General features: G+C 35.6%; 3 protein-coding genes and 3 pseudogenes across 11 annotated transcripts; 3 read left to right on the top strand and 3 right to left on the bottom strand.

The window, feature by feature from the left end:
• Positions 1-11,699: 11,699 nt before the first annotated feature.
• Positions 11,700-29,270, bottom strand: Smpdl3a (sphingomyelin phosphodiesterase acid like 3A). 3 transcript variants are annotated; one of them, XM_058586262.1, is made up of 8 exons: positions 29,253-29,270; positions 23,890-24,103; positions 22,709-22,853; positions 18,166-18,262; positions 16,287-16,456; positions 15,752-15,932; positions 14,041-14,165; positions 11,700-12,316 (listed from the first exon to the last, which is right to left on the bottom strand). In XM_058586262.1, exons 2-8 carry the CDS (start codon positions 23,901-23,903, stop codon positions 11,987-11,989), a joined length of 1,062 nt encoding a protein of 353 aa, XP_058442245.1. In that variant the 5' UTR covers positions 23,904-24,103; positions 29,253-29,270; the 3' UTR covers positions 11,700-11,986. The 3 variants fall into 3 exon arrangements, with proteins under 3 accessions (XP_058442245.1, XP_046322962.1, XP_058442246.1); XM_046467006.2 differs by lacking the exon at positions 29,253-29,270 and adding an exon at positions 28,985-29,217; XM_058586263.1 differs by lacking the exon at positions 29,253-29,270 and adding an exon at positions 23,178-23,196 and having other exon boundaries at positions 23,890-24,029.
• A 3,548-nt stretch (positions 29,271-32,818) lies between these two features.
• Fabp7 (fatty acid binding protein 7) lies at positions 32,819-36,758 on the bottom strand. The gene is made up of 4 exons (XM_046466996.2): positions 36,580-36,758; positions 35,953-36,125; positions 35,308-35,409; positions 32,819-33,158 (listed from the first exon to the last, which is right to left on the bottom strand). Exons 1-4 carry the CDS (start codon positions 36,650-36,652, stop codon positions 33,108-33,110), a joined length of 399 nt encoding a protein of 132 aa, XP_046322952.1. The 5' UTR covers positions 36,653-36,758; the 3' UTR covers positions 32,819-33,107.
• On the top strand, positions 34,325-34,406 carry LOC124108571 (small nucleolar RNA U3; annotated as a pseudogene).
• Positions 36,759-73,385: 36,627 nt separating the features above from the next.
• On the bottom strand, positions 73,386-180,822 carry Pkib (cAMP-dependent protein kinase inhibitor beta). Of its 7 annotated transcripts, XM_058586261.1 has the most exons (5): positions 180,487-180,822; positions 155,791-155,888; positions 114,374-114,434; positions 82,278-82,454; positions 73,386-74,578 (listed from the first exon to the last, which is right to left on the bottom strand). In XM_058586261.1, the coding sequence occupies exons 3-5, from the start codon at positions 114,378-114,380 to the stop codon at positions 74,511-74,513; spliced, it is 252 nt and encodes an 83-aa protein (XP_058442244.1). In that variant the 5' UTR covers positions 114,381-114,434; positions 155,791-155,888; positions 180,487-180,822; the 3' UTR covers positions 73,386-74,510. The 7 variants fall into 7 exon arrangements, with proteins under 7 accessions (XP_058442244.1, XP_046322955.1, XP_046322957.1 ...); XM_046466999.2 differs by lacking the exon at positions 155,791-155,888; XM_046467001.2 differs by lacking the exon at positions 114,374-114,434 and having other exon boundaries at positions 180,487-180,821.
• A 37,628-nt stretch (positions 180,823-218,450) lies between these two features.
• On the top strand, positions 218,451-243,506 carry LOC124108566 (biogenesis of lysosome-related organelles complex 1 subunit 5-like; annotated as a pseudogene).
• Positions 243,507-277,374: 33,868 nt separating this feature from the next.
• On the top strand, positions 277,375-277,847 carry LOC124108534 (S-formylglutathione hydrolase-like; annotated as a pseudogene).
• The last annotated feature ends 10,511 nt before the right edge of the window (positions 277,848-288,358 follow it).

The following is a 288,358-nucleotide window of genomic DNA, read 5'->3' as shown; positions in this document are numbered from 1 at the left end:
TATTTTAATTTGATGCATATAGTCTATATATGTATATGAGTGTGATACTATGTCTATGCTACTTTTATAATATTCAATAGACTTAAAGAAAATACAAATTATAAACAAATGAACAGCTTATTATCAATTTTCACCAATTATCCCAATAACATTCTTTATGGAATATTTTCATCCCAACCCAGGATTATGCATTATATTTATTTGTTCAATTCTCTTTAATTCAGAATAATGACTCAGTCTGTCTTTCTTTTTCTTTCATGACATTGGCCTTTGTGAAGATTAAAAGCCAGTTAAATTGTAGAATGTTCCCCAGAGTGAATTTATCTGTTGTTTCTTTAAGTGTACGTTTGTTTATTCATTTTTTTTTAATTTTTTATTGTGGGTTGTTCAAAACATTACAAATTTCTTGACATATCATATTCCACACTTTGATTCAAGTGGGTTATGAACTCCCACCTTCACCCCATACACAGATTGCAGAATCACATCAGTTACACATCCATTGATTTACATATTGCCATACTAGTGTCTGTTGTGCTCCGCTGCCTTTCCCATCCTCCACCCTCCCCCCTCCCCACCTCTCCCCTCCCCTCCCCTCCTCTCTCTCTACCCCCTCCACTGTATAACCCTGAGGGTCTCCTTCCATTACCATGCAATTTCCCTTCTCTCTCCCTTTCCCTCCCACCTCTCATCCCTGTTAAATGTTAATCAGGAGTAGTACATCACAACAAGGAGGCTAAGCTGTTTGTACCTTGTTGGTGACACTATGAATACTTGGTTAAAATGGCACCACCAGATTTTTGTATTGTAAATTCATCATTTTAATTTTTGCAATTGACTTGTAATCTGTGGAGAGATATTTAGAGGTAGTGTAATATACTGTTCCTCTTAAGACTATCATCCAATTATTTTAGCATCCATTCGTGATACTTACTTGAAATAATTATTACTATGTTTTGAAAACACTAAGAATTATTAGTATCTTTTTTTAATATTTATTTTTTCGTTTCAGGTGGGCACAATATCTTTATTTTATTTTTATGTGGTGTTGAGGATCGAACCCAGCGCCCCATGCATGCCAGGCGAGTGCGCTACTGCTTGAGCCACATCCCCAGCCCTATTAGTATCTTTTGAGAAAACTACATTAGTATAAATTTTAAAAGAATTTTGGATTGTGTCATTTCTCACTTTTATGCCTTTAGATACATTGAGAAATAACTGCAATTTTATCAAACATGCAATTTAATTGACTGCTTGAGATATTCCTTTCTCATTCTCGTGTCTTTGAATGAAGACACTTTACTATCATGAGGTTGCACTGTGTGCGTGTGTCTCTCTGTGTGTGTGTGTGTGTGTGTGTACAGTACAGCAGTTAGTCATTCATGCTTCCTAAGACAGTTCTGAGGCATCATATGAATTATATATGGTTCTATTTTATCCAATACAATCCTTATTTTTATAGAATTTATTATTACTTTCTGAATAAAAGGATTGGTGTATGGATGTCCAAAGGATGGAGTCTTTTAAATACCAAATGCTCAAGAGGACCTCTATAATCTAGTAACAGTGCATAAAGCTGAAAACTATCCCATAAATTGGAATGATCAGGTTTATTGGAACTAATTGCACACCTTGCACAAAATGGCTGTTTAATAGACCATGCTAAATGAATAATTGAGTACCATTAAATGTATATTAGGTTATTAGAAGATAAAAGAAGTCTTTCTAGCACTATACTTGAAAGTAATCATGCACTTAATTTATGAAAATTGAGACTATAAAAAACTACCTAATATTTGAAAAGTTACATTTTACCTACTCAGAAGTAATAGGAAAAGAAAAGGCTATTTCTTAAATGATTCCTAAATTATATTTTGGTCAGGAAAAAAATGAAACTAAAATATAAAGAAAAGTTTAGAAGCAGGTTCAGAAACACCATGCAGCCTTAGTTTTGGTTGTGTGCTCAGCTTACTAACAAGAATAAAGTGAATGGTTCCTCACAGGGAGGTGTGAAGCCTGAGGAGAGTGGTGACCTCAGTGCTCAGGACAGGCCTATTCTACAGGGCAGAGCCAAGATGCATACCAAACACAATGCTTTGAAATACCAACAAACGATCTTAGGAAAAAAAAATCATTGTCTAGCTCAATTGTGAAAATATAACTGAAATTATTTGAAGAGAAGAGTTATTATCCATTGCCTAGTGAATTAATGAATTATACATCAGCATAGAAAGTGCTGGAAACTGCAAATTTGACCTGTATAATAGAAATTATTCTGAATCTGAAGTCAGAAAGCTTAGATATTTCCTTTGAGCAGTTTGCTTAATCTTTCTGAGCTAACTCTGCCCATAAATAATGTGTTATACACACAACTATGCTTCTGAAAAATTAAAGTACTAAAGAAATTTTTTAAAGTCCATGTAGTAAATACATAAAATAGTATACAGTTTTATTTAATGATATGAATTTCCCTAATGAGTAATTTATTAATATTAGAATAGATTGAACTAAGAAATCCCCAATACTTGAAGTTCACGAAACAGGCCTGAAGTGTTTGACATCTGTCTAGTAGCTCTTTTTACTGCTACTCCCTAAATTCACAGAATAAGGTAATAAGGCACATCAAGAATTTAAGCTGAATTAAGGCAGGGATACTTTTTGTCTGTCTTCAGTGACTCAACAGCATTTAGTGTGTAACAGAAATTCCGTAAGCATTTAATGAAAGGAGAAAATAATTAACCAAGACTTGGTGTTACATTGCTGTCAGAATCTGGAAAGAATTATAGCTAATGACTAGATATGAAGAAAATTACTGACCCTGCACAATGTACAATCGTTATGGTTTAGGTATGAAGTGTCCTCCAGATGCTCATATGTGAGGCAATGCAAGAAAGTTTAGAGGTGAAATGATTGGGTTATGAGAGCCTCAATCTAATAATCAGTGTCCTAATCCACTTGTATGCATTAACTGGGTGGTAACTGTAGGTTGGTTGGGGGTGGCAAGAGGAAGTAGGTTACTGCTGGCATGCCTTTTGGATATATATTTTATCCCCAATGAGTGGCTCCTTCTGCTTTCTGGTGGCCATGTATTGAGCCACTTTCTCCTCTTTCATACCCTTCCATCAGGATGTTCTCCTTCACCTAGGGACCAAAACAATGGAGTTAGCTGTTTGTGGACTGAGATCTCTTAAACTTTGTACCTCAAATAAATTTTCCTCCTCTAAAATTGTTATTGTCTCAGTCTTTTGGTCTCAGCAATGAAAAAGTTGACTAAAACAGAAATCAAGCAATGAAAACCTTTTGCCTTAAAAAAAGGGAAACCATCATCCTTACACCACTATCTACAGGTGGCAGGAGTCACACGGATACACCAACCAAAAACAAATGCATATAACTCTCTTCATCCAGATCAATAACTGAGTATCAGTTTCCTCTGTCCTCAATTAGTCTATCTATATCTATACACAGGTGTGTATATACAATCGGCAAATGTGTGTATATGCAGACAGATATAGATATACAAGACAGATGTGTATATCTATATACATGCAGATATAGAGATATACACACATGTACCATATGACATACATATCTAGCTCTATCTACCTATTCATCTATCTATCTATCTACCTATCTATCTAAAACTAGTGACTAAAACCCTTAGAAAGAAACTGGGCAATGTAGGAGAAATATTTGTAAACTTTGGGATATAAATATATAAGTGTGTATACAGATAGAATGATTCCAAATATTACTGCATGTAGACAATTAGGGATATCTCATAATTCCGATGTTTTAGCATCTCAGACAATCAGACAGAAGAGACAAAATAACATAACAGCTCAAGTAGAAGGGAAGACTTGCTGTGATGGAAATTTCACACACTAGGGTAACCCACTATCAATAGTGCATTTTCTAGAAGAAGTCAGTTTGGGTTCTAATCAGAAAGCCATTACTCTTTTCTTAATTAACAGCCTGGATCCAAGAAAAGGGTTTTCACTGGTGAAAACGTTTGCCTATAGATTAGCATATATGAAATGCTCAATGAAATAGCACAATGCAATGCTCAATGATGAAATTATATATATATATATATATATATATATATATGCAGATACTCAAATGTGCATTCATATATGTTTCCTTCACAGAGACACATGTTATACAGTTATAGTTTGGACGTGAGGTATCCCCCAAAAGCTCATGTATGAGACAATACAAGAAGGTTTAGAGGAAAAATTATTGGGTTATGAAAGCCTTCACCCAATCAGTGAATTAATCACCTGATGGGATTAATTGAGTAGTAATTGAAGGCGGGAGGGTATGGTTGGAGGAGGTGGGGCATTGGGGTATATCTTTGTATCTAGCAAGTAGAGATCTCTGTTTCTCTCTCTGCTTTCTGATTATCATGTGAGCTGCTTCCCTCCACCACACTCTTCCACCATGATGTCCCGCCTTACCTTGAGGCCCAAAGAATGGAGCCTGCTGTCTATAAACTGAGACCTTTGCAACTGTGAGCCCTCAAATAAACGTTTCCTCCTTCACAGTTGTGCTTGTTATGTCTTTTAGTCACAGTGGCAAAAAAGCTGGCTAAAACATACTTAACATACATGAACAAAGTAGAAGAACCCCAAAAGGTCAAAAGTTTTACCTTTAGCTATGGTACCTTAGGCTAAATCCTTACTCTGTCCTCCCTCCAGAGGCAAATTCCTGAGACCTTTGAGCAGCACCATATGAGAGTCAAAATTCAGTAAATAAAAACAAAGTGTGTCTTTATTTACACTTACTAAAATATTTTCCGATATTCTGAACCAACTAGAAACACTTCATGCAATCTACATATTCAAAAAAACACCCATATCAGGTCCCATGTTGCCCACTGTGTTATCCAGTGATTGCAAGACATCTTCAAACCTTATAAATCTATACTGGAAGGCCAGGAACCACTGACTACATGGAATGACCATTTGTTTTACCATAATGTCAAGACATCAAACAGCCACAGCCTGCCTTTAATTACAATTTTGATATTTTGTACACAGTAATATTTTTTGCATTCAATTAAAATTCTTAAGAACTGCCTTATAATATTACCTCTCTTGAACACAGAATTTGGGGTGCCTCCTTGGATTTTGCCTCTTTGATAGGTGCCTCACTGTCCTCATTTTGCACATCTAAATAGCTGTAAGACTGAAATATCTGTTTCTAGAACTTCAGCAATCATCTCCAGGAAAACTTTCATTTAGGTAGCATTCAAAGCATCTCAATAGATGAGAAGTCAGGGCTTCTCATGACCATAAAATTAGTTGTATAAATTTTTTTTTGTCATTTAACTTATTATTGTTCTCTATGTTTTCTTAAAAATAAGTATTTAGTTAATTAATACCTGTATCTGTGGTATAATTTGACCAAAACTTGCTTTTGCTTTAACCTGGCATCCAAGAATTTAGCAATGGCTAACATTTCTACCACAAAAGAACAAAGAAAGTTGACTTGGGTATACCACAACAGCCAAGTAGACCATGATGAACCTAAAGGGTAGTATGTGACTTTTGTGGTTTAAATGCATTTTTGTAGAATCTACTATGTGTCAGACATGTTGTACATGCTTTGCCACAATAGATTCTGATCTTCACAAGACTATGAAGTTCTATTACTACCTCTGTTTTACAAAGCAGAAAACTCTTTCCTTGATCTTGGTCAAATCAAGAAGTAGGTGTACTTCATTGGAAGCTGGCCAACAGAATAAGTCCACCATAGATAATATATGCAACTAACATAACAAAAGTAGAAAAAGCCACCTAAGACTCACAGGGGTACTATATTTCTAAAATAATTCAAAACAAGTCTGAAATACATTGATAAAGCTTGTTCAAACTCTCAGTTAAAGGTCAGAACCAGAAACTCAAAACTAAAATGAAAGAGGTCATGTCTGTAATCACAGCTACTCTGGAGGCTGAGGTGAGATGATCTTGAGTTGAAGGTCAACCTTGGGCAGCATAAGGAAACCCTGTTAAATAATTGAATGAACAAATAAAAAACACAGACAAACAAAATAAAACTACAAAGAACTGGGCAAAATGTGACATTAAAATCAATACAATTTCTGTACTGCAATAATTTTTATTTACCTATTTATATATATGCCTTCCTTTTTGTTTCCTCGTTCAATTGTCTTTGAACCCCCATATACATAATAGACTCTAAGAAAATGCTTGATCAATGTGTGAATCCACTCCTCCCTTTTCCATAAAAGAGTCAATTATAGACAGATAAGTACCTTGGCTGCCATCAGAAAAACATGGAGCAGCTGACATCGGTCTCAAATGTCTCTTATGAATAACATAAACAAACACACTGCAGCCACTAAACAAAGAAATACCAATTTAATATTCTACAGCCTACCATCCTCAACTAAAGAAGACAAACAGTATCTTAAATGTATACATATTAGCAGGGTCCCGTTTAGCTTTTAAAGCATAGAGACTCCAAATGAAAGATTTGGGTTTTTCCTGGGAGAGCAAAAATAACTACTAAAATACAAACAATGAGTGAATGTCATCTTGAATTTTTAAAGTCATCTTTCAAATTGTCAAATAGTTTTATTACCCAATATTTTAAGATAATGCCCATCAACCCTTTCCAAACAAAAGATAATGAGGAATTACACAGATTTCAGCTAAAGAGTCTTGCTATAATTGAAGAGAAAATGTGGGTTAATGAATTTTCAGGTGACTAGAAACCTCCTCAGGTTGTTGCTATGGTGCTTCAACACCTTTTGGTAGCATCTTGAGAACTTAACAGGGAAGAGGGAAAATGAGCACTTTAGCAAAATGCCCTGTGGAACGCTATCATTGTTCCAAGCCCTGCTCCCTCATGGTCTGAGTGATCTGAGAGCAAATGCCTACATGGCACCCCCACAAAAAGGGTTTTTTTTTGTAATTATTACACAGTTCCCTCAACATTGATAAGAAAAATCATGAAATCTGCCATAGGCTGGTTGGAAACAGGTTTTTCTTCCACATTGCAGTATCCATCTCCATATTTATAAAATTACATGGTTTCAGATGAAGCAGTCATTTTAGTTTCTTTTGATCATTCATCCCAAATATTTAAGAATGATGGACATCTTTGTAATACAACTGTCCGTGTTTGTGAAGCTTTCATTTTGTGACATGACAATCACAGCTAATTAGTTCTCTAGGAATACAGTCCATTATAATAAATGTGGCCCTATAAAATGCATATCATTTATTAAACCAGTTGTTATTATATACAATGTGGCTCAAGTGCAATCAGTATACACTCAAAGCCATTCACACACACACATGCATTGCACTAATGTGCATTCCGGGGAACTCTGCTAGTACCCAAATCTTTGTTTTGCTTATTTCTGTATCACTAGCACCAAAGACAATGCCAGGAACATTAGAGGAACTCAATACATACTCATAGAGAGAACTGAGCCATAAAGATACCATCATTGTGGCTTCATTTGTATATAAACTGAATATTCTCCAGAGCAACTCTGAAAAATGTGAGGTAAGCACCTGTGATTCCAGCAACTCGGGAGGCTAAGGCAGGAGGATCCCAAGTTCGAGTCCAGCCTTGGCAATTTAGCAAGACTCTAAGCTACTTAGTGATACCCTGCCTCAAAATAAAAATAAAAAGGTCTGCAGATGTGGCTCAGTGGCTAACTACCCCTGGGTTCAATTTCTCTGATTTCTTCTGTGTCTCTGCCAAATACACTCTAATTTCTTTAGGCATCTGATCATATCAAAAATAATATTAATACTTATGACTTTTTACAATGATTACTATGTCTAGACAGTGGGGTGTGTTCACTTATTTCCCACAACTTTATAAGTTAGATGATACTACAGCCCTCAATTAATTGATGAGAAAAATTCAATTATAGACAGATAAGTACCTTGGCTGCCATCAGAAAAACATGGAGGAGCTGACATCGGTCTCAAATGTCTCTGACTGGAAGCTCTGAATTTCAATCCCTTATCATATCACCTCCTAGTCACAAAGCCCTCCTTACCACCAGAATATGAGGGGGTGAACTGCTCAACTTTTATTATTTCATAACATCTTCATCTCCTTTCTCGGTTCCTTTTCCCCAGCCCACCAATGCCAAAATCCATTCTGCCTGTCTAGACTGGAATGAGGGTGCATTGGCTCTGTTGCCTAGGAGCTGACTTATTAATCGTTATACTTCAGTGTGAATAGGACACAGTGCACAGGAGTGCCTCTGCCAAAGGACCATCTTAAACCTGTAACTCTGCTACTCAATAATACATTGTTTCTATTTGTAAGGGAATTCAGGTATCAGCAATTAATTAAAAGAAACATCTCTGAAAATTATTTAATTTGATTTATTCAATACTATTATAAAACTTCCTGTCCAAATTCATATGGTGAAGCTCGAACCCCCAATGTTCCAATATTTGGAGATAGGGTTGTTAAGGAGGTGATTAAAATTAAAGGAAGTCATAAGTGTGAGACCCTAAATTTATAGGAATAGTAAAGATGAGAAAGAAACCAGAGTTTACTTTTAGGTTTTCTGTTTCAATTAACTTTTTCATGCTATGATCAGAAAAAAAATGAATAGACACTTAAAAGAAGAGAAGTTTATTTGGCTCATGGTTTCAGAGGTCTTAGTCCATAGATGACCATCTCCACAGCACTGAACCTGAGGTGAAGCAGAACATCTGGTGGAAGAGTATGGCTCAGGACATGGCAATCAGGGACAAAACATATACCCTAAAGACACAACCTCAGGTACCTACCTCCTCCAGCCATGTCCTACGTGCCTACAGTTACCACCCAGTTAATCCCTGTCACAGGATTAATGTACTGATTAGGTTAAAACTATCATAGCCCAGTCATTTCACCTCTAAAGTTTCTCATTGTCTTATACATGATTTTCGGGAGGGGGGCACCTGGTATATAACTATAACTTTCCACCCATCCCTCTCCAAATGCAGAGAGGAAAGTCCCAGTGAGGAAATCAAGAGAAGGCAGCCCTCTGAGAGAGGAGGCAAGGAAGAAATGCCTCACCAGAAACCAGAAACCAAACCTGCTGGTGTCTTGACTTCCTACCTCCAGAACTGTGGGACATAAATTTCTGTTGTTTAAGCCACCCAGTGTGATATTTTGTATGGCAGTCCTGCAGAACTAAAAAACTTACCTATTTGTTAAGTACCATGTTAGGTAATAAAAATACAAATTTGAGTAAAGCCAGAGCCCTTTTTCTCTCAATTAATGGTGAAGAAGGAAATAGAAAATAGGACATATGATCAACTGATAGCCTCAGGAAGAAAAGTTGGAAGCTTTGACAACAAAGGTAATTTATACACTAAAGCTTTTAAAAAATAGTTTGTGGGGAGGAAGAAATGGAGGCATTTAGACTTGAAAAACAACAATATGATATGGGTAATTGCATTTGTGTTTAGAAACTGTCCGTTCTAATTAGTTGGAATACGAGATGTGATGGAAGATGTAGGAATCTACACAGAGGCAGCAAAAGGGCCATAGAAATCAACAGAGCACATCCATTCCTGGTCCTGTATGTAAAGACGTCTCCAGTTTTACGTCAGTAGACATGCATAGCCATTTCCTTTGTCTCCAGTATTTAAAGTTTGAGGACATAAAACTTTCAAAATGAAATGTTTGTGTATGGAATAGAATGCACAAGACTGAATTTGTACTATAAAAGATACAAGAGTTTTATAATGATTTACAATTTTAAAATTAAGTAGTATATACAAATTAAAGAAGGAAATTCCCTTTATTAATAAGTAAGGATGCTGAATCACCTGCATTTAATATGGCTAATTTTGTAAACAGAAACTTCAGGTACATCTTGGGAAACGTTATCTATAATGTAGATAATGCTCCTTATCTTTTCATTATTTCTACCAGGGGTCCACTGTGTGGTTTACCTACACTATGCTTATGCACAGAATTGCTCCAAGAAAGAGCAATTCAAATAAGGGATTCTATACAAAGGAATCCTTTTTCCACAAAAGAATAGATAGCTCATCAGTAATTGAATTAGTGCTATCTTCCCTTTCCTTAAATGTCCACACATTTGTCTAGCATTGTACCGGCAGGGAGGTGGGCAGATGACACACTTCTATAAGCAAGTCATATTTATTCCTAACAAGTTTTAAATATTGTAGAAATAAAGTAATAAAGTGAGTTTGAGTTGGTTTGGCTTCTTTCTTAGGATACCAATTATTTTGTTAAAGAAACTTTCATATCCTCAATATAGAAATAATTGTAATGACAAAACATTTAATGAGATGGAGGAGTCCTTAGGTAGTCCCAGCTAGCAGTAATGCACAATGATAACCTGTTGCTCTACCCTCATGCCCTTCTCATCATTCTTCTCCTTTCATAATAATCCCAACTCCTTCATAATATACCATCTGCCAGTTGTTCCAGGTAAAATCTTCTTATTTTGTCTCTTACATCCATCTCATCAACAAATCCTGTTGCTTCTCCTTCTAAAATATATCATGAACTGGGCTACCCTTCTCCTCTCCCACCATCTGAGTCCAAGGATCCCTCTCAGTCAGACTACTTCAACCCTCAGGTGCTTTCACTATAAGTCATTCTCCATGGAAGAGCCAGATCATCATGTTTAAAGGCTTAACTTACATCTTTCCTTATAAAGAGTATACTACATATTATAAGATTTTAATAGGTATTAATATATAGAAAAATAGAGCATTATTTATATAGCCATTAGTTAAATCTCCCTATTTATCTCTTTTCAAACAACTCTTCCATTTGCCATAGCCCATATATTCTGTATTTCATATCTATTTTAGTAATACTTCTTTTGGTCTACTTCACTTATCTCTAAGATATAAATGCTATTTTTGCCTCCCTCCTTGTTTTTGAAATGCAAAAACCTTAAGTTTAAAGGTCAAACTTTAAGTTTGATTTAAATGGTAATACTATATATTGTATTTACCATTTTAAAACATCATTATGCTTAACATCTATCCATATTCATTTTTACTTCTCTATAATATTCCATAATAAACCACATTCCATTTATCCATTTTCCTGTTGATATATATTTAAATAATTTATAGGTTTTGTTTATTGTTATATTTAAACAATGCTATCCTAGACGTTTTATACATGACTCTTAGCATTTATTTTTGAGATTGAACTCTTAAGCCTACCTCTATAACTAAGTTGCCAAGCAATAGAGAATTCCATTTTCCAAGTTGGCCTTAGAGAACTGACCAACTGATTATTTGCAGTGGTTCAGTTCTTACAGAGTTTATTGGTGGCTCCCAGAGTTAGAGGACCACCAGGGGTACCACCTTTAAGGGGGACTGTCTCACAACTTTGTCATCTGATGAAATTAATGATGAGAGCAAGTCTCAGATTTTATTCAACAAGAAGTTTCAGAAAGAGCTGTCACCTCTACTGTTAGCCAAATGAAGTCCCAGCTTTGTGTTTATTGCATAAAGTCAAAAGCACAGAATGAAGAAAGTTGGGCAGAGATGGCTCTAATGAGACACTGGTGTTTTCCCAAGAGTAGACAGTGCATGGAAAACAATATTTGCATCAGTTTACACATGAGATGTAAAACAGTTTGAACCTCAATTTACATATGAGTTTTTAACAAGTGAATTAAAACTGAAAATCATATTAAAAACACTTCATGCTTAGAGAAAAGTAATTTGCTTTATTTTATGATTGACAATTTCAACAAGAATATAAATTAGATATAATTATACAAACTGGAAAAAGGATCTTTACATCCAAACATCACTCTATTAATGGGCACTTTAAATGTATTTAATAAAATAAAATTAGATTGTTATGGATATCTACATATGGGAATCACAAGAAAGAAAGCAAAAACAATAATTCTGTTTGCCCATTCAGTAATTCACAACAATTTACATAACAATTCCCACAACTGATTTCAAAAACAGAAATGTTTTATTTTCTATGAACACAAACTGTGGCCATACTTTATATAATATTGCTTAAGGCAATCTACATAGGAAACATAATCAAGATTCATAATTGCACAAACTTGCAAGGCCTTACATTTCTTATCACAAATTATACTGCTGTCATAATTCACAAAGAAGTAATTGTAGTATTTTATGAACTGCTTACTGTCAGGGACTGCAAATTGTTTAGCTAATCCATATAAACTTTTTGGCTGCAAATCCTCAATGTCATAGGTCTGAGTTAGGATATATTCCAGCTTCCAATTGGCATCTCCCTTTAGATTTGCATCTGTCAGATTCAGATAATACTGCAACATATCCTAAATTTAAAGACAGTAACAAACTTGGTTCACTTTTATGGCATATGAAGCATTACAAAATATGAAGAGTGCTTATTAAGATTTATGTGACGTTTTTAAAGTTGTTGTCATTAAAATTGGTTTCAAAGAAAATGCTCAATAAAATCTGTCATCACTTTTTAAATTTTAGAAATTATAAAAGGATATATAGTAAATAACCCAAAATATAAAGAGAGATGTACAAAATAAAAATTTTTAATTTCATTTAATTCACACAACTCAAAGGTGACTACTGCTAACAGCTGTGTGTAGTATGGTAGTGTGCTAGAGGCTGCTCAAGCCAGCTCACAAAAGCTGACTGAAGTGTTCAGAAACATTGGAAAGTCAGACAATGTCACTTTGGTACCTTGAAATTGTCCACGACAGGAGTTATTTCTATCTTGGAAATCAACAAACACTACAAATCAAGGCACTAATTTTCCCAGTGAAGCAATAGCTAAATGTTTTTCAGCACTGCAATGTACAAGTTTTGTTCTATTCTTTACATACAAAACAAAGATAAATATTTAGAAAATATATGTCTATTTTGACTTCTCAAAAAAAAAAGGAGTCATACTATATAAAGTATTTTGTACTTTTAAAATTAATGCAAATTAAGGGGAATCATTCCATGTCAGCATATCAGTATACACACACAAACATACACACACACATATAATTCATATAGGTTATATATATATATCATATATATTCATCTATGTACATGCATAGACATGTATGGGTATGTGTATATATCTGAGGTTCAGATCCAAAAGCATGCAACTAACAGTTGTAAAAGAATTTCTTTGAATTAGTTTATCAATGTTTTATTCTCCATTTAATCGAACATATCTGAATGAAACCAGATTTTTGTTGCCCTATTTCCTTGTTATTTTAAGGAATAAAAGAGTTATACCTTATTTAAATTTATTTAGGGAAAATGCAATTATATAAACAATTGCTTTACTAGTGGAAAAATCTTTCAAATTATATTTGTAGAGAGAGGCAGTTACCCAAGCTAAAGTACCTATAACCTAAATGGCCATCCTTTTGGTGCTATATTGTTCTAAAGCAGAGTCATGAATATGCTCCAGAGAACTTTTGTCTCAAAGGCAAATGTCAAGTTTGAATTTTTTTCTTTACAAAGATTTGATGCAAACATGTATTGAGCACTTAGTATGAGTTAATCATCTCTCTAAGTACTTCACATAGATTTGTCCATGGAATCCTCACAGCTACCCAGTAAATTCAGGCATATTTAATTCCCACTTTAGGGATAAATAAACTAGAACATAGAGAAGTTCAGTAATATAGCCCAAGAGAAAAATATGATCCCAAAGCCTACACTCTTCTTTATAGTTATGCTTTGGAAAAGTAATTAATATGGCTTAGCAAAAAATTTCAATTTGCATCCAAGTTCATAAATAAAGCACTATCCAATGAACTCTTCAGTAAGTGTGAAGTCCTTAGAGAGATAGATATAGTTCCCAAGACTAACCTCACCAGCCCACACTTAGAAAGTGCTGACATTCCAAACATAATATATATATGTATATATCATATATATATATATATATATATATATAATGAGACTGCAGCATAAAATACATCGCACAAGGCTGTGCTGAGAATCATTCAACTAAAATAAAGAAAATTGCAAAGATATGCATAAATATGGGGTCAACTCTGAAATCATGCCAACTTACCAATAATGTATAATCACAAGGCTTATACTGAAATAATCGGACACCAGGATTATTAGTTTCTTTTTCTAAAACACCCTTTACTGGTGTAACAGCAGGAGCCACAAACAAAGAATTTACTGGACTTCCTGGAGAAAAAATATGTAAATTTTCTTTTAAATTGAGTTTAACTATATTAAAAATAGGAATAGCTTCCAGGTTAAGAGATTAACAGACATAATAGACAAATGATGTATGATCATTGATGAATCCTGACTTGAAACAATTATAGAGACACTTTTAAGAAAGCAAAAAACTCATAATATCAATACCAAAGAATTAATGTTGATAATTATGGTTCTATCAATTCTCCATATATTTTATAATGAATTCAGGAATACATAGGGCTGACATAAGATCTGATGTTTGATTTCACTTTTCAATACTTCATTTTAAACACTGAAGTGTACATATGCACACATACATGTATGTATGTATTCATGTATGTATGCATATGTATATACATATATATATATACAGTACAGATTTATATAAAAAGCAAATGTAGCAAAACCTTGATAGATGTTGAATATGAATGATAAAATCATGAATATAGATGTTTGTTGTATCATTCCCTCTACTGTTTTATATATTTGAAAATTTTCATAATAAAAAATGTTCAAGTCTATCATAGGAACACACACAAAAACTTTTGGACTAGTTCATTCTGTACCTCTACCTAAAACCATATACCACTATTTATATACTAAGAATTTGACTAAAGTGTCACAATGTTTGATTATCTGTTATAAAAGTAAATTTTTTTCTGAGTGAAAAAATTTTCTCAAATGCTAGAAAGTAATCATTTTTACCAAGCTAACTCATTTTAGATGAGAGGTAAACATTTGAAAATTCTTCCCCAATCATGAAAGAAAATGCACATTGATTTTCCTTCGGTCTAGCATAAAATCCGAACTCTGATGTTTTAACTCTCAGTGTCCTGCTAGAGCTTCTTTCCTTTTCTTTTCTTTTACTGCTGAATAAGCAAGAATAGCAGTTAAGCACCTATAGGTAAGTCATTGTGTAAATTGTGCTCAGATTTTTAAATTATGAAAAAGAGAAATTTACCTCAATTTCTTTTTATATGACAAGTTATTTTTTTAACTTGTCATATAAAAAGAAATTGAGGTAAGTTAACAACAGTAATATCTTCCTAAACTCAGGTATCTGAAAGAAAATTGGAGTGAGCTAAGCATTTCAGGTATTTTTATGTGGACATCAAACAAATGATGCTGGCTCTGTGCATCTAATAGGAGCTTATAGTGCAGAAATCTAATTACAGGCCTAGTCTTTTGATTTGGACATTCACCATATAACCATTAAAGGTATTCACAAAAGGCCAGTGCTGACAGGTTTTTTTAATCAAAGATTCTGAGTTCCTGAATCAGTAAACTTACTGGATAGTCACTGCTTTACTCCAGTATCTTTACTGATCAGATGCAGCCAGGTACAGTAGTGCATACCTGGAATCCCCATGATTCTAGAGGCTGAAGCAGAAGGATCACAAAGCCAGCCTCAGCAACTTAATGAGGTCCTAAGCAATTTAGCAAGACCCTGTCTCAAAATAAAAAATAAAAAGGGCTGGGATGTGTCTAAGTGGTTAACCATCCTGAGTTCAACTCCTGGTACCAAATTAAAGAAAAAAAAAAAAACTGCAAACAGAATGTCACACTACCTTTTTTATCTGAAAGAACCATAAAGCTGTCTTTGTGATTATGTCCATAGAATTGTCCTGCAATGATATTGCTATATCTTCTAAAAATATCTATCAATTTCTCATTGTAGTATTGTCTCATTGCTGTGATACCACTCGAAAAAGGCAGATATCCTACTGGAATATGTGCAATGATGTACACCTGGAAAAAGAAATGCAAGAAAGGCCTTATGAGACTCTTTTTGCACATTTATCATAACTAAATGATATTTGGATACCCAACATTGAAAGTATATTAATTAAAATTCAGAAATCAAATATACCAACTCTCCTATTTATGACAAAAGAGAGAAAATTATGAAATTATTAAGTTCACTACATCTGCACTTGCCTCATTTATACTACACTGTTGATAATATATAGTAACTATGACCTTGATCTTAATTTTTTAAATCTTTAAATTTTAATATCATCCTTAATATCTGTGTCTGGTCAAGTCAATAAATAAACAAATTTAGCCTTCTGTTTATCCATGATTTGAGTCTATGGGATCTACCTTTTCCTTATTTTGCTGCGAGCTGTTCAGAGTATCTTCTAGCCATTCAAATTGACTTGCTGGGTCAGTCTTGTTCAGGGTCATGACATTTGGACCATAGTACAAGTTTGTGTTTAGACTGATGATCCTAAGGTTTGGATTACTTGTGACTTTCTGTGAATAAAAACCACCTGTAAAAACAATTTAAAAAATACATCTTAGAAATGCATATATATCAGGAAGCTTAGACCTGCCTCTCACTCTTTAAATAACAATCGATTTAACAAACATTTCTTGAAAACCTGGTATGTGCCAAGGCTCAGTGTATACATACTGAGGATACAACAATTGCAGCCAATATTCAGATGAAAAAATAATTAAATGTTTGGGTATTAATTAATTAGACTGAATTTTATAAAAGAAAGAGTTATATATCAACCCCTGATTGAATAGGATGGAGGAGTTAAAATGAACAATCGTGAAATATAAAATCTAAATAATGCGAATATACCGAGATCTTGCTAGAGACTACTAAAAAAAAAAAAAAAATGTCAGATAAACCAGAGGTGTTACAGTCCCCAGTGGAGGAGAGACTTAAAAGTTTGATCCCATTCAGGCCTCTGAACTACTGGGAATCATCACTCATGGGTCTGCTGCATTGGTGCTTCCGGAGTTAGATAGTAAGAGCTTGGGCGAGCTTTCTTTGCCCACTCACAAACTTTCAATGACTGATTGCTACTTCTTTAATTTCTTTTTCTCTGTAGCCAGAACACTTTATAATTTTCACTATGGTAGTAGTAGGGTTGTTTTTGAAAAGCTGTCCCTTATTTCCTAGTAGTAGAAGATGACAGCAATTCTCACTTTGGGCTCTTAGTATGATAAACTTTGAGTTCCTTCAAATCACTATTGCTTTTAAGACTTTCATTGAAAGCCTTTTACGATGTTCAACTCTAATCTCTAAGTGGAAGTTAGATAATCATGGTTGAAGTGGATATCATTGTACAACTCATATGGCTCTTTCTTAGGACCAGCATTCCACGTCAGCTCTTTTGTGCCTTCCTCTCATTGTGTTGAGCTGAGCCTCTTTATAATCTAGAATATCTCTTTAGGAATCTTGATTATTTTTATGGCTCTTCTTTCAATATACACAAGCTCTCCGTGGGTGTTTCAGGTTTGGGAGGATAGGACTAGATACCGTTCCCCAAATGAATAAGGTCCATGGCCTAATTCTAAGATAACAGGACTCTAAGTCATACATACTGTGATTAGTTGAGCATTAGCAAAAACAACAGTAAGAAAATAGTGGCAAAAGGTTTAAAGAAAATAGTGAAAGACAGACTTTGAATTGAGAGAAGTCCAGTCATTAAGTTAATAATTTTCTCAAAAATTTAAAAGACTAAAAGTTAAGTTTCACAGATCACCACTGCAGTGAAGTTGAGAAAACATCAGGGTTTACATCCTCGTGTGTTGGGAGCCAGTGGAGAAGGGACCTTCAGACAATACCCAGGAAGGCCTCACCAGGCACTTGCTCTACATGACTTTTCCAAGCACCTCAAGGTCCATGTGAAAAGCTTAGTTATTCTCACTTTGCCAACTGTTAGCATTGTAAAATATGCTTGCTGGCTAAACGTTAGCATCCTTTCTCTCTTCTCAATCAATTTTCCAATTGAAAACATATACTTATTTACATTCTAATTTGAAGCTCAGCTTTTGCTTCACGTGGAGCATCCTGATTGAGGGTGGAAAGGAAGGGATAGAGTTCCCTATAAGATAAACAAGTTCACATCACATGGCAACGTAACTACTCACCATCCTTGGCTCATCCAAGAAAACACTCAAGACTTAATTCTAAACAACATGAATAAAAAAGTAGGTAAAATGGGGATACTTTTTCACTTACCTTTCCTTAAAGTACTAATAGCTTCTTCATCTAGCCATGGTTTCCAGAGGTTGGCCACTGCATTGTACACTTCACTGGTGACTATAGGCAGCTGATCCTGACCACAAACAATATAATCCACATTGAAACTTCAAAGATATTAATTAATTAATTAAGCTTTAAAGGATTAATTAATTTATATATTACTTGAGTGTTGACTACTGTGTCAGGCATCTGTAGACACAGGCTGAACACTAGATAGATGATATCTTCAAGAAATTGATAACTTAGTTGGGGGAGGAGAGCCAAACGTAATCAACCATGAGACATTGTGCTACCACAGAGGTCCTGGGAGCAGAGAAGCAGGGATAGTCAAGTTAGAGAGGAGTGCAAAGAGACCAATCACACCCAGTTTTGCATGGTGACTTCATCAGGTTGACAAGAAAGGCCACCAAAACAAAACAAAACAAAACAAAACAAAAAAGGCTCAAACAAGGACCCAGAAGCACAGAGAGCAGTGCTACAAACAGAGAAAACTCCTGTTTTCATGTGGCCAGGGTCTATAGCATGGACATGGGAGTTGTGTTCATGAAACAGATACTGAAGACAGGTTGGAGCCTGAACATGCAGGGCCTGGTCTAGCATGCTGTGGGAACCAGAAAAACATGATTTAAGACTTTAACAAAGTCCTCTGAATGCTACAACTACTATGAAGGTTCTCAGCTCACTGAATAAAGATTTACAACCACATGTTTCTGACTTGAAGAAGTGTCTTAATGGCCATTTAAGTTATATCAATATGCTTTGATTTTTAAAAATAATACTTTATAAAATATAAAGCATTTTCATCTTCAAGTGTCTTTTTATTGTATCAATTTTCTTAAATCATTATAAAGTACCTTTGTTTTCCTGAAATATTATTAATAGTGACATAAACTCTAGGAAGAAAGAATTTTTAAAAGTGCTGAATAAAACATAATAAACCATTTGTGAAATTGGATAATAATTTCTCATGTTTAAAAAAATCTGAAAAACTTAAGCCCTATTCTTTATTCATATCATTTCCCTGAATACACAGCCTGAATAAACCTATATCTTAGAGGAGTCTCTTGTCAACATGGATCAACAGGGGAGTAGAAGAAGGGGATTGAGAGGGAGGGAGGCGGGATGTGATAAGGGAAAAATAATGGAATAAATCTGACCTAACTTTCCAATGTTCACATAAGAATATACTAGAGTAAATCTCACAATTATGTATATCCACAAGACACTAAAATTATATATAAAAAAAAAATATATATATATATATATATATATATACATATATTTAGAGTAGAGGAAAGGAAATTGTGGGTAGAAGGAGGGGGAAAGGGATGGTAAGTATTGAGGACTTAATTGGAGCATATTATATTCCATGCATTTATAATTATGTCGTTTTAACTGGAGACAATTTTTCAAAGCATATTTTAAGTTTGTTTAAGAGATCAGGGTCACCTACCTGAGAAATACACATAGCTTCTGCCAAACTAGATTCTGAGTTGAAATTGATAATAACAATAATGATGATATTAATAATAATATAAATCCATGAAGTATTGGATTTTGGTTTATTTTGGGTTGACTGCTAAAGTATAGAATGATGGTGGATAATCTTAAAATTGTAGCCATCCTTCAGTATCCACAGGGGATTGGTTTCAGGATCCCCCTAGGATATTAAAATCTTGAGGATGCTCAAGTCCTATATATAAAATGGAATAGAATTTGCATAAAACCTACACACATCCCCATATATATTTTAAATAATATCCAGACTACTTATAATATTTAATCCAATCTAAATGTCATGTAAATAGCCATTATTCTATGTTGTCCAGAGAGTAATGGCAAGAAAAAGGTATGTACATATTCAGTATAAAGTTATTTCTTTTAAATATTTTCTGAGAATTGGTTTATCTGAACATGCAGAGCTATATTTACATAGGACTGACTATATATAAAAATCACTCTAGATATTTGTATTTTAAATATGAGAAATATGAGCAGACAAAGTAGATAATGTATCAAGACAGCTGATAAATTCCCAGGTCTTCCCACCATCCCTCATAGGTCCAATTGTCTCTTGAACTGTGCCACCTTGTCAGTCCTTTTGGACTTTGACTGCTAACCACAGAGAAAGGAGGCATAATAGGAAGTGATAATCTTGGTACCACCAGTCTTGCCAGCATAGGAGTAAATGGGGACCACGATCAGACCACAACAGAAGGAACTCCTGGGTTGCCCACTGCCTCTGATGCAATGAGTGGGACATGCATCTCTGCATGCATGTTTATGGAGCTATGGTGAAGATTTATGGGATCTTCATGGAGAAATCACAGTTATCAAATTTATTTATTCTTCATATTCTTCAAAATTAGATCCCAGATGTCAGTCTTTGGGACAATGTGTTGAGGGGCTTTCATGTGACATTTGATATTTCTAAAACTGTGAAGTAGAAAGATGGTAGTTTTATAAAAAAATATTTTCAAATATAAAATCATAGGCTAGGATCTGTTGGTGTAGCTCAGTGACAAAGCACATGCTTGGGAACAGAGAGCTCTGAGTTCAACTGCCTTCCTCCCCAAAAAAATAAGCTAGAAAGTGAAACAAACAAACAAACAATTTAAGGTATGTGTGCAGCCCAATTTATCTTAGTTGTAAGTGTAATAGGATAAGTTGCATAAGTTAGCATTTGTAACTTTGAAATATTTTAAAATTTGACTTAATGAAAAGACAGAGGTAAAGATAAAATGAAACAAATCTTCAAAGAGTCAGAAAAAAATTGCATCCTGTGCCAGTCCTCAGTGCTACAAAAACCACCACTTCACTTAGTGTCCCAGGAAGCAAGCTGTTTTCTTTTCATATGTATCACTAATTCTCAGAAAAACTTTGCAAGGCAAGTATTCCCTCTCCTATTTGCAAATAAGTGACCTAGTGATAAGGGACATATGTGAGTTATGCAAGATCAAGCTCTTAGAAGCAGGGCAGGATAGAGATTTAAATTCTAGTGAATATTATCTGAACTCCCTATTTTCCAGTGTGCCTGTCACCTAAGGCATATAAAAATAATGTATGTAACTTCAGGCTCCAGCACATTATTTATCCTCAAGCTGCTATGCTGTGTAGTTTTAACATTCCAATAGTAATAAAAGTTGACCACTGGCTGAGAGGCTGGTTCACAAAGACTCACATACTATTAGGTCAAGATTGTAGGTGAAAGCCAAGAAGTCACTTGAAAGTAAAGTTTGTCCAACAATACAACTTTCAAAATCACTCTACTCAGTTTAGATAGCTAAATTATCAAAACTTCCACTTGCTATCCAATGACACAGATGGAAAAGATATTCTAAGTAGAGGGATAAATGTGGACAAAGTAAATCACATTTAGGAAATGCTGAGTGTGTCAGTCTGGCAAGAACAAGGGATATATGAAAGGATGTGGCTCCAAACACACACAGAACGGGGATAAAAAAGATCCAGAACGTGGGATCTGCAACTAAGTGCTTGTGAGCACTCAGAAAAGCAACTCCACATTTCTGGGCCTCAGTTTTCTTATCTATAAATGGAGAGTTGATCCAGACCAGGGTCAGCACACTCTTCTACAAAGGAAAGGACAGTGTATCCACCAGGCCTATGGTTAATATGTTGTCTGTGACAACCTTTCTGTTCTGCTGTTATAGCACAAAAAAAGCAACCACAGACAATTTTTTAAAAAGAGAGAAAGAATGGAAACATAGTATGTTCCAGTAAAATACATACAATGAACCAAATCTGAATCACAGGCCAGTTTGCCAAGCCCTTAACTAAACAGTAATCTCTGAGACATCTTACATCTACACAAATCTACAATTCTACAATACTCTAACAGGACCTTGTAACCACAAATGGTCCCAGCTGTTATGCACAGGTATCTTAACAAATGGCCACACTGAGTGGTGGGGCCAGGGCTACATCAGGCAATAAATAATCTAACATTGTTTCTGTTGTGAATCACATCTTAATTAGATAAAATGGATTTGAACATTAGACCTCCCTTTTTGATTGTTAATAGCATTTTATGTTTTTTGTTTTTAATCACAATCAGAGAGTATAGATCTCTATATGCCTAATAGAAATTCTGAAAAATACAAATATGTGACAACATTAATCTTCTTTTCTAACTCTGCCATGGGAATGCAAACGAATAAGAAAATTATTCCAGAAAAATGGAGAAACTAGAGAATATTGTAAAGGAAAACAGGGGTTAATTATCTACAAACCAGATAGATAGGAATTAATTATCTACATACTGGGTAATTTGCTTCTGAAAAACTCACTATTGACATAATTTTCTATGAATTATTTAAAATATCCTTTTAAAGTCCCCAAAGCATTTGTCCTGCTTTCTTTGATGTTTATCACAAAGAATACATTCTGCTTCCATAAGACCCATTCCTGCTCCCTACTCCTAGCTAGCTATTGTCATAATTTTGACACTAGGGATGGGAAAAATTTTCTAAGCATTTCTGGAAATTGATGTCACACTTACCTGTGGCCAGTAGTCATGATTGCCCAGGGCAGGGAAAACTTGGAGATTTGGAAAGAGACTCTGGATGGTCATTGTCATGTTAGAGATCACCTTGATAACAGTGTCTGTTGAGAGCTCAGGTACTGGAACATGAGGTGGACTATCCCTGAAAAAGAGAAAGAATGGTAAAGAACAAAATCCATCTTTGTTAAGAGTCATGAGACTTATGCAACTATACCCATCACTGCAGACTTCCACTTTTAAAAAGTAGACTACAGTTAAAGAGTTAATGTCAGGTGAGGTTTTAGGTGGCATGCACCTGTATCCAAGCTACTCAGAAAATTGAAACAAGAACATTTTGTAAGCCAGGAGCTTAAGCCTAGCCTGAGCAATATAGCAAGATCCCATCTCAACAAAAAAAAAAAAAAAAAAAAAGAAAGAAAAAGAAAAGAGAGAGAGAGAGAGAGTTGATAAACTACTCATCACCTACCTCTTCCCCACGGAGAATCCTATTAAAAAAGAAAAAGAAAAAGAACAAAAATGTAATGTGAGAGGGAAAAGAAAAACTGTAGTATTTGTAAAGCACACATTCTGGAGCCAAATGGCCTGAATATGTACACTTGGGCAAGGTATTTAGATGCTCAGTGCCTTCATTTTCTTAACTGTAAAATAGGAATAATAATGATACCTACTGTAAAAATTAAATAAGTTGCAATGTATAAATTAATTAAAACAGTCCACAGAACAAAGCAAACACACTACAGGGATTATTCAAGGTACTAGAAATCTAGGCCTCTTCATTCTGTTATGATGGATGGAACTAGCTAGTTGTTCCAGCCGAAAATGAGACTTGACAAAATTATCATCACATGTTAACTCCCATGTTGCCTTTTTTCCTCGATTATTTAATTAAGACCAATAATCACATTAATTAATACTTTAAAATATTCATGCAGGTGTGATGTTTATGGAATCATCTGTTTGTCAACACTGACATACTTCTAAAGTATGTATTATTAAAAAGAAAACAGGACTTCAAAAATAGTTTTATCTCTAATAATGTTGACTAATTTGATCTAGTATTTTTTAACTGAAATGGTTCTTAAAACAATTATTATTCTTATAAACGTCAATATTCATATGAAGTTTAGGATACTATAGGTAAGTACTAAGGAATTAATGATATTTATATGCTCACTTACCCCGTCCATATCATGAAAGATGCTTCTTGTCCTGAATTCTTAATAAAATCAAATGCTGACAAAATAAGTTGATATGGAGAATCACACAGGACATCTCCAAAAGGGCCAGGGTTGGAGGCATTTGCCCCTTTGGATGAAGAGCACACTTTGGTGTGGTCATCTGTGATGTGGTAACTAGGATCTAAGTGTAAATCAGTCACATGCCAGAACTGTCCTGTTGATCAGAAAAGAAATGCTGATAAATACTTTTCTTTTGGAATTCCCATACAAATATTTACATTAAGACTAGAAACAGTTTTCCCTCCCTATGATTAGAAAAGATTCAATAATTTAAATGTCCTTATACCATGAAGTTAAATACAATCCTTTCCTGTGAGAAGATGAATATTCAGAGAACATAGGATGAATATCCCACTTACATATGTCAGAACTAATGAGCTTATTAGCACAACTACTAACAAAGAAGAATTTGCCTAATGAAATTTTGGGGGACATCCTTCTGAGAGGTCAATGATAATATCATACTGTGTCTTAATAGCATGTCTCCTTACAGAATTTAAGGTTTGGGAAATTATTTACATTCATCTTGCAAAAAAACTGACACTGAAATATGTGATTTCTCAGAGTTACATGAATAGGTTAACTGCAGAATGAAGAAAGGTATACCTCAGTTAGTTTTTTATATAACTTTCTTCTCAACATTAAAGGAAAGAGCATAAATCTTTAACCATAGTCATATGCCCCAAGAGGGAATTCCCACAGATTCTTAAAAGCTATTTAATAGAGGTATACCTTCTATTATATACTTGTACAAAGCATTTATAGTATTACAGGAAGCAGTTGTTAAAGACAATGTTCCCTTTGGGTTTTCAGGGAGAAACCAAATCCATTTGATAACATGCCTGTTTGGAAATCATCTTAAGAAAGGTTACTTCCTTGAAGGACACACTAAAACAAAGAGTCATAGTAGATACCTCATTTTATTATTTAATATGTGCTAGGCACTGTGATAAGCAATTTAAATATACTAAGTTATTTCATTCTCAAAAGTATTCTATCACCTAGGAAATCATGTACCAGAAATTTGCTCAAGTACATACAGTTAATCTGAGCCCTCGTTTGAAGGGCCCCCAACCTTGCATCTATATAATTAAATTATAAAATCATTGATTTTTCTGCTTTCTTATGTTTATTTTTTAACTTGCTTTAACACTGAGAGGTTTTTTTGACACTTTATTATAGATTTAAAGCTGCCTATAATCAATAGGCAGCTTTAATGGCCATGGTTTCCCCCAATTTGGGTAAATACAAACACCTTCAGGACAATAACTAATTTCCAGAGTTGCAAAAGAAAACATTTCCTTTACTTTGATTTAATCTCTATACTGTTTTACTAAGCATATTCCGTGCACTTTTTCCTCAGATGAATTTGCTTTTAAAATGACTTTCAAAACAAATCTTCAACACACATGAGAACATAGGATTTTGAGTTCACTATGATTCCAATTAATTTATACCAGAAACACAACAGAAGTGTCAGAGCAAAAAAAAAAAAAAAGAATTTAAGCCTTTATTTATATAAACATAATAAAACTTAATACAGCCCAAAGCTGGAAAAATGAAGTGAAAATATGATTTTTTAAGATGGAAAGTATGAGTAATCTTTTTGATTGTTTCCTGCCAATGTTATTATTATCATTTCATAACACAAATTCACACCTAAGAAGTGCCAGACAACATATCTAGATGAACATAGACATAAAATAGTCCTCATGGTCAATTACTCAGTACTTAGTCACCATTTGAAAACATCTGCTGAGTAATTGATTTTATTCCATAATGCAGAAAATACCTTATCCTATATTTCCAGTATAGATTTGCTTTATCCTGTACACAAAGTAGAGATGACAAAGCGGTCACAATCATACTAGAGGCTGCCTTTCCTTGGACATCTCACTCTTGTGTAAACATGTATTTGTATTATTTGTAGAATATTAAGGAATAGCAAACTGTACAAAAGACATAAGTGCTGTGGTGGAGAGCTAAAGCACGGGTCAGATCACCTGCCTTCCAACACATCCTCCACCACCTACTATTTTGGTTGAGTGACCTTAACTGGTTTCATTTGTAAAGTGGGAATAATAATAGTGTCTGCTGTGAGGGTTGAGAGACTCCATAGCAGGAAAGCCCTTAGGAGGCGCATGGCACCTAGTAAGTACCACCTTTAGTTTGACTGTTATTACTTTATAATTCCAAAACTTTAATTTAAAATTGAACTTCCCTGTTGGCAAGTAAGTTAAAAATTATGGAGTACTTACTATGTTTCTCACATGTTTATGCTTTTTAATACTTTACATACATTAATTCATTATTCTTCTGCATTTTACAGATAGGGAACTAAAGTACACAGAAATTAAATCCAGTCACATAGATCTTACACAACAGAGCTGCCACATGAATTCCGGAATCCCACCCAGTGTTGCTGCTGCCCTTCAGAACTGCAGGCACTGCCTCCCTGTGTGTGTTCAGTCAAATATCCTCTCACTTGCCTCACACAAAAATAGGCAATGGCATCTATGTGTGAGATACTATGAAGAGTAAGTCCCACAAGAAAATTAATTTACTAAATTTGTGTAACCCAAGACTTAAAATGCAATTAAGAGAACATTTTTACGATGTAATCTAGTACCTAGTTTATATACCTCCAGCATCTAGAGTATGTTTGACCAACAGAGACCCTCAATAAATATTCTTTATATATGATGACATTTTAGGTCAAGGCCAATTTGGGGGATTTACTCAAGATCACATGATGATTCAGTAATGAAAGCTGAACTGGAGCCAAACTCCCCAGACTCCACTGCTCTTTCTACTACATGGCATTGCCAGACAGATAAATGAGGGGCTAATTATTTAGATTGACTAAAGGAAATCTTTAAATAGAAGCCAAGAACTCTGACAAGTTCTTAACCTGAGATTTATGCATAATGAACTCTGGATTAATTAGGGAATCCCTAATGAACTGTATTTAAAATGTGCTGTTTGTGTGTGTGTGTGTGTGTGTGTGTGTGTGTGTCTGTCTGTCTGTCTGCCTATCTGTATGTATGTATGTCTATCTAAAGACATGGACTTGGCCTGTGACCGAGCCCACGCACACACCAATCCCAGTTCCCTGGTTCAAAGTCCAGAGTGCTTAAAAAAAATATCCAAAAATTATGTGTGTATGGGTATGTGTGTGTGTATTCAACATTATCTAAAAAAAATGCTCAAAATCATACAAGTCTTTCAGTATCATTTATCCTAAAGAACCCACTGAACCTTACTTAGCTCAGATGTTGGGACATGGGGTCATTTATTGTTTATAATGTTAGTTCCTATCTACTAAATACACCAATAGGCCCCAGTTTGCTAAATCAAAAGCACTGGGGCCAAACAGACCCAGCAGAGCAGAAACTGAGACAGGGAATTTAGACATACAAACACAAAACAAGCAGGAGACAGGCATGGTAGAAGCTGTGGAGGTATCTAAGCACTGAGGGCTCAGAGGTAAAAAGGGGACACTTGGTCACCTCAAGCAGAAAACATGTAAAATACTACATGCTCAGAGAACCCCTAAGTCAACACTTCTCTGGCCTCTGGAATCCATTTACCTCTTTCCCTTCCTCTGCAGCTTCCCTACCAAAACAGGAAGAAGTGAAGAGAAGCTTCACATCTTATCCATAAAGTTTTCATGGAGACCCTGGGCATCAATCATTAAAACCAAAAGGTGAGTTTACCATTGGTAGGGTTCAATAATTTCAACCTGAGACATTTTATCTGAACATCCCATATAGCCACATAGTTAACATAACACAACACAACTCCAGCAATAATAAAAGCAGAAGTCATCATCATACATCAACATTTTGGGGACGATTTCTGGTTATAACTAACATTTGTCAATCAGAAAAACCGATTTACAGTTCTTAACTTCAAACTGCCTGACAGCAGAGTCAATAGCACTTGGCTTTGAGATAAAAAGAAGACACTTTCCTGAGAGCCAAAGTGTTCCTGAAATCCTGTGAGTGGAGAGAGCAAGCAAGAGTGACACAGAGAGGGGGGGAGAAGACCGAATGTTGAGCACTAAGCCTGCTTCTGAGTCTCAGGGACTGCTAATCCCCAAACAGAACACCTATTTTTTTTTCTTCCCGCCCCCCGCCCCCCCACACGCCACTACAGCAATTATTTTAAAAGGGAGTCAGGGAGGTTAGCTTCCTTGATTTTTGAAACTGAAGGCTCAAAAGGCATTGTACAATCTCTCACCCTTTATTTAGTCTAGACTGGCTATAGCGTCATCCGAACCCCCTTAAGAGTTTGTAAAACACTGTTGAGCCTCAGCGTTGCAGTTTCAGATTCAGGAAGTCTGGCGTGACGCTGAAATTTTCCATTTCAAAAAAGTTTAGGTGCTGCTGATACTCCTGCTATTGTTCGGGGGCCACACTTTGAGAAGCCTGTTAAAACAGGCACCTCATTCTTGGTTGGAAATGAATAAAACGGGCCCGCAGTTTGGTAGACCAAGGAAGGGGGAGCGCAGCACCGAGAGAGTGGTCGCTCTCTGGCTGAGTGCATGGCAGACAAAGCCAGCGACCTCACTGAGCAGGACAGAAGATACCACTGAAACTTACACCCCTGAAGTGAGAGGGACACCTCTGCGTGGCCCCCTGCGCTCTGGGCTGTTCAGGGACACCAGGAGTGGCCGACACCTAACAGCCCGTAACTTTTCCAGCCTTCCCCGGGGCCTGGCCACCGAGACGCAGGATGTAAACAAACGCCCGACGGGCGGAACCCAGTGCGCCCGAGGGAGCGCCCCCGCCGGCGCGGACATTTCCCGGCCTGCCTCGAGTTGCCGGCGGGTGACCCGATTCCCGGCTTTGGCCGCCCTGCCCTGCCCTGCCCTGGTACACTCCGCGGCCCACTCAGCGCCGTCGGGCCGCACTCGGGTGGGCCGGGACCCAGGTTGCCCGGGCCTCTGCACAGCGCTCAGCTGCCGCGCTCACTTTCCCGACTTTGCGGAGCCCTTTGGCCCGGCGCCCTCCGAAGCTCCCTGACGACTCACCCACAGCCGCCACGGGACACCCGCCGCCAGCGGGAGCCAGGGGCAGCCCGAGGCCCGGGCGGCTGTGCCAGGCGGCCAGCACGCAGCAGAGGAAGGCGCCCAGCAGCGCCATGGCATGCCGCGGACCCGGGAGGCTCAGGCTGTCCTGTCTTGCGGTTCCACTGGGACCGGCAGGCCTGGGGGTGGGGAGGAGGCAGAGGAGGCGCGGGTGTAGACGCCCAGCCGATCACGTGCATAGAGATTTCCTCAAGGAGTCGGTTCGCCTGACCTTCAGCTGCTGTGTTGTGATTACAAGCCGTCTTGTTTCTTAGCGTCAGTCTGGGAAAGAATGCTCTTGGGCCAACCCCACACACATCATCTTCCTCAAATGCCATCAGGCCCTAAATAGAGGACGCTGCTTAGCAAAGGCCTTGCAGAGAGCCCTGAACTGTGCTTTGATCAATCTAGGCCAACGGAAGTTTGGGATAGCGCAGTAGTTCTCAAAGTGCGGTTTCTGAATCAGCAGGATGAGTAGTAGCACCTGAGAACTCTAATTAGAAAGGCAAATTCCCAGGCCCCACCCCAGACTTAAAGAATCAGAAACTCTGGGAGGGGAGCCCAGCAAAGCGTGTTTTCACACGCCTTCCAGGTGGTAATTAATTGTCAGTGATGCTTGAAAACCTCTGCTCAAAGGCTCCAGGTTGGATTGTATGTATGTATTACAACTGACACCGTTGTCTCTGAATCGTGCAGTATGAATTCTGGAGATGTATGGAAAGAATGAACAGAGGCAGCTGATTTTACACTTCCAAGAAATTTTTTAAGACACTTTCGCAAAGATGTCAGAATCTGCCAACTGTGTTGAGGCACATATCCTGTGCTCTTTCTCTTACCATTTATGAGGGTGCTGATCTCTCTAAGATAATGCTAATAGTTATAAGTCATAGAATTTCTTTGGATAGGAAAATAACATAAGAATTACTAATCTCATAAAAAATATTGTACAGTGTATTTGTTTCCCATCAGAGAAAATCTTATTTTGCATCCTGTGTAGTTTAATGAAAGTGTGTCTCCGGCTTGAAATGGGAACCAGAGCACCTTATTTCTCAATTTTAAGTTTGGCCAGGGCAGCCAAAACCCAGCCTCAGCTTCCAGATGATTCAAAAAACAGTGCTTTCCAATGGCAGATAAAATGGTCCTTGCAGTTTTTCAGTTCTTATCCTGTGGAGTATGAGGGAAAGTGGGGCAGGAAAAAGGAAAAAAAAAATGGTGAATTTGAGAGAATACCTTCTTTTTTTTTTTTTTTTTAAAGATAGGAAAAGGGAAAATTATAAAAATATTGATTTTTTTTCTCGTGTTCTCCAATTTTCAACACACTGTACTTGAAGTAAATTGGTTGTGAAATAGTTCAGTTAGTAAACATAAAATAAGTCTTACCTATTTTGAAACCTACAAAATGTTTGCACCCCTAAAAAGATATTAAAATTAAAAAGTAGAAGTGTTATTTTCTTTCGTTTTCTTATTTACTCTAAAGCAGGCAGCTATAGTGTCCCAACATTCCTGGCAGTGCTCCTCAAGCTTAGGCCTTTATTTGTATTTCTCCATTTCCCAGGTATATGTGCGAACTTGGGGGAGGGAAAACGTGAGAAAAGAGCAGAATCTTCTGGATACTGGCTGCCAGTGGCATGATTGGGCTTCACAAAATAGCTTTTAAACTAGTTTATATCTTTGAGACAGAATTTCAGAAATATTCTTCCCAAGCCTGTTGGTCAAATTACCTTTGGTCTTGGCTTGTTTTCCTTTCCTCTAACTATCTTAAGTGTAGGGGAGCAGCGGGCAACAAACCAGACGTTAGCATATTGACATATTACTATGAAATAATTTGGCCTAAAGGAAAAGAATTTGCAACTACCTACCCTGTAAAAAATTAGGAAGCAAGCCAGGCCCGGTGGCGCATGCCTATAATCCCAGAGGCTCCTGAGGCTGACACAGGAGGATTGTGAGTTCAAAGCCAGCCTCAGCAAAATTAAGGTGCTAAGTAACTCAGTGAAACCCTGTCTGTAAAAATAAAATACAAAATAGAATTGGGGATGTGGTTCAGTGGTTGAATGCCCCAGAGTTCAATCTCTAGTGCCTCCCCCACAAAAATTAGGAGGCAAATTTATTTGTTAACAATCTTTCTTGAAATATGCTTGTGATCTAACACTGCCACCCTTGATCTTTAGCCCATGGTGACATTTTTTCCCATTTAGGCCAATCCCAACACCTTTCCGTTCTGTTGGAAATTAATACCAACTGAATGTGATTTGCCCTCATCATAAAGAATTGAAGAGAACTCTCCATCCTTGGTGTTATACCTTGAGTTAATAGGCCAGAATCATGTTCCTAGAGCACAGGTTGAAATCACCAGGAACAAGCAACTCTCACCAGAAGCAGAGACGATGGCTATCAGGGCAATGTTCAGTTTCATGTTTTTTAAGACAGCAGTAGACTCTGTAAATCTGGAAACCTTAGCTAGATTATCTTGACAGTAATCATTATACATTCATGTTAAATACTATAGCTGTGTTTTATATTTTTCTAACCTATGCCATAGTAAAATACATGTTGTCTCTAAAACTAAAATCCAAAATCCAAAATACTCCAAAGTCCCATACTTTTGAGCACTGACATGACACCACAAATGGAAAACTCTACACCTGACTCATGTGACAGGTGCCAGTCAAAGTGCAGGTCCTTTAACATTGCAATGTTAAATGTTGCAAAGTTTGCAGTTTTCATTGTCTTTATGAGTCATGAGAACTTGAACATGTAAATCTAATCTTCAGTTTCCTCATTAGGAAAGTAAAATAAATACTTGCTTTACTTCACATTGTGGGTTGAGAAAATGCAATAATAATAATAATAATAATAATAATAATAATAATAATATAACAATTTTGTAAGTGATAAAATACAAAATAATATGTGTGTGTTTGTACATTGCAAATGTAAACCCATAGCAAGTTGCAAACAGATACTTATTTTGGTTTGGTCCACTCAGTTCCAGTATCCCACTTCTTCCCATTACCAGGATTCAAATAAAGAGGAATTTGAATGCCTTTGTGCACATTCTTTATACACATCATTTTAGCACTTCTGTTGAATTAGTAGAGTTCAGTTTCATTGTCTGGAGACTCCTTTTAATAATCTAGTGTAAAATCTACTTCCTTTACCTATTTATCTTCCAATAAGAAGCTTCAGTAAATGGCATTTTGACTGTATTGTGTTTTGTCTTATATTTATCTTTTCACAAGACATTTTGCAGTATATAACTTTATTTCTTCAGATTGTGTGTTTTTATGAGCAAAAAAGTCATTTCTGTAGCTCAACTCATTATGACAAGACTTCTTAGGTCCTGGCTAAATAAATGCAATCATCATAAATTGTTCATGAAAGTCTCAAACATGTGGCATCTCCACATTTTCTGAAGGCTTCTACTTATTTTTTAAAATTAGTATTTTATACAAGATGTCAAATTTTTCAGCCTTACTTTATGCCACAAGAATAGTTAATTTAGCCAGGCACATGGCACACTCCTTTTCTCCCAGTGGCTAGGGAGGCTGAGACAGGAGGATCACAAGTTGAAAGCCAGCCTTGGCAAAAGTGAGGTGCTAAGCAACTCAGTGAGACCCTGTTTCTGAATAAAAAATACAAAATAGGGCTAAGGATGTGGCTCAGTGGTTGAATGCTCCTGAGTTCAATCCCAGGAACCTCCCTCCTACACACCCCCTCCAAAAAAAAGAATGGTTACTTTATTTAAAACTCTCCAATGCACAATTCCTAGACAGATTAACGACATTGAAAACTACAAAATTTTATGAGTAAGATTTTTATTTCAATTTGATTTGCATTCCAAAGGAAATCATAAAATGTATTCACTACTTTATAAAAAAAATTATGATAAAATTGTAATGGAAATTATAAACCATGATAAATTTACATAACAAAATTGGACTAGTTGCTTGAAGTATCAAGTTTTTAAGTCACTATTTTCTGCCTTCATGCCAAAGATGACCTTCAATTAGTGACCAGCTTGCTGCAATAGCAAGGATAGCACAGAGATGAGAGGAACCAGCTTCTCCAGCCCAGAGCAGGAACTTTTCTATGCCTTTTCATAGTAGCGAACAGCAACAACATCACCAAAAGTAAGAGTCTGAAAGATTTAAAGGATAATCAAATCTTTTTTACACAGGAACTCTCATAGTTGAGTTTTTAGAGGTCATCATGTATATGATTTATCTACTACACAAAAGAATGATGACATTTACAAATATGAAATACTGCAAAAGTCTTAATTTCTTAAAACAAACAGAAAGAAAAAAAAAGAAACCTTGATGTTTAATGTGTGAATAACAAGTAGACATTTTTCACATCTCCAAAATGAAAATGGACCAAAAAACTGAGTTCACAATCTAAATTCAGAACAAAAGATTTCTTTCAGTTTTAAGTTATCAGGGTAACTGGAGCAATCAAAGAAGCTGAGAAGAGGAAACAATTAGCTAGGATCCTTTCATTTCTTTTGCTTGATGTATTGTTAAAGAACCTTGGTAGTGACATAATATTATTAAGGGCAGAAGGAGGAAAAGCAAAGAGGGAAAGTGGGGGTGGGGGGGACAGAGGAGAAGAAGAGAGGGAAAAGACCAGGTGAGAAATGGAGTGTGTTCACTTTTTTCTTGGCTCTCTGCATCAAATGTGAATAATATATATAATAGGTTTTCATAGAAGTTTTCAATTCATATCTAGATCATTTTGTGAGAAAAATCCCATAATTTACACTAATGGTATTTGCAATGACTCATTCCAAAATCAGCAGGAAAATGTGACTATACAGATGTTCTCATTATTTTGTCATTTTTTATTTAGCCCATATAAACCTAAGTGGTCATTTGGGTATCATGTGGACCATTGACTCTACTCCTCTGATGTCAAGTCCAACCTAAAGAAAAGCCATAATGTACCTTGATAAAATTTGGGAAGCAAAGATGTCGTGCTCATAATTTTTGAGTATTGACTTGATTTTCAAAGCTATAGCATGCCTTGGTTATCCATTGCTTTTAATCTACACTTCTGAACTCAGTCTTGCCTGATCACAGTCAAATGTGCCAGAGTTGAGCTCTCTCCTTTCTACAGTCAGGGGAAAAAAATGGTAGTAAAAACATAAAAGAGAACTTCTGTTTGGATCTCTTAGAATAAATGAATCCTTTCTTTTGTTGGTCGTTGCAGAAAAATGTGGGCATATATCTTTTTTCATTTTAGAAAAACTGTCCCGATGCTTCTCATCCTTACTTCCATGCATGTAAAGAAATATGAATATGTCAGAAGCCTATACTTTCAAGGATCATTTCTATAGTTTGCTACTAGAACTGCTATGAGTACAGTAGCCAAGAGAAAGACAATCGGTTTTCTTAAATAGCAACAACAACAACAACAACAAAAACCCTTTCTGTTATTAGCTTAATAGGGACATGTAAAGTAACCCCCCACCACCACCACATACACATATACAAAGGAATAAACCGACTTGATATGCCAGTATCATCAAAATACCATTATTTAGCATAAAAAGGACTGAGAAAAGCTGGATCAAGGCATAACATCTTCCTCAGTTTCTGATGCTACTCTATCATTAGGAACTTCTTTGTAAATTATTTCCTATTGTATAATGTTTACATGCCTGCCTAGTATTGAACATATATGTTTAAAAAGCACCTTATGCATTTTTAAAAAAGAACAAAAAAGTAACATCAAAATAGTTCTCACATGAGAAAATAAAGAGATTTTTAATTTTTTTCATTATAGTTTTTCATTAGATACTAAACATATACACTGGACTTCTATAATCTTTATAAACTAAAATGTAAAATGTTTAAAGGTCTTATTTATTATGGAATTATTAAGTAACTTTTCCAAGATTCAGCATGTTTGATGTTTTGTAATATCTGTACATATTTTCATAATTATTGGTTTATGTTTAAATTTTATTTGAGGATCAAATGTTCACAGTAATCCTATAAAAATTCTTATTTTGACACACAGTACTGGGTAAAACAAGGGCATGTTTGTTTTGCTTTTTAAGGTACACAAAATTGACTGTCTTCAATCAAAGAAGCTGAACTGAGGAAACAATTAGTTAGAATCTTTTCATTTCTCCTGTTTAATACATTGTTAAAAAATCTTGGTAGTGACATAATGTTATGAAAAAAGAGAGAGGGAAAAACTGAAGAAGGAAGGAAAAGAGGAAGGCTGAAGGGTGGGAAGAGGTGGTGGAAATGGAAAGTGGAGGATTATCACTTATCACTTACCACAACCATTTTGCCATCCTTAATTTCTCTGACTAAAGTTGTTTCTTTGCCATCCCATTTCTGTACATGAATGAGTTTGTCTCCATCCAGGTTAACAACAGACTGAGACAAATGCAGAGTATAGCAAGAGATACACAAGTCAGATTTCTGGTACAGAAGTCAAATGACAGGAAAAAGTATAATGGAATAAATTATCATTGACTAATTATCCAATTAGTTGCTACTTCTAGACTCATTATTATGTAAACTCTAACTATTTATAATTTGATTGAAATGCATGCATCTAGACTCAAAAACTTCAGGCTAGAAATAAAAACCTTAGAATGAGTCAAACTAGTTAGTTGACCAGAGGCAATCAGAGAGAGGAAATGAAGCACAGTCTTTCTTTCAAATGAACTTGATTCCATACTTTCTAAAATACTAGTTTGATATAAAATGTCCAAAACGTGTTAGACAAACAGGTTTGCGATGTGAGCAGTTACTCCTTGTTCAGGATACAACCTATGCACACCAGAACACTACTTTAGATGTCCTTCTTCCTGAAACATTCTCTACTTTCCAATTTCAGAAAACAAACAGGCTTTGGGAATCTGTCTTTTATGACCCCTGCCCCCATCCCCACACTGAGAAGCAGCAGCCTCTTACCTTACAGCTTCTGTCATCTGCACTGATTTCATCAAACTCTTCTCCCAGGTGGAAACTAATCTCTATGTTCTTGAATGTGCATTGAGTTCTGATCACCACTTTGTCTCCTTCCTGACTTATAATCACTGTTGGTTTGGTCACATTTCCCACCTGCCTAGTGGCAAAGCCCACACCTAAAATAGCAAAAGGAACCAGAATGGTCAGCAGCAAATCCAAGATAGCTCAGAAAGCAGAAATCTGCTTTCCAATCCTGAAATCCAGGTTCTAAAGTATAAGTCGCATTACAATATGATTAATGATTTATCCATTAATCATACAACTACTGGGCACAAACTGTAATAAATGAATGCTGAAGAAAAACCAAAAAAGTCACAGAAGCTTCCTGTCCTCCACAGAACACCAAATGTTCTGTTATTTGGCCCTGGACAAGAAAGCAGGCAAGTGCCACATTAAAAAAAAAAAAAAAAAAAAAAAAAATCCATTCAGTGGAAAATGTATAGTCTGGTGTAAAATTAGTGTAATGTGATCTGTCTGTCTCATGCTGACCAGATGGATAAAGAGAGAAATCTGCAAGTGTCAGAAGCTGAAGGTTGAAAGGAGAAAATAACAAGTCTTATTTTTACCTACCTAGAACCTTCATGTACTCATCAAAGTTCTGACTGTCTGTCAGCTTCCAGGTAGCACAGAAAGCCTCCACCATTCTTGTCCTTTCCTCCTTTAGCTTTGAAACCAGCTAAGCCACAGAGGTTCTCAGGTCTTTCTGCCACTGCAATTCAGAAGACTCCTTTGCACCGCAGCAGCAGCTCCTGCCTTCTTATCTAGAAAATAAGCAGGCAAAAAGCCAATGAGTTGAATTGCAAACTCACTCTTCCAGTGTGTCTTTTTCCAGTAGGCTGTTCCAGGGGGAGGGCATGGGAAGGAAGGCTCCAATCCTCTTTGTGATTGGCTCAGGCCACTGGGTTAGCAGAGTAGGTCAAGTTCCTCCTAATGGACACAGGGCAGCCCTTATGCCTGAAAAAGCTCTGCAGGGTTTCAGTGGGACTGGAGGCAGGGGAAAGAGAAGATGAGAGAGGGTCTTTCAGGTTCAGTAGAAAAAAAAAAAAAAACTTGGCAAAGGCAATCTCCAACTGTGAGAAAAGAAAAAAAGATGCACAATAGGACATTCAGATTGATTTCCGTTAATGGCAAAGCTGGTTACAAATGAGGACCCCCTTACAGAAAACCACTGAAATGCCAGAGTTTTCAGACAAAAGAGTCTGAATAGTGTACTTTATTTTCTCTTATATTTACAGGGAGAGCAAAATGCAGGCTAGAATATACCAAACTGGGAAAAGAGGCCAGGGAGGAAGTGTAAGGCTTTCCCTGGATATACTGCTATGCTGAGTATCAATGGAAGCTAACCAAATCTGGCCCCTTCGCAACACAAACTGAGTGAATTTAAAGATCTCATTGTTCCCTCTAAGAATGTGAGAACCAGACTGGAATAGAAAAGCTATCTAAGGAAGAGTATGGTTAGGACTCATTAATGAGGTACAGAAATAAAGAGAGGGTTCTTTTTTCCCCCTCCTTTAACAGATTATAGAATCCAAGTGGAAGAATTGAACAAAAGATCATTTAGTAAGATCTTAAACGACATGCACTATAGGACCTTCTGATTTCCTGAGACCACATCTACATAAATATAATCTGTGTCCATGTTAGGAGTTAGAAATGAGGGGAAGCAATGAGCAATGAGGGGAGGAGCGGTGGGAACCAGGAGAAATTGGGTTTCAGATTGTCCTGTCTCAGGGTACTCCAAGAATGGCAAAATAATTCAAAAGTTCTAATTGAATAGTTAGAGGAGGTATCTGAAACTCCTCTTCACCTGGATATGCTCCCTGCTTTGCACATGTAGACTGAAGATGAACATTACCTTCTCAGCCCCTCAAGGACTTTGACTTAGCAATTCCAGCTCTTCACCCCACATCACTTAAACCACAGACCACTATGTATCTGCTTCTGTCCTCACCAAATACAAGAGATGATACTCAGAACAAAAAACCAATTTCTAGCTACATGCTTCTACTTTGCTATCTCAAAGGTGCTTACCAGAAGCTCAGAGACGTTCACCACACCTGTTCTTCTTCTAATTTGGACTGCATATGTGAATAGTACCATCATCCCAACTATACAACACCAAAAATATACATCATTTCTAAAACTTTAATCTCCAAGATGGATTTCAATGTCAATGCCTACCTCTTTTTGCTTTTTGAATATTTCTCTGTTGTTTTCCTTCCATCTCCATAAACACCATCTAATTCAAACAGCACTGGCTCTCACTAGTTTAGTTGTATGACTATAACCTCTTCACTGTCCTTTGCAGCCACTCCTGATTTCTAGTCCTTTCACTATACTGGAGTCCAAGTGACCTTTCAAAGTACAGATCTACATCTCCCTGGTGACAAAGAGTATTGAGAATCTTTTCATGTGCTTCTCTGCCTTGTGCACATGTTCTCTGACAAAGTGACTATTCAAACTATTACTTATTTTAAATTCTTTTTTGCTTGTTTGTTTGTTTTCTTGCCACCAGACTTTAAGGGTTCTTTATGTAACTATATTCTAGGTAAATGTCAATTTTGGATATGTGTTTTGAAATTTTTTCTTTCTTTTGATTTTTCTTCATTTTTTTGGTTGCTAAAATGGTTTCACTGATGTGTCAACAATATTAAGTATAGGGCTGGATTTGTGGCTCAGTGGTAGAGCACTTGCCTAGCATGTGTGAGGCACTGGGTTCAATCCTCAGTACCACATAAAAAGAAATAAATAAAATGAAGTCATTGTGCCCATTCACAACTAAAGAAAAATATTTTTAAAAAATATTAAGAATACATATTAAATAAGTACAAATGACTTTATGTTAATTTTTACCACATTAAAGTTATTTTTAAAAATCTAAATTTGATCTTGTCCCTCTGTTACTTAAACTCCTTCAGATAGATTCTTCCTGTTCTCAGGTTAAAGACCAAAATTAATGAGATTGTCTATATCAGTTCTGCCCCTGATGTTTGAAGGAGTTAGAGTAAGAATCCAAATGGTGGCTCACATACCATATACCTAAAGCAATAAATGCTGTAGATAAAACACTGCCTACAATAGGTAGTGCCCCATTCCTGGTCACAGGGCAGATGCCATCAGACCTGAGCAGCAAGTGAATGGGCAGACGAGGCAGAAGCTGGTCAGAAGCCCAGAGTTTCCAGCAGTGACTAGAACCCCCTAAACCTGAGAGGGCACATGAACTTGGTGCTGTGTGATGTGAGTTTGAAAATGCCTTTAGCAGTCATGAAAAGCCTGAAGTGGAACAATCCCAGAGGAAGCAAAGCTTATACAGTCAAACCCTCTGACATCATTTGAGCTCTTGAACCATATACCTCCAGTAGCCTGAGTCATGCTTTTAATAAATCATCTTTGTCTTTTGGGGGGAAAATTCAGAAGACTAATTATCTATGTGAACCATTCTCTATGGAAAAGGTTCTCAAACTAATAATTGCTATACCAATGTCCATAGTAGAAATTTTAGGAAAAGGCAGTTTAATATTTTGTGACTCCCTAAACTGACATTTTTAACCTAATTTAGTTTTAAAAAATGCTACATAGTATATTTATACCTAAGAATGATTGCTTTCAAATAAGAGCTTATTTGCTCTGATTATTGAGGGTTTAAATAGAAGAAAAAGTCAAAGAACAAAGACTGTTGTGCTAAGGAGGATTCAACACATATTTTTTCCAAGTTTACTAAACCTGGGAGAACTGTGTGGTTTTAATATGACTTCCATGCATCCTCAAGCTTAAGAAGAGAAAGGTTGGATCCCTCTCCTGAACCATTTCCTTTGCGTGTTAACTAATGGCAATAAGGGCTCTAAATAATCTATTATAAAGATTTATGTTTTTAAGTAGTGAAATAGAAGGAACAAAGGGAGAGAAGATGCTGTGAGAGATGTTGGCAAAATCTCCAAGTGAGACTGTGCCTTCTTTCTAACAGTTTTTCCTTCTTAAGAAAACAGATTGCTAATACATTTTTAATACTGTTCTTGAGCAAAGTAATCCAACCAAGGCCATGACACTATTTCTTGCAAGATAACCCAAGGGTATACACCAAGAGTAATTAAATAACATTCAAAGTACTTGCTTTAGGGTTTTTTTTTATTTTTGTTGTTGTTGTTGTTGTTACCAAATTATATTGAATAAAATACTAATGGAATATCTCTGTACTAAGAAATGTATTGTGACAACACAAGGACGGCACCCTGGATCCACAATCTCTCCTATGATAGGTAACAGATAAGATCAGATGAAACCATCAGACTAATGCAATGCTACAGACGTACCCTAAGGCTCACCAGTCTGCCCTGTGCACACTTTTCATCATCCCAACCTCCACAATTAACCAGCTAAGCCAGCTCTTGCCAGGAGTGATGAGGATCCCAAACTTCAAGCAGGAGTTGATGCAATAATGGTGATGACATTTCTTGAGTATGAGGAAGTGAAGGGAAAACAAGTGGCTTCTCTGTCCCTTGGTGATGTGAAGTTCTTCTCTTATTATACTTTAAAAAAAAATGTGGACTAGATATGGGGGAAAAAGCATCTCCCAGTGTCAAACCCTGGAAAAGAAGAATTTTAGGAGAAATGTTTTCTCTGTTTGCCACTTCCAGCAGCTTTTCCTTCATTTCCCTACCATTATCTACATCTTCTATTCTCCATGTTTTCTTAAACACAAAATATAAAAGAGGGCTGGAGTTGGCTTCCAGATCTGACAAAGTATCCCAGGTTAGAACTGTTCTTATTCCAGTCTTGTTACAAAAGACTTCCAGGACCTTCCCTCCTCAGACCAATGATAAGCCGCAACTCTATCAAGAAAACTCTTCTCTCTAGCTTTCTCATTATTGTCCACTTGTCTTTTATAGTTTAGCTCAAATATGCTTTCCTCGAGGAAGATTAGTCTGAATCCTATGGTTATGTCATCCATGGTGTTGGTTACATCTTTTACACATATCACAATTTGAATTAAGTACTTTGTAATCACTAGCTAAACATCTTTCTTCCTTGTAAGAGAACAAGATCCTGGATGTGTCAATTCTATTCCCCAGTGTTTTCCAAAGCCATTGTCTAGTGTAATATGAAGTCCATAGAGCAGGATCAACAAATAGAGAGAACAAAGAGAAACAAAGCTTTCAAACTGTAAGAATTTAAACTGCTGTCCACATACTCTTTTCCAAGTCTTTATCCAAACTTTTCCTCACTTTGCAACCTGTAGGACCCAAAGGCAGGATATGGAAGCTTTGTGTTAATATTCCTGTTTGGGAGAAAACTAAGAATTTAGAGATTTTTAGAGTTTTTCTTTGAAGTGAAAGCACATAGGTAGTCTGGAAGAACATTCAAATGAATGATGAATTTATTAATGCAAGAGTAGAAGAGTTGTATGCCATGTCATATGTGGAAACCTGATGCCAAGGAGCTTGCGTGGAAACTGTCCTTTTAGTGGATCTTTTGGTGTCTTTATTATGAGTGGTTATGATTTGTAAATCTAAAACCTCAAAACCTATATATTTTTTTCTTCTTATAGTCCTTGAAATTTCTGCTGTTTACTGGGTACATAAATCTTACTTTGGAGTAAGCTTTAAGCATTGTTTTACCAGACAGGTATCTAGTAAAGAAAGTTGTTAACCTAGGATCAATTGAAGATTAAAGAAACCATTGCTATTTTTAACAGAGAAACTGAACCTAAAACAGGGAATTAGATGCTTACAAAGCTATTGGAACAGTTAAAGGAATAGATTTTAGGCTAAATTGAGCTTTTAGAAACACACTCAGAACATGACCAAAGAAATTGGCCTGCTAAGACAACAGTGATCTCAACTATTCGAGTAAGCTGGAGAATCAAGAGAAGGTGCTTCTCCACCTGCTGGCGTTAGCTATATCCTGTTTCAGTTGTCATCTGGGAGCAAGGGAATTTCCCTTAGAAATATTGATTTCAAGATCACACCACATGGGTCCAGTTCAACAGCAAATGGATGTCTTGCTTGTGTTCTCTGTCACTTAGTTGCATTCTAGTATTACACAATAAGCATGTATGATAGGCAAAACTTACATCACCCTGGGGTATTTGGAGATGTTGCTTGCTCACTGTTTCTGCAGAGAGGACCTATAAGGAAGCAGGGCATAGGTCAGACAAGCCAATCAACTGCACTCATCCATTACTTTGAAATATTTGGATAGGTTTTAAATATGTTTGTTAAGAGGGACAATGAAGAAATAAAGAGGTCTTAGATGTCCAGAAATGTTGTAGAGCAGTAGTACTTAAAATTGGATGATCATTAGAAACACCTGCAGAGATGCATAATTATGCAAATTCTAAATTTTTCCAGACAGGTTTTCATATAGACTGCCTGGGGCTCAGGAATTTGTATGGAAAACAAAATCTTAGGTTAAAATTCTACATATGTAATGCATTTAATGCAAACTAGTCCTTTCCAAATTGTCAGAATCATATTAGTAAATCTGAATTTTAATATTTCTTTAATGCTAAGTACTAAAGTAGGACAAATCTAGTGATGCTACTAGTCTTTTGGCCCTCAGATGATTGCAGAAATAGTGCAATTTTTTTTTCTTTGAGTACTGGGGGATTCAACTCAGGGGCACCCAACCACTAAGCCTCATCCACAGCCCTATCTTGTATTTTATTTAGAGACAGGATCTTACTGAGTTGCTTAGCACCTCGCCATTGCTGAGGCTGGCTTTGAACTCATAATCCTCCTGCTTCAGCCTCCTGAGTCATGGGATTACAGGCATGCACCACCACACCCAGCAGGACACAGCTTTTAACAAAAAGTTGCCTCTGCATTAAAGTGCCATGTGATATTTAGCAAGAAAAAACATGATCCATACTATTCCTAAGATTGAACAAAAGTTAGCACGTAAAGCTCTGTGCCACAATCCAGGCTATCTCCAGTCATAATGGAGATATGCAGGATTCACAAAGTTTAATCAGCACTTTATTAATTTTTATGGCGACATTTATGACAATATTGGAAAGACTTATCCCTAAAGAGCATCTGGTCCCATGGGTACTTCCAATGAGTAAGATATTTCCACACTCATTTTAAAGAAGAAATAGAACCCTTTTGTAAATATTTTCCAGCTAAAGTTTTAGTATTTTTAATACATTATTTTAAAGATAATTTATTGGAGCAGCTATCAATATACTTTGAACACTAATATCTTCATAAATTTTTAACAGGTCATTGAATTTTGTAATTATTTTTTCCTCCACTAGCTGACTAGAAAGCATAGTACTATATCTTTGAATTCCAGTGACATAAAAATAACAAAATAAAATTAGGACATTAGCTTAATTTTTTTTTTCATTTCTGAAGAAAGTTTTGAAACTGAAAAGATCAGTTGAAGGCATCTTTCTTGTTGTTTTTAAGCATATTTAAATGACTTTACAAACTTCTATACCAAGCAATTTGGTCAAAGGTGAGTCTACATTTGGGACTCTTAAGAAAAGAGTACCATTTCAAAAATTTTCTGTTCACTGTATTAAGTTTTTAATCCATTTGGAAAAACTGAGACATAGATAAATATTGCTGAGGGCCATTGCTAAGTAAGAATGACGCATGGCATGACCCAGGTCATTTGCAGTGTCATTGCATGTAAGGTGACCTTGCTCAAGGACCAGGGCGGATCTGGGTTTAGGGCGGATCAGGGTTTAGGGCGTTCTCGGTTTAGGACAATCCGGGTTTAGGGCGGTTCCATTGTCCTGTTAGAATATCTTTCCAAAGTACCTTAGGCTTATGTACATTTTTTGGACACATATGTCTTTCCGCAGCACTAAGTCCTGATGAATCCAAATTTAGAAAGTTTAGAGTAAAAAGCGTTATTTTAAGTTTATCTTTGGGGGATATATACCCCTTTCCAAAATATGAGGGATTTTATGAAAAAATCATTATAAGTTAAGGTGTTTCTGGAACTCAGTTACATTCACTGAATGTATTTTCTTCTGCCACTCTGGTACCTATAAGAAGGTATTAATCAGTTAAGGAAAAACTTCTATGTGGAACATATATAAGAATGCATTTTGTGTATTTACATGTTTCTAGAAGTAAAAATTAAAATGAGATATGAATCTATAATTACATATGATAATTTATATCACAAATATATATAATTTATGAATTGTAAATAAGGGATTTTGGAAAACAACTGAGTCTTGGAGATTATAAAATGAAATTGAAGTCAGATAACATTATTTGGAAATCCTTCCCATGTCTCTTGGATACCTTTGTCCTCATCACAATATCTTCAAATTCCCTAAGGTGAGTTTTCAAGAGTCACTTTCAGATTTCTGCTGCTAAAAAATTTCAGAATATGGTTTGCCTCACTCTGATGTGCTCAACCTGTTCTGTGTCATGTCAGAAAGATATGGAACTCTGTGTTTTTTCTTCATTTCCCCAGAGAAAACAACTGACAGAAGGCTTTTATGACTTTGGCACATTTTTCTAATGTTTTAGGAAGACAGAGTTTATACTGCAAAAAATACCAAAAACTCTTTAAATAGTTTCATCTTTCTATTTTCCATAATTTTTACTACTACTAAATTTCTATTCATTTCCAAGCTCAATTAATTCAGTCATATCTTCTTTTTCCTTGACCCATATTAATTCATAATCTTGGTATTATCAACTAGTTCTTAAAGTGTTTCCAAATAAAAGGTTCTCCTCTAAAAGAAAATTCTATGCAATCTGGCTATTACCTGGACTATAAAGTTAGATTAGTTATGCTCCTTGGTTAATGTTATAATAATTTTGGCCACACAATATCAATTTTATATTTACTTAGTAAATTACATGATTATTTGTTTTCATTGGTATAATAAATACATGTGAACTCTCTCTCCAAAAACAAAGCCTGGGGCTCTGAAAACCTTCTTGCATCCACTTCCCTGCTATCTCCCAAAGTAATCATCTTCTAGAATCTCATGTTCAACATTTCCTTGATTTCATTTAATTTTAATGCAGCGATATATTTTCCTAAATATTTATACTAATGTAGGGGTTTTTAAAATTTCTATAAAATATTTACTACTGTTGCATAATATTCTGGGAATTAACTTACATGTGCAATACGTTCTTTTGGGTACATAGCTTGAAATGGAAATGCTGAGTTATAGGTTGATACTTAGTTTTAGAAGGTAATGCCAATTTTTTTTTTTCCAAAGTGAATTCCCAATACTTAATATTGGTAGCTTTTTAATGTTGTCCAATCAGATGCATATGCAAAGACATCTAATTTTTTTTTCTTGATTTGCATTTTCTTAGTCATTTATGAGGTGAACATTTCTTCATGTTCTTCAACATTTCTTTATTGATTAGTTTCTTCCTTTCTGCAATCTCTGTCTGTATGCCCATTTTTCTATGAGTTGATTCTGTTTCTTATTTTTTATTCTTAATCCTTGTAGAATGTAGGTGACATGAATATATTCCATTTACTTTCATGTTCATTAATGCAATTTTAATAACCAAAAGTTGTTACTTTTAATATTGTCAAAATGTGTTGATATGTTTTACTTTAGAGTCAATGTGTATTGTGTTTTTATTTAAGGAAACAGTCAACTCAAGGTCCAAAACATAGTCACCCATATTTTCTACACAGAATTTTAAAGTTTTAACATTTGAGCCTTTAGCAATCTGGAGTAGGTTTTTTAGTTTTTAGTTTTGTTTGTTTTATACATATAAAAAAAACTTGTATATATATATATATATGTATATATATATATATATATATATATATATACACATACAAGTTCACTTTTTAAAAAGTAAGAAAATAATCAAATCCAGAATGAAATTCGTGGATATATTTAGCAAACACAAAAGAGAAAATGAAGAAGAAAAGTAGAGGACACATTGAATGAAATGCAACTATAAATATATAAGATAAGGAAAAAGTCCAATAAACATTCAATCAGAGAAAAAGATACATAAAATCTTATAAAAATCAGTGGACTGGCCATAACATTTTCCACTGTAGCATTTAGATACTCAATAAACATAGAGCTGTTATGAAGGTTTTGAAAAAGTGTGGGTTACTTTCTTTCATTATATGTGAATGTAAAAGAGATTTTTCTCTTGAAAATCAATACATTGATTTGGAGATGTATTGATTTTGAAGAGAAAAATCTTGAACGTAAGTCAGACGTAAAGGACTTGCCTAGCATACAAAGGCCCTGGGTTCCATCCTTAGCACCACCAACAAAACAAAACAAAAAGAAAAAAAAAAAACAAGGAAAAAGAAACAGGAAGGAAGGAAGGGAGGAAGAGAAAATCAATCCACTGAGATTCTCATTATAATGTTTATCATGTGTTACGAGGTGCAGGAGGAGACACATTAGGCAATGAACTTGGTAACCCAATTTATTCTACAGTAATTGTATTTCTAGTGAAGTCTGATTGCATGACAGCTTAGTTTCCACTTGAGATAAGATCAAGGTTTGCTGTCATGTTTCAAAATCCTCAGGATCAAGTCCAGATTCTAAACAATGACAAAGACTTTAAGGCAGTGGTTTTCAATTTACACATAGGATACATCCAGATACATCCTTTTCCAAAGGGGATAATCTTGGATTCATTTTTCAAACCATGTTCACAATTACTGTTGTTGTAACTTACAACATTGGGGGAAAACAGGCAGTTTTTATCAAAGAGAAGATGGGTGGTAAACAATTGTCCAATGCCTTCTTTAAGATTTCTTTTGAAAATCTTCTTTTCAAAACTTTAGCAGATCACAATTGAGTTAAAATTTATACATTTTTTCAGGAAGGTTTCCGTCATTATAAGCAGTCTTCCAATTTAGCAACCATGAACCTGTGGTTCCATGTACTCAAAACTTTCACATTTCTTTCAATAAACATTTTGTACATATAAGTCTGTGTTCTCAGTCCTTTTTTACTCTCTTCAAGACAGCCTTGGGTCGCAAAAAATAATTAAACAGAAAAAACATGAAGCAAAACTCCACAACCTAGAGATTATCATTTTTAATCTTAAATCTGTTCAAATCTAGTACTTAGATTAATTAATATAGTAATCTCTGACTGCCCTATATTAAAATCCTATTTTGAAAAGATTTTCTTGTTTTGATTTTGAATGATTAATGACAGGTTCAAAGCACAGGATGTATCCTTAGATAACCTAACCTTTTGATTCACAGTTTGGAAATGATAGGTTACTTGGGATCATCTCTCTTAGGTTCCTTCTATCTCTAATATCCCAGAACTCTGGCATTTCTGCATTATTTGGTTAGTTTTCAAATTTCACTTCATGGAAACCCTATCTGACAAGCAAAGAGATCTTTGCCCTGTGTATGTTAATAGTGCCTTTGTGAGAAAACATTGCCTAATTCCTCCAGAAGCAAATACCTGCTGTCCTCCTGATTCTAAGGGAAGGCAAACAAAACAATTCTACTGAATTATTACTTTGAGATAGAAAACATGTCTAGCCTTTGAAAAGAATTGGGGAGCAGAGATGGAACTAAAACAGCAACATTTGAGTTCTCAGGTAAACAAAGGTAAGTTTATCTTAAAAATCACATAAATGTAATCAATTCAATATAATATTACAATAAACTATGACATATGCTGTGCTCAAAAAAAAAAAGCCACTTAGAAAAGATCAATTGTTCTTCAATTGACCAGTTCAAGGTCTGGAGATGTGGCTCAGTGGTAGAGTGCTTGCCTAGTACAGCTAAAAATATCTCCAAAAACAACACCTGCTCTGTTGGACAATGAATGTAAGTTATTCCCCAGTCTTATTTTTCAGAGTCTGATGAAATAAAATATAGCTAATAGGCCAAAAGTGGTTACTAAAAACTGCTAAAAATCAAATTAATTCAAAAGAAGGCAGGAACAGAAGAAGATAGATTGAAATAAAGTATAAAACAAAGAGCAAAATATGAGATTAAAAAACCACACATATACAATTCCCAAGTAAGTTGTTCATAAGATATTTACTTCTACATTTCTTAAAAGGAAATGTATAGAGCCGGGCACAGGGGCACATAATTATAATCCAGCAGCTCTAAAGGCTGAGGCAGGAGGATCATGAGTTCAAAGCCAGCCTCAGCATAATGGAAGTGCTAAGCAACTCAGTAAGACCATATCTCTAAATAAAATGCAGAATAGGACTGGGGATGTGGCTCAGTGGTCAAGTGCCCTGTGTTCAATCCCCCCAAAAGTAAATGTATAGAAAATATACTGTGCAAATGCTAATCATAAGAAAGCTGAAGTGGTCACATTATTATGAGATAAGGTAGACTTCAGGACAATGAAGTGGCCAAGAAGAACATCTTCTAATGATAAACAGTCAATCATTCAAGTGTTATTTCTTGAAAGGGGCATGAAGGAACTTTCAGAGTGAGAGAAATGCTTTTCATTTGATTGGGGATATTTTTGGATACCTGGGTGTATACATTTGTCAAAACTACCAAACTGTACAATTTAAATGAGTCCATTTATTATATATGTTATTGAACAACCCAGTCCTAGTACCTGAGGAGTGGCCCCAAGGTGCTTTGAGTCCAAAGAAAGAGGCAATCAGATCCAGGATAGAACAGGAAACTTGCTGACTGAAGTATGCTCCTGATTTGGCAATAAGACCAGCTGTATTCTAACAGTTTGGCTCAGAAAGAGGTCAGATTTATGAACAAAAGCAACAGTGACTCAAACGCATTTTATTTATCTTATGATAATGTGGAAGAGTCAGGCACATCCCTAAAGTCAGGATCTGGTTATAAAGCCCCACTTATGCCTTTAATGGTTTTACATTTTATTGGGAAAGTATGAAGGAAGAAACAAGATTACTCAGGGGCCATTGTTAGGGTCTGTAAACAAGTCAGGATGGCGCCTGGCATTTTGCCAGAGGGAGTGGTTTGTGAAGTAACTCCAGCGAGCCATTAAGTGTGGAGATGCCTTATTGGTTGACTGCTGTATCTAGTTTATGTTAATTAAGATAAGCTGTGTGGAATGTATAAATACCTCTGTTGTCCTACAATAAATGGCTCCCACTCCTGCTGTATCAACGTACACAAGTTGCTCGTCATCCCCCGGTTGTTTTGCTGCAGCCGGACTGCGGCAGGCCATTATGGTGGTTACAACTCAAGATGGCTGCAGTTATATCAAGCTAAATCTATGTAATATATAAATTATATCTTTAAAAAGTTTTAAAAGATGACACTTCCTCATGAACCACCGATAGAGTATTAGAGCATAGTAATTCCTGATCTAAATCCTGCCTCTTTGCATTCTTTACCATATAAAAATTAATTTTCTTAAACTTTTCTGTTTTTTACTGTCTTTTTTAAATGGATATTACCATCATACAATGTAAATGTAAGGACTAAATGAGTAATTACAAATGAAACACTTAGAATAGTGTCACAGCAACTACTCAATATGTGTTAGCTATTATCATTTTCATATCCTCTCAGTCCTGCTTAATATTAAATGTTTATGACAACTTGTAATATTTTATTAAAAAAAGAAAGGTAAGAAATGAAAGAGGAAGAGAAATGGTCTTTTTTTTTTTTTTTTTAATTGGATGTCTTTTTGATGCTTTTTGTGTCTGTTTTTGCAGTGCTGTGGATCTGACCCAGGGCCTTGCACATACTAAGAAAGTGTTTTTAGTGAGTTGCATTTCCAGCCTCTGGAAATAAGTTTTTAAGTCAGAAATTAACTAGAATTAATTTTCATGTCTAGATTTTTAACTTTTAGTAAGACAAACCTCTTCCAGTAATTTGATTTGCATAGTTGGCAAACCCTGTGGGGACAGATGGTGGCCAAATACTGAGAACAATTTAGAATTGTTTCCAAGAATTCTTGTTGCCTAATTTAGAAACTCCCAAGAGGAACCTCTGGGCTCTGCACTGTCATACTGTACATAAAGAATATGTTTCATAAGTATATGTGAATGAACTAATGCACGGGAAGGTGTGGAACTCATTTCTGAGTATATGAAAACTAGTTGCCTTGCTTTATAACTTTACAAAGGAAAAACCCAAGAAAAGAAAAGGAATTGATGTTGGTCTCAAGGGAGTTTGTCGTTTGAGTAACTTCTTTGAACCTGTGTAGCTCTATCATTTTCTTCTGTTAAGATTTAGAAGCAACTCTGATAATTGCTGTTCCATTGAGCAAAGGTCTCTAAATATTATTTATGTTTCAATGATAGATTAAAGAATGTCCACCTAACATATGCATATTTGTTTAAAATTTATGTGAATATATTATACTAACATAATGTGAACATTATAAAACAAAAAGGATGAGATAAATATAGATTAATAAATAAATTTTATTATATTGTTCTGCTAATCGCAGATGGCCTCATAAAGTTGTTAAATACTATTTCAAGGCCAAATTTCACACTTAGGGTGAGAGTTATCTTTAATAAACCTGGGTATAAATAATGGATAACTTGTATAGAATGCTGTATGCAAGACGACTTGTATTGTGAAATTTTAGTTATTCTTTGTTAAAATAATTTATACTGATTGAATTTATACTTTATAATGTGACTAACAAAACCTTGCACTGGGAAGACATATCAGTATTCATTCTTTGTTAAATTGTACACACATTAACATTGTTTTGCATCCTATATTTTAGTCAGATTTTTCACTGCTGTGACTAAAAAAAACCTGACAAGAACAATTTTAGAGGAGGAAAAGTTTATTTGGGGGTTCACGGTTTCAGAGGTCTCAGTCCAAAGACAGCTCTATTTCTTCAGGCTTAATGTGAGGCAGAACATCAGGGCAGAAGAATATAGCAGAGGGAAGCATCTCACATGATGACCAGGAAGCAGAGAGAGAGAATCTACCCACCAAATACAAAATATATACTCCCAAAGGCATGCCCCAATAACCCACCTCCACCAGCCACATGCTACCTGCCTTCAGTTGCCACTCAGTCAATCCCCATCAGGGGATTATTCACTGATTGGGTTGAGGTTCTCCTAACACAATCAGTTCACCTCTGGATGTTCTTGCACTGTCTCCCAAGTGAGCTTTTGAGGGACACTTCACTTTCAAACCACAACATCCTGTTTTTAGACTTTTTTTTTTTTGGTCTCATTTCACAAAGTTTAAATAAAATAGGTACTTTATATATGAATTCATCCAATGGGGCCCACATGCAATGCAATGAGTCACAGTGAACTGAAATGGGATGAAAAATGAGACTGCCACTCTCTATCACTTTCTCTACCCTAAGGACATTTCATGATTGACAGTATCACATAGGCCTGAGTCAAAGGACCCATGCCCTTTCATGTGTATATCTTAGTAAAGATTAAGTTGTATCTCATTTTAAATAGAATTAAATTTAATAAACATACTAGTACTTTGATGCTCTATTAGATCATTTACAAGGTCACTGGAATTTGTGCAGCCCTAACTCTCCCCCTCACCTACTTAAGGGACCAGTCATGAACGAAAACTCATAAGGCTCATGAAAAGGAGAGAAACCTTAAAGATAGTAGGTATGAATCTTCAGTCCAGGCCAACATATAATAAGGTACATTTTTGTTTTTTCTGGAACTGAACTTAATTACTAACTCAAATTTCCTTTCTATCTAATAGCATTTTATTTAGTCACTTTTCTGAAAGCTTAATATAATTTATGATTATTAAGTGATTTGAAGGTTTTAAAAAATTAAGTTTCAAGAATTTTCTTCCTCTCCTTCTTCTCTGTGGCATTGCATTAATAATTAATATCTGAGGACAGGCAATGAGTGGAAAGGGCCAGGGCCAAAAAAGTTGTCATGTTAGTATCACAATATCTCTTTCCCAGTCATCTTCTCTGGCGTCAGCACGCATACCCTGATGCTGATCTTCACTGTACCATGTGAGAGAAAGGAGGATGTCAAGAAAGACTACAAGCTTTTTGGCTGGAACAGTCAATTGCACTGTAATTCTACTCAATGCATTAAAGAAACTGGGGGGGGCAGTTTGAAGGGATTGATCAATATTTCTTTTTTGGAAACTAAAGGTAGTTATCAAGAAGATTTTTGAACATAGAAATCTAGAGTTAATAAGAGAATGAATTCAGATTGAAGAGCATGGATAATACATACATTTAGTAGCAACCAGAAGCATATAATTGGTATTTATTTATTTATTTTTATGGCATGGAAGTTGAATCTAGGATGTTTTACCAGTAAGCTTGACCCACAAACATCTTTACTTTATTTTGAGACAGGTTCTCCTTAATTTGCTGAGGCTGCCTTCCAATTTTTTGTCTTTCTGCCTCAGCCTCCTGAGTCCCTGGATCCTGCGTCCCTGGAATTACAGGTGTGCCCCACCAGGCCTGGCTATATAATTGAACTTTAAAGCTATGGCACTGAATTTAGATCATCTATGGATTTAAATTCCAAGGAGTGACTCTGGACCTGCAGAGAAGCAAATCAAAGACTTAGTAATTCTCTAGCATTAATAAATTGAAAAATGTAGAAAGATACGGACAAGAAAACAAGGGGAAGAAAAGCCAGTGAGGCAGGATGAAAACAAAGCTAGTGCCATATAGATAAGCCAAGAAAATATTGCTCGAAGAAAGAGTGGGTAGCTGTCAAGTGCTCCTGAGGAGTGGGGTAAGACAAGAGAGAGTGGGTCTCCAGGTTAAGTACCAGAGATGTCATTGATGCCTCTTGATAACAGTGATTTCCATAGGCTGGAAGAATAGGCTGGAGAGAAACTAAAGAGAATGAAAGTGGACAGTTAGTATAGGCAGGTCCTTTGAGGACTTTTGTCATAAGCAAGGACTTAGAAACTGGGGCAGTGAGGCAGTGGTTGAAAGGTTATGTGGAGTCATGGGGCCTTTTTGTTGCTATTGTTGGTTGATAGGAAAGCATGTTGTTATGCTAAAGAGCATAATGCACTTACTGAGCAAGAGAACACAAGGCCCAGGATGTAAGTAGAAGGGGTGAGATAAGAATAGAGCCCAGACTATATTGCCACAGATGTGTGTGTGTTGGTGATCTGATGGTAGAGAGAGGAAGTCCTGTTCTGATTGCTTCTATATTCTCACTGAAATTGGAAGCAACTTTATTAGTAGACTAAGGAAGAGAAGATGCTTGAGTGAATGAAGAATGAGGAAAGGATTTCATTTAGGAAATATAAGACATTGAAAGTGTTGAGATCCTGGGGACCATAGGCCATGTCCTGCTTTGAGTTACTCTTTGATATACAGAACATCAGCTCTCAGGATGTGCCTAAACCTGAGTTACTCCATTTTGTAAACAGAAGCTTGCCGTAAACAATTCCATCTTGAGTACAAGCACCAAGGTAGAATGACTCTACACTTTATACAAGCAAACAACCACCAACTGCCCAACACCATCTCCACCGTAAGGCACAAATTGATAAATAACTTAGAAGTTCTTTATACAAACAGCAAATATAGAAGCTTAACAATCTCATCAGATAAGAACATCTCATTCAAGACTCATAAAAGCAGGAACCCTCTGAGACTTACGTGGTGGCATCTTGATCCCATCACCTGATCAATCAGACATCACAAGGCTTGACCAGGAAAATTGACACAGTAACGAACATCTGATATTTCCCCCCACAGGCTTCAACAGAGTGCAGTTTCTCCTGCCTGTGATGACCATATACAGCCCACTCCAACCTGGCACTTTGAGCTGATACTCTGAAAATGACACAGCCATCCATCCAGATGTTGTGCTTTGACAACTCTGCAGAACCGGTTTGTTAAAATCCTTATCTGACTACCTCCAGTGACTCTTTGACTCTGCATTCATATCTCTCTCTGCCTGTGCTCTTGGCACAATGTCCTGTAACCCCATGGCTGCTTTAATCCTTTCTTAGTCTTTCTGTGATCTGTTTATATATCATTGCTTAAAGTATGTGTGACTTGAATATTACAGATATTAGAAATTAAGACTAGAATAAAAGAACTTGTGTTTGCCCGACTTATGACTATCAGGTGCCTCACAAATATTCAGTAAACTGGCATCAATGAAAGTGGTGCAGGCTGTGAATTTGTTGTCATCCAATAAATTCTGCCTTTGTGCAAAACACAAACATGTCTGGTCCATGTTGGTGACAGCTCACTCACAACAGGTCCCTCTTCAAAATCATGATTATAAATAAAAATAAATACATATATATATATATATATATATATATAATGTAATAGTTCATGTCATATTGTAGTAAGATATAAAATAATAACCCAAAAACAACCAAAGTAATTTTGTGTTTTTAAGTCATCCAAGTACAGCTCAGAATAGGAAGAATGGATTTTACTAGGGTTTGGTTTTATAAGGTGAGAATAATGGAGAGAGGGAGAGCCAAGTGACTTCCTGGTGTATATGAGGGCTAATAGCAATGAGTCCTGTAATATAAGCCAAGCATTAATAGAAGTGAGGAATTGACAGGCATAGGATACAGCAAAGAGATGGTGAAGTTATGAGAGACCTCTGGGAGTCACAGCCCTATAGAAGTGACACTATTAGAAGTAGTGAACTGAAAAGAAAATAAGTCATTGTCAGGGAATGAGAATCTTTTAGTGGTACAGTTATAATGATCAAGAATATGAGGGTTTTGCTCATGATGGCTTTTTAATTCCTGTAAGTTGGCACAGTGAAGTTTAGGGGAGTTGCTATAGTTTTAATGTATCCCTCAAAATTTGTATGTTTAAAAATCATCAATGTAATGGTATTAAGATGGTATTGAAGGGTAGGTAGAGGAGATCAAAAGGGCAGGATCCTAGTTTATGGGATTAGGGCCCTTGTAAGAGAGCTTGAGCAAAAAAAAGTTTGCTCTTGGTTTAATAGGCTTTTTCACCACTGTAACCAAAAGACCTGACAAGAACAATTAGAGAAGGAAAACTTTATTGGGAGGCTCAAAGTTTCAGAGGTTTCAATCCACCAATGGCTGACTTCATTGCTCTATGCCTTAAGTGAGGCAGAACATCATGGTAGAAGAGTATAGCCGAAGAAAGCAGCTCAGGACGTGGCACTAGGAAGCAGAAAGAGATTTCTCCTCTCTCCAAGAACAAAATATATACTCTAAGGACCTCCCAGTGACCCACCTCTTCCAGTCAGACTTTACCTGCCAGTTAATCCCTATCAGGGAATTAATGCACTAATTAGGTTAAAACTCCTGTAACCCAATCATTTCACCTCCAACTTCCCTGCATTGTCTAACACATGAGCTTTTGGAAGATACCTAATATTTAAACCAAAACAACTCCTTTCCACTTTTCTGCCATGTAAGGACACCCAGATGGCACCACCTGTGAGGAACAGGCCTACACCAAACTTCAAACCTGCTGGTGCTTCTTGGCCTCCAGAACTATGAGAAAAAAAAAATCTGTCCTTTATGAAATTACTCAGTGTCAGGTATTTTGTTATTAGCAGCACAAACTAAGACAGGGCTGGAAAAAAAGTTATATTGGAGCCATAGAAGATGAGCATATGAGTTAAGAGAGATCACCCAAGAGGCTTTAATGTCAGGGGTTAAGACTATTTCTAATGACCATCTCCTAGGGAGAAGTCAATGATTGGTCCCCGGTAGCCTTTGCAGATATGGTATCATTGCCCATTTTTAGGGGAGCAGTGATGATCTCAGCAGTGGTACACTGGTCCCTCTCTGGAAGCCTTAGATTCTGGTATGGGCAGTAGTCACAGTGTCATGGTAAATCAAAGTGGAATGGGAGCTGGGACATTGTTCAGTAGTAGAGCACACACTTAGAATTACTGTCCAAGGCTCTGGATTTAATCCCCAGCACCACCAAAAAAAAAAAAGAAAGAAAGAAACTATAATAGTTATGTATCTTGTACTGTCTAACCAAAGTGTTTTCAGTCTGGCAATTCCTTTTTATCTTATTACTTTTTAAAACTAGATTTAGAGAAGCCTAATGCTATGACTGAAAAGCAGAGGAGGGGGAGAATTTTACAAGTTAATGCTTTTGAGTTGATAAGGCCTGAGCCTTTGAACTACAAAAGTCTAAGATCTTAAAGGTCTCAGGTTAAATGAAGAAAATGAAGATAAATGTAAGAGAGACATCCCGGAGAAGGTAAGAGTCTGAGAGCTATTGTGCAGGGGAGGAGTTCCTTAAGAGTGGAGACACTGCTTCAGTTGAAATAGGAAGGAAGGAAGTCAGAGCCTGCAGGCACTGAAGAGGGGAAACTGGTAGATGTGAGAGAAGGAGATGGAAAAAAGTTGTCTGATTTTCATATGAAACATTATACATTTATCAGCTATAGACAAACCTTGAATGAATTAAAATGATCTAGACTTGACCAAGATAAAGTAGAATCCACTTTGTGGCTCTCCTAATTGCAGATGTTTGAATTTAAAAAAAATAAAGTTACATGTATTGTATAAGTGAGTTTTGAGGGCTAATAGTGGTACCCCATATATGGAAGAGCTTGCCTATGAAAATGTGGAGTTGAGGCTGACTCTGAAGTCAATACCAACTTCAGATAAACCACTGGAATGATGAGGCTGCCAGTGAGCAAACTAATTGAATGTTCTGGGTACATACATGGGAATCTACCTGAAAAAAGAAACTAGAGTCAACGGAGTCTTGTGAATTGCCACAGAGGTTTAATTCCCTAAATCAATGAAAAACACTTAAGATGGTGAAAATTATGTTTAAAGCCAATTTTTAAAGTTCTGAATTGTAAAGAAAAAAACAAAAAACTACCCACAGAAATACAGTAAGACAGAGCCCCAGTTGTCCTGCAGGACATAAACACTATTAGTCTAGGTACATACTGGGGGATAGATCTTGTTGTGGATGGGGAGTTTGAACTCAATGGTAGAGCCAGAGAGAATTTTTGTTTAGAAGCTGCTAAGCCTGTACCTTAAGTAAGCATCTTTCTTCAAAACAGAATTTTGTTTTTAGTTGGGCTCTTAAAAAGAAACCACAGCTAAAAAGCAACCAAATCCACACAGGTTTAGAGGATCCAACAAATCAGAGAGGAACCGCTGACACTCACAAGTCTAAATTAAACAAATACCTTCTACAACTAGGCAGTTGATGGGGAAAAAAAAAAAACTAGCCACATAGAGTGAATATATATGGCTAAAACTTTGGTCTGGGAAATTGGCTGTATTGCACTCTCTATATAAGGAATGCTAACTCTTCACCCTTTATGCAAGGTGTTTCCTTAGGTTTTATTCACAAAGATCTACTGACTGCATCATGGTCAAAATCTTCAGGAAAGGTAAGAAGGGATAGCAGTAGGAGTTTAGACCAGTACTTACAGGAGAGAAAGTTCCTGTAAAATGACTGCAACCTCAGTTAAATGAATTACATTTGTAAACCACTGTCGTGGCTTCACCCTGGAGAAGGACTAGGAAATGTCACTCATCAAACCACATAACCATGCCAGATTGAGGGAATCACTAACCTTGTGCAATAGATTCTGTACAGAAAATTGTTTCTGACTCTTTTAGGGATTGATGGGCATGAACACATCCAGTGAGAGCTCAGTTTTCTTTCTTAGAAATCAGAATTACTAGAATAAAATAATATTTTGAAATTCACATCATTGATTGTGCTCTTTGGCCTTTCTCTCTATCAAATTAGCAAATTAGAAAAGTTGCCAGGGAATGCTTGCTAACCGAGAAAAGCAAGAGGTGGGGGTGGAGCACAAAGATGAGATGGGTGGTAGATTTTCAGTTATAGGGGCTAAGGCATTTGGTTTGGGGATTTAAGGGCATAAATAATGGACCTAAAAAAAATGCCAGTTCCCCAGCTCTGATTGTGTAAACTCCATAGGGGGAAAAAAAGATCTGGGCTGGAGCAAAGGGATGAGAGAAGGAAGACAGATGAAGGGGGAAACCAGAGAGTTTGGGAGCTAGTGAGTCCCTGAGGAGACTCACTCAATGTCCTTCATCTGCCTTTTTCTCCAGGCTTAGTTCAGGGTAGAAGTTCAAGACGGAATATTTTTATAAATTTGGAAAGATCTGAGAGATGAAGAATTACCTCAATTGCCAGGTAGAAAAAGCGGTAGCAAAATTTGTTGAGCTGTCTTCTGACCCAGCAGTTAGCAGAGCATTAGAAATTGCTCACAACTCCATGGTTCAATTTTCAACTAGTTGAACTGGTATCACAATTCATGTTACATCTAAAAATAATATAAATTGCTTAATACTATAAAATGTTCCTCGGCTACCTTGTGCAACTGTTGTGAATGCCATTTTGACTTGTGGTTAGTATTGGAACCACAAATGACAAAGGAAAAGAACCAACATGCCTGATGTTATAGAAAATAATATTTTATATGCAAAAAATACTGCATTCTTCCTATCTGTGATAAAAACTTTGACAAAATTGCCTTTTATCTGAGATAAATGACTCTCCTGCTCAAAGCTTCCCTGAACTCAAAGCAATGCTTATCTATGATATTAGTAAAAATAAGTACCTACAGACATTTGCAGAATTTAAATAGAGCTGCCTTTCATTTCAGGATATAGGCAAGGTTATATATGGAGAAATGATTCCTTGAATCTTATATGCTCTTAGTCATGTCAATGGATATTTAGGGTTAAAAGTCCTTCTATGATCAGAGCATTAGATCTTTTATTTGTTCTTTGTAGTTATATATGACAGTAAAGTATATCTTGACATATTTATACAAACATGGAATACATCTTATTCCAGTTTTCCCAGCACCATTTGTTGAAGTGGCTATCTTTTCTACAATGTATGTTTATGGTGCCTTTGTCTAGTATGAGATAACTGTATTTATGTAGTTTGTCTCTCCGTCTTCTATTCTGTTCCATTCATCTTTATGTCTGTTTTGGTGCCAATACCATGCTGTTTTTGTTACTACAGCCCTGGAGTATAATTTTATGTCTGGTATTATGATGCCTCCTGCTTTACTTTTCTCACTAAGGATAGAGCATTAGATCTTAAGAAAAAGAGACATGATTCTTTCCCCTAAATAATATGAAAATGTTCACATATTTATTCATGTTATGAGAGGATGCTAATCATTTCTTACCTTCCATTGTTATCATTATGGTCATTTGTTCTTTAATAAATATGGGCAACATCATAAAATATTTTCAGAATTCAGAAAGTAAGGTCTGTCTTTTACTGATTTGCTGTTTTGATAAGTATAGAAGTAAAATTATTTTCCTTTAAATAATTCCACGGGGTTCAGATGGGAGCAACTCTCTGTTCCCTGTTCCATGGAGAGAAGTCTCAGTCATAGCCAATCCAAATGTTTTCCTTCTAAGACTAAAAGGTCCACTTGCAGGATCATGTCTCAATCAGAAAGTGCAAGCCACCCCCAAAATTATTTGCTGGAACTCTGGGGTGGAAGCATCAGTCGCTTCCATGTGCGAATGTTTAAACCAGGAAGTAGGAGTCTGAGGCTGCTGGTGGCCATCCTGCCTACCACACGTCAAGCCCTGATATGAAAAATCAAGCCAGACAGAGATAAATAGAACCAAGGACAAGAGTCTGAGCCCTGTAGCTCTATCTAAAATCTTGAACTCCTGGATATAATTCTGAATAAGGAAAAAAAAAAACCCACAATAAACCATGGAGAACTAAGAAGCAGAGTCAAAGCCCAATAGTATTACTGAAGCCCCAACCTCCTTTTTGCAGAGGTTGGTTACAGATAGTTGTATGAATTGAGTGTCTTCCTCTTTAAGTCAAAGAGCACTTAAAGTATAATCTATAATTGATGAGTAAATATAGATTTTATTGTAAAAGTTACATGGTCTCTTAGTCAACTAATTATCAGAATTTTTAAACACAATGATTTGTTCTTCTAAATTTATTCTTTGTAGCCAAGTGGATTAAAAAAAAAACCCACAAAAACATCAAGCTCTATTCTCATTGTCTTTTACTATTTCTTGCACCTGCATTAATGCTCATAAAGATTGTGAAATTAAAATGGACTTTAAAAAATTTTGTTTAAAATATAGATCTTATGTTAAGAATTCTCCTCACAAAATAACACTAATAATGATAAATAAGATAATAGTAGAAAAGTTTGGAGGTCAGGAATAAGATAATAGTAGGAAACTTTGGGGTAGATTTATGTTAAGAATTCTCCTTACACAAAACAATAATAATAATGATAAATAAGAGTGTAGCAAGAAACTTCTGGAAGTTTGTGGTATAGATTGTCTGTGGTATAGATTGTCTGTGGTATAGATTGTGTTAATGGCTTCACAGTGTATACATATCTCCTAACTCACAAATAATATACATTAAAATATAGACTGTTTTTGGTATGTCAATCATTTCTCAATAAATTCGTTCAAAATTAGATTTTCCCAAGTACTCAATTTTTCTATTATTTTTTATTATTATTATTATTATTATTATTATTATTATTATTATTATTATTATTTTGGTACTAGAGATTGAACCCATTGGTGATTCACAAGTGAGCCACATCCACAGCCCATTTATTTTTTATTTTTTATTTTGAGACAGGGTCTTGCTAAGTTGCTTAGGGCCTCACTAAACTGCTGAAGCTGACTTATAACTTGCAATCCTTCCGCCTCAGTTTCCAAGCTGCTGGGATTGTGCCACTGCACCCAGCTATAAAGATTATTATCTTAATTTGATTAAAATATTTTCTGACATTATATTGGAAAACAAGATTTAAATTGTTTCCTGTTCTATAAGAATAAAGAACTATCATTAGGAAAAAGTTTTCACATGAGAGAACATTATGATAACCAGCTTTTTAAAAATATGCTGTCCAGTTTGGAGATTCCTTAGAAAAGTAGGGATAGAACCACTATATGACCCAGCTATTCCACTCCTGGGTATTTTCCCAAAAGATCTAAAATTGGCAAACTACCATGACACAGCCACCTCAATGTTTATAGCAGCACAATTCACAATAGTTAAATTATAGAATCAACACAGATACCATTGATAGATGAATGGATTAAGAAATTGTGTTATACACACACACACACACACACACACACAATGGAGTTTTACTCAGCCATTAAAAAGAATGAAGTTAATGTTGTTTGCTGGTAAATGGATGGTAATTGAGAATAACATGCGAAGTGAAAGTAGCCAAACTCAGAAACTCAAAGGTCAAAATTTTCTCTTATATTCGGAAACTAGAGTAAAATAAAGGAAAGGGGGAAGGAAGGATAAGATTATATAAAGAACCAATCAAATATAAATTAATAGACAAAAGGAAGTCTAGTAGAGTAGAAGAACCTACGAGTAGGGGAGGTAGGGAGAGAACAGGAGGGAAAAGGGAGGATCATGAACTGAAATTGATTTCTATGTATGTATATGTATGTATCAGAATGAACCCAATTACTATGTATAATCTTAAGCTCTAATAATAAAAATAAATAAATAAAATACAGATATGCCATCATCCTCTCCCAAAATTAAAAACTTAGGATGGAGTTTAGGCTTAGTAAATCTTATTAATTGGAAATCCTTTATTCAGAAATAAATTGTCAAAAAATTCTACATGATACTAAAGAAAGGGACATATAGATGACATTGATATAAATATTGGTTATATAAAGATTTATTACTATATGGTAGCTTCATTGTGCATGATTCATTTTATGGGCAAGGTGTTTTCTTAGTTAAAAGATATGCTTCTTACAACTTCAACTTGAAATAATTTGTTCTATAATATCAAAATACTTAAATAAAAAATAAACTTTGTAGTGGAATCATTCAGTTATTTTATTTGAAGATTTTTAGAAGGTTTCAATGTATTTACATTATATAGTTTACATTATATATTTTATTACATTATAAAGCTTATTTATTTATTTATTTTGCCATATGGGGCATTGAACACAGGGCTTTGCACATGCTATACAAGTGCTTTACCACTGAACTCCATCCCCAGCTGACAAATCATATAGTGTACTGAATTTGAGTTAAACTAATGAGCATTAGATATTTTATAAATATACAGTCAGGAATTTTGTGGTCATTACCCCAAAATTTTTAAATCTTTAATGCATCTCCAGAAGACATAACTAAATAAATTTCTTAATTTTCACATACAGAACATCATGTTCATATTTTCAAAATTAGATGCATAATTTACAATAGGGGTAAATCATTCCCTTTACCAAATGTCAATTTTTGAATCATTTAGATTTTTATTTTTATATATTCATATAACTATGTGATACACATTTATCTCATAGAATGAAATAGTGAGTCAAAACTATGCCTATATATGTATGTGTGTGTGTACTGTATATACATACGTGCATTCTTCTTACAGGATGGGATATTTAGTCAAATAGCTTAAAAGTGCGTAACCTTTGATGAGGGAAAAATCTAGGAGCTTTTAATTCATTGTGGTTCCCAAACTCGAATTGCTAGATTCATACCTGTGTTTTTAAAAACAAAACCATGTTAAAATACTACTAAATATTTCATCAATACATTTATTCAATTGCGTATTAAAATAGCTGTACTACTGCATAAGCGGTAATAATTTATCACAATTTAACTAAATATTTGCTAGTCACTATGTATTACAGTATTTCATTTAAATCTTCATTAATAACCCTATGAAGTAGGAGCTATAGTTATTCACAATCTACAGTGGGAGAATAAAGACTTGCCCAGGACCAGTAACCTGTAAGTGATTGAATGGCACTTCCAATTAGCTTTATATACCTCCAGAGCTCATGTACTTAGCTGCTGCACCATATTCATCTTAGCTGAGTCAGAAAACACACACACACACACACACACACACACACAGAGTTTGTGTTCCTTTCACATTTTTATTATTTTTCAAACATTTTTTCTTCTTTCTGAACTGTTTTGTAGTATTATCCTTTATTTTTATTTTTATTTTATTTTATTTATTCTAATTTGTTATATATGACAGCAGAATGCAAGTCGATTTGTTCCTTATTTTTCAATTTGAATTCTAATGCTTTTTTAAAAAAAATTACTATCTTGTATTGTCTATATAATTGTAAATATTGTCCCCATTTTTGTATAAGGAATTCTTAAATAGTGAAACCTATAGAGCAATGTCAAAATGAAATTGTGAAAGATCATCTGATTCATATAGCATATTAAGAGTGTTAAGGTCACAGGCTCAGCTAATTTCTAATCTCTGAGCATGAACTGGAAGTCATCAGGTAAGAAATATTAACATTGTAATGCCAAATTTTATTGGCACTTCCAAAATCATTTGCATTATTATAATCATTATTCTTGAATTACATTTTATTGCTCTTTTGTGAGATTAACTTAGAATTGAAATATGTAGCTGTTTCGATCAGTATAATATCTAGAAAAAAATTTATATGTATATACATAAACTATGCTGAAATGATGTAAGATATGTAGAGATACGAACTTAGTGTTCTTCCTAGAATCGGTAGGTTATATAAATAGAACCAGAGTGAAAACTCACAGTGATTTTCTTGGCTTTCTCTGTCCCTTTCCTATTTTGGAAATGATTTTTACCTTGATCCAGACAGATGGCTAAGGATTGAATATATCATTTGCTTTGCTGCCTGCTCTGTCCTGAACTTCCATGACTTTGCTTCTTTTTTCTGATAGTTGAAACAAGATAATGTCAGTGTAAAGATGAGTGAATGTTTAACATGAATTTCAAGGAGGAAATTCCAAATGTTTGCTAAAAGCCAGAGATATTTTTGTTGTTGTTTTACATTATGCCTTTCCAATTTGTCCATAAGTATAAATATTTACAATATTAGGATTCATTCTATCCCATCATAGAGGATGTAACGTTTCAAGTTTCTCTTACAGAAAACCTCTCTGTGTTTCACACGAAGAAAAACAGACAGACTAACGGACATATTATCCCAAACAACAGCGATCTTCTTACACTCTAAAGTCTTCTTCTTCTTCTTCTTTTGTTTAGGAAAAGAGATGGTGTAAGTGATTCTGGAAAACAACCCCTGCTACCTGGGGTCCTTGTCCCCTCTCAGTCATTCCCCACCACACACATACACCCTAAAAATTCTGCCCAAGAAACACAAAGGGACAAAGTTTTAGAAATGAATTTATTCATAGCAACATTATATTAACATTTTTCTGCAAATAGAATAGTAGGAAAAAAAAAGAAATTCAAATGGGAGCAGGAAGGCATTTTTGGATGCATTCCAGACTTCATAATTGTTCAATTAAAAAGAAAAGAGTAGTAATAGGATCCACAGGGCTGAACACTTGTGGCAAATAAAGGACTGCAGTGTAATGTGAAAATCAGGCACCACACAATGTGTCCTCAGGTGTACCAAGTTCTTTAACATGGAAAAATGATTTTCAACAGAATACCAGGCAAGCTATAATTCTTAAATCACATTGCCAAATGGACTTTGAGCCTCTTTTCCCACAATTTACAACTTGTCGTTATGTATACTAATCGCCACCTCAGACTGACTTGATTTTCAAAGTTTCATCCTGCCTGTGTTCCTAGGCTTCAATTTTATGATTCCTCTCTTATTACATTCATAATTGCTGAAATTGACCACTTCTGCTGATAAAAGCATGATATAGAAAATATGGTGCTCATAACTACTATGCCTAAAACTCGTTTGTTTTCTGGTTGATACTGGTAGAACCAAGAAACTAAATTCAGTGTGACCCTTAATAATTATTCAGCAGAGAAAGAACCATGCCTAGTTAAGTTTCCTAGGCAACCATTTGGGAAAAGTTGTGCAGTTATATTTTATTTCCTCTCATTTTCTATTTTTCAAGTATTTACTAATTTTGCTCCTTAGTTTCCAGTATCCATTCATATTCACATGTCTCTTTATATATTTTAGTATTTCTTCTCTTGCTTTTCTATTTTGTTCTTCTCTTCTTTTAATTATCTTTCTTTTCCTTAGGAAATAAATGAAAACAAAAACTTGCCTTTACAGTTGGCCTGTCAACTACCATCTGGTTACTGTTTTGCTCCTTTTTAAAAAATCCACAGAAGACCTTCCATGAATGGAGAAATTCCTCTCACTTCTGTTACCAGGGCATGGTTTTATCCCAGCATATTAAAATGCAGACATCTTTAGTAAAGGCAACAATGGTTTGGAATCTAATTTCCTTGTACCTCCTTTCTCTGAAAGCTCAGGGAATTAGAAGTGGTATTTCTTAAACAATACAAAAAATAGAGAACAAGAAACTTTCATCTGGGGAGCGATTGCTTTTGTTAGCAGATTACTTCCTAGGGTGAGTGAGATATACTGAAAGCACATGAAGTCCTCTGGGAGGGGAATATGTGAATCTGAGCAAAGTCACTTGGATGAATTGATGGGTTTTGTTATTTTGTTTTTAAATTTGAATCAAGTTTTCTTACAGCTTCCCATCTATTCTCTGATGTGGAACTCTGTTTCACAGAGGTGGCTGTTTGTGTGTGTGTGTGTGTGTGTGTGTGTGTGTGTTTTAATTGCCATCCATTTCACATTTATTGACAAAGAATAAGGTAGAAATATTTTCACTTTTCTGTTGCCTGCAGGATCAGGTCCAGATGCCTTAACCAGCCTTTCTTGCGTTTCTAGAATCTATCCTGAACCTCATTCAAACTTTGATTTCCCTCTGCTTCTCTGCACTTCAGTGAAATACCAGCCATCCTCTTCTCTCCAAATATGCCATGTACATTGCTACCTCCTCTGAGCTTCTCCTCCTATCTGAAACTCTCCACTCCTTCCATCTCTTCACCCTAAAAACCTACATTTATTCTTCCTCTATGACGGCCCCCCAGATTACCACACCCAATAATGCCCCCACTTAGCATGTCTCATTGTCATCATGAGATCCTCACAGCATGTCCCATCTCATCTGTGGCTGGTCCTACACTCAAGGAAGTGACAAGGTTTTAGAAGAGCCTCCACCAAGGCAGCCCATTAATGGCTTCTTTTCTTTTATCTTTGACCATTTGTTATATTTTAGACTGAGTCCTGTGGGAACTCAGTCTCAGGAAAGCTTCCAGGATTCCAGCAGGTGGAAGAAGATGCCGGGCACAGTTAGGGTAGCAGATGTGCTTTATTCAGAGGTGGCAACAGCCTTCTGCCTCCAGCTTCAGATTCAGCACCCAGCCAGTTCCATTTTGCCCTCTAGGCTCTTCGTTTGCCAACCAAAGAAGGCACACTACCAACAGGTTACATAATAGGGCACATACTCACAAGTTCATGTGTATGATCTCATATACACACTGAATCAGAGTGTTTCTGGCTTTGACTAACCATAACATAGGCAGGTCCCAACCCTGGATGCACAATAAAAATGTGTGCATTTTAGCATAGTCCACTGGAAATCTCTGCAAAGGAATCTAACTATAGCCATTTGGGGCTTGCCCCAACAGACACAAATTTGAAGACCAGAAGACTTGAAGGATGGTAACTCCAGAGCAATCTCAGATTAGGAACTAATTGGGGTGAGAAAGAGTATTTCTAAGACTAAAATTATTAAAGGAGGAAGATGTCTATGCTCTCTGTCCACTGAAATTGGCAGACTTGTTACCAAGCAAAACATAGTATAAAATGCATGGAAGGTAAAGATAGAAGGAAGATCAGTGGAGTAGAATATTAAGTGAGGACAGAAATGGGAAAGGGGAGGAAAAGCAGAATGAATTTGACAAAATTACACCATGTACACGTGTAAATATACTAGTGAATTCCATCTTTATGTGTATCCATAAAGCACCACTTAAAAACATATGAATGAGTAGAAGATAGGCCAGTAGAATAGAAGAAGGGGAATGGGGATGGAGTAGCAAAGGGAAAGGGAAGGGAACTGGAGACCGAAATGTAGTAAATTAAATTCCGTGCATGTATAATTATGTCAAACTGAACACAATTATCATGTATGGCTATAATGCACAAACAAAAGAAAAAAATGCATGTAAGATAGGTAAGTCTAACGTGTGTCAGTGTGGAATTACTCATTTCCCTATCTTGGAGAAACAATGAAGAGAGAGAATGGGGACCATTTCAGAAAGGCACTCAATAGACGCATATCGAGTTAAAGTGAGGAAGTTAAAATGTCATATAGAACCACTTGCAGAAGGGATTCTGATAATATCTTCAGTGAATGCTGAGAAATATCACTCATTTGCAGAGTGTACAATTGTGGAGCCTGCACACAACTTGCCCTTTCTCCTCTCAGCTAGAAAACTGAAATAAGTACTACAGAAAAAAAAAAAAAAAAATATATTATTAATTATTTATTTATTATTTATATATTTATTATATTATTTCTAACACTTTTGCAAGGTAAGAGTACATATGCCATTTTTGCTAATAATCAGTTTTATTCCTTCAAATTTTTAAAAGGAGCCCGCAAATCAGAGACTGAACTTGGATTTGGAAGATTTTTTCAATAACTTCAATACACATATAAGGAAACTAAAGCTCTGAGAAAGAAAACACTGTATTAAAAAAGAATCTGTGAATGGAAAAGAACTGTTCTTCCTCTTGAATTTTCTGTTACACATGGTGAGAGAATAACCCAGCCATTGGGCCTTATTTTCTTCTACAGGCAAAGTGAATGGTAAGGTATCTTCCTCAGTCTGTGCCCTGTGGTGAAGCAATCTCTACCTCACTGTCTCTTGGTGAATCACCTAAATATTCATTGCTGTGGGAAGCAGATGTTCTCACTAGAAGAGTAAGATTGTTCTTTTGTTAATCACCATCTAGTAGGAACAACACCTGAGAAGGAGACTCAAGGCCATCTTGGTTATGTGACTGCACAGAAAACTGGTAGAGGGATGGTACCCAAGGAGAGCAGGCTGGTTTCTGGACACAGTAAGCATCTGTGAAGCTGCCCCCAGAATGTTGTAAAGGAGCACTTTTCTCAAAGTGCAGCCCTCAGGGCAGAGGGAGTCAAGTGTGTATTGTTCTCTGTATATATTTAGTATTATATTTTTTGGAAATCCTACCTATAATAGTCACCAAAACCAAGCTCATTGCCATGCTTAGAGCAACAACTCCTTAAAAGAAAGCCAGTGCAATTCAGGGAAGCCTGCAGAGGGAGGCATCAATAGAAGTAAGAGAAACCCAAGGAAACCCAAGGTGGGGGAAAACAGAGCTGAAGTCTGCACCTCCCAGTAGCCTTCATGGGGACTTCAATAGGAAGCAGCTTGCTCTTTAATTAAGCATACTCTCAGCTCCTTAACTTTTTAACTGACCCATGCCAGTTTCCTTGACTGTAAAATAGGGACAATATTAATAGCCACATCATGAGATTGTTGTGAGAATTAAGAGTCCACATAGGTAAAATTCTCAGAATAGTTTCTGGCAGCGTAACCACTATGGCACATAGTGACCACTTTTGCTGTCATTTGAGGGGATGATGGAGCTTAGTGGTTGAAAGCACAGATTTTGAAGCTATCCTGGCTCACTTTGAAACTTGACTTTGCCTTTTACTAGAATATCCTTGGGCAAATACTTCTCTGGGTGTGTTTTTTAATGTATGAGGCTATTGTGAGAATTAAATAGATTAAGTAAATATAAAACACTGGGAATAGTTTTTTTAACGTATATTAAATGCTAGCTGTTATTATCTGTCTCTTCCCTCACTGTCACATGTGGCCTGTCACTAAGCAAGGATCTTCTTGTCCATGGAAAAGACTCCAGAGATACCAGAAGCTGTGCCCAGAGCCTCCTACCAGCAGCAGTTACTTGCCAAAACTACTTGGCAGCGACCCCTTATGCATCAACTTTCCCACACAATATACAGTGAGATTTGTGGGAAAAAAATGTTCCCAATTTCCCTTCCTGACCTTTGAAGACCAGGAATAATCACTTAATTGACCTCCATTCTGTTTTTATGTGACCCATCCTTCTCCAAAGCAGAAGGGGAAACTGTAATGTAATAGAAGATCTTCTAAATTAAGTCAAGAATAAAGCCACGCATTCACATACCATTTACTTTGGTTTAAGCTCTCAGGGACTTTTCAAAGCTTAAAAGTCATGAATGAAAGTAACACTTTTAACTTGAAAGACATCAAAGGCCTTTTTTGAATTGTTAAGATTTTAGAGAATTCCTAATTATTTGTAATTTGGCTTTAATGAATAAAACATTTGTACATAGCTATCTATTATTATTATTATTATTATTATTATTATTATTATTATTATTATTATTAAAGGATCCAGTTGGCTCTGTTATACAGAAAAAGAAACACTCTGTTAAATAGAAGAAAAAGGCGTAGCTCTTATAGTCTGAATAAGGGTATTACAACACCCTCTTTTGGTACCTAAGAATATAGGTTATACAAAACCAAAACAAACAAAAAACACTAGCCAGGGATTAGAACACTTTCTATTTTAATTTCATTTCTAAACTGTCTCTCAGAGAGATATGAATTACAGTGGATGGGGTAGAGAGAGAAGATGGGAGGGGAGGGAGGGGGGATGGTAGAGGATAGGAAAGGTAGCAGAATACAACAGTTACTAATAGGGCATTATGTAAAAATGTGGATGTGTAACCGATGTGATTCTGCAATCTGTATTTGGGGTAAAATTGGGAGTTCATAACCAACTTGAATCTAATGTATGAAATATGATATGTCAAGAGCTTTATAATGTTTTGAACAACCAATAAAAAAAAATAAAAATAATAAATAAAAATTAAAAAAATAAAATAAAATAAAATAAACTGTCTCTCAGAAAGATGTGTTTGAAAATACTGCAGTTTGGGGGTTATTGTTTTGTTTTTGCAATAATCTTGACCAACCCCTGTAGCAGAGTTAGTAAAACACACAAGCTGGAAACCTCAGGCAAACTTGACTTAAATTGGACTTTTGTGGGTAAGAGATGTGGTGAGGGCACCCCCTAGTGTCAACTCAGGAATTCTCACACATTAGCGGTGAAGACTAACCAAGAGCAAAATAATTTACCCAAAGGTACATAGTCAATTTAGGTCAAATTTAAGTCAAAATCCTAGAACCAAATATACATATATCGACAGTTCAATGCTTTTTTGTCTATTGTTCTCTACAATATAAGGACATCAAAGAAAGGAAAGATTTAAAAATCAAATTCCTTCCACTATTGGAAATCCAATTTTGGAATTTAGGTGAAATTTTATTATAAAACAGGATTATTTGAATGCCTAATATTTCTAAAGCACTGTGAGAGGTTTCACAGAGCTGCCAAATTTAGTTCCCTAGACTCTCAAGTGCAGAAAGACTTTTGTTTCTTAATGTCTTGCTGAGGCCACAGTAGTCTACCCCACCCCCACCCCCTGGTCCCAGCTGGCACTTCAGAGGCTTCTCTGCCCCCTCAATTTTGAAAAATAGTATTTCTCCCTAAAGTATAACAACAGAGAGTCAATGAGATTATCTTATTTGCCTATTAGGTCCCTCTTTAAAAATATTCGGAGTTAATTCATAACGATACTTTTGTGGTTCCCTCTCCTGTAATTTGGATCTTGAATGTCCTCCAAAGGTCAACTACTGGGAAGAGATGGAACCATTAGCAGGTGGGGCCTAGTAGAGGGAAGCTAGGTCATTGGGGTCATGCCCTTTAACGAGGTAGTTGAACTCCAGCCCCTTCCTCTTTTTGCTTCCCAGCTGTCATGAGGTTCACTCTCCCATGTGCTCCACCGTGATGTACTGTCAATTCACAGGCCCAAAGCAACAGGGCTAAGTGCCCATGGACTAAAATCTCTGTGAGCCCAAATAAACTTTTCCTCATTTCAAGTTTATTTTCTCAAGTATTTTTTCTCAGTAATGGAAAGCTGATGAACACACTCTCAAAATGTCACTGTGCTCTTTTCATGGTCCTGGGCAGCTCCAGACCACAGGTGGAAGGAATCAAGTTTGAATTTGACTACAGTACTTATCTTTATTTCCATCCAGACTTTTTCCCCTTACCTTTTCCAAGTGCTGCCTCACTTCAAAAAGAAGAGCCATGGCCTTCTCACAAACTTTCTATTCCTTCAGGATCCTAAAGGTTAATGGCAAATTAAATGATATGGTCTTTGCTGTCTAAATCCTACTCTGGAATATATGAAAAAGTGGAAGAAAAAATAAACCTGAATAAAATCACTTGTGCCAAGATATGAGTGCTTCTTGACAGCTAATGCCTTATACTTCCCATATACAGCTTTGCAATTTTCCTAGAAACTCTAACTGGAATTCCAACAAATTTAATAAAACTAAACTGAGTGAATTGGTGTTGACAGAGACTACCAGTTAGTGCAATAGAAGCAATGCACATCTTTGCTCTCAGCGCCCTGTCCTTGATCACCTTTGCTATTTTTTCTCTGTGAATTCTCAAGGGCATCCCCAGAATCCATTTTTTATATCAATAAAATGAAAAACATGAATGACTATTCTTTATTATTATTTTTATGAAACTTCAAAGGGATCTACTTGGCACTTAGTAATCAGTAATCACTCAAGATTGGCTAAAATAATTATTCCTGTTGATGGGTGCTTAATAAGAAAGCCATCTGAGGATTTTTTACAGCTAATAGCAATTCCTGTTTCAACCTTTGTTTGGGCCAATATTTCTGTCTTCTAACTGCAGATTTTTGATGTTCCAAGAGTTGTCATTAATAACTCAAAATATATATAGAGAGAATTCACTGATAATCAGCCCTACTTTTAGCCAAGGGCATGCTACTAATAGAAAGGAGAGTAAAGGAAGAGGAGAAAAATCTGTTTGGGCAACAATGTGGTGAACAATCAATAGATCTAAGTTAATCTTCTTAAAGTATCTGTGACCCTATGTTTTTTGGCAAATAATAATAGTTTTTGCTTTGTGTCAGGCATTAGCTTTGCAATTTGCCAGTACTCACTCATTTAATCCTTGTAATAATTCACTAGTTTTCACATTGAAGAAATGGAAGTACAGAGTAAAATAACTCAAAACAGAGTTATGAGAGCAAATGGCAAAGCTAATACTTTCAAGTTGCCAGGTTCCATAGACAGGACAACAGATTAGAAACTCCAGAAGCATCTTTCTCTTATTCTGTTTTCTCTATCTCTTTACACTATCTGTCCAAGAGGTTCAAACGACTTGAACTAGCAAAAGGAAAGTGAATACATTATCTCCATTTGCAAGTTAGACACCTACCTCTATAGACACTCACATTTAAGAGAGTTCAAACCTTTCCTGCCCAGAGTACAAAAACATCTCAGGATTCACAACACAAAATGGGTTTCTAGCATGTTCTTCTTTTTATTTCCTTGAACAGAGTTAAGTTTTCAGATAGTCTCTTTTTAGAGCTTTATTGTTCCTTTTTAGCCTTGTTATCTAACAGTATTAAGACTTTCTACCTATTAGGTAAAGTGGGTGTCTTGTACAAAGACAATGGCAAAAATGGGCACAGAGTCATTCTTTAATAAGCACCAAGGAGGTAGCTTTGTTGAAAGTAACTACTTGCTACAGCAAAGTACCCTAGTTTCTCCACAAATGGCTTGAATTTTTTAAATAATAAAACTATTGAGAAGTGAACCCAGTTTTACTTTAAAATACTACTGGCATATTATTCTGCTTAGTCTGGGCTCCTAAGGGTGGGGGTGGAATCCTTCTGTTGGCAAATATTCTGTCAATAACTCACACCTTGGAGATATGCATATACATATATATGTATATGCATATGATGGTGGTATAGCCAGTGTTTACTAAATAATTGTTTTACCAGTCATTATTCAATTGTTTTGCCATTTCATTTACTGCTTTCACCCACCACATAAAGTATGCACTAATTTTAATACCATTCCAGAGATACAACTGAGACTTAGAAAAATGATGTAAAATGCCCAAGATCACACAGCTAGTGTTTAGCAGAGCTAGAATTCAAACCCAGGTGATCAGATTCCAAAATCCACCGTTCTTCAGGTTTAACTCTAGAGTTTCTGAACCTCAGCACTATTAACACACTGGTAATTTTATGCTGTGGGACTGTCCTATAGGGTTATTGTATGCTTTGCTGCTTGGCAGCACACCTGGCCTTTGCCCACTAGGTGCCAGTAGCTCCCTCTCTCCCAGGCCTGCTAAGTCTCCAGACATTGCCAAATGTCCTAGAGCGGACATACTGCTCCCTACCCACATTGAAAGCCACCCTTCTTTTCTCATCTTTTTTCATACTGTAACTCAATCTCATGTCATCAACCTTCAGAAAAACAATTTTAAGGCTATAATACATTTTAATGAATATTAAATTAGCACTGCACCTAAAATATTATTTTTAAAAAATTTATATTGGAGAACTTAAAACAATCAAAATTATTTGAAATACATCCCTATGAAAAATATAACACTTAAGGGTAGGATTTGTCAATAAAATAATAAGCAGGAGGTGATTTATGCTGTAAAGACTATTAACTTCATCCTTCAGAATGCATCACCATATCCCATGTGGCATACTTCAGAACACAAAATGAAGGAGACTTATATTGGCAACAAAGTTCTTTAGTGAAAGAGTTTATTTTCTTAACATATACAGATTAAGTCCACAAATTATAATTGCATGCCTTGTATCTGAAAATGAAAATAAATTAATTTAAATCAACATTTTTAAAAACCAGAAGTCTATTATTTTCATAAAATACTTAATAAATCAAAACTTACTAATGCTTTGGTTTGTTTTTGATCCTTTTAAAATATGTGCTTAAATACATGTTAAAAGCATGTGTTTTGCTATCTCCACTTAGATTATTGATCAAATACTTAAGTGTTTACTGTTTTGTTAAGCTACTTTAGGAAAGATATCAAAAGTAAGATCTGCATTCCTGAGGAAATTTAGATATAATACATACACAAAAGCCCTAAGAATAATAAAAGACATTGTAAAGAGACTAGTAAAGGATTTAATATAACTCACATTAAAATAAAATATACACACATGTACATATATCATAGTTAAAGAAGAGAGTGAAATTCATTTAATAGGCGTGTTCCATATAAACAATTTGTCACAAATGTTACATTCTAAGGATTCACATGAAAAATCACAGTGTGCACAGAATAGACGCAAAATATCAGACAAAAACATCCTATAAATGCTTATATTGTTAAACTTTTACAATATTTTCAAAAATTTTTTTAAGGTGGGGAAAAATCTGGTACAATTTTGATTAAAAATAAACATACTCCATCTATGTGATTTTTTACTATTATTCCTTCTTATCCCCAAAATATAATTTCCTACAAAGTCTACAAAGTTTTAAAATAATAGTGTTTGGTTTGTACTTGTCAATAAACCTCTTCTCTATCCCCATAAAAATGGAATTTAATATATATCTGGCTAAATAAATCTGTGAGAGGACAGTGAATTTTGTTGGGTTTACAGACAATGATATGTATTTAAGTGCTCATACTTTCTTAACTTTCCCCTTGGATGCAATTTGTAAGTAACCTACCATTTAATAACCTACATTGGACATCATGGTTGCAATCCAGATGAATAGCGCCACAACAAAATTATCTAATGACACATGTCACCACAGTTACCACCAGATCAAACATCTCAGGAAAACATATTCACTAAGTCTTTCAACGTGCATAAATTCAGCACTCTTAGTTATCAGCCTTCATTTTTCTTCATTTGGGGGATTTTCCAATTGGTCTTTGGTTGTTTCTTCATCTTTCTTTTTTTCATCTGGAAAAAAAAGATAAATTTATATTTATATATGTAATATGATATATAATATAAAAGGTAATATATATATATATATATATATATATATATGAGTTGTTTTTTCCTTTACCTACCCTAATCATTTTATACTTGACGAGCACATATTTTGTCTTCAATCCAGACATGAAACTATATGAAGGAGCAGGTTTGGGGATCTACTTTCTCCTAATCAATTTTCTCTTCTAGTCTATAGTTGTTAAGTGTCAGAAAGTCAGAAAGTCTCTTAAGGTGTGATTACAATCTCTATTTACAAATAGTAAACTGAAGCACAAACAGGTTAAATGACTGCCCAAAGTCATAGAGTAAGTGACAGAGTGACAACTTGGACCCAAGCCAAATGGCTCCATGAGCCACACCTTAACCACCTCCCTGTGCTACATTTTGTTTTCTCTAGGTTCTTCATACCTTTTACTCCCTTTGCATTTAGATGACTCCTCTTTCTCTCTCTCTCTCTCTCTCTCTCTCTCTCTCTCTCTCTCTCTCTCTCCTTCCTTCCTTCCTTTCTTCTTTGATACTCAGGGGCACTTGACCACTGAGCCATACCCTCAGCCCTATTTTGTATTTTATTTAGAGACAGGGTTTCACTGAATTACTTAGTAGCTTGCTGCTGCTAAGGCTGGCTTTGAACTCATGATCCTCCTGCCTCAGCCTCCCTAGCTATTGGGATTACAGGCGTGTACCACTGAAACCGACCTAGATGACTCGACTTTCTACTTCACAGGAAAAATTAAACCAAAGTCATCAGATAGGAGCTCTATTGCCATTAAATCTCTAAAACCCTCTGTAATCTGTGCTTACTCGTCATGTTCTTCCTCCTATTACAGGGAAAGTACTTCTAAGCATTGGTTTTGTATTTTACCAGCACCCCATGAAAAGTGAAAATGCAGCAAACTTGTTCATAAATTCTGAAAGCTTTCAATGGCAAGAGTAGTGCAGGTCTCTCAGGAGCCCAGTGCCCTGTGTAACTGCCCTGTTGCACACGTTTGGAGCTGGCTCTGCTCCTGCTCCTCCTACCCAGGCCTAATAACTTCATGATCCCAAACCCTTTTGCCTCATCTAGAAGTGGACTAGTGATCATCCCCTGCTTCCACCCTTTCAACCCTGCACCACTACATGTCATCTGTCTTTCCCCTTCTCTGGCTCCTTCATTTCTTCAAATCACTGCCATCGAAAACTAACAAAGACGTCTTTTCAATTTCAATTATTGAACATACCTTGTTCCCTGCCATCCTTCAAAATGTACACTCTTTTGTTCTTCCATTTGAAAATAACACTAAATCTTTATTAGTCCCTGCAAATTGCTCCTGCCAATCGGTGGCATCTTTGAAGATAAAGTTGATGGACTCTATTCAGAACTTCAACTTTCATGCATCAAATATTTATTAAGCACATACTGTATGTGAAGCATAAATTCTGCTCTCAGAGAACTTCAGGTGAATGATATGGACAATAAGCAAAATCAGTAAAATGTATGTTATGTGAGAAATTAAATGGCAGTAAGGATATTGAAGCAAAGGTAGGAAATAGGAGTTTTCAAGAAATGTTGGAGCTGGAGGTTGCAGTTTTACATAGGATTAGCTGGGAATGCTTCACTGGGAAGAGAGATTTGAGTAGAATTGAGAAGTTATGACAGCAGGAAGAAGAACATTTCAAGCAAAGACAATAGTGATGCCCAAGGCAGCAATGTGTAGAAAGGAACTGCCTAGTGGGACATTGTGAAGAATAAAAATCAGAAGATGGAATCCAAGAGGTAGCAGGAAGCTATATGTTATAGGCAGCTTTATGGTCCAATTTCAATAGTATTTGCTGAAGGATGAAATATAAAATGTGAGACAAAGAGTGGAGAGAAGGATGATTCCAGTATTTTTTATTTCATCAACTGGAATTATAAAATTACCACTCACTGAGAAGAGGAAGATGGAGGAAAAATAGCTTTTAGGAAGAATATCTGGAGTTTGCTCTTATACCCATTAAGTTTGAGTCTGTATTAGATATGTAAACACTGATGACAACTAGACAGCTATATGAGACCATGAAGTTGAAGAGAGCTCCAGGCTAGAGGCACAAATCTGAATTATTGGAAAGATGACCATTATTCCCAAGAAACTGGATATTACAAGTGTTAGAGAAATGGTAGAGAAGATGTCCAAAGACTGAGTTCTGGTACCCTCCAACCCATTAAGAGACAGAGGTGATGAGAAAGGAGAAGCCAAGGAGAGGCAGCCAGTGAGACAGAGAGAAAACCAGGAGGGCAAAGTGTTCTGAAAGCTAAGGGAAGAAAAATGGTTCAGGGAAGAAGCAATAATCATGATATACCTGCTAAAAGATATGCAAGATGCAAAGGAAGAGTGGACCACTGATTTTAGCAGAGACAATGTCGTTCATGAGCTTGAAATAGCAGTTGGGTGGTTAATACAATTAAGCCTAATTGTATTAGGCTTAGAGAAAGAATTGGGCGAAGAACATCGGGAGACACAAAAGCAGACAGCCTTTCAAAGAATTTTACTATAAACAAAACCAGAAATGGGATAATAGTTGCAAAAAGAATCAGGATCAAGAGAGAGTCCGAGTCTTAGCTGTCACACTCACTTGCCTTTTGAAAAAAAAAAATGGCTGGTGCTTAATAAGTGTTCATTGAAAGAACTCCCTCAGGAAAACAGACTTGACAGGAAATGGTACTCTAGGCCCATATGAAATATAAATTGTCAGATTATTCCTAGAATGATTTAAGCAACATTTGCTATCTCTGGTTCTGAGCAAACTACTTAGAAAGCATTATGACTTTCTAAGAAGAAATGTCAGTTCTGTTAATATTCTTGTTCCAGAGAATACTGACTATTCTCTAAGTCAAATAAGTAAATTATACTCTTGTTCATAAAGAATATTATTTTTATCTAATTTGAGTGATAGTGATATGAAGGCCCCTGAAGAAGTTCTCCTTCTGTGAAATGAACTAGAAACTCATGATACTGGTTAGATGCGGACTAGCAGGATAGTTGACAATCTAGTATCTTGTTCAGGTTGTCAGCTAAAAATACGAAACATGGTTCCAAATTCCTTCTTTACCAGTCTCACTTTTTGCATTGAATTATGAAAGCACATGCTTAGAAGTATATTCAAAGATGACTGGAGATAAAACAAAATACCAAACTACTCAAAGAGGCTATAATTGTTCTTAACTGTGTATTTGATGTTAATGAAAGAAAAAGAGTAGTCAAACAAAATAGTTGTTTTGCATATAATATTATGCACTTCCAAGGATAGTTACTGTTATTGTTCTGTAGTCGTGAAATGCTTTTAACATATTTCTTCAACATAATTTCTCTAAGTCTTAAACATCAAACTCTCCATTTAAACTTGTTCCACTCATTTCAAATGTGAATAAACTTATTGAACACTTGTTTCTCATTCTCATGCTCCTAATGAATAATAACTTTGGGAAAAGTAAGAAAATCTTGCCTCCTAAATTATCTGGGTTGATTCTATTCTCCAGAATCCTAGCTCTGAAAACAAACAAAAAAAATTATATTTATGTAAGTGGTAACCTGTATAATTTTATATAAAAATTATTTACTGAATCCAATGATGTATCTTTTAGGTACTTGAACTATTTACTGAGTTATGCTTTTAATAAAATAGGTTAAGATAAATCAGAATTATCCACTTTTTTTCTATTTTTATCCCTGTTTTTTACTCTTCTTTGTGTCAATTGCTTTTACCACCCCTTGTTAGATCATGACCTGTAGTGCAATGCTTTCAGAGTACCTCACAGAACAATAATTCTGTAAGATGCTTCTTCAAAGATGGTCAAGGAAATGAGGCAAAGAGGCTGCTTGTCCCATCCTTACTGTGTTATAGGCACAAGTGCATGTTAAAATCTCTGCAGTGAAAACTCATAAAAATCCTTGTTTTTATTTATTCTGAGAAGGGTAAAACACCAATCATGGCTAAGCCAGCAATTCCAAATTTATTTGACCACAGCATAATTTTTGTATGTGATATATTAACATCCAAGAGAATTTCCATGAGAAAAGTTGATACAATAGGAAAGGCGATGGCCTTAGAAACAGAGTTTCTACCGTCACCTAATTGTGAGTTTGGGCAAGCCACTGAACTTGCTTGAAGGGTTAATCAATAGAGAAATGGATAAATAAAATGTGGTGTATATACACAATGGAGTTCTACTCAGTCACAAAGAAGAATGAAATCATATCATTTGCTGGTAAATGGATGCAAATGGAAAACAAGCATCATGCTGAGTAAAATAAGACAGACTCAGGAAATCCAGGGTTGAGTGTTTTCTCTCATCTCTAGAAACTATAGAGAAAAACAGAATTTAAAAAGGGGCAGGGAAGATCTCATAAAAACACAAGGGAGGCCAGTAGAGTTGAGGTAGCAATCAAGGTGAAGGGAGGAAGAGAGGAAAAGGGAAAGAACAGGAATAAAATTGACCAAATTGTGCTATATGCATGTATGAATATGTCACAATGAACTCCACTTTTATGTGTAATTGCAATTCACCAATTATATATATATATAATTATATATGTGTAATATATTATATATAAATATATGATATAATATATATTATATATAATGTGTAATATATTATATATATATAAATGTGTAATATATTATATATATGGATATATGGAAACAAGAATATAGAAAGGGGAACAGGAGGAAGGGGATGGAGGAGAGGAGGCAAAGGAAATTACTGGGGAATTAATTGGAGCAAATATGAATATGTATAATTATAATGCACTAATAAAAGCATAAAAGGGAGGACTTTCTAAGCTTCCTTCTCCTTTTTACTTTATTTTTCCATATGTATTGAAAGATAATGTACTCCCATGAAAGATAATCTATTCCTTTGGGTAATTTCATTTGCACACTCTCCTCTATTGTATAAAATATATTTTGACAATTACATGGTCAAGCACTCAAAAATATACATATCTTAAATGGTTTTCTCTGGACTTCATATCCAATTGCTTACTCAATATGGCCATTTAGAATTGTCATAGGCATCTCCACCACATCCAATTCATTAGCAAGTCTGCCTATAAAACCTATTCCTAACCCACCCACCTCTCTCCATCATTACTATCTATTTTGAGCCATCATCTCTAATTGGACTATACAACAATATCTCCTTGAGTAAAGATTAGCAAAAATGCTTTCTCCTACTCTAAGGGCAAACTTGACTCGGGATTAATTTTCTAGCTCTGTTACCCAGGAAACCATACTAAGGTACAATGTCAGCCTGGTTCTAAACTTATGATAAATATGACTCAAATGGTAAAATACATCTGTATTAAGAAAATCTAGATATGAACTCTAGGTGCCTCATAGGAAACCATAGCACTGGGCTTCCCTGTGGACAGTGACTCTCATAAATGAGCATGTCTTTAGCTGGGAAGTAGAGAGCAGTGTTCAAGGACTTGTTGGAGTATTAGCTCATGGGAGACTCAGCTTCTAGCCCATTGCTCCTATTGACCATGTCTCTTTGCAGCTGAGTTTTCACTTCATGAGGAGGAGACACAAGAGATGAATTCCCAGGTCTGCCATATGAATTCCTATAAGGGCTTCCGAATTAGAAGATTACATGATACTTCCCTGCTTGCCTGCTGAAGCTTCTTTACCGGGACACCTCTGAGTAGAATGGTGCCAATGTGTTCTTGCAAGTCTAAATGTTTAATTTGGCCTGAAAAGATTTCCTAATGAGGATTGCTTCACTGATCCCACTATTTCAATTATTGCTTCCCTACAATCCATTTTCCACATAACAGAGTAAATATTTTAAAACACCAAATGAGATTTCACTCCCCCATTTGAAATCCTCCCACTCAAAAATGAAAGTTTATTTCTTTACCCAAATTTCTAAAATCCCACAAGATCTACCCCTGGCTAATCTCTCCAAAGTCATCCTGTAGAACCTTTCCCATCATGTGCTTCCCTCAAGCCATGGTTGACCAGTTCTTATTTTTTGACAACATTCATTTGGTTCCACCCTATGAGCATTTTACCAGCTGCTCCTTCTGCAGAGTGTACCTCTTACCTCCTGTCTTCTGGTGGCAGGATTATTCAGTTATTCAAAATATAGAGTTGTTCTTCAGACTTTAGAGAGGGTTTCCCTAATTTCTCAATCTAAAACAGTCACCCAGTAACTGTACCACACCATCCTAATTTAGTTCTTTGACTCTTAATTTATATATTTCTTTATTCATAATCTAAGTCTCCTGTTGCAATATAAGATGTAAGACAGCAGGAGTTTATGACTGCCTTACTCACTTCTATATCTCCAGCTCTTAGAATGTCTAGCATGTAGTAGGTACTAAGATGAATGATGGATCAAATAAATAGTAAGAGTGGAGGTAAGAAAAGGCATTTTGAGACTTTCTAGTTTTCTGGGATGCCACCCTCTGTCACTTCGTGCTGATTTGTTATAAGGCATCATTGTCCTCCTGTGAGGTTTACCAAGTTGTAAGAGGTAGATTACTATAGATAATGAGGAACCCAGGGCCTCATGCATGCCAAGCAAGTGCTCTAGCATTAAGTTCATCCCCAGTTCTACTCTTTATCCACACATTTAAGTGAAGGGCTTCTTCTAATACTTTTATTGAAAATACATGTTATAGTTTAGATATTAGGTATCCCCCAAAAGCTCATTTGTGAGAAAATACAAGAAGGTTTAGAGGTGAAATGATTGGGTTCTGAGAGCCTGAACCCCAACAGTCAATTAATTCCCTGGCAGGGATTAACTGAGTGGTAACTATGGGCAGGTAGGGTATGAATGGAGGAGATGTGTGGATGGAGTTGTACTGGGGTTTATACTTTGTCCATGAAGGGAGGTGTGCTCTCACTCTCTCCTTCCTGGTGTCATGTCCCCAGATGCTTTCCTCTACTACACTCTTCTGCCATGATGTTCTGCCTCATCTCAAGCCCCCTTTCTATGGACTAAGACCTCTGAAACTGTGAGCCCCTAAATAAACTTTTCTTCCTTAAAATTGCTTTTGTCGGGTCTTTTGGTCATAGCAATGAAAAAGCTGACTAAAACAATATCCTTATTTTTATTTTCAAAAGCCTAAACTCAGGAAGCGATAGGAACTGTATGCAAATAATAAGGAAAAAGATCCCAGATTTTCCTTCTTTGCTTTGATAGCTCACTGTTTTCTTAACTTGTTCTACTAGTTGAAAAATGATCAGTTTTTATCCAAAGATTCGCCTTAAAAATTTCATCTGGAATTAATAATAAACTTCTTCAGTAGAAGGAGTGGAAGGATTGTAGAATATTACAATGAAGCAGAAGCTTCCAGAATGATTGGCTAAGGAATGGGAGAAAGAAAATTATTTCATTTCTGAGTGCTTCTCAATCAATTTTGTATGTTCCTTAAAGGGAATATCATTTTTGTTCAACTCTATTTCTATTAGATCTGTGTATGATCACATACATTCAATAAAGAAATAGAATATTATTTTCCCATATATACTATTAAATGAAAAGATGAAATTTTTGTCTTCTTTCAGAAAGCCAGAAAAATCTACTTAGCTTTAAACAAGACCTGAGAGGTTTTAGAAAACAAAAACAAACAAACAAAAAACAAAACAAAACAAAAGCCAGGAGTACTGCTGATTTTGCAAGGATTACGAGCACTACCTTCTTTCATGGAGAGGGCCTCCAGTTTGAGGGGCAAATCAGAGGTTCCGCCAGTGGCAGCTGAACTCTGGATGTCTGGTAAGGCATTGCGGCGGCCTGTCCTCGCTGAAGATGCAAAATTGGTGACCACAGACTCCACATCAGTCATTTTTGATGAATCTGTCCTCATAGCAACATCTACAAATAGAATAAACACAACAAGAAGAAGATGAGCCTGTTCAGAGAGCAATGTTCACCACAGTGGTCCAAAGGCATGGCTAGATCAAAAACAAAATGAGCCAGCAGATCTAAGCACCACTTACACCCTCAGCTATGGCTACCACTTTGGTCCTGGAGCTTCCATTTGCTGAATAGAGCAGGAAGTCCTCTGCAGGAGCCAGATTACTATAAATAACTCCTGAGCTGAATGAGCCACTTGGAACATTAGGGTGCAGTAGGCCCTGCCTTTTGTTCTGCTTTTCTATGGATGGATCAGCCAAACCAGGGCTTGGAAGGAAATGAAACTGATTTGTTTGGCTGCTCTCAGAGAGACTTTGCCTGCCAGTATTTACTTGTGGTGCTTGTTTAGGCTGAAACCAAATCACTATAATTGTGGGAGTAAACAAAACAGGCTCTTTTCTTACTCTTTGAAAATAAGAAATTCTACTTTCTCTCAAAAGGCTCTTTCTCACAGAGAGCTGTGTACTTCCATCTGTTCTGGCCTTGAAGCCAGTTTTCAATAGATTCATGTTTATGTTAGAGAGAGTTAGGACCTCTTTTACTCTGTCTTGCCCTCAAGTGGACATGGTAATTGCTAGTACTTTTCTCAACATCCATTATTTTCCTGGGAATTGTCCCCAAGAAAGAATTCTCAAGAGATCAACATGAGTACAAGGAGGGAGGGAGGTGTTATGGCACATTCAAAACTGATCCTCTTTCACATGTTTTTCCTCAAAAAAAGTTTTCCTAAAAAGTTAACTTGGAATAGTATTTCAAAAGCAAAAGCATTTTTAAAGAAATTATCATATGTTATATTTTTAGCCAGGCACTGAGAGCACAGAGGTATGATATACTATCCATCTCTAGGTTCATTTGCACTCTTAAAGGGGAAAAAGAAGGCATGTGTGGGAGGAAAGGTTACATCTGTTCACAAAACGGCCTAAGGATCAAGAAAGGATGGAGTTCAGCATTTGTGGAACTTAGGAATATGTGATTCCTAGCCTACACAAAGGAAACCAATCTTTTCACAGTAGTTGGAAGGGAGTCCTTTCCAAATAGCTACCTTCAGAAAATGCTAGAAACAAAGTGATGTAGTGATAAAAACATGATGCATTTGATCCAAAGCACCTAAAAAAATGTATACTGAGCTTAGCATTGTCCTCAAGAAGCCAGGAATATCCTGAAAATGACCAAGAAAAGAGGCAGTCCATTACTACTCTAGATGTTGTCTTCTTTTTCCAAGTATCATTCAGACACAATCTCAGAATCCATTAGATTTTGAATTGTTTGATACTTGCCAACTGTCCAGCATGAACAAATAGATTGGAGTAATGTAAAGAGCACTGGGCGGTTAGTCAAAAAGAATTCACTCCATTATACACTTGTAAGGTAACAGTGGTCAGGCCATTTAATTTATACAAGTCACACTTTTTTTCCCCTATATATATTAGGCATAACAATTAGCCTTTATGGCTCTTTGGATTCTGCTAAAAAACAGATGAGATAAGATAATATGAACTCTTTGTAACTATAAAAATGTTTAACGTGTTTGATTTTTGACATGATTATTTACATTTTACTACATTCTTTTTATTCTGTAACCCTTCTTTTTTGGGGAGTACCAAGGATTGAACTCAGGGGAACCACTTGACCACCAAGTCACATCTCCAGCCCTATTTTGTATTTTATTTAGAGACAGGGTCTCACTGATTTGCTTAGCACTTCAATTTTGCTGAGGTGGGCTTTGAACTCACAATTATCCTGCCTGAGCCTCCTGAGCTGCTAGGATTACAGGTGTATTGTGCAATCCTTTTATGGATGCTATTTAATCTTAACAATAAGAATCTTCCTACTAGAGACCTTGAGTTATTTTAAGAGGGAAACCAGCATTTTTTTCAATACTGCATGAACACTTATATTATCTATTATCTGATTTAAACCTCCCAATAATTCTATGAAGTATAAAATATGACCCTCACTTTGTAGCTGTAAAAACTAGGGCTCAGAGAGGTTAAATGGTTCACTTAAAGTTGCATAGCTGCTTATCTGGCATTAATGGCTACAAATCCAGTTTCAATTCACTCTGAAAGAAAAATAACATGGATTATCAAGAAATGATCTTCCAAATCCCTGTGATATATGCAACTAGTCATATGTACAGCTCCTTTAGTATTGTGCTTTTCATTGACTTTTATAGGAAAAAGTTGTTGTTGTTGTTGTTGTTTGTTTTGTGTGTGTGTGTGTGTTTAATTACGGGGGATATGGAGAGAAAGAGAGATAAGTTTCTAAATTACTACCATTTCACATGTTCTTCTCTATCTTATTAACTTGTGAGCCCCTGTAGCCATGATACTTGAATTTTAATTAAGATTTCTTCTCTATGGCTTCCGACAAATGACTGACAGTGGTTTGGAAGCAGACTCCATATTTAGGCTCCACTCTGTCCTCAGTTAACACCACATGGTACATTATAGCCTTGAGCAAGTGTTTATATATGTGAAGAATCTCCCTGTGTAACTCCAAACAAGTTAACCATGATAAGCCTGGAAAAGCAGTGTGATAACTCAAAGTCCAAAATCTTAAAACTGAAGACAGCAATGTAACAGTGGTCCACTTTATGCTTTGAATATAACCGTTGCTGCTCTGCCACTGCAATTTATTTTTACCTTTCTTCTTCATCCTAGGCAGAGGTATCTGTCCCTGAGTACACACCCACCATAGTAATCTGAAGTAATCCAGACTTTGGGGATGGCACCGGAAGATCTCAGAATTGACTATCTCCCAAATGAGCAAGTGAATACAACTCCAACAGAGAACACATGGACTGTTGCCTTTGAGTCACCTCTTTAAAAGCCCCCTGTTCCTGCTGATGGACACAATCACAACCCCTGGGACTGAAGTCCCCTATGTTTCTCCTTTGCTAGCAAAGCAATAAACCTTCTTTTTACTTTTTTCTCAAAACTGTGTTTTTGGTATTCGATTGGTACCAGGGACAAGGATAGAGCTTTACCAATAGCAACAGATATAAAAAAAATTAAGATGTACTATTTTAAATATTTAAATGCTGTATATATGAAATAAAAAAGTCAATTCCTTGAGCAAGATACAAGTTAAAGGAATATAATCTTATATTGAAAAAGAGCTTCTAATTCTCTTTGTATTTTGTACATTGGATATACAAATTTTTTGTATAGTGTAATTCTTAACTGGGATATTTAAATTTCTTGATAAGAAGGTTTATTAAAGCATTGAAAATAATGTGAAAGTTCAATAGGAAAAGAATGTGAATGAACTACATATACTGTGCTATAGAATTTTATACAGCCAAGTTAAAAAAAAAATGTGTTAGATCTACCTATGGAGTTGTGTCCATGACACACTGTGAAATAAAACAAATTTATAAAGAAATGTTTACAGTGCAAGGAAAAAATGAGAAAAGAAATTAATGTAATGTGATCTCAATTTTGTTTAAAGAATAAAAGTCCTATTTGTGAATGATAAATAAAACAAGGAGAATATGAATGAATTTCTTGTACCTTTTATGCATTTTGACTTATAATCATGAACACATCTTTTGTAATATAAAAATATTTAAGATATTCACTGGTAAAAAATGTGAGTAAACAGAAAATCTAGTACAGTAAGGCTCTAACAAAATATTTTGACAGTTTAAGCCAACAACAGCACTTCTATAGGTGAAAGTCTCTCCCTCCCTTCAATAGCCATCTTACTTGTGTGCTGTTATTTTCCTATACAAAACTTGTTGTGAATGCTTTCAGTTTTATAAAGGTGATGCAAATATAGAGACTATTTTTTTTTCCAATGTTTTGTGACATTTGAAACCTATAACCCATAGAAGTACAAGGGAACACTATTAAGAAAATTGAAGAGAGAGTAATTTCCAGGCTCTTTTAATTTTCTGGGCTGAAAAAGGTAATCATGTATATGCTTGCTAATGAAGGCAGCTGACTCACTAGCAACACTTCCTCTTTTCTTTCACAAGATTAGCAGAGGAATCTGGATGAATTCTGTTTTGTCAAGGGTGGCTGCTCATGGGAGCTGGAACAATTGGACACTTGGGGATTTCACAGAAGTCCTGTCATTCCCACAGCAAGGTAATGTAATCTACATTGCCTAGGACACACTCCATCTGCATTAAAAACACAGGTTTCAGGATGCCTTAACAAAAGACCATTACATAGCCATTACTACGCATATGCCAACCTCTTTGCAGTCCCTGAAACATGTTAAATGCAGCACCAGCACAGGTGAAGAGGACAAGAATGTTCAAGCTCAACAAAGTACTGGAGATACACATATCCATGTAGTCGGATATGGATAAGGATATCAGATCACTAGTCAGCTCCCAGTGGGCTCAAGAAAAGAGTGTGTCAGTATGTTGCAAGCATAGCTATAACAAAGGGAAGTTTTTGCAGTCTCCCAATTGAGGCAACCCATTTCCATAGCTCATATACATGCTTTCCTCTAATGTCCTTACTTGAAGCCAAGACTGCAAAGAGGCAAGCCTGCAAGGACATGACTACCTTCATTTCTCATCTCATCTCCCACAGTGAAATCACTAACTGTAGTAAGACTTCAAATAAACTTCTTACCTACTAAATTTGTCTCTAGCAGGCTATTTGAAAAAAGAAAAAAAACTTAGAATAACAAAAAGAAAAAAAAAAGGAAGAAACATGTATTTGTGGAAAGTCAGTGCTTTTCTTGGTCAAAGACAGAGAAAGATAGGCAGACAGTGGTCTCAGATGATAACTAGAGGACTGATGGTATAGCTTAGTGGTAAAACCCAGGCTTAGCATGTGCAAGGCTCTGCGTTCAATCCATTCAATCCACAGGGTCAAAAAAAAAAGAGAGGGGGAGAAAGGAGGGAGGGAGGGAGGGAATGAAGGAGAGAGAGGGACGGAAGGAGAGAAGAAAATCAGATGCCTATCTGTAGCTCTTCAGCTCTTAATATCTTAACACCTTATGCTGGATGTGTTCTCTGCCTAAGGATCATAATTTTGTATGATTTTGTGTTTCAGAATATCTACAACTCTTCTAAACACAGTGAAAGGACTAGAACAGTTGCATCTTTATGTGTCAACATAATCAGATGTATTTATCCATCTAGTCAACATCGATGGAAATCCTAATAAATTATTAAGTGCAGAGTCCTATGCTTGGCCCACAAATTACAAAGTAAGATGAAATTTAACCTGTTCTTTCCAGTTACTTTTCTTGACCTGCAATTCCAATTCCCAGTCTTTAGAAATAAGTAAAATGTCCACTCCTAAAATGTGAATCTTTAACACATATCCAATTCAACTAAATAGCAGGACCATTTTAGGCTAAACAGAGATCATAACAAATATACATGTGCATAAAAGTATTATTTATAATTTAGAGACATAGCTCTTTAAGATTTCTCAACATATAGTATTTCTGAGCTTCTACTATAAGCCAAAAGGAATTTTATATTTTGTTTGCTAATACACATAACTTTTTCATGCTTAGGTTCTTGCACAATGTTTACATAGGCAGATTCTCAGCATACGATGGTAGTAACATTGAAGTAATTTTCCCACAGACAATTTTTGACCATTTAGACATATAAAATTCAAAATGCAAGATCAAATTGGTTTTCTTGTGTTCTTCCAGAGGAAGCATTACACAAATGTGAATACATTTCCAGCACAAAGATACTCAGATGAGGATGAGAGCACTTAGGATAATTATATGGACTTATAAGTATTAGGAGAAAGAAAAGTAACTGCAATATACCATGTAGCCCCCTTGTTTAGTGTGGTGGTGGCAGTGGGGAATCACTTTTAACTCATCACCCTATATATACTCAATATATACTCTCCATCAAGAATTTCAGGGAGATGTTTGCTATACAATTTCCTCCAACCCTTTCAGCTTCCCAAAGAATCATTAACTTCTTGCTGTAGGATTTCAAATTTGAAAGGTTCAACCTTCCAGAGGCAGATGCTTACTTAAGCAATGCATCAATATAATATAGCCAGTTGATTTCAAACAGTTCTTCCTAAATTCAGGCAGTACTCTTTCTGCTATGACCATTATTCCTTCTGTTCCTTTTCATAATAAAAGAAAACTTTTACCCAGAGGGAAATAATGAAATTCACTGTACATCAACATGTTTTCCCAAAAACCAAACAGATTTCCTTTTAAATAAACATCTGTTTTCTTCCTCCATTATCAGGGTTTGAATCCAGAGGCTTGCACATTTAATACATGATCCTTAATGGGGTTGGTGTATGCATGTGTATGCATCTCTATGTGTGCTATATGTGATGGGTGGTCACCAGAACAGACAGTGATATTTTCACTTCTCTTTTAGATTAGTGTAATTCTAAGTGGTTGTAAACCACAGCAGAGCATCCCTCTTATGTTACATATTTAGGGCCTTTCACCTCTCACTTTTTTATTTCCCTTTTCAAAGTCATCCAAAATGAGAGGACTTAGCATGTATTATAAGGAAACAAACTCATTCTTTTTTTCCCACCTTACCTCAAACCCTGTCTATGCTTCTTCATTTTTCATTTATTTCTCATTGTTAATTTCTATTTAATGACTCAAATGTTGGTTGTGTTCTTTTTTATTAAGATACTAGAGCTCACTGTAAGAAGTACCTGGGTTTAATTAAAAATACTTATTTAACACAAATTCTGCCAAAACACCACACTAGTTACCTTGGAATCTGGCACAGTGAGTCAGAGAATTCACATGCCTTAACTGGATCTGTGAAGGATACACACAAGGCAGCTTCACCACATGTACAGATAAGGGAGTGATTCATTCCAAAATAGATATTTGAACTGGGCTTCATGGGGAATATGGCATTTGAGTGGGTCTCAGAGCATGAATAAGCAAATTTCAGTGAGAGGCTGCCCTCAGACTATCCATCACTTATCTTTTTCCAACTGCTTCTGTACATGAAATATTCCTAGATTTCAAAAGGGGTACAAAGCCACTTTTAAGAACAACAATTAAAAAAAGCTCCAGAACTGAGTTTGTACATGTGGGAAAACAACACAGTTTTGAAGTTCCTGTATTCTTCCTTTCTTGCACAAATGAAACCTGCCTGTATGAAGCCTAAGAAGTTGGTTCCCTTTCTAATGGGAGAGGTGATTTTAAAATGTCAAATGACTGTTGATGATATCAGTAGAAAGGAGAGAAGGGGAAGTTAACGCTGACCAACATGATCACCGTAGAAAAGGCTTTGCTACTTTTTTTTTATGATAGGAACATAGTTGTTTCAAAAGTCAATAAATAAATGTTGAATGAATAACTGATACTTACCAATTTCATTATTGATATTCATAGTAATGACCGAAAGGCACCAAAGAATAAAATAAATAATCATTATGATTTATATGTGAGATGTCCCCAACAGCTCCTATATTAATGCATGAATATTCTGAGCTGAAATCATTACAATGTGGGAGTTATAATCTAATCAGTTCATCCTAGTTTGAATACACTTGGGGTGGTGAGATGGGGCATGGCTGAAGGAGAACGGTCACTAAGGGCATTCGCTGGTAGGGCTCATTTTTCCTGTGTCCTCTTCTCCTTTCTCTTTCTGCTTTTTGACCACTATAAGGTTACTATAAGCACTCCTCCACTATGGTGTTTTGCCTCATCTTAGACCTAAAGCAATGGAGTTGGCCTTTCATGGACTAATCCTCCAAAACCATGAACCAAGATAAAGGATTACTCCTTTAGGTTGTTTTTGTCAGTTATTTTGGTTATAGTGCTGAAAAGGTGATTAACATAGAAATTGATATTGAGAAGTGGAGTTGTTATGTGACTAAACTGATCATATGGTTCAGAAGCCTGTAGAGATACTTAGGAGGAGGATTTTGGAAATGTTTTGCAATGTCAGATGAAGAAACCTTAGAATTTTGTAAGCACAGCTTAATGAATGATTCCGACAGGAGTTCAGAACACCAGAACTTGAACGGTAATAATCTACGTTCACAAGGTTTCAGAGGCTAGTGAGGACTCTATTGGGAACTTGACTGGAGGCCATTTGTGTTACATTCTGACAAAGTACTTGTCTACATTTTGACCATGTCCTGAGACTTTGTATGAGGCTGGTTCAAAAGTGATGAACTAATTAATCTGGTGGAGGGAATTTCAAATTCAATCAGTGGCATGGATTTTGCTGGCAACTTTTAGCCAGATTTACTGTGAGAATTGAGAGCAGAAAACAGAGGAGAAGAATTTTAAAAACTTGCAGTTAGGCCCCCAAAACTGCATGGAAAACTGGGGCCAAAGAAAGTATCCTTGATTGTTAAAGAGATTATAGTCACTAAAACAATGCTAGGTACTTTGCACAGTGACAATAAGCTAGATATCTTGAGAAAATCTCAGTAATTTGCAAGACCACACTTATTGCAGGCTGAAGAGTGTAGAAGGGGAAACTCCTTTGAACAGAGATCCTGGGAGCACCCTGCTTGCACAGAGGGGCCTAGGAGGTTGTTTCACCATGGTAAGCCACACATGTATACAGAAACCACTGCAGTCATGATTCTACAGTGCCCATCTACTGCATGTTTCTGCAGGAATGCAGGATGCTCAAATTAAGGGGTTATGGAGATTCCCCCCAATATTTCTAAGGAAGGCCTGAGAAGCCAGGGTTGCAATGTCTGGGGGCTGGCCTTGACAGCTGTGAAGGTGAAGCCAAAGCTAGAATGGGACCCCAGGGAATAATAGATAATGTGGACTGTTTGCTGAGGAAGCAGGTGGCTGCAGAAAAAGCCAGGCTAAAAGAGAAGTCACGTGGGCTGCAGCCAGTAAGGCCAAAGGGGTAGGTCTGCACAAGTCCCTTGGAGAGCACATCATGCTACTATGTGAACTAGATATTTGTTATGCTTTAAATATGAGGTATACCCCAAAAGCTCATGTGTGAGACAATGCAGGAAATTTCAGAAGTGAACTGATTGGGTTATAAGAGCCTTAACCTGATCAGTGCTTTAATCCCCTGATAGGAATTAACTGGGTGGTAACTGTGGGTAGGTAGCGTGTGACTGGAGGAGATGGGTCAATGAGGTCATGACTTAGAGGTTTATATTTTGTCTGTGGTGAAGAGTTCTGTTTCCCTCTCTCCTCTCTCCTTCCTGGTAAGATGTCCTGAACTGTTTCCTCTGCCACACTCATCTACAATGATGTAGTGCCTCACCCCAGGGTCCAGAGCAATGAAGCTGGCTGATTAGGGACTGAAACCTAAAACCATACAAAATAAACTTTTCTTTTGGTCACAGTGGCAAAAACAAAACAAAACAAAAAAAACCTGACTAAAACAATGTTGTACATAGAATTAAGGAATCTGTTTGCCTGGCTAAGACTTTGGTCTTATTTTGGTCCCATCCCTTATTTCCATGCCCTTTTTCCTCCATTTTGGGATGGAAATATTTACTGGGTACCATTGTATATTGGATATATGTAACTTGAGTTTGATTTTAATAGGGATTTAGAGCCAAGAGTTAGCTTGAGTCTCAGATGAAACTTTGGACTTGGACTTTTCGGCTGTGTTGGAATTGGTAAGACTATGGATACTCTTGAAAATGAACTGAATGCATCTTGCATTTTGAGATAGACATGAGATTTTGGGGGCCAAGGGAAGAATACTATAGTTTGGGTATTAGGCATTCCTCAAAAGCTCCTATGTTAATGCAGAAATCTTTAGAGGTAAAATGATTAGATTGTGAGAGTTATAGACTAATTGGTCCATTCTAGTTGGAATACACTAACTTGGTGGTAACTGTAGGCAGACAAGGAATGACCAATGGACCAAAGGAGGTAAGTCACTTAGGCCATGCCTTGTAATGGTTCATCTTCCCTGTGCCTCCATCTTTCATCTTCTCTCTGTCTCTGTCTGTCTTTCTCTCTTTCTCTCTGCTTTCCAACTTCCATGAATTGAGCAGTGCTCCTCTACCATGCTGTTCTGCCATGATGTTCCATCTCACCTTAGGCCTAGAGCAATGGAGTTGGCCCACTGTGGATTAAACTGCTGAAACCATGAGCCCAGATAAACCTTTCTTCTTCTAAGTTGTCCTTGCCAGATATTTTGGTCACAGTGATGAAAAGCTGACTCATAAAATATTTAAGACCAAAAGTCCACTTATAATATTAAAATGGATTTGATTAAACTAATATTAAAATAGTTTTGGAGGCAGGCTGTAGATTGGTAGCAAACACAATGTCTTCCAAGTGTGGGTAACAAGTATATGTTGCCATTGGCAAAGCAGTAGTCAATGAAAAACTCACAGCACCAGCTCTTATGCCATCCAAGCATCTGGTGTTATACCATTTTGACATAGGTCATCTCTGGAAGGGATTCATGAACACTAAACTGAACAACTTGACAACCTGAAGTAAATACCACAATTAACCAGCTTTCCTTTGGACATATATACAATCCTCTGACACTCTAATAGGCCAGCTCCCTTACTTATAAGATTCCCTTTTACCATTTTTTATTCTCAATAAGGGGAGAAATTAAGCCCTTTATCTTCTAAACTGATTTTCTTTGCCTATGATTATTTTTAGAGTGACACATCTATAATTAAAAAAAATTGTAGGGTTGGGCTAGGGTTGTGGCTCAGTGGTAGAGTGCTTGCCTAGCATATGTTAGGCACTGGGTTTGATTCCCAGCATCATATAAAAATACTAAATAAAGGTATTTTGTCCATCTAAAACTAAAAATTAATTTTTAAAAAAATTGTAGATTAATTGTTCTTTCAATTTAAATATAATTCAATTTATTTAAGAAATTTTATAACTTGTTTGTACATATATCTGTCTTTGAAAGGAAAATACTTTGTGATACAAAATAACAGAACTATTTTTAATAACACACCAAAATTTATATATGTCTATATATCATATTCATCAAATAGATTACTTCAAGAAGCTACAGATTTATTCCTGAAACTACTTTTCTGAGTCTATCAGTACAATACCATTATAGTTTATAGTAAACTATTTAATCAAAAACTTATGTCACTTGGTCACACATCTCTTTGTACTAAGAATGGCACCAAGTTATTTTCATAGCTTCCTTAAGTAATTCAGATTCACCCTTATTCAAAAGAACTATTTCAAATGTAGACATCAAGGTAGAGCATTAATAATAATATTAAATATTATTAATATTTCATAATAATAGTATTACTTAGCCACATTAGCACATATTATTTTAAGTAATAACCACCCTTAAATTAGTCCTCTTGCTTCTTATCAGTCCATTAGGAGAAATGTAAAAGTTTGGCTGCCTAGAAGTGAATATTCCTGTAGTTAAATCCTTCATTGCCTCCCAATGAACTCTTGACTTCATGCAAAACATCTAATTTCTCTGTTAATTGACTTTCTACATTTATCAAAAGTGGGATTAATAATACTTATCTTACTGCCTTGAATCCAAGCAAACTAATGGCAATAAATGTACTTGGATAATAACTACACAAATTAAATTTGTTTAGATATTAGTCATATTAGTTTATAGGCACTATAATACAGTACCATTATGAACATCAATTATCCTGTTAACCCACAATTTTCATGTGGCTCTAGAGATGGCCTCTGATGTTATGGACTATAAAGCAAAAAAGATTACTTTGAGACATTTCCAAAAACTTGGTGTTAATTAAAAAAGACATTAAAAGTAATTTATAATCTGTCCTCACCCAAACATACACATATTCTCTTCCTCAAACTTGGCTATCTTTCTGTAACAGAAGAATCAGATAAGCAACCTATCAAAAAAACCCACATCACCTTTATACTATCTCTGGGGGAGTTTCTCCCTAAAGGTAATATTTACACATACTTTGAGTAATAAATTATGTTTCAGTGTTCTCTGCAACAGTTAAAATAGGATTGAATGCTCAGTTTCTTCAGGATACTTGAAAAGCAATTCTTATTCTGACTAAAATTATAATGGCATAATGTTGCTGGTGGGGAAGGGTCATAAAATTAATATGTGAGAAAGCCCTGCTTTCTCAATAAGGCTTGTCTTGATCACCCCATTTAAAATTGTATGTCCTCAATTGAGCTCCTGATCCCCACTTTACCTTGGTCTACTTTCCCCTAATATTTGTTAGCTTCTAACATATATCCTAATTATTTACAGTTGCATTTATTGCTTATTTTCTGTCTTCCATCACTGCAATTCAAGCACCATAAAGCAGAAGTTTTTGTAGGTTGTTTCACTGATGTCTTCAAAACACTAAAAACCATGGCTGGATCACATTGGTCATACAGCCACGTATATACACACAGCATGTGATCCTGCAATCTGTACACATGGAAAAATGAGAATTCATATCCCATTTGAATCAAGTATATGATATGTCAAGATCATTGTATTGTCATGAGCAACTAATTAAAAAAAAAAACATGGCTGGCACTTAATAAGTACCCCTATATATGTTTGTTTACTGAATGAAATAATTATTTTTCCATTTTTTCTTTCTTGAAATATTTTTTTTTCTTTTTGCATATGACATTTATATATGTTCACTGTTGGAAAAAAATGACAATTCTGAAAAGCATAGAAAAGAAAAAACAAAATGCCTCATATCTCATTGGCCAATGATAGCACTGTTGCAATTCTAGTACATATGCTTCCAGAATTTTTTCAGGGCTCACATGCACAAGCATATCATACATACATTTCTGCATATTATTTGGTTATAAGTTATATTGTATTATTTGATAAAATTTTATTATATCTTAGAAACACAATATCTAAAAATAAAATCTTTTTAAGGCCCACATAATGCTAAATTTCTAATCAAAGTTTTAAAATGAGAAATTTTCTTGGAAGTTAATATTTTAGAGCACATACCAACTATGTCAATTAAATACAGTTAAAAACAGTGAAACACGTGGCAAATGTAAGGGCCACAACTGAGGACTGAAATCATTCATAGATCTTTCCTTAATTATACCAAATAAAGGAAGTTGACTTACAAATAATATGATTTTTAAAATGTAAACAATTTTAAAGTTTCAGTAATGCCTCTACATCATAAATTTAAAGAAAAATTATTTGGGATGTCTTTTAATACCTCTTTGAATGAATATAACTTTCATCTCCCTTTTTCCTTCCAACTGAGAAAAACAGAAAACGATTTGAGCGTTTTCAAGCTCTGATTTGTTTTCTAAGACCTCTCTGGTATTTGATTTTTTCTTTATAGGAGAAGAAATAATTTTAGTGTTTCATCAAGCAAAAAATTTAATCAAAATCACAGTAGCAAAAATTTAAGAGTTGTTTTGAGGATTTTCTGGGTCATAGAGCCAAAAAAAGGAAAAAAATAAAATCCCAAATAGTAAACTACTTAGACTGAAAAATCATCCTATCAAAATATTTTTATTCATCAAATTATGTATATTTGCATTAACCTGCAATTAAGATAATAGAAGCAAAATTATTTTAGTGGAGGTATTTAATTTGAACAAAAATCTTTAATAAAAATATAATATCTTATTGTTTCTTTAGTATTATATAAATGCAACACATAAAAGGAGTTCATGAAAAATTTTGTCTAAAATATATTTTAAAACATTAAGAAAACATTAAAATGAAAAAAGAAGTTCAAAACTAGTAAGTATATATTAATTTAAAAAATATATATCGAATAAACATTGTAAGGAAAACACACTGAAAACATTAATAGTTCTTTTTGGATGGTCTTCTATATAAATGATTCTATTTTCCTCTTTAAGTTTTATTGTTTTCTAAATTTTATATAATGAAGATTTTCATAATGTGAAAAATCACAGCATTGTGTTGATCAACACTGTTTTAAAGTAATTTGAGAATTCTCTCATCCTGTGCTATGGGGTAGTCATTAACATCTACATTTTAAAGATGAGGATGATAGAAATGACATGGTTTAACCAAACCTAGCTAGAAAGGGACAGAGCATGACCAGAACCCATTCTATCCTCATTCATTCCTTCCTCAGTTACACTTCACCAAATATTTATTGAGCAAAGACTGAGTCTTCATTTAACCATTTATTCTTAAACCTCTATTATATCCTTTATTTGATGTAATATTCTATGGAAATAGTAAGAAAAAGACAAAACATTGTGATAGAAGCATAATATCTCATCCCCATTCTGAAAGTATGTGTGAGTTAATTGTAAAAATGACTACATGCAGCAATGGTTTCTTCACCAATGGGGTGAATAGGAAGCAATAATGAACACTGATATCTTGAACCACATGGCATTACCAACCATGACCTGAGGGTACTTGGTCAGTTTTAATTAACTAGTCTTGGCTAACTAGTTCTTAGATATGGCAAAAGCTACTTGAGACAACTGCTAATTGCTGGGGGTCTTGAATGAAGCCTGTTTGACACTATGCGGTCTTTGTAAACCATTTTCTTCTCTTTCCATACTACAATGTTTTTATCTATAAGATGAAAATTGTTTATAACTATACCTTGGCAAGCTGTGCTATCAGGTTCATCCTATGTTTGGAAGATGGGGTCTGCACCTAAGAACAGCAAAAAATGTACCTCAAGCAGACAGCACATCAGACCTGCTTAGCAAAATTCAGGCTATGCTCTCTTGTCACTGTGTCAAGCCTGGTAACTACCACTGGATGTTTGGGGCAGTTATGCAAACATCGTGTAAAACTGTGTACCTATGAAACAGGCCCAAGGAACCCTTTGCAAGGTTTGTGAAAAGGAAGAAAACTACCAACTTGTGGAGAATTAAGCATGGCATCCAGGTTGCCATTGCTTTTTCATGCAAGGGTAGTGACCTTGCTGGTCTCCTGTGCTACTGCTTCACTTGATTTCATCTCTCAAACTCTCCTGACCCCCAATGGCATCAAGGTGTACAATTCATGGAGCAGGTACTGATGGGTTAAAAAAAAAAAAAGAACTGGGAGGGGGAAGAATATTTGGTACTCAACTGATCAATTGCAACTTGAATATATGAACCTCAAACTAATGTGCCTGGGCTCAGCATGACTGCCTGCTAGCACACCAAAAAGCTAGTTTTGCAGTCATGGACCTAGTCATGAAGATTTTTAAAATGTGAAAAATCACAGCATCCAATCCACAGACAAATGACTTTGTTGGATGTGAGCCTCAACTCCAGGGAGATGAACTGGCAATTCCTGCAGAGGCAGCACTTACAAGGGGAGCACCAAAATCCTGAACATTTCCCCAAAATCACTCCAAAGGACTGTACCACAAGTGATTGTACAAAGACAGAAATGGAAATCTGCAAATTTACCTGGATAGAAACCTTAAATGCTCTCAAGGAATTTGTGCAGAGAATAAAGAAAAGAATATTCACAAACAGAAAAAGTGGGAATCTGGTTGAGAGTAGTTTGATCCAAGTTTGAGTTGTAGGCCTAGAATTCTTCCCATGCACCATGTCCATCTTGCAACAAAGAATATAACCCACGGGGTTAGAGGAACACATGCATGGCACCTTTATAGCACTTTGTGAAGGGGTTAATTCAAACTCCAGTCCAGCATCTTTAAACCATGTAATCAACCATTACCATGGGGAAAGATCCTTGAATTTGATAATACTGACCTCAGGCTCTCTGAAGGAAGAAAATAATAAATATAATCAGCGTAGAGAGGACCCTCCTCACCATTACCACTAAATTTGTCCATGACCAGCAGTAACAACAGTAAAAATGAAAAAAGAAAGATGAAAAATCCAGATAGAGAAAGGAAAACAACAAAAATGACCTAAACAAAGTTCCACAATTTGACCCAAATGAAATTAAAAACTTACCAAAAGATCTTATGGAGCAAGCATAAATTGGCACTGATTGGTTTTTTGTTTTTTTTTTTTTTTGTCTATATAATATTGCTTCTGAATTAATTTTAATTTGTGCTGCTGATGATACTGACCTCATGCTCTCTGGATGAAGAAAATTATAAACATAATCAGGTTAGAGAGGACCCTCCCCATCACTACCACTAAATTTGTCCAGTGACCAGCAGTAACAACAGTAAAAATGAAAAAAAAAAAAAAAAAGAAGAAGAAGAATCACAAAAAGCACATGGGTCATTATCTTACCCACAGGAAAAGGCCTTGCCTCTTTGTAAGAGTATCTTGGTAAACCAAGGACTGTTCCATCCCTGACACTGTCAAAAAACAGTCATTGACTCTCTCAGAATCCACAAGGTCAAGTCAAGTCCAAAATATTTTAATTCCTTTTGGGTTCTAGAGGCAACATATTCATTTGCAAATTTTAATCTAGTTAATGCTATTACTGACAAATTGTCCCAACTCATAGAATCCCTCCAAGCAAACACAGAATCGTCCAAATTGCTAGCAATGAACACTCCAGTTAGCACCCTTGGAGGTTTCAGCAACTTCATCTCATGCCTCCTGGAATGTCTGGATGATCTATGATGGTCATAATTTCCCATGAGCTTCTGCTGCAAAAAATATGTCTTTCCTATCTTTGCATTATACACCATTAAAGTGACAATTTCTGGATTCATATTGGAGCTTTTCTGAGAATAAAGAATCTCACAGACCTTAAATACCAATGATACTCATTATGCTTTGAGTCAGTGAGGTACACCCAGATGAGCTTGGCATGGTTACTGAGATCTCCTTGCTGTAGACTGGAGGCAAATCTGGTTCTTTTTACATATTTTATCTGCAGGAGGTGGTATACTCAGTCTTTTTCCATAAAGCATGGTACTGAAGGAAGTCCTTGATTACTTGAGGAGTCCCTTGGAATCAAATGAATGAAAAGCAGTGGTGATCATTTCCACCATCACACACAAAGGAGCTCAGTGGAGACCTGCCACTTTGCATCCCTTAGCCAGGATATCTCTTAATAAGGAGAAAACCCAATGGTTGGCACAACTGGCTCTCTTCATATATTCATCTTAGCACTGGATGTGTTGTCCAGTTGGGCTCATCTATACATTTTCACAAACTCTTAGGCTATTAAGAACTCTGGGAATCTCTTTCTTCACAGACACTCAAAACATAAATCAAGTTAACAGATTTCTCTACACATGCTAAGCCAACGACTCAAGATCTCAGCAGAATATGCCTTATCCCTTTTAGAGTTAGAGACACTAATGATAGTGACCAAGGTACTCATTTCACTTCATACAGTACGCAGTGCTGGGATCTTGAAGCAGGTGTTAGATAGAAATTTAACCTCCTCTTTAGGACACAGGTAATCAGCCCCAGGGGGTGGCCTATTTGAGAAAAATGATGCTTTTTAAAGAACTCCTCTCTAAACCACACAGTGAGAATCATTCCCCTTCCCCTTGAGTGTCACTATGGTCACAGGCATTGATTAGCGTATCCTTAGGATACCCACTCTATATATGTCTCTAAATTGTATGTACTGGCTCTACTTGCAGACACTTCTAAAGTTTATGTTTTTGATGGCTACCTCAAGAGGTTTTCGCTCTCCTTCCTGGTCCACTAGCTACTTTGCTTACTTATAGTAATACCTTTGCTAATCCCTAGAAGTCCCAGTTATCATCAAGATTTAAAATGACATCAACAATCAAGGGGTCAATTGTGATGAAATGACCAAAAATTAAAGCTTGATGTGTGCTAAAATGATCTCAAAAGGTCTATCCACAAGTATTCTTTCCCATAGATAAGGTTCCCGAGTCAAACAGCCCTCCTTATCAAAGAAAGCAGGCACAGTTTCTGCTCATTCTTGAGAGGCATCCAATACCAAACCTTAAATAATACTACAGACAAAATGTGACAAAATGGCATGCTATCAGCACAAAAACAGATACATGTACCAATGGAACAGAATAGAAGACAGAGACACACCCACATAAATACAGTTATCTCATACTAGACAAAGGTACCAAAAGCATTCTCTGGAGAAAAGCTAGCTTCTTCAACAAATGGTGTAAGGAAAACTGGAAATCCATAGGTAACAAAATGATATTATACCCCTATCTCTCACCCTCCACTAAACTCAACTCAAAGTGAATCAAGAACTTAGGTACCAGAAAAGATATCCTGTGCCCATTAGAAGAAAAAGTAGGCCCAAATCTTCACCATGTTTGTTTAGGAGCTGACTTCCTTAACAAGACTCCTAAAATGCAAGAAGTAAAACCAAGAATCAATAAATGGGATGAATTCAAATTAAAAACTTCTTCTCAGCAAAGGAAACAATAATGCAAAGAGAGAGCCTACAGAATGGGAGAAAATCTTGCCACCTGCACCTCAGAGCATTAATCTCCAGGATATATAAAGAACACAAAATGTTTAACACCAAAATAATGAATAATTCCAATACATAAATTAGCTAAGGAACTGAACAGACACTTTACAGAAGAAGAAATACAATCAACAAATATATAAAAAATTCAATATTTCTAACAATTAGAGAAATGCAAATCAAAACTACACTGAGATTTCATCTCATTCTAGTCAGAATGGCAACTATGAAGAATACAAGCAACAATAAATGTTGGTGAGGATATATGGGAAAAGGTACACTCCTATGTTGCTGGTAGGACTGCAAATTGGTTCAACCATTCTGGAAAGCAGTATGGAGATTCCTCAGAAAACTTGGAATGGAACCAGCATTTGATCCAACTATCCTACTCCTACGTTTTTACCCAAAGGACTTAAAATCAGCATATTACTGTGATGCAAGCACATCAATATTGAAAGCAGCTCAACTCACAATAGCTAAACTATGGAACCTACCTAGGTGCCCTTCAACAGTTGAATGGATAAAGAAACTGTGGTAGATATACACAATGCAAAACTACTCAGACATAAAGAAGAATGAAATTATGGCATATGCTGGTAAATAGATGGAGCTGGAGAATATCATGCTAAGCAAAATAATCCAATCCCAAAAAACAAAGTCTGATTGTTTTCTCTGATATGGTTGCTAATTCACAATGATGGGGGGCTAAGGAAGAATTGAGGTACTCTAGATTTGGCAGAGGGGAGGGAAGGGAGAGGAGGGGTTATGGCATCAAGAAGGATAATAGAATTAATTGAGCATTATTATCCTATGTACATATATGACTACACAACCAGTGTGATTCTACATCATGTACAACCAGAAAAATGAGTAGTTATACTCCATTTATGTATGATGTGTCAAAATGCATTGTACTGTCATGTATAATTAATTAGAACAAAATATTTAGAAAGTAGTCTTCTCTACACGTGGATTTGCTAACCCCAGTTAACTTTCTTTTGCTATCCCCTTCCTGCTCACCCACTCAGTGAGAGTCCCTGGGACTTTTCAAAAGACTCAGACAATGGCTAGCTTCTCAACATATAATGACTTCTCCTACTAGCTAAGAAATGATTCGTGTTCCTTCCAGAAACATGAAAACTGTTTGTCATCACATACCTTTTTTTTTTCACTCTAACCCTTGATTTTAGTTCCTCAATCTCAGCTTTTCTTTTAAAAAGTCAGATTGTTGTCAGAAATAATGTTTACTTTCAAGATTGTGCCTGTTTGTTTGTATTTTAAAAAGAATTAGAAACTTAGAAGATCTTTTGTTCCAGATTATTTATACCATTTTTCAGTGAACAGTGTCTATAAAAAACAATCAGAAAGTGCAAAGGAGTAAAGAACTCATTTGATAATTAAAAAATATTATCAGCCTTAAAAATTTAAACAGCCACTCTTTTTGGGGGGGGATGTTATTGGGGATTGAACATAGGGGTGCTATACCACTGAGCTACATCTTTAGCCATTTTTATATCTTATTTTGAGATGGGGTCTCACTAAATTGCTGAGGCTGACCTCAAACTTGAGATCCTCCTGACTCATCCTCCCAAGTAGCTGGGCTTAGAGGTTTGCACTACCGCACTCAACTATAATTGAGCCTTTAGCTAGGCAGTTGCATTATATACATTTGTAAGTTATACATTTATTTATTACACTGTTTTATTTATCATTATAACAAAAGTCAGTGAGAGAGAGAGAGAGAAACTAAATCGAGTTTTCCAGATTGTTAGAAAACTTGCTTAAGTTAGTATTTAAGCCTGTTATGCATAATTTTGAAACATGAACTTTTGTTTAATTAGTGTGTTAAATTTATTTATTTATTTATTTAAATTAGTTACACATGACAGTACAATGACTTCATTATGTTACCTTCCTTCGAGAGACCTCATAAGCTTAGAAGGGATTAAAATACAATAGAAATGCCTCTAATTCTAAATAAGCCACCTATAACTCACCTACTTCAGCCATTTGCCATGCGCATGAATCACTTCAACAAGAATAGTCTCCTTCTTTGAACCACATATTCTCCATAGAGTTTTAAATTCAAAATGTTATTTGTGCAATTCCTCTGATGTGAAAACTTTTATTCATTTTTTTTAATTCTAAAAATGTAAGTCATGTGATTTAAATAATATGCATAATTTTGAATAAATTTTTTGGTCTCTATATCTCTTATTAACTATTATATAATCCCTATATTAGTACATGCACACATTCAGATGCCTTAAAATTCTTTCATGGAATAAAATGGAAGCAAACTCCTACTGCTAATGATATAACCTTATCCATGACTTAATTATTATGTTATTTTTAGGTGTGTTAGTTTTACCCGCTACTTATCTAACATGTCACAATAACTGGCAGAACTCACTAAATATTGTAAAAGACCAATGATTCTAAGGTTTTCTAAAATTTAATTTTGGACTGCTTTTTGGTGTATTTCACCTTTCAGTTTTTTTGTTAAAATGTGAAAACAAATTTCCATTTTATGGAAAGAGATTTTCTGGTTACAAAGAAAAGAAGCCATCAAAAAAACACAGCAAAGGAAAACACACTATTATATTCCCTGGGGTAACTGACAGGTGACTGCCTTCTACTTACCAGTCTTTTTAGCTATTTTTATACAGTAACACAAATCAATATGTAGCTTACTGGAAAATTCTGAACTTTCCCCTTGTAAGTTCTAATTAAGATTTGATGACCTTCTCTCAGCTCTGCACACCGAGGCCTGAATATCCTTTCATATCAGTAGCTGTCAAATGATCAGGTACTTTGCTCCATCCATCTGCTCTAGCAATGACCTCTTTCAGTTTTTTTTTATAACCTTTGGATATTTTCCCTTTATAGCTTTGCTAACATAATCATATTACATCCTGACACCAGTAGTGTAAATTAATTCCATTCCACAAAGAACCAGATTTTTCACCTTAACACTTGATTAAATTGTGGAAAAGGGAAGACAGGAAAAAAAAATGAGGACTCTGGGAAAATTTCATCTTGTCTGTGCCAGTCTGAAGTCCGACAGAAGGAATTTAAACCAAATATGCTCTTCCTAAATTTTTAAAAAAATACATTTAGGGGGTGAACAGATATGAATATAGGAGACAAGAGAAAGAATATATAGGTAAAAAGCTTACTTATTGAAAATTAATTCTGAGCCAGATGAACTAGCACAGTGTTTCCCACAATTGTCTATTCACAAACCTCAGCTGGGAAATCTGTTATAAATACTAATTCCCAGTGCTTTCCTAAATACAGCTTTGATTCAGTACATCTGACACCATATGTATCACAAACATCATAGGGACTATTTTAGTAAGTTTGAGAGTAACTGAGTTGGAGAAAGATTAGGTCATAATCTCTTCCATATTTCTGAAATAATGCACCAGAAAAAAAATCTATGGATCATATTGCATTAGTGTCTAACATCATGTTATCACCCAAATGAACAGGTTATTTATTGTGTTTTTTTTAATATAACAATGCATTACTAAGCTTTGGAGACATACCTATCCAATTTCAAACTTTATTAAATTTTTCTTATAATAAATTAAAAATTGAACAATATTGCAGAATTAACTATCTCTAGACCCCCTCTGTCAAGCCATGCAATGATGTCATCTCTGATAACCAATCCTTTCAACAATAAACCAGTTTAATATTATGTTCAATGAACAATTCTATGTGGGTGATTCGTCTTCCCTTTGAAGACCATAACCTCCTTGGAGGCCAATCAAACAGACTCTAAGGGTGGACAGTGGATAGTAGTGTCCAATGGATGCTTTCTAAATGAAAGTCACATCATAGTGACATTGTGCTATGCTTTTCATTTGCAAATTCTGCCCGTGCAGACAGGAAGATGCTGTTAGCAATTTGATAAAGGAACTTGGTTGGCATTTTAAGTACCACCACATTTATACTCTAGGCAGCATGTATGAACCAAGAAAAACCTTTCAAGGCATACTGCTATTCTGTTTCACATTAGATTTTTCACTGTTATCCTTTTATATTTGATTAAGGATACAGAAGAATTCTAGCATGGGAAAATTCCCCCAAATCCATCCAAATTAAAATAACTTAAAAAAACACTGAAAATATACCTCCATAGCGATCCGCAAATTACTGTTCTTAACGATAATTCTCAACATCCTCCTAAGCAGGGAAAGATAGAGAGGAAAGAAAGCTTGGCTATATTAAAAATGGCGGAAAGTATTGCTCACCAAAGCTTGTTTGCCCTGAAGAGTTACCCTGGATATTCTGAATGCTACTGACTAAAATCTCCACATCTCTCAAAAATATATAAAAAAAATGGACCAAGGAAAAGGCACAGTGAAGAAGATCTCATTGGATTCAACTAATGTTTTGGGGGGCATCGCTTAGAGATGTTCACCTTCGGAATAAAAAATAAACAGAAGCAATCTTTGGAAATGTGGTCAGTATAAAACAACTTTTTGTGGTAAGATAAGTACTGAGAATGATTATGTGAAAACAGGGAAAAGAGGCACTGTATGCTTATTTCGGAACCATTAGAGACAATCTCATTGCAACATTCCGATCAATTGCAATTATTATTCTTTCTCAGATTTTCCCAGACCAGCTGCCCTGTACCCCTTCATCATCTTCCTTCATCAAGCTTTTCTTGCTTGCCTTCCCAGCTCCTGGCTCCTCCAATATACTCTTCCTTGTCATTCTACCCAATCCAGCTCTTGGGGAATCATTCATATATTCATCAATAGAGTTATGCTCTATATGTGGTTCACTTACAAGGGAAACCCCAAAGTCTTAGGCCATAATACTGAATTATCAATGGTGGCATTTTCACAAATTATCTAAAGGAAAGGAGAGTTATTTTGGGAAAGGTGGTAGAAATAACTTTCTGAGTCATCAGTATTTTATCCTCTACCTGATTTTAAAGTTGGTCAAAGGATTAGAGTTAAACTTGTGTTCCCAGCACCATAAATTGTGTAATATCAGCAGATTCTTAACCTCTTTGAACCTCATTTTCCCTGATTCTTTTCATATAAGTTTCCCTCAATAAGCAAAATATCCTCTTATTTGCTTTTTGCACTGTTGGCAGGGGAATATAGATTTGAGTTTTCTTTCCAGTAATTGAGTAGCTGCTACCTGTCATCTCATTGACTCCTCTTATCTTACACACAAACTTGCTTTAATAAAACCCACCTAAGCTTTCCAACCATTCATCAGAAACAGTGGGAAACTACAGAAGGAAGTAGTGATGAAAGCATATTCTAATTCACTTCTAAGCATTTGAAAGTCACTTTGTTTCCCTTTGAAGAGCTTTGGACTTCAAACTTAAATCTTGGAATATCTTTTAGTTGGAAATATATTTTAGCTAAAATATATATTTTAATTGCCCCCAAAAGTGTGAATTTAACAACCAATCTAATTAGCATGAATATTTCTCTTGAATGAAGTAAGTTATTCTCCAAGTTACAGTGTCACCAGTAGATTGTCCCTGGGTCTTTCAGTCTCAGAGTAGTTGACCCTTAAATTACAAGCTACATTCTCCACCCTAGAGTACTGAAGTTTCAAGAGACCTGAAGCCTTGCACATTGGGGTCTGGTGGACTGTGACGATAATCATCCCTCACATGACACAGAGAGAGAGGAGCTCCTGGCATTTTCAGAAGCCTCTAGTGCAAGCTGTGTAACTAAAGAGAAACAGTGCGATGTTCAAGGTGCTTGTTTTGTTGATGCACACTTGCACGTGTGGCTTTCTCCAGCATATCCTCTACAGAGCATGGAGAGACAGCAAAGGTGCCTACCTTTAGTTGACTTGAATAGTCTCTATAATTTAAAGTATTGTTAATTGCCATGACCAACATTCAATACCTGATTCACAGTAGATTCTACAGCAGAAGACTTTATGCAGTCTGAAACATCATGTTTCTCTGATGTACTTATAATCTAAGATAAGCTATGCAAGTCATAGCAGAAATACTGAGTATTTCTTTATCATTAGGCATTTGTTCAACTAAGGTCAAGTTCTATGGGCATTTTGCTGCTGTGTTTGTTCATGCTATAAATTCTTTTTTAAGCCTGAGATTCTTCTTTTCCTTAACTTCTTTCTAAAATTTGTCTCCTAAAATATCTTAGAAATATAAATTGGGTCATTCTTGTCTATATTTTTCATATACACAAAATAATTATTAGTATAAATAGAACTTTTAGTTTTTTAAAAAGTGTAGTTTTTTGTACTACCTGTGTTTTTGAACAATTTCTTTCAGTGGTGACTTTGATTTCTTAAGTTAAGGGTAGTGATGCATCAATGTTTATTGCAGCACAATTCACAATAACTAATTTACAGAGCCAACATAGGTGCCATTTAACAGATGAATGGATAAATAATATGTGGTATACATGCACAGTGGAGTATTACTCAGCCATAAAGAAGAATGGCTTTATGGCATATGCTTGTAAATGGATGGATCAGGAGATGATCATGCTAAGTGAAATAAGCCAGTCTCCCCAAATACAAAGGTCAAATGTTTTCTCTAATAAATGGAAGCTAACCAATAATAAGGTGTTAGGGGATAGAAGTTCAGTAAACAAAGGGGAATGAAGGGAAGAGAGAGGATATGGGAAAAGGAAAAAAATGGAATGAACCTACCATAACTTTCTTATGTATATATATGAATGCACCACAGTGAATCTCACCATCATGTACATCAACAAAAAATAATTAGAAAAATAAGCACAGGTATCTGGCAGCAAGATCAATAGCAAGAAGGGAGCAGGGTGAAGGGAGAGGGAAGGGGAAGGAGATGTACTGGGGTCTGTCTGAATTAGAACAAGATATTCCATTCTTTTATAAGTATGTCAAAATGGATTCTACTGTCACATATAACTAAAGAAAACTGATAAGAAATTAAAAATTTTAAAAGGCAGTGGTAGAAACATGATGCAGCTCCTAATTTTATCACTGTCTATGACTTAGGGGAAAGTGGCTCACTTTTCATTACACATTTTTAATGATCTTGTAAAGTTCAATATGGGGGAGATTAATAAGTGTGTTTTCAGAATTAAAAAGTGTATAGAAATGTTTCAGTAGATTTTTTTTAATACTAAGATGTACATTTTACATAAGAGACTTACAGTTATATCTGACCTTGATCATCACATGCTTAATCAAGTTTCTTTTCCCTATTTTATGATTTAATGGAATTGATGCAAAATCAAACTAATCAATGCTTTTAAGATAGAAGAAAACAAAACAAAACAAAACACACCATAAATAACTTTTTGACATCTGAAAATTTGGGAATTAGAAAAAAATGTTAATCATTAGCTAGTTAATAAATAAATAAGAACAAGCAATCCTGATTTCAAAGACGAGCAAAAGAGACCAGATTACTGTTTTGACTGAACACCTGGTTAGTTTCAAAATTCAGTATGGATATTATGTTGCTGGATATCTGGGCCAGATTTCTTCTACAAGAGAATAGAAGAAAATAAAAAACTTTCAGTATTTTCAAGAGTAAAGACCAGTTTTCAACACCATATCACTAGTACACAAGATGGGATTCCAGAGAGGCAAGACTGGATTGAAACAATCCTGCCTGTAGAAGGTGTACAGACATTAAACTAGGTGAGAAGATAAGCAAAGAACCAACTAGTTGAGGACCCCTGTGGATGAGCATATCTAACAGATTCTAGTAGCAGTGGCAATGAATATTCAATTCTAGGTTTCCCATTTCTGTAACTATAATTTCTTTGTATTATCCTCCAGGCTTTGGTAAAGTCAACTGTGTTGAAAGTTTAACCATCCTAGTGATATTTCTGATTTGGAAAATAAAGGGAAACTCAAGATGACCTTAAAATGACATAGATTAGAGCAGCATTAGAAGACAGCCAAAAGTAGTTAGCTGAGAGAGCAGTGGACTATATGATGTAATAGGTAGCACTCAGGACAGATTTATAGAACCTGAGGGTTTTAAGAAATACTAAATAAATGTAAGTAATAATAATTTTTAAAAGATTGCATGTCCTAATGTATAGAAACTATAACAATGTTTATTGAAGTTTAATGGCAAGAAACCTCTTAAATTTCAAGAATCTACATTTTTTTAGATATTCTGTCAATTGAAAAATATATAACCAATGAAAAATGCTTTTCTGAATTAAGAAATTCTTATTTTCACAGCAATTATCTATATATACTTGGAAAATGGTAGAGTATATGGGTACTGACAGCATTTATTTAGACACAGATACATAGTTTATGGAATTCTAGGACACCAGAACCCTCATGTTGACAACATTGGCTTATATCGTAAATCATAGGCTTGTGATTAGAACCCTATTTTCTATGTAAACTATAACTTTAATCTCTAACTCTTAAAACTTTCTTCATTGATCTTTAGTTTCCCCCTTTTTTATTTAGAATTACAAACTATAAAAAATATTTTTTTTCAGTGCTTAAACTGTTCTTCTCAGTAGACTTTTAGATATTGAAAAGCTAGACAACTAAGATTGTCAGCACTCAGCAGACAATCCCAGAGTGCCTCAGTAACACATCTAGAGAACCGAATGCAGAAATGAGCCACATTAGAGTTTATCTCATAGTCCAATCAGATGTTCAGTTAAAATTCTGGGAGCCAATTTCGAGCGCTGAGCCCATCACCACTTAAGACATTCTTCTTGAGGCCATATTTAAGCCTCATATGTTACTATGTAGAGTTGCATGGTTGATGGAAAAATAAAATATTTTTTTGATGGAAAAAATAAAATATCACTTGTGATGGCTAATTTTATGTGTCAACTTCACTGGATTAGGAATACCTAGAAAACTAGTAAAGTGTTATTTTGAGATGTGTCCATGGGAGTGTTTCTGGAGGATATTAAAATGCAAATCTGAGTGTACTAATTGGGGAAGATCCACCCTTAATGTGTGCAGGTAATTCCCAAAGAATGGGGGAGAAGAGGCTAAAAAGAACAAAAACCACAGGGAAGGTGACTGACTGTATTTATCCATCCCCTAGAGCTGGGATACACTCTTCCCCTCCTGTCCTTGGACATCAGAACCCAAAATTCACTGGCTTTTGGACTCCAGGACTTACACTAGCAAGAACTGAAAAATAGTACATTTATTTTACTCCTGGGTTTTCAGCCTTTAGCCTCAAACTGAGAATTACACCATTGGGGTCCTTGGTTTTGAGACCTTGGACTTGAACTAAGCCATGTGACTAGCACCCAGGGTCCCAGTTTAGACCATCTATCAAGGGACTTGTCAGTCTTCACAATTGCAAGAGCCAAATGTCCCAATAAATCTTCTCCTATATATCTATGTCATTGAATCTATCTCTAGAACACTAATTTATCACTCCTGAAAATTCTGCTCCACCCACCCCCTCAGGGAAGCTGAGATAAAAAAGCCTCATTTAATTAGCAAATGTAATAAAGATGTGACATTTAAAACCAAGGTATGACACATTTCCATCCTTCACTTGTACACTGAATTATGATATATTGTACTTTTATAGTTGCCATTTTCAAGTTTTAATTGTTTTGTTTTAATTGATTTGATTCAAAAAGAAATATGACAATTTGGTAATTACTCCTATGCTGTTTGAATGGAAAAGCAATTATAATATAATGCCAAGGGTTATCTTATATCGTTTGGGTATAAAAAAATAATATCATATATGATGGAAACTCATTTTATTTTACAAGAATAAAAGAAAGGTTCTATTTTTTAATACTGGACAATAATTTATCAAACCAATTACCAAATACAAATTAATCCAAAACAACCTTCATTCATTTGTGAATTTATTAATTCACATGAAAAATATATCTATTGGGGCTGGGATGTGGCTCAAGCGGTAGCGTGCTCCCCTGGCATGCATGCAGCCCGGGTTCGATCCTCAGCACCACATACAAACAAAGCTGTTGTGCCCATCGAAAACTAAAAAATAAATAAATATTAAAATTCTCTCTCTCTCTCTCTCTCTCTCTCTCTCTCTCTCTCTCTTCCCCTCTCTCTCTTAAAAAAAAAAAAAAATATATATATATATATATATATATTGAGTGTCAATCATATGCCCAGGAAAACAGTTTTATAATTGTTATTATGGAATTAATGGACAAAAAAAACCTCAAAATAAAACAAAATAGTTGATACAAATCCATATATGATTACAAACTGTAGTAAATTTTAGATAAAAAATTATTAGGTGTTATGCATATGTCAGGATCTGACTCATTAAAGGTCTGAGTTGAAAAACAAAGGGATAAACATAGTTGGAATTGGTATAAAAGGAGCAAAAAAATATTTCGTACAGAAAAAAAAACACATTTCAGAAACTGAAGGAAGACTATTGTGGTCAGAGCACAAATAAAAAGAGAGAGATGAAGTGAGTAGATTAGTAGGTCCACATCACTCAGACTTGTTAAGGATTTGATCTACCCTAATAGTAATGGGAAGTCACTGAGGGATGTTAAACACTAGTCTGACAATCAAAATTGAGTTTTTGGGAAGTCACTCTGTCTGCAGCAAATGGAAGAGATTGAGAAAGAGGAAAAGTAGATTGGAGAGATGTGTCTATTCTAAATAAGAGATGATGGTAATTTGGAAGTTAAGAGTTTTTGTGTTCTATTTAACAATCCATAAAGTCTCAAGTTATTTGTGTTCTACAATTGGCCTATTTCCACAGAATTATATATGCCAGAGCTAAAGAGAAAGCAGAGTGATCTAACCTTAGATACATGTGCTTTGGGATAGACATGCCTAGTTTAGAAATCTTGTCTGAACCCAGTGGTTTAATAAATAAACCACTATTTATTAATAAGAAGAATGAGGAGAACTTATGCAAAGTGCATAAACCTCAGCTTCTATGTCTTTGGAGTCTGCATTATGCCTCCTGCAGTTGCTAAGATTAACTGTGACAGTGTATGTGATATTCTCAGCATGTGGACAACGGATTAATATTGAGAAGCCCCAGGACAGGTCAGCTGATCTCACCCTTTATTTTAGAGAACTCCATCTTCTTTTAGAAGCTTGTTCCTTCTCCTGGATTTTCTTTCTCAGTGAACAGCACAGACATGGGATTTTAGAAAAGGCCCAGCTGTGGACAAGGTAAAGCATCAAGAAGGCAATAGAGAAGACGAAGACACGCAGGAACAAACTCCCTCTCCTGGAGACCATGGCAGTCCCTCAGTGGCCTTCCTGCTAACCTGGAGTTGGAAAGGAAGACTCTTCACCTTTAGACAGCTGGACAGTTAGGAAAGCTGACTCATAGAACACTCTGTATACCTGTTCACCTGCTTACCTGCTCAGAAGCCTAACTCAGCACTAGAAAAACTGGTTTCACAGGTATTACCTGTTCCTGAAATGGCAGAAATTGTCACCCAATTGTGATGGAGATGAAGCTGAGTTTGGAACATAAATCCAATTGTTAATCCCAGTTTGGTTCAGTGACCTTAGACAAATCTCTAAATTTACATTTCCTCCTTTGTGAAATAAGAGAACTGAACTAGATGGTTTTCAAGAGTTCTTTGTGACTGAGAAAAGTTATTGTCTGGCATGTATGGGCTTGAAAACTGCATCTCTGAATTGAGAAGACTGTCAATCTCCTCAGTTTGTTCAGTACAGACATCCACACCCATTCTTTTCACTCCTGTCATCTGATCAGGACTAGCTGAAGCACACTCTGCTTCTAAAAAGTTTAAAAAATTTAGAGACACAGAGAATTGATAAAGCAGTGTTTTGCCAATGTCAAAATTAGGAAGGGAAGTTTTTGAAAACACATAAATTCTGAAATCTTGCTCCAATCTGCAGAAACTCCAAGGTGGAGACAAGGAATGTTTACTTTTACTTTTTACAAAGCTTTTCTTCGCTTTGCTAATCCATTAGTTTGAGGATCATCCTTAAAGGGAAATTTATGTTTATCAGAGGGGAACCTATAGATGACTTTCATGTGTATTATCTAAGATACTTGCTGAAAATACCAGGGAGTGGGGCCAAGAAGCTACATTTTTACAATTTGTTCAGTGATTTTATAAATACTAATTTCAATCATAAAATAGCTTATACATGCTTACCAAGGTCTACAAAACAATATACAAAACATACAATGTCATGATTCTATATGGGTTTATTTCACTGTTTTTATACTGTATGGTTTCATCATTTCATTTTATCCCCATAATAAGCCTGTGATATAAACATTGTTTCATTCATTTTTCTGACAAAATAAAGCATTAGAGAATACAGGTAACCTGCCCAAGATCACAAGATTAATAAAGTGATGGATTAGAACCAAAAACTAATGTCACATAGCTAGGAAGCAGCCTATCTTGCTACATAATGTGGGCTTAAGAGCCCACATTGTTTTAATTAAACAATTTGCTAAGATCTTATCTGATGAAGCAAGTAAGAAATATGTCTCAGTTCCTGTTGGTTGGTTTTATTGGCTACTAACAAATGTTAGGGTCATTATAACAATCACAGATTGATGAAGATAAAATGACTATCAACTACTAAGCAACAAGGTTTCACGGATTTCCTGGAATCATAAAATGATCTAAGGTAGGCATCATTTTGAGTCAACAACTTTCAGACACAAATATTTATCCTGAAAAAGCCTGGAAGTACTTTGTCCAGGATCTCAGGCAGTCAGTGAGGAGCCCACTCTGCAGAATTTAGTTATAGGACCTTGATTTCCTGGTCTGTCTTTACACCCTGGGTCCTGGACCTTCTGTCCCTAAACTCAAATGCTGATTGTTTGCTTTAGTGCAATTTCTTTCAGGGACTAAAGTATAAAACTGTTATCACTATTAGACATATTATATTATAAGGAGAGGATTTTGTTTCTCTTGCTGATGTCTCTAAATTCCTCTAAGAGATTTGTGAAAATGCGTGCTTCTCTTGAACTCTTGAAAGTTCCTCCTATATTCCCTATCCTGAACCAACCAGTTTGACCACAATTATCATTATGGCACATGAACAAGCATTTCATAAATGAAATGAAATTGAATGGACCTTAGTTATGTGAGACCTACCTTTGTTTTTTTTTTTTTTTTTTTTTTTTTAACTCACTAAAAGTGTTAATGAAAAATAAAAAAGTTGTCCAAAGCATTGGAACTTTTTAAAAGAATACAAATTCTTCCCCCTTTCATGTTCATGCTTTATCCTTTCTATTTTCCTTCTTACTGATGTTACACACTTTCTAGAATATGCAGACACAGATGTTTCGACAAATGGAAAAAAGATAACAGAAGTGACATCAAGAAAGAGAAATTTCTTTCTTTTTTTTTTTTTTTTTTAAGTTTTCGGCGGACACAACATCTTTGTTTGTATGTGGTGCTGAGGATCGAAGCCGGGCCGCACGCATGCCAGGCGAGCGCGCTACCGCTTGAGCCACATCCCCAGCCCCAAGAAAGAGAAATTTCTAAAGAATAAATCACATATTCACTAGCATAAATAGATTTTATGAATGTTTTTTGATTGAGACCTCTTTTTGTTTTATGAAGAATGACAAATTTATAAATTTTGCATTCCAGCTCAAGATTGTATATCTATGTTTGGTCAAGTGTTTTATTAAAGGAACTACTTCTTCTACAAAATCAATATCAAATTTATTAAATAGAGAAGAAAGGATACTTACAAGTCATTGGTTAAAATATGCAGTTATTTCTAAGGCAGGCTTAGAAAGTAAACTTTACGTCCTGTAAATTTAAAAAAAGAAAAAGCAAAGTAAAAGAAAACTATGAAGAATCAGAAAAAAATGATAGTCCAGTTAAAAAATAAAATTTTATGCAAATCAAAGCTACTCTAAGATTCCATCTCACCCCAGGCAGAATGGCAACTATCAAGAATACAAACAACAATAAATTTTGGCAAGGATGTAGGGGAAAAGGTACACTCATATATTGCTGGTGGGACTGCAAATTGGTGCAACCACTCTGGAAAGCAGTATGTAGATTCCTTAGAAAACTTGGAATGGAACCACCATTTGACCCAACTATCCCACTCCTCAGTTTTTACCCTAAGGACTTAAAATCAGCATACTACACTAATGTAGCCCCATCAATATTTATAGCAGCTCAATTCACAATAGCTAAACTGTGGAACTTAGATGCCTTTCAATAGCTGAATGGATTTTAAAAAAAAACTGTGGTATATACACACAATGGAATATTATTCAGCATTTAAAGAAAATAAAATTATGGAATTTGCAGGTAAATGTATGGAGTTGAAGAATATAATGCTAAGTTAAGTAAATCCCCAAAAAACCAAAGGCCAAATGTTTTCTCTGATAAGTGGATGTTGATTCATAATGGGGGGTTGGGGCATGGGAAGAATAAAGTAACTTTGGATAAGGTAAAGGGGAGTGTGGTGAGGGCAGGGGGAGGGGGTAGGAAAGAAGGGTGGAAGGAGACGGACATCATTACCAGGCACATGTATGATTGCACAAATGGTCTGATTCTATATCATGTACTACCAGAGGATTGAAAGTTGTGCTCCATCTGTGTACAATGAATCAAAATTCATCCTACTCTCATGTACAACTAATTAGAAAAAATAATACAAACAAATAAATAAATATTCAAATTTTAAATATCTTGGCTGTGTGAGTTTTTTAGATTGAATTAAAATTGGTAAATTTTTGTATTACCTTCTTGGGGAAAGTAGAACCTCCAGTTGATGACACAGTTTTCTATTAAAATCAAAAGTTCTTAATGTTTAACATCTAGTGTTAGTTACCACCCAAGATTACCAGCTACAACTGTCATGTATAAATAATTAGAACAAATTTTTTAAAAAGATGTTATAGTACATATATTTATGTATATATGTATGTTATAGTACATATATTTATGTATTTATGTATATCATGTATGTGTGTGTGTGTATATATATATATATATATATATATATATATATATATATAGAGAGAGAGAGAGAGAGAGAGAGAGAGAGAGAGATTACCAGCCACAAAACCCAGTAGATGAATACTGCATAAGTGCTAGCAAGGCTCAATGGGCTCAATGGCACATTGAAAAACTCATCACATAAAACTAACCAATTTACAGCAAACATTTGTACACATGAATATGGAAAAGATCACAGTAAGAAAATATGTGGAATGGGCTATACCATGAAGAGGTTGTAGAAATACAATACAGTTTCAGAATATGAGAATCATTGGCACCTTTCATGAGTTTCCTGAGGTATTGTATCAAGCTTTCAGCACATATGTGTGGAGCATGTGGAAGGAATCTAACTAACTGGCTTCTAGAAATTGAAATAAACTACATATATACAATTCCCATTCACAGAATGGCCCTACATCTTGAGGCTTAGCACCTGATGAGGAAGGGTAAAAAATAATAAAATTATGACCCATTAGTATTTGCATTAGCCACTCATAAGAACAGGGCACCCTGTAAATTCCCTCCACCACACTCCTACTGGCCTAGTTGTTTCCTACTCACTTTTCCTGGACTATCAAGATGTTCTAAGTGTTTTTTTTTTTTTTTTTTAAATTCATGCTTGCTCCTTACAAATCCATTCTTCATGTGGATGTCAGGTGGAATATTTTTAATTCCATTATATCTTCTCAAGACCATTCTAGGATAAATCCCTTTCAGGCTATCACCTACAGGATCAAGTCCAAGGTCTTTTATATGATAGAAGCTGTCCTCCAGGAGCTGGTTCTGTCTACCTCTCCTTTTTCACCCATGCCCAATGTTCTGAAGTTGCACCCAGCTAAAAGAACCTCTGTGCTTTGTTTAAATTGATGCTGTGGTGGAAGCCTTTGACCTCAATCCCTCCCCAACACATACTAATACTTGTTCATCCACTCTGGGTCAACTTGGGCACCCATTTTCCAGAAGCTTTGTATTTACCTTCAGCATAGATAGGGTGCACCTCTGTACTCACCCTGTTACATCTCTCTGATTTCACTTATCACATGCTTTGTAAATTTCTAATTCCTGTCTACCTTTCTGCCTCACACAAGTTTGTTTTTTTATATTTTTTAAGCTTTTTGAGAGCATGGGTGGTGACTCACTTGTCTTATCCTTAGCACAGTGTTTTGCAGAAGGTAGGAGGAATGTAATAAATAATTTGTTGAAAGTCAAGGTGCATGAGGTGCTTTTCATACTAAACAGCTGCCTGATTGCAGATTTTTATCACCTTGGAGGAATTTTAATATCAAAAGGAGACATATTTTAATTTCATTCCTTATAAAACTTTTCAAATGGTTTTTGCTATTCCCCTCACTCTCAACCTGGGACCATTTCCCTTTAGTTGAGTCCTATATCTGAAGACCAAATATAAGGAACTGAGATGAGGAAGAGAAAAGTAAATGAAGAAATGATCATATAGGAAGTAGTAATAAAGTAAAAATGTCTAAAATTCAAAGTTTTACATGAAAATGAAAATATGAACCCCTAAAAAACAAGATTAAAAAAACTTTAATGGTTCTAATTTTTTCAACTATTTGCATTGAATTCTTTGCAAAGATCTAGTAGAAACTGCAAACAGGAATTCTCTATATAAAGTCAATTAGATAAGAACTGCTATTTGCATTTTTAAATGTATTTTTAAAACTCCTATAATTTTATACCCTTTCCATAATTAAATTTTTAATTTTATTTCATGATTTCTACCTATTTCTACCATTAAAATCCCTCACATTAGAAACATTGAAAAGTGGGAACTAGCAGAGATCTTAACTATCGCCTAGATCAGTAATTTCAAACTATATATATATATTTTTTATCTGAAGAATATTTTCTTCTCAAAAAACTCTTTAGCAGCAAGCCATAGTATAATATAGATGTTATATATAGGATTGCTATAGGGACCACAATCTTCTAGGCCCTGGGCTCCACCCATTTTTCCCTATTTCCCAGGCTCCTTATCCCAATGGGGCTATAGTTTAAAAACAATATGGACTCACTGCTGTAGAGATGAAACTATCAGCCTGGAAACAGAAGAAATGTAGCCAGTTCAAGACAGAATACATGAAGTAGCTTAGATGATAAATTCTGATACTTGTCCTTCTTTGCTTTGGTGCTCCTTCCTTCATTTCAAGGACTAGCTTCCCTGAATATCCCGATCTAATCTCAGCTGTCACTACATAAACTATAAGCAGGTTAAGACTCAAGGTCATTTCTTCTTCTAGGGTTTGGTAAAATAATGAATACTTATTTTCTCTTCCAAATTAATAGTTTCTAATTTGGAAGCTTTAATTACTCAAGCAGCCAGCCATGTCAATATGCAAACAACATGCCTAAAGAAGAAAGATCCATTGACCTTCTAACACAAAACTTTGGAGGTGCTCAAAAATCATGACGAATACTATTTTAATGCAATATATTTTTTTAAAAATCAAAATTTGTACAAAATAAATCTATGATAAATAAACTACCAAATCTTAAATACGTATTTGCTCCTGAACTTACATAACAGATACATATCTCACCTCATCCAGCAACTTCTCTGAAAAGTGAAGTGTAAATATAAAAATGATGGCAGGTTAGTTATGTAAATCTCTAACTCATAACACCTAGGATTGTGAAGAGGAAATGTTGCTTGAAGGAGAAACCCAGTAAAAAGCATGTCCTTCTTCAAAGACCTTTATACATCAGTCTGGAGGACTGGGAATTAAGTTGTTTGGGAACAAATAAGCAACTCAACAATTATAATACATGAGTTATAATTTAATTGAAACTTGGACTCGACTATTCTACAATTGCAGTGAACTACTAAATTTAGTTGTTGCTGCTTCAACAAGTATTCTTTTCCATTTATGTTTTATTTTTTAAAAGCAAATCACTGTTTTAAAGTATATAAAAACATGAAAGTTGAAATGTGTCAGGTGAACATCATTGAACTCTGTAAAACAAATTAACCACTTCAACTGTAAGACCTAGTTTTAAAGGCTGTTCTTAAGAAGATGTAAAATATTTAAACTTTCCAGAATGACAATGGTGAAGGTAATTATCAAAGAGCTGAATCATGGTGGCACTAGACAGTGCATTCATTCATAAGGATGCTTTTTATCCACAGAACCCAAAAGAGTGGGCTTAAGAAGAGTGAGTTTGTCTGACACAGAGTAGGCACTTGACACACCTTTATTGAACAAATTAATTAATCATAGAATAAAAGCAGAAAAAAGGCTGGAAACGGTAAACTAGGTCCAGATTATAAAGAGTTTTGTATTAGTGAGCTACTGATCAGTTTTAACAAGGTTTAACAGCAACAACAAAAGTGAATATTTAAAAGAAGGGGTTGCTTGACAGTGAGCAAAGGCAAATCCAGCTAAAAATCTCTAGAAGTAATGTTGGTAATGGGCAATAAAAATCCACCAAAGGATTTAGATGGTAAAATTGGAGTAAGGAAAATATGGCAGATAATATTAGTTGACTGCCAATAGTTTTTTTTTTTTTTTTTTCCCCCTTCTACAGAGTGAGAAAGTTTAGCTGGGTATACAGCTAAAGATGATATTACCAAGTATCATAACCTGTCCATGGCTGTATATGGACTGTTTTGACCCCCTCAGAGACTGGTCGCCTGATGCAGGTGAACCTCCCCTTTGAGCTCTGTCAAAGATCCCACACAGCACCTGAGATGGGTGTGACCTGCCAAGATGTCAATCAATCTGCTGACCAGAAGACATCAAGAAGCAAGACTCCACCCTTTAAACCTTACCCCTGTCTTTGATATACCTTTTTTTTTTTTTTTTTTTTTGGTCTAGTCTAGTTCCAGAACCCATGTAGACTAGGTCTATCAGGGGCTTCACTTTTGTGAATATAATTCTGAGTGTTTGTGTTTTGTTGTTTGTTGATTATTTGAGATATTAAGACTAAGGGTGGCTTTTATGGTGGCACAGATTCCTCTGGGCAGAAGAACCCTCCAATGAGATGCTGGCCATCTTCCCCTCAAAAACCAAGCCTCTCATGCTGCTAGGTATAGTCATGTAAAAGAATTTTGTCATTCAACATGAATTATGAGCAGGAGTGATACATTGCACTTCTAGGTTGCTTAATGAAAGAAAGCAGTGTGTTCTCTTCCTCTCTCCCCTTCCTACAAACTGGACTGCACCTCCATAAGGTGGTCAAAGAGAACACACTGGGAATGTCATGGCTGCTAGATGGAAGGATCCTGCATTCCAACACTGCCAAGCCTCTAAAAAGCCTGGTGCCACATACCTGGACTATAAATAAAACAGAACAAAACTTACAGTGTGTTTAATCTACTGTTATTTTTCAACTTTGTTATAATTCTCAAACCCATGTCTTAACTAGTATATATGGCTACAAAAAAAATATCAAAATGGAAAATTTCATGGAATGTGTTTCTAAGCTACATTGAATGAAGAAGTGGGATGAGCTGAAACACTCTCAAGACTTTCTGTCTAAGGAGCTAGGACAATAGTAGAACCAACAACAAAATAACAGATGAGGGCAAACTGGTGGTGTTCAGATGGTAGCAGAAGAACCAGGGAGAAATGTTTGTTAAGTACCTGGAAATATGGACCTGGAATTCAGACTGAAGGAAACAATTGAAAATGGAAATTTCAGCAAATTTTGTTCAGAACATACAGTTTTAAAAGTAAGAATTAATAGAATCTCAAACTAACAGAGATCAGAAGGTGCTAAAAACTGAACAATGGGTTGGTCTCACACAGGCAGGAGGAAGCAGCAGTGATCAACACAGGAAAAAAATAAGAATGTTATTTCTTACGTAGGCAAGGTAGTGATTAAAAATATGGAATAATAAGCTTAACTTTGAATCAATCTGACAAACAAATTTAAAGGGAATTTGATGTGGTCTATAAACATCTTAAATCCATTTAAAGATTTCATAAAAAATTAAAGCAATCATTTCTTGAAATAGGAAAGCATTCATCAGGGTTCTGAACAAGCCAAGTCTCAATCATACTTTAGCTTCTATTTAAATTTCCAGAATTTCAAGAGTAAAAAGAACAAACAACAGTTACCTGTAACATTCTTTCTTTTATTAATTCTCACAATAGAGGAAGAAATGAGGTAAGAACAACAAAGGGAAAGGGAAGCAGAGTCACTTTGCTACTTACTCATCCTTTCTAGGAGGCTGATGTTAATGCACAGAAATGACGAATCAAAACAAAATCCTCCTCCTCAATTTTTATTGTGTTAGTAGATCTCACATTTTCACATTAAGCTTCGAAGCTGATAATACAATGTTGGAAGCTTAAGAGGCAAGAATTCAGAAGCCATGTCATTTGTGAAATGCATTCTAATTGCTGAAAGGTCACCAGCATTTTGGAACATTCAGGCAACACTGCATCATGCCCTTCACCTTTCTCACCTGGCCTGGGCCAATCAGCCAATCAATCAGTCAATCAGAAGCCTTCCTTCCTTCTTTCCTTCCTTCCTTCCTCCCTTCCTTCCTTCCTCCCTTCCTCCCTTCCTCCCTTCCTCCCTTCCTCCTCCTCTCCATCTCCCTCTCTTTCTTTCTTTTTTTGGAACTGGAGATTGAACCCAAGGGCACTTTACCACTGAGCCACATACCCAGACTTTTTTATTTATTATTTTGAGACAGTCTTGTTAAGTTGCTTAGGGCCTCACTAAATTGCTGAGAGTGGCTTCATACTTGCAAGCCTTCTGCCTCAGTCTCCAGAGACACTAAGATTACAGGTGTGCCCCATCACACTTGGCCGGGAGGACATTTTCTATGGAGGAGTTAGATCAAAGATTTCTGCTTTTTATTCCACTGTCTACTTCAGATTGATGAAAAACACCATACTTGCTTTTTTCTTGAAGATTACTTTCTTGCTTGCTTTAGCCTGCAGAATGTGCATTATATCTGCCCAAGGGACAAAAGGGGAGATTCCAGCATTTTTTTTTATCACTGTTTTTATTGAAATCAATTATACTAATTTGTTTTGTATGAGAAATTGATATTCCCTTTCTTTCTTTTGAAGAGAATCTGTTGGTAATATTCTTTTCCTTTTCACATAGTGATTGCATTATCCATGGTCTTTTTAATTGTTTGGGGATAGTTTTTATTATTGTTTTTAGTGTTTTTCTGGAGTTTCATAATCAGTCTCCTTTTACGTTCTTAATACTGGCCTACATTTTGGGATCCCACACCCCTCAATTTTTTTTACATAAAGTTCAGACACTACTTGTTTCTATTCCAAGTAGAAAGGACTGCCCTAAAATGACTTTCCTGTATAAGTGGTTAACAAAATACCTGAGCAAATGCTGCTGTGCATTTTGGGGTTGTGTAGATTTCTGCTTGTTTTGAGTTATAAGGAGATGTGTATTTGTCAGGAGTGGAAGCAGAAGTAGAGTTGGGGACTTGTGCTTTAAGATACTTAGCATTTGATATGCTAAACTGACATTGCCACTCCCATCTGTCTGTGTACCTCCACAGGTGTGGTTTGTGTCGTTCCAGAGCTGGTGCTATACTATGACCTGAGACCACTCAGACCAACCAGGAAAGTCCCTCTTCTTATCCTCTTACCTTGTGTCACATAAACACAGCACTAAAGCAGAGAACTCTCATTTATTATAAGGCACTCACTGCTTTTTATCATCTGTATGCAAAACGTCAGTAAAGATAGTAACTTTTAAATGTTTCCACCGATATTAAACTTCTTAGCCTGTATGAGTTTCTTACCAATGTCATAATCTTCAAATACCAGGAAATCAGCTTATAAATCTCATATGTGTTCCACACATTTACAATATTTTTAAAAGGTGTATCTGAGGTTAAAGAGTTAACTGTTAGGCATCATAGTTAATAAAATAATTTTATATTAATTATAAAATAAATTGAAATGCAATGCAAGCCTACCCCCAACATTATTATATCCATAGTAGAAGATTTACATCAGACATCCAAACAAGCAATTATGCTCACAAAAGAAAGCTGATGAAAACTATATCAAACATAAAAGTGAACACTCTAACTAGTTGGGAAAGAAGGGAGCAATCGCTGAGTGCCCATGATTTTCAAGATAATTTAAACATTCTCCCACTAAATACTTAGAAAATCCCCTAGAAATAAATATTAATACTATGGGATACTTGAAGGAGCCTGAATTCTAAGAGAACTAGTGTCAAGCAGAGATAAGATTTGAATCCAAGTCTTCCTGGCACAAAGCCGTACCGACTTAATAGTAGTAATTTACTACATCAACCCACAGGACCAGAGAAGAAGAAATTTCAGGGGAAAGTAAAATTGATGGATTCTACTTCAGAGGCCTCTGTGGATAGATCCCATATTTTTTCATGATTTTTTTTATTACATATACTATTAGCATTATATTTGATATCAGATGCTCCATCTCTACCTTGATAAGATCAATAACATGTTCAGAGGAGCCTGATTCATTTAAAAAGCATAGAAATGTATCTATTAAGGCAGCTCAAGACCATCAATAAATATGTTGCCATCTTGCATGACTAACAGAGTAACAGGTATTTTAATAATCTCCTAGAATAACAGTTCGAAAGAGGAGAAGAGCAAAACAGAACCAGAATGCATCTCCCAAGTTGAAAATTCTTTTTTAACAAAGTATTATAATTTGGTGTCTCTTTTTATAAGTCAAGGTCGGACCTAGTTGGAGGAGGTAGCCTGTTAGAAGGGTTTATATTCTTCCTAGGCCCTCCTTCCCTCTCATTCTCTCTTTCAACTTCCTGACTACCAAGAGCTGGAAAGCATTCTCTGTCACATGCTTCCACCACATGCTTGGGTCTGCTTCATCTCAAACCCAAAGCAATGGAGACAGCCAACCATGGACTGAAACTCTGAAACCATGAGCCAAAATAAATCTTTCCTCCTCTAAGTTGTTCTTGTCAGGTATTTTGGTCACAGAGACATAAAGATGAATCATACAGTCTCTAAAGTCCAAATTCAGAACAAAAAAATATTTTAATATACTTTGTATGAAGATGCATTTTTTCCCTAGGGTGCTATTCACCAGGCATGTTAAATTCTAAGCATTACACAAATATATTTGATTTCTTAGAAAATGAATCAATTTTTTTAAAAAAATAGGCTTCTCCTTAAAACATTCAATTCAATTAAATTTTAAGGCTAAAAGGATATAAACAAATTCAAAAAGGAACAACAAAAAAAAAACTCAACAAAAATATATTTCATGTCAAAATTCTCTCTTTCCCCAAATTTGAGAATGACTACAAGTCTCATACAAAGTGTTATTCACAACTAGCTGAATTTATACTTCCTGTAACAGCACCTTATTCATGTCAGGATTTATCTGGCTCTGAGAAAAATGGCAGCTGCTGTGGTGATTCACTAAAACTAATTCTCTAAGTAGCTGCTGCTGCTGCAAGCTATGTTCCAAACATCAATCATTCTCTGATTGTCGCACTTTGTTCAGACACATCATCAGCCCAGTCTATTGATTTTGTCGGGTGTTGATCTTTTCATTGTACTGCAGTATTACTGTTGTCATATCATGCTGTACTAGTTGAAGTAAAATCATATTGAGGATTTTCAAATATCAAAATAACTATATAATCATGAAAATATATTCATACTGTGAAAGAGATGGTGGAAAGAGTATCCATCTTAAATGCATGATTTTCAGTAAAATAATTCCATCCAGCTCCACATTTTTCTGAGGGATTAATCTCAGTTGGTCACACTTCAGCAGTAATAACAATAACAGATCTGGGGTTATGGAACAAACTGTGTTCTCCAGTATGACATGTTAAAGTCTTAACCTCCAGTATCTGTGAACATGATCTTATTTGTAAGCAATCTTAGCAGATGTAACCAAGTTAAGATGAGGTCACATGGGAGTAGGGTAGGCCCTTCATCCAATATGACTTGTGTCCTTATGAAAAGAGGGAAGACAAGTGTGAAGACACAGGCACATGGGGAAAACATCATGGGAAGAGATGCGAGTGGTGCATCAACAAACCAAGGCATACTCAAAAATTTACAGAAGCTCAAAGAGGCAAGGAAGCATCTGCCCCGGTAGGCTTCCTAGCCCTGCTAACACTTGAATTTCAGACTCTGATCTCCAGAATTGTGAGAAAGTAAATTTCTGTTTTATGCCACTCAGTTTGTAGTACTTTGGGGACTTCTATTTGGGAATACTACAGACTATTAGCAGTTCCTAGAGGACATGGGTATAAACTGGGTTAAACCAGTAAACCACAGTGACTTCATAGACTCTTCTTTCAGGCCACATTTTCTCAGATTAGAGACTTTCCTTGAATTAGAGTATTTCTGAGGGTGTAGCTAATTCCTAGGATCAGGAAAATCAGAACCAAACTAACAGATTGTAGATTAAAGAACACATAAAAATGGCTTGAGATGAACCAAATGTCCATAACAGTTTGTGTTTCCAGTGCTCCCAGGTGTCATCTTATGACCTCTAGCAATTAACTTTATAAGCCATGACACAGTTAATCATGCCCATAAATTACAACACACTCATTTAAAATCATTGAAGTTCTATTTCTATGAAGACCTTCAAAGCAAATGAAATATAGAAGAAAAGAGACAATCATAAAAAAAAGAGAAACAACAGAAATAGGCTAAGGAATTGAGCCATTAAACTAAACCTTCACAATTCTTTATTCAAACAAAGTATTCCCTTGGAAGGCAGCAAGACACAGCTGCTAGAACCAGAGACCCTTTAATCATGCCAGAACCCCTACTGACAATCCCTGTGTCTTTTACCCTCTCTTTAAACTTCAGTTGACTCATTAGTAATATAAGACTAATAACTCCACCAAACTCATAAAGTATTCAGTAATTGTCAGCAAACTTATTACTAATCTCAAAGTTGGCCCAAGTTGTTACTTCACTCATGGAAGACATATTTCCCTAAGCCTCTGCTTTCTGTTTTTAAACCAGAAAGAAACAAATATACAAAATAGATCAACTCCAAAAAATAACCATGGTGCCATACAATTACTTCCATAACCTCACTTGGGCTATGTAATCAAACAATTTTACTCTTTTTACTTTTGTAAATTTTTTGAAGTATCTTTCTAAAGTGTTGTAATCTTTTTCTCCTGTTTGGTAAACAGAAGATATTCAATACAGCAGTATTTTTTTTTGATCACTGAGCCTATTGTAGTTTTTGATGATTATTGTTATGAATATCAAATATTATTAACATGATATTTCTACATTAAACATGTTAGTAAATATATCAGAATAGACTTTTACAATGTACATTGCATGTCCCCAGTTTTCAGTCTGTCCACTTATAATGTTGATTCTTTTGCTTCATACTCCGTGTGTGGAGTCTCCAACATCTAAAAAAACTAGCTATCATGTCCTAAATCTTTTCTTCTAGAGATGAAATAGATAGCAACTATATATAACTGATATTTTTTAAAACGTTTTCAAACTGTTACACTTTTCAGTCTAAATGTAGCTCTGTGGTATAGCACTAGCCCAGCATGCATGACACTCTGGGTTCAATCCCCAGTATCAGAAAAAAAAAAGGATAAATTTCATGTTGTTGATTTTTCTTTCATCAATCTGTCCTAAGATAAATATCAAGTCTACCATATGATATCCTTCTCAGTCTTGTGTCATTGCACTGTTGACAGAAATGCCTTCTAGTATTGAACAGAGTTCTACCAAGAAGAGTGCTATGGAGAATGCCACTAGAGATCTTCCTCCACTTTGAAATAAGTCTAGTCAAGAAATAAAGACAGGGCTTGTACAAATGGATCTTGTATTTGAATATGGTTAACATGGCATTACTCCCCAAACCTATCTACAGGTCTACAGGATCAAACATAAGCCCTATCAAAATTCTTCATCTTATTTATTTATTTATTTGTGTGTTTATTTATTTATTTATTTTTGCAGAAATCAACATACTGATTCCTAAAATTCAATTAAAATACAAGAAATGCAAAACATCCAAAAAATCTTAGAAAAAACAGGAGGCTCACACTTTCTGATTTTGAAACTTACTACAAAGCTATAGTTACCATGGTCATGTGCTATTGACCTAAGGACAGACATGTAGATTTATCGAGCAGAACTGAAAGAAATAAAACCACATATTTATGGTCAATTGATTTTCAATTAGTGCAATGTAAAATGGTGCTGGCTCTTTGGAAAACATTTTGGCACTTCCTCAAATTAAACACAGTTACCATATGACTCAGCCATTCCACTCTTACATATATGACTATGAAAAATGAAAATAAAAATTCACAAAAAAAACTCATTCAGGAATGTTCATAGCAGTGCTCAGCACAATAGCCAAAGATGTAAAATTACAAATATCCATCAACTGATGAATGCTTAAATAAAATGTAGTATTATTTATAATACAAAGGAATGAAATGTTGATATATACTTCAACACAGTTAAACCTTGAAAACTTCATGCTAAGTGAAATAAACCACATGTTGTATGATTCCATTTACACAAAATGTTCAAAATATGTAAATTTATACAGACCAAGAAGGTTCAAGGTAGCCTACATCTAGTTGGGAGGTGTTTTAAGCTTAGAAAATGAGGGGTCACAGGTAATGATTATAGGGTTTTGTCTTTGGATAATGAGAATGATCTAAAATGGATTGTGATGGTATGTGAATGTACTAGAATCCATTGCATTATATACTTAAATGGGTGACTTTCATGGTGAATGAATTACATGTTAATAAATATATTTTTAAAGGTTAAATAAACTTACTACAAATGTACTCAGATGATGTTAATGTTCAGTGAATTTCTGAACAGGAATTGCAGTGTGCAATATTTCAATCATGTTTATCTATAGAGCTATTTATTCTTTTAGCATTTTGAGAAACACACTGATTATAGATTCCCAACGTGATTTATTTTTCCTTTTTCTGAAACATTCAATGTAGAATTATGATGCCTGTTTGTTTCACTTAACATGTCTTTATATGTTCTACCTTTTGATTATTCTAAAATAGCAAGAAATGTCAAAGTGTGAATATCCAGTGCATAAATGTAAGTGCCATGTATACACAAAGTTTCATTTAAATGATTGGCTTTTTAGATGAACAGTCACATTGATTTCATGAACATGTGAATTACTGAGATTTTTTCTTCTATTTACAACTCAGTTTCAAATCTGTTTTCTTAAAGAACCATACATTTCCAAACAAACACATGCTCCCTTTGGCTACATAATAGACACAATTATCCTTTAGTCTATAAAAAACCATGGGAGAAGATTGCTTCCTCTTATTTTGATCAAGATTCTGTGCTTAAAGGAACAAGGACTGTGTGTGTGTGTGTGTGTGTGTGTGTGTGTACTGCTGGAGATTGAATCCAGATCCTACAGTATGCGAAGAAAGCACTCTACCACTAAGTTAAAGCACTATCCCAGGAACAGAATCTTTTTAGTATGAGTAATCATGTGCTTATTTAATTCTAAGATATTTACAATAATTTGGATCTTAAATGTCCTCCAAAGACCCCTGCTAAAGGGTTGTTCCCCAGAGTAGTACTGTAAAGAGGTAGTGGAAACTTAAAGAGTTGAGGTCTAGTGAGAGGTTCTACGTCATTAGGGGCATGTTCTAGAAGGGAATAGTGGAACCTGTCCCTTCATCTTCCTCCCTTACTTTTTCACTTCCAAGCTGTGAGGTGAGTGGGTTTGCTTTGCTATGTGCCCTCAGCCATGACATACTGTCTCTCCACGGGCCCAGAAAAGTACATCACCAAGTGCTTTGACTGTGCCAGGAACTATGCTAAAATCTCTGTGCACTTTGTGACTATCCATCCTTCAGCAGCCTTACTGGATAGCAACCACTGTCATCTACATTTTATATATGAGGACTAAGCTCAGAGAGGCTAATACCCAAGGTTGCCCATTTAGAAATTTTAGGGATTTAAATTCATTTCTCCCTAATTGCTGATCTGAACTAAAGGAAGCAGTAGTATAAATGGCACTAATACTACCAATGATATAAATATTAATAATGATGTTGAACAATCCCTGTGCACTCTACATGGTTTTAAATCTTTATACATGTTAATCGTTGAATCCAACAACCTTACGAATCAAATTATTATCCCCAATTTACAGAGAGTATATTATTCTGGCTTTCCTCCCTTCAAGTATTCCCAATTTTTAAGCTTGTTTTTATTATTACCCTCCTTGAGTAATAAGTCAAAGAATAAAGATAGTCGTTATGAACTTCTCCAAAAAAATATAAAACTATCCCAAGCTCTGCTTTTGGTGGTACCCTAACTAAGGCATAAACATATAATAAAAACAGTTTCTAGAGAAACCAAAACATAGTAGACAATTAATTGTTAATTATTATAATATTTATCCTAACATTCTCTAGAAAGGTACGATCATCCCCATTTTATTGATGAGAAAACAGACTGAAAGAGGTTGCTGAAGCCATCAGCTTACGTGTATCAGGGTCAAGATTGAAAATTCAGATCTTGAATTAAATCTAAGCACACTAACCAAGAATCACTTGTAATTCACAGGGGAAAAAAACATGATATACAATAGGAGTCAGCAGTCTCTGTGCTTTTAGGCATCTGATGGGGGTCTCAGAACATATCCCCATGGAGATGAGGGGATAACTATATGTACTAATTAGCATGATGTAAAGACCTTAAATGCAGTGACTTAGGGCAACAGTAGAGAATTAGAATTTGTGGCTCTTTAAGGTTATCAAACGCACCACAACATATCTGATATTTGGCAAACCCCTGATGTTTAGTCATGACCTTTAATGAATCAAACAAGAGCCACATGATTTCTGTGTCTGTAAAGTTTTACTGAGAGAAATTTTATTGGTTTTATGAGGACATTGAGATGTGACTGAAAGCCAATGTTTAAGCTGGATCAGTTCCTAATCTTTCAAAGATTAGAAACACACAGCTAAAAAAAAAAGTGTTCAATTAAGGACAAATAACAGTATTCTTGAAAAATTCACATAAGAAAGTCCAAGAAACTCCTACCAAGCTGCAATGAGAAAGGAAACGACAATATGGATATCCCCCAAACAAGAGACAATCCAAATATATCTGCAATCATTGAGTCGTAAATCCCCCTCACTATCAAATTCTACAAACTGCACTAAAAAAGCCAAATTGGCCCCCAAATATCATCTGAATATCAGTGATATCAATATAAAAAATTAATAAAATTAACATAAATTGTGGCACTAGATCAGGATGAATAGCTACATTTTGGGGGTAGATGATCACAAACATCTATTGCAAGCCAACTGAATAAACACTCTGAGGGAAAATGCACATTTCCAAGCATTTTGGTGATATGGATGAAAGATCCCAATGAATATGTAACTAAAAACAATTTTAGACTCATGTTCTGTTAGAGAGAAACAATAAGGACAACCAATTAAAATTTTAATTATCATTCATTCTTTTAACAAATACTTATTGAACTAGAAGCTAACCGTGGTAGTACATAGTTGAGGTAGAACATAAAAAAGTAAGCAAATGTATAAGGTACAACTTTGATAAAGGATACCAAGGAGAAAAAAATGTGTTGCTAGGCATAATGATAACTCAAAGAAGATTTAAATCAATTAGAGAGATCAGAGACAATCTCTTTGAGGAGGTAAGGGAGGTGGAGATACACATGGTAAACATACCCAGTGTGCATAAACATAAGATCCTTGGTGGGGTTGGTCTTGAATGAAATGATTTTGCTTCATTTATATTCCAGTTCTGTTTTTACAACCTAAGTACCACATTTGTAATTTAGGGATCCCCTTGTTTCTCTTCTGTTCCACTCTCCGCTAATCCTTCTTGAATCCTCATTCCATTCTTCCCAGATGAATTCCTGGCTGACTAGCTGCATGTCTGGAGCTATAACTGAGTGGTCATCTGCACTATGGGGCCAGAGTCAGTGAGAACCAGGTAGGTGGTACCAATGAGGATAAATTTTGGCAAAATTTATTTTTCTCAAATTCAATTACTCTATTAAATTTAAGTAAGCAAGTTTCATTGAATTCTCCATGAACTGATTTTTCAGCTGTTTAGAAATATGCTTCAAATCTTAGTGTGCAGTTTATATAAAAACAACGTGAGATTTATGCAATTGTTACTCTTTTTAAATCTTTGACAATATGTCTACAATACAATATTATTTTATGTAACACATTTACCATGTGTGTTATTTAATGGAGACAAAGATTATTTTGGTCATATTCTGCCATGTTCTATGGTGTGTAAAATAGCTCCACAACCAATTATTTTTATGTACACATATTTGAGGTGCTAAGCCTGGAGATATCCTATCAAAGAGAGGAAAAAAATTATCCTAAGCATATCTAGACAAATAAAACTCACAATACCACAAAAGAAAGATAAATTAATATAAAGGGGATTTTTTTAAAGTTCTGAAATGCAACATTGTCATTGAGCTCAATTTTACAATTTCAAAACTTTAAGTTTTTAAGTTTACAAGCTCTGTAGTTGAACAGAATACAAATGACTATTTCCTTCTCAGTATGTTATAGATAAAGAAAACCTAAAATAAATATTTTCCTATGAACTATCTTAATAAGCTATCTAATTCCTTTTAAAAAGAAATAAGTATTAGGGTTGGGGTTGTGGTTCAGTGGTAGAGCATTCACCTGGTATGTATGAGGCACTGGGTTCGATCCTTAGCACCACATAAAAATAAATAAAATAAAATTTTTTAAAAAGGAATAAGCACTACAAATAAGTATTATACGTTTTAAGGATATATACTCTAGCAATCTGCATCTTTTCCATGACATTCAACATGATTAGTAATTATCTACTCCTATGTTTCTTTGTGTTTGTTTTCACTACTAGTCTGTTAGTTACATCCATCAAGGAAGTACCTTTATCCATTGGGATGCTACAACAGAATACCATAGACTGGGTGGTTTATAAATAACAGAAATGTATTTCACATAGTTCTGCAGCTGAGAAGCCCATGAAAGAGGCACTGGCAGATTTGGCATCTGGTGAGGACCTGTTTCCTGGTTAATAAGTAGTTGTATTCTTGCTGTGTCTTCACAGAGGGTGAGGGAGGTCTCCAGGGTCTCTTTGAGAAAAGTACTGATCCCTTACACACCAAAGGCCCTACCTCTTAGTCATCACTCAGTTAATTCCATTATGAGATTAATTAACTTATTGGGTTAAGGCTCTCACAACTCAATCATTTTTCCTATGAACTCTCTCTCATTGTCTCACAAGTGAGCTTTTGGAGGACACTTCACATCCAAACCATAACTCTGGGAATTAGAATTTTAACTTCAGATTTGGGGACACAAACATTCAGTCTATAGCAGGCATGTATCATTTCCATTTTTGTTCCATATTCTCAGGCCCCAGTATTATTATTCATTATTGAATGAATGAATTTTATGATGATAGATGGTGTGGTATTTCAGTATAAGATTTAGAAATCCCTGTAGAGAATCGAAACATGGGAGAGAAACATGAAGGACAAAAGTAATTTAATCATATAGCCATTTTAGTAGTGTGAACAGTAAAAGTAAACTGACATGAGCCATGCTTTTTTCCTACATGAAGAAAAAAATCTGAAGTATTTAGATGTTGACATTTCTTTTCTCAATATTAAAGTTGTCAAAAGATATGAAAGTAAAATAAATAATCAGCTAGTATAACATAATCCAACAAGTTGTGAATAATTAACACAGAAAAATTAAGCAACTGATGACTAGGAATAAGGGTTACATCTGATTCCTGTAACTAAAATGAAGGTTATATTCTTTTGTTTGTTTTTTGTTCTTTTTAGCAGGTTATGTTCTTAAAAGCTGCAATACACAATAATGTTGGTTGGCCTTGATGGTCTTCTTTAGGTATGGTTTGGAATCCTGAACATAGACTTTCAATAAATGCCTATTATTAATATAAACAAAATTCTAGAGGCAACTAGTAACCAATGTGATTTTTCTTTTACAGAGTAAAGTATGGAGCCACGGTTGAAAACCTTGAGAAACTAGCAGGGGCAACACCTCTCCTCTCCACCATAAATGCTGTTTATTCACATATTTCTGTTCAGAGAACGAAGGGATGAAAGCAAGGAAAATAGTATTTTGTAAGTGTGTATTCCATACCAGGTAATTAACACATGTATGATCTTATTCCAACATAATTTGATTGTCTAAATTTTGTTTATGAGGAACTAAGGATTAGAAAATTCAACTACCATCTTAATAAAAATCCAAACCCTGGTCTGACTCCAAAGCCTAAGTTCCTGGATCCTACTACCAGAGCAGAACAAAGATATTAGGACTAGAAAAGACTGGAGGATTCAAGAGAGAGTTTGGATGGCCTCAAATACCAAGATTATCTATTCTAAAGTAAAACAGAGGTGATGCCTTACCATTCATGGATGGAGATGGAAGAAAAGCACCTGGTAAAAGAAGGAGCTGATTTTGAGGAAGCCCTCACCCCACCTCAATTCTTTGTTTTCAAATAATCCCTCTGTGTTAAGCCAAGTAGATTGCAGAGAGTTTAACATAAAGGGTAAAATACATACTTTGGAATTAGACTCCCTCTATACCACCCCTGACACACCAGGCTTGAATTGTAAAACATCAGTAAAGTTGCTCTAGAAGTTTCCCATAAAACACTACAGCCATAGACTGCAATCCTGTGAAAGTAATTTATGTCTTGCTTCTTGGCCACCAGAGCATATGAAAGAAAGAATGGCCCAATACACTCCATTACTCCACATAGGCAGGTCACATGAGCTGCAGAAACTGGTAGTCACCTGGAAAAAACAATTCAGGAAGCCCTGTCACATTGTTTTATGATGAGTAATCAAATGTTCCCTCAGGAATGTGCTCCTTTCACTCCTCAGCAGAGATATTACTCTAGTCACATGTCACATGTCAACCTAATTTCTTTCTTTTGTTCTTCTTCTTTAAAAAAAAAAAGTACATTTTAAACCAACAGCATACTAAGAAAGCTCAAAGTCCAGGAACTAGCTTTCTGGACTTTTTCTAGAATTTCTCCTTACTAACTAAATGAAATTAAATTTCACACCCATTAGCAGAATCAGCCCCCCTTTATAGGCAGCAATACATGGAAAAAGACTCCTGGACCCAAAGATCTTGATGGTCTAACAATATTATGTATGTTTTAAATAGTGTGTCAGTTCTAAGAGATTAATATTTTCAGACTACAGGTAAGAGGATTTTCTGGTCTGGATGAGAAAATCTGTTGAGAAAAGGTCACTTCGGTTACTGCTTTTTGAAAAACAACAAAAAAGGAAGAGGAGAAGTGAAGGAGGAAGAGAAGAACAGCTATTAAAGCTGCAATACCTCATTCTATTTTTAAGGAAAAAGAAATGACTAAAAAGCAAACTATTGCCTAGAATCTAATCAAGAAGCCAATTTCTACAACCTATGTGTATAATGAATCATAATTTTTCCAGATATGTCATCTATATCTGCCTGTATATGTAATGACTTTTGTAGACTGATCTTTTGCAATAAATGTCTCTCTATATATTTAGTGATGTAAGGTATTTTGATATAACCCTTCAGAGGTAAAGAATGAGTTGTTGCATTTGGCTCCACCTACAACCAAAAGCAAGAACAATGTCTAGTAGGCCTCTGGATTTGGAAAGCAATATACTCTTCATTTGGGTGTTCTACTCTGGCCCAATTAATGAACAGTCCAAAAATCTGCTAGTTTTGAATATACCCTGAATAAAATGCAACAAGTTCAGGTTGCAGTGCAAGCTGAACTGCCATTTAGGGTATATGATTCCTAATATCTGATTGTGCTTGAAGTGTCTGTAGCAGATAGGGATGTGGTTTGGAGCCTTTGGCAGGCCCCTATATGTGAGTCATAGTGAACCCTGAGGTTTTGGAGCAAAACCCTGTGTTTTAGTCAGCTCTTTCACTGCTACAACTAGAAGATCTGACCAGAACAATTTGGGGGGAGGAAAAGTTTGTTTAGGGGCTCACAGTTTCAGAGATCTCTATCCATAGACAGTAGGCTTTATTCCTCGGGGCTCAAGGTTAGACTGAACACCATGGCGGAAGAATGTGGCAGAGGGAACCAGCTCACATGATGATCAAAAAGCGAGAGACTCCAGTTGCCAAATACAAATATATGCCCCAAAGCCACACCCCCACAGCTCAACTCCTTCAACCATGCCCCAACCAGCCTCTAATCATCACTCAGTTAATCCTATTATGGGATTAATTAATTTATTGGATTAAGGCTCTCACAACTCAATCATTTCTCCTATGAACTCTCTCTCATTGTCTCACAAGTGAGCTTTTGGAGGACACCTCACATCCAAACCATAACATCCTGTCATCCTCTGCAGATACTACTTTCCTTTTAAGAAAGAGCTTTTGGCTTGTTACTGGTAACAACTAGCCATCTAACCATGGGCCATCTAGTTACCAGGAAACCTGATCTACTTGTCATGAGATAATTATTCTCTGACTCACTAACCCTTAAAGTTGGGTATGCACAGCAGTACTCCAATATTAAATGGAAATGATACATACAAGATTGGATTCAAGAATCCCCGATACACAAATAATTTATATCAGGAAGTAGCACAAATGCCCATGGTCTCCATTTCTGCCACATTACCTTCTCTATACCAACTCATACCTACAACTTCATTGGGAATCCTCTAAAACCAGTTGACTGAGAAAGAAACCTGTGCCTGGTACACAGATGGTTATGTATGATATTCAGGCACCACCTGAAAGTGAACATTTATTGCACTAGACCCCCCTTTTTAATAATGTCTGAAAGAATGGTAAAATTTTTAATAATCTCTGAAAGAATGGTAAAGAAAAAATCCCTCCAGTGAGAATAATTTCCAGTGGTGAAATTGGGTGTTAATTTTACTTAAATGGAGAAATAGTCAGAGGTATATGACCATTCAGACTCATGAGCTATGACCACCAGTTTAAATGGTCATCAATTTGGAAAGAAAAAAAAAATAATTGGTGGCAAGAATGTCCAGAGAAGAGGTGTGTTGGTAGACATCTCTGAATGAGAAAAATGAAGATATTTGTTTCCGATGTAAATACTAACCAAAAAGTAATCTCAATAGAGGATGATGTTAACAATCAAATGGGAGGATGAACCATTTTGTGGAAACTGTGCCTTTTTTCCCCTGCCAATCCTGTCTTTTTCCAGTAGACTCATGAATAGTGACCATGGTAGCAAGGAAAGAGGTTATACCTGGGTTCGGCAACATGGACTCCACTCACCAAAGCCAACCTGGCTAGCCATTGCCCAATCTATCAGTAGAAGATGCCAACACTGAGTTCCTATATGGCACCATTAACTGGTTGCAGGTTGATTATATTGGATTGCTTTCATCGTGCAAGATGTGACACTTCGTAATTACTGGAATAGATACTCCATAAGCTTTAATCCACTATCATGGATCTCACACATCACTGCTTCTGATCAAAGGTCTTACTGCACAGAAAATAAGGTACATAAGTTCCCATTCAGTGTTTTAACAGTTCTCCATCATCCTGAAGCACATAAAGTGATAGAACAGTGAATTGGCCTTTTATGACTCAGTTACAGTGCTAGCTAAATGGTAGCACCATGTTGGCCTCTGGAAATCTTCAGGAGGCTGTATGTGCTCTAAATCTAAATCTGTGTATGCTCAATATATGGTCCTATTTCTCCCATAGCCAGTATTTACAGATCTAGGAATCAAGGTGCAAAAATGGGACACCACTTGCTATCCACTAGAAAAAAATTGTGTCCCAGTCTTGTGATGTTGTGCTTTGTTGACCAAGGGATCTAAGCTCTAGAAGGAGGAATGCTTCCACTGGGAGACACAACAATGTTCCCATTGAACTGTGAGTTAAACATATCTTCAGTCACTTTGGTCTTCCTACACTCTTAATTAAGAGGCAAAAAAGGAACATACTATATTAGCTGCCATGATGATTCTGATTACCAAGGGTAAATTGGGCTGAACTACTAATAGTGGTAAGAAAGAGTATGCCTGGGATATGAAATCCCTTAGAGCATCTGCTATGGTTCAAAGATGGTTTGTCTCAACTGAAACTTATGATGGATTTTAATCCCCACTGCCAGGTATTAAAAGAGTAGAAATTTAATCTGATTATGGTGTTTAGAAATAAGACTTTTGAAAGGTAAGATTAGATAATGTCATCATAGTAGAAGACCCATATTGAACACCAGTGGCTTCATGAGAAAGGTAGGTAGGCTGAGACCAGAGGAAACAGAAACACACATGTACTCCCTGTCTCTTGTCATGTGACGTCCTGTACCACACTTTGATATTCTGCCAACAAAAAGGTCTTTGACCTTGAATCAGAACTGTCAGCCAAAATAAATTTCTTCTCTTTATATCTTACCCAGTCTGTAGCACTGTGTCATTAGCAACAGAAAACAAGACAGCATCTTTTATTATCATCACATTCTGTGACTAAAACCACAATAATTCATGAAGGAATGAGGGTTTGGGTCATCCTACCATCAGCTGAGGTGCCTGCTTGAGATCCAGGAGACTATGGATTGGTCACTATAAGAAGAGAGTTACAAATGTCAGCTCTGACTATGTGGCCAGTTTTAGAAGCATGTACCATAAGTTATTAAATGTCCTTATTTTGGTGTGTGTATGTGTGTCTAATTTAGGTGTTCTTACTTCTTTTAAGGCCTTATCTTCTAAACCAATGTATGTCCATAATAGCTAACTTTACATCACAGTATTTAAGTCACATAGTGTCATGGAGAAGACTGAATATCATCATCCAATGATACTGCATTCTCTTCTTGAGAAAGTGTGACTATGCTTTTGGTTACAAAACATGCTTCAGAAGAACTTTATCATTTTATATGGAGGAATGGCTTTTTCCATTGTCCTTCATATTCAGTATGGTTTATGAAAATGTACAGAAATACAAAGTTGCCTAAAGGTGAACTGTGATATGATGGTCAGCCTTTTGTGTCAACCTATCTAGACTACCATCTAGGTATTGCTGTGAAGAAATTTTGTAGACATGATTAACATTTGCAATCAGTTGACTTTAAGCAAGAGGATTATCCTCAATATTCTGGATGAACCAGATCAAATCATTTGAAAGAGCAAACTTGGTTTTTTCTGAAGATGAAATTCCACCTGTGGAGTAAGGCTTCAACTCTTTCCCCTAGGTTCCAACCTGCCCTTCGGTCAGCTTTCATAATCACTTAAAAAATTCCTTGCAATAAGTTTTTAAATATATTCTCTATTTGTTCTGTTTCTCTGATGGAATGATGATTGATATAATTATATTCTGAGGGCATATAAAATAGAATATATTAAAATACTTTTCAATAATTTCCATTGGAAAATGATAGCTTTGTCTTTCACTGGGAGACCCAACAGTGTACCAGAAATATAGTGTTCCTATGAAAAAGGTAGTAGCTGAGATATAAAATTAAAACTTAATATGGTAAATAACTTACACCAAAGCCAGAAGGTCAGAATTTGAAACATTTCATGATAGCCAAGTTTATCATAATTACTTAAATCAACTGCCATTTTATAAGTGAATGAATGCATAGTTTCTCTAAACTATATTCACCATTATAAAGAAAGTCTATTGGAAAAAAATAGATTTTCATCCATTGAAAAGAGTACTTGGAGAAACAATGGTGAAGCTTTGAAACTTCATAATAATCTAGTAAAATAAACATTTTAATGTAATCATTCGCCTAAGATTTTATTAAAGATGCAAAGCATGATAATGCTTGAATTTTGTTTTATTTGAGGGGTTTTTTTCCCTTTTGTCACTAATAAGTCAGTATACATAAGGTCTGGGACCAACAACAGAAAATGTTAAGAGTTGAGACTCAGGTACCAGAGACAATGTCCAGGACTCTCCTCATCCTTGGAAGCAAAGGTCCTGGTTTGATACAGAATGTCCTCCCCAAGAAAAAAACAAGGTCAGCTGGTCCTCCTGACAACTTTCAGGAAAAGAAACAGTTTACACTCATATCACTGTAAGGAAATTAATTTCAGCTGTTTCCATACCATTTTCTCTTTCATTTCAACAGGCAATGCCAGAAATAACCTACTTCTTAATTTTTTCAATTTATATTCTTTTCTCCGATAGATGATTTTATTCTAAAGGTAAATTCAAGAAAAGTCAGAATAACATGTATATATTTCATGTTTTATTTAACCTGGATCCCATGTGAATAGTTTCAACCACAGGGAATTCTGTATGATCTAAAAGTCATTGTAAGCTTAAAAAAAAAAAAAAAAAAAAAAGCGGAGCTAATCAATTACCTAAAAGTTGCCTTCTAATCTTCATCATTAGTAATAAAGTACACTTAATACCATATTTGAGTTTTTCAGTTTTTGAAATTAAAAAAAATGTGCCTTAGTTAAGGGATACAAATACCTGCCTGGTTCCTTGCTCCAGCATCCCTCCAATTCTCACAAGCTTCAAATATGAGGGTGTCACAAGTTTTCACTAATCAGTGGTACCACACAGCAAAGGCTGTTCTAATGCCCTGGACAGTATACTACCCCCTCTAAAATGGGCCTCTCTGTTCTATCTAATGTTCCCAAGGTCTGGATTTCAAGCCCTAGCCCCATCCTCAATCTTGGGGCCCCATCCTTGGGATCAGATTTTTTAAATTTATCTGCTTGGATATCACCTGCTTCCAGACTCTGTGTTGCCATGGCCCACCCACCTGCTGGGACACCATCTGGTGCACCTTGCTGGTCCTCATGGACTCCGACCTCCTGGCTGTTAGTACTGCCTCTTGTTGCCATCAATATTCCTTCTAATAACGAGTCTTCCCACTGACTTGGTTGGACTTTTTCCCATCAGTTGAAGCAAATTCCAATTCCAATGGCCTCTTTCACCCTGGTGAGCATATCCTGTCTTTAAAATAAAACAAACTGATCCACTTTCTACACCAAATTCTTCTTTTGAAAATGCTACACAGTTGTTTGTCCTATTTTTAAATTAGAAAACGTTCCAATTGAACAGGTTTCAAGCATCATTAAAACTGACTGCATATTTAACAAAGAGTTATGGATGTGATAAGTCATGTACCAACCTGTACTAAAGAAATCTGATAAACAGTGGAACAGCAGTCATCACATTCAGTTTTCTAAAAGCTTGGCATCTAATAGCACATTTATAAAGACAGAAATCAAAAAAGTAAATTCATGACACTAAACTCTTTAGGAAGTTTAAAAAAAATGTCCACACAATTGAAAAACGAGTTTTAATCCAGGTAGAGGAGTATATACAACCATAATATTTATAAATATTTTGCCTGGCTTTTAGTTCTGCAAATATACCTTAATTTCAAATAAATGACAAAAAGAAATCATCAGTGTTAAATTATGTCACCATTAATATTCTGCATAGAAACAAAACAATGTTTAATCAATATGTTTAATAAGTTAAATATGTATGAATTAAAGTATTCCATAACAGGACAAATCATGGCCCTGAATGATTGCCTAGCATCTGTCCAGAGGCTACTGACACTGAAGTAGATTATACAATTGAAAAAAAAAAAAAGAAAAATATGTACAGAAATGAAGGCAAGAAACAGCCTTAAAATGATGTAGTTTCTACACTGGAAATACTTTATGGAAACATCAAATCCAATAAAGTCAAATAACATTAAAATTTTATTAAACAATCACATAGGCAGTATATTCTAAGTAATATACAAATAGCAACTGACTTCATTTTCTTAGTGACTCTGAGAGATGTACTATAATCAGTACCATTTTATGGATAAAACACTAAGATAGAAAGGTTAAGTAATTTGCCTGAGACCATATGGTTAATAAATAGCACAAGTGACTCAAACTTGGTAATCAATGATTCAACATACTATATCTCTGAATGACTCCTGAGACTTATCCAGCTAGATACTGGCAAAGCTAAGCATAGAGACTTGAGTTTCAGTTTCGGACTCTTTCCACAAAAATCTTTTGTACAGTTCAAATATTCATCTAGTGTCAGAAAGATTATAAAATCCTATATGGTGAGCTAATAAATCCTCACAAAGGAAAACAGAAAAAGAAGTATAAAGTATTGTTGAAATTACAACTTTAGTGATAGGTTTAAGCTATGATATGCATTTAAATAATAACATATTACACACATGCACACTAACATATAGAATAATTTTAAATTAAGGGGTTTATTTTGGGTGGCTGCCTAGCAGTTAATTCACAGAGTGAAGCCATATTCTACATGATATACCAATAATGATATAACCACAAACCAAATAAAATTACAAGAGAGTCTTCACAAAAATATAATATGGATATGCCTTTGAGAGAAATGTCCTTTGAGCCATACTTTAGCAGCATACCCACATATATAGAACTGACATATACTTAAAACTATAATAATAATAATCAGTAGCTAAAATATTCACAATGTCTCCCAGAAGTTTGAGAATACATCATCTGAGACAAATAATGATAATCAGCTCATATCCTGGTTTAGACAATTATTTCATCTTTTCAGAAGTTATTATACCCTGACATTTTAGGGTTGTGCTTAAAATAACCATACATTTATACTTCCCTATCAATGAATATTTTTATGAGTACCATTATAATGTCTGCTATTTACAGGTAGGATAATAGGTAAATATTAAAATTAACAAAAAAAATTATGCATTCCCAAGCAGCTATAAATTCAAATTGTACAGCCTAAACTCATTTGTAAATAATACAAATTATTATAATTTTGTTAAGAACATAATTAGATGAAGTCTTATATTTAACACGACAGATGTTTGCTTTTAACCTATCATTTAACTTATGTTGAACAATTAAATTTTTATTTCCAGCAGGTGGTCAAGGATAGTGATTTTATTTATCTTATAAATATATGATATATCTTAGAGGAACAAAACCAAAGTAAGCAAAATTTAAAAATTGTTTTCACGACTTTTAATCTTAGGTGTTGTACTAGTTTTGACATTCAAAGTAAACATTAAATGAGGAATTATTTGTTCTGATACCATGTGCCACAATGAAACAACAACAATGTCGCCTTACTTTAAAGAGCCTGAGACTGGCTTTTGTTAAAGAAAATTGCAGACCTTGATTGGAATCGAAAACTCCTGATTTTCAGGTTGTGGTTTAATTAATGAGTCAGTTCTCTGTCTCCAGTCCAACCTTGGCACACCCAAACCTCAAAGAGATGGATATGTCATATTCATTAACTAGCCAGAAATCAAGACAACTGTGGGGCAAAACTAACACTGACAGGTAACTACACAGGAGATAACTTCTGATTACCAATGATACTTGCCTTGCCAAACTATATACTTCCCTACCTATCAGAACAAATAGGACAGAGGGCTTCATCCAGGGGAAAGAGATAGTAATTAGGCTTACCTGGAGAGAGACGACAATCATAAGGGGAAAAAAAAATGATGGATTAAAGCTATAAATCTATCCAGGCATTCTGAAATCCAGGTATCACTCATTTTCATTTATTTCTAATGGAAAGGGCTTAAGAATTCATTATCTTATCTGCATTTGATTATTTAACACAAGCAGCAGCATGTTGAACAGAATAATAAACTAGAAAATGTTTTATAATTTATTCTATGAAATTGTTTGGCTTTGAGATCTGGAGTGGGTAGTTCAAGAACTGCCATTAATCTGCTAGGTAACCGAGTGTTAAAAGAACAACATTAGATAAAATAAATTTAACATACCTTATTTGAACAAAGAATGATTCATGAATCAGGCAGCACTCAAAACTGGAAGAGGTTTAGAGAGCTCTGCCAGGCAGCCTGGGCAGTGGGAATGTATAGATTACACATGGAAACAAAGTCAAGAAGTTACTTGACTGGAGAGAGCCAGTTATTTGCCTTATTTGGGTATGGTTCCATGTGAGGTCCTTAGTTATATAACCACTGAGATACTTGACTGGCTGTGATTGACTGAAGCTCAATTCAGAAGTAATCAGTTATGAACTATGTCTCTAAGTTAAGTTTCAATTTACTTGCATAAAGGTTCTGGGTACAGAAATGACCCCAGGCAAATGGGATCCTGCTTATTTTGTTTTAACACAAGATATTCACTTCTCTTATTACCTGTTATTTTTTTTTCATATGCAGTCTTACCCTCCATTGTGGATTGCCTTAAAGAGTCTTAATTTATTCACATTTTTCTGACCTTCCATCCAGTTTAGCTTCTGTCACTTCAAAAGTTTGCAGTATAGACAATATATAAAGATATAAATTTAAAATGATGTTTTCTCCTAACTCCTCCAGAAATAGCATCCTGTCATCCATGGGCCAAGTTTAGAAGTAAGGCAGGTCAGTAGATATGAGTAGCAAGTAAAATATTTCATTTACAAAGTGAGACACAAATCTCACAAGGGAGAACAGAACTATAACCATATCCACAGAGATTTTAGAAACATAATGTACAAATAATTAAAATGTTATTTATGTAAATTTAAAATATATAAACCAAGACTAAATATTGGGATAGTTCAATAAATATATGAGTGAAAATACTAAATAAATGGGAACAACATACACAAATTCAATGATGTTTCTAAGAGGAGATTTGACCAACTCTACCACTTTAAAATGGAAGAGTTTAAGCAAATATTACACAATAAATGAGACAATTCTAGGAAGTGAGGGTTGATTTAATTATTTGTTCTTCTGTGCATTAAATGTCTCAACATACAAATTACAGGTATTCCTGAACTTTCAATGGGTTTACATTATGATAAGCTCATCCTAAATTGAAAATATCGTAAGTAGGAAATGCATTTAACACATCTAACCTATCATCATAGCTTAGCAACACAATTCACTATAGACTCTTGGTTATTTTTCCCAAATAATTGTGTGGTTATCTAGGAGCTTCAGCCTACTGCAACTGCCTAGCACTGCCAGAGTATCATACTGCATATTACTATCCTTGGAAAAAGATCAAAATTTATAGTACAGTTGCTACTGAGTGAGTATTGCTTTCTGACCATCATAAGGTAGAAAAATTCTAAGTCAAACATCTGAAATCATGAACTACCTGCATACGAGTGAAAAACAAAACACAAACTACTAAAAACAAAAGGTGGAGCTAGTCAAAGGTCTAGGAAAGGGAGCATGAAGTATTGAAATGGTTCATTTATGGTAGTTCATCAGAGTGTTCAAAGGCAATCACAGTTCATTGAGTTAACATTGTTACAATCACTTATTGCTTGATTTGATTCATCTAGCATAATCTGGCTGTAGCTCAACCACCTGAATCCTTTTTGAATTTTTACTGGCTAATTCAAATATTCAGTGGTTAACAACAACAACACATGAAATAGGAGTCGATTGCAATACAGGTACTTAGTAATAACCAAACACTAGCAATTTGCAAACACATCCAACCTGCATGAGCTTGCTATCTTTCAACAGGTCATCGTCTGCATTCTCCTTTGATATGACAAACTGAGGTTGACAGTACATATCCTACTACAATAAAAGTGCCACAGACTGAGCTAAAAAAGAAATCTTTCCAACAATCAAGAACAGACAAATGATAACAAACTGGAACAAATGTTCTGATAAGTTTTCAAATGTTGTATATATCTACTGTTTCTCAATGCGCATTTGAGAAAGTTTTTGTTTTTAGAATCCACAGATAGAGAGGGATTTTCTACATTAATGGCTGTCATTTTAACTTTCTGGGTTGTTCAAAGTAGTCTAAGTATTTCCCAAGACTCGATTCTGGCTCCTTATAGTAATTGTACCATTTATCCAGTGCCCAATAAATGTTAAACATTTTTAATTCATTCATTTACTCTCATTATTTTATTTAATTCTCATCACAGTCTTGTGAGACATAAACTGTTCCAATCCCTATTTTTTATGTAGGAGTTAAGACTCATAGATGAGAGATTTGGCTAAGATGTAAGGGTTAAGTGACAAACCTGGTAGACATTACTAAGAAACAGCCTCGACATCTCTCATTAGATTTCCTTTGGGCGAGCCCTTTCCAATCAGTGGTTTCAATAACAGATCCTAGGACATTTATGTTTGGACATGAGTTCATTACTCATCCTCTACTCCCAACCCCTCACCACCCCACAGGTGAATCCCTTATTCTACCTCCATTCTTGGAGGTTCCAAGCTTATGGAACATCTCTTACTAAAGGAAACTTGTTATAATTTCAGGCAGCCTTTCCTTTGATTAAGCAAAAATGTTTCAGATTCCATCCACTTGATATGATTTCATCTTGTTGACCACACTCTACAGATTTCTTTCTCAAAGTGATATTCCTCCCCACACTGCAGCTAGCATACCATCCCTTAGGACTTTCTCAAAGGGAACAACTACCACTCCTGATGTGAAGCTCCTGGGGTCTCCTCACAGCCCTCTGCAGGGTTATCTCTAGTTCAGCTTTCTCATGCTGGTGGCATTGTATCATCATTGTGCCAGGCCTAGGTGAATGCAGTAAATACCTAAAGAATATGTACTGGATGAGGCAATGAGAAAATGCATTTTATACATTATGACTATTAATTGAATTAATGGAAAATTACTTCCATCACTAAGAATTAGTGCTGAACTGTTAATTATACCATTCTCCATACCCCTCTCCCTCACTTTTCTTTCTCTCTATCACCCTCAAATCTATCCATTTTCCCTTACCCCCCTCTACAAGGGTGTCTATCTGTTCTAGTATTGTGTTTGTTGGCATCTTGTTGTTTTATTCTGTGCCCCATATCCCCCTCCAGAATTCATTACTTACCAGCAGGTTTGGTTTTGTGGTTTTTCTTTCTTTTTTGACAGTCTTCAAAACACAACAGTCTGGCATGCATGAAAATTAACAAGATTTATTTCTTTATCTTTAGAATTGTACTTCTTGATTTTGTTACTCTTGTTTAAAAAAAAAAGGTTAAGTCTCTCTTTTTATTTTATTACCCATGAGAAGAAAAAAACACTTTTATATAGTTCTTTTGGCTACCTCCAGGCCCCTTTCTAGTTGGTAAAAAAAAAAAAAAATATATATATATATATATATATATATATATATATATACCAAGTATATATCTATGCACAAATAAAGATACATGTTTTAAAAACCAGTGTTTGTTTGGAACCAGTTATTAGAGCTATAGTTACACTGTATTCTCCTTTTTTTTCCTTCCCTTCTTTCTCTTTCTTTCCTATTTTTTATATTCATACATTTCCAGGCACATCTCCTGAGCAGACAGGATGGATCTGCCTGTGATATAACTTCACCAGTATCTAAAAGTCTTTACAGGAAGAATGCTGATGATTGCTTTTGGCCAAACTGCAGGATCAGGACCTAACTGGGGAGAATATTGTGTCAGAGAAAGAAAACTCTTCAGGGATGATGGATAAAAGAGTTGAAGTAACAAACTCAATCAGGGACAATGGTTACTACTAGAAGGCAGGGAATGGCTGAACCTACAACATTGTGCAATTTCAGCCTGCAAACAAAAGGTCAATATTGATGGGGGAGATGAGGAGTCAATGTCAGCTAGAGAATGCAGAAGTGCATGATCAAGGGTAGGTGCAACAAGGAGGAACAGCAATGGCCAGGAACCAGTACATTGGCCAGAAACACAGAGAGGGACTGGATGCAAACAGATAGATGAGGAAGTCTATAAGGCCACAGGTTACTCTTTTCCATGAGATTGGGCTCAGAATCAGCAATTATAATAATAGGACCCTGGATAAAATTTACTATTTTGTTAGTTTGTAAATTGATTGTGATAGTACAGACTGGTATAATTTGGCACATTTTACATAAACCGAAACTTTAAAATTTTTCCATTGTTCATTGATCATTATAAATTTCCCATTCACATCTGTTCTAGGGCCCCAGTTTTGAAAGATCAAAGTTATTTGGACAGAGATGAAGAAAACAATCTTTCTTCTACCATACTCTACAATAAAACAAAGCAAGAAATTTTCGAGATGGCAGAAAAGAAGAGATCACTTTCTTGGCTGCTCTGTGGCATGAAAAAAAAAAGCAGATAGGCACCTTTCTCAGTAAGGTATGTAGAAAAAAAGAAAGTGGGGATTTAGTAGGAATTAATATTGGACATTCCAAGCAGATCAGGGATTCGGGAGTTTGTATATAATAAAATAAGGGGGAAAATCCCCAGTGCCACCACTGCTGCTGATGGAGGTACCAGCCAGAGCAGTCTCTATGTGAGCAAAGTGAGAGATAAGGGAATTAAAGGAACCCATATTTTAGGATGTCTGAGGTATGTCTGGGTACAGAAAGATCAAAGATCAAATAAATGCCTGACTAAACTGAAAGCCATGTTGCACAATATTCTTGTATGAGAAAGAAGCCACATCTCTCCTGGCTTCCTGTGGAGGACAGAGGAAGAAACAATTTTGCAGCTGTGGCTCTGGGACCAGCAGATGGGGGAGCTGATTTCTAACAAACACAAGCTTGGCCCTAAATACAGGACTAGCAAACCCACATTGCACAACATAAAGTGTGCCTAAGTGACCAGGAGAAAATCAAATGTGAACGGGGTTTACCCAAAAGAATACTGGTCATGGAAACCCAAGAGACTTCTCCCACTCCAATCTGGCCATTTGCAGGATAAGCTGGGAGAGATTCACCCTGCCAGGGATTCCAACGGGCAAAAACGTGAGTGGTTGAGTTTGGAGACTGAACTCAAGAAATGAGAAATTGCAGGGTCTGCAGGTGATGGAGGGGACTAAAGATTGACTCCTCCACTTCACGAGTGGAACCCAGGCAAAATCCCTGGGGTGCAGTATTCAAGTATAAATGGCCACTGTTGGATCCTAGAGGTGCACTCATTAAAAGTCTTCAGATCAATTTGCATTCAGTGAAGAGCCTGGAGCTTAACTAAGCCTGGACCTCACATCGAGGATCTCTGCCCATGGTATATCCTCTCATATTTTACAATTCCATCCTAAGGGTGGAGCAGATATCATACTCCAGCCCACCCAAACTAACACTGCTGTGAAATGAAGCCAAGAAGCTTTTGAGCTCGAATGGAAAAAGTTCTTTAACTTTTCATCAAGATCTTTTTTTAAAATTTTTTTATTATTTTAAAATTTTTTAATTTTCTCTCTTTAATTGTGATCTGAGTGGTTCACGGACACTTACACATATTCACATTTGTTTCTTTTTTTCTCATTTCTAGCATTTTTTGAAGGCAATAATTTTGGATGGCTGCATCAGTAATTTGAGGTCTAGGATGTTTGATTAGTATATTTCTTTTTTGTTTTGTGTTCTTTTATTTTTACTTTTAAAAATTTTTATTTTATATAAATTTTCTCTCACTTTTGTTTCCCTTGACTGTCTTTTTCTCTTTTCTTCAGCTAATAGCCAACATTTATTGTTCTTTCAGTCTTCCTTTAATTTTTCACTTCTATTTTCTCTCCTCCTACCTCATAATCATCACATCTGACATCAGTTCTGTTCTCTCCCTGTTCACCAGTCAAAATCATAAACCCTTTTGCAAACTTACTGTTTTTACTGTGGGCATTACCTGATCACATGATTTCTGTTTATTGCAACAATTAACATTGTAGACATCATAGCAGAAACTATTTTATTTAATGCTGTATGTTGTTTGCATTGGTTATTGTTATTAATTGTCACCCCCTAAATGATGAAAGCATTGGAAACCTTCAGGGAAATTATAAGGCCACATAGGAGAAACTCTACTGCCTCAGATCCCTACTATTAGATGAGCAGACACACAAACAAAATGAAAAAACAAGGGAACAAATTTCCCCAAACAAAAATACTTCAGTAATAGAATTCATCAACATTACAGTGGAAGAAATGTCAGAGAAGGAGTTTAAAATGTTCATAGTTAAACTGATGTGTGAGATAAAAGACATATAAGGAGTGAAAGAGAGAATTTGGGAAGTGAACAATTACTTCAATAAAGACATAAATATTCTGGAAAAAAAATCAAAAATAAATCCTTGAAATGAAGAAATCAATAAGTCAAGTTAAAAATTCCATGGAAACTATCACCAGCAGACTAGACAGCTTAGAAGATAAAGTTTCAGGCAATGAAGACAAAATATATAATGTAAAAATAAAGTTGACCATGGAGAAATGTTAAGAGATGTTAAGAGACTATGAACAGAACTTCAGAGAAATATGGGAAAACATGAAAAGACTATCTATAAGACTTATCAGGATAGATGAAGGTTCATTTTCCCAAAACTTAAGAATAAAATGAAAAATCAAATACAGGAAGCTTACAGGATCTCAAATATACAAAATTAAAACAGACCCACACCAAGCCAATAAGAATGCCTAACGTACAGGATATGTTATGCCTAAAATAGGATAGAATTTTAAAAGCTGTGAGAGAAAAATGACAGGTCACATTTAGATGGAAACAATCCAGATCTCAGCTGATCTCACAACCCAGACATTCAAAGCTAGGAAGTCTTGGAATACTATAGACCAAGTTCTGAAAGAAAATGGATGTCAGCCAAGAATACCATATCAACCAAAACTAAGCTACAGAATTGACAATGAAGTAAGACCTTCCATGATAAACAAAATTAAGAAAATTCACAACTACAAAGCCTACACTACAAATCATACCCAATAAAATATTTCATAAAGAAGAAATGAAAAATAAAAGTGAAAACCAGCAAAGGGAGGAACTACAGTAGAAGAATAGTCAATCAAAGGATAGACTAATTCAAACTATAAACCATAAATAAATCAAAATGACGAGGAATAAAAATATGTTCTCAATAATAAGATTGCATCAATCAAAATACATTGACTAGTAGATTGGATTAAAAAGCAATATCCAACAGTATGCTGTCTCCAAGAGACTTACCTCACAGGCAAATACATCCAGGTAATAGGATGGGAAAAAAATATATCATTCACATGGATCTCATAAACAAGCATGGGTTTCTATCCTCATATCAGATAAAGTGGATTTCTAGCCAAAATAAATCAGAAGGGACAAAGAAGGACATTTCATACTGCTTAAGGGAATTATATGTCAACAACACATAACAATTATAAATATTTATGCCCCAAACAATGGAGCATCTATATATAGCAAACAAGCACTTCTCAATTTCAAGAATCAAATAGACCACAACACAATAATACCAGGTGACTTTAACATGTTTTTCTTATCATTAGATTGATCCTACAAAGAAAAGCTAAATAAAGAAGCCTATAGAAATAAAAAACACAAATAATTTAGACTTTATAGACATATAAGGAATATTTCATCTATCAATGACTGAATATACTTTCTTCTCAGCAGCACATGGATACTTCTCTAAAATAGACCATATCTTAGGACACTAAGTAATGCATAGCAAATACAAAAATATAGAGATAATATCTTATATTCTATCAGATAATAATGGAGTGAAATTAGAAATCAATGATAAAATTTAAAAAACAGAAGCTACTGGACCACCATCTATTGAATAACCAGTAGATAGCAAAAGAATTCAGGGAAGAAATTTTAAAAATGCTCAGAGGTAAATGAGAATAGCAACACAACTTATCAAAATCTCTCTGACACTATGAAGACAATTCTAAAAGTTTATTCTATTCTATTCATCACAATTCATTCATTCATTAAAAGAAAAAAAGTAACCAAATAAATAACCTAACACCATGTCTCAAAGTCCTAGAAAAAGAAGAATGAAACATCACAAGCAGTAGAAGACAGGAAATAATTAAAATGAGAGTTGAAATCAATAAAAAAAAATCAACCATACAAAAAGTTAGTTCTTTGAAAAAATAAATAAATTTGATAAACCTTTAGCCACATTAACTTAGAGAGAGGGAAAAAAAAACCTCAAGTTACTAAGCCTCATGATAAAAATGGAAATATCACCACAGATACTATTGAAATACAGATGATAATAAAAATCTAATTGGAAAACTTATACTCCAGTAGAGTAGAAAATTTTGAAGACACAAACTAGTTTCTAGAGACATATGACTTACCCAAATTTAATCAGGAGAACATAGAATATTTTAAAAGGTCAATTTCAAGCAGTGAAGTTAAGGACAGCATCAAAAGCCTACAAACTATAGCCTGAAACCAGAAGGATTGTCAGTTGAGTTCTACCAGACCTTCAAAGAAGAACTAACACCATTTCCTCCAGGAACATGACAGGGATGCCCTCTTTTCCCACTTCTTCCCACTTTCAGCATAGTCCTGGAAACTCTAGCCAGAGCAATTAGGCAAAAGAAATAAATTAAAGGGATACTCACAGATTAAAAACTAACACCAATCCTCCTCAAATTATTCCATGAAGTAGAAAAGGAGGGAACCCTTTCAAACTCATCTATGAAGCTAGCATTATCTCATACCAAAACTAGAAAAAGACACATCAAGAAAAGAAAACATCAGACCAATATCATTCATGAACTTAAATGCAAAAATTCTTAATAAAATACTAGCAAATCACATAAAAAATGTTTAAAAAGATAGTGCATCATGATCAAGTGGAGATAATCCCAGGGATATAAGGTTGGTTCAACATACAGAAATCAATAAATGTAATTCCTACATCAATAAAATTAAAGACAAGAATCACATGATTATTGAAATATGCAGGAAAAACATTTGACAAAATATAGCATTCATTCATATCCAAAACACTAGAAAAACTAGGGATAGTAGAAACATACCTCAAGATTGTAAAAGCTATATATGTTAAATCCAAGGTCAACATCATTCTAAATGAAAAAAATATTAAAAGCATTTCCTCCAGGAACATGACAGGGATGCCCTCTTTTCCCACTTCTTCCCACTTTCAGCATAGTCCTGGAAACTCTACCCAGAGCAATTAGGCAAAAGAAATAAATTAAAGGGATACTCACAGATTAAAAAAGAGCTCAAACTATCCCTATTTCTGATGACACAATTCTATGTTTAGAAGACCCAAAACTCAACCAGAAAACTTCTAGAACTCATAAATTCAGAAAAGTAGCAGGATATGAAATTAACACCCATAAATCAATATCATTCCTATACACCAATGATGAACCAGTTGAAAGAGAAATTAGGAAAACTCTCCCATTCACAATAGCCTTAAGGAAAAAAAAGTACTTAGGAGTCAATCTAATACAAGAGGTAGAAGACCTCTACAATGAAAACTACAGGACACTAAAGAAAGAAATTGAAGAAGACCTTAGAAGATGGAAAGATCTCCAATGTTCTTAGATAGGCAGAACTGATATTATTTAAATGGTCATATTACCAAAAGCCCTATACAGATTTGATGCGATTTCTATTAAGGTTCCAATGACATTCTTAATAGAAATAGAAAAAAATTTGAACAACTAATAATAAAATAAAAAGAAATAGAAAAAGTAGTCATGAAATCATTTGGCAAACTAAGAGACTCAGAATAGCTAAGCAATAGTAAGAAATAGTAAGAAAAGTAAAGCAAGAGGCATCACAATACCAGACCTTAAATTAAACTATACTATGTGCCTCATGGGTACAATACCAAATCAGAACTATCCCAGGATGGTGCCTGCCTTAACAAGCCTTCAATCCTGTATTTGTGGTATCAATCAGTACTTACTGATTCTTTGATTCTGTTCTCAAAAACAATCCACAAAAAAATTTTAAATACATTGTAAAATCACACTAGTTGTGTCTCCTCTCTGTTGATGTGTACAGCTATGTTAACATATCAATCTTTAACCATGGTTCCTGTATTTGATGTCATGTTAAAAAAGATTACAAAATTATTCATTTATTTTCCTCCAGTTATATCTCTTTATTTTTTATTAACATGTTACTTATTCGTTTGTATATTATATAAAAATTTACATTTTTCCTAACATTGAGTAATTATTGTTGTACCTCATTAAATGCTCAGCACTTTCTTCATCAATTAAAATCTTGTCTTTATTACACTTACTTTTATATGCTTTAACTTGTTAGGGATTTTCAAAGTAATTTAACTCTGCTAAGTTTCCATTTTATTAAAATAAAAGTACCACACTGTCTTAATTATAACTTGGTAGTATGTTTTAATACTTAGAAAACAGCAAGTTACTTTATCACTGTTTTTTCAAAAATTTGCTTGTCCCAGGTTGTCTATTCTTCCATTTCACCAAATTCTTCCCAGAAATCTCTTAGGTGTTTTAAGCAAAATTGTATTAACTTCATAATTAGTTTGAGGACATTAACATCTATACAACACTTATTATTGTCATCCAGGAATATATAAATGGTCATTATTGCTAATCCCTCACTTTTTGTTTCCCTATATATCATCACTATTTTCGTATTCTACTTCATCCACATTTCCTGTAGTTTATTCATAGCTATCCCATGGTTTTTATAAATGGGATGTTTTTCAACATTCTTTCTATTTATTGCCATTATGGTAAAATAAACTGGTTTATACACACTTATCTTCAATATGCCTCTTTAAAAGAAATCATTACTCTAATGGCTTTTCAGTTTTCTCAGGATTTTTATTAAAGAAATATGTATTTTAAGGAAAAAAATGTCATTGTTTCCTAATAATTACAGTTTTGGGGAGTCAGCATAACAGTATTTAAGACTCATGTGTCAAACAACCTAAGTTCTGACTCAGCTCTGCTACTCTTTACCTGGCAACTTAGCTGCTTGCTTAGCTTCTCTAGGCCTCAGTTTTATCTTGTGTAAAATAAGAATGACAGTAGTTTGTATCTCTAGGATTGTTGTGAGAATTATACTTGTAAGCATTTAGAGCAGTTCCTATTATATGTAATATAAACAAAAAAATTGTATTTTTATTTAATTTTTTAGAATTTATAGAATCATGTAAACTACAGGTGAAGAAATTGGTTGTGTAGTAAGTCTCTATTGTTTCTCTCTTTCCTTGCAATCAGTTATTTTGCATTGTAATGGCTTCTCTACATATTACTATATAGTATGTATATGTTATTTTTTTTAAAAAATCATTGCATTTTATCAAATATCAATTGGAATCAAATAAAAAGAATAGAGGTTTTATTATCTAGCTGTATGAAATTATTTTAATAAATTTCTCACAACTGAGATACTTTCACCTTCCTAGAACAAACACCTTTGTTGTATTATTTTATTTTATTGATTTCTAATTCCTTTAATAATATTTCACTGATTTTTTTGTGTGATTTTTCCTTTTTTGTGATACTTTTATTATTTTTTTTTGGATCTTTGGAGGAGTTTTATAGTATTATTCATTTTTTAAAATAAATCTGAAAAATATTATATCTCTATCATAGAGGGCATTGAATATAGGAACAATGTGTTCCTTACCAGTGCATCTTTTCACCAATCAATATAAATACCTGATGAAAGAAAAGATGCCTTATTCATTTAAACAGACAGCATTTTGGCTCCTGTCAAAGCTTCCTATCCAGGCTGGTCAAGGACATAGGTATAAGCATCAGACAGAATTAGACTCAAATCCTAAATTCACCACCCACTAGCTAAATATGTGCATTTGGCAAGGTACCCTTTAATCTCAGAGTAAATACATGCCTCCTTACCTTCCTCACAAACCTATCATAAAAATTAAGCAGGATTATGCTAGATGTCACCGCACACTCAACCCACAATGCTGACCCAGTTAATTATTTTATACATTAGCTTTCATTTTTCATTAATACAAAATTAATAGTTACATTTCTACTGGTTATTTTTTTCCCAGTATGGAAATTCTAGTGCTTTATGTGTTAATATAAATATGTTTGATAAAATATTTGTGAAAATGACTTCAGTATAAAAAGAAAAACTCAAGTAAAGCATCTAATTCTTAAACTTAGATACACTGACACATTAAAAATTTGACATTAAAATAAAATGCTCTGGGGCTGGGGATGTGGCTCAAGCGGTAGCGCGCTCGCCTGGCATGCGTGCGGCCCGGGTTCGATCCTCAGCACCACATACGAAGACGTCGTGTCTGCCGAAAACTAAAGAATAAATGTTAAAAAATTCTCTCTCTCTCCCTCTCTCTCTCTCACTCTCTCTTTAAAAAAAATAAAAATAAATAATAAATAATAAAATAAAATGCTCTGATGAGACATGGAAATGGCCCCTTTGCCAAGGTCTAAGCAAAGTCACAAAGTCACAGTGGACTAACAGGAAAGGAGTATGCTAGTGTAAGAAAATCAGGCAAGAATGCTGGGGATATAGGTCAGTTGGTAAAATGCTTGCCTCCAAGCACAAGGCCTTGGGTTCAATCCCCAAAACCACCACCAAAAAAAAAAAAACCAGACACTGAGACTGGACCACATGGAATGCAGCCACTCTGTCCTGTTCTCCTGGAACTCTGTCCTCATAGGAATCAGAATGCGAGGAGGATGCTGGAGCCTGCACCAGGCCTGCTTGATCTGTTCTCAGAATCTGTCATCTAAACTGCAGTGGGGGAGCCAGCCTCCCATTCTGGGTGAAAGAACAAAGGCAGCACTAAGTGATTAGCCTGGCCTCAGAGCAAATTCTACCAATCTGATAGAACTTTGGTGAAACAGTAATAACCTGAAAAACGAACGTGGTCTAATTGTTAAGACATACCAAGTAGAGGGTGTGTGTGTGTGTGTGTGTGTGTATTTCTCAAAAAGGCATTACTTTGAGGATTATGTCTACCAGTGTTAGAATCATCAAGAAAATTTACTTGTACACACTGATTATAGATTTATTACTATGATCTCTGAGGAGACTAATTATAAGCAATGAGTTTATAAGAACTGAAGGTAAATTGTGAATTTCTCTCCTGTGTAAATACTGTAATTTTTTAAAACATTATTTTGATTAAACAGCTGCCTCTACTGAGAACAATTTAAATAGGCAAAACAAAGAATGGAAATATAAAACCAAGTTCAGTTTCTCTACTAATCGCTGGTCCATAGCTGAGACAGAAATGTGTGTCTTGGGTTCTGAGTATGTATAATCTGCTATAAATTTGTTGATTAAACTATATTGATAGATTTTCCAAAATGAAGACATTATCACCTTACCTTTCTATTGCTGTCCTCAAGCTTTATAGCAAAAAGACTTTTTCAGGGACACCCTGAGTACTAGGACTGATGGAACAAAAGGTGTACCCACCTCTATCTTTTCTGACCAAAGTGGACTCAACAATTTTTGGTTTCCTGCTTTCCCCAGATTTATCTTGATTGAGTCCCTTTCTCAGTATATCATGATCCCTGAAGAAAACAAAGTGGGAAAAACAGGTTTATTAAGATAAACCTCTTTAGTTCCTTGTCTTACAGAAAAGAACAAGTGGTTCCCTTGGTCTAAAACAACTAATGTAATGATCAAATGCCACACAATTCTAAGAATATTCATTGTCATTTTTTCATTCCTCATCCCAATTTTTTTTCTTTTCTACTTCTCTGGGAACAGAAGGTTCCTGAGTAAGAGCGCCATACTTCCTTATAAATGAGGAGTATGTTTCTTTTTATTATTTTGTTTCATTGAAACCCACCAATCTGAGCAAATTTTCTTGTAAACAGATTCACTAGATGAATGAGAGATTTCCCCAAATATGTGACTTAAAAAGTGCCATAACTCTGCAGCAGTTCAACTCTGAATTTCAGTACCAAGGAACTAGGACACTGTTTTTCCCAATCACATGACATAGTGATTGCGATTCTTGGAGAGAAAACAAACACAATAAAATCCAGTGCACATCAATTGCCTCTGTATCAAAATTTGGATATTTGTAGCTGACCCACTTATATGTTTTTGTTCTTCATATTCTTTTAGATATTTCTGTATTAAACATCCTCATTTAAAAACTAATAATATGGAAAAAATCTAGTTATTTCTTTTCCATATATACTTTGTCAGTTTGTTTGTTTTGGTACCAGGGATTGAACCCAGAGGCACTTCACCACTGAGACACATCCCCAGCCCATTTTTAATTTATTTTGAGACAGGTTCTCCTCGCTAAGTTGCTGAGGTTGGCTTTGAACTTGTGATCCTCCTGCCTCAACCTCTGGAGCTGCTAGGATTACAGGCATGTGCCACTGCACCTGGCCCATTTCTATATAGACTTTTGATAGAGGTAGCTACAACTAATCACCAAATAAATAAGAGCCCCTTTCACTCAGGCAGCCTACATATTTGAGAAGATGCATAGTAAATACTTAGCTGTCTAAGATGAGAAAGCTGTGATTTTTATTTTGTTGTTTGTTTGTTTCATTTTATGGAGATCATCTGTTCATTTTACCCCTAAATGCAGTGCTGGTAATGTCAATATTCCTCTGCTTATATGTGCTGTCTAATTTTACTTGGGTTATTCAGAGCAGGAGAATCTAGTGTTATATTATGTATTTGGGGATTTGTGCTGTCTTCAGTTTTCTCACCCCTCTTTCTTTCTAATAAACCATCAAATTCTGCTGTCCAGGCTAATTGTGTCCATTCCACAGCCCACTCTTTCAATTCCATTCACACAGATACCATCTAAACTGACCCTCCCTGCCCATCCTTCCCCCATCCCATCAAGTCTCATAATTAGAGATTATGACATTCATCTCTATATTCCCTGGTCTGAGACAGTCACCTTCCAATCCAGCTTCTGCAGACCATTCACATAAATACAGTAACTGAAATTTTAATTTGTATGAAATCCAACAATTATATATAGTGATATATATAATTCACTCAGACTCTCAAATAAATTATGCTTTTTTTCCAAAAATGTCAAGAGCCTTATGTCAGATACTATTTTAAGTGTGCTTTTCACATTATTTATGGCTTTCTAGTGAGCCAATAATTTTAAAAAATCCTAAGGGCTTGTAACACAGGTGCTGGGACACGGAACAAGTGCAGGTTCCAATTCATCCATTTATCAGCCTTTGATTTTGAGGCGTCATCTCCTTTCCTGTAGGTAAATGACAGAAATCTTGCTCATCAAGTGGCCATGGAAATATTTATCCTACCTATCTCCAGGTTGCTCTGGGATTCAAAGATCACATACAATAAGTAGTGAATATCCAGTTATTGCTTTTCCTGAAGAGCAACAAATCAAAAACTTGCTTCTCTTGTTTAATACTAGATTTAGTCTGGGAGCCTAGAAAGGCATCTGCTCATCATACACCAAAATCTTATTATTCCTTCTAGGAAGGTGATGTTTTGGCTTCCAAAGAAAAAAAATATCCAAAGCAGTATACTCTAATATATTTGAATTTCCAAGACACCCTGAATCTGAAAAGGAAATAACAAATACCATATGATCTCACTCAAACTTGGAATCAAAAAAGTTGATCTCATAGAAACCAAGGATAGAATGACAGTTGCCAGAGGTTAGGAAGAGTAGGGGAAGACAGACAGACAGTGGGTGCAGTAAGAGAGGTGGAATAAATTCTGGTATTCTACTGCACAGAGGGTGGCCATACCTAACAATAATGTTTTTTATATTTTTTAAAAGCTAGTAGAGAGGATGTGGAAGGTTATTACTACAAATGCTTAAGGTAGAGAGGCTAATTACCTGATTTGGCTATTATAAAATGTATATACATCTCAAACATCACTTTGGACCTTATGAGTATGTACAGTTCATTATGCGTCAATTCAAAATAAAATTTTAAAAGACAAAAAAAAAGAGAAAGCGTTCAAACTGTGATAATCGTAAATTTACTGAACTTTACATTTAATTAAAACAACTCAGCTGTCATTTTTGGCACAAGTATTAATGCCATCTCCTTAAAGTCTCTTAAAGCAGACATAACTGGACACGTTCAAAAAAGAAATATGTACCTATTCTTGGTCATTGTGTTGTAGATTTTTAACTGAAGAAATGTAGAGTGTGTCCAGGTGCCATGACACACGCCTGTAATCCCAGCAGCTAGGGAGGCTGAGGCAAAGAGGATGGTGAGTTCAAAGCTAGCCTCAGCAGAAGTGAGGTGCTAAGCAACTCAGTGAGTCTCTGTCTCTAAATAAATACAATACAAAAATACAAAATAGGGCTATGGATGTGGCTCAGTGGTTGAGTACTCCTGAGATCAATCCCCAGTATCCCCCACCAAATAAATAAATAAATAAATAAATAAATAAATAAATAAATAAAAAAGAAATGTAGAGTGTGCAGCATAGGTGTTTATTGTGCTTCTAAAGAGGTAATGAAAGGTATTAACTTGAATAGCATTTTATATATAATTAGTACTAGGACCTCAGCTCAAGGACGTTTTTATTTTAGACTTAAAAAAATAAAATGCTGCCAATTCATTTTTCCCTCCCTTCAATTCCTGGCCCTTCATGAGCATTCTAGCCTGCTAGTTTCCAGGTAATTTTATATGGCTTTTGAGTGATCAATGGTTGAAATAAATGAAACTAATTGTCCTCTCTCTTTATATCTCTATGACTTTATATCACCTGATAGTTAACCAACAGGGTATTAAAGACCATAAACTGAAAAGGAAAAGATAAGCCATATCTATGTAGCATTAATTTCATCATTAGCAATTCTTTTGTTGTTGTTGTTGTTTTTATGCATGACAGTAGAGTATAATTTGACATATTTATACAAACATGGAATACATCCTATTCTTATTAGGATCCCAGTCTTCTGGTCATACATGATGTAGAGATTCACTGTGGTATATTCATATATAAGAAAGTTATGTCAAATTTATTCCACTGTCTTTCCTATTCTTATTTCTGTCCCCCCTTTTTAAATTATAGATAAATGCCTGCAACAAAACTTACCATTTTTAAGGACACAGTTCAATATTGTTAAGTTATATTCATATTATTGTGCAATAATATCCAGAAACTTTTTTATATTGCAAAGATGAAACTCTATACCCATTAAAGAACCACCTCTATGCCCCTGCTCCAACCCCTAGTAACCACCATTCTACTTTGTTTTTCATGAATATGACCACTGTAGATATTTCATGTAGGCGAAATCATACAGTATTTGCCTTTTTGTGACAGGCTGATTTCATTTGGCATAATATCCTCAAAGTTTTTCCGTGTTGCAACATGTGTCAAAATTTCATTTTTAAAAGGTTGATAATACTGCAAGGTGTACACCACAATTTGTTTAGCCATTTGTCCATCAATGTACACTTGAGTTGCTTGCACATTATGGCTATTGTGAATAATGGTACTATTAACATGACTATACAAATATCTTTTCAAAACCCTGCTTTCAAATCTCTTGGACCTATGACCAGAAGGGGAATTGCTGGATCATGTGATAATAATACCTTTTTTTTTAACTAAACTTTCTATTTTAGAGTAGTTTCAGATTTATGGAAAAAAAACTTGAAGATAGCATAATAAGATTCTATATAATTTCACGTCTAATTTCCCCCACTCAAAATATCTTACATTAGTATCGTACATTTGTCACGGTTTGTGAATGAACATTATGTCAACTAAAATCTATACATTATATTGCCTTAGTTTTTGACATTCTAGAATCTTATTTGGGATACTACATTATACCTAATTATCATGTCTCCTTTTTGCTTTGACAGTTTTTAGACTTTCCTTGTTTTTGATGACCTTGACAGTTTTGAGAAGTACTGACCAAGTATTTTGTAGGATGTCCTTCATTTGGCATTGTCTGACACTTTTCTTATGATTAACCTGGGGATGAGGGATTTCAGGAGGAAGACAACAGAGAATAAGTATATCAGATCAAGGGTACCATATTAAGTGCATCATATTTTCACATCAAATCAAAGGTACCTAATATCAACATGACATCACTGTTGATGTTGACCTTGCTAAGAAAGTGTTAATCAGGGTTCTCCACTGTAAAGTTGCTATGCTGCTACCCCATCAGCTTTCCACTGTACTTTTTAGAAAGAAGTCTTTATGTGTAGCCCTAAACGAAGGAATAGAGTGTTATTTTCAACTTCATTGAGAGTGGAATATTTATATACTTATTTGAAATTCTGAACAAGAGATTTTTCTCTTCTTTCCTATTTATTTGTTTATACAGCTCATTGTCTATAAAAGCTTGAAATCACAGATATTTTATACTTTGGATTATAATCCAGTAGCACATTATTATGTTATTCAAATTGTTCCCAATTTGGCCTTTGAGAACTCTTTCAGTTGGCTCCTGAGTACTTTTCCTATCAATGCAACATGTTGCATTATGAGTCAACACACAATATTTCTACACAGTATATGGTCCTATCTGGGTAATACAGCACAAGAAAGATTTTTCATGACACAATAGAAGAGGGAGGGCATGATGAGGCATGTGTAAAGGATACTGGGCTGTGCACCTGATGCCCCCTTTCAGATGGAGTCACTCATTTTCCCAGATGATAATAGTGTTGGTGGCTTATGGACCTTAAGCATTGCACTCAGACAAAAAGAGGTCATATGCAATTAAGAGTCATCATGGGATGCAAAAAAAAAAAAAAACAAAACCTTGCCCTGTGCCACCATCTCCACTTGGACTGATTCTAAGGATGTATCCCAGCTGTTGAGCTCTTCATAGAATCAGCTTTCCCCTGGACACACATCTGATACTAGGTATCCTCAAATAAGAGATGTAAAGTGGGAATAAGCACAATGTATACAAGCAACTTAAAGAAATAATTCAAATTGTGAAAAATGTGATTAATCAGATCAGTCTAGGTTGTAAAAAATCCTATAAACCAGGCATAAATAGCTAAGATTGAATTGGTAAGAAATAAGTCTGAGGATATAGTCCAATAAAGCATGAAGAATTCATAGGAAGAAATAGTATCTAATCATAAGAAAACAGAAATTCAGTAGCTAACATTTATGCTATCTACGGATATACAAGGCATATACGTTATTTTATTAAACCTGCACTACAACTATTAAGATCTCCACTTAAATAATAGAACTAAAATCTCACAAATATTCAGCAATCTGAATTACAATAGGAAGAAGCTCATTGAAGGGATTCAACCTTTGCTCCGTATTAGTCTTCAGTTCTATGCTATTCAACTCACTGAGAAGTCTTAAAGAATATATAATCATTGGGCATGGAAAATTTCTCATAAAATATTAAATAAAATTTCTAGACTGGATACATTCTATATAATTACAATTTCCTTTTTAAAAAGTACCTGTTAATCCCACACATAACAAAATATTGTAAGTTTTAAGTAGAATCATTGTATGATTTTAATTATCTTATTTTCTGTTTTACAAATCAAATCATTTTCTAATCAGATAGAAATTAATGATATTTTATAAAAAGAAGCATTAGTTTTTAATGACTATGATCATGATAATGTCTTAGGATGTTGGATAATTCTCTGCAAGACCAAAAGAAAATGAATAAAAGCCAGTAGGGATGTGTTGGATCATGTGTTAAAATTTGAGATTTAAAGTTCACAAATGAGAAAGCTTTTAAAAAATATTTACCAGACTCAATTGTTGACATAGGTAAAGGGGAACAAAGAGTCAAATATGCCCCAGGAATAATTTGAAAGCACATCCAGAAAAAATTAGCATTCAGGGATAATTAGCAATGAAAGCTGAAAGGGACATGATGAGTTCAAATTAAGACATTCAAGATCAGTGTGTCTGATTTCACTAAAAAGAGCTTTTCCAATAAGCAGATGGAAATATACTCAATTGATTGAATGCAGGGAAGTAAATGAGGGAATAAGTCTAAAAAGAGATATATTTGAACTCATGCATTTCAACATGCCAATGAAAGTATTGAAATTAAGTACAGAAAGAGCAGAGCAGAATGCTAGGAATAAAGTTTACAGATGTTAAAATTTGATTAGATGAATGTTAAGTAGTTTAGAGAGTTGGATTTTTTTCTTGATGTTGCACAAGTGCAATCAGGTAAAGTAAAACAACTTTCAATGAAGTATATAATTTGTATTTGCATGTTATTGTCCCATGTTAAGGATCTGTAAGTTTATGAACTCATTGATTCACCAAAAAAACAATACTTACTTAGTGCCTCCCATGCATCAGACCTTGTAAAAGATGTTATAAGCTGTGCTAGTTTTGGTCCCAAACTAGGCTAGCAACAAATACCAAAAGAATAGCTCAACTAGGCCACCAAAAATAAATAAATAAAAAACCATCCTGCTCCAGATGCCTAGAGTGCACATTTCCTTTTGTTTCCCTTATCAGACATTTGGCCATCCCTAAAAGGCCCAAATGCTGCCTCTTTTGTGAAACTTTGGGAATTCCTGCAGCTTGGATTAGTCAAATCCTTGCCCCTAAATCACTTTTTCCATAACACTCTGTTGCTTTATATTACAACTGTCTGAACAATGCAACCTGTGAGCAATATTTTATTTCTATATCTCCAGGATTTAGACCACATACTACAGGCATTTAGTAAGTGAATATTATATGGAAAATTCATATATCTTTACTTGTATTAGCAAAAGGCATATCACACTTTAAAGGGAAGAGGCTTTGTAAATGGGTCTTTTATATTCATTTTTGTTCTATGTAGTTTCAAAAGGATAAATTTATACAGTCGTAAACATATAGAAAATTAAAGTATGTTCACTTATGAGACTTTGAAAGAAAATTATCGTTATTTTATTCATATTTCCTTATTTGTTTCTAAATTTCTCCTCATTGACCTTTCTGCTTTTTCTCCCACTATAAAAGATTGATTTCCACAGCTGTAATGGGTTTTAAATTAAACCTGGCAACATTTTTAAAAGCTTGCATAGCTATCATATCACATAAAAATTGGAAAACCCTGCCTCATTCATTCACTCATAAGTAAATATAATAATGTCTACCATGTGGTAGATACCACAAAGGAAATTTAGACTTATTTTAATCTATAGCTAGACTGTTGATTAAAAATATACATAATGACCAAATTCCAAATTTTATCTAAGTGCCATACCTCTAAATTGCCTTAAAAAAAAAAATACTAAAAGCCTTAGTAGCTGAAGAATGAATTGAGAGGAACTAATGAAAATTACTAAGAATCAGAAAAACATTCATGGTTCAGAAACCAGCTAATACAAATACTTAAATATCCACCCTAATTCATGTAGCACGTGCATTGTACACCTACTTTTACTTAGCAATTTGGTAAAGTTGACCCAGAGTCTTAAAAATGTTGACAGTCTTTAACCCTGAAATCCCACTGTGAAATTGCTTTGACTTTTCAGGACCTCAGGATAGAATTCCTTATCTTGTGGTGGTTCTTGTTGCTATTGGAAGAGAGAAAAGATAAAGGGATTTTAACATTTAATAAATACTGTTCTGTGTAATGAATCTTGCTGAGCACTTTGCATTTTATTCCATTTCACCATCACAATCAATCTACTAAATAGTGGTGTGGTTCAAAGCTTAGAGATGGTGAGATGCATCCCAACAGATCACATAGCTTAATAAGGCCCCAAGTCAGGATTCAAGCTCAGCTCCATCTAACTCTGAAATTCTAATGATTTTTCTCTTATTACTAAATGGCTGTTTCTTGATGTTTATTATTTTGCTTCAAATCTCAATGCTCTAAGAAATATGGGGTGGTTGGGAATGTATAGCTTGATGACAGAGTGCTTGCCTAACATGTGGAAGGCCCCAGGTTTGATCCCTAGTTGCACAATTAATAAGTAAGTAAATAAATAAATAAATAAGAAATAAAATTTTTGAGAGGTGAATATAATAAATTCATAACATTTATTTTCATGAGTTTTTCTTTTAACCACTTTTCCTTGCTTCATATCTCATACCAAGGGAAATATACCTTCATGGCTCATACTAAACAGAAACAATTTAAGAATGCTAAATACTTGCTGGATATACTTACATATTAGTATAATTTGGATGGATATAAAAAACCTTCATTAAAAAAGGCTTCCTGGTATAGACCACAGGCCCCAAAACTCAACTAAGCAGATCTACTCACCCAAATGATTTTGAAGTCTTCACACTCATATTCTCTCATTTTTATCATTACAACTTAAAAACAAGTATGTTATAAATAGAGATGAAATAATCTAGTATCTAAGGTATATTACAATGATTCAGAGCATGCATTCTAAGGAAAGACTTTCTCATCATAAATCTATACTATGTACCTTTGACCAAATTACTTAACCTTTCCAGGCCACCCTTAATTTTCCCATGTAGAAAATAACCTTAATAATGGTATGAACACACATAGTGGCTAGAAGATTTAAATAACAAACTGAATACCAGTAACATAGAACAATGCCTGGGCATATTGTGTTCAATATGTTTTAGATTTATGGATACTCATATAATAAAGAAAGAATGCTATTGCCAATGTTATATATAATAAGTCACTTAGGAAAAGATTTAACTGTCTATTACTATTATATAATACATCAGTAACTAATTGAATGGCCTTAGACACAGATGCACAACTATGTACATGTGTGAAATAAATTTCTGTGTGCAAGACTTGAGAGAAATTTTTAAGTGTTGAAGCACATACAAAAAGAAGTAATATAGGTCTCTTAGAGAGGGCTGACCCAATACCAACAAAGAGGTTCATATTGTTCTAAGGTATAAAAAGTATTATGTCTCGGCCTTAAAATAATGGATCTTCTGGAGAAACCATTGTTGTCAACAGAAACTTTTTAAATTCTGAAAACTGAACTCAGCCTTCTTGAGGGCTGACTAGTTTCAACCTGATAAATCTCCTTTAAAAAGTAATTTTGTGGGGCTGGGGATGTGGCTCAAGTGGAAGCGTGCTCACTAGCATGCATGAGGCACTGGGTTCGATTCTCAGCACCACATAAAAATGAAATAAAGATATTGTGTCCACCTAAAACTAAAAAAAAAGTAACTTGTGTACTGTGCTAGACATTAAACCTAAAATTAGAAATGGCCCTGGTAAATTGCTATTTTGTGGCTTTTCTATACAGAAAGAACACTCAAGGCAGTATATCAAATATTAGTGACAAATTCTTTTGTTGATATTGAATCAGACACTTTACCATGCAGGTCCACTTGACAGAATTGAATTAGCTTGCAGGATTTTCTCAAATGTAAATATTTGCTTTGGCTAAATAATGTTCATAGGAAACATTACATATTCCATTCAGCATAAAGATTTCTTTTCATTGATTCAGAAAGCTTATGTTGCAACTAAGTCTGAAGGAGAAAGAAAATAGAATGAAAGCTTTTGAAACCAGAACTTTAGCTGCCACTACTACGTGCCCTACTCCAAGTTCACGTTTAATTAAATTTATACCTGCAATTCCATAAATGGTTGAATGTTCATAGAACATAAGTTATCTTCTTTGATCCTAAGGTCAGATACTTACTGCTAACAACTCTTTAACCTCTAAGGAGATTTGGCCCCCTGCCAAGCTGTACAGCTTCTCCCATCGGGGTAGGCCCACCACTACTATCAAACTCCATGGGGGATGATGTGACACCAAGGAGCCCCAGGTTGCTTGGCAACAACCCCTATGACTGCTCTTCAGAGACTGCTAGGCAACATTGCTGTGTTTGACCTAGCTGTTCCCAAGTGCACTCCCAGCTCAATGGCTATCAAGAGGGCCAGGTTCACAGGAGGCCAGGGGCTCCTGCTCCAGTAAGTGACTAGTTACATAATCAGCACACATATTTCTCAGAATGCTCTTCAACTGTCACTAAATAAAAATCAGAGCAGAGCTAGTTCCTACCCTGAAGGGTACCCTTGAAAGTATCCTTCATTTAAACTCTCTCCTTGGAGGTTCAGAGAAGCTGACAGAAAAACTAAAGCATCAGAACCAAAATCTGTGACCAAAAAAATGTCTTAAGTTAAAAAAAAAAAAAAGAATATCATGAAGTCACATTTATCAAATCACATTTAGAATATGACTTTCAAATCTTCATAATTTCAAAGATTTTTACTGTTTAGCTATTTTCTGTTCATAAATGAAGAAATAGGGAAAACATAACTTAAATCACATCCCTCTTACTGAAAACCTGTAGCTACGATATTTGAACACCTAACTCTATTTCAGTACAGAAATTTCTAGGAAAGGCCTTAAATTCTTACCTACAATTAAACTCACCTTTACATCTTCAGTCTCAACATTTCCATAGTTTCACACCCTAAAATTCAACAAGTCTAAAGTAGTCATTTTTTTCATCCATAACTGATTTACACCTTAGAAGGCAATCAGCTACTTAAACAATTTATGAACTTACCCACTCAAACCATGAGTCCAGCCCTGCCCACATATCCCTTACCTCTGTTATAGGCAAAGAGTTGTATGCTCACAGGTACATGCATTGGCAGCCAGCACATACCACAGTACAAATAAGATTCCATTATTCCCCTAATTCAAAACTTTCAATCAAGTCCAATATATCTAGCAGAGTATGAAAGGCAATTCTGAATCTCTTTCTTGTCCAGCTTCCAGCCACATTTCTTGTTGCTATGCCAAAGAGTACACACTTCATTATGTTGACTTAATTATAGTTTCTTAAATACATTATGCAAGTCTCATTTGTGAACACTGTCCCCTTTGCCTGACAAACTACTGGGTATCTTTCAAGATCTGACAATAAAAACACCACCTCCACACCAAGCAACTGGCCCTGATTTTAAGATTTCTTATCCTCTGAGTATACTCATACTTGATTCATATTGCTATGGGGACTTTAGTCACAATGTTTTCCAGTTATTTACCTACCCAATATTAATCCTCTGCCTCTTCAATGACTGGGACCTTGTTCGGTAAAGTCGATCTCCTCAGGCATATTCCATGACAGTAAGAAGATGTTTATATTATAATTTATTAATGATTAGAGAACAGTACTCCTAGGCAGAAATATATGAAGATTGTGAATCTTTTCATTTTTAACCTCTTCAACCTTCCAGGAGGCCATTACCCAATATCAGAGATGTGAAATAATTCACCAAAAACTAAAAATTCAATCTTCTGACTACTGAGCTTGTTGTCTTCTTTCCAAACTAAAGTGAGTAATTATAGTTAAGTAATCAAATACCCCTAATTCATCCAGTAAGAAGATTAAGAATAATCAGACTTCCTGTGTCTTTTTTTTTTTTTTTTTGGTTTTGGGGATTTTAACCAAGAGCTTTACATATGCTAAGCCAGAGCTCTTCCACTGAGCTGCATTCCCTAGCCCATATTCCCTATATTAAAAGCATAGTAACATGAAACTCAAGGGAGCTACATGTTTAGGTAACCAAATCCCCAAAAGCTGGTTTGGATCCATTCTGATTAGCAAATTTTATATATCTAGTTCATGCAGGAATTTTTTGGTGCAACTAATATAGGGGAAATAATACAACAACTAATTTAAAGCTAACTAAAAACTAAGAAAAAGTTATCCTAATTTGAAAACATAAAAATTCACAGTGTTTTACTCAACATCTGCCTTTCTCAAAATACTAACTGAAATATTAAATTAAATGAGCAAATCATGCACAAAAGACCATGAATGTAGCAGTCGAACATAACATCACAAATCCACTCAACCTTTCCCTTACCACCTTCAGAGCTAGAGATACATACAAGCCTTCATTCTCATGTTTTTCTGGAACTTCTTAATTTCGTGCATATGCATAACCTGATTGCTAATTATTTTTATATTAGCAGTAATATGATTATCTAATTTAAACCAATCTATACACATTTTAATCAATGGAAATCTGAATTAATAGCCTGCCTATGTTGAGAAGACGAGGGAGAACTCCTAGTCTATTATGAGTGTGTGGATTCCATATGGTGCAAAGTCTGTGTTTCTTCAACCAGGAAGCTAGTACTGTGGGAAATATTGGACTAGGACAGAAAGTACTCACAATAACAGAATAAAGTTTGTAGGCAATTTTCCTTGATATTGTATGTCTTAAAATATTACTTATATATTAAGACAAAATAGGCACATTATAATGTAGAATGCAAATTATATATAAATTTGTAAGATCAATGTAAAATTTGAAAGAAGATTTGTCCCTTCAACAGAGAATTTTGCCTATAAATTTAATGTCTGTAGATTTCTGGGAATTCTTTGGTGAAGAGAGTGAGAAGCCCCTTTTTTGTGGGTGTAACTCCTCCCTAGGTTATATTAAGAGGGAGATTTCTTCTTGGATGTATGCACACACACACATACACACCCATATGTAGGCTTGGCTTTAGCATATCATCACCACATTTAAACTCAATGTGCTACCCCACTTAGATATATAATTATTGATTTTTAATTTCAGTTTAACTTTTATGACAGTTTTTTTTTTTTTTTTTTTGGTGGTGGTGGTTCTAGGGATTGAACCCAGCGCCTTGTGAGGCAAGCACTCTACCAACTGAGCTATAACCCTAACCCTTCTTAAATTTTGAGAAAAAATTCTTTATCTTTCCAATATTAGTCCTAAATATGCAGGTCCTTACAGAACATCATAGAATCAGTCCAAACCCTGACCATGAAAAGTGATGATATTGTATAATAGACTAAGAAGTCTCCCTAGGAATTGTAGGGAGACTTCTTAGTCTATTATAAATAAAAAGTCATCAGTCTATTATAAATAAAAAGTTATCAGTCTATAAATATTTTTGTGTTTATCCACATATCAACAACCTATTAAAATAATTTTTGATTCATAAAGTACAATACTGATTATGTGATTCCACAAAACATTCAAGGATGACCCTTAGCTCTAAATTTAAACCCAAAGTCTTCATCCTGAAGTTTAAGGCCTTCCACTACAGCCTCAATCTATCTTTTTAATTTTTTTCTGTTTTAGTATCTTTGCTCACTCTTGCTCTTATTCAGAATGTTTTATCCACTCATGTAAATTCTATCAGTCCTTCAAGAACCATTCCAATTACTACAGCCTCTATACCATTTTTCTGATTAGCCTCAAAGTTCACCTTCTTCTTAAACTCCATCACTATTTCTTTCATGGAACTTATTACACTCTGCCTTGAAGGACAGTTGTGTGTGCTCACCTCACTGAAACAGATAAAATTCTAAGTACCTTATAAAAAAGATGGAGTCCCAATCATTCCTATATGTACTACATCATTGAAAGCAAATGTCTGAATCTAGGAAGATGCTTTTTTATGTTTTTTTTAAATTTTTTAATTTGTTCTAATTTGTTATACATGACAGTAGAATGCACTTTGACACATGGTACATAAATAAAGCAAAACTTCTCAATCCTCTGGCTGTACGTGGTACAGTCACACCCGTGGTGTAATCAAATGTATATATAGGGTAATAGTGTCTGTCTCATTCTACTGTCTTTAGGAGAATGCTTTTTAATAGACATTTGTTTATATGAGTTCAGTTAACTTTTCATCTCAAAGATGCTTGTACTGACTTATAGAATCCCTTCAAACTTAAAGGAACCACCCTTGGAAATGAATCAAAAATGAATGGATATATATAGCATTAAAATATGAAATTACAGGCTTTATTTAGAAACACAGGAACTTTTTTCAATGGGGTGACTTCATGATGAAGAACTGAAATCATTATTAATATTGGTAAAATCATGTTGAGAAAAATCTGAAATCTCAAGAAATTAAAAGACTTCCCTAGGGTCTTATGACTAATTAAAAACTGAGTTGGCTATACAAAAAACTTTTTAATTTCCAGTTTATTTTGTTTATTTATTTCCAGTGTGATTTTCCCCAAAATTATGTCCTAAATTATAATAGTATCAGAAATGTTTTCTCAAATGCGAGTTGAAAAAATAATTATATAAAGAGGAAACAGTCCCTTCCTTCTTTTTTATTATTTTTCTTTAAGATATTTTAGTGTGGATAATTTAAAATAAAATTCATTAATTAGTTAGAAGATTACACTGAACAAGATTTATTTATACAAAATTTATTTGCAACTTAAACTACAAAGAATATAGTCAAGAATCAGGATATTAAAATATACTGTTGTTCAGTATATAATATATATACTGAATATATGCTGTTTTTCAGTCATAAATATATAGTATATACTGTTATTCACTTATAAATTTCATGAAAAATCTGTCAATGATGCTTACAGTTTTTACACATAACACAGTTTATAGGTTTAATCAAAGTCTGTTTATGCCTCGCTTTGTTTTAACCCATTTGTCAGTAGTTTTCAGGATGATAGTAAATATCTTTTTCTGCTCAACATTACCCTTTGAAAAAACCTTCCTTTCTCTTACTGTTTGATTCAATTGTTTCCAAAAATGATAAGAACCAGAGTAGTCAGTGCTTCAATTGTCTCTAGTTGCAGTGATTGTTTCAGAAATGGTGTGACTCACATGTGCCCAACAGGCTTATTACATTTTCCCAACCACAGCAATTGCTTCAAGGATGGGCTTATGATACAAGTTGGTCCATCCTAGAACTTGCTTCAAAGCCACTGAGCACAGACACACTTGACACACTTTTTCTTTGAGTTCATACTTGAGTATTTAGTTCTGAACTGTCAGTAGCTATTTTCTCACTAACAAGAGCTGAAAATGAAGCCAAGTAGAATAGTAGATTCAAAAAGGAAAACAGGTCATTATAAAACAAACTTCAGATCAAGCTATGACTAAAGACACAGTATTTCAGTTACATAAATCTGATAAATTTCTCCTTTCTCTTTATGCCAATTTGCTGTGAGTTTTCTATCAATGGTTAACAATAATAACTATAATATTCCTAACAAATGTGCTTAACTATCAGAGTTTCTCATCACCCAAGAGCTTTAAAAAGTCCACCTAGAGATAAAACAGTGATACAACATACTTGAGATAAAACAACAGCAGAAAGGTTAAAAATTAAGAAGACAGATGACTTTGACTTAAAAAAAAAAAAAAACTTCAAAATTTTCAAAAGTGTTTGACCTTTATGTCAGTTTCACTCCATATAGCATCCTGGTAAACACCTTAATCCCAGGAAAAACGGGATATTTAGTCATGCTAAATTGAAATACAGAGATATTTGCATTAATTTGCATTAACAAGAAGACAAGGGGTCATTGGTTCATGGAGGACTCAGGCAGGTGGTAGTGAAACTGTGAGGTTACTTTGGTTGGTAGGAAAGAAGATGGTAGAAGACTAGCCAGAAGTACACAATCAAGCTCTCCATTAACTTGTGTTGATAGAAATATGGAATCCACTGAAATACATCTTACTCTGATCACTAAAAGCAAAGAGAATGAAAATAGCTAGAAACTATAAAAATGTTACTTTGAGGTGGTAAAAGACAGATGTAGATCAAGGTAGCTTAGTGATGATGGAATAAGGTTCAGAAATGGTGACAAGAAAGCATGTGGGTGAAATGTCTGTCACTATGGTTAGGAAAACAATGAGGAAGGTAGTAAGATCCATGGCAGGTGAGAGGTTGAGGGCACGGGGCAGCTATTTCAAATCAATGAGGAAAGAATCAACTACAGAACAAATGGAGTTGGGACAGAACTAACCATTAAAAAAAATAATAAATTTAGATCACTACTTTATTCCTTACTAAAATAACTTTCAAGCAGTTAAAAATTTAAAGAGAAACAAAAGACACCAAAAGTACAACAAGCAAACAGATCAACAGTTTTGCAACTGGGAAAGGACTTCTCAAACTTCACAAAGTCAGAGATAATGTGAGAATAAATTGATAGATTTGACATTCATAATAAATAAAATATCTACAGTGCAAAGCATCCTAAATAATTTGTGACTTCAAAAAAAGTTGATTTGGGGGTTAGAGTTGTGGCTCAGCAGTAGAGTACTTACCTAGCATGTGTGAGGTGCTAGGTTCAATCCTCAGCACCACATAAAAATAAATAAATAAAATAAAGGTATTGTGTCCAACTACAAGTATGTATGTGTGTGTGGTTGTGTGCGTGTGTGTATATATATATACACACAAATACACACATACACATGTATGTGTATATAAATACACATGTATGTGTGTATATATATATACACATATATGTATATATACACACACACATGTATTTGTATGCATATATATATATATATACACACACATATATATGCTGATTTTAAAAATTGCAGCATAACAGACATGCAAAGTGCTAATATCCTAACATGGAAAAATAAGCAAAGAATATGAGTTATTCATGAAAATAAATTCAAAATGTTCAATACACATATTGCTTAACTCAAAATATTCAGCCTACCAGTCAAAATAAGATGAAACATGTACTATCTTTTCCCACCAATTTATAAATTGTATAATTCAACTGTGGCTTAGTGGCCTAGTACCCCTGAGTTCAATCCCTGGAATACCTCACCCAAATTTTTTTTTTAATTTATAAATTAGTGGGGAAAGATAGTACATGCTTTAAACCTATATTGGTATGTTAGTAAAAATGTTACTTTGAGTGTAAATCACAGACTTTCCCAAAAAGAAATTTTGCAAAATATAATAAAAATCCTCAAAAAATTAATATCCTTTAACCAAGCAACTTTATGTCTAGAAATGTATTCAAAGGAAATAATTAAGATATGTATAGGGCTGCTGTTGTGGCTCAGCAGTAGAACACTTGCCTAGCATGTGTGAAGCCCTGGGTTCGATCCTCAGCGCCACATAAAAAATATAAAGATAAATAAAGAAATAAAATAAAGGTATAAGAAAAAGATAGGTACAGATACAATATAAAATCATTGACAGCATTATCTAATATGATATTGCTTATAAAGCTGAATGTGGTAATATTCTGCATATCTAAAAACAGGAGATTCATTAGGTAGTTTAATAGAATGCTATATATCCCCTGAAGTCTATAATTTACTACACTGGGAAGATATATTAAGATATATCTGGAAAGATACATTAAAATGATTTATTAAGTGGGAAACAGGGCATATGTGATATAATTTTGTTTCATAAAAAGCTATGTATATGCAAAAAATAATTTTACAATTTTATTTCTAATTGGCCAGCCAACTAAATAAAGTACATTCTATTGTTTTTCAAATATTATTCTGAATTTCTGACTTCATTAGAATGTGTATTATCACAGAAACTCTTTAAAAATTTAAAAGTTTAAAAGTTTGTGATACTTTAGGTGGGACCAGTACTCCTTGGGTATAATTTCACATCTGTAATTCTTCGTGAAGAACTGAATTGCAAACACATGCTACATTTAAACATTGCTAAAGTTTAAAACAACGTATTTTTATGAGTTAGCTACTTTTAAATTTTTTATTTTGTGTTAAATCAATGCCTATCACAGGCATAATGAAATTAGAAAGTAGCCTTTCAGCAAACTGGAAATGCCAGTTTTCTCATGCCCTTAATATCTAGAACTTATCTAGCTAAAAACTTTTTACACAATACTTTATATAAAAGGAAAGTATTATTTATTTTTCTTTTCTTTTTTCCAATCTGCTGGGGGTGGTGGAATTTGCCTGTAATTCCATTTACTCAGGATGTTAAGTAAGATTGCTTAAACCTAGTAGTTCAGGATCAACCTGGTCAATCTAGTGAGACCTACCTCAATAAATTAATTTTTTCATTAAATCTGTTGTTCCTACTCATTTTTATTCTGGCAATAGCAATTTTAAGAAGAATAAAGCAGGATACAAATTGTGCATTGTTATTATGATTAATGTTAAAATATATTCTTAAAATGTGCAAAAACTAGAAGATACACAAAATTGAAATGATCAATATTGAATGTTAGAAATAAAAAATATTTAGATATACTTAATACTGTGATAGTTTTATGATTAAAAGTTTAGAAGTAAGCTAACAAATAAACCTTTAACTATTCTTATGTAAAATAATTTGAGATGTCCTCAGGTATAACCTAAACTATTAGACTTAACTCATATTTCTTATGGATCATATTGAAATAAAACCTACCAATGAATCAATTGAAAAAAATATATTTCCCCTTTAAAGAATTCAAAGCTAGAACCCCAAATGAGCTTCTCAGAGTTGGAATAAATTATGCTGAGATTTACTTGGAGCTTAATATCATTTGGCAAAAATCCACAAACATCTTGTAAAACTGACCCAGACCTACCCTGTCAGGAAAGTACTCCTCACTTCCCCTGAAACTTTCTCCCATCTTTCCCTGAAGCAATGGATAAAAAATACCCCTCCCCTTATAGACAGGTCTCATTTCCTTATTATCAAATTTGTATAGGACAAATGAATGGAAAACCGCAAATGACCTGGTTCATTTCAGAGGTGTAGAACTTTGACCTTTGGCAGTATACACTAGATGCACTGCACAAGATATTGTGTTACTTTTTGCAACCATCTTTGCAACTGACACTGAGGATGACAGCTGAGCATGTGCCACACTGCAGTGGCTGATAAGAATGTCCAATGTAAGTGGATGAGCTAGGCATTTTATTCAGTTTGAGTTATGATGGTCAAAGAGCTGTGGATGCATGCACCAATCAAATCTGAGCTCTGATACTTTCTATTAAATGACTTTGGATACTCTCTTCACCTACTCTTCTGGAAAACAGCCTTACACCAACACTCACAAGACAGAGAATAAGTGAAACACATGAAAATATCTAGTTTGAGGCATGGCAAGTTGCTTAGTAAACACTAGTTGACCTTTTTTAAACATATACAGTCATTTATATGGAAAGAATAAAATAACTACTTTCCCATTGAAAAATTTCAAACTTCTCTTCCAAATTGAAAATCATATTGTACATATAGGGATTCCACTTTTGTCCTTAATTCAACCCCTCCTCTGGAAAACAGCTCTGTGAATAATCTGTACTACCAGCCTTTCCCACACTCATGAGTCCTTTATGGTGGCTAAAGAAAGAATCAAGGCTCTCTTTTAAACATTAAATAGAAGTTTTATTTGATCCTGTGTTCTGCTCCTCCTCCCTACCCAACTTTCTCCTCCATCGCTTTAATGCTGGATGAGTCTTCAACACTAGTTGATCCATCTTCTTACTTGCCATTTCCTTAAAGCTATTTGTCAAATCAAAAGTTCTTTTAATCCTTCTTCTGCTATTTCCTTTTATGACTATGACCTGTTGATCATGCTACATGTTTTGAAGCTCTACATTCACTGGTTGCTATGACAATGTTTTTTTCCAGCTTCTCCTCTTGGGCTTCTGAGCGATCTCATTTCCCAGCCATCCACTTTCTCCTAGGTCTCATTCTACCTACTTACCATGGGAGGTGTCACCATTGTATTTACTTCCTTCATGCCAATTTCAATTAAATCTAGATCTCCTGAGTTTCTTATTCATCAGCCTCTTGGACATCTTACTTCTGATTTATCTTTCACTATCATCTTTGATTTCTATTGTATTTGTTTCCTAAATCTGCTGTAACAAATTTCCACAGAGTAAGTGGCTAAATACAACAGAAATTTATTTTCTCATAGTTCAGGAGGCTAGCAATTCAAATCAAGGTGTTAACAGAGTTGGTTCCTTCTTTTAGATGCAGAGGGAGTCTGTTCCATGCCTCATTCTTAGCTTCTGGTTGTAGACAGCAAACCTTGGCATCCTGTGGTTTAAAGTTGTGTAACTGCAGTCTCTACCTCCATTGTCACATGTTCATCTTCCTTCTATATATTTCTGACTTCTATTAAAAGACATCCTTATTCCAGTTTGACCTCATCCTAACTAATTGCATCTGCAGTGACCCTATTTCTAAATAAGGTCACATTCTGAGATTCTGGGAAGAACATGAATTTGAGGTAGACATAATCTAGTACACCCACCAAATCTACTCACATTCTCACATTGCTATGTTCACAAGTAGCGCTAGCTTATAACTACTAACCAAGGATCTGAGAAATATTCTTGACTGCTCTCTCTCTGTATAATTTCATATCCCAGATATTATTAAGCTTAATTATTTTCAGGTCCTGACATTTCTGGAATGTGAATAGTCTTCATTCCTCATTCTATTGCTCTAACTCACTCCTTAGAAACCCTTGCTTTGAACAACTAAAATGGTTTGTTGAATGCCCCTCAAAACTAACTTTTTCGGAGGTTACATGTACAACAGGTCATGTATGTATATATGGTTGAAAGACATTAGAAATGGGTTGGGTTTTTTTCCCCCCTAGTATTTTCTAACTTTTCACTACTGTGGAAAGTTCCACTTCTGTACTACAATGCCACAGAACTATGATGGATATCCTTCCTAAGGAATAGAGGAACTAAGAACTAAGAGGCATAACAGTTTCTGTGGAAGCAGCAGCCTTTGTAACTTCTTCTTTTGACTTGATAGATTCTTAACAAACCTTCCAAATGTTACAAAATCCATCATACCTATCATCTGGTTTTTTATAAGATTTCAAGGCCTCTTTGGGAAAGCCAGACAAAATGAACTTATTTCAGCCTTTTGAGATTTAATATTATCCCTGACTCCAGAAGCTCTATGATAAAAGTACTTATTTTCATTTATAAAAATAAACATATATCATAAACAAATGTAATCACATGAGTTATAAGCCTTCCTTGTTTACACACACACACACTGATTTTAAGAATGGTGTTGTCTTCTCAAGATACATTAGGTCAGCCCATCAAAATTAGTCTAGAAGTAAATCATTTTGTGATTATTAAAATTAAGCATGCTTGGGGAGACTACTCAACTCTTTACTTTCTTCTATGGCTTTCCTCCTGAAGCTATCACATGGGGCCTCAGTTTCCCCCTTTATTTCACACCCTAAAATGAAAAACTATAGTTACCAATGCTGATTCCCACACCCCATGGAAATGGGGTTCTTCATTCATCAGCATAGCACATCTTAGGGCTTATAAGGAAGCCAGGACTGTGGGAAGGAAGAGTCCAGGAAGGTGTCTGGCTCCATTTTTACCATTTGTGAATTCTTTTGTTGTTGCTCTTTCAAACAAGTGAACTCTCCTTTTAACAAAGAATACAACTCTTGGACATAGTTATGTTCTTAAGACTAGAGTAACTGGAAGACACAAATCTAATATGCTCTGTAAAGTCTGTAGTATGAACTATCCCTGGGAAGACTGGTTTTTTGTTGTTGTTGTTGTTTTTTGTTTGTTTTGTTGTTGTTGTTGTTGTTGTTTTGTAGCTGCGAACTGGAAGTCTTTTATCATATCATTTATTGTTTGCTTCTGATGTTCAGAAAGGAATAGTTTTTTTTTTTCCTAATTCAATCAAACTTTTGCATTGAAAATATTTGCTGTCAAGCCATTCAGGGCCAAGTCTCATCAACATCTTGAAATACAATTGTTAAATTGCTCTCATTCTCAATTTCAGTGGAAATCTAGCCTTGATTAACCTAGTTAGCATTTTAAAAAAAAACCTTAAGCAAGAAATATTACTGAGAAAAGTTGCAACAACTTTTAAAAATTTGTTTGCTGTACTTGAGCTCTAAAATTCAAAGGAAGTGAAGTGTTTTATCTCAACCCTCTCTCCACATACATATAAAATCATATTTGGTCCACTAAGAAGCCTCCATTCCTCTAGAGCAGTCTACATTTTGTAAATATATAATTTCTACCCAAAATCATTTTATGATGTTCTTTAAAGATTAGACACAAGTCTAGCATACAACCAAGATATTCTACTCCTAAGTATCTACCCAAGATAAATGAAAGCCAATGATATAGCAAAGACTTGCATGTGATTTGCATGATTCATAACAGCCCCATGTAGGAAATATTTCAAATTCCCATCAACTGGTAAATAGACAGAATATGGTATATGCATATGATGAAAAATTATTCAGCAATAAAAACACATACCACAACATGGATGAACCTCAAAATCATCATGCTAAGTTAATAAAGTCATAAACAAAAGAACACATGATATATTATTCTTTTTATATGAAATATTCAGAAAAGGCAAATCTGTAGAAACTAAAAGAAAATTAATGGTTGCCTAGAGCTAGGGTGAGAACAGTGACTATAAATAGGCATGAGCAATCTTAAAGTGATGAAAATATCCTAAAACTAGATTTTAATGGTAGTTTTACAACTTGGAGATTGTTATAAAAATCATTGATAGGGCTAAGTTTCTCAAAATCATTTGCCTGTAAAAGGGATACACTGTATAATTTGTAAACTTGCAAATTATACTTCAAACTTGTAAAAAAAAATCTGTAATGCAAACTGCAACTGTAATATTATGAGGAAAATTACATTTATCGATTATCAATGTAAACTGGTCAGCTTAAAACTGACCAATGAAGAGAAAAAATCCTTTAACAGAAATAAAACTTGCCACATTTTTTAATATTCTGCATAATGTAATCCATTATTAATATGATATTTTGTTGAATGTGGTGAAGATTAAAAAGTCAATTACTAAAAACTTCTCCAAATTTTCTTCTCAAACTTTGCTTCAAAATTGAACATTTGTACTTCCTAAACACCTTCTTAGAAAGGAACTCTCTTAAGATAGTGTCAGTACAGGGGCACTGAAAAATGCTTAACAATCTCAGGAAACAAATTTTTGAAAAATGCTGATCTAACCAACCTTGACCCAGAACCTACTTGCCTGACGTCCCAGTGCTTCCTGTGAGCTTTATGGTAATCAGTTCTCATTTTAATAATTCAAATTCTGTGCTTTTTGAATATTAAATTCCAGGGAGACATTTTCAAATGTGTGGCAATGTCTGTAAGAAGGAAGGCATCTTATGAGAGAGGAAGTGGACAGATGGAGTTTGAATCTAGAAGTATACAAAGAAATGCTTCAAGAGTAATTCTAAGATGGGCGTGGTAGTTCATGCCTATAATCCCAGAGACTAGGGAGACTGAAACAGGAGGATCGCGAGTTCAAAGCCAGCCTTACCAATTTAGCAAAGGCACTAAGCATTTTAACAAGACCCTGTCTCTAAGTAAAATATTTTTAAAAGGGCCGGGGATGTGGCTCAGTGGTAAAGTGCTCCTGGTTCAATCCTGGCTTTAAAAAAAAAAAAAATGTAATTCTAATTCATTTTCAGTATCCAACCATTGACGAGTGTTTTAGTTTTCATTTTATTTTTTCTAAGTGAGAGTTTAAGTGGTCATCAGCTTTAGATAAGGACCTACACGGTCCTGCATGGACTCCGGTTAACACCACCACCTGCAGGGACAGGGATGTTTCAGTGATTTCCTTGCGTCTAGCTCCTGCCCTTCGCTTTTCTGAAGGATGAGTTAGGCAGGCTGCTCTTTCAGGGTTAAGTTCTACCAAGACCTGACGACCTATGTTCTCAACCTGACTTGGGAAGGCACTTATGACCCTGGGGATTGGGTCAAGCAGGATCATCTGCCCTGAGAAGGCACCTTCAGAAACTTCCACAAAGGGCTGTAGCAGCAGCAGTTTCCTGAGATCTAGGAACTCTGCCCCTTCTGCTCCTGGGACCACCTTGCACGCAGGTCCCTCTTCAGGGGCCGCCCCAGGTCCTAGAAGAAGGAAAAAGCCCAGTCGCTACAAGCGAGGTCATCCGTTTTACTCACCTGCATATTCTATCAAGAATGGACAGAAACCGGTAGAATGAGGTGACTTCACTAAAGTCACACAGCTTACCGCTGGAAGAGCTGGTTGGAACACATATCCCTGCTGACCCCGTGGCCATTGGCTGCCTGGGGCTTGGACAGAGCTGCCCAAAGAAAACGACGTGGCATTGCCGGCGCGATTGTGAAAAGGCTCAGCAACTCCTAACAGGAGGTCACCAATACCCACCTTCAGTGGCGAGTGAGCTAAAAGCAGATGACCAGACATCCCGGATTACGCATGTTGACCTGAGCGCCTCCTTTCACTCTAATGAAAGAACCCTAGCTAACAGTTCAAGATTTGGTCGACCTAGTAAGAGATATCTGCCTTGAATTTCCCCAATGCTGTGCAGACCCGGCGGAAAATGGGAAAGTTGCACTTACATCGTTTGCTCAGTTTCCCCGACTCCCCTAGTCCCTTCCCTCCGTCCTTTCATCAGTGACACGGATTCCTGCCCGGTCCTCCAGGTACATACCAGCCGCGCGCAGAGATGCCGGCGTTGCCTGGGCCAGGTCCTCTCTTGCTAGGGCTCTCCCAGCCTCTCGGGGACGCGTAGCTGCGACGCGGGCTCTAGCTTGCTGCCGCCTCTACAGTCCACCGGGCTGTGGCCGCGTCTGAGTTGCTGAACTAGGGAGCAGCCAGGCGGTGGCGGCGATTTGTGGGGCGGAGGGAGCGACCGGATCCCGCCCCCCCGGCAGCAGAGCAGGCTCCAGTCCAAGGAGCACAACTGGTTACCGCAGAGCTCCCCAGGGCAATTCCCTGCTGGCCACTGGGGGAAAGCCTTTTTCCTGCGTACGAGCACGTTAACAGACGACTAACTAATCATCCAAGATCGTCACAGAACCCGTGTCTTCCCCGCTTGCCACTCCCAGTTCCCCTGGGTGAGGTTGTGTTAAGAATTCGCTGGCGACCATTGAGGAAATTTCGCACTTCTAGCTGCTCTGCTCACTGACGCTACCAGCCGGTTTTGGTAGACCGATTTGTGCACACCCCTAGGGTTTGGGCTGCAGGTGCCCTAAGTTTGCCCTTTGCTCTAATTGTGGCTATTTGGAGAAGGTAGGACTGTGCATAGTTCCTTACCTGCACCTGGAATCTGGGTCTTCGTGTCTATTAAGTTTTTATTGACAGATTGGAAAAAAAAATAGAATGCAAGACTTTTTGTGCAAAGAAACGCAGGGCTCTATGTATATTGAATTTGGCGATTAGGTTCTCACTAAGGAAAATAATGACCTTACTATTAAGGTCTCCTTTTGCCCTTAAAAGCCTTAGAAAATGGATGACCATGCTGCTGATAAAAATTAAGAAGTTCTTTTCTCCTTCTTGAGAAAGTGGTTTCTCACTGAAATCCTGAGATCTCCTCTAAGAGTCGTAATTATTCAATCTTCTGAACGTTATTAATCTGCTCATTCTGTCTCTGGCTTCCTGGAACTCAAGGCCTATGATACTTGACACTTCCCTACTATTTACAAAATTTCCCTTTTAGCCAAGGCCATGTGAAATATGTAATTAGGTAAATATTCACTTAAATTGTCTGCGAATAGTGCTATAATTAGGTTCTTTAAATTATTTAATATTCATAACCCTACAATGTAATAGTAATTATCTCTATTTGCAGATAATAAGCTGAGGTGCAGTAAGGTTAATGATGTTGCAAAGTTTGGTAAATCCAAACAGTTTTGAATTCAGGTCTTTCTGCTTTCAAAGTTAATGATATTCCTTAAGTTACACCCTGTTAATAAAGGTTGTGATTTTTCTTAATGGTTAAAGAGGTACATTTTGTTTTCTAAGAACATAGTTTCTTGTGTATCATACATATATTAATAAGAGAGATTGGGATTTTTTTTATCTTTAGTACAACTTAAAAACTTATTATTTGGCATGTTTCTAAAGCCTAATATTATTATATTCTATAAAAGGATATATTTTATCTAACTTAAATTATTCTAAAGCTTATTTATTTTAGGGATCTTGTGATAAAGAATGATGCTAAAATGTTTGAACTTATGTATTATACTACCATGATTAGATTTTTCTGAAACTATTTCTTATACTCAAAAAATTTGTTCAGTGTCGCGTGCAGTGGCACATGCTGTAATCCCAGTGGCTCAGGAGGCTGAGGCAGTAGAACCCAGCCTCAGCAAAAGTGAAGCACTAAGCAACTCAGTGAGACCCTGTCTCTAAATAAAGTACAAAATAGGGCTGGAGATGTGGCTCAGTGGTTGAGTGCTCCTGAGTGCAATCCCCAGTACCACTCCCCCCCAAAATTTGTTTTATAAAACCTGAAATTTGGATAAAATAATTAAACCCCACTGATATGCTTTTAAACTACATATCTGAAATAATGAGCACCGTTGGCATATATGCCCAATGAGGGCTGTATACCCAATATCTAGAATAGCACCTGTACAAAATAGGTGCTTAGTAAGTACTTTTTAAATGAATAAATATTTACATCATTTCTCCACTTAAGGAAAAATAATGACTTACAAAATGCTATTTATTACAATATTTTTGTCTATTTAAAGCAGATTGAAAATGTTGGTGGCCTCTCATTTCCACAATGAAAGTAAAGAGGGATATAGTCAGATAGATAACTTGAAGGTTTGCACTAGCTGCTGCTGGGAATGGTAGACAAAACCTGACCATAAATCCAAAGTGTTTTTGAATCAAGAAATTGGTGTTAGCAGTATTTCACATATCATGTGAAATTATGTCAAGTGTATGATTTTAAATGCAGAAAGTTTAATTAATTCAACTTGGAGTTGTATCAAGTAATATGATGCAAAAAGAAAATAAAGAGAAAGTTTAGATGCTGTCTTTGAGTAGCTGCAGGATAGGGCTATGTGATTAATTTAAGGCTAGATAGAAAAATAAAGGAAGACAAAAGACAGAAGAAAAAAATAAGAACCAACAAACAACAACTTTTGATCAAACAGGAATTAGGAAGATAAGAGGTTGTAGTCAAAAGGCAAGATAGTTTTCTTTGAAGTTTTGGTGGTATAATAATAACATTCTTTATGAAGGAGCTCTGGGTGGGGTTGGGTGACAGAATGAAGATCAAGAAAGTGGAGATTAAGATGTTCACGTGATAAAAATGTACCAGTGAGTAAGGAAGGAATGAGTAAGATACCAAAGAATGCAGTGGAATGATCTGAAATTGAGTGGATGACTATGCAAATTTGGGGAAGAAGGTACATATCTAAGGAGGAAGAGACTAAGTACATCAAGGGTTGGTATAAGAGGTGGTTATCAGTGCAGTGCTGGGGAGCTACAAGGATGCCAACACTGCCTCCCCCTATCCCCATGGCCCTAGAGTATGGGACACTGGGCAGTCTATATTGAAGGAACAAGTAGGGGAAACTATTCTCAGAAGCAAGCTGATTTTCACCTAAAGCCAGAATATGGAGAAAGTATTAGTGAATATTTTATAAAGGTAGTGGTATTTTTCAATGTTGAATAAGGATTCTGCAAGGTCAGAGTGGTTAGATGGAGGAGACAAAGCCAGCTTCTTGGCCCTACAACCTGAGCATTTCCATAAGGCTCTGCTTAATGCTCTACTGTCCCTCCCTTGAAATACTTAATTTTTTAATAAAGAGACTACATTTTCATCTTGCATTGTACTCTGAAGAGTACATAACCAAAACTGTAAGGAAGAGTAAAGAAATGGAAGGATGGATGAAGCAAGAAGCAGCATAAACCCTCTGGGGATTAAAGTTTTGGAGAAACTAGATGTAGGAGACTGTATTTTGAGGGGAGACCAAGATTTGCAGGGAGAAAGGGTGTGACAACAAAGTTTCAAATTGATTGGGTTCCACTCCCTTTAGGGCCAGACTGGATGTGATCTGAGTAGCAAAAGTTGAAAGTAGTCGGTTTACTCCATGTTTCTGTATTGGAATGAGTTAGTTTCCTAGAGTAACCATAACAAATTACCGCAAATATGGTGACCCAAACCAGAAGAATTCTATTATCTCACAGTCAGGAAGCTTTCATATTCATGCTTCTCTGTATTTATCCTCTACTGTCTTGTGTTCTCTTCTTATAAGGACACTTGGTCACTGGGATTAGGGTCCACTCAGGTAATCCAGAATCATCTCACATGGAGATCCTTACCTTAATTACATCTTCAAAGATACTTTTTCCAAATAAGGTCACATACAAAGGCATTAGAAATTAGAATTTTGACAAAGCTTTTAAGAGACCACCATTCAATCTGCTATAACTAGGGTTGCTGAGACCGCAAGAATAGCTAGGTTGAATGACACTGGGAGGTGATAGATTTTCAGTTTTATTTGGTAAACTAAAATATTGATAATAAATGAAGATTATTAATACTTCTAAAGCTTTTCAATAATAAAATTTAATAGGTGTGAAATTCTGAATGTTAAAACTGTCCAGAGAGACTTTACATCCCTGAGAATTGTTATCTATCTTTGGGGACAAAAAGGCATTGAGGCAAAAAGTCACGTACCTGAGACAGGGCCAAATCTAGTTAAAAGGAATTGAAGAAATAGGATTATACGCTTCTTCTCTTTCCCCACCCTACATTCTAGGTGACATATGTGGTTCCCTAGTACTAAAGCAGAGGCTATAGTTTGACTGTATTTCATATTTCATCTGACCCTAAAAATGTGAAATTTAGAAGTGACAGAGTAGTGACTTTGTATGTTTCTGACATTAAGGCTAAACTAGTTTCCCAAACCATGACTTATAGAGAACAATCTATACATCACAAAGAGGGGAGAAGAATATGTTGAAATCAAGACTAACTGTGCTACCCCATTCTCTTCCTCCAGATGATCAGTACTCTGAGAAATATCCAAGTGTAATCAGAGCCAAATGGAACTCGCATTAAAAAGCATAACTCTCTGGGCCTTACTCCATTCAGCTAAAAACAGAACAGGTGCTATAAATTCTACCAGTTTCCATGCATCTTCTTCCCAGTGATGATACTAAGAAGATTCCAAATTGTGGCAGGTGGGTAGCAGCATAACTAGACCAAGCTCAGAGAAAATGAGTATCCATTTGGGGTTGGCCTCTAAGGAAGTTGCCCTAAAGCTAAATTTGCACAACATAATGGCCTAAGGCTTAAGGGCTTGTTTGTGACCCTATTCTTGCTGTGTAGTAGGAAGAATGCTACTAACCCACATTCACTAAGGGAAAAGTTGGGCAATGGAAGGATTGTGAAATGAAACAATTGGCTTTTAGAAGATAAGAGATTGTAGAATGAGAAGCAGAGGGAAAGGAAGAGACTTATTTCTTTTCATTATGTAAAATAGAAATTTTCTAAGAAATATTCCTGGTCAGTGGAGCATCATTTTGCAGAGTAACAGGGTATATGAAAAGAACACTGAAAGCAGGAAACCTTGTATTCCAATCCCAAATGGAACTAACCATGGCTTTGTAACCCAGTGAAGTCAGTTTTCCCATGGCTGAGGGAAGATAAATGACTAAAGTATTGTCCTGAACTAAAATTCTGCAAGTGTCTGAATCGACTTTCTTATTAAATCTAAAGTCAGCACAACATGTAGAACATTGCCTATCTACTTGCATCCCACTGTAATTCTTATCATTTTCCAAAACAAATCCTATTTTCTGAATAAGCTAAGCAACTTCCCATTCCATGTAACTTCCTTAGTCCAATTTCATCATTGATATATGAAGATATGCTTATATTTAGTACCTTCCACTCTTAAGTAATATCACTAAATTTCTCCAAACTACTATTCATAAATTGTCTATTTTGGAAAGCTTACTGATGAAAATTTTCCATTTCTGTGCAATTCATTCAAACGTGTTCAAAGTTGCTGTCCAAACTATATGCCTTTTCTTCACATGCTTGGGGAGTATTGCATTTTTATTTTTATTTTTTTAAATTGCTTTTATTTTTTAAGTACATGACAGCTGAATGAATCACAATTCTTATTACACATATAGAACACAATTTTTCATATCTGTATATAAATTATGTTCACAACAATTCATGTCTTCATACATGTACTTTGGATAATGATGTCCATCACATTCCACTATCATTGTTAACCCCCTGCCCTCTCCCTTCCCCTCCCACTCCTCTGCCCTATCTAGAGGTCATCTATTCCTCTCATGCTCCCTTTCCCTACCCCATTATGAGTCAGTCACCTTATATCAGAGAAAACATTCACCATTTGGGTTTTGGGGGGATTGGCTAACTTCACTTAGCATTATCTTCTCCAGTTTCATCCATTTACCGTCAAATGTCATGATGGAACCAACCTAAATGCCCTTCAGTAGATGAATGGATTAAAAATGTGGCATATATATATACAATGGAATATTACTCAGCAATAAAAGGAATATAGCAATTTTAAACTATTTCAGGGTGGCAGATTGTTTTACCAATAAAGAAAAACATAATTCTCTTTTAAGTTTTTGACATGCCCTTACAACTTTTCATGTGTATTGTCTCTTTATTATACAGTAATTTTCATAGTAAATCATTTATTATGGCCATGAATTCCACAATAACTATGGACAAGTACAATGGAAGGTTGTCTTATAAAATTAATCAAGTCTTTTTTTTTTTTTTTTTTTTTTGATTCAGGTAGAAAATTTAACCATACCCATACATCACGTTGGAAATTAGGTAGTCTCTGAAAAAAAAAAAAAAAAGAAGATTTTTAGGATGTTCCTGGACATTTGGACTTGAAAGCTAACCTCTTTTAAAAACTTGTTAAATTGTAAACTTAACACTATTGGTACAGATATTTGTTTGTTGTTGTTGATAATTTCCCTTATATTGTCAGAGTCAGAAAATCGGTAAAAATTAACATTAGCCCACAAATCCAAAACAAATAACTTAATTGAATGTATCTTAACAGTTGAAATATCTTTAGCATTACTATTTCTTGGGATTTGGGGATTAGATTCATATTACTGGCAATTATGCTCTTCAAAATTTTGCCACAGTCAGTCCCCTTTTTGTATCTTTTCTGCCTTTCCCATTCCAAACAAAGAACATTCTCCTGTGAGCCATAAATGGTTTTATAACCATAATGACAATATCACTACCTTCTTGTGCAGCACTTCGGGATCAGCTGTGGGAAAATGGAGCAGAATAATTGACATTATTAATTTAATAATTTAGGATGATGATAATGTCTGAGAAAAAACAATTCTCAATGATTAGTATCATGCTGATATCTAGGATTAGAAATCTTCCTTTACAAGTTACACTTGAGCATTACCAAATAATAGATATGCATAAGGTAAAAAATGTCCCCCAAACTCGAATAGATAAAGAAAGGAAGGGGAAGATTTGGAAGGAGAAAAGAAGAGTGGTTTACAACCACCTTGAAGATATACAAAGCAAGTCTAAGGCCTTTCTGATTGATTTAAAACTATTTGATTAAAATACCATTTCTTTAGTAATAAGATCGACAGAAAAATTTTTGGTTGACAGGTTATTTTCCCAGTACTTCAAAGAAGTTGCTCTATTTTTCCTGGTGTACAAATGTGTGTTTTAATTTTTAGCTACTTTCCAGAGTTTCTCTTTAGTAATGATTTTAATTATTTTATTGTGTTGGCTTGGGTGTAGTTTTCTTCATGTTTCATGTACTTGAGGCCTATTGTGTTAGCTTTTTTGTCACTATGACAAATACCTTTGACAAACAAGTATTCTTTATTTTGGCTGTGGTTTTAGAAGTTTTTGCCAATGCTCATTCAGCCTCATTGCTGTGGGTCTGTGGCAGCATAGTTCGTTATGGCAGGAGTGAATGATAGAGGAGGTATGTTCACCTCAAGACAGCCATGAGGAAAAGAGAAAAAAAGAAGAGAGGTCAGGGTCTTCTCAATATTTCCTTTAAGGATCCATCCCCAATGACCTATCTACTACCCACTAGGCTCCTTCTCCTAAAGGTTTTATCATCTCTGAATAGTGACATGGTTGGTGACCAAGCCTTTAGCACAGGAACCTTTGGGAGACATTTAATAGTCAAACTATAACTCCTGTTGACCTTTTGACTTGTAAACATGCCAGTCATTCTTTCATATAATTATTATCATTGCTTCCCTCTTTTGGTAATTCAAATCACACACATGCTTAGGCTGCTTGAAATTGTCCCATGGATCACAGATGCCTGATTCATTTGTTTTGGCCTTTTTCTCTATTTCATTTTTGATAATTCTATACTAAACCTTCAAGCTCACTGATTTTTGTTTACTATGTAGTGTTTAATCTACTCTTAATTCTATACAGTGCATTCATCATCTCTGATATTATATTTTCCAACTCCAGAAGTTGGAGCTCATTCTTTTTCAAATCTCCTAAGTCTCTACTTAATATATTCAGTCTTTACTTTCATGAACATATGGGATGTAATTACAATAACTTTCATATTGTTCTTTTCTACTATTTCCATTGTCTGTGTCAATTTAGGATCTGTTTATATTGGTCATTTTTCCTTTTTAGTTGGGTCACACTACCCTGCATGCCTAGGATTAGATACCAGATATTGTGATTTTTACCTCACTAAGTAGGTAATGGATATTTTTGTTTTCTTATTGGTATTTTCTTCTTCTTTTTTTTCTTTTTGGTACCGGGAATTGAACTCAGGGGCACTCAACCACTGAGCCACATCCCCAGCCCTATTTTGTATTTTATTTAGAGACAGGGTCTCACTGAGTTGCTTAGCACTTCACTTTTGCTGAGGCTGGCTTTGAACTCACGATCCTCCTGCCTCAGCCTCCTCAGCTGCTGTGATTACAGGCATGTGCCACAGTGCTCTTATTAGTATTTTTAAACATTAGTTTTGGTCATAGTTAAGTTGCTTGGCAAGAGTTTACCCTTTTGAGACTTTCTGTTTAGCTTTGTAAGGTGGGATTTGAAAGAAGTCATTAGGGCTTATTTTGCTACTCTACTGAGGTAATAAATTTTGAGTACTCTATGTAATGTCTCTTGAATTACAAAGTTTTTCACTTTGGCTGGAAGAAATGTGAATCACTCTCAGCTCTGTGTGACCTTTGATGATTATTCCCTGTGTGCCTTCTGGTTATTCTTCCCCAGTCTCTAGTTTTCTCACATGTGTAAACTAACCTGTAAGTAACTAAAGACTTGAGAGGATCTTATGGAGATTTCAGTAGGTCTTTCTCTGTACAGATCCCTCTGCTAGAAAACCCTGAAATGCCACCTCTAGTTGTTTTGACTGCCAAGTTGACCAGCACCATCTCTTCTATTATGGGAGATAAGGAGGTTCAGCCTGGGCTCCCCCTCCCTGCCCTGTCACCTGGAAACTCTTTAGACACTGATCTGAGGCAATCACAGTGCTCTCCTCATTTGTTTCCCCTTTCTCACTATCCTGTGCTTCCTGATGCTCAATATCTGAAAACCATTGTCCTAATAATCTGCTTTTTTAATTGTTCCAGGCCAGAGGGTAAATCCCATCTCTATTACTCCATCTTGACTAGAGCAAAAGTTCATATACTATTTATTTATTTTTTAGTTTTTGTTTTCCAATAAATCCTTCTCCACAAGATACTTAGTAATAGTTCACTGCCCAGAGTGAACTGTTGATGAATGTTTTGGACTGAATGAAGGGAATCTTAAAGAAAAATAGGAATTTGCTTGCCTTTTTCCCAAAGGAAAACATGTGGAGAGTTTTATAGTTGACATAATTCTGAGATAAGTTCTGTTCTCAGCTCTGTTCCTGACAATGTATGTGGCCGTAACTTTTTATTTATATCTAGATTTTCAGATAAAATGGAAATGGATATTCACATCCCTATCTAAAATTAAGTAAAGTTTTTACATTAGATTTGAACAAGTATTATGTTGACCAGGATTGTATTTAAATTCTATCTATATTGCCTTTAAAACTTTAATACTTATGAATATTAATGATAGAGTATCATTATCAATAAGGGCCTGTGTCAGCCATGTGCTTGGAACATAATTGATAAAATTACCATGAATAGCAATTTGAGGCTATATCTCAAGGAGAGAAATGAATAAAAAATACTTCTAAGTTCAATGCTGATCATCTTCTTAAATTTTACATTAACTTAATGTTACGGTTTGGATATGGAATGTCTCCCAAAGCCTTATGTGTTGAAAACTTAGTTCCCAATGCAGCAATGTTCAAATGTGGGGCTTTGGGAACATGGCAGTATCATGAGAGCTTTGACCTCATCAGTGCATTCATCCGTGGACAGGACTATCATGAGGTGGTGCAAACTATAGACAGGTTGAGGAACATAGTTGGAGGAACTAGGTCACTGGGGACATGCCCTTGAGACCTAAATATTGTCCCTGACTCTTTCCCCTCTCTCTCATTCTTTCTTTCTCTGCTCTCTGGCATCCATGAACCGATTTTACCATAATGTTCTGCCTCACCTTAGGCCCATAGCAATGGAGTCAGCCAAATAAATGAAACCCTGAGCCAAAATAAGACTTTTCTCCTTTTAATATAAAAAGCTGACTAATGCACTTAATGACTTAATACAGGTTCTTCTCCGTTTCCTAAAAAAAAAAAAAAAAAATTCTACAATATTTATTTATTAAGAGCTTATGCAAATTTTCTGCTGTGAAAAAAAAAAAGATCAAAGCACATAAACCTACTGCAGTCAACTCTTTTCCCATCCTTTCCCTGGTTCGTATTAAACTATCTGAGACATTCAAAATAAGGCACTTAAATAGCTCAGATGCACATGAGGCTGGTACCCAACATCTTTATCCTCAGTATTTAGTCTCTGAAATATTGTAAGAGAAAGTGACCTCCAAATACTCATAGGTTTCAAACCAAGAATAATAGCCATACCCTGCCCTAAATATTACATGCATTATTGTTATAAGAAATTTCAAACCAGTAAAATTGGTACCATCAGGGAGTTTGTTAGAAACATAAACTCTTAGACCCCATCCAAGTATTGTTGAATCACAACCTGCATTTAACATCTCCAAATGATCTGTGTAATACTTGAGTTTGAGAAGCACTTTCTATTTGCATCCTTAACTCAGTGGTTAATCTCTTGAGGTTTTACTTAGGAGAAACTGTGTTTCCATTACTCTAAGAAAGGCAATTCCTTTCATCATTGAACAGTAATCCTAGCGTTTAGGTTAATCGGATTTCTGTGATGACAAATGCATTTTATAGGAAAAGTTTCAAGTGGGTGAGAAAGTTGTAGAAAAACATTCAAGAAAACAAGGATACTTCTTTCCTGAAAATTGGTCCCAGATCTCTTGATTCTGAATTATCAGACACTGTATATGACTATTTAGTATTAAATATGATTCTTGTAATGATTATAATTTTCCAGAATTTATTCAAGTCTTTAACTTAAAATAAGAGCAGTTTTCTTTGTTCTGACAAAAAGTTTAATAAAGTTATTCAAAACCCCAATCATAATAGTAGAAATTTTGATCAAGAAGGAATGTTAAAGGCTGTCTAGTTAAAATACATCCCATTGAATTTAAAAAGAAGTGATTTGCAAAACATTATGGAACTAATTATTAATTCCTTTTACAAATGATACCCCAAATTTGGTTCAGTGTCATTCTAACTTAACTAATTATTGAATAAAGTCTAATATACAAGACAAATTCCACTGATGAAATGAAGGAAACTGGTAAAAGCAAAGATATAGTTTAATTATTTTTTTTAAAGAAGCAAAACAGAATAGTGGGTTCTTGACTTGGATTTTAACTACCATCTTGACAATTGGCTTTAATAAGTTCAAACTGATGGGGATTTATGATAATAAATTTATGATAATAAAGTAAGAATGTTACTATCTCCTTTTTCCAGTGAAGGAAGCAATGAAGGGGATTCTAATAATGCAATTAACACTGAAAAGCAATAATTTCCAGTAGCTGTTTAGTAATTTAGAAGAAAATCATGTAGTCATTTATGGTTTTCCTAACCAAGCAAAATATATGTGTGTGTATGTGGTAAGTGACTTTTAAAAATGGGAAGAGAGATCTTTCCAGTTATAGAATTACTTAACAAAGAGAGACTGGAGGTAGCAGAGTGTCCTGCCTTAAAGATAACTTTAAGAACTAGATAAACCATAATCTGTCTTGGTGGCTGAGATCCACATTTTTTTAAGTAAAACTTTTTAAAGATACTCCTATAATCGGGAGGGGATACGACTAGGAAATAAATTAGCATTAGGAGATACTCTCCATACTTTTACCTATTTCAATCTCTTTTTCAGCCCTGTAGGACAGCCTTATAGCATACTAAGCAAGTGTCCCCACCCCTTGGTCACCTCCAGGCTCTCTCTGGCCACATTCTGCTCTCCATTACTCTCTGGTTAGAACAAGAAAAAAAAAATCTGATTGTTTTGCCATTATCCATAAGTGCTCGCCATGAAGATTAAACACTCATCTCTTTTTTTTTTTGTTTTTTTTTTTTGTTTTTTTTTTTTAATTTTTTATTGTGGGTTGTTCAAAACATTACAAATTTCTTGACATATCATATTCCACACTTTGATTCTAGTGGGTTATGAACTCCCACCTTCACCCCATACACAGATTGCAGATTCACATCAGTTACACATCCATTGATTTACAAATTGCCATACTAGTGTCTGTTGTGCTCCGCTGCCTTTCCCATCATCCACCCTCCCCCCTCCCCACCTCTCCCCTCCCCTCCCCTCCTCTCTCTCTACCCCCTCCACTGTATAACCCTGAGGGTCTCCTTCCATTACCGTGCAATTTACCTTCTCTCTCCCTTTCCCTCCCACCTCTCATCCCTGTTAAATGTTAATCTTCTTCTCCTGTTCTTCGTCCCTACTCTGTTCTTAGTTACTTTCCTTATATCAAAGAAGACATTTGGCATTTGTTTTTTAGGGATTGGCTAGCTTCACTTAGCATAATCTGCTCTAATGCCATCCATTTCCCTGTAAATTCTATGATTTTGTCATTTTTTAATGCAGAGTAATACTCCATTGTGTATAAATGCCACATTTTTTTTATCCATTCGTCTATTGAAGGGCATCTAGGTTGGTTCCACAGTCTTGCTATTGTGAACTGTGCTGCTATGAACATCGATGTAGCAGTGTCCCTGTAGCATGCTCTTTTTAGGTCTTTAGGGAATAGACCAAGAAGGGGAATAGCTGGGTCAAATGGTGGCTCCATTCCCAGCTTTCCAAGAAATCTCCATACTGCTTTCCAAATTGGCTGCACCAATTTGCAGTCCCACCAGCAATGTACAAGTGTACCCTTTTCCCCACATCCTCGCCAGCACTTGTTGTTGTTTGACTTCATAATGGCTGCCAATCTTACTGGAGTGAGATGGTATCTTAGGGTGGTTTTGATTTGCATTTCTCTGACAGCTAGAGATGTTGAGCATTTTTTCATGTACTTGTTGATTGACTGTATGTCCTCCTCTGTGAAGTGTCTGTTCAGGTCCTTGGCCCATTTGTTGATTGGGTTGTTTGTTCTCTTATTGTCTAATTTTTTGAGTTCTTTGTATACTCTGGATATTAGGGCTCTATCTGAAGTGTGAGGAGTAAAGATTTGTTCCCAGGATGTAGGCTCCCTATTTACCTCTCTTATTGTTTCTTTTGCTGAGAAAAAACTTCTTAGTTTGAGTAAGTCCCATTTGTTGATTCTAGTTATTAACTTTTGTGCTATGGGTGTCCTATTGAGGAATTTGCAGCCCGACCCCACCGACTGTAGATCGTAGCCAACTTTTTCTTCTATCAGACGGCGCGTCTCTGATTTGATATCAAGTTCCTTGATCCATTTTGAATTCACTTTTGTGCATGGCGAGAGAAAGGGATTCAGTTTCATTTTGTTGCATATGGATTTCCAGTTTTCCCAGCACCATTTGTTGAAGATGCTATCCTTCCTCCATTGCATGCTTTTAGCCCCTTTATCAAATATAAGATAGTTGTAGTTTTGTGGATTGGTTTCTGTGTCCTCTATTCTGTACCATTGGTCCACACGCCTGTTTTGGTACCAGTACCATGCTGTTTTTGTTACTATTGCTCTGTAGTATAGTTTGAAGTCTGGTATCGCTATACCGCCTGATTCACACTTCTTGCTTAGCATTGTTTTTGCTATTCTGGGTCTTTTATTTTTCCATATGAATTTCATGATTGCTTTCTCTATTTCTACAAGAAATGCCATTGGGATTTTGATTGGCATTGCATTAAACCTATAGAGAACTTTTGGTAATATCGCCATTTTGATGATGTTAGTTCTGCCTATCCATGAACAGGGTATATTTTTCCATCTTCTAAGATCTTCTTCTATTTCTCTCTTTAGGGTTCTGTAGTTTTCATTGTATAAGTCTTTCACCTCTTTTGTTAGGTTGATTCCCAAGTATTTTATTTTTTTTGAAGATATTTTGAATGGAGTGGTTGTCCTCATTTCCATTTCAGAGGATTTGTCGCTGATATACAGGAATGCCTTTGATTTATGCGTGTTGATTTTAAATCCTGCCACTTTGCTGAATTCATTTATTAGCTCTAATAGTTTCTTTGTAGAGCCTTTTGGGTCTGCTAGATATAGAATCATATCATCTGCAAATAGTGATAATTTAATTTCTTCTTTTCCTATTTTTATGCCTTTAATTTCTTTCGTCTGTCTAATTGCTCTGGCCAGTGTTTCGAGAACTATGTTGAAGAGAAGTGGAGAGAGAGGGCATCCCTGTCTTGTTCCAGATTTTAGAGGGAATGCCTTCAGTTTTTCTCCATTCAGAATAATGCTAGCCTGAGGCTTAGCATAGATTGCTTTTACAATATTGAGGTATGTTCCTGTTATCCCTAGTTTTTCTAGAGTTTTGAACATAAAGGGATGCTGTACTTTGTCAAATGCTTTTTCCGCATCTATCGAGATGATCATATGGTTCTTATTTTTAAGTCTATTGATGTGGTGAATAACATTTATTGATTTCCGTATATTGAACCAGCCTTGCATCCCAGGGATGAATCCTACTTGATCATGGTGTACAATTTTTTTTATATGTTTTTGTATCCGATTCGCCAGAATTTTATTGAGGATTTTTGCATCTAGGTTCATTAGAGATATTGGTCTGTAGTTTTCTTTCTTTGAAGTGTCTTTGTCTGGTTTAGGTATCAGGGTGATTTTGGCCTCATAGAATGAATTTGGAAGTTCTCCCTCCTTTTCTATTTCCTGAAGTAGCTTGAAAAGTATTGGTATTAGTTCTTCTTTAAAGGTTTTGTAAAATTCTGCTGTATACCCATCGGGACCTGGGCTTTTCTTAGTTGGTAGTCTTTTTATGGTTTCTTCTATCTCCTCAATTGATATTGGTCTGTTTAGGTTTTCTATATCCTCCTGACTCAATCTGGGCAGATCATATGACTTAAGAAATTTATCTATGCCTTCACTATCTTCTAATTTATTGGAGTATAAGGATTCAAAATAGTTTTTGATTATCTTCTGTATTTCTGAAGTGTCTGTTGTGATATTGCCTTTTTCATCCCGTATGCTAGTAATTTGAGTTCTCTCTCTTCTTCTCTTCACTAGCATCGCTAAGGGTCTGTCGATTTTGTTTATTTTTTCAAAGAACCAACTTTTAGTTTTGTCAATTTTTTCAATTGTTTCTTTTGTTTCGATTTCATTAATTTCAGCTCTGATTTTAATTATTTCTTGCCTTCTACTTCTTTTGCTGTTGTTTTGCTCTTCTTTTTCAAGGATTTTGAGATGAAGTATGAGATCATTTATTTGTTGGTTTTTTCTTTTTTTAAGGAATGAACTCCAAGCAATGAATTTTCCTCTTAGAACTGCTTTCAATGTGTCCCATAGATTCCGATATGTTGTGTCTGTGTTTTCATTTATCTCTAAGAATTTTTTAATTTCCTCCTTGATGTCTTCTATAACCCATTGATCATTCAGTAACCTATTGTTCATTCTCCAATTGATGTATGCTTTTTCCTTCCTTCTTTTATCGTTGATTTTCAGTTTCATTCCATTATGATCAGATAAGATGCATGGTAATATCTCTACTCCTTTATATTGTCTAAGAGTTGCCCTGTGACATAATATATGATCTATTTTTGAGAAGGATCCATGTGCTGCTGAGAAAAAAGTGTAACTGCTTGATGTTGGGTGGTATACTCTATATATGTCAATTAGGTCTAGGTTATTAATAGTGTTATTGAGTTCTATAGTTTCCTTATTCAACTTTTGTTTGGAAGATCTGTCCAGTGGCGAGAGAGGTGTGTTGAAGTCTCCCATGATTATGGTGTGGTGGTCTATTAGACTCTTGAACTTGAGAAGAGTTTGTTTGACGAACATAGCTGCACCATTGTTTGGGGCATAAATATTTATGATTGTTATGTCTTGTTGGTGTATGGTTCCCTTAAGCAGTATGTAGTGTCCCTCTTTATCTCTTTTGATTAACTTTGGCTTGAAATCTATTTTATTTGATATGAGTATGGACACTCCTGCTTGTTTCCGAAGTCCATATGAGTGATATGATTTTTCCCAACCTTTCACCTTCAGCCTATGTATGTCTTTTCCTATCAAATGCGTCTCCTGTAGGCAGCATATTGTTGGGTCTTGTTTTGTGATCCATTCTACTAGCCTGTGTCTCTTAATTGGTGAGTTTAAGCCATTAACATTTAGGGTTATTATTGAGATATGGGTTGTTCTTCCAGCCATATTTGTTTATTTCTGTTACTAAACATTGTTTGTTTTCCTCTTTGATTGTTTCCCCCCTCCCTTTACTGTCCTACCTCCCACTGTTGGTTTTCATTGTTATTTTCCATTTCCTCTTCCTGTAATACTTTGGCTAGAATGTTTTGAAGAGATGGTTTTCTAGCTGCGAATTCTTTAAACTTTTGTTTATCGTGGAAGGTTTTAATTTCATTCTCCATCCTGAAGCTTAATTTCGCTGGATACACAATTCTTGGTTGGAACCCATTATCTTTCAGTGTTTGAAATATGTTATTCCAGGATCTTCTAGCTTTCAGAGTCTGTGTTGAAAGATCAGCTGTTATCCTGATTGGCTTGCCCCTAAATGTAATCTGCTTCCTTTCTCTTGTAGCTTTTAAAATTCTCTCCTTATTCTGTATGTTGGGCATCTTCATTATAATGTGTCTAGGTGTGGATCTCTTATGATTTTGCACATTCGGCGTCCTGTAGGCTTCTAGGATTTGGGATTCTGTCTCATTCTTCAAGTCTGGGAAGTTTTCTTGTATTATTTCATTGAATAGACTGCTCATTCCTTTGGTTTGGAGCTCTGTACCTTCCTGTATCCCAATGACTCTTAAGTTTGGTCTCTTAATGTTATCCCATATTTCTTGGATGTTCTGCTCATGGTTTCTTAACAGTCTTGCTGAGCTGTCTATGTTCTTTTCCAGTTGAAATACTTTGTCTTCATTGTCTGATGTTCTATCTTCTAAGTGTTCTACTCTGTTGGTAGTATTCTCCATTGAGTTTTTAAGTTGGTTTATTGCTTCCTGCATTTCTAGGATTTCTGATTGCTTGTTTTTTATAACCTCTATCTCCCTGTATAGTTGATCCTTTGCTTCCTGGATTTGTTTGCCTAATTCGTTGTCGAAGTGATCTTTCATTGTCTGATTTTGCTGTTTAATGTCTTCCTTGATACTCCAGATCATCTGAAGCATGTATATCCTGAATTCTTTATCTGACATTCCATCTGCTGCAGCTGTTACCTCTTCTAAAGTTGCGTTGACCTGCATTGCTTGTGGTCCTTTCTTTCCTTGTCTTTTCATACTGCTTGCGTATCTTTCCTGCAGGTGCGGGCGGCGGCTCTGCTCTCTCCTTATTCCAATTGGGGTGTCGTGGCTACCACGCCGGCAGGTCACTGGGCCTGTTCTGGGAGCTGGTGGCGGCTCTGTTCTGCCCCTACTCCAATTGGGGTGACGTGTCTGTCGTACCAGCAGGCCACTGGGCCTGTCCCGCTGGTCGGTCGCAGATCTGCCCACCTTTCGGGCACGGGTGGAGGCTCTGCTTTGCCCCTACTCCAATTGGGGTGTCGTGACTACCCCGCCTGCAGGATGCTGGGTCTGTTCCTGGCAAGGGAGGCGACTCTGCTCTGTCACTACTCCAATTAGGGTGGTGTTTGTACCCCGCCGGCAGGCTCCTGGGCCTGATCCGCCGGTCTGTTGTAGGTCTGCCTACCTTGAAGGCGCGGGCGGCGGATCTGCCCTGCCCCTCCTACCACGCCTGCGGACCCCTGGGCCTGATCTGCAGGTTGATCACTGGTCTGCTCACCCTGCGGGCACGGGTGGCGGTTCCGCTCCACCCCCACTCCAATTGGGGTCACGTGACCACCACACCGGCAGGGCCTGATCCGGGCGTGGGATAAGGATCTGCTCTGCCCCTACTCGAGTTGGGGTGACGTGTGTACCACACTGGCAGGCCACTGGGCCTGACCCGCCAGGCTGTCACAGGTCTGTTTACCTTGCAAGCGGGAAGGGCGGCTCTGACCTGCCCCTCCTACCACGCCCATGTACTACTGGGTCGTGGGTCTTCCCACCTGGCGGGTGTGGGTGGCGGCTCCGCTCCGCCCCCTCTCCAATTGGGGTCACGCGGTCACCACGCTGGCGAGCCGCTGGGCCTGCTCCGGGGGCTGGCGGCGGCCCGGCTCCTTCCCTCTGGCTCGAGGACAAATTGAGGAGACTCGGGTGACTGAGCCTCACCCCCCTTACCAGGAGACCAACTGCTTATGTCACCGCTGGTATTGATGAAGTTCTCTCCTCCACCGCTTTCTGCTGACATCAGATCTCTGCCATGTTGTTATCCTATGCGAATGGCAGCATTTCGTTCCCCTTGTCAGGCAACCCAAGCAATGGGTGAGTCCTGACCTGCCCTCAGCAGGACCCGGACCGAGACACAGTTTCCGCGGGCTCCTAGCCCCGGTCCAGGGAAGTTCCGGGAGCCGGAACTCGGCCGCTCCGTGCTCGGTGTAAGCTCCTATAAGTGTAAGCTCCAAGAAGCAGCCCCCGCGGGCTCAGTTCCGGGAGCCGGAATTCGGCCGCTTAGTGCTTGGTGTATGCTCTGATAGTAGCAGGGTCCAAGAAGCAGCCTCCGCGGGCTCCGCAGCCCTGAGCCAGGGCGGTTCCGGGACGGTTCCGGGAGCCGGAACTCGGCCGCTCTGTGCTCGGTGTAAGCTCCTATAAGTGTAAGCTCCAAGAAGCAGTCCCCGCGGGCTCAGTTCCGGGAGCTGGAATTCGGCTTCTTGGTGTTTCGTGTTTGCTCTGATATTAGCAGGGTCCAAGAAGCAGCCTCCGCAGGCTCCGCAGCCCGGAGCCAGGGCGGTTCCGGGACGGTTCCGGGAGCCGGAACTCGGCCGCCCCGCGCTCCGTGTTCACTCCGATAAGATCAGATTTTAAGAAGCCCCCAGGCGCTGAACCCTAGCAATCTGTCTGCAAGCCGCAGGCGAATTGCAGCCTGAAATTACCTGTTCTATGGCTGAATGAGCTGCGGTCAGTCAAAAACAGGTGTGGTGACGTCAGTTTACCAACATGGTGGCTGCTGGCCTCCTCTGTGGTCTGACCGGTGTGGAGAACCGAGATGGACCGCTTCCTTCCCCGTCTCGAACCCAGAATTCAGCCCTGAGTGCGGTGCTTGCGCGTCTGGCAGAAACTGCAGCGCTGTATTCCTGCGTCTCTATCCCAGCGCGCCTTGCAGACTCTAGCCGCGGGGCGATTTGCTTAATAAGCAGTGTTACCCTCCATGCGACAAACCTCTCGCGTTTGAGTCCCCGTAGCCGATCCTCATGCGATGGAAATCCTTCCTCCAGGTTCCGGCGCACCCCACTATTGCTGGAAATTCCTAACAAGATATCCTTTAGCCGTCCTGACTTGTCATACTCCCACACAGTGAAGCAGCACACGGGGGTAATGCACTCCCCTCGCCGCCATCTTCCCTCCTCTCCTTACCCTGTGTTTTAGCCAGCTTCTTTGCTGCTGTGACTTACAGACCCAACCAGAACAGTGATAGACGATAAGAAGTTTAATTAGGGGCTCACGGTTTCAGAGGTCTCAGTCCATAGACAGCAGGCTCCATTCCTCAGGGCTTGAGGTGAGGCAGGACATCATGGTGGAAGAGTGTGTTGGAGGGAAGCAGCTCACATGGAAACACTCATCTCTTTAATGAAAAAGTTTGTCTACACTTCATTTGTAGAACAATAATATTTTTGCTATAGTTCCATTTATATACTTCCAATGGAGGCAGAACCAAAAAAAATCACTGTTCTCTAGCTTACTGAGCAATTACTGAGCTATGTGTTTTTCATTCGTTTCCTCATTCATTACTTTCTCAGAAAAGTGCCTTTAACGAAAGAGTAAACTGAGACACAGATAGATTAAATAACTTACCCAAGATCTCAAAACCTGTAAATATAGAACTAAGTTTCAAAATTAACTTATGTCTGAGCCCTAGCCTGTGATCTTAACCTCCACACTACTTCCCATAAATAAACCTTACAAAGTTCCACTGTGAATCATATTTAGTGTAAAATAGCTATTCATGAAGCTCTTCTTCCTGTGAATAAGGCTTCATTTTCAGATCACGTGTTTGCTAGCAGCAGACTCAGCTCAGAAAGATAAGTATTTTAATCAAATATCACTCATGTGTACCAATAATATAGTATTTCTGTATATTGTATTTTTCCCGCCTAAATATATGTTTCAATATTTCCTTTTTTAAACACATCTTTTTTGATTTGAAGTATGGTTAAACCACTTTTGAAAGCCTCCTTCTTCAACTTTTAGTCCTACTACACTCTAAGTAACTATCTCTATCACAACTTGACGTTTTTTTTATTTTCTTCCCTGGGTTAATGCTTTTACATACAGATCACAGGAATGCAGGAATACCATTTAACATTTTTTCCATGGCTATGTGTTTTACACACTAATGTTTTGCAGCTTTCGTTTTTTATTATACAATGCCTTGGTATCATTGCCAAACATAGGTCTGACTCATTCATTTTAGCTGTTTCATAGTATTTCATAGAACAAAACCATTAAGATTTACTTAGTCATTCTTCTGTATGGAAACATTTAGGTCCTTTTCAGAATTTTATGATAAAAGCATTATTGCATTAAATATTCCTTTTTGTGAATCCTGATGTACTTAACATGTAACTCAAAAGAGACTTGAGAAGGGAAATTTCTGGACTGTCCATCTTAGCTGAAGAGATTTTCTGTACTAGGAAGTTATAATAGGGTCATAAAGGTTCAGCAACTACAGCAAAAACCTTCTCAGTCCCAAAGTTAGAGGTATAAATATCCTATCATTTTAGCAGCAGTTATGTTTTCTGATGGAAAACACACTGCAGCAGGAGTCCAAAGAAACTGGCACAATGTCTGCTGCTAATTAGAAGTCATGCAGCCTCTCCAGACTCTGAGTTCTCACCTGCAATATTAGAAAAGAAGTCTAGATAATTTCCTAGAAATGCTCCAGATCTGCATGACATTTTGCTGTCCTTCAGAGATTCATTCACAGAACATACATGCTCATGGCATATGTAAGAGCTACAATGTGAGCTTAGGGGTGTACTCAGTGGTAGAACACTTGCCCAGCAAATTCTGTCTCCAGCACAATGCAGGGAGTTGGGGGGGGGGGGGGGGGGGGGGGTATCTGTGATGTTTCTGCAAGGACTTAACAAGAAATAATATGAGGGGGGCAATGTATTAACAGATATTATTTAAACAATTACAGGTAGGCTACAAAAATGTCTGCTTTCAAAACTAAAAGTACAAAAATAAGCACATCATTCAGTTTGCTTTTATTTATCTAAATAAAGAAGCTGTTTATTTTACCTTCAGCTGAAAACAATGAATACTGTATGAGAATGAAGTTATTATTCCCTCTGAGCCCCTCACTCAAGTAGAGGCAAAAGCAAATTGATTTTAATAGGTGCTTTCATGCTTCCCATGGCCCCAAGTTAACCAAGGCTTGAAGAGCTCTGTACTAAAACAGAGTTCTTGTTCTCAAATTCCTAGCTGCCCAAGTTCAGTCTCAAGTCCCATCTGCTAGACTATTTACCTGAATGTAAGCCCCTTCATCTGCTATATCATCTACTCTAAGTAGTGCACATATTTGCTGTATAAAGAAGAGATTGCCTAAGGAGTAGTGCTGACCAAGGACACTCTCAAGAAGAGATATTTGAATATGATATTCGCTATAAAGCAAACAGAAAAACAGCCATTTTCCTCTGAGTTTTTAAAATTCCTATTCGTTTGCACTAAACATATACATCTCTTCGCTTATTTGAACTTCCTTTAAAATTATAGTAGCTTCAAAGGCAAAAGAACTATATGGAGATACAAAAATTGAATCAAAACACAAACAATATAAAGTAATTCATAACATTGTACTATTAATCAGTTGAAAAAAGTATATAAAGTATGGTGATATAAAAGGAGAACCATATGTCAGTGTGAAGAATACATTTAGCAATTACAATACAATGAAAACACCTAATCAGGACAGAACCATAAATACTTTCCTGTTGAAAAATGTCATCCTTCGTTCAATAGATCATAGTTTACTTACTTTATATTTAAAAATCTACCCACACAGAGGAAAAAATTGAAGCACTTGTTCAGTAGATGATTTCAAAGTATGGTTTCATGAAACCAATATCAATTTGTCTAGGTTAATTTAGTTCAAAAATATTTATTATACATCAGTCATTCTTTTAGCAACTAGGAACATAAACATGGCAAAACATTTTGCTATCAAAAAGAGGTTCCCTTTCATTGGTGACATTTCTAAGTTCTCAAGTCTCAAAACCAAATCAGTTTTAGACTGTGTCATCTTTATTTTTTTTAATTTCTTTATTTTTTTAGTACTAGGGATTGAACCCAGAGGTGTTTTACTACTGAGATATGTCCCTAGCCATTTAACATTTATTTATTTATTTATTTTTTGAGACAGGGTCTCACTATGTTCCTTAAGACCCCACTAAATTGCTGAGTCTGGCCTTGAACTTGTGATCCTCCTGTCTCAGCCTCTGAAGTCACTGGGAGTACAGGTGTGTACCACTGCACCTGGACTACGGTCTGTCATCTTTAAACAACAACAACAAAAAGGAGCCAGGAGAAGACCAAGTTAGAGACACATTTTACAAGGATTCAGCATGATTAACATAAGGGAGTAATAACAGCTCCACAAACATCAGGAATGATCAGATCATGCAAGAAAATATGCTCTCACCCAATCTTAATAATTTTGTAACAGAATTCTTGGTGCAGCAAGATAGTAGCAAGAGAAGAACCCCTAGACTGAAAGGAAACAGTTTCGCTGTTGTTCTTTCATTAACTTGCAATGTTTATCTACATAATTTAATTTCACTTTTATACACCTAACTTTCTCTGTGAGAGAGAGAAATAAAGTACTTGATGGCCCCTTTCAGCTTTAGCCCAGTGACTGAATCAACTATTAGAATATTAGCATGTAAAGAGGTCAGTTCTACAAAGGGGAAGTGAAATTGAGAGGTGTTTAATTATTTAGCATACCCTCTTTTGCTCTGTGTATACCTTGCTTTGCTGTATGGGATAAATACCTTTCTACTGATCATGTTACTTGGTGAATGGGATGCTTCATGAATTTAATATTTTGGTATAATAATAAATTAATCAGACAACTCATATTCAGTTTCAACTCCTATTTTTAAATACTTTCTTAGTTCATTGAGATCACTTTTCCGAGCTTAAAAAATAATGGAGTTAATAAAATTTGCTGTTTTATATGTTTATTGTTAAACCATATTTAAGCCTCTATGACATAAAGTTAATAGTATCTGATTGATATTGTTACTTAATCTTTGCATATTTCTTGAAAATGTGGAATTATTCTACCCATTGTTAATCAGAATATCATAGACCCCTAACTTGCTTTGATGTTATTTAGTTTATGAATTTATTTAGAGAAAATTAGGCTGTCTGATCAGAATTCTATATATATTTGAGTTAATCTAGGATTTATTATAATTTCCAATCACTGTTTGACTCTTGTATTGGCATGTTTAACCTCTGGTGAATAAGTATAAATCTTAATTTAACTTATTTATTTGATGTTCCCATGAGATAAGAGAAAAAGTATACTTTCTTTGAAAAATCTGTAACAATAATTTGAAGAAGCTATTATGAAATCTTATACATATTCAATAATTGAAACTTTCTTACATTCTTCCCTTTCTTAATGGTTTTCTAATTAATGATGACTAATCTCTTATATGTAAAATTAGGTTCTCTCTCTCTCTCTTTCCCTCTCTCTCTCTCTCTCTCTCTCTCTCACACACACACACACACACACACACACACACACACTCACACACAAAAAACTTTCCTTAATTCCTCTGTGACTTCCCAAGTTAGAACTTCACACTGAAGACTAACTCTCCAGTTTTTCATCCAAGTGAAATTACCAAAAAGGATACTTTCCAGGAAAAGAGTGGAAGGCTGACAAGCTAAACAGACTCTCCACCTTGTTCTCATTGGTCTCAGAGATTTTTAAGGAAATATTAACCTCTAAATTCAAGAAATAACAACTTAAGTCTATAAAAATGAATTAATTAACCCACAATGTGTAATTGTTATTGTTATTAATATCATCATTATGACTTATGGTGTTCATTATAGTTGGTATTTTTGCCAAGAAGTAAACCAAAATAATACATTAGGATTGACACTGCACCATGTATGTGTGTGTCGAGTTTGAGTGAATTTCGTTAAAATAAATGGTGGGAAGAAGGTGTGGAACTAAGATAGTATTCTACAGTAATAGCAACAAAGATTTAATTTAATAACTTGATAAGCAAAAGAGGTAATGCCTGATAATGCTGAAGAGGTATTTTAAAAAGTTATTTGTGAATAATTGTATCCTTCAAGATGAATTATGGGTCTCACCTTTAATAAATGTCATTTTGGTTTATCACCCAGTCCTTATGAGAACAAAAATTCTCAATTTTTAGAAACAATCAAATATTGCTATTAAGAATGTGTAAATCTTCTGAGATTTCATCTTACTGTAGTCAGAATGATAATTATCAAGAATATAAATAATAATAAATGTTGGCAAGGAGGTAGGGGAAAAGATATACATTGCTGGTGGGACTACAAATTGGTGCAACTACTCTGGAAAGCAGTATGGAGATTTCTCAGAAAACTGGAAATGGAACCAACATTTGATCCAGTTATCCCTCTCATCAGTATATACCCAAAGAATCCACAGCATACTACAGTGATGCATCCACATCAATGTTTATAGCAGCTTAATTCATAATAGCTAAGCTGTGGAACCAACCTATGTGCTTTTCAACAGATGAATGGATAAAGAAAATGTTGTATATATACACAATGGAATACTACTCAGCCATAAATAAAAATGAAATTGTAGCATTTGCTGGTAGATGGATGGAACTGGAGACCATCATGCTAAGTGAAATAAGCCAATTCCAAAAAACCAAAGGATAAATGTTCTCTCCAGTATGTGGATGCTAACACACAATTAGAGTGGGGGAGAGTACAAAAGAATAGAAGTACTTTTGATTAGACAAAGGGGAATGAAGGGAAGGGAGAAAGGATGGGAACAAGAAAGACAGTAGAATGAATTGGACATTACTTTCCTATGTTCATATATGAATATAAGAACAATGTACCTCCACATTATGTACGACCACAAGAATGGGAAGTTATACTCCATGTATATATAATATGTAAAAATACACTCTACTGTAATGTATAACTAAAAAGAACAAATAAAAAAAAGAATGTGTAATTTCTTCCATAGAAGTACTTTGGCATGCCTGTCTATCTGCATAATGTAGAAGATATTTTTATCTTTTTTTTTGTTGTTTTCAGACTAGTAATAAAATATTTGAAACATTCTGCTAATAAAATTATTAAATAACTCTATTAACTTGTTCCAAATTATCTTCATGAGAGCTATTTGATTTCTACAGTATATTATGCAATGAACTAAAACATAAAATGACATAATTAACCTATTTGAAATAGTAAAAAGGAAAAAAGATAATCATGATGTGTTTTTCCATCTTGATTGATAAGACAATTATTTATCTCTTCACATTATTTGTTATTTATAAATCTTCAGTATATTATTATGAGAACAGGAAAATAAGACACAACTTGCAGAACCAAAGACAACAAAATGAAGAATACTATGTCAATATTTCTAATTTTTTATTCAATAAATATTTCTTTAGTGACTGCTATGTTTTAGGTCTTGAGATACAAAAGGAACAAAGCAGACTAAATTTCTTGACATTGTAGAGACTCTATTTCAGGCTCTTTGTAAAGATATTTGTATTTAATAAATTGTCAGTATGGTCATCAATCCCTTTATCACAAGTAGTGCAAAAGAGTTACCATGCTATGAAACCATCCATAGCCACAAAGAAAGTGACTATTGTCATAGCAACATAGGATAGGAAAGATGTCTGACGACATATCTTTTAGTTTAGCCCCCTCTAGTAGGAAATATTACCCTTCACTTCAACCATTTTTATGGTTATATTTATAAACATTAATATTAGTGGCTTTTAAGAAAAATCAGATGTTGTACTCAGAACCTTAATAGTAGGATAATCTGGTACAAAAATGTTCTTTGCCTTTGGAATCATTTCCTATTGTTCACATCTGGATGAATGCCACAAGCCAACAACTGAGTGGGTTATTACATAGCACATATCCCTCTCTTATATTCTCTTATGCATGTCTCTTTTTTGATGGCAAACAGGAGAAATAAAAGAAACCCTGTGGGGTGATAAAGTTCTGCCGGTGAAGAATAAATACTCAACTACAAGGACACATGAAGCTGCTCAAGGATGACCTGGGTAATTCCAAGACTTTAGTATTTTATTAGGATAAAGCTGTTTATTAGGATAAAGCTGTTTATTAGGATATAATTGTTAATTCTATGAACAACTACAAAGTCCTCTCAGCTATCAAAAGTTACAATGGTTTGGGGGGCACTACTAACTATATACTATACATGATAATATTCAAAGTGTGTGTGTGTGTGTGTGTGTGTGTGTGTAAGAGGAAAAGGGCATAAATACAAAATATCCATAATGATGTTATATCCCACCCCTGTATTCACTGTCTACCTTCCACTCATACCACTCTTGCCTGTGGAGATAGAAAGATAGAAAAAAATTTATTTGTATCATACACAAAGACAGTAAGTGCAAAAACATTCTTCATAGTTCAATCAAGTAATGACTATTACCCTCAGTAGTAGAGACATCTGGAACAATTAAGAATTGCAGCAGCCCCTGCCCACAAAGGAGATTAAGACATAATAAAGAAGAAAAACGAAAAAATAAAATGAAGGCAAATATGCATAAGCAACTTGTGGAATTAAAAAAAGAAAGCACACTGAAAGAAGGATTATGTTTGTGTAAGAGATAAAATGAATTTGTTTTAAACCTTTAATCTCACTCCTTGTGATTTTAAATTTGGCATCTTTCATTTATATAGCAAGGTATTTAAATTTACCATATCTTGCAATCTCCCATTCCAAATCCATTTACTTTGTGAGGCTTTCTGACAAAGTCATTTGCATTACTTCTTTATTTCTTTTTAGCTTTTCATGAATATCAATGCATTGTTATAATAATTTGTAATCGTAAATCAAGATGGAAAAGAAAATCTTACATTGTTAAAGAAATAAAAACAACTATGAGAATACCTGATAGTGGGTGAGGAAATCCTCATACAAAACCCAGCATTTCCAAGGAGATCCTAAATTGCAATACCAAGACCTGGGTCTATTTACCCTCTATATAGAAAATGATATGATTATAATGGTTCAATTCTTCCAAAACACAGTATGATTCAGTAAATTTTTATTTTCACAAAATTACTAGGGTTATTTGAAGAGTGAGTTGGTACCCTGGATGTGCAATAAATAACTGAAGGTCCTTGCTCTGCTAGGAATTGAAGTATATCTTGAGCTTGTGATTAATGAAGGATTCTGAGTATCTGGCAAACTAGAGTCTCATATAGAATCAGAGCTATCCACCTGGTGATAGGTCAGATAACAAGAATTGATGATAATGGTTGTTTCTCTATCAACTGCAGCCCACATTTTCTAGAGGGTGCAAAAGAAAGTAAATTTACCACAGATTGTGTCAGACAATGTATTCAGCACAATGCAAAAGGGAATAAAAACAAACCTTATTTTTTAACTTATCCATTGACTTTTCATTTTAGAGGCTTGCTAAAACAGATTTGGTCTAGAAAACAAAGGAAAAAGCAGGTACACCAGGAACTAATAAAATAGAAGACCGAATAATATGCTCTGATGCTTATGGTATATGTGGCATGTAGATATGATACAGAAAAATACTAGTCTCAATGGTGGAGAGCTCAAAAAGCATAGTGCTCATTGGGAAGCCTGGCAGCGAGAGGCTGGAAAAATTCTTCCCCCAAAATGATTCACTTTAGTACCATACTAAGAGAAAAGTCAGCTAATTTTTAAAGAAGAGAATGAGAACTATAGGAGGAAGAATCTATTTCTAATTTAATAAATGAATATTAATTTCATTATATTATGGGTTTCATAATTACCTTCATTTCATAGAATACATGAAAACCATAACACCATTACATGCACAAATCATATTTTAGAGCTCTAAAATTCCCATCAATATCAATTAATTTTTAGAGTCTTGCTTTCTTTAATTCATAATTAAGGACTGTAGGAAAACACTCTACCATGCTGAGACCTAAATCATTTTAGCCTAAAAAAGAGTCTTCAAGAAAATGATTTCATTGCTTAAATTTAACTGTGCTCCTATGGAACTTTCTATTTATTTTCAAAGAGCAGGGAAAAGAAATTTTAAAAACATTTGTGTATTGAACAATTTACTACAAATCAAAGATAAAATGATGGTTAAATAATTTCAGTATAAATTCACTGAAATTAGTTTACTTTAAAATTTTACATAAAACATAATGGAGTTTTATTCAATCACAAAGAAAAATGAAATTAGGTCATTTGCAGGAAAATGGAAGGAACTAGAGGCCATTATCTTAAAAGAAATAAGCCAAACTCAGAAAATCAAGGGTTCTATGTTTTTTCTCATATGTGAGAGGAAAAAAGAAAAGAAAGGTGTTGGCGGTTGGGGGGGTGGGGGGGCAGGTCTTGTGAAAATCAAAGGGAGATCAGTAGGGGAAAGGAACCAGGATTGTGAGGAGAGGAGGACAGGGGGAAGTGCTGGGGAGGGATATTGGCCAAATTATATTGTTATATTGTGAATGTACAAATATGAAACAACAAATCCCACCATTATGTACAACTATAATGCATCAATGAAAAAAATGTAGAAAGGGAAAATAAAACAAGAGATGCATTAATTTTACCAACAAGAAAGCACTTTATTTATTTTTTACTTTTGCAATGCTGGGGATTGAACCCAGGGCTTTATACATGCTAGGTATATGATCAACTACTAAACTACACCTCCAGCCCTAGAATGCATGTTAGAAATTTGTTTTTAACAATATCAGAAAGAAGCTGAGTGTATTGTCTTTGTATTCACAATTTTTTCGTTTCTTTACATGTTAATCTCTCTAAATAAGAAGCAGTTGATTATATTTAAGGTGTGCTGTTTATTTGGTGTGACTTCTTGCCTGAGAATAAATCAGATTTCCCCAAGCTGAACCATGAACAGGTTGCTGCTTTATTTTCAGTAATAATATTTATTATTTGTAACCTAATCTTAATATACAGTGCCTAGAGAAAATACTAGAGAATAATTTTATTTTGTTGTGTAATACTTTCTTTTTTAAATTATCTATTTTTTATTTATATATGACAGCAGAATGTATTACAATTCTTATTACACATATAGATCACAATTTTTCATATCTCTGGTTGTATAAAAGCATATTCATACCAATTCATGTATTTATACCTGTACTTGGATAATAATGATCATCACATTCCACCACCATTAATAACCCCATGCCCCTTCCTTTCCCCTCCAACGCCTCTGCCCTATCTAGAATTCATCTATTCCCCTCATGCTCCTGTTCCCTATCCCACTATGAATCGGCCTCTTTATATCAAAGAAAACATTGGGCATTTGTTTTTTGGGGATTGGCTGACTTCACTTAGCATTATCTTCTCTAACTCCATATATTTACCTGCAAATGCCATGATTTTATTCTCTTTTATTGATGAGTAATATTCCAATGTGTATATATGCCACATTTTTTTATCCATTCACCTATTGAATTATAGGTTTGTTTCACAGTTTATCTATTGTGTATTGTGCTGCTATCAACATTGGTGTGGTTGTGTCCCTGTAGTGTGCTGTTTTTTAAGTCCTTCGGGTATAGACTGAGGAGAGGGACAGCTAGGAAAGGTAGCAGAATACAACAGTCACTAATATGGTATTATGTAAAAATGTGGATGTGTAACCTATGTGATTCTGCAACTTGTATTTGGGGTAAAAAATGGGAGTTCATAACCCACTTGAATCAAATGTATGGAAGATGATATGTCATGAGCTTTGTAATGTTTTGAACAACCAATTAAAAAAAATGGTAGTTTCATTCCTAATTTTCCAAGAAATCTCCATACTGCTTTCCATATTGGCTGCACCAATTTGCAGTCCCACCAGCAATGTGTAAGTGTATCTTTTTCCCGCATCCTCTCCAACACTTATTGTTGTTTGTCTTCATAATAGCTGCCATTCTGACTGGAGTGAGATGAGATCTTAAAGTGGTTTTGATTTGCATTTCTCTAATTGCTAGTGATGCTGAACATTTTTTTCATGTATTTGTTGATTGATTGTACATCATTTTCTGAGAAGTGTCTGTTCAGGTCCTTGGACCATTTATTGATTTTTTTGTTTGTTTGTTTGGTTGGTTGTTTGGGTTTTTTTTTTTTTTTTTTTTTTGTGTGTGTGTGTGTGTGTTTAGCTTTTTGAGTTCTTTATATACCCTAGAGATTAGTGCTTTATCTGATATGTGAGGGGTAAAGATTTGTTCCCAAGATGTGGGCTTTCTATTCACCTCACAGATTGTTTCTTTTGCAGAGGAGAAACTTTTTAGTTTCAGTTCGTCCCATTTATTGATTCTTGGTTTTAATTTTTGAGCCACAGGAGTCTTATTAAGGAAGTTGGGACCTAATCCCACATGATGGAGATCAGGGCCTACTTTTTCTTCTATTAGATCAGGGTTTCTGCTTGTATTCATAAATCCCTTATCCATTTTGAGTTGAGTTTTGTGCATGGTGAGAGATGGGGTTTAATTTCATTTGTTGCTTTCCCAGCACCATTTGTTGAAGAAGCTATCTTTTCTCCAAAATGTATGCTCTAGACACCTTTGTCTAATATAATTTGTAGTACTTTCTTTAGAAATGGACAGATCTCAAATTTTGAAATTCAAATGAATGCTCAAATATATTATATATTTGTAAATAGTATTTTACTTTGTTATTAATGATTAATTAATACTCATTAAATTTAATTAATATTTACTGAGTACCCAATATGATGTGAAGTTCCATAAGGATAAGTGAGTAAATACACAAATCACTGCTCTGAAAAAAGCTGAAAATGTTGTTTAGAAAGAAAAATATTTCATATGTTCTTGTAATGAAGACAAAGGAATTAACATTGAAATAAAAAAATATGATCAGAGTTCAAGGAGGAAAAAGCCCCAAATAATTTGATGTCCCAGGAAAATTCCTAACAGAATTATTTGAAATGTATCTTAAAGAATAAGCATGTGTAATAGAGAGAGAAGGGAAGATAACCCAAGTAGAGAGAACACAAACACAAAGTTAGAAAGATGGAAGGCTTGGGCTGTGTTAGGGCTTCAATGGAGAGTCCAGTTTTTTACACTATGGGAAAACTAAAAGGAAGTGATTAGAAATAAGCCTAGGAAAGTAGGTTGAAGGAAAAATAGCTCAGGGTTGAATGCCTGACTTTATTCTGAAGTAATGAGGAGGCATGGAAAGGATTTGAACAAGGTGGGTGATGTGACCAGATCTGCACATCAGAAAGTTAACATCAATTTTATACAATGAGAGAGAGAAGTCAGTAGAATCTGTGAGCCCAGGAAGGAATTAATAGAGAACAGGATTAGGGTAGTGACTGTGGAAATGAGAAGAGAGGAAAGGTGAATTAGAGACAACTTGGCAAACAATTGAATGTAGAAAATGAAAATGTCCAGATAACAGTTTGTCATCTAGATGATTAGAAAATTAGCATTAGAATTCATCAGCATAGATAAGTTGAGAGGAAAATTATTTTTGCACAGAAAATTAATGAGCTCCATTTTAAACAAGTAGAATTCCGAATGCTAATAAGAGAGTAAGAAGGAGAGACCAAAAAACTATATTGCCTTGTGGGGTTTTTCCCCTCATGTAAATAGCAGACTTACCTCCTTGAAGCATCTTATGAAGCTAACTCATTTGCAGAATCCTGTGAAAATGTCTTGATTGAACGCTGATTTTATTTTGGGCCATTGTTATCTGTCCTTATTTTATAGGTGAGGCAACTAAACTCATAAGGTGCCAAATGACTAGAAAGTAATGGAATTATGATTAGACTACATTCTATTCCAACTCCTAGCAGTGTTCTTTATGACAGTGGTGAGTATCTATTATGTTTTATTTACCAACACTTGTATAAAAACTGCATTCCTCTTTTATTTTCAAGAATTTCTTCATCTCTTTGTCTTCAAGGATAGGTGTTAGACCTAAGCCTGTCTAGAATGAGTTGAATGTACAGTGATAGGTATAGGGCTAGGCATGTGACACAAATTAGGATAACCAAACTTAGCCAGGAAGTTTTGCTGGGAATTTTGGAAAAGAGATGATATCTAAGACTGTTTCCTGGTGCTATAATAAAGTATATGAAGTTGGGTACTTTAAATATATGTTTATTTATCTCACAGTTCTTGAGATTCAAGAGAGGGGTTCCAGCACGGACTTGGCTGTGGTGAGGACCTCATGTCCATATCACAATACAGCAGATGGTGTCATAGTGGGAGTGTGCAAGAAGGAGAGAGAGGAAGCCAGAGAGATTTAGGGGCCAGGCTTATTCTCTTTGTAACAACTCATTTTCAGAGGAATCAACCAGGGCCCTGAAATAACTATGTTAATCTTTTCTGAGGGTGATGCCCCCAGTGACCTAATTAACTCCCAATACATCACCCTTCTTTAAGGGTCTACCATCTTCAACATCACCACACTGGGGACCAAGCTTTCAGTACATGAACTTTAGGGGAGACATGCTCAAAGTATATCTAAATCAACCATAGCTGATGGCTTCTTGTGAATTTAAATAAGCAGAAGATTGAAACTTTTACAGGACCACCTCTTCCAATCATCAGACTACTGCGGGAGCCCAGGCCCAGCCCAGATGCACCCATACCAGCACGCACAGGACACAGGCTCACAGTAGGCTCAGGTCCACCCCTTTATGGCAGGGCAGAAACCCTCCAGAGCCCAGCCTCAGACACAGGACCATCCCTTCTGACCAGCAGACTACCATGGGAACCCAGGCCCAGTCCAGATCCGCCCATACCAACTTGTGCAGGACCCAGGTCAAGGGTATGTTCCAATTTGTCCTCCGCCCCACCTGGGAGCTTAAGCCTAACCCAATTCCATCTTGGGACACTGCAGTCATCGCCATAGCCTTCCCCACACAGTATCCCTTAACTTTTTGACAATAGACAGGGCTTAGAAGCAGCTGCATCTCAGAGCAGGCATCCCAAAGAGAGTGTGAGGCCCACCCTTTCACCCCCATCTCTGTAAGTAATTGCTTCCATCTTGGGGCACCTTAACTATTATCTCAAGTTACTTTGGCTATTGCCTCCACCACATTTAGATGCAGTAGCATACATTGAGGGACACCAGCAGGGTCTGGAAGCCCAACATCAAGGTGCGGTACAGACAATCTACATGGGTACTACAAGAATATAGGGAAGAAACTGTAATATTTCAGATCCACACTGCAAGAAAGGAAGATACATAGACAACATGAAAACACAAAGGAGGAAAGTGCCCCAAACAAGGGATACTACAATAACAGAACCCATGGGCAGCAAAGTTGATGAAATGTCAGAGAAGGAGTTCAGAAGGTTCATAATTAAAATGATCTGTGAATTAAAGAATGACCTAAAAGACTGACACTTATAGAAGATGGAAAGCCTGGAATTACCTATGGCTATATTTGATAGTTCATAAAAGATTTTTCCTGAGATTGAAGGAAAGCCATCCGAGAAAAACAGGTAGAAATGGTAGAAACAAATTTCTTCTGACATTGCTAAAGCACTCAGATATTCAGATTTGACCATGCCTCTGGCCAAGGTTTACCCTTAACCTTTTCAGATTTGTGAACCAATTAATACCTTAGTTTTTCATTTTCTACCTAAAATATCCTCACTAACATGAAAGGCAGTTATTATTGTCAAATCTTAAAATGTTGAGTTGGCAAGTTGGGGTGGATCACATGATAGTGAATATTCCATGTACTAACTAGAAAGTAGTCCTGTTGAGGGCCACAGACAAGTTAAGATGGCGCCTGGCACTTTGCCAGGAGGAGTGGTTTGGGAAGTAATGCCAGCGAGCCATTAAGATGATGGAGATTCCTTAATGACTGACTGCTGTGTCTAGATTATGTCAATTAAATTAAGCTGTGTATAATTATTAAGATGATGAGGATTCCTTAATGACTGATTGTTGTAACTGGATGATGCTAAATTGAGTCAAGCTGTGTATTCAGTTATGTATATATACCTCTGCTGTCCTACAATAAAGCAGCTCCCGCTGTATCAACCTTCACAAGTTGCTTGTCACCCCCCGCCCACCGGGTTACTTTGCCCAGCCAGACTGCAGCATAGTCCATCTATGCTAAAGAGTAGAAATGCAGATGGTTAAACTGTTACCTATCACGTCTTCAGATTCAGGTAATGTGTCTCCTTCAGCTAGAACTTTAGGGGACTTGGTAGAAAATTGTCATGTTGCTGGAATATCTTAAACAATTCTCTCAAGCGTGCCTGTTTAAAAGCAAAGGAAGAAGAAAATATAACCTTGCTAATATGTATCTATCCATTCAAGCTGAGATTCAAATGACCATGAGATTTGAAAATTGAAAAAGGATAATTCTCTACCCAAAAACAAAATTAGTGCACAGAAAGCCAGTGAGGCCTACAAAAACAAAGAAAAATAAGATTTAGGAGATGCTATATGATTCCCCAAATCCTTCCCAAGAAATTTGAGTACTGTTCCATGCCTAAAGAAGATGTTAGTTAGGATATTTTAGGTGAGAATGACAGAAACTCAATCTAATTATCTTATCTAAAACACAGTGGAAAGACTTTCCCTATCTTGCCACCTAGATATATGAAAAAGATTAATTATCACTCCCAGTTCCAACCAAAAACCTTCAAGCAGGCTAAAATGTGAATAGAACTTTGAAGCCTAATGCTAAGAAAAAGAAAACATACACTCTCTAGAAATAATGACTCAACATAATGTCAAGTTCCAGTTACTAGTCTATGGCTTTAACCAAATGCAAATTAACTGGATACCTTCCAAGATTTTAAGAAAGTTTCCCTTCCAGTTAAACCCCAAATCTGGAAAGCAAATTCTTGAAGGTATTGAACCCCTAAGCATGCTGTACGCTACCAAAATTTCATCAATAGGAAGTGGGTTGTTAAAAGAAAGGGGTGCTTTCCAATGTCAATATCAAATGTGGCCACAAGAGAAAATTATCAAGTAAACTTCTTCATAATGCAGAATTGGCTGACCAAGTTGCCACTATACTTCCAGGACAGGAAGAACTTTCAGTCCCTGACAAGTGGAACCACTGTTTATTTTAATTCCTCCTCTTCTTCCCACTTAAAAATTAAAAGTTTATTAAAATTTCTTCCATCATGGTCTACTATGTTTTTTGTATGTAGGTCAAACAAATATACCACTTAGTCATAGACAAAGAAGAATCATAAGAAGCAACATCCTCAACTAACAGAAAGGTATAAAGGAAAGATCCTGATCTAGAAGCATAGAGTAATACACAAAATATATTCATATTTTATAAAGAAGAAGCTGTGTATCAAACAGTTGCATTATAGTACATAGAAATAATATATGTATTAAGATAAATGTGGATATGTATAGATTAAAAGTGTATGTGTTTTTTGAACAACTAAGGGTAACATAATAGAAATATATTGATTTTCCCTACCAAGCATCCTAAATACAGAATCCTTCTTTTCCTTATGAACTTTTCCATTTGCAGTATATGGGATTTGGATGGTCTGCCCTTGTACTTGGGGCATACTCTGAAAGGCCTGACCTTTTATAAATAGTATGCACAATTATTGCTTAGGATATGTGCACATGATCTAAGATACACAAATCAGATTTTTTACTCCACGGCATTACCAAGCTGCTAGGAAAAAAACCCTGGAAATACCAATACTCATTTTTGTTCCCAATTAGAGAACTTTTGAGCATGAAACAAGTAAAGAAGGTAGAGCTGAGGGGTTTGAAAAGAGATTTTGTGTGAGCATCTAAATTCAACCATGCTCAAAGTCTCTAAACACAGCACGTGTATATTAGCTCTTTGAGCCAATAAATTTGCTTTTCTACTTCAGTAAGTTCAGGATATGTTTCTGAAACATAGAGTCTTAATAGATATAAATATATCTGGTCTTATTCTCCATTTCAATAATTCAAGCTTTTAACTTCTAAGTCTTTCCACTACAGAATATTAAGTTTTCCAGGAAAAAGAAAGTTTTTACAGAAAAACTTCCTGATTTCTTAAAATTTACTTAGACATTATCATATTGTGAATATTTCCAAGAAAATAAAGAGCCTAGAGACATGTTTGATCCAGGAAGTAGAGTCATTATGATTTATACAGAATATTGGATATATTGCAGGAAGCAGACTTTACCCAATTGTAGGAAGAGCTGGGTACTGACAAACTAGAGGCAGAAAACAGGCATCAGTCAAGGAGTGGAGTGCTTCTCAAATACTGGTGCAAGTTAAGCAGTCAAAAGTCAATGAGTGAAAGGAAGTCTGAAAAAAAAAAAACACATCTAACCACCAAAGTGAGACTGTCAGGTGAGGAGAGCTGGTGAGGGATCTATAGGAAGCTACTCATGGCTTCTCTTCTATGGTTTATAGCTAATTATAAGCCTAGACTGCAGCAACAGTTGGGAAAAGTAACAGTTGGGAAGAAGTATTCTTTCTCCTTCTCACTTTGGCTACAAGACCTACAGGGAGTAAAATTTGCTGTTTTCATACTTGTACCTTCCAAATCTCACACAAATTCTCTTTGGGCCAATTGACTTGGAGTCTTTTAGGGGAGTAGATGCTGGTAAATGTGGTTCTTGGTTTAACCAAATTGATACAGAATAATCTGCAACAGTCCTTTCCCGGTCAACTTGGCATCAATTCACAGATATTTTAACTGGATTGCACATAAGAAAAAAAGAAATCCATGCTTCTGCCTAACCTGGTGTACCACTCTGTTGCACAAATGAAAACATACTATCCAGAAGAGGACACACAAAACACAAAAATACCATCTTAAGGTGATAGCTTGTTTTTCTGATTCACACTTCCCTTTCATTATCCTATAACTCAAAACTGAGCTATCAGTTTAACCACTATTGTTTATTTGGATAGTAAAGGAATGGGAAAAGAAAAAAATTGTGTCAAAATAAAGAAAAAAATATATCTACAACAGTTCTTACTTATGCAGGGTGGTATTTATAATTTTCTTCTTGTAACCATTCCATAGTTCCTTTGCTCTGAAAAAGAACATCTATTGGTGTTCTTTCTGGGATTAATAATGAAAACCTTCATTTACTAAGGTTCTGTCCTGTTTATTAGCCCTACCCCAAATTTTTAAAATTTTGTCACATAACATGAGAATGCCATGGGAACTCAAAGTGTTTCTACTATTCCAAACATATGTTCTTTCTGTAAGTAGGTTCCCAACTACTACCCAATTGCCTCAATAGAAAAATGTCCCATCTCATATTTTTTTCCTTGGTTAGGTGGTATGAGGAGTTCTAGAGTGGCCATATGTCAGTCTCAACACATGAGTAAAGCTATTTTTGTCCCTTACCAGTGGGGAAAAAATACCTTTAAACTACCAATTAAAGGTTGCAGAAATGAGAAGCAAAAATGTTGATAACACTCGTATATTCATCTCGGGAAATATAGCCATGGATGAAACAGTACCATATATTGGTCTCAATTTACACAGAATACCTAATCCTGAAGGACATTACTTCAATCCCAATAGTGTTGCTCTCCCATTGGCACCATAACAAAATATACAAAAGGTCATTCCGTAGCTCTATTAGGCCAGCAGCTTCAGGGTAATAAGTAGAATGAAAATATTAGTGAATTCTATGAACATGAGCCCATGGACACAAAAATAAGTTCCTTCATCAGAGGTAATGCTGTATTGAATTTTCTGATGTTGAATAAGGTATTCTGTATGGATGGATTCTGTATACTTGGATTCAGAACAGCCATGGATGATGATTTTGGCAGAAACATTGGAGGTAAGGAAGGAAAGTCATTTTCAGATAAATATCTATTCCAGGGAAAATAAAGCACCAAACCTTGCACAAGACAAATGGTCCAAATAATCACTCTGCCAGAGGGTAAATGGCAAGACTTCTAGGGGAATGGTGCCATGTAAATATCTCACATTTTGCCCCTTGGCAGGTTGGACACTGAGCAGTGGTTATGTCCCAATCAGTTTTGTGTTGTTGAGCCCATGCATAACCTCTGTCCTTTCTTGCATGATAACTTTCCGTGTTCATTTGGCTAGGACAGAAATGACTGGAGAAAGGCACTAACTTATAGTCAGAGAAAAGAAATTTTCACATAATTATTAAAGTTTTCCTTTGATGGTCACTTTTCAATGAGCATTTAATAAGTCACAAATATCTCCATATTTCATACATAATCAGAGAGGTTTATTCATATATTTCTTCCTCAAATTGTGACCAATTTTGTGTGTGATCTTCAAGTCTCTGACTATTCATCCAAACATTAAGTGCTGCATGTGTGGAGCAGGGCGGATTTATGTCTTTGAACATTTTCTTTCCTTTTAGGTAAAAATAAACAACTAGGTGCATTTCCCTGAAGATTTCCCTCACCACAGTCCTTTAGCATTATCCCTAAGCAAAGTCTGTCTGAGCAGAGTTGAGTCTCTTCAGCTTTTCTCTTTAGAGGTGTGCCAGCATATCATGAAGAAATTTCTATAAGCCAGAGCCCATGTTTGGTTCTTCCTTAGTCAGTTGGTCATAGGGAGTTCATCATGAGATGGCAGGTACAAGTTGAGATGGAGGGAAGCAAAGAGACAGAAATACGGGCAATGAGCTTAAGTGATACTTACTAATGCACAAATTTATGCCTTCAATACCAGCTTGAGACTGATCTTATGTACATTGCTTTAATTTGATGATGAAGTGCTGCTGTAGATACCCTACATTTTGGGTTGATACCAAGTGCTTGGCTCATGATAGGCAGCTTGCATAATTTGGTAACTTGGTTAGACAGTGGTCAAGCTTTCTATTTTTTCTGGCTTTCCCATTAGCAAGGCTCAAGCTGTTTTTCAAAAGGAGAAAAGTTTTCTACAGAGGAGGAAAAACTTTGCTCCAAAATTTTTAAAGTTCTGTGTTAATAATCACTTGTAAGGACTTACTGGAGATTCCATATAGCATCTAATTGTGAGATTTCAGGCACCATCAAATCTCCTCAGTCACATGGCCCAAGTTATTGGGCATCTTGTAAAGCAGCTTGGACCTTAAATAGACCTCCCTCTCCCCACTGGTTCTTTTCAAGTTTGGCAGCCTATAAAGATACTTCTAAATTACTTGGTAAAGGGGTTAGAATAGTATGTCCAAATGAGATGTATGTTGCTTCCCAAAATCCAAAGAGGCCCATGAAGTGCTGTGCTTCTTAGTCAGGAGAGATTAATGTAGTAACTTGCCCTTCACTTCTAAAGGGCATGTCAACATGTCCCAGACCTAGACCCTGAAAAGTTTCACCAAGGTGGCAAATCCCTGAACTTTTATGTGGTGTTTCTGTATCAGACACATCTTTGCATCTTCAAGGTGGTGAGCTTTTCTCTTAAAAGTTATTATGAGGCTAGCCTCTTCAGAAGTATCAGTATTAATAAAGAAGAGCTTAAAGATAGTGAACAGGATATTTAAACCAGCTGTTAAGTGGAGCTCTGAAAAAAGCAGGACCCCAAGGTAAGAAACAGAATCAAAGGCGCTAATGGCTATTAGAGAAAAACAAAACAATACAAAAAGGTCTGGCAGAATAAGAAACCACAAAACTAGGATATGAAAGTATCCTCTCAGATAATTTATGGACCATAAATAGAGCTCCCTCTCCCCACTGTTTCTTGTTAGAGAATGCCACATTCAGAACTAGTTCTGTAGGTCCTTTATTGTCTTAATTTTTCTTCCTGGCTTTTAGCACTTGGTATCTCTTATACTCTCAACCTAAATGCTAACTTTGTAAGTTATTCCTGTCAATATATCAAGTTCCAATGTCCCCCGTTGATGACACATTAAAAGGTAAACAACTCATAGCAAAAGATTCTTTCAAATATGGCCCTCAACTGTCCTTGTAGTCTTGGCCTGACATTTCACCTCATGGAACCTATTCTCCAGTCATATTACATCCTCTACTTTCCATATAATATACTGTGGGTTTTCTCAACTTTCAGTCTTTACACATCCTGGACCTCTGCTGGGAGAGTCCTTCCTCCTCTTCTCCTGCTCAATTCATGCTCAAGACTCCATTCAAATATCATTGCTCTGAATTCCCTGATTCTCCTAAGCAAATAATTGAGTCTATCTCTGAGCTCCACCCAGCATGTGGTTCATAGTTATTAGAGTGCTCACCACAGGAGAGCATTGTTTTTCTATCTCTATGTGTCTATCTTAGCAACTAGAACAAAGGAGAAGTATAATGAACATTTGAAAAACAAATGAATGAATGAGCTTATCACCTCCTAGTTGACCCACACCCTTCACTATAGCTCCCTATCTATTATCTTGCAATTTACCATGGATTTTATGTAAAATATTTACTAGGAAATGTAGTTTTCCAAAACAACTATGTTTGCAATTTTTCAAGTCACTAACAGAATGCTCCTTTGAATTGACTTTTTTACACATCACTTAGAAAAGGTTGGTATTGGGTTTAATGAGTTTATTTTTTGTTGTTGTTGCTGGCCAATACTTAAATGAATCTCTACGTAAGAAAGAGAAAAAAAGTTGACCAGCTAATTAAAATATTTATTTTAGTTTCATAGTTTACTGTGTTAAAATTATGTACTTATTCTGGAATAATAGGACCTTCTCTTTGAGTCTTGTTTTCCAACAAACTGGCTATGTGACCTTTCATAGATAACCCCATAATTGCTTAGTTCTTCCTGCTATAAAATGACAATTATTTCGGCTCATTCTACAGGTATGTTTTAGTTATTTTAGTTTTTCAGGGTTTGTTTGTTTGTTTGTTTTAGTACAAGCACTATTCAAATGTAAGAATTCTGAATACTGTGTGGCTAATAAACATATTGGTACACTCAGTGTTCTCTGGACAACCTCTGGGCTCTAAGACTTACTTAACTTTTTGTCCCTATCCACCTGCATAATGTCTGAACAAAATAGAAACCTACTTAACACCCATTTGAATATCTATACTTCATAGTCAATCATTGAAATGGTACCTGGAATATTTAGGAACCTTTCCTTCATTGTTGGAATTAATTATTTTTTCTTTTATTATTTAGACTAATACTTTCATCAGAACAAGTAGTTTTTGTTGCATACTCTGGTAGTAGTCTTGAATAAGCCAAATTCTAGCTTAAGTAAGTCCTAATTCTGTATTACAGTTCTAAATTGGCAAATCTAAATTGAAATGCAAATTTATAATTTTTTGAAAACTACAAATTCACAGTTATAGTGAATTTGTAAATGTTATAGGGAATATGCCTGTAAATGCAAATGTCCAGCATAATACTGAAATACACTGAGAATTGATTTTCCCTAATTTAGAGCCACCTGTGTTACTTTGCTCCAATTGTGTGAGTTATGAAGAGCTTTAAGCTCAAGCTGGTCTGGCAGCTGCTCTGAAATAGCAGGGTGGTACAGCTATAATTGTGGTAACAGCAGTGGAAATAGGGCCCTCTCATCAAGTGAGAATCATTCTAGCACTTAACATTTTTCCCTCCTCTGAAATCTCACCTTTATCTTGCTTAATATTTATAGTTTAATTCTCAATAGAGAGAATTGCAAATTGGATTCCTTAAATATTAGGCATATTCATTTATAGGTTTATCAAGTTTTTGTGTGACAAAAGAGCAATGTGTTCAGTCCAATAATGTAAAGAGGATACAGGGTTCACTATAAACTCAGGGGACAGACCTATGAATAGCTTGTGTTCTAAGGAAAGCAAGAGGTAAAAGCAGCTCATTTCACCAGAAAGAAAGGGTCAAGCAAGGCTTTTCAGAAAAGGTGGTACTTGAGTACTCTTGAGAGATAAGTGCACCAAACTGATGCATTCAAGTATGTCTGTTGAGAAGGAACTGTATGTATTCAATATACAGGTTATCAATCTGCTTTGTGAATCCTGAAAACTACGAGTAATTTTGATTTTTTAAAATAAATAAGTGTTTAAAAATGGGGAACGCAATACAGGGAAGCCTGTGGTAAATGGATACATGTCCAGCATGAGTGAAAAATAGAGCAAAATATGCTCTTATCTTAGGGATAACAGACAGCAAGCATCTTGTCGGCTTTAACTGACTATATCAATCAAAAGAGAATCATAGTAAGTTGAACAGGGAAAGTTTAATATGAAAAACTACTAACTATAACAGATTAGAATAACTAGGAATTTGCTAATCAAAAATAAAAAAGAACTCTATATAATACAGAAATGGCACATATAAGAAATAGCTATTGCACCTTAAATTGAGACAGAGTTGAACTGCTCTGTCCACTCTCTAGCCCTCACCCCTAAAACCTGAGATACAAACCCTGTTAGAGAAGGCATGGAAGTGGCACATTGAATGTGGAGAAGATATGGTGATTCCACATTGCTGAAATTTGCTGAAACTCTGGTGTTCCAGGGGAAACTATTTATAGGGATATGGCTCACTGGAGATACTTATAAAATTGTTGGACTGGGGAGCTGCTGAGGAGCTGCTGACTTTTGTGTTCTGCTGTCTGCTCTGAAGTTCAAACCCAAACATGGATAAAGCTTCTTGTGCTGGAAAAAGCCCTGTGCTGCAAGAAGTTAGTCATGCTGGACATTTCCCAATCTAAAAACCTGTTTTACCTTCAAAGAACAAAACCCCAGTATATCTGCTAGGTTGAAGATGGCAGCCATGCAACTGTAGAGACAGATGGAAGGGATCCTTGGTTCTTACTACTTCTCAGCTCTCCCTCAATCCTCTGTCTTTAAGACTAAAGACACTTGTAAAGGTGGTAAAGCAATCCTTAGCAGGAAAAGTGAAGCAGGTGGCATCACTATACCAGACCATAAACTATACTACAGAGCAATAGTAACAAAAACATCATGGTATTGGCACCAAAACAGACTGGTAGACAATGTACAGAATAGAGGACACAGAGACTAACCTACAAAATTACAATTATCTTATATTAGACAAAGGTGCCAAAAATATGCATTGGAGAAAAGATAGCCTTTTCAACAAATGGTGATGGGAAAATTGGAAATCCATATGCAACAAAATGAAATTAAACCCCTGTCTCTCACCATGCACAAAACTCAACTCAAAGTGGACCAAGGACCTAGGAATTAAATGAGAGACTCTGCATCTAATAGTAGAAAAAGTAGGCCCTAATCTCCATCATGTGGGATTAGGCCCCAACTTCCTTAATAAAACTCCTGTGGCTCAAGAATTAAAACCAAGAATCAATAAATGGGATGGATTCAAACTAAAAGGTTTCTTCTCAGTAAAAGAAACAATCTGTGAGGTGAATAGAGAGCATACATCTTGGGAGTAAATTTTTACCCCTCACACATCAGATACAGCACTAATCTCTAGGGTATATAAAGAACTCAAAAAGCTAAGCACCAAAAATAAATAAATAAATAAATAACCCAATTAATAAATAGGCCAAGGACCTGAAGAGACACTTCTCAGAAGAGGATATACAATCAATCAACAAATATATGAAAAAAATGTTCATCACCTCTAGCAATTAGAGAAATGCAAAACAAAACTACTTGGAAATTTCATCTCACTCCAGTCAGAATGGCAGCTATTATGAAGACAAACAATAGTAAGTGTTGGAGAGGATGTGGGGAAAAAGTTACACTCATACATTGCTGGTGGGACTGCAAATATGTACAGCCAATATGGAAAGCAATATGGAGATGCCTTGGAAAACTGGAAATGGAACTACCATTCGACCCAGCTATCCTTCTCCTTGGTCTATATTCAAAGGACTTAAACCTGCATGCTACAGGGACACAGCCACATCAATGTTTATAGCAGTACAATTCACAATAGCTAAACTGTGGAACTAACCTAGATGCCCTTCAGTAGATGAATGGATAAAAAAAAATGTGGCATATATACACATTGTAATTTACTCAGCAATAAAAGAGAATAAAATCATGGCATTTGCAGGTAAATGGATGGCATTGGAGAAGATAATGCTAAGTGAAATTAGCCAATCCCAAAAAAACAAATGCCCAATGTTTTCTCTTTTATAAGGAGGCTGATTCATAGTGGGATAGGGAGGGGGAAGATGGGAGAAATAGCCTTGATAGGGCAGAGAGGTTGGTGGTGAAGGGAGGGGGCAGGGGATTAACAAGGATGGTGGAATGTGATGGACATCATTATCCAAAGTTCAGGTATGAAGACATGAATTGGTGTGAATATACTCTGTATATAACCAGAACTATGAAAAATCATGCTCTATATGTGTAATAAGAATTGTAATGCATTCTGCTGTCATTTATTTTTTTTAAAAAATCAATTAAAATTTTTTTTTAAAAAGGGAACACTCCTTTCTCCCCCGATGCCTCTCCAGCACCCCTAGTGATGAAGCTTAACACTGCATCAGCTGAAATTGATTAAATTTCAATGAAATTGATAAAACTTAAATTGATTCATCACCATTTCCACAAGAAGGTTAAAGGATGAATTTTGCACTAAGAGGAAGCAGTGAAGAGAACAAAGAACAATCATAACATGAAGAATTTAGTTAGTTTCCGGCATTTTAACAGCACCACTGGTCTCTAGAAGTGAATGAATGAGCACCTTGAAAATTATGAACTAAAAAAAATATTTTCAACATAGAAACTGACGCATGGCCTACCGGCATTGTAATAAAATAAAGACATTTTCACATATGTGAACTATCAAATACTGTATATCCCATTTACCCCTTCTTAGAAAATAAAGGATGTGCTTTTAAAAAAAAAGAGTGAAAAAGAAAGAGAAAAAGAGGGGATCATATACACATATAAAAGCTATACAGTTATAGCTAGTAATTGGGTTCACCCCAACAAACTTATACATGCATGGAGATCAATTTGATTCATGTTTCCCTCTTTTCCCTCCTGTTCTTACCTCCCCTTCTCCATCCTCTACTCTGCTAGACTTCCTTTTGCTCATCTATTGATTTGTATTTGATTGGTTCTTTATGTAATCTTATCCTTCCCTCCCCCTTTCCTTTATTTTACTATAGTTTCTGCGTATGAGAGAAAATATTTGACCTTTGAGTTTCTGAGTTTGGCTAATTTTATTTAGCATGATATTCTTCATTTCCATCCATTTACTGGTAAATGCCAATATGTCATTCTTTTGAATGACTTAGTACAACTCTATTGTGTGTGTGCGTGCACATGTGCGTGCACGTGCATGCGTGCATGTGTGTGTATATGTGTGTGTGTGTGTGTGTGTGTGTGTGTGTATATATATATATATATACATATCACAATTTCTTAATCCATCCATCTGTTAACAGGCATCTGAGTTGATTCCATAATTTATTGTGAATTGTGCTGTTATAAACATTGAAGACACTGGGTTGCTGTAGTATGCCAATTTTAAATATTTTGGGAAAATACCCTGGAATGGGATAGCATGGTCTAATGGTGGTTCCAGTCCCTAGTTTTTGAGGAATCTCCACACTGCTCTCTAGAATAGTTGTACTAGTCTGCACTCTTACCAACAATGTACAAATGTTCCTTTCTTCCTACAACCTCGCCACCACTTATTGTTGTTCACATTCTTGATCACTGCCAATCTGACTGGAATGAAATGAAATGTTAGCGTAGTTTTGATTTGCATTTCCCTGATTGATAGAAATGTTGAACATTTTTTCATATATTTTTGACATTTTATGTTTCTTCTATCGAGAAGTTTCTGTTTAGTTCTTTTGCCCATTTATTGATGGAGTTATTTGGTGTTTTTCGAGTTCTTTATATATTCTGGATATTTATTCCCTATCAGAAGAGTAGCTGGTCAAGATTTTTTCCTATTCCGTAGTCTCTGTTTTTTCAATCTTAATTATTTCCTTTAATGTGCAGAAGATTTTTAGTTAATTGGCATCCCACTTATTACTTCTTGGTTTTTATTCCTTGTACTTTGGTGTCTTGTTAAGGAAGTAAGTGCCAGCACCTATGTGATGGAGTGTTGACCCTATGTTTTCTTCTAGTATCTGTAGTGTATTCTTAGTAAATTCCTGAAATTCTAAGCTATGACTATTACCTACATCATTATATTAATTTAAGTAATAAATACAGATTTAAACAAAAACTTTTAATACAACTTTAATATAGGAAATAAGAGGGGAAGTAGAGGATATAAAAGTTTTAGGGAACTAAATCCTCAGTCATCACCTTAAAGAGTCAATAGATAACATCTAAAATGTAATAATAAAAATATAGGAGTGCTATATATCCATATTATTTAGAAATATGATAATACAAAGAAGTCCTCTTTAAAGGAGTCAAAGTGATTATAGTAACTGACTCTGAGGAAAGGAACTGGAGAAAAGTGAATTTAGAAAAAAAATTCAGAGAAGTACTGAATTTTGTTACCTGTTATTTTGTTTTATGTGCCTTATAAACCATATGCATATTTTGCATTTTAAAAATGAAATTAACTTTTAAAAATGAAAGCACATATTAATTTTAAAAGTTATTATCATATTCACACTCACTGAAAAATATGTGTTAAAAAGTAACTGTAGGCCTGGATCAATGATATGCACTAGACTTAACACTGGAGTAAGACTGGGCTCCCAACCCCAAGGCACTCTCAAGGTTAAAGCAGGACAGAAGGATGATGAGAATTGCAAGAAACAAATTAAAGGACATTGCCATTTAATGCTGGGTGTATGGTATGAATTATAGTCTATAAAATCCATTTGTCAAAAGTAGTATAAGAGAAAAATTTCTTAAAAATAAATTATTTTACAATTTAAAAGAAGTCACTCAGCAGGCTGCTGTATCATTTTATGAATAATAATAGCAGTAATGAGCTCAGATAGAAGAATATAAAGATAGGTAAAAAGGAGACAAAAGGAAGGACAAGATAATATCATTTTAATCAGGTGTTCTGCATATCTTTCCAGGCCTGTCACTCCCAGAGTTAGTTATTCTTCCAGGGCTGTCACTCCCATATTGCTGGGAAATCTGTAACTCCTCACTTTAGTATAAACTTACTTATAAAAATTACCTTGTGCACTGTTAATTAGCTCACACAATAAACAGATGAAGGAAAGAGAGATGTGATCTCAAGACCTAAAATTTAGAGGAATTACCAATAGTATCTATTGATCAGATAATGGATACCCCATCATATAATGGAGCCAAAGAATCCTAAGAATAATCAAACTCCATTAACCATCTTCTCATCACCAGAATGATATCATCCCCACATAGCTTCCCATGCCCAGCCCTCACCAAGTTTCATTTCAAAGAAGAGCCTGACAACCCCAAACACATCTCTTATTCTTAAGATGGTCCACATTCTCCATAGAGTGTATATTCCTCACTTTCCTAAATACATCTCTGTATTTGTAATTGACAATGGCCTTAAATTAATTTCTGGGATGTTTTTCAAGAGCCCCACTTGTTATGAGTAGAGGTCCTGTCTGTGGGAACTCCTCAGACCTCATTGGTTACAGTGATAGCTGCTATTGTCTTTATAGCCTCATCTGTCTTAATAAGAAACCACTCAAGGTCTTTTACTCTTTCCTTTGAATTAATCCTCTATATTTTAAGGAAGGAAATTTACTAATTTTTTTTTACAGATGAGCTTTCTACTGGAAGAGCTCATGATTCAAACTCAGAGGGAAGGAAATAGACTAATTTATCTCCTTGACTGTGATTCAACAGAATATTTCTTTCTATAGGTTGTGGTCAAGAAAAGTTGGGAAAGTCACTGATGCAGGTTGCCAGAATCTCACAATTGTTCCTGATTGCTAAAACAAAGTGATGTCTTTTGTCATTCAAACCATTCCTTAAAACATTAAGTTTTAATTATTTATCTACTTGGGAAACTATAGTTGTCAAAGAAAGTACTTGTTTTTTTTCTTTAAATAAACTTCTTAAAATTTCCATGTGAATGGATTCAAAGCACATTCCAAATTTGCTTAAGTGTTCTCTTTTTGTAATTTTCTAAATGCTAATATTATTAATTGTGCTGTTAATATATTCTGAATAATGTAATTTAAACTTAGATACTTTATTTTCCTGCCAATTTAATTATTGTGTACCTGCAATATTGATCTCTTTATGACCTAAAATAAAGGATGAAGATTGGATAATGAAATAAAATACTTATCTCCATTATTTAAAATTCTGCCATCCTATTATTGAAACACTTCAAACAGTATCTGCATGTGATCAATGTAATTATCATAATACCATATACTAAATTAAAATGAAATATTAGATATTGTAAATATTTGGTGTCCTTTTCCCTATTATTCTCTGTGTATGCTTTTCATTTGGGTGTCAGAGAACCATTTTGAAAAGAGTAGAATGAGCTTTCATATTTGCTGAAGACATTTTTAATAATGCTTTAGAAATGCTCTTATTTAATTATTGATCTACTTGGGAAAATGTAGTTATCAAAGAAAGTACTTCTTCTTTTTCTTTAAATAAACTTCTTAAAATTTCCATGTGAACGGATTCAAAGCACATTCCAAATTTGCTTAAGTGTTCTCTTTTTGTAATTTTCTGTGTCCTCTATTCTGTATCATTGATCTCCAAGTCTATTTTGGTGCCAATACCCTGCTGTTTTCATTACTATTGCACTGTAATACAGTATAAGTCTGGTATAGTGATGCCACCTGCTTGACTATTCTTGCTAAGTATTGTTTTAGCTATTCTGGGTTTCTTATTTTACCAGATGAATTTCATGACTGCTTATTCTATTTTTATGAAGAATGTCATTGGGATTTTTATTGGAATTGCTTTAAATCTGTATAGTGCTTTTGATACTATGGTCATTTTGACAATATTAATTCTGCCTATCCAAGAACAAGGTAAAACTTTCCATCTTCTAAGGTCTTCTTTAATTTCTTTCTTTGGTGTTCTCTAGTTTTCAGTGTAAAGGTCTTTCATCTTTTTTGTTAAGTTGATTCCCAAGTATTTAATTTTTTTAAGGCTATCATAAATAGGGTAGTTTTCCTAGTTTCTCTTTCAGAGGATTTTTCACTAATGTATAGAAATGCCTTTGATTTATAGTTTCTGATTTTATATCCTGCTACTTTCCTGAATTTATTTATTAGTTCTATAGATTTTCTAGAAGAATTTTTGTGGTCTTCTAGGTACAGAATCATATCTTCAGCAAATAGTGCTAATTTGAGTTCTTCTTTCCCTAATCGTATCCCTTTAATTTCTTTCATCTAATTGCTCTGGCTGGAGTTTCAAGAACTATGTTAAATAGAAGTAGTGAAAGAGGGCATCCCTGTCTTGTTCCAGTTTTTAGAGGGAATACTTTCAATTTTTCTCCATTTAGAATGATGTTGGCCTGGGGTTTAGCATAGATATCTTTGACTATGTTGAGATATGTTACTGTTATCTCTATTTTTTTTAGTGTTTTGAACATGAAGGGGTGCTGTATTTTTTCAAATGCTTTTTCTGCATCTATTGAAATGATTATATGATTCTTTAAGTCTATTGATGTGATGAATTACATTTATTGATTTCTGTATGTTGAACCAAATTTGCATCCCTGGGATGAATCCCACTTGATCATGGTGCAAAATATTTTTGATACGTTTATGTATTTATTTGACAGAATTTTATTGAGAATTTTTGCATCTATGTTCATTAGAGATATTGGTCTGAAGTTTTCTTTTTTAGATATGTCTTTGCCTGGTTTTGGAATCAGGGTGATTGGCCTCATAGAATGAGTTTAGAAGTGTTCCTTCTTTTTCTAGTTCACAAAGTAATTTGAGGAGTATTGGTATTAGCTCTTCTTTAAAGGTCTTGTAGAACTCAGCTGTGTATCCATCCAGTCCTGAGCTTTTCTTGGTTGGTAGGCTTCTGATAGTGTCTTTTATTTCCTTTCTTCAAATTGATCTGTTTAACTTGTGCATATCATCCTGATTCAGTTTGGGCAAATCATATAACTCTAGAAATTTGTTGATGCCTTTGACATTTTCTATTTTATTTGAGTACAAATTTTCAAAATAATTTCTAATTATCTTCAATATTTCTATAGTTGTCTGTTGTGGTATTTCTTTTTTTCATCATGGATGTTAGTAATTTGAGTTTTCTCTCCTTCAGTTTGTTAGCATGGCTAATGGTTTATCGATCTTATTTATTTTTTCAAAGGACCAACTTTTTGCTTTTTCAACTTTTTCAATGGTTTCTTTTATTTTAATTTCATTGATTTCAGCTCTGATTTTAATTATTTCTTGTCTTCTACTGATTTTGGTGTTGATTTGTTCTTCTTTTCTAGGGCTTTGAGATGTAATGTTAGGTTATTTATTTGTTGACTTTTTCTTCTTTTAAAGAATGAACTCCATGCAATGAAATTTCCTCTTAGTATTGCATTCATAGTGTCCCAGAGATTTTGATATGTGGTATCAGTGTTCTCATTTACCTCTAAGAATTTTTAAATTTCCTCTTTGATGCCTTTTCCAACCTACTGTTCATTCAATAGCATACTATTTAGTCTCCAGGTGTTGGAATAGCTTTTATTTTTTTTATTTTATAGTTGATTTCTAATTTCATTTCATTATGATCTGATAGAATGTAGGGTAGTATCTCTGTTTGTATTTGCTAAGAGTTGCTTTGTGACATAATATATGGTATATTTTAGAGAAGAATTCATGTGCTCCTGAGAAGAACGTGTATTCATTAATTGATACTCTATATACGTCTGTGAAATCTAAGTTATTGATTGTATTTTTGAGTTCTATGTGGTTTTGCTGTTGTTGTTGTTGTTGTTTAGCTTTTATTTGGAAGATCTATCCAGTGGTAAAGAGGTGTGTTAAAGTCAGCCAGAGTTACTGTGTTGTGGTCTATTTGACTCTTGAACTAGAGAAGTTTTTGTTTGATGAATGTAGATGCTCCATTGTTTGGGGCATATGTATTTATAATTGTTATGTCTTGTTGATGTAGGGTTCCCTTCAGCTCTATGAAATGTCCTTCTTTATCCCTTTTGATTAACTTTGGCTTGAAGTCTTCTTTATTCCATATGAGGATGGAAACCTATGCTTGCTTCCACAGTCCATGTGAGTGGTATGTTTTTTCCCAACATTTCACCTTAAGTCTGTGGATGTCTTTTCCTATGAGATGAGTCTCTTTAAGGCAGAATATTGTTGGCTCTTTTTTTTTTTTTAATCCAAACTGCCAGTCTGTGTCTTTTGACTGGTGAGTTTATGCCATTAACATTCAGGGTTACTATTGAGACATGATTTGTATTCCCAGTCATTCCTGTTTATTTATTTATTTTTTAATTTTTTAATATTTATTTTTTAGTTATAGGTGAACACAATATCTTTATCTTATTTTTATGTGGTCCTGAGGATTGAACCCAATCTCACGCATGCTAGGTGAGTGCTCTACCTCTGAACCACAACCCCAGCCCTCATTTTTGTTGATTTTTGGTATTTAACTTGACTTGGTTTCTCCTTCAATTGTTTGTTCCTTTAGTATAATACCTCCCTATGATGATTTTCACTGTTTTCATTTCCTCCTGGTGGAAAATTTTGCTGAGGATGTTCTGTAGTTTGAAGGCTTTCTTGTTGTTAATTCTTTTAACTTTGTTTATCATGAAAGGTTTTTATTTCATCATCAAACATAAACCTTAATCTTGCTGGATATAATCTTCTTGGTTAGCATCTATTTCCTTTCAGAGCTTGATATATGTTGTTCCAGGATCCTCTAGTTTCAGGGTCTAGGTTGAAAACTCTGCAGACATCCTACTTGGTTTCTTCCTATACGTAATCTGACTCCTTTTTCTTGTGGCTTTTAAAATTCTCTCCTTATTATGTATGTTAGTCATTTCCATCATAATGTGCCTTGGTGTGGATCTGTTGTGATTTTGTACATTTGGCATCCTATAAGCCTCTTGTATTTGATTTTCCAATTCATTCTTCATGTTTGGAAAATTTCTGATATTATTTCATTAAATAGATTATTTATTCCTTTGATTTGGAACTCTATGCCTTCCTCTATCCCAATAATTCTTAAATTTGGTCTTTTTATGTTATCCCATAATTCTTGAATGTTCTGCTCATGGTTTCTTACCATCTTCACTGTGTGGTCCACATTATTTTCAAAATTATATGTGTTGTCTTTATTGTCTGAGGTCTTGTCTTCCAAGTGATCTAATCTACTGGTGATGCTTTATATTGGGTCTATTTTTAATTTGGTTTATTATTTCTTTCATTTCAATGATTTCTGTTTTTTTTTCCAGAACTGCTATCTTCTTTATTGAAGTAATCTTTTGCTTCCTGTATTTGGTTATGTAGCTCTTTATCTAAATGATCTTTTGCTGCCTGTATTTGCTTTCTTATATCATCCTTTAATTCACAGATCATTTTTATTAGGTACATCCTGAACTCCTTCTCTGTCATGTCTTATGCTGTATTGGCCATGGACTCTATACAAACAATATACACCCTTAAACCAAATAGCTGCTGTTAAGACATTTACAGATTTGTCACAATATAAAGAAATGTTGAGTTTAATTATTATCCACAATGTATACTGTAAGTTTGCAAAACTGTATACAGTTTCTGATGCTGGACAAAGAACCAGGGGTGTGGTGTAGGATGAGATGTTGAGGGGGTAGAAGGTGAAAATATAGAGTTATTAGATCTCAGGAAGTATGATAGAGGAATCTAAAGAAGTTGGTTAGTAGCAGGAGAAGAGAGAGCAAGTGATTTGGGGGAAACATGAAAGTAGGAAGACAATAGAGTACAAAAAACAAACAAACATAAATATTAAGAAAAATTAAAACAATGTAAAAATAGGAGATAAAAGAATATACAACACGGGACCAGGGTTGTGGTTCAGTGGTAGAGCACTTGCCTGGCATGCACAAGGCACTGGTTTTGATCCCCAGCACCACATACAAATAAACAAATAAAATAAAGGTATTGTGTCCATCTGCAACTAAAAAAAAAAATTAAAACAAGAAGAATATACAACACAATTGTAATATACTATTCAGACATCCCAGACCTCAGTATCCTAATTCTATGCAAAGAACTTGGTTTCACAAATGTTGGGGATGTGAGTGCAGGAAAAAAAAGAGGGAGGAAAGAAAAAAAATCTCAAAGGAAGATACAAGTATTGTTTTTGTTGAGATCAGTATTTTTCCTGCTTTTCTTCTCATCCAATAGGTGGGGTTGTCTATTGTTTGCTGGTATCCCCACCCTCAGGATGGTGAAGGTTACCAGGGTGAGATGGTTGGTCTTGGGTGCAGGGCTCTTGGAAGTACGGTATAGCGCCTGCTGGTCCCCAATGGGAGACTGCACCCCAAGAATCTCCTTTGGGGCCCACTCGTGTGATGTGGGCACCTGGTCTTATCTCTTTATGTCTCTTGTAGACCTCACAATTCCTGGTCTTTAATTTAGTCTCTAGGCTGGGGATATAGCTCAGTTGGTAGAGTGCTCACCTCGCATGCACAACGCCCTGAGTTCAATCCCCAGCACCACACACACACACACACAAAAAAAATCCCTCTAATTTAGTCTCTAAACTGTATCTCACTCACCTCTCCTTTTCTACTTCCCAATCAGGAACCTTTCTCTCTGGAAGTCTTGTGGGAGGTGATCTGGGGACTGTGCACTTGTCATGGAGAGCTGTTTTGTGTTGGGCAGTCACTGTGCTGGGTTAGCAGCTGCCAGAGAAAGGAGGGAGTTGAGGACTATTGGTACTTCCCCAGCTAGTGTTCCAAACTGGTAGTTGCCCCAAGTAAAGATGGTGACGAAGGTGTCCCAAAAAGGAGGTGGTTGCTTTCAGTGATGGTTGGGTGGAACCAGGCAGTGGCATTGGGCAATGTGTTGAGAGATGCAGCTCTGTGGCGTGCAATGTTGTAGCAGACGGCTGTCTCCAGACCCTATGAGATGCCCCCAAGTGCAGGCAGGCTACCACGTGTAGAGGACTATAACAGTGGCTGTAGAGTCCCAAGATGGAGGTTACCAAGGGAGCCCCACATTGATAGTTGGGGATCCACACGGGAGTGGCAGCCAGAGTTCCTAGACATGGGTAGGGTCCAGGTGTCCGCATGGGAGAAGCAGCCAGGATTCCTGCATAGGAGCAACTGTTGGAGGTCCTCTATCACTTTCAAAGACAGTATTCCCACTACTTAAATCCCAAGTGATAGAGCGACACAGAATGCAGCCTTCCTCTAGCCTGCCATCTTGGATCCCTATACTTGAGCTCTTTAAAGAAAGATCCCATCTGTTTTTTATCCATTTATCTCCAGGGTGCCTTGCTCTGAATTTGCACTTACTTAACATTAAATACATTAATTTTATTAATTTTATTAATCTTAATATACCCGTTCATTAAAGAATATTTCAAAACCAGAATTTTTTTAAAAAATAAGTTGTTCATCTGAACATATCAGAGATGGTATAAAATATTCCCCCTATTTAGCTTTCTTCCTATTTGTGGTTATTTTTACATAGTTATAATCATGATTCTACATAGTTCATGCATGAAATTTGACATTGTAACATGAATAATCTCAAGGTTATTTTAAAATCACAGTCACTAAGTTACTACATCATATTTCATTTATGCACATTTCAGTATTCTTTAGTTTTGAGGCATAAAGTTTGTTGCCAATTAATCGAGGTGCTAAAACCTATTCTCTGGTAGGCCCCGAGAGATCAGAAGATGGCCGCTGCACACGGGGGTTGCTGAAGTGCTGAGCGTGGTGCTCAGAGCAGCGGCTTTAATCGAGATTTCGCGCAGCTTGTTAGAGCTCCTTTCACCGTTAATCTGTAGCGGACCACTTTGCCAAGCAGCAGGAAGAACAAAGAGATGGAAAAAGAGACGCTTGGCTCCCGGACACTTGGCTGCTCAGAGCCGCGGGCGCTTTGCTCCCATCTGCTTCCTCTTTCGCTTCGCTCCGGGCAGAGAAGCTGAATGTGTAATCAGCAGTGGATTGTAAGTACCCGAGGCAAAGAAAGCTCAGTGTGCCCCGCCTTTTTTGTTTTTTAAATATTTTTTATACAGGGAGAGTTTGTGGATTGGGATTGTTGGCTGGGCTGTGGTTTCTGTGCCGAAAATCCACTCCGCGGGAGCCACCATTTGCTCTCTGCTTGGTGTCTTGATGGCTCTGTCTACATTGTCCAGCAGCCGCATCTAGAGGTTGGAGCTGGGCTGCGTGCCGAGCCCTGTCCTCCGAAGGCTGGACCACGGCCTCAAGCACCTCGGTCGCCTGTTCACCGCTGCACCTTCGGGCAGAGCCTGCTCTGGGGTCGTTCTGCATCCCCCTGCGAAGGGACCCGTGCTCTGGAGGAGGGGGCAGGAGAGCCACGGCGGCAGCCGCTTGGGCCCCAGGGGCCGGGCACCGGGCTGAGGAGCGGCGGAGGCCGCAGCGGCTCCGCTACAGTCGCAGAAGAGCACGGCGCCCGTGAGCGCGGCCCAGAGGCAGAGGCAACAGCGGCAGGGTTTCATTTCTAGAAATCTGGACTGGAAATAGAAGCAGCAGTTTGTATAATCCCAAGAACTTGCTTATGCCAGGAAGCTGTAAGGGTAACATGAATATCATTGAGGAGATCTAACATGGTGGCGGGCGCGGAGAGATCAAGTCTCTGACATCTTCAACTGCGCGGGCATAGGGAGCCGTAAATTGTCTAAATGCTATTTGCTCAGGATCACTAGGCAATGCTGAGCTGACGTGGATCTGGGGCGTACAGTCTGGGCCACTCAGAACACACACACCGAGCCCGGATCGGCTGCATTCAAGCTCCGGTTCGCCTGCTTCTCATGACTCAGCACTAAAGATCCCGCTGAAATAACTGGTCGGCCCTTATGAACTTACAGAGGTAAAAGCCAACCAAGCCTTCATAGGCTGTGGCCACAGGACTGAAACGGGGATTGGGAGAGACAGTCAGGACCCACCCGTTGCATTGGTCACCCAGCAAAGGGAACGAACGGTCACCATTTGCATGGGATACCACCTTGGCAGAGAACTGACGTCACGGGCGGAGGAGATAACTGCATTGAAACCAGCGCGACAGGTGTGTAATCCCCTAGCTATCTCTCTCCACACAGCGGGGAAACCTTAAGGGCCCCTCCCAGCTCTCCTGTGAGCGCAATACCCAGACCGAGGGAATCAGGAGTGGCGCGGAACTCCTGGCTACCGCTCCAACCAGTGCTGACAACTGAGGTCTCTTGCACCAGCTACCGGGGGTGTGGCTACCGGAGGGCAAGCAAATTCGCTGGGGGTTCTCAGCCCCAAGCTCTACAAACTTAGGGTCTGAGGGAGGCAAACAGGGAGAGTGAGCCCAGGAGTTCATGAAAACAGGGCTCCCAGGAGCAGCAGACCTGGCGTGTAGCCAGTATTGTAGTGAGCGTCACAGGTGAGCACGGCCTGGCTTGAGGAAACACAAGAGAAGGCCCTATACACTCAGGATTGGAGACCCGCCCAGTCTGGGAGAAAGAGCTGCTGCACAGTGAATGGTTCCCACCTATTGAGAGGAGAAGCTTGGCCCAGTGGGCACAGCTCCACCTACTGGAAGAGAAGTTAATCAAACTCTAGGACTGCATTTATTATTATTATTATTATTATCATTTTTTTCTTTTTCTTTTTTTTTCTTTTTCTTTCATTTTCAATTTTTATTTGTTGTTGTTCTTTAACTTTTTTTTCAATGTTTTTAATTTTTTTTAAATTTTTTTATTTTATTATTATTATTATTTTAAATTTTAATTTTCATTTTGTCTTTTCATTTCTTTTCAATTTTCTTATTCCCCCTTCTTTGAATTCTACCTGCCTACTCTCATTCTCTTTAGTGACTTCATCCCTTCCCTTCTAATATCTTTCCTCCCAAGCATCAAATAAATTTATAAGAGTAAACAGTAACTCAGCAGTCAAACAGGACAAGAAGTAACATGAGCAGCATAAAAAAGCAAGGAAGAAAAGGAGTACAAACAATGAAGGACAGCCTAAATATTCAGGAGGACCTAGAGTCAGCAGAAAAATGGTCATATAAAGAACTCAAGGAATACCTTAGACAGATGGAATGGAACCTTAAAGAGGATACGAGACAGCAAATCCAAACAGTGAAAGAACACTTTGAAAATGAATTACATAAACAGATAAAAGAAGAAGTTAAGCATCTTTATCAGGAGATAGAGATTATAAAAAAAATCAAACAATAATTCTAGAAATGAAGGAAATGATAAAACAAATTAAAAACTCAATTGAGAGTATCACTAACAGAGTGGAGCAAGTAGAAGCAATAATGTCAGATAATGAAGACAAAATATATCATCTTGAAAAGAGCCTAGCCAACTCAGAAAGGCTGGTTAAAAATCACGAGAAAAACATCCAAGAGATATGGGATAACATAAAAAAACCAAACCTACGAGTCATCGGGACAGAAGAAGGTACAGAGATTCAAACCAAGGGAATGAGTAACCTGCTGAATGAAATAATTACAGAAAACTTTCCAGAAATAAAAAAGGAAATGGATATACAAATTGTAGATGCATACAGGACACCGAGCACACAAAATCACAGTAGACCAATGCCAAGACACATTGTTATGAAGATATCCAATATACAGAACAAAGAGAAAATATTAAAAGCTACAAGAGAAAGGAGGCAGATTACATTCAGGGGTAAACCAATAAGGTTAACAATGGATTTTTCATCACAGACGCTGAAAGTGAGAAGATCCTGGAACAACGTATTTCAAACACTGAAAGACAATGGATGCCAACCAAGAATTCTGTATCCAGCAAAATTAAGCTTCAGGTATGACAATGAAATAAAAATCTTTCATGATAAACAAAAGCTAAAAGAATTTGCAGCCAGAAAACCAGCCTTGCAAAGCATCTTGAGCAAAACACTACATGAGGAAGAAATGAAAAATAATAACCAAAACCATCAGTGGGAAGTGCCTCTATAAAGACAGAGGGCGGGGGAAAAGCTAACCATGGAGAAACAAACTAAATTAAAAAAAAAGAAGAAGAAGAAGATAAATAATCAAACATGGCTGGAAGTACAAACCATATATCAATAGTAACTCTAAACGTTAATGGCTTAAACTCTCCAATAAAGTGACATAGGCTGGTAACATGGATTAAAAAAACAAATCCAACAATATGCTGCCTCCAGGAGACACATCTGATTGGAAAAGACATACACAGGCTGAAGGTGAAAGATTGGGAAAAAAATATACCATGCACATGGTCCTCGTAAGCAAGCAGGGGTGGCCATCCTCATATCGAATAAAATTGACTTCAAGACTAAGTTAATCAAAAAGGATAAGGAAGGACATTATATACTGTTAAAAGGAACCATTCACCAACAAGACATAACAATTATCAATATTTATGCACCAAATAATGGTGCTGCGACATTCATAAAACAAATTCTCCTCAAGTTCAAGAATCAAATAGACCACAACACAATAATTATGGGTGACTTCAACACACCTCTCTCACCATTGGACAGATCCTCCAAACAAAAGTTGAATAAAGAAACTATAGAACTCAATATCACAATCAACAACCTAGACTTAAAACTGACATATATAGAATATATCAACCATCATCAAGTAGATATACTTTTTTCTCAGCAGCACATGGATCCTTCTCAAAAATAGACCATATATTATGCCAAAGGGCAACACTCAGTAAATATACAGGGGTGGAGATAATTCCATGCATTTTATCTGATCATAATGGAATGAAACTGGAAATCAATGATAAAAGAAGGAAGGAAAAATCCTACATCACATGGAAAATGAACAATATGTTACTGAATGATCAATGGGTTACAGAAGACATAAAGGAGGAAATCAAAAAATTCTTAGAGATAAATGAAAATACAGACACAACATATCCGAATCTATGGGACACAATGAAAGCAGTTTTAAGAGGGAAATTCATTGCCTGGAGGTCATTCCTCAAAAAAAGGAAAAACCAACAAATAAATGAGCTCACACTTCATCTCAAAGCCCTAGAAAAGGAAGAGCAAAACAACAGCAAATGTAGCAGAAGGCAAGAAATAATTAAAATCAGAGCGGAAATCAACGAAATTGAAACAAAAGAAACCATTGAAAAAATTAACAAAACTAAAAGTTGGTTCTTTGAAAAAATAAATAAGATCGACAGACCCTTAGCCATGCTAACAAAGAGAAGAAGAGAGAGAACTCAAATTACTAACATACGGGATGAAAAAGGCAATATCACAACAGACGCTACAGAAATACAGAAGACAATTAGAAATTATTTTGAAAACCTATATTCCAATAAAATAGAAGATAGTGAAGACATCGATAAATTCCTTAAGTCATATGATTTGCCCAGACTGAGTCAGGAGGATACTCACAACTTAAACACACCAATATCAATAGATGAAATAGAAGAAGCAATCAAAAGACTTCCAACCAAGAAAAGCCCAGGACCGGATGGGTATACAGCAGAGTTTTACAAAACCTTTATGGAAGAATTAATACCAATACTTTTCAAGTTATTTCAGGAAATAGAAAAAGAGGGAGCTCTGCCAAATGCATTCTGTGAGGCCAACATCACCCTGATTCCGAAACCAGACAAGGACACCTCAAAGAAAGAAAACTACAGACCAATATCTCTGATGAACCTAGATGCAAAAATCCTCAATAAAATTCTGGCGAATCGCATACAAAGGCACATCAAAAAAATTGTGCACCATGATCAAGTAGGATTCATCCCTGGGATGCAAGGATGGTTCAATATACGGAAATCAATAAATGTTATTCACCACATCAATAGACTTAAAGATAAGAATCATATGATCATCTCAATAGACGCAGAAAAAGCATTCGACAAAGTACAGCATCCCTTTATGTTCAAAACATTAGAAAAACTAGGGATAACAGGAACTTACCTCAACATTGTAAAAGCTATCTATGCTAAGCCTCAGACTAGCATAATTCTCAATGGAGAAAAATTGAAGGCATTCCCCCTAAAATCTGGAACAAGACAGGGATGCCCTCTATCACCACTTCTATTCAATATAGTTCTCGAAACACTGGCCAGAGCAATTAGACAGATGAAAGAAATTAAAGGCATAAAAATAGGAAAGGAAGAACTTAAATTATCACTATTTGCAGGTGACATGATTCTATACCTAGAAGACCCAAAAGGATCTACAAAAAAACTACTAGAACTAATAAATGAATTCAGCAAAGTGGCAGGATATAAAATCAACATGCATAAATCAAAGGCATTTCTGTATATCAGCGACAAAACTTCTGAAATGGAAATGAGGAAAAACACTCCATTCACAATATCCTCAAAAAAAAATAAAATACTTTGGAATCAACCTAACAAAAGAGGTGAAAGATTTATACAATGAAAACTACAAAACCCTAAAAAGAGAAATAGAAGATCTTAGAAGATGGAAAAATATACCCTGTTCATGGATAGGCAGAACTAACATCATCAAAATGGCGATATTACCAAAAGTTCTCTATAGGTTTAATGCAATGCCAATCAAAATCCCAACGGCATTTCTTGTAGAAATAGATAAAGCAATCATGAAATTCATATGGAAAAATAAAAGACCCAGAATAGCTAAAGCAATTCTAAGCAGGAAGTGTGAATCAGGTGGTATAGCGATACCAGATTTAAAACTATATTACAGAGTAATAGTAACAAAAACAGCATGGTACTGGTACCAAAATAGGAGGGTGGACCAATGGTACAGAATAGAGGACACAGAGACTAATCCACAAAGCTACAACTATTTTATATTTGATAAAGGAGCTAAAAGCATGCAATGGAGGGAGGATAGCATCTTCAACAAATGGTGCTGGGAAAACTGGAAATCCATATGCAACAAAATGAAACTGAATCCCCTCCTCTCGCCATGCACAAAAGTTAACTCAAAGTGGATCAAGGAGCTAGATATCAAATCAGAGACTCTGTGTCTGATAGAAGAAAAAGTTGGCTCCGATCTACATATTATGGGGTCGGGCTCCAAATTCCTTAATAGGACACCCATAGCACAGAAGTTAATAACAAGGATCAACAAATGGGACTTACTTAAACTGAAAAGTTTTCTCTCAGCAAGAAAAACAATAAAAGAGGTAAATAGGGAGCCTACATCCTGGGAACAAATTTTTACTCCTCACACTTCAGATAGAGCCCTAATATCCAGAGTATACAAAGAACTCAAAAAATTAAACAATAAGAAAACAAATAACCCAATCAACAAATGGGCCAAAGACCTGAACAGACACTTCTCAGAGGAGGACATACAATCAATCAACAAGTACATGAAAAAATGCTCACCATCTCTAGCAGTCAGAGAAATGCAAATCAAAACCACCCTAAGATACCATCTCACTCCAGTAAGATTGGCAGCCATTATGAAGTCAAACAACAACAAGTGGTGGCGAAGATGTGGGGAAAAGGGTACTCTTGTACATTGCTGGTGGGACTGCAAACTGGTGCGGCCAATTTGGAAAGCAGTATGGAGATTCCTGGGAAAGCTGGGAATGGAACCACCATTTGACCCAGCTATTGCCCTTCTCGGACTATTCCCTGAAGACCTTAAAAGAGCGTACTACAGGGATACTGCTACATCGATGTTCATAGCAGCACAATTAACAATTGCTAGACTGTGAAACCAACCCAGATGCCCTTCAATAGATGAATGGATAAAAAAAAAATGTGGCATTTATACACCATGGAGTATTATGCAGCACTAAAAAATGACAAAATCATGGAATTTGCAGGGAAATGGATGGCACTAGAGCAGATTAGGCTTAGTGAAGCTAGCCAATCCCTAAAAAACAAATACCAAATGTCTTCTTTGATATAATGAGAGCAACTAAGAACAGAGCAGGGAGGAAGAGCAGGAAGAAAAGATTAACATTAAACAGATACATGAGGTGGGAGGGAAAGGGAGAGAAAAGGGAAATTGCATGGTAATGGAGGGAGACCCTCATTGTTATGCAAAATTACATATAAGAGGGGAATGGGAAAATAAACAAGGAGAGAAATGAATTACAGTAGATGGGGTAGAGAGAGAAGATGGGAGGGGAGAGGAGGGGGGATAGTAGAGGATAGGAAAGGTAGCAGAATACAACAGTTACTAATAGGGCATTATGTAAAAATGTGGATGTGTAACCGATGTGATTCTGCAATCTGTATTTGGGGTAAAATTGGGAGTTCATAACCAACTTGAATCTAACATATGAAATATGATATGTCAAGAGCTTTGTAATGTTTTGAACAACCAATAAAAATTATATAAAAATAAAAAAAAATAAAACCTATACTCCACCCCATGTCTTTTAAATTAAAGGTGTCATTTTGAGGATAGAAATATAGCCAGGGAAAGGGTGGAGGGACCAAGACTCCTGAGTTGTAAGGTCAGCCCAGGAAGTAGCGGCAAGATGGATTCACTGAGGACTTTGGATTCAGAACACCTCATTATCAAGGATCTTAGAGAATTCATTCAAGGATTTTGGATCAAAGATAAATTATTCAAGATGAAACTATTTTGTATAAGAATTTGAAGTAAAACATGGCCTTTGAGAAATTACAGTTCTAGAAAATTTGAAGAATATGGTCCATGAAACAAATGAACATACCCGTACTCCCAAATGCAGACAAACAATGCAGGACAACTTGAAAGAAGTTCTCCAGAGATATGTATAATGACGATGTAAAAGCTAGTGAGGAACAGCATCAACCCCAATAGGAGGATTTCATGACAGAACAACCCTGATTGTGCACTGAAAAGGATAAAGAGCAGAGGAGCCATGGAGAGGCTTCGGGAGCAATATACTGTGATGGAGAAGGGCACAGCAAAATTTTCAGCTTTTTAAGAACTTGAAATACAACATTGACAAACAAATGAGAAAACATTGACTTCTCCCACAAAAGACTCCCACCAACTTCTAGCTTCCGCTCCAAGCTTAGCAATATTTTCAGTGGCACTCTGATGTCAGAAGAGAGAAACTTCTGCTGGAGCCTGATTGAATGTTCAAAAAAAAGAATGCAATTCTATTCTTCTTTTAAGTGCCTATAAAATCATTTCAATGGGGAAGAAGAGGATGAAAATGGGATGATTTTACTAATTGTTAGCCAGAATTTTGTTTTCTAATGATTAGCTGAGAGAATTTTAAGTACAGACTTCTTATAAAAATAACTGAACTCATTCTTATACAGGGTTGATGTTAGTTATTATTGTAGCTTAAAAGGTAAAACAGTTGCCTATTGTAGCCTCTCTGACTGTGAGAGACATAAAAATGCATAAAGTGTTATTTCATAAGTAATGTAAATAGGCAGCTGGCCTTGGAATGTTCAAGAGATGTAAAGATCAATCATTGTCTCCACTATGACATGATGACCATCATAGTCTTTGAACTGGCTTCTGGGAAAGACCACAGATTTTGCAGTGTCAAAACTTACCAGCAGTCCATGGCACATCTCTGATTTTGTTAAATGGGATGGAGCTATCATATGACTACTATATGCAAGGTAGGTTGGAAATGTAGACTTTTTAAGTAGGCAAGTTGACACCTCAAATGAATAGTCAAGACTAAGTGTAAGGTAAAAAGGTAGAGAAGATATTGGGTGCCGCAACCCTCTTATCTCTCGGGTTATACAAGACGCACAGGAGCAATGGGGGATAAAGAATACACACACACACACACACACACACACACACACGGAGAAAACTGGGGCCTAGTAGGAAAGCCAAGAGCAGCTGAGGCGTGACTGACCCTGAGCTAGCTCAACAAGTTTATTATATAGGTTTTTTCAAAAGGTTATTTGTGAGAAACTTTCAGCAAAGCACACAATCTGAAAGACACAGGACTGGCGAGATAATAGGGTCATCTTGTTTTGCTCAGAATTCACTATCCCTGGGAGAAGGTGCTGAACTCAAGGCTTCCACTTATAAAGCCGCGTCTTGGCAAGGAGCCACACCTGGCTGGCATCACCATAGCAACCAGTGCATCTAGTCCTGCACCTTGGCACAGGCAGCTCCGGGGGCAAATGTAGCCAGGAGAGCGTCAGAGGCCATGATTTGATTCAAATCACCACTCTCCACTACTGGGTAAGCAACAAATACTGTCTTCATACCTGCTTTGTTCCTTTAGCTGTCATTAATTTTGATCTTTATTACTGCTTTAAAAAAAAGTTTGACTATTTCATGGTATCATCATTCTTTTATTAGTTTAATGTTTATTATATTTGGCATATAGTCAAAATTCTGGAAAATATTAATTCAAATCAAAACTCATATAGGAAATTCGTACAGTCCAAAGAACGTTCAGAGCAAACACAAATACTTAGTCCTCAAATTAAAAACGACTAATTCATGGTTCTTATTTTGAATATAAGAAAACCAGGAATGAGGCTAGTTAAGAAGCTCACTTTCTTCTTTTAAAAAATATTTTTAGTTATAGTTGACACAATACATTTATTTTATTTTATTTTTGGTGGCGCTGAAGATTTAACCCAGTGCCTCACACATGCTAGGTATACACTCTACCACTGAACTATAACCCAGCCCAAGAAGTTTTCTCAAAATGACACCACTATTGGGAGTGTAGCTGGGGCTTAAACTTAGACATGTTTTGATTTTACAGCCTGTGTGATTCACCTCTCTCTCACAAGGTTGCCACTCTTGTGATCAGATGTTCTGAACATCTTCAGAGGTACAACCATTAGCAGGTGTAAGCAGATCTAAGAGAAGCATTTTTAAAGAGGCAGAGAACATCATGCTAGCAGATTTGTGGACTTTTTTTTTTACCAGACAGAGTGTGGTTGGAATCCAATCTCTGCCATCATTAGTTATATGAATAGGGTGTAAGCAGCAGAATGGTCAATTTTTGATAGTTGTCATTTTAATATAAACAAGTCAACCTGTCACATTTTATTAATAAAGAACTACTAGGAAATATATTTAAATGTATATTAATCATATATAAAATTAAGTCATAATTGAATAATTTAAGGAAAAAAGAATAAGAATGGCCAATAGTTTAACAAATAATATTCTAAAACCTAATCTTTAAATTATGTATTAATAATCAAAATAGAGGATAGGAAAGGCAGCAGAATACAACATACACTAGTATGGCAGTATGTAAAAAAGTGGATGTGTAATTGATGTGAATCTGCAATTTGTATATGGGGTAAAAATGGGAGTTCATAATCCGAGTGAATCAAATTTATGAAATATGATATGTCAAGAGCTTTGTAATGTTTTGAACAACTAATAATAAAAAAAAATTTTAAAAATTGACTGAAGGGTTCAATGTTCTGATAAGTGAACTTCTACTTAGATGATAAGGTCCCTGAAGATAAAAATAAGTTAATCAAATTTTTATTTTTACAAAGTCCAAATTGGTTCTACAGACATAAATTTAAAAATCTCTAAACTAAAATATTTTTAAAAACCCACAAAATTTTTCCAAATCATTTATTGAGAAAAAAAGAAATAAACAATGAGGTATGATTGAAACTGCCAAATCCAGATAGGGAAAAAGAGAACTGGTTGGGGGTATTGTAAAATTACTGTAACACTAAAGATGAAACTGCTTTTATTGATAACAGAGTTGACCATTATGAATACTTATAGCAGCTATAAAATTTCTGTATAAGGTAACAGATGTATTTTGAAGAAAGAAGGTATCACTAATCTGAAAAACTATGAAATTTAACTGAAACATTTTTTTACCATCTTTTCTATGAATCCATCATAGAAACAACACCATTTTTTTAAAGTTGCATTTTTCTTTCTGCATTTTCCCCTCACTTAAAAATGAGGATTTCCGTGGGGATTCAAACACAGTTCCTATTGGAATTAGCTATGCAATATATATAAAATTTACCAGAAACTAGGCATAGATTAGATTATCAAGGATTATTGCTATTATAGTTATTAAGAGAAAAGAAAGATATTGTTTGAAAAGAATTAGACTCTTCTTCGCAGATGAAGTTCATACATATGGGCAGGTAGAGAAGAGAGGAAGTAAGTGAGGTCCCAAACACAAGATGTGCAAGCATCAAAGGAGGGCAGAGAAGATGGTAGGTAAATGGGACAGGAAGTGAAAAGCAGGAAGAAGATGTACAGAAGACAAGAAGTCAGGGATAGAAACTTTGAAGTTCAAACAATATGATAGAAATAAGATTGTAGGTATATAACTATTGAAAAACAGGGAAAGAGGAGGCAGAAACAGGAGAAAGGAAGCAGGATTCAGACACTATCTTAAGATGATCAGGTAATGCTTTCATGAGTAAATTGTTCTTGTTTCTTGAGTAATGCAATTAAAAATAAACACACCTTAAAATATAGTTGTTATACTCCCGAGGATTTTAAAAGACTAGCAAAAATAATTCTACAAAACTCTACATGAAATCTCTTATGCTCTGAAAAATAAAATGTACTATAATGTGAGAGAATAGAGAAAGTCATTGTTTTTTCATTGCTAGGTACTTATTTTATACATATCATTTAAGTCAGAAATTGGTATTGATAAAAACTTGCATAAGACTTTCTATTTTTCTTTTTATGAGACAGGTTTTTGCCATGTTGTCCAGGCTGGTCTGGAACTCATGAGCTTGGATAATCCCCCTGCCTCAGACTACCAAGGGGCATGCACCACTACATCTGGCTTCCACTTCTGATAATAGAATAGTTGATACTGGACTTGGCCTCTTAAGACAAACAAATAGAAAACTGGATTAAACATATGAAAAAAAAAGTCTTCAAATGTTGATCAAAAGGCCATACAGTGACCCTTTTGAGACGGAAGACAACTGAACTCAGCCTTACATTAACCCAGCTGTCTCCCTAGAGAACTTTTTTGACCCCAGCATGGAGAGAAAGACCTATACACAGCATGATAATCTCTGGTTGTGACGACATATATTGGAGTTTTGGATGGCTGAGGCAACTGTGCTAAATGTACAATTATTTGTGAATAAGGTAGGACTTTATGAAGCAAAGAAAAAAATCACTCACTTTTAGGTTAAAAATTTCCCAGTGTTCACACAGGAATGAGAGACTTTGATTTCTGATTATCCAGAGTAAAATGATAACATTGAATACCAGAGAATATGCTAAAGAGCCTAGAAGCACAACATAGTCTTATAGGGTCATACTACCACTACTATCATAGAGTTTGCTCAATATCCAATTTAATAATGCATAAAAAGAAGTCTCAAAATGTCCAAGCTGTATTCACAAATACTTGCCTGACAAATATAGTACTATCATTTGGGACAAAATATCCAGTAGGCAACACAATGTATTATGTACATCATCAGGTCAAAATTACTAGACATGTGAAAAAGCAAGAAAATGTAACCCATGACAATATAAAAATGAGTAAAAAGAAAGAGATTTAAAAAAAAACAAAGGGTTGTTAACTTTTGACAAGAACTATAGGCATATGCCACTATTAACAAGATATTTGGTGAAAGATGAAATTGTACTCAAGAAAGTGAGAAAATAATCAGATCAACAGTTACTGTTGAAATATGTGTTCATAAATTAAACATGACAGCAAATCTTTGTAGGTATGGAATGAAAAAAAACGACTAAATTTAAACAGAATTTGGTTTTAACAAAGGAAAATGTTGTTTGGTTGAAATGAACAATGACAACAATAATAGTAATGACAATAATAAATAATTACATATAATATAAATATGCTATAACTAACAATAAGTACAATACTCAAGTAAGTTATAGACAGTAAAGACATTTTGAATTCCCTCAATATATAACAATCTGTTAATTTTTTTAAGTTTACAAAAGGATCGTTTATGTCAGGATAAATTATATATTTTAACAAAAATAAACATATTCTAACTATGTATCACAAACTTTGTATTGGAACAAATATAAAACAAACTATTTCAATTATAAGCTGTGCATGACAAGGGAAGGCAGGAAGGAACAATCAAAGGAAGAAAGAAGGGAAGGGAGGAGGAAGGGAGACAAAGAAGAGAAGAGGGGGAGCAGAGGGGAAAACAGAGGAGAGAGAAGGAAATAGGGAAGAAAAAAAGAGCTATTCATGACCAGTTTATATACAATTTATTAAAGCTACTAAAAGAAAATCAGAAAAGTTATATTTTCAACATAAAATACAATTGCATCAATAATGTTGGGCCTCAAATATTCAATTAATTACCTCTCAGTTTCTTAATCTAAAAGGATTCCTAATAATGGTAGCACTAGGTACCTTTATTATATGCCTTATACTAACTAGGCATTCCTCCTTTCCCACAGATGTGCCAAAGACATCCTTCTCCTGGGTTTTTGCCCCTGCTTGAAAGACACAACCTCCAAATCTCCTACTGTCACTCTGTCTTTTGTTTTCAGATCCAGTGCTTCCTCCCCAGAGAGGTCCTGTGGATCTCAATCTACAACAGGGTCTTTCTTCCTCATTTTTTTCCTATGTAGTCTTCCCTGACACACTTGGGCAGTGTTAGTCACTCTCACTGGTAAGCTCTAATAGGACTGTGAATGCATACTCTAAAAAGAATTCAAGTACTGTAAAGTACCTAGCCATAAAGAAGAATGAAATTATATCATTTGCTAATAAATGTTTGGAACTAGAGAACATGATGATGAGTGAAACAAGACAGACTCAGAAAGTCAAGAGTCATGTGGCAGACAGATGCAGTGGTACATGCCTATAATCCCAGTGGCTCAGAAGACTGAGGCAGGAGGATCTCGAATTCAAAGCCAGTCTCAACAAATGCAAGGTGCTAAGCTACTCAGTGAGACCCTGTCTCTAAATAAAATACAAAATAGGGCTGGGGCTGGGGCTCAGTGGCCAAGTGCCCCTGAGTTCAATCCCTGGTACACGCCTCCGCCAAAAAAAAAAAAAAATCATGTGGAAGCTAGAGAGAGAAAGAGAGAGAGAGAGAGAGAGAGAGAGAGAGAGAGAGAGAGAGAGAGAGATTTAAAAACAGATCTCACAAGAATAGAAAGGATATCAATACAATAGAGGAAGGGAATCAAAGGAAGGGAAACAAGGAGGGAAAGCAGATCAAAATATGTCATGCACATGTACAAATATATCACAATGAATCCCACTTTTATGCACAATTATAATGCACCAATAAAAATTTTAAAAATAAATGTAGAGGGCTGGGGATATAGCTCAGTTGGTAGAGTGCTTGCCTTACATGCACACGGCCATGGGTTCAATGCCCAGTACCACAATAAAATAAAATAAAACAAAAAAATAAATAAATGAAGAGTATCTGCTTATTTTCTTCTATCTCCTTCTAGGTTTTTTTTTTTCACTTTTTTTTAATTGGTGCATTATAATTGTATACATTGATGGGATTTGTTACATATTTGTACATGCACACAGCAGTATAATTAGGCCATTAACACTCCCCAGCCTTTCCCCCCTACCTCCCTCCTTCCCACCCCGCGGTCCTTTTAATTTTTGTTTTTAATCATATATGTATATAAGGTAATAATGTCTGTCTCATTCTACCATCCTTACCATGCCAACAGCCCCACCCCTCCCCTGAATCCCCTTTACACAAACCAAAGTTCCTTCATTCTTCCCTATCATTCTTCCCCCTGCCACCCCACTGTGGATCAGCATTTGCTTATCAGAGAAAACAGTTGGCTATTGGTTTTGGGGGATTGGCTTAGTTCACTCCATCCATTTACCAACAAAAGGCTGAGAAATATTCCATTTTATATATGTATCACATTTTCTTTATCCACTCATTTGTTGAAGGGCATCTAGATTGGTTCCATTGTCTTTAACTTTGAATTCTTAATGGAAGGTAGGCAATGTAGGCCCACATGACAAATCCTTCTCACCACCTGTTTTTGTATACTCAAGGAGAGAAGAATGGTTTTCACATTTCTAAATATTTGGAGAAATACATTGAAAAGGAAAAATATTTTCTGGCATGTGCAAATCATATAAAATTCAAATTTCAATGTCTCTAAATAGTTTGAGACAGAACACATTCATTCATTTTAGTGGTTGTTTTTGTGTGACAGCAGAGTTGAATAGTTTTGACAGAGATAGTGTGGCCTAAAATGTAAAATATTTACTCTCTGGCTCTTTGCAGAAAAAGTTTGCTAATTTTAGAAGGCAGTAAAAAATCTCTACTACTTAGTTCACAGTAAGTACTTAGTCAATATTTGCTTCATTTTTAAGGATTTTCTAGAAGGTTTAGACTTAGGAAAGAGAAATATTTTTAAATCTCTTTAATGAAATCAGAATAGTAGTTCCATATGGCATAGATTAATGCTAATGCATGAACATGAAGGAAACTTCTGGGGTGCCAGAAATTCTCTAAAGCTAGATTTGGTTTCTGATTATGATTTGTACCCTGTAAAAATTATAAGTATTCTACACTTATTTGTATACTTTTATAAATGTATGTTATCCCTCTTTAAAAAAAATTCCCCCACCAAAAAAGAAAAAGAAAAAGAAAATCCTTGAATAACATAAATTGTTTCAGAGTTTTTTGTTTGTTTCTTTTTGGTAGCAGGGATTGAACCCAGGTATACTTAACCACTGAATCACATGCCCAGCCCACTTTACTTTTTATTTTGAGACAGGGTCTCCCTAAATTGCTTTTGAACTTGTGATCCTCGTCCTTCCCAAGCCACTGAATTACAGGCATGTGCCACTGTACCTGGCATAACAGAATTATTTTTAAAGATGCTTTGAACTCTAAAAATCCTAAAATTCTAAGACATGATCCACTACATAAATATTCAGATGATTCATACACGGCCAGGGCACATTTACCATTCCCACACCATGGTTTGGAATAGGTTATCAGCGTGGACTTAGAATTTGATACCTGATTATCCCCTGTTATGGTTTGAATGTGGAATGTTCTTCCAAATGTTCAGGTTCATCCAACCTGGCTCCTGCTATAAACTGGGTCTAAATAAGAGATGGTATAGCTACATACTAAGTTGTATGGCAGCTGGAAAAGCTTCTGGTCTCCCTTCCAGGCACCTGGGATGAGAAAAACTGGATACAGAACAGGCAAGAGGTCTATAGCAGAGTTTCAAAATTGGAACACAGGAAAGATTAACAGGATCAGTCACTTAATATTTAAAGGGAAAAGAAGAACATAGTCATAATCCAAGAAGTCTAATTTAACAGATGGCACTAAGAGATTTGGAACCTGAAGCAAGAACTTAGACAAGTGACAAAGCATTCAGTTCATCAAAATCATAAAATATGAACATGCAAGAGAGACAAGGAACTGAGTGCCAAATATGATTCATCTTAGTATCTCCTATGTTATATTAAAATAAAACCGGTCCCTAGGTTGATTGGAAGCCAGAAAGTAAGGATAGGGGGAATCACCAGGATGATAATAGAAGCAAATGACCAGAAAACAGATGCTGAATATTTACACAGTGTCCCTATAGAAGCCAGACACATGTTTGCTCCTGGGCCATAATTAAGTATGCTTATTCTCTTTCTATGATAGAACATTAAGTTGAATATGGATTCTACTAGGAAACCACTAAGTATTATAGTTCCTTTAGCTAATTCTAATTTCAAATGTGATCTAGGAATCATGAAAATATGAAAAAAAAGCTAATATTCAGTTTGCTAAAAAAGATCTCAAGTGGGAATTCTTTACTTAAGTGAATAAACTATGGAGACACTCATTTACACGTGATAACTGCTAATCTGTTTTATCTGTTCTTGAAAACAGTTTTCCAAGAGCATCTATTAAGAAACACTTTGTTCTTCAATTTTGTTATAGTTGAAAGTATGAAAAGACTTTGCCCTTATTCTTAAGCATTATTTAATTCCAATTTTCTCCTCTTTAGAATAACTTGACCTTCCATGAATCTAAGTTAATATAAATTCTCTAATGAAAATGAACTCTTTTATTCTATAAGCTATAAAGTATTTTTTAGAATTAAACTGGTCATTTAAAAATCTTTTAGTCTCTGCAAGTGACAATTGTTAATATTTGCAGAGCTCCAAGAAATCAGAAATAGAAAGCTAAAACTAAAAGACTTTTTAATATTTGATTGTTTTTATTTCAAAATATGCCATTATGCTTGGAACAAATTGTTCAAGTCCAGTTTTATCATGAAATAGTAGTTGTGAGAATGGCAAAGCTATTCAACATCATGTATTAGGTTTGAGTTTTTAATGAAGTTGCTAACCTCCATTTAATGTTTTGTTCTTTCTTCATGAAGAAGAATGTAAATTTATAAGTACTATGCCAATACCAATTATAAGATTAAAATATTTTACTGTTAGGTTATCTTCTATAAGCATACTGTAAAATAGGAATTGTGCCAAAATGCCGCAGTCTGGCTGGGCACAAAATCACGAGCCACCACACACCTTGTAGATTCAAACAGCAACTCTTTATTCCCGAACTCACACCGGCACTCTACACACGTTCTGGGGAAATTTCATGTTCTGGGCAAAATCCCAAATACTCTCTGAATCCCTCGAGAACTCAACTGGGAACTCAAGGAGCCGTTGCGCCTGAGGCAGCAGGATACGCCCTATTCCCAGCAGGGTACACCTTAAACCTGGAACCGCCCTAAACCCAAGGAGAGCCCAAAACCCTGATCCGCCCTAAACCCGGATCCGCCCTGGTCCTTGAGCAAGGTCACCTTACATGCAATGTCACTGCAAATGACCTGGGTCAATATGGAGAGTCCTTCCTCTAAGCAACATTGGGTAGGCTGACAAAGAAATTGCCATGTGTCATTCCTACTTGGCAATGGCTCTCAGCACCAAAACTCTACCATCCATTCTTACAAAGACCTCAGTGACAAAAAAAAAAAATGTACAATGAATGTGATACAAAGTTTCTTAGTATCCATGGGAAGAAGATTGCTCAAAATCCTGAAACTTTTCTCTTTTATTCCATTAAATATATCAAACACTTTACTCCATATTGTCTTCAAACACTCAAATATATGCCACTTTCTAAATCTCTTTGTTTTGTTGTTCTGCTGTTTTGTTAAAGGTAGATTGTTTTTCTAAACTTTTAAAAATATTTTTAAAAATTTATTTATTTATTTTTTAGTTGTATTTGCACACAGTACCTTTATTTTATTTATTTATTTTTATGCGGTGCTGAGGATCGAACCCAGGGCCTCGCACGTGCTAGGCGAGCATTCTATCGCTGAGCCACAACCCCAGCCCCTAAAAATATTTTATTTTTATTTTTGGTTTTGAGATGGGATCTCACTGTTTTCCAGGTTGGCCTTGAACCCTTGGGCTCAAGTGATCCTCCAGTCTCAACCTCCTTAGTATGTGGGACTACAGGTGCATACACAGGTGCACACTACCACTCTCAGTTAATATGTTTTTGTAAACTCATGTTCTTTGAAACTTCATCATTGAGTTTTCTTGGAGCCATGAGTTTAAAGTATATGACAATTGTAACTTGTATGTACTACCAGCCAGTACATACAAGTATGGAACTTGTATGTACTACCAGCCCAGTACCACTTTGATATAAAATTGTGGCTTGAGTTTTTTCTAAGAATAGGGGCATGTGAGCTCTGACCTCAAACCAGAGAGAAGGTCTGTTGAAAATTTTCAGTTTTATTTCTTTTTTTATTCTCCCCTCTACTCTTTGCCAAGACCAAGAAAGGTAGGCATCCTTATTATTTCCCTCTCTTGATTAAGATAATACATTTCCTAAACTATGTTACCTTCGAGACGTCTGAATATACCTCTGTGTCTCACTCCAATCTCTCACCTTATACATGACCCAAGGTGTTCATGATTTGGATACTCTGCCTTTAAACACACCTTTAAACCAGCAGGAATCAGCAGATAGCCACAATGAAAACGCTGGCTTTTACAATGACATTGAAAGAGATTCATAAATATTGCTTCTGGCCTTTGAGGAGTTCCTTCACTTTCCCTATATTATAAAAATATTTAATAATTTGTTTAATTTAATTGTTTAAATGCAATTTAGCTTTTCTTTTCTTCTAGGATTCAAGAAGAAAAAGAAGAAATTTGGTTCTTCTCAATATAGAAGAGTAAAAACAAGTGAGCTGGTAAAATCACACATTGTAAAGACTTCTACTCATACTGGTGTACTGTCATTTCAGACCATATTTCACAGGACTCAGTGAATCATATGGCTGAGCCTGATGTAAATGATGTGGAAAAGTGAGCTCTTTCAAAGGAAAGCATTGTACATACATTATATATATATATAAACATTGTACATACATTATATATATATATATATATATATATATATATATATATTTAAACTCATGGCTCCATATATATATGAACACACACACACATATATACACACATACACACACACACATATACCTATATATCTTAAAGAGAAGGGAAAATTAATCATTGAGAACAATAATACAATTTGCCATAAAATAAATCACAGATAGAAGAGTAAATTTGGGGCATAAGATGCTATGCTCCCATCAGGCATCATCAGGCATGTTATGCTTGAAATGTCTGCATGTCAGCTAAGCACAGATGCTGAACAAACAACTGGATATGTGGCTCAGGGGTTCAGAAAAAAAAATTCTGAAAGGGAGAGATGTATTTTACAATAACTAACATAAGAAATGGAAGTCAAAAATCTTACAGAAATAAATAAAATTTTTTTAGAGGTAAGATTGCCATTTGGACATTAACCTTAGAGTTCTTCTAGTTTTGCTTAAAACATATTATCTTAATCTTTCATTTTCTAATTTTTATTTGCAAATAAATATTTAAAAATATTAATATACTATGAGGGAATCAACAATCCTAATATGAGAAGCTATAACTAAGGCTTAGGCTCAGTATATGAAGGGAGCCAAAGAGATTGTCTGGTAGATAAAATAGGGCAAGTCCTGCTCAAAAGGTCATCTGGCACATAGCTCCAGCTAAGGATCATCAGGTAGAAACACCAGCCTCAGTGGTCCAGGTATTCCAGATTTTCAGAAAGTCTGAGAACAGATATAATGCATAATCTCTAAATTATTAAATATTGAATCAATTTATTTCAAAATATTGCAAGGATCAAAAATAATAATCATTATTTTTAAGCACTGTAGGCCAAATTTGGTCTGTGAAATGCCAGTTTTCAATATTTTTCTGATGTAGAGTGAGAAAAGAATAAAAAGAGAGATTTGAGAACTTTAAGAAATGAGTAGTGAAAGACAAGTCCACTAAGGATGGTTGGAGAAATACAGAATAGGAATCATAGATCCCAAGGGGAAGGATATTTTAGGAAGCATCTAATCTAGTTGTTTTAAGACATTTGATGTTTCCTTATTTCTCAACAATGAAAAAATTAAAATGCATTTTACTTTACTTGAATTAAAATTATATTCCTCTGAATGCTGGTGTGTTAGGATATTGCACAATTTTACAGAGGTTAGGACATGACATGAAAAGTGTGTGCACTGTGAATCTTAACATGGTTATGCAAAATGCTTGTCTTTCAGGGGATGCAATATATACTGATATCTATAGCAAAATACAAAATAAAAGTGGAAAATGTTATATAATATGGTAAAATTTTACTTTTCAAAATAATAGTTAAAAACCAGAAAGTATTGTACAATTTGTGCTGAATCACTATTCAAGCTATGGGAAATTACTGTCTCTGAGCATCCAGGCATTTCTAACACACATACTAAAGTTAGAAAGAAAATGCATTCAGAGAGACTGACATCAGCTTCCAAGGAATATTAAATGAAGGATGGCGATTTTTGGACAACTGTACTCAGTTGCTGAAAACTGATCAGTCTATGGCATGAGTTCTGTGTGAACTATAGTGAGTAAAGTAATGCCTCACTAAATTCATGTATATTCTAGGTAGTCAAGGCTCGTCCTCCCCAAGACAAGGAGAACTGTATAGTTAAATGAATTATCAAAAGTAAGTTGAGAGCCAGAAAGAAATAGACAGGGAAACAAGCAGAAACTTGAGAAAATAATTCAAATCATTAGAGATCCAATCAGTCATGATCTCAAGATCAAAAGACTGATTCTGAGTAATAAAACCTCTGAAAAGACATCTATCCATTCCTGTGAAGTTACCACTAAAGGCAATCAACATAGCCCAATGCACTGAACCAGAAATGAAAGAAAATTTGTGAATATAATCACCATTACTTTTTTTCCAAAGAATATGAATAGTTATTTGTTTTGGTCCTTAGAAAGTATCTGAGCTAACTCTGTAACATGCATTAGAATCAACTCATTATCATTACCAGAAACTACAATGCAATTGATCACATTTGGCCAAATATAATAGAACTCTTATTAGGTTTTGTTTAGATATTCATACATTTTTTCCTCTTTCCTATATTTCATATCAGAATCCCCACTATCTTTGGAAATCTGTGTTCTCTACATTCTAACCTACAGAGGGGAGTGCTAAAATCACAGTCTTAATTTCTTGAACTAAGATGAGACCCTATCAACCATGGTCTCCACTGGCCTTGGGGAACAACAGAGTAATGACTGGGTATGCATTCTGACTTGTAATATCTCAAAATAGACAAGTCCTCCCTTTCTTTTGGGATGCTAATAGGGCTGACATATAATCTGGTGGAAACTTGTGGTAGTATAAGAAAGTAAAGCTTTAATCATAAAAGAAAACAGATACGTGATGGACAAAGAAACAAATCCTAAAGACTTTATTTAAATCCCTAATCTAGTCACTCTATAATACAATATAAATTCCTTCACATCCTTTAAGCCAGTATGAATTGGGTTTTTAAGAAATGGAAATATTTGTATAAATTATTAACGTCAAGGATCAACTATCCATAACAATGGTTGCATTTGGATAAATTTATAAGTAATTCATAAGCCTCTTACGGGGAATAATTTTTACTTCCACTGTGACTTTTAAATCTCTACACTAGTACAATAAATATTTCAAAAATTTAGTACCTGTTATGGACTTCATACTTGTTTCTCCACAAAATTCATATGTAAAAACCCTACCTCTGCACTAGAAATGTGGCTCAGTGGTAGAGCATTTGCCTGGAGTTCATGAGGCCCTGGATTCAGTCCACAGCAACACACAAACAAACAGAGAAAAAAAGAAAAAAAAGATAAAGAAACCTACCTTCTAATGTGATCTTATTAAGAGGTAGGGTCCTTGGGGGGTAATTAGTAATTGGGTAATTAGGATTACATTTCTTTCTCTTTCTGCCACCTGAAGACACAGCAGGAAATCCACTATTTCTGTAATGGAGAAAGAAGTCCCTCACCAGACACTGATTCTTTGGGTGGCTTAATTGAGTTCCCTAGGCTCTAGAACTAGGAGAAATGTTTGTTCTTTCAGCCACTCCATTTCTGATATTTACTAGTAGCAACTTGAGCAGACCCTATCCTTGCCTTACTCTTTCAAGGAGTGTGTGCAATTAGCAATGAAAAAATATTGAAAAGTGAGTTTTGAAAGAAATGGATCTACATAATTCATGAGCTGCAGAATTTATTTCCAAAATATGTAGAATTTCCCATTCTTAAAATATAAATAATCTTGGTATATATCTCAAATGAACATATCTCAAAATGAATTATGCCATATCTAAGAAAATGAGTAATTATCTTATAGAAATTGACCATGTCCTGAATTCTACATATGTAGCAAAAAAAAAAAAAGTATTTAAGCCTCTGAAGCAGCCAGAAAAATTATTGAGATAGGAACAGACAGCATTTTCTATATAAACTCCAGCTACACAACAAATATTTCCAGCTGGTTATGTGGGAAGAGACTAAAAATTTTTCTTTTTGTATTAACTGTGCAAATGTGCTACAAAAAATATTTATCTCTGATAAAGTGTTAGAATAAATAGGCAAATTTCTTGGCCTTTCCTAAGTATTCATTTCCTTTAATATTTATTAAGAACCTACTATACTGCTTTCTATATTGGCTGCACCAATTTGCAGTCCCACCAGCAGTGTATGAGTGTACCTTTTTCCCTACATCCGCACCAATATTTATTGTTGTTTGTCTTTATAATAGCTCCTGTTCTGAATGGAGTAAGATGAAATCTTAAGAGTTGTTTTGATTTGCATTTCTCTAATTGCTCGTGATGATGAACATTTTTTTCATATATTTGTTGATTGATTGAATATCATCTTCTGAAAAGTTAAGATCCTTGGCCCATTTATTGATTGGGTTATTTGGTTGTTTTTTGTTTGTTTGTTTGTTTGTTTGTTTTTGTGTGTGTGTGTTTGTGCTTAGCTTTTTGAGTTCTTTATATACCCTAGAGATTAGTGCTGTATCTGATGTGTGATGGGTAAAGATATGGAGACTTCTTGGAAAATTGGGAATTGAACCACCACTTGTCCCAGCTATCCCTCTCTTCAGTCTATACCCAAAGGACTTAAAAACAGCATACTACAGGGACACAGCTACATCAATGTTTATAGCAGCACAATTCACCAAACTAGATGCCCTTCAATAGATGAATGAATTAAAAAAATACATGGCATATATACAAAATGGAATATTATTCAGTATTAAAAGAGAATAAAATCATGCCATTGGCAGGTAAATGGATGGCATTGAAGAAGATAATGCTAAGTGAAGTTAGCCAACCCCCCAAAAAAAACCAATGCCAAATATTTTCTTTGATATAAGGAGCTGATCCATAGTGGGATGGGCAGAGGGAGCATGGGCAGAATAGATGAACTCTAGATAGTGCAGAGGGGTTGGAGGGGAAGGGAGGGGGCAGGGGTTATTAATGATGGTGGAATGTGATGATCATTATTATTCAAAGTACATGTATGAAGACACGAATTTGTGTGAATATACTGTGTATACAACCAGAGATATGAAAAATTGTGCTCCATATGTGTAATAAGAATTGTAATGCATTCCACTGTCATATATAAATAAAAAATCAAAGAAAAAAATCTACTATATGTTGGATAATGAGTATTTAAAAATGAATAAGACACAGTCTCTGCCATCTAGGAATTCAAAGGTAATTGAAGAGTTTTTTTCCCATTATTCCTAATATGTCATGGAGTAGCCAACTACTAAAGAGGTTATGAAGAAAATAACATTCTCTCATGGGCCAATCTGTGTACCATCTCAATAAACACATGACTCATTAAAAAACTGATTCATTTATAGGAGCATAGTTGAAAGGACTAGCTTTGTGTGGTTTTGTTCCTTTGGTATAAGGCTACATTCCATTATCTTGGTTGTTTTATTTCATCCTGCTCACGCACTTTCACCACCATCACTGATGGAAGTATTTTAAAAATTGAAAACTTGAGTACGGGGTATACATGAATTCTCTGTACTATCTTTGAAGTCTTCTTTACATCTAAAACTTCTAAAAAATTTAAAAGTTATTTCAAAGAAAACTGAGTGCATGGACATCAAAATGATTCACTAGCAATTATCAATCAATAGTCCAAGAAACTTAAGACACTGAAAAGTACATAAAATATTAATATAATTATCATTTTTATTAAGCACTTTCTTCAGATAAAAACAGAAATAGGATTTTTCTTATAAGAAATTTTCCCATTCTTTTTCAACACATATTCCTGAACCATAAAAAACAAAATATTATAAGAAAGCTTAGTAAAGATTAGCCATTATTTGCCATGTTCCCCAAGGGGCATCACTGGCATTTTGGTGGAGACAGTTTTTTTGTAGTTAGCATTGGCCCATGTATTGAAGGATTGCTAATATTCTGGCCTTTTCAGTTATATAACAACAAAAATAGACCCATATATTTTCAAACACCTGCTGGGAGGAGGTGCCATCTGGTACAACTGGCTCAAGCTATGTTTTTAGAAAAAGATGAACAGAAGTCCAAAGAAATTAGATGGCTTGGTAATATCACAAAACTAACAAAGTTCAAACTTGAGGGTGGGCTCTGATTAATGCATATTCTAAAATTACATAAATAATTTTAATGCTATGGAATTCAAATGTTCAAAATTTCTGGTGTTTGGATTAAATGTGAATTAATAAACCAATTTTTGAAACAAGAAATCTCAAAGCCTGTCTGGAATTGGCCAAATATAAAGTTGAATTCGTTAGGTAATTTTAAGTTACTAATTTTTTTTTAAATTTTATTCTCTACTGATTTGAGTATATGTCTTATGACTTTTAAGGACAACTTAAGAAAAAAATTCAAGATTTAGAGCAAGTAGTAAAACAATCAGTGGTAATGGAAAAAGATCCCATTTCTTCCAACAGAGCGACAATAGATAAATGACTGCTAAACAAGGTTGAGGAGAACCACCTGCTCTTGGTTATGGATTCAAATAGAGAATTTTATATACCTAGCATAAAGGCACCAAGAATAAGGCCAAGATAAATTTGGCAAATGTTGGATTGGCCAGCCCCCTCTCATGTAAACACAATTAAGAAAATTGTCTACAGTAAGGCCTAGCAAGAGATAATTAAGGACAAAGGAAAGGAAATGTAAACCTAGAGAAAGGGAAAGCCTGTGACTTGCACACTACTGAAGCAGAAAAACATTTTAGAAAAGTCCTTGGAGTCCTCAGTAGAGAAGATAAAGTAGAATCTCAGATAAAAGATACCGCTTAAGAGGTACTGTCAGATTTATAGAACAATGAACATTTAGATGCTGTAAAGCACAGCATCTAAATATGTATAACAAAATATATTAGATGATTGCCATTCTGATAGAATACACATAAGAATAAATGCTGATGAGGACATGGTGGGGGGAAAGTTAACATCCCATATATTGTTGGCGGGACTGCATATTAGTACAAGCACTCTGTAATGCAGTATAGGAATTCCTCTAAAGACTAGGAATGAAAACATAACACCATATGAACCAGCTACCTCACTTCTTGGTATTTATCCTAAATAATTAAAATCAGCATGGTATAGTGATAACAGCGCATCAGTGTTTATAGCGGCACAATTCACAATAGCCAAGTTATGGAACCAGCCCAAGTGCCCATCAACAGAAGAATGATAAAGAAAATGTGGTACATATACATAAAGGAGCTTTACTCAGCCATAAAGAAGAATGAAACTTAGGCATTTGCTGGTAAAGTAGTGGAAATGGAGAACATAATGCTAAGTGAAATAAGCTAGGCTCAGAAAATCAAGGGTGGAATGTTTTCTCTCATATGCAGAAGCTACAACAAAATAAGGTGGGGGGAATCCCATGAAAATAGCAGGGAGATTTGTGGAGTAGAGGAAGGGGATAGAGGATGAAGGAAGAAGGACAGGAAAAGGGAGGAATGGTGGAATTAAATTGATGGAATTATGCTATGTACATTTATGAATACACCACAGTGAATTTCATATTTATGTATATATATATAAAGCATTAATTTAAAAAATATATAAATGAATAGAAGAAAGAACAGTAGAGTATAGGAAGGAAAATAGGTGGAGAGAGGAAGAGAAGTAAAGAGAAAGTACTGGGGACTGAAGTGGAGCAAATTATATTTCATGCATGTATGTCAAAATGAACCCCAACATTATGTATGACTTTAATACATTAATAGAAACATTTATTTATTTATTCTTGTTCAGTTGGACACAATGCCTTTATTTTATTTATTTATTTTTATGTGGTGCTGAGGACCAAACCCAGTGTCGCATGGGCTAGGCGAATGCTCTACCGCTGAGCCACAACCCCAGCCCTAATAAAAACATGTAAAGTACTAGGATATATAAAGAACTCAAAAAGCAAAGCACCAAACAAACAAATAACCCAATCAACAAATGGGCCAAGGACCTGAACAGACACTTCTCAGAATAGGATATACAATCAACAAATATATGAAAAAATGCTCATTATGTTTGGCAATCACAGAAATGCAAATCAAAACTACTCTATCATCTCACTCCAGTCAGAATGGTAGCTACTATGAAGACAAATAACAATAAGTATTGGAGAGGATGTGGGGGAAAAGATACACTCATACATTGCTGGTGGGACTGCAAATTGGTAAAGCCAATATGGAACGCAGTTTGGAGATTCCTTGGAAATCTGGGAATGGAACCACCATTTGACCCAGCTATCCTTCTCCTCAGTCTATACCCAAAGAACTTAAAAAAACAGCATATTTCAGGGACACAGCTACATCAATGTTTATAGCAGCACAATTCACAATAGATAAACTGTGGAGCCAACCTAGATGCCCTTCAATAGATGAGTGGATAAAAAAAAAATGTGGTATATATACACAATGGAATTTTACTCTGCATTAAAAGAGAATAAAATCATGGCATTTGCAGGTAAAAGGATGCAGTTGGAGAAGATAATGCTAAGCTAAGTTAGCCAATCCCCCAAAAGCTAATGCCGAATGTTTTCTCTGATATAAGGAGGCTGATTCATAGTGGGGTAGGGATTGGGAGCACAGGAGGATTAGATGAATTCTAGACAGGGAAGAGTGGCGGGAGAGAAAAAAGGGGGTAGGGGATTAGCAAGGGTGGTGGAATATGATGGACATCATTATCCAAGTACATGTATGAACACTCGAATTGGGTGTCAACATACTTTATATATCAACAGATATGAAAAAGTGTGGTATATATGTGTGATAAGAATTGTAATGCAAAAAAAGTACATGTATAAAGGCATGAATTGGTGTGAACATACTCTATATACAAAGATATGAAAAATTGTTCTCTATATATGTAATAAGAACTGTAATACATTCTGTTGTCATTTTTTTAAAAAATAAAATCAATTAAAAAAAACGTGAAGTAATTAAGGGGAAATCACCTAAATTTTTCATAGAAAACTTTAACATTTCTTATGTGCCTTAGTCTTTTTAGGCTGCTATAGCAAATTACCATTAAATTTGTTCCTTATAAATAAAAGAAAATAACAGAAATTTCTTTTTCATACTCCTAGGAGCTAAGAAGTTCAAGATTAAGGTGCTAGCAGGTTCAATATCTGAAACTCTCTATTTCTTAGTTGATGCCTTCTGTGTCCTCATGTGGTAGAAGAAATGAAGGAGCTTTTTTGGGCCTCTTTATAAGGACATTGATCCCAGTCATGCAGGTTCTACTTATGTTACCTAATTATGTCCCCCAAAGTTCCCACCTCCTAACACCATTGTATTAGGCATTAGATTTAAACATATGAATTTGGGGCTGGGCATGGTGGCAAACATGTATAATCCCAGATACTTGGAAGTGAGGCAGCATAATGGCAAGTTTGAGGCCAACTTTAGAGCCTGTCTCAGATAAAACAAAAAAGCCTGCAAATGTATCTCAGAGGTAGATTCCTTGCCTATCATATGTGAGGTCCTGGATTCATTCCCCACAAAAGAAAAAAAATAATTTTGGGGAGACAATTTAGAACATAGTTTACACAACTCAAAAGGATTTCTTAAAATAAAATTAGAAAATTTTGGAAATCCTAAAGTAAACCTAATTAATATCCTGCATGGCTCTGGTAGCTCTCTGCTGCCCCTTATTGGTTCTAGAAAGCAATCTCTCAAGCACTAGACCATAATAATTTAAGCCTCACATATAACTAAAGGAAATTTGTCAAATGTAAAAATAGCATATTTCCTTTTACCAAGAAGCTTCGGAAATTAACTACAGTTTAGTGCCTTCTGGATTAACTTTGAATTTCTAAATAAAATGAATTAACCTAAGTCCTAGGTTTTCAATTCAGTGAATAGTTCAACAAAATTTACACAAGTGCATTAAAATAGATTGGAAATCATAATCTAGAGTTGATTTAATTTAGAAATAATATTATGCATATATATGAAAATATATTTTTCAAACATTCTAATCATTCATCTCTTTTTTCAAAAGAATACTCTCACAAAAACACAATTATTTCAAAGTTACAATAAGTGGCATATTTGTTGCTTAATTTAAGTTTTTATAGGTGCTCCACAGCCAGGATGTTAGGACCAAAGGCATAAACTTTATAAACTTTCCAAATAATTCAATGATTCATAACATTTTTAATTCACAAACAACTCTGAAATCAGGTAAGAACTGTAGCTCAGAAGAGTACATTTTCAGAGGGTATCTCCCAGGACACTGAAGGGCTTCTGTGATTCATTTTCAAGGAAGGATTTAGTGCTCCAGATGAAGGGAGTGTTGTCTGCAGACAGCCTTCAGCTGTCCACCTTCAAGAAGCCTTGGCTTGTCCAAAGTCACCATGCCTTTTCTCACCAGAAAAATGGTCTACATAAGTGATGAATCAATGCTGGGGTGTGGGGACCTAGCCATCTTAACCCCATCCTGGCAACTTTAAAGGGTCCTTTCAGCTTCATGTGACATTGATTAAAGCTATAGGTGTGTCTGCCCCATAGCATAACCTCTCCCTCTGCACTCTCCTGTTTTCTTCCCTATCCTGCTACAGGTATTTATCTCAAGGGCACTCCTTTATAAACATCCTCATGCTAAATTTCATCTTAGAGCCTTCTTCCTGGGGAATTCAACATGGGGCAGCTCTGAACATGACTGCTTTACAGCAGGCTCACACAACATGTCCCTTTGTAGAGACGGTGGTAGGAAAAAAAATAGTGCTTTTTAAAATTTGTTCCATTTTATTGGCTACATTTTTATGTGTGTTTATGAAAGTGTTATCTCTGTAAGGAAACAGACTGACACCAGAAGTTGCTTGTGGGAAATGGAATTTTCTGGGAATTTGGGAGACAAAAGGAGAAGAGAGACTCAATGTTTGGTGACCAACAAAACTATCATACAAAAAGATAAAGCAAGATGGAAGGCAATAGTCCAAAGTTACAGTGAACCAAACCACACTGCTCAAGCATAATCATTGCTAATATATGATGAAGAAGACATCAACACATGCAACACTGAATCCTCAGGGACTCTTTTAACTGCTAATGATTTCTGTCACTATCAGTCATGTTATAAACCTAAACTTCATGTTTACTCTGATACTGGCTTGATATTTCTGTTATTAAAACTAGCCACCCTTACCAGACTACTCCCTTCTAGCTTTGACTTGGAATGTGTTGACCACTTTCCTTTGTTATTTAATTTGTTTTTTGTTTTCTGTATGGCTTCTCTTAGATCCTAATGTCTATATTCAAATCACATACTACTGATTTTTTTCTTGATGTCTAGTTATTTCAGATAATTTATGGTTTTTATTGCTGATACATCTTTTACCTAGAGAATAAATGCTACTTTGACACATTAGTTTGTTGTAAAATTTAACACAAGTCTTTTCTTTCATGAGCTAGACATTTTTGAAGAGTATAAGCCATTTATGCTCTATAATCTCCCTTAATTTGAGTTTGTCTGATATTTCTTCATGATTCAATTCAGATTAAATATTTTTGGCAGGAATAACCACAAAAGTGATAGTGTGTCTTCAGTGTATTATATCAGGAGGCACATAATACCAACTATCTATCTCATTACTTATCTCATTACTGGTGATAATAAAACTTTATTCTCTTGACTAAAATGGTGTCTGTCAAGTTGTTTTGGTTTTTTTTAACTATAAAAAGAAACTTCGAGCAGGGCATGGTGGCATTTGCTTGTAATCCTGGTGACTCAAGAGGCTGAAGCAGAAGGATTGCAAGTTCAAGGCCAGTCTCAGTAATTTATCAAGGTTTTAAGCAACTTAGTGAAATCCTGTCTCAAAATAACACATAAAAATAAGGGCTGGGGATGTAGCTCAGTGGTAAAGCGCACTTGGATTCCATCCCTAGTACCAAAAAAAAAAAAAAAAAGTGGAGGGAGGCGAGAAAAGGAAAAAAACTCTCAGTCAAAAAATTACTTTCTAACTGGGGGGAAGAGGGGCTTTCCTATGCATTAACATATTTGTCAGCTTGACTGAGGTGAGAAGATTGACTTAAGTTTTGATATTTACTCCTTTTGATACTTACTCCATGTGATGTTTCTTTTTAAATGCTAAAGCTAATTTTTATATGATTTTGTGGTATATGCAACATCACTTTATAATCAATGCTATGTATGTGTATATATAATAAATACTGAGGTATATTTTACTATATATAAAAATATAAAGTATATCTACCAACCTTTGCACAGAGATCAACCTTTAAATTAAACAAAGTAATTTCACAGCAAAAGATTAAAATGGATATCTCAACCCACTAACCACAATTTGAAGATATTCTTAAAAGTATAAGGCATATGCTGGGCACAGTGGCGCACAGCTGTAATCCCAGAGGCTCAGGAGGCTGAGGTAGGAAGATTGAGAATTCAAAACCATCCTCAGCAACCCCAAGGCACTAAATAACTCAGTCAGACCCTGTCTCTAAATAAAATAAAAAACAGGGCTGGGAATGTGGCTTGAGGGCTCCTGAGTTCAATCTCCCATACCAAAAAAAAAAAAAAAAAAAAAAAGCATAAGGCATAACCATCAAACAAAAGAGATGAAATAAAAGTGAATTAAATATTCTAGGAATATAAACAGAACAACATGACATTTTCTAGGATCACTATTACTAATTTTTCAAGATTATTCTCTTTGGGTTTGGTAAATGCTAACCTCAATGTTTAAAATTCTGCAAATATCATTTAAATAATGTATAGTTATTCCTTGCCATAACTGACACTAAAATATTACATAAATTTGTATTTATTTATTCAAACATACATAAAATCAGAATTGAGAATTAAAATCATGCATGCATTGTTGAAATATACTAAGTGTAGGATAGCATTTTTATTTAAAATTTTGACTATGGTTACTGATACAATCCTAAATGAGACTAAGTGCATTTATTTATTTATTTTAAAGAGAGAGAGAGACTTTTTTTAATATTTATTTTTTTTAGTTTTCAGTGGACACAACATCTTTATTTTATTTTTATGTGGTGCTGAAGATCGAACCCAGCACCCCGCACATGCCAGGCGAGCACATTACCGCTTGAGCCACATCCCCAGCCCCTAAGTGCATTTGTTTTTATAAATTCAATTTTCTTTTCGCTTTTTATTCATGCTACAGATAAGCTTTTTACTAGTCAAGAATAGATCTGCAGCACTGCAGATAGCCAAAAGACTGAGCCAGTTTTTGATAAGCATGTCCTTTAAGAAAATGTGTTAAATCTGTCTGAATATGAAAGACCTTAAAATTTTTGAATTGCTAGAATATTCAGTGCAGTTTTGAGTATCTCTCATGTTTAGTTTAGGGACTGCTTGATAAATAACTATCTGCTCAGAAGGAAATCTTTAAATAAAGCAAAGAGCAAAGAGAGATTGCAGTCAAGTCAATTGATTTTAGCATTATATAAAAAGCTAGGAAAGAGAGAAAAGAAAATAAGGAGAAATTTCTGATGTCTAAGCACACATGAACAAAATTCATTCTTATTATTATTTAAAAATAAAATGGATGCTTTCTATGTTCTACCTTTCTCCTGAATTCAAGGATGAAGAGTGCATCAGGAGTTAGGTATGGTAGCACACACCTATTATCCCAGCAGTTCAGGAAGCTGAAGCAGAAGGATTCCCAAGTTCAAAGCCAGCTTCAGCAATGTGGTGATGCCCTAAGCAACTTAGCAAGACCCTATCTCAAAATAAATAAATAAAAATGGGGCAGGGTGTGGGGGATTAGAGATGTAGCTCAGCCATTAAGCATCCTGAGTTCAATCCTTGGTACAAAAAGAACAAAAAAGAAAATAAAAAAATGTGTAGAATGCAACAGAAAAGTAAAACCTAAACCCGCTTTAGAGCAGTAGTTTTATAATCGCCTGGGAAACAATTTTTAGTTACCAACCCCTGTAGTAAAGGAAGCCATAATAGAAAGAAATTGGGATACATGTTAAGTTAGTCAGTAACCAATTACCATTATAGTGTGTAATAAACTAATATACTTTTTAAAGACTTGGACAATGATATATACTCATTGAAATCATGCTCATCTTTCCTTTTTCCTCTGACCCACAAAATTTTTTTAAAAATTAGTTTTTCCTAGCATTATCACTAATGGAGAAAGACAGTTATTTAGTTTGAAAGATTTAATTTGAATTTTTTTCAAATATTCAATAGTATGGTTACTGTAACCTTCAATAACATCAACTATATTAGAAAATAGATAATTGGCTGGCCAAGGGATGCCATAACAGGCTAACTTAATGGGTTTTAGACAAAGGAATTTTTCAGTAGCATTTCTCTATTGGTATTTTCACATTAATTTTCTTAATTAAGAAATAAAAATACAAAATATATTAATTACTTTTTTTACAAATTCAAATGTCTACAGAGACATAAAACTATGTGATCTTAGTTTAGGTTTAAGAAAAATCAGCTAAAAATAATATGAAAATGTGTCTCTTTTTACTGATCTATAGTATAAAAATACAAATATACATGTATCACAAGTTTATATTTTAAATTTGAAAAGTACAAGTTAAATGATGTTAATACTGTACCACATCATGTTTTAAAATTTGTTATTCCATGATTTGGAGTACTCATTTCCAACATTCTCTATATAAGCATGCCAATGATGGATCTTCAATTTTTTCCTATAAAATGTAATACATAATTAAATATGAATCCTGTTAATTTAAACATGGAAAGATGTTTAGCTTTATAAAAGATAATATGATTTGCAAACAAAGCCAGATGGAGGGCAATAGTCCAGAAGTTATAGTGAACAAAACCACACTGCTCAAGCATGCTCATTGCTAATTTGTGATGAAGAAGACATACTTCCATTCATGGATAGAAAGCTTACATAATCATTTGATATGTAGAATGTTTTTGAGACAAAGATATTTGATAAATTCTGGTATTCCAATGCATCCACACTTAATTCATGCTCCTGTACTACACGGCAGTTCAGTAAATTAGTTTTTCCTAGCATTATCACTAATGGAGAAAGACAAAATGAACAATATTCACTTATGTTTAAAATATTTGAAATTAAGTCCTCAATTTTATAGTTCTGGAAACTGTTTCAATATGAGAAAGTGAACTGAATTATTCATTATAAAATAAGTTTTAACAAAAAAATATGGAACTATTTGTGAATGCTGTCCCAGGAAAATATTTAAAGTATTTAGTTGGGAAGTTAAGAATAAGCCAAAGAATCAGAATCAGTTGCCAGATTTAACAAACAAACAAACAAAAAAAAAAAAAAAAAAAAAAGAAAGAAAGAAAACAGGATACCTAGTTAGTTAAATTTTTATTTCTGAAATATTTTCAATATGCACTTTCAATATAAGTGTAGCCCAAATATATATGGGATATATGTACACTAAAAAATTATTTTTTATGAAATCAAAATTTAATTTACCTTTTAATTTAAACAGTTAATATGTACAAATAAGTATCACAATATCAAGCATTTAGTGTTGGTATTGTATAATATAGTGGAGGAAAAACGACTGGATGATTGCTTTCCTTACCTTGGAATAAGTAAATGTTTATGCCTCCACATTAAATACAAGACAGAGACTAACTTGGAAAAATAGATGAGTATCAATTAAAATATCCTTGTGCGAAGCATAGCTCAGCCTAGCATCATGACGAGGCCCTAGATTTTATCCTCATCATGAAAAAAAAAAATCTTGTAGACTTTTGCTCTTAAAATGGAAGAACTGTGAACTCTCCTAATGTGATATTCAAAATTAAACATTACATTTTAAAAATAAGTTTTAAATATAAGTATCTACTAAAATAAGATCAGAATCATTAATAAACAAAAAAAAAGTTCTTTAATTCAATCACAGACTAGAGTTTTAAGAAGAAAACAAATTTGAATAAAAATCTGTGACTTATGTCAAATATTATTTATGTAAGATTGTGAAATAACATTTATTCTGGGGTACATTATTATCATATTTTGGGTAGGACTACATCTTTACTGTTACAGAGAGAAGATACACACACTATAAACAATCTCTTTTAAACAGCAGGCTATTTTACATGCCATAACATTTCTCCCCTACCCTCTGATACAACCAATACTTAACCAGTAACCAATAAGAAAGCAATATTCTTAAATATTCTGATCCAAGTTCCACTCTTTGAATTCATAGATTCAAGATAAAATTTGAAAATTTTTGAAGAATAAGACTTTTATTTGGAACAGAACTATTGATTCAGAGATAAATATATACAGATTCAAAACCTTATTTTTAGAAGAGCTGTTCTAGTATTCTACTATTCAGCTGTTCTACTTTTGCAAACAAAGCATTGGTTTTGTTTGTACAAAAGCTTCCATATTTTTTGGCTGGCATAAATAATACCTTACACAAATCTCTCAGTCATTGTAATGCCAGCTTTTTATGAAGCATACATTCTGGCTTCAAATGCAACAGGAAGATCAAGCTGTGAAAAATTTTAAAAGTTAATTGTATTGTTACATGACTAGGGCCTACATAGAAGACTAAGAAGCACTTCAATAATAAACATCAATTAAAAACTCTTAAAGAATCAAATATCAATTTGTTTATAACTAATGCTGGTTGCTGGCATTTTTAGAAGAGGTAGTAAATACACTACTCTAGACAAACCTAAATTTTTACTTTGAACTAAATCTGAAGTTAAAAAAAATTCTTGGGAATGTGAAAACAACAAATGACAAGATGTGCCTTCAATGGTGGTATTATTTATAATAACACAATAGGTGAGATGCTATTTTTTATTCATTTACATAATATTTACAATCAAACTTTAAACTTTTTGTTCAGTTTGTTTCTTTCTTTTTGTTTCTCTCCTCAGTTATTAAAAGGAAATCATGGGGTTTGTTGCTAAAAGCAACCGTACTTTCAAAAACTTCCTTCCTTTTCCATCTGTTTAGACCTAACACTGAAAGTCAAGACTGATAACTTTCTGGAATAGAGAATGATTTTAATGCTGTGAACCTGAAAATTAGCTTGTGAGTTATCTCCTTTGTAGGGAGGGGTTTTAGGGATTGAACACAGATGCACTTTACCACTAAGCCACATCACCAGCCCATTTATTTATTTTTTTTAAATTTTAAGACAAAGTCTCACTAAGTTGCCTAGGGCCTCGTTAAATAGCCAAGGCTAGCCTAGAACTTGCAATCCTCAGCCTCTTGAGCTGCTGGGATGTGTCACTGTGCCCAGCATAAGTTACTTCTAAAGGCTAAAAGGAAATGTTTTCAAAATAGTTACAATTTGTAGCAATCCATATTTCTGCTTTTAAAATTAAATGCTGAAGATAAGCCATAGATTTTTAACTTCTGTTTCCAGAACAATCACTTGTTCTATGCACTTGTTTATAAAACAAGGCAAATATTTTCAGATCTGATTCATTTGACAAGTGATGTTTTGTTAAGATACTGCATCATAATATATAATAGTTATTACTCTTGCTATTGTTGAGAAAAAAATTAAAAATGAAACTTTTCTGTGTGAAATATAGGAATGCAGTAGGAGAAAGAAAGAAAACCCTAAACATTTTCTCAGTAGATGTCATGGCTTTTCTCTAGAGTTGCTAATGCTTTTATGTTTAGCAACAGAGGACTATCAACATACTTGCATAAGCTTTTTTTTCATAGAAAAAAATAATATAAGAAAAAATAAATATGATTTTCATATTTTTATCAGATTATTTCTAAGAAAACAACGTTGAAAGATATCAAAAGTTTTCAGACTCCTAAAAATATGTTTTCATTTTTAGGGACAAAAAAGGAAAAAAGTTACCCCAAATAATCACTCAATGTTATTCAAGTCCTCCTCTATTTATTTCTCCCCACCATCAGGTTCATTCATTTATATGTTTATTGAATATGTATTAATGCCCAGACACATCAGAGCACACATGCTTCTCTGAAAAAGATCATTAGGAAAACAAATCAGAGCTTCATTAAAATTTTCAGATACATAATTTTCAAATGACTTATTTAGTTTTTAATAATACCAAAATATTTTCTTTTAAAAAATCAGGTTATTCTGCATAACCAAAAATTATAAAAAGATTAAGGAGAACCAAAAATTTATTAAGCCGGGCAAGGTAAGCACACACCTGTAATTCCCAAGGTTCAGGAGGATCACCAGTTCAAAGCCAGCTTCAGCAATTTAGTGAGGCCCTCAGCGACTGAGTGAGACCAGTCTCTAAATAAAATACAAACTATGGCTAAGGATTTGGCTCAGTGGTTAAGTGCCCTGGGTTCAATCTCTTTTTTCTAATAATAATAATAATAATAATAATAGTAATAGTAATAATAATTATCCATTAGCCAAGCAATGACAAACTTTGCAGTTATAACCAAAAATCATAGCACTTCTGGTAGGCTAAATAATGGTTCCTCCAAGAAGTTTACAGTCTAATTTCCAAAATTTATGAATATTTTACATTGTGACACAAAAAGGACTTTGCAGATGTGATTAAGTGAAGTATCTGGAGATGGGAAAGTGGCTTGATTATCCTGGTGGGCTGGATGTAATCACAAGATAAAGATGCAGGCAAGGAGGGTCAGAAAGAGATATGACAACTGAGGTAGAGGTTGGAGGTTAGGGTGATAAAGGAGCTAGCTAGAAGCAAAGGTTTCAAGGCAGATGCGGGGGGGGGGGAGAGAGAGATATGAATGAAAAGCTTCCAGAAGGAATGAATGCCAGTCAACACTTTGATTTTCACCCATGAGACCTATTTGGGACTTCTGGACTTCAGGTAATAAATTTGTGTTGGTTTAAATCACTAGTTTATGTAATGTATTATATCAGCAATAGGAAAAATATATGACATCTTTCTGAATACTTAACTGTGTGCCATTACATACATATTATCTCATTTAATCATCACAAGAGCCTATGAAGTAGATAAAATTACTCTCCTTGTTTCCCAAAAGAAGAAGAAGAATGAAGGCAAAACTTTTAAAAATTTGCTCAAGAGACTGAACTCTTAATCCTCACTAGATATTTCCATGATGAAGCAAGTTAATGTGAAAAAATACCAACCTAATAGCAATTTTATTATTAAAATGTTCTGTCAAAATGTTCCTAATTTATGTTGGATTTTACTGTGTTCTTTGAAATAAATTTTAGAACATTACATGATTATGAACTTGGAAGATTGCTTGACTTTCCCAACAAAAGCAGTTACTTTTGTTTATTTCTGAATGCTGCATCTCATTTCTGACATTTTCTATTTGTTTTATTTCGAGAATTTGGTGAGATTTCTGCCATTGTCTTGCCATCGCTATACACAAATGATATTTAAAAAACTTAAGGTTAAATGGTTTATTTAACCAAAAATACCTGGGGAATGATAAACCTAGTACTGTTTAAAAGTAACAATTGTTGAAACAGAATATACATATCAATTTTATGTTAGAGCCAAAAACTTCATTGACTTCTTTTTTAAAAATTACAACTTTTTCTCAGCATCAATATAGAAAAATATTTTTTAGCATATAACACTGGCAAGCTACTGTTTAGAAACCATGTGTGCTTAGTCAAACATGAAAAACACCTATATGATTACATTCTGTTTGTCCATACACAAAAGAAGAAATCACCTGAATACATATTTGAACTTCTTACAGTTTTCTATCATGCAACAAATTCTACATAATCTTTTACTATTACTTTCAGTAACTATATAATTAAATAGTAGTGTTATGTGTTTCATTTGGTTAAACAAAGATGAGCTCCACTATATTTACTATGTAAGTATACATTCTATTTAAGTACTGTTTTCTGCTCAAAACAAAACAAGAAACTTACATGCCCTTTTTCATGTGCCTTTATTTCCAAAAGGTTCATAGACAAGTTAAACACCCAAGTTCAGTGCACTTTTTCTCATGTACAACTAAGAAAGCTATATTGTTCTGTGGGATGTATTTCCCTAGAGGTTAAAAGTGAAGCACTGAAGCCTTAAACTTGATAGTAAGATATCTGATTCTAGATAATACAAAAGTAACACTTGCTTCTTTATTTTACTAAAAGCTAAATTTTCCAGTTGTTTATTGCGAAAAGAATAATAGCATGAACTTCTAACACTGCAGAATGAGAACTGCCAGTTAAGATGCAATTGCAATGATTGTTACTGGTGAGAATGCAAAAGACAAAAATAGCACTACTTGTTGACAGATTACAGATGGAGCGTGGGTTCCCAGAAGAAACAAAAATCACATTTCAGTTTCAACAGCAAACACACTTGCTATGGAAATCTCTGAGGAATAAAAATATATCAATCGTTGCAAGTCTTATTCACACAAATCTAAACTTTCTGAGCTGAACTGTTATTTTTATACTTATACCTGTAGAATTATTTATCAAACTTTCTAAAAACCTTCAACACTAAATGAACATTTTCTTATTAAGAAATGAGATGTTACAGATTTTTAATTAGTATGCCAATATTTTGATTGTTGTTTTCTAAAAGAAAAAAAGAAATTTATTTATTCATTCAACTGATTTTATTGACAGACCAGCCTAAGCCTTCTATCCTGAGGAGACAGAAATGCATAAGGCATGTTGTCACTGTCCTCAAGTAGCCAAGTCTAGTTTGTGAGAAGGGACCATAACAAAGTAATAATTAAGTGATGTATGTTCAATCATGTAAAACTGCATAGGTCACATATAGAGTGAGTAAGTGATGAGACTTAATATTAGAGATGACCCAAGTAAAAAGAAGGCAGATTGTAAAGAAATTTTTTAAAGGTGAAACTTTGCTGAGTTTTATTGGATGAATAGGTGTCAGATGAAAACATTTATGGCAGAGTGGGAGGGAAAAGAGTGCTGTGAACATATCAGGTTGAAATTCATGAGTAGATATCTTTCCAAAATACTGCACAATATTTTTTTTCAACAAAATTAGGAGACAGCTAAAACCTTGGCAAAATTGGAGAAAAAGCTGACAAAAATTACTGGAGATGAAATAAGGATATATTCAGGAGGAAGAAATAACAGGGTACCTTGGCTATAGATCCCAGAAATAAATAGAAAAATCCACTTCTCATGGGGAAAGGACACACTTTAAGGTAAAAACCTAAATTTGTTATTCACCATGGTATAAATGAATACTACGCAATGGTTACAATGCTTCTCTGGACTGATTTAGACATGAAAAGTAGAGATAGGACTAAGGGAAAGATCCTGGAAATAAGTTATAGATGAAGGAAGAAAGCAATGTAGAAGAAAGGAGAAAGAAAAGAGAAACTTTGACAGGAAGGTAAGGGATGTGGTAGGGAAATTTCTACCTGATAAAGAGAAATAAAATATAAATGACACCCAGTTCCTGCACTCCCCAAAATCCTAGGTCAAAAGGAAAGTTTCAGAGGTGGAACATGGTCCTGGCATTCATTTCTCGACATGAAATGTCTTCGATTATCAACTACTGGAGGTGGGTGGAAAATCACCACTTAAAGTATTAAGGAAGTCAGACGTGGTGGTGTACACCTATAATCCCAGCTGCTTGGGAGGTTGATATAGGAGGATCAAAAGTTCAAAGCTAGCCTCAGCAAAAGCGTGGTACTAAGCAACTCAGTGAGACCCTGTAGCTAAATAAAATACAAAATAGGGCTGGGGATAATAGCTCAGTGGTTGAGTGCCCCTGAGTTCAATCCCTGGTACCCCCATCCACCCAAAATGTGTTAAGGAGCATAGAATCTATATGAAGATTTTAAAAGAAATAAATGAGAAAATAGATATGAAAACAAATGGAAGATGAAAATTAAGGACCAGAAAAATAATGACTGATAAAAATAGTTAACCACAATCTTAATTAAACAAATTAGCCTCCATGAAACAATAGTACAAAACAAACATAGGTATAAAATCTTAGTGATGAATGAGGAAATAAAAGGAAGAGAGGAAATATGAAATATCAGGGGTCAGGTGCTAAGTGGAGGAAAACTCAGAAAAACAAAATGCTTAAAAGAATTAGAAGATAACATAAATGGAAGATAAGCAGAACAGAGTCAACATATAAATAACAGAATGTTTGTAAAAAAAAATGATAACAAATAAAAATATAATGTAAGATGACTTTCCTAAAAGAAATAAAACTTGAATCTACCCATGTAAGTGTTTACCATATTCCAGGGACAGGTGACTCAGAGTCTCCAATACCAAGATAGATACTAGTAAGGTTACTGGATTTAAAATTAATTAAATAATACTTTGGAGATGGCAGGTTAAAAAAAGCAGGTTAATTCTACAACCAGAGACATGAAAAATCATGCTCTAAATGTGTACTATGAATTGAAATGCATTATGCTGTCATATATAACAAATTAGAATAAATAAATATATTTTTAAAATGTAGGTTAATTATAAGGGGAAAAAAATCAGACTGACATCAGACGCCTTCACAAAAGCATACTAAAATTTTTAAAAGACTGGGAAACACATTAAAAGCCCACAAGAAAAGAGAAGGTAAACCAATAATGATATTTCCAGTCAAAATATTGGGGGTTTTTTTGTTTGTTTGTTTTTAATTTATTTTTTATTGGTTGTTCAAAACATTACAAAGCTCTTGACATATCATATTTCATACATTAGATTCAAGTGGGTTATGAACTCCCATTTTTACCCCCAAAACAGATTGCAGAATCACATCAGTTACACAAAATTTTAACATTTTTTTTAAACAAGCAAGAAATTAAGGAAACTAGCTGGGCATGATAACATACCTGGAATTTGGGAGACTAAGGTAGGAGGATCATGAGTTCAAAGCCAGCCTCAGCAACTTAGTGAGGCACTAAGTGATTTAGTGAGACCATCTCAAAATAACAAATAAAGGGGCTGGGGTTGTAGCTCATTGGTAGAGCACTTGCCTTGCATGTGTGAAGTACTGGGTTCTATTCTCAACATCACATATAAATAAATGTACTTTTACATAACAGAGGAGCTCCCTCAACTCATAAATGCCAATTTTTCAGTGAAGGATGTCTGCTTTTTGGTCATGCTATGGGAGAGCATAGAGCTCTGATTTGTGCTTTGAAAAATCCTGGAAAATACAAATCTGTGCCAGCATTTGCTCCAATTTGAAACCCAGGGCTCTGTCCTTGGGGGGGGGGGGGAGCCTTTATTGGATATTTGGAAACATTTGAATAAATGGAAGGCATGATGAGACCTATCTTGTGAAATCCTATCCAAATCAATAACTAACTGATCAATGGAAAGATGACCAGTTTCTTCTAGATGCACAATTATCCCCAGTAATTTCATAGCTGACTGTATAGAAAAAATATTCCCTGTTGTTTTTAGATTACAGGGCAGTTATAATCATAGCTATACTTCATTGCAACCTTTATTACTGATCACATTAGTAATCATGCAAAATACCTGAATGCATGAAACACTTCTGATAATACAATATCTTTGAGATTATAAAAATATAATAAATAGAATTGCTAAGGAAAAATGTTTCAAAACATAACTAAAATTGCTAAGGGAAAATATTTCAAAACATTGGATTTCATAATGCTAAAAGAACTTCATTCTATAGTTGATCACCTGAATAAATATATAAAATTTTTAAAAAAGAACCTTAGAAAAGTCTTTATTCCATTGAAATTAGGAAACCTCAGTACAAGGTTGGGGGTATAGTTCATTGGTACAGCACTTGTAGCAAGTGTGTGACCCTGGTTCAATGGGAAACATAATATACCAAAATTTGTGGGATACAGCAAAAGCAATATGAGGGAAGTTTATAGCAATGAGTGCCTTCACCAAGAAACATAAGCAAAGATTTCTCAAATAAATAACTTGGTGAAAAATGCCAAAGTGTTAGAAAAACAAAAACAAAACAAACCCCAAATCAGTAACAGGAAAGAAATATTAAAAATCAGAAAAAAACAAAACAAAAACTAAAAGAACAATACAAAGGTTCAGCAAAACTAAGAGTTGGTGTTTTGAAAAGATGAACAAAATTGACAAATTTTTATCTAAACTAACCAAAAGAAAGAGAAATACCTAAATAAATAAAATTAAGAGATGAAAAAGGAGGTATTATAAAAGATACACAGAAATTCAAAGGATCATTGGGAAATATTTTGAAAAACATTCTAATACTCTAATTCTAAAATATTCTACTATGTTAATAAATTGGAAAATATATAATAAATGGAAAAATTTCTGGACACATATGATCTATCAAAACTTAGTCAAGAAGATATTAAAAATCTAAATAGATGCAAACCAAGAAATGAAATTGTAGTAATAATAATAAAAAGTCTTCCAACAACAACAAAAAAAACCCAGGATCAGATGAATTCACTGCTGAATTTTACCAGACTTTTAAAGAAGAACTAATAACAATATTACTTAAACTATTCCATAAAATAGAAATGGTAAGAGCCCTTCCAAACTCATTCAACAAAGCTAGTATAACCCTGCTACCAAAACCTACAAGGACACAACCAAAAAAAAAAAAAAAAGATAACTATAACCCAATATCCCTGGTTAACATAAAATGCCAAATTCCTCAAAAAAAGTCCTTGAAAAAAATTAACAGCACTTTAGAAAGATCATACATCATAATCAAGTTGGTTTTAGTTCAGAATAGGTTTATATACACAAAATAATAAATGTAATACAGCACACAAAACCAGGGATAAAAAAAATCACAAGAACATTTCAACAGATGTAGGAAAAGTCTTTGATAAAATTCAGTAACTTTTGTGATAAAAGCTCTGAATAAATTAAGCAAAAGATCATACTTCAACATAATGAAGGTTCTATACAACAAGCCCATTATACTGAATGGGGAAAAACTGAAAGCATTTTCTCCAAATTAAAATCAGGAAAGAGATAAGGACGCTACTCTTACCCTTATTATTCAATATAGTACGAGGAATCCTAGCCAGAGTAATCAGACAAGAGAAAGAACTAAAAGACTTATAAATAGGACACAAGGAGGTCAAATTATCCCTCTTGGTAGATGATATGATTCTATAAATAGAAAATCTAAAAGGCTCCAAAACAAAAAAGATTTTTATGACTGATAATCTAGGAAAGTAGAAAGATATAAAATCAACCTACAAAAATTATTAATTTTTCTAAACCAATAATGAACTCAATGAAAAAGAAATCACAAAATCAACCCCACTCACAATAGCCACAAAAAATAAGACACCTAGGAATAACTCTACAATGAAAATTACAAAATTTTGAAAAAAGAAATTGAAGAAAACACTAGAAGGTGATAAGACCTGACATGTTCATGGACTGGGAGAATTAATATTATTAAAATGGCCATACCACTCAAATCATTGCAATCCCCATCAAAACACCAATGACTTTCTTCACAGAACAACAACAAAAATCCTAAAATTCATATGGAAGCACAACACATCCTGACTAGCCAATGCAAACTTGAGCAAAAAAAACCAATGCTTCACCATCACAATACATGACTTCAAAACACACTACAGAGCCATAGTAACAAAAATAGCATGATATGGGGGGAAAATCCAGACATATAGACCAATGGAACTGAAAAGAAAACCCAGAAATAAACCATCAATCTTCAGCTAACTGATTTTCTACAAGTGTGCCAAAAAATACATTAGTAGAAAGGATATCCTCTTCAACAAATAGTGCTGGGAAAACTAGATAATCCCAAGTAGAAGGCTGAAACTTCCAGTCTACATGAGAATCAACTCAAAATGAATCAAAAACCTTAATGTAAGACCTGAAACTGAAACTACTAATGGAAAACCTAGTAAACATGAGGGTTAGGCACAGGTGATGATCTCCTGGTTAGAACTCCCATAGATCAGCAAACAAAAGTAAGAACCCAGAAATGGGATTGTAACAAATTTAAAAAATCTACACAGCAAAAGAAACAATCAACAGAGTGAAGAATGGGAGAAAATATTTGCTAGCTATTCATCTGACAAAGGATTAATATCCAGAATATATAAAAAACTCAAAAAACCTAACAACAACAACAAATAACCCAACCAATAAATGGAAAAATGATATGAACAGATACGTCTCAAAGAAGTATAAGTGGTCAATAAATGTATGAAAAAATGCTCAATATTGTTATCTATCAAGGAAATGGGAATCAAAGCTACATGAGATGCCATCTCACCCCAGCTATTATAAAAATAATACTAATCACAAATGTTGGTGAGATTGAGAAGAAAAAGATAACCCTTATATGCTGTTGGTAGGAATGTAAATTAGTACTGCCACTAAGGAAATCAGTATAGAGGTTCATTAAAAAAACTAAAAATAGCTGGGCCGATAGCTCACGTTTGTAATCCCAGTGTTATGCTCGAATTCAGGACCCCCAAAAGACCACCAGAGACCAAGATTGATGTAAACAGCAAAGAGGTGTTTATTGCGAGCTAGGTCAGTCCTCCGCGCACACACACACAGCAACTGGTGATGCTGAGAGGCCCTAAGCCCAGGGTTTGCAGCAGTTTTATACATTCTTTGGAGAAGGCAGGGACCCCCACATACATCATAGCATCTCTTAGCAAATCATCACTCACGGCGGGAAAATCAAATAACAACTCTAAAACATGATTAGCACATTCAGTGGAGGGAACAAGTTGGGTAAGGGTGATTGGTTACTACAAGAGGGGGATTCGTTTGAACTGATTGGTTTAAGCCAAAAGGGGTGTTCTGTGGTGAGCCGCTTCTGCCGTTTCTGCAGATTATGGTCGCCATTACAAGATGGCGCTGGCTCCGCTGTGGTCTGTGACAAACAATTTCTTATCTGGGAAAGTTGGCACATGATTTTTCACCACCCTGTGAGAAAGTTCCACGCGGCAGCTTTGCATTGGGGCTTGGGATGCTTTATTAAGGCTGGGAGGGGCACCCGAGAGGAAGAAGAAGAAATATCCAGGGACCTGAATAAACTGTTGAGAGAAGATTCTCGAGAGTTGCGTCTTCCTTGCGGGCAAGGGGTCGCGACAAGTGGTGCCGAGACCCGGGAACCAGAACTTTCAGCAGTCAGGGGTGGTGCACCGGTTAGTCCCAGGTAAGTGGGATCCGCGATCAAAGCGGGGTTAGTCCCTAGTAAGTGGGATCCGCGACCAAAGCGGGACAGCTCCTCTGTAATGAAAGAGAGAGCCTTACATTTTATTGCAGCTGCACTGTGTACTTTCGCTTCTACTTTCGCTTTCTGTTTTTTGTGCTTCCTTTGTTGTTGTGTCATGGGTGCCGCATCTTCAAGTCCGCTTCTCCTGGCCCTAGATGGCCTGTTACGTTCCAAGGGACTGGAAGTGAAACATAGTACTTTACAGAGATTTTTACAGAAGATAGATATCGCTGCACCGTGGTTTGCATTTTCGGGCAGCCTTACTGTGCCTAGTTGGGATAAATTAGGCAAAGATCTTGACTTTGCTTCTGAGCAGGGCATATTAGAGGGTGGGGTGATACCCCTTTGGAAAATGGTCCGTGGTTGCCTTACAGATGGTAAATGCCAGGAAGCTGTGAGTGAGGGTCAAGCTATTCTTGAGCAATTGCATGAGGAAAAATCTGAAGGATCATGTAGTGAAGTGGCAGAGAGTATTAAAAGTAACAGTAGTGAGAAGGCAAAAGAGCCTGAAGATAAAAATAGGAGAAGGCTCTACCCAGACTTGACCGAATTAAAAACGCCTGAGAACACAAGCGACTCAGAGAGTTCTGAGGACCTTGATATATTGTTACAACAACTACATAAGATAAAAATGAAAAAGAAGAAAAAGGAGACACAGGGCACGCAGGCCTACTGTAAGAAGGGGAAGGGAGTTAACATCGGTCAACAAAACTCTGAGGAGGAGGAGGTAGAATATCTAGAAGAAGATATGGTGCCGATTGCCCCACCTCCGTATGTGGGGGGGAGCCAAGGTTCCGGGAGATCTTTTCATGCACAAGTTTGGAGGACAGTTAATACAGATATGGGACTTGCATACCCTGTATTTCAGGACAATAACAGGGGAAGATATCATGAGCCTTTAGACTTTAAGATAATTAAAACCTTGGCAGAATCTGTCCGCACTTATGGCATAGATGCCGCTTTCACTCTCACTCAGGTGGAGGGACTTACTAGATTTTGCATGACTCCCTCAGATTGGGCTAGTCTAGTCCGCGCTTGTGTTTCCCCAGGGAAATATTAGGAGTCCAAAGTTGGCTGTTTAATGTTTCTGGCAGTACCCAAGACTCGGAGCGAGGTAGGAGGCTTAAAATTTCTGCAAATAATTCACAATTATCTAATGCTACATTACCCTCCGCAGCAGTCCGTCTCCAATCTCCGTTCCTGTTTCTTTTGGCTAATGTTACATTACAGGGGATGCTTAATTGCTCTAATATTACCTGTTATTTGTCTGAGTGTTGGAATGGATCCTGGCCTATGGCAATGGTTATGAAAATTCCAACTTTGTCCCGATCCCGGTTACTGCAGATCCAGAGTCATTTCCTATTGTTGAACTGATTAGAGCCAGTAGAGATTTTGACATTACGGCAGCTATAGTGACAGCTGTGGCGATATCTGCTGCTGCAGCAGTTACAGCTGGAGTAGCCATGGCCAGCCAGGTACAAACTGCTGCCACTATTAATCAGGTTATTCAACAAACATCCACCATACTTGAATCTCAAAGTAGAATTAATCAACACACTTTATCTGGGATTCTAGCTGCTAATCAAAGGATAGATCTGCTTCAAGCTCAAGTTGAGGAATTGTCTGACCTAGTACATTTGGGTTGTATTGATCAACGTGCACATTTATGTATAACCTCTGTCAGATTTAATGATTCCAGAAATGCCTCCCGCATCATCGGGGAATATTTATCCGGAACCTGGTCCATGGAAGCAGAAAACTTGATCCAGTCTCAACTAACTCAGATTGCTGTTCTGAATAGCACCCGTGTCGAACCAGTGACTTTGGGTCAATTCACCAGTTGGCTATCCTCTGCCTTTTCCTTTTTTAAGGAATGGGTGGGAGTGGGCATTTTTGGTGCAATGTGTTGCTTCGGTGTTGTACTTTGTGGCTTCTCTGTCGCCTTAAAACTCGCCATGCACAAGAAAAGGCTATGATCATACAAGCTCTTGCAGCTTTAGAAAATGGCAACTCACCTCAAGTCTGGCTTGCGCATCTTAAGCAGTAAACCTTTGTCATGGTCGTTACACCCCAAGTTATTATAACATTGCACTGGGATCGACATGACTTTCCTTGTTATTCTTTTAGTGTTGGAAAGCCCTTGCACTCTGCCGGTCTTACTGCCATTGCACGCAGATGGGTTTCCACACTAGTGCTTTTCTATCGCCTTGAAGTTCGTGCCTTTCTTTCAGGGTGCTGTCAACTTGTTTGTCGTTATAAACAGCCACAGTTCAGCCTCAGCTATCCCCCTTCGTCCACCATCGTCACGATACAGGATGCGAGGCAAGGCACTGCACTTGAGTGATCCTTGAAGAGGACCTCAAGGAGAGCATGTCCTATTGCATGCGGGTTAGACGCGTCCACGCCCCGCCCCACGAAAAAAGGCGTCGGCTGATATGGCCTCAGATCTGGGGAAGGGCCCTCCTTGGGACTGAGCCATACTATGCAGCCACTTCTGCACAGTGGGATAGGACCTCTACTCTCGCCTGTATTGTTTTAATAAAACAGAAAAGGGGGAACTGTGGTGAGCCGCTTCTGCCGTTTCTGCAGATTATGGTCGCCATTACAAGATGGCGCTGGCTCCGCTGTGGTCTGTGACAAACAATTTCTTATCTGGGAAAGTTGGCACATGATTTTTCACCACCCTGTGAGAAAGTTCCACGCGGCAGCTTTGCATTGGGGCTTGGGATGCTTTATTAAGGCTGGGAGGGGCACCCGAGAGGAAGAAGAAGAAATATCCAGGGACCTGAATAAACTGTTGAGAGAAGATTCTCGAGAGTTGCGTCTTCCTTGCGGGCAAGGGGGTCGCGACAGTGTTCATGCTGAACTACATGGTTTCCCAACATGTTATCAACCACCATAAACTACTGGGAGGGTCATCTGGCATCCCAGGTATTTCCCTGTCTCATGCTGATTAGTAGCTGCTAGGGGGTTGCTATGGATCCCCACCTAGCCTGACTGAGTCAGGGACACCTGGCACAGCAGATCTCTCCTGTTATTTGTAGATAAACAACTTAACAGGGTGGGAATGTGCCTAGGAGTGCTCTGTGGGTCTTTCCAAGGACAAAGGTCATGTCCCTTCCTTGGACAGGCTTTGCTCTAAGGTAGAGGCTGGTTTTTCACCAGCAGTTTGGAAGGCTAAGGCAGGAGGATAAAGAGTTCAAAGCTTGCCTTAGCAAAAGCAAGGTGGTAAGCAACTCAGGTGTTGGGGACTGCAAATCAAGTCAAGATGGTGCCTGGCAGTTTGCCAGGAGGAGTGGTTTGTGAGGCAAAGCCACCGAGCCATTAAGATGGTGGGGATTCCTTATTGGCTGACTGCTATATCTAGATGATGCTAATTGAGTCAAGCTGTGTGTAATCAGTTAGGTATATATACCTCTGCTGTTCTGCAATAAAGCGGTTCCCACTACCTTGGGTTCCAGCTACCTTGAGTTCCCGCTGAGTTCCCTCTGAGTTCCCCCGCAATAAAGCAGTTTCCACTTCAACCTTCAAGTTGCTTGTCACCTCCCGGTTATTTTGCCCAGCCTGACTGCGGCATTCAGGGAGATCTGTTTTTAAAAATACAAACTATAGGGCTGGGGATGTGGCTGAGTGGTCAATTCCCAGTACCCCCCCCCCACACACACAAAACAAACAAACAAACAAAGCTAAAAATAGAACTATCTTATGATCTAGCTATCCCATTCATGGGTATATATCAAAAGGAAATGAAGTCTTCATACAAAAGAGATACCTGCATACTCATGTTTACTCTGACACTATTCACAATATTTAAGATGTCCATCAACAGATGAATGAATAAAGAAAATATGGTACATATAAGCAATTATTATTCAGACATAAAGAATGAAATTCTGTTATTTTCAGAAAAATGGATGTAATTGGAAGAAATCATATTAAACAAAATAAGCCAGACAGAAAAACAAGTATAGCACATTTTCTCTCATATGCAGGAACAACAACAACAACAAGACCTAAAATTAGAATACAGACCATGAGGAACTGATAGGGACTAAGAACGGGCAGGGAGACAGTAGAAGGAGGACAGTTAGGGAAAGGATGAGAGAAGAAAGTGTAGATGTGATCAAAGCACAATAGCATGTAAGGAAATGTCAGAGTGAAGCCCTTTAATTTGTACAATTAAAGTGTATTAATTATAATATAAACATTAAAAATATCCACATAGCTAATAATATTTGTCCAAAAGGGAACTTTGGTTTGTGTAGAGGGGAGTGGGGGAGGGGTGGGGTTGTTTGTTTGTTTTTTTGAGTTTTTTATATATTCTGGATATTAATCCTTGTCCAACTTAAAAATTATTTTGACTGACATAATATTTGAACATATTTACAAGGTACAATATTATGTTTTTATTCAGATTCATATTTAGTAGTGACCAACTCAAGGAAATAAGTTATTTGGAAAACAATAAAAGTAGTACTTTCATAGCAATTGATATCAACAGAAAATGGAATGCTATTGAGGGAAAAAAATCTATTGCTTTAAAATATAGAATGAGGAAAAGAAATGTGGGGTTTCATATTTTAAAAAATTAGAGCTGCAGCTGTAGCTAAGGGTAGAGTGCTTGTCCAGCACACACAAAATCCTGGGTTTAATCCCCAGAACTGCAAAATAAGGAAAAAAGAAAAAATATACTGAAAATATTCCTGGGAAGAATAAATGATTGAAAAATGAAATAAAGAAAAAAAGAGACTGAAGATGTACATTAATGAGCTACATGATACATTCAATTTCATTCATTAAGCCAGGGACAGAAAATGAAAATGACTTCAGTTTAACATAAATGTTTGAAGCAAAAACAACACAATAAGGCATTGTTAAGCCTGTAAAGGAGAGGAAATACTCACAAAAATATTTAATTCATTGTTTTTTCTAACCTATTTGTGAGCTGTCAGCTTGAAATGCTAAGTGTTAGGTATTGCAAGTTATCCATCCAAAAGCCATCATCTCCATAATTACTCACTATAGAGTGAGGCTGCCAGGAAAACTGTTCAAGAAGGACACTATGCAGTGAATATTCATCTAAGGAGGCATAATTCACATCACTGATGCTTTTTATTAATTGGGACACTTTTAATCAGATTATGAATTTTATTAAGTCTACTGATGGGAAATTTGCGTATTTGTTTCCTATGATATTGTATTGAAAGATTTTGGAAGTAAATGTCTTTTTTAACAGGATTGGTATGTATTTTCTTTTTTTCCCTTAACTTTTTATTAGCACATTACAATTATACACATATAATAGTAGGATTTGTTACATATTTATACATGCACACAATATCACATTATAATTTTGACATTTTGGCTCCCTAATAACTAAAACTTTTAACTCAATTTAAACAACTATACCCATGGAAAGTCTGCCTGGTGTAACATACATAATCTATGCTATAAATGAGTACACTATTTTTTTAAAATGACCAATGATGCAACATCCTGGTGAAGATTTTATTAATTTGCTTAGAGTACTGGGTGATGCTCTTGCAAAATATATATGACAAAATGAAAAATCAAAAAGATGAAAATGTAGCCTACAATTTGCCAGCATGTGAAAAAGACAGAACAAGATGAATGTGTATTACTGAAATTGATGTCATAGCCATATAGGTAGAATGGTTAACTGGGGTCATGTTACTTTTTTTTTCTTTTTTAATTAATTAATTAATTAATTAATTTTACAGTAGAATGCATTTGACATATACCATTTGACACAAATGGAGCACAATTTCTCATTCCTCTGGCTGTACATGGTTCAGAGTTATTCAGTAATGTAATCATACATGTATATAGGGTAATAATGCCTGTCTCTTTCTACAGTCCTTCCCATCCCCACAACCTCACCCCTCCCCTTACTCCCCTCTACACCAATCAAAGTTCCTTCATCCTTCCCTATCCCCCCACCCCATTATGGATCAGCATCTGCTTATCAGAGAAAACATTTGGCTTTGTTTTTTTAGGACTGGCTTATTTCACTTAGCGTGATATTCTCTAGCTCCATCCGTTTACCTGCAAATGCCATAATTTCATTCTTCTTTAAGGCTGAGTAATATTCCATTGTGTATATGTACCACATTTTCTTTACTATTCATCAGTTAAAAGGCATCTACAATGGTTCCATAGTTTAGCTACTGTGAATTGAGCTGCTATAAACATTGATGTGGCCATGTCACTGTAGTATGCTGATTTTAAGTCTTTTGTGTGTAAACTGAGGAGTGGGAAAGCTGAGTAAAATGGTGGTTGCATTCCAAATTTTATGAGGTATTTCCATATTGTTTTCCATAGTGGTTGTACCAATTTGCAGTCTCACCAGCAATGCATGAGTGTACCTTCCCCCCCCCCCACCACATCCTCATCAACACTTATTAATGCTTGTATTCTTGATAATTGCCATTCTGAGATGAAATTTTAAGAGTAGTTTTTTGTTTGTTGTTTGCTACTGGGGATTTAACTCAGGGGCATTCAACCAATGAGTCATATCCTACCGTACTTTATATTTTATTAGAGACGGGTATCACTGAGTTATTTAGTGCCTTGCTTTTGCTGAGGCTGGCTTTGAACTCATGATCCTCCTGCCTCAGCCTCCTGAGCCACTGGGATTACCAGCAGGTGCCACTGGCTTTAGAGTAGTTTTGATTTGCATTTCTCTGATTGCTAGAGATGATGAACATTTTTTCATGTTTGTTGATCAATTTTATTTCTTCTGTAAAGTCTGTTCAGTTCTTTAGACCATTTGTTGATTGGGTTACTTGTT

Source organism: Marmota monax, unplaced genomic scaffold (genome assembly GCF_021218885.2).
Source record: "Marmota monax isolate L192 unplaced genomic scaffold, Marmota_monax_Labrador192_F-V1.1 WCK01_AAM20220418_F8-fsc00140, whole genome shotgun sequence".
NCBI classification, from domain to species: domain Eukaryota; kingdom Metazoa; phylum Chordata; class Mammalia; order Rodentia; family Sciuridae; genus Marmota; species Marmota monax.
The sequence above is the reverse complement of the archived record's forward strand: the minus strand, read 5'-3'. Positions and strand labels throughout refer to the sequence as shown.

Bases quoted from the DNA above. Each gene is read 5' to 3' on its own strand.
- Smpdl3a (XM_046467006.2), bottom strand. From the start codon at position 29,096: ATGGCGCTGCTGGGCGCCTTCCTCTGCTGCGTGCTGGCCGCCTGGCAC. The intron at 24,104-28,984 runs GTGAGTCGTCAG...TCTGATCAACAG, and splicing joins GTGTCCCGTGGCGGCTGTGG to GACAGTTCTGGCATGTGACT. The intron at 12,317-14,040 runs GTAAGTTGGCAT...CTTTAAATTTAG, and splicing joins CTTGTGATTATACATTATTG to GATATGTTGCAGTATTATCT.
- Fabp7 (XM_046466996.2), bottom strand. From the start codon at position 36,652: ATGGTGGAGGCTTTCTGTGCTACCTGGAAGCTGACAGACAGTCAGAAC. The intron at 36,126-36,579 runs GTAGGTAAAAAT...TTGCTATTTTAG, and splicing joins TGAGTACATGAAGGTTCTAG to GTGTGGGCTTTGCCACTAGG. The intron at 35,410-35,952 runs GTAAGAGGCTGC...CATTTGTCTCAG, and splicing joins CAGATGACAGAAGCTGTAAG to TCTGTTGTTAACCTGGATGG.
- Pkib (XM_046466997.2), bottom strand. From the start codon at position 166,918: ATGGAATCTTATTTGTACTGTGGTATGTGCTGGCTGCCAATGCATGTA. The intron at 82,455-166,836 runs GTAAGGGATATG...TTCTATTTGTAG, and splicing joins ACTCTTTGCCTATAACAGAG to ATGTTGCTATGAGGACAGAT. The intron at 74,579-82,277 runs GTAGTGCTCGTA...TTTTTTTTCCAG, and splicing joins GGCCCTCTCCATGAAAGAAG to ATGAAAAAAAGAAAGATGAA.